Raw genomic sequence first — 267,546 nt, 5'->3', positions numbered from 1 at the left:
CATTTTCAGATATCCAAGTTATCTGACAACTAGCAGTAAGGAGTATTTCACAGTTGGAATGGTCTTCGCTTAAATTTGCTTAACGTTAGTGAGCTGAAGGTACAAAGAACAATAAGGCTTAAACTTGAACTCTTCAGAAAGTTTTAAAGGGAAAGTGTTAGTGTTTTCCAGGAATTATTTTATGCCAATATTTTGCCATAATTAAGATGCATATAAGTTAGAAAAGTGGAGATGATATAACCAAGTTTAACTCGCATGTGAGTTAACAGGAGTAAAATAGTTTTCTCAACCTGACACTCATGGTAAGCAGGGGAAAGATAATAACTAAGACTAGTAAATGCCCTTTTTTTTTTTTTTTTACTTTAAAATAATCAGTTGTAAATAAAGCTTCATCTAGTCTTCAGCTTAGTTTTCTCTACTTGCTTTTGACTAATTGGGCAATAGAAGGGGATGCTGAAACACCTAAGGGTTGTATATAAATGTCTCTATTGTGTGTTGATCTAAGTTGTCTAGTCTAGTTGCTGTTTAGAAATGCACTAAAATGTTGGTGCTCTACTCCTCTTCCTTCTCACTCTGAATCCTCTGGCACTCTTATAGTTCACTTAGACCTGGAAGGACTTTAGTGATGAACCGATCTGTGCACAAGGAAGCAAACAGAAAAGCATTGTTAGATCTATGTGTAAGGAAATGGAGAGAGGAAAAAAAAAAAAAGCCATTGAAGTATGCCAAGTATAGCTTAAGCACACAGGAACAGGAGTGGGCAGTGAAAGAAATTTCATTTTCAAGCTGCTAACAGGTAGGTAAGCAATGGAAATAAATCTAAAAACAAACTGTAAAGTGTAGTTGGGTATTCCTTCAAATTGCACGTTTTTAAAATGTGGAGGTAAACAGTGCAAATCAAAATGTTTTAACTTAAAATAGGGTAAGGTCTAATTTCACTGTGTCCCAGTGGAAAAGATGAAGTTGTGCTTGTGACTTATAGACAAGAAGGCTAATGTATTAGTTTTGTAATTAAGTCCTGTAAATTGTGCATAACAGAGCAATTAACTACTTTAACCAAGCTTTGGAGGGGGGAAGAAGAAAAACCTGTGTGCACTGGGAATGAGGGCATGGAACATATTCCCTAACTCAAACCTGAAAAACCTGGTGTTAGTCTTGGGTTATTTCCAGTGACCCCTTGACTCCCATCTTCCTGCCCCCTGCACAGATTTGGAACTGGTCAGCCATATTTGTTTTTGGAAGGGAGAGGAGACAGATATAATGAATGGCTTTTATTGTGCAATATTTCAAAACCTTTTTGACTGCATTCGGATGGGATGGAAAATGTTCTACCCTGCGCTGCAGCCAAAATAAACAAAACATATTCCCTAAACCTGGATGTGTGTTTCACTCAAACTGGCAGTAGTTAGAGCTCTACTCTTAAACAAGAATTTAGTTTGACAATTTTTAGGCCTTGTTCAGCTGAATGTAACGGCCAAAGAAAATACTTGGAAAAAAATTAAATAATACACATATTTACAGCTTGCAGGTGGCATTAATTTTTGTGGTTCATAGTCTTTAGTTTTAAGAATCCCTGTTAGTTGGGCTATATTGTAGATTTTTAAAAAATATTCTTAATTGTCTTTTTTTTTTTTAAAATTAGTTTTTTTATGAGAATAGTCATTCTGAAGGAAAATACATTTTATGTAGCTCCCTGATGGGTGATAAATAGTTGTGATTCAAGGCTTTAAAAGTTTAGAGTCTACCAAGAAACTGAAAATTCTACAAACACAAGACCCAGCAAACTAGCAGTAAAACCTCTTGACAGAAGCCTGCTATGGACTGGCTTCCAACTCCACTAAAGTTTAGTTTAAATACCCTCTTTATGGTGCAGGCTTACTGCTGTTTTTTAGCATTGCCAATCAGTTCAGTGAAGACCTTGCGCTGTAACCAAGATAATTCATGTTGTGCAACATGTTTTATAGTCTGAACAACCGTATTTATTAATAATAATAACAACAACTTTTAATTTAGTGACCTATGTCCAGAGGCCTCTGAGTATTGTAACAACGAAGGACTAAAACTAAGTTAACAGAACAGACACCATGCCTGGACAACCCCTGCCTTGCAAACCAATCTTTTATTCCTCACAATCCCACCCTACAAGCAAAAATCCCTTTGAACAAACACCATGCAAAACTCTTAATGTTTTTAAGTAGATAAATGAGCCTAATTTTTTAAATCATTATGATTAAATCATTAAAGATTACAAACAAGGTATCTCAAAGTCTGAAGAGAAGTTGCAAGAACAAATAGTGATCATTCCTCAAAAGCCCTAATGATGTAGTAAACTAAACAAGCTAGGAATCAGAAAGCTGGGCTTTTTGTTCCCTCTGTGGTCTGGGTTTGGTTTTGTGCTGTTCTTGAATTAAGTTGTTACTCAGTTTCCTTGCTCTTTGTCTTTCATTTATTTGCCAGCACTTCTAACATCAGGGTGGAAAATATGGATCTAATATCACTATCCATTAAATCAACTGAGTTATACTGAAGATACTTTTGAAGCCACGCTTCACTCTGTCATAAATAACCTGCCTGTGTCGTACAAATGTTTGGACAAACAAATGCACTTAGTTCCATGGTTAGAAGGTCAGTAATGCTGAGTTTTGGTAGTAAATAATATTCACTAATGCAGATCTATTAAGGTTGTAAGGGAATTCATGTTTGAACTGTGACTTGGATATGTTGAGTATCCTCATGTGTGCTATTGAGGAAAAAGTAATTGTGTGGGTACAAATATTAATGGAGAATAAAAAGGTCATTTTACTCTCCCCTCAAGAAAAAATCGTAAGCACCCAAGGTATGTTTTGCAAGGAGAGCTTTTTAAGGTTTATATAAGGAATAGGTAATGTACATGTAGCTTATCTTAATGCTAAGCATTACATAATACAAGCTATGGAATATAAGCCTCAAATGTTCGCTTTACATTTGTCTTTTGCATCTCTCCCGTCGCTTGCTTCTCGCAGGACATAAAAGTCTATTGTACCTTGCTGAGTTTTCCTGCACTGCTGTGTTCCACTGCTTCGAATTTGGAGCGTGCCGCTTTCTGGTCTGCCTTGCTTATCTTGCTTCTGTCTTCCCACTACTTCCTCCTCTCGCTTAATACACCGATGTCTGGCTCTTGCCAGTCACAAAAACGACAAGTAGGTTCACAGAGCGATGATCCAAAAAGGGAAGCAAAGCAGTTGGTAGCACAGAGAATGTATGTATACATAAGATACTGCAAGTTAAGCAAATTAAAGCATTGCTGCCAGGAACTTTTTCTAATGCTTGGCATAGTGCCTCTTAATAGAGCCACAAAAAGCCTTAGTCACAGCCAGATCCATGGTGTTCAGTGCCTTGGAATTGCACCTTTGTATAAGAGTTAAAGAAAATGATAAGGCTATAGGCAGAATTAAATATGTGGTTTCATACTGACACACAGCATAGCCAAAGCCTTAAATTGTTCCTCTTTTATTAGCAAAGAAAATCTCTGCTTCTGAACATTTCTTTTTTCTCATTCCACTAAGGATCAGCAAGGGCTAGGGACTTGGGGTGGTAGTTGAGGAGAAGTCTTAAACTAAATCCTAAAACTTTCCATTTCCATATTTTTAGCCTGTCTTTCTTCAGCTTTCAGTATTGAATGCAGCGCAACTAGTATGACCGTGCCAAAAGCTGTTTAAACAATATTAAGATGTTTTCTTCAAACTTCTCCCTAGGAAGATACTCTTTTTCGAGAGGAATGTTTTCCCTGGAGCATTACATCATGAATTGGTTCAGTTCTTGGAGTAAGAAATTGGACCAAATGGTGGAGAAGGTCTCCAGGGGAAACATACTTATGCTGTTAAGTATTCCCACCAGAAAGCTTAGAAACCGCTTACATATTACTATTCTGTCCACATTTAGCCTTTCACCTTACTGCAGCTGAACAGAGGGAAGGGGGGGTGCTTAGACTTTTTTAAGGAAACTTGAACCTTCTTTGTTTTTGTCATTACATTTTTTCCCCACTCTTATTGTATCTTGTGAACTGAACTCTGGTAATGGAATGTCTCATTTTTGACAGTAATGCTGCATAAAGACGCATTTGTGTTGTATGCAAACTGTTAATGAAATCTTAATTATGAAAGTTTCCTTGGAAACTCTGAATTTAGGGGTTTTTTAGGATTTAAAATGAGAGGAACCTCTGAGAAGACCAGAGGATGGAGGGATTTGGGTGGATTAATGGGACAGCAGCCATATGAACAATGTCTGAGCTGTACCAGTATTGTGTTTCCTCTTGTGTATGGATTGGTTCCCCATCAACGATGGAGGCACTTGATATGGTTTCCTATATCAAATGAAAATCTCAGAACAAGGAGAAATATACTCCTTAAATTTAGCAGTGCAGATCAACAGATTTTTTTTTTTTAGTATGGCAGTTCTACTCTGTCGAATTATTCTTTGAAAGCTGATAAGCTTGCAATTTCACAAAGGTCTGCATTTTGTTTTGCAGACAGTTAAGGACCTAAAAGCATACTCCAGGTGCAAGTTGGATTTGGAAAGTTTTGAATTGTTCGTCTTTAGTTCACACAATTACCTTACAGGATATAAAATGAAAATACATACCAATGTAATAAAACTTAGAAGAATAACTTCCTGGACAAACATGCCCCAAGGCAGGACACTTAGTAGTTCATGAGTGGCTTGAATTGGACCATGGAGCTGAATTAGAAAGGAGCCTCCTGTGATACTTCTGAGTCGTGGTCCCATCAGTATTTTGGGCAAATGATGTCCCACTGCCTCAGATTTGCTTGATGGGCAAAGAGAGGATTTTTGTATCCCAGATCTTTTGTTTGGCACCTTCAATCACTCCTTAGAAAAATGAAAACAAGCAAAAGCTTAATTGAATTTGTTTTTCTCACTCAAAGGGTACGATACTCTACAATCATAAGAGGCCGAAGAGAAGGTCAAGCCCTACAGATGCTTTCTCTATTTCTGTTTGATATCTAATCTTTTTAAAAAGTAGGGTGGTTTTGTTTTTTTTAAAGAAAAAAAAATTACAGGCGCATTTTAACTGTTCATAACAAGAAGGACCATTAAGCTGGTCCGGCTGCTGAGGGACTGGCACTAAAACTGTGACTGGAAATTGGCACAGGATTGTAAAAGACTTCTGCCAAACATATTTAAGTTATGTAATCATATTAAACACACACTAATTACACTGTGCATATTATTGCTACATTCAGGTTATGAAATCATTCAATAATGAAGTGTAGAGTAGATAATGCAAGATTGTAAGAAGAGAGAGACTGTTGTGAAGCATACTGAAATCAGTGGAAATATTCATGCTGGCTGCAGTGGGTTCTAGATGAGAGCATATAGAATCATTTAGATTGGAAAAGATCTTTAAGATCAAGCCTGTTAACCCAGTACTGCCAAGCCCACCACAAAACCATGTCTCTAAGCACCACATCTCCCTGGCTTTTAAATACCTCCAGGGATGGGGACTCAACCCCTTCCCTGGGCAGCCTGTTCCAAAGCTTGACAACCCTTTTGGTGAAGAAATTTTTCCGAATATCCGACCTAAACCTGCCCTGGAGCAGCTTGCGGCCGTTTCCTCTTGTTGTTACTTGGGAGAAGAGACCGACCCCCACCTGGCTACAGCCTCCTTTCAGGTAGTTGTAGAGAGCAATGAGGTCTCCCCTCAGCCTCCTCTTCTCCAGGCTAAACAACCCCAGCTTCCTCAGCTGCTCCTCATAAGACTTGTGTTCTTGTGCTCGTGTAAGTGGTACTATATTATTGGAAAATGGCATGATTGTAAGATCAGCACTTGGACCTGTTGTCCAGAACCCTGATGTAACCAGCTATTTAGATGTTTCATTTCTGCCATAGAACAAATGCAGCAAAGTCGATGACAGTGCAGACTTCCGACGTTGGCAATTCCCAGTGCTTCTGAAGCCTCTAATGCAGCAGATGGGCTGTTTGGTCTGCAATACTTCTGCCATCTCCAGAGCAAGTGACAAGTCATGTTAGCGTTCGTCATTTTTGGTGCTTCTCCAAAAATAAAGCTTGGTCACCTGCACAGCATAATCAGCTGTGAGGCTGGACCAGAACTTCTACTGGAGTTCCCTGTATACTCCATGCATGTAGTCCTGCAAAGGTTTCCACTTGGAAATTACCTGGGTTTGGAGAATTTGTGTTCTTAGGAGTTTGCGAGAAATTATCACCAGCAATTAAGTTTAGATTGTACTGACACTTTTGTTCTAATTCACAAACTCATTCCAATGCAAAAATTGTCTTTTGCAGCAGACCTTTTTTTTTTCATGTCTCCCAGAATATGTGGCTCATAATACACTTCTGTTTAAAAATTCTGAACTCTGATGAATATTTAGTAGAATGGCCACTTAATCTTCCTGCTGCTGTTAACAAAATGTAAAAAGATATATTTACTTTTGCTTCCTTTCTCAGCCATTTTTTCACTGCAGAACAAACTTTTTAAAACTGATTACACCAGATGATTTAGCGGTATGGCCAAATAGTCCCTGCTTGATTAAGATGGATGGTAGCTGTATTTGGAGCAATAGTAATTAAGACTCCCATGGCAAGCAAAGAAAAATAACAAATTAATCTAATAAGAGCTTATGGGGAAACTCTTAAATTGGAAAGTGTTCCTAAAATCCAAAATTTCATAACACTAGTAAAATCTTAGTTTATTAAAGCTCGCAGAATTATTAAAATCCAGATTAATTTTATTGTATATTTGTTTTAATATTTTGATATTTGTACACTTTCAATTTTAAAAATTATTAAAAATGTAGCAGAAGCTTAAGACCTGAATTTGTCAACACAGAATAGACATTTCCAGTTAAATCACAAGATTTCTTTAAAATGACACGAACCATGTTCGTAGTCTATTTTTAATAGTCTTTTTACCTGATACATACAGATGACAAAATGTCTTTCTACCACAAGAACATTTCATTTCTAGATTGCATCACCTATCTTGGTCAGGAATACCTTCTCAAAATACACTGAAAATAAAGACTGCATGGGCTAATAAACATTGCAAGGACTCCTCGTCCTGAGCTCGTTTTGCTCATGGCATTCTAGAGCTCTTTTGATATTGCACAAGTCCTTTCATAGTTTGGTGCCTCAGTTTCTACATGTGTAAAATGAGATGTCCACCTCTTGAAGGCGGTGGAAAGTATATTTAGAGTGTGCAAAACCTTTGACACAATCACTGAGCTATTGCTGGTTTTAACTATTTCGGTACCAATTCTATCTCTGTACAGCGGTGAAACGTTTAATGTCTGATGATCAACAGCATTAATGTTATTGCTGTTCAGGTGCAACTGACAGAAAAAGCCCAAATGATTTAAGGGTGGTACTGCTTTTAGAAGAGAGGTGGCTTGTTCAGCTTTTTAAAGTCCTTAAGATAATGTCTTTTATATCTATGATTGATTTATTTGATATTTATGCAGTTGGCAGTGGGATTTGAAATATAACATAAGCACTTCCTGAGATGTCAGTACTCCGATGTTAGTGGTCTGAACAAGGATGTAATTCATATCTGCAGGTGCTTACTCTGGTATCAAACACTTCAATAACATCATGCTTGTGGAATCCGGCACTCCCCAGTGTCCCATTTGTATCCTGATATGCCCACGTCTTTCCTATGTGTGTTTTTCTTTCTTAAGGAGCTCTCATTTCCTTCAATAGGATATGTTTTATTTCATCCTTTTTCCTGCATTTACTCATATTAATGTCACCGCATTCACTGGTAATAGCTCGGCTTGGAAATAACCCGTATATCCCTGAAAACACTGGGCCTGAAATTCAATGCCTGGGATACTTTATTAAGAAAGAATAGATGTTTAAGTGAAGGGAGGTGATCATTTCTTTTTGGACTCTAATTTGATCTAACCCGTTTAAAGGTGCATCAAGCATGCTCAACCACAGCCTGGTGGCCCTCTGCATTGTTCCGTTAGGCAGCGTTTGGGAGTCCTGGGGTGAAAGTTGTCTGGGGCTTTTCTGCTAAATGGCCGTACAATTTGAAACTGGATGCTGTCAGAGGAATTTACACCTTTTCTAAGATAAGGAGACTGTAGACACCTTGTAGGCTTCTCTCATGAGAATTTCTTCAGAATGAAAAGGAGAGAAGTCAGGTGATGGGTTCTTGCTTGGGAACAAGTTCTGGGAAAGGACTCCATCATGGTGGTTAGGTCAGCCGCCACTCTCGGGACTGTATTTTCACCTACAACAGCTGATAGGGAGTTTTGCTTGCACTTCTTGTGCCATGAAACATTATCTTTTTGTAACTCCTTTCCTTCGTCCCTTACTCCCATTTCGCTCCGTTTATGAAAAGTGTGAGTTTAGCTTACAATCTGTTTAAGTGACAGTAGTCTCTTCGTTTGCTTTGCAAAGCACATTTGCACATTTTGTGGGATCTAAGGATAAAGTCTTGTGAAAAGAAGTGATGGTTAGCACTTCTCTGAAACTGCATTGTCCCTTTTCCAATTGCTTTCTAGACAATAAGCCTCCTGTAGACAGGGAAAAAGTATCTGACATGGAAGGAGTTGAGACTTACGTAGGTTGTAGGGTTGATTACCAAATATGACAGTGACAGGAGGGATCTCAGAAGCTCCAAAATGCCAGAGCAAGTTTTTAGTTAGGAGGCCGCTTTGGAGAAGCATTTTGATTAAATATACTGGAGTGTTCAGTGCATGAAATCTTTTTATTTCCTGTCATTATCTTGGTACAATCACGAGTGCCTTTTTCATTATTTTTATGGATGTGCTCATCAGCTGTAGCTTTTCCCATCCCTGTGGGAATTTCCCTGCCCTGAAAAGCTGAACTTCACAATATCTAGTAGAAACTAAATTTTTTTCCCAGCTGGTAAGTAGTGCAGCACCAGAGTCTCTAGTTAACAGTGCTCTACTTGGGGAAATTTTACAAGCCGTAATCTGTTTGAACAACTCACTTGGGTAAGTTAGTGCTTTGTTGTAAACTCTCATAGGTGACTCATCTGGGAAATTGCAGTGAACAGAAATGCTACAGAATAAAGGGTCTGGCTTGCAACTTGAGCTACCCCCTTTACAAGGTATCGGATCTGTATGTATACATTTTACTGTAACGCCAGCCTAAGTTTAATGTTTGTTTGCAGCATGAAGCGATACGTGTTACTAATCTTTAGCTGGTGGGGTAACCCCACACGTACAGTGGAAGCAGACCCATTCATTTTTGTTGCCGCAACATTTATATCGCAGTGTCACATAGATTTCTTTTCTGAGACATTTTTGCATTAGGCTACATACAAACCGGATTGATTTAGAGATAATCCTTGCCGTGTTAGGCTGACTTTGCCTGAGACTGTATGCTTTGTTCTTATGTTGTATTTTTGATATACATGAAGGTACAAAGTGTGAATAAGTCCAGGAGAAAATAAGCCCTGTAAACAAGCTTGTAGCCCCGTTAGGATTTTATGACTGTCATTCAACGAGCCATGCGGTAACAAAGTCAATGCAGCTCAAACAGCCATCTTGTTCTGAAAACATTGGCTCCTACTACTTGCAATAAAGAGAACCACTTTAGCTTGAGCTGTGCAGGAGCTGTGACCCAAAAGGTAATTTCTCCAACTTAATATAATGAAAGACAATGGTGTAATTACGCTGAACCCTGTTATGGGTTGGTATGATGAGAATGCCCTTATAAGATCTGAGAAGCACAATCTATTGGGGCTTATAAGATACTTAAAACCCCACAGATGGGGATCGGGAGAGGCATACAGTATTCATGGTATTTCACTCTCACAGTTTATAAATAGCAAAAATGCAATTTCCTGCTTTCATTCAGGGCAGCTGCAAGTCACGCTGGCCTGTGGAAAATGGCCAGTTTGACTCACAATTAAGCCCAAGTGCCATATGCATCTTACCTGCTTCAGCCAAAGCTGTACTTCACCAAAGTGCTTAATATCTCTCTCTGTCTTTCTCAAATTTCTCCCTTCTTCCTATCACCATACAACTTGAGTTTTCATTTTAAGCATTTTCTTCCAGAAAGAAAATAGGTAATTCTCTGCTACCAGCAGGTGGGGACAGGGAATACAAGACATTAGCTCTCCTATAAAGGAGGAAGAAACAAAACAAAGAGGAATTAATTTCATTTCCTCTCCGCAGCAGGTGGAACAAGTCTGTCTGCCTGAATAAAGGGTATGTTCCTATCCTCCCCTCCAGGTAGCCTCTTTTTATGCTTTAGTTTTTTTTCTTTTAGCTGGCAGGACTTCAGTTAATCTCTCCAGAGAAGTAAGCAAATGCAATTTTTTTTGTTTTGTCTTTATAGTGTTTCAAATATCCTACAGCTTCTAATTCTGGGAGAAGACAAGTTTTCCCTTCACAACTACTTACCGAATGTGCTGAAGGGAAGCAAAGAAATAAACAAGTACAGAAATCAAACTTTCATGATTGCCAAGGGTGTGCACTTCCTCAGTGATGTGCTGCGTAAAAGCCACACCTCAAAACAGTTCATCTCTGCAGACAAAAGCTTCTTAAAGATTTAGTAGTGACTATGCATTGAGAAAAAGAACATTGGGACATCTTCAACTTTGTCCCTTTCAGTGAGATTTAACCAAGTCAGAGAGTAATGCACACAGAGAAATGTATACACATGCATAGAAATCAATAATGTAATGATTAAATGACTGCAACGAACCCAAAACAGATTCAAAAAATTCACAAGTTTTTAACTCCCCCTTTCACAACAGATGTGGCTGTAACTCCAGTTATGCTAAAATTCAGAAAGCAAACTACTATATTCTCATTTTCTCCTTTTTTTCTGCTTGAATTTTGTGGCTGTATGGCCTTGCGGATGCTTTTCATGGCCCAGACCCACCTGTTTCGCCAAGGAGGGGAATGGTGAGGCCAGAAGGAAATGCAAGATGCGGCAGTTGTGCTGTGACCTGCTGAGTCACCTGTGGAGCAGGCTGGGCTTGGGTGCCTTTGATTACCCCTAATTGCAGTCTCCTCCTTAGCACTGGGTCTGGTGACACTGGGCTTTGCAGAGGGTAAGTTCTCTGAGAGGATTTTCCCCACAAATTGCTTTTTATATTTACCTTTTCCCCATTTCTGGGACCTAATGATTGTAGTTTTGATAGCTGAAAGCAGGAGGGGAGAAGCTGTAAGCTTCCTGTTGTTGGGGGTGCTCTATGGGGGACAGACTGTCACCCCGGAGCTGGCTCAGAGCAAATCCTGCTTTGCACTTGGTGAAGGGGAAACGGTGTTGCTTTGTGTGTGAAGAAAGTCATAGTTTTAGATAACAGTGATAATGCTTGTCGACTTCCCCACAATGGTTTCGCTCAGTGGGTGCTGGAAGTGGTTTCAATGGCGTGGCTCTTTGGCTTTTCATGGAATCTGTTCCTCGAAGGGATCCTCCTGACTAAATAATGCCTGAAATAAAAAAGGACCCCAGCTCTGATAGCAGGGTTACCTTTATCCTACTTTGAGTTTCATTTGGTTTCACCAGGCTGCCTACACTTATTTCCTTCTTGGAAGGTCGTAGAGGAACCATGACATTTTCCTGGCCATGTAGTGGAAAAATGCCAATGCAGAATGCTCTTAAATACTAGCCACGGCCATGATAAGCTGTGGGGTGTCTCTCAGTAGTACCTTGGCTCATCTCCAGTCATTTTGCTCCAGTTGCAGTCCTGGTTTAACTCCCCTTGGGTTCACAGTCTCTTCTGCTGGAAGCTGTCTCCTTCCAGAGCAAGCCACCAAGTCCACTTTCAGATTCTCCCCAAATTTCAGTCTGAGGTCTCTTTTCAGTCTGCTTGCAATTAGAACAGCAGGGTATTGGGGTGTTTGGTCAGCAAAGATATAAGCCAAATGTGACATTGGGCTTTGAATTAATTTCAAACATGAATTTGAGCTTTGAAGGCCTTAGAGGGCATATTTTTGCTTCTGTGGTGCATGTTGTCTGTAAAAGAGCAAAAGGAGAGGCCTGTTTTTGATTTGGGTTTTAGCATAAGACCTAGGAAAATTAGGTAGCATTACGTTCTCTGCACGCTGCTGGGTTTGAGGTAAGCTGAACTCAGGCAACCATCTTGTCTTTCCACCCCCTCCTCCACCCTTTGTGCTGCAAATCACCAGCTGCAAAAGGGGTCTGTTACTTCAGATGTAAGACACCTGGGTATTTGGTACTTGGAGGGAAGCAAGCAGATACACATCTTATGAAGAACAACTTTTTACAAAAAAATTGCCATAACTAAGCAATTATATGTATCTGGGAAGTGAAAATAATGAAGTAGAAGGTTAAGCACTAAGCTGATCCAATGTTATGCGGTTGTTAACTCCAAATATAGCCCGTAAAAGGTTGGTAGCACGTACCTGTCCTTCATCCTCTGCATATGCAGGAGCCAGATACTAATAAACAGGAACTGCCTTTTGTGGAAAGAGGATGATTTAACTCTGTCACTGTACAATATTGATGAAACATCTAAAAGCCTACAGATATCAAAGGAGAGACAGCAGAGAAGGCTTTATTTCCCATATTGATTTGTAATGAAATGGAAACTTAAAAGTCTCTAATGGATCAGCTTCGAAGGCCTCAGTGTTGCTCCCAGATCTGTAGGGAAGGACTTCTGTAGGTATTTTGGCTCTTCTACATGGGCCTAGAGAACTCATGAGGACACGTTTTCTTGTCTTGTTTGCAGCACCACACCCTGAGTAAGGTGCGAAGTCATGTTGCGTTTTCTTACAGTTGTCCACTTCTGTTTCTCTCTACATCAAAATGTTTCGAACAAAGTTGGTAGGTACTTCCCTTTTGGTTAAGTTTCTTGCATTGCACTGAGGTACAGACGGACTCCTGCAGTGGATTTCAGCAGAATGACTTCCCCCCAGTTGTACTGAGGTAGCAAAATAGCCGAAAAATAAAACGCTAAGTAGCGGTGTTGAAGATATAGTTCTGTCCCTACTGGCTTTCTCTGGGAACTCTTAAAAAGTATAATGTGGTGCTGTTCAGTGATACGTGTTTTAGTTTAGCTTCTAAAAGCTGTGGAGCTGTGTTGGCACGATGCTTTGCTCAGACTAATTAGCCCTTCTGCCTGCTAGTTATATTAGCCTGAGCAGAATGGCTTGCTAGTGGGACTAAACTGCTTCCTGTAACAGCAAGGTTTTTAGAACTAGTTCAGGTATCTCTGGACGGTTGTTGCATTATACCTTGCGGACGTGACTACCATGACGTAGGGCAAGTTAATTCACCCTTCTGTCCATCTATTTTCCCTTTCACCCTTTGCGTGTTTTGTTCCTGGTCTCATAATGACTTAAACACGTGCTTAACTTTATGCACTGTGCGCAACCCTATCGATGTGCATAAATCTTGTGAGAACAGGGCTTACACATGTGCTTCGGTAAATTTATTCAGTGTATAAACTCAAGCACATGGGTACGTTTTCACAGGATCAGGGCCTCGGATGCAGGGCAGGATGGTCTTTTACTGTGTGCCTGGACAGTGCAATTTATCATAGCAGGGAACAAAACACATACATAAATGAGTGCAAGGTGTCTGCCAGCACAAATCCAGTTGCCTTAAATTGCAAAGGTGGAAGTAATCTTTGAGGATGGGGAGGGGTGGAGGGGAATGAAAAGTTATTAAAAGCAGAAGAGATCTCAAGGAACCCAACTTCGTTTCATTCTTATGAAGAAGCTTTGAATACAATAGGGAAAAAGCATTGGGAGTAATTATCCAAAATGGGTGGCATAAATCCGAGCAGAAAGTAATACATCAGTTTTAAAGCTACTCATTTCAAACTGTGAGTTAGATTTATTTGACCTGCATTTGGGAGCAAATATTAATGAAAGGGCGAAGGCAGCTTATGGCTCTTTCAGTTCTTTCATTTCCCACTAGATGTCTCCGGTGTAAAAACTAATTATGAATGTTCTTGATTTAATTTGGAAAAAAAATTGGATGAAGCTTTTTTTTATTATTTCTTTTAAAGTCTTGTGCTATTGTGCACTGTGCAGCTTAACCCTTGATCTTTCTTCAGTAACTACTTCAGACTCAAGTATGACAAGAGGCCACTTAGAAATGATGCAGTTAATGGAATACTTTTTTTTTTTTTTTTTTTTTTTTTAAAAAAAAAAAAGAATTGTCCAAGTATAATGAGAATCAAATCTTTATTCCCACCAATTCTTTGGCTGGTATCTGTAACACGTAACTTATTTTCCAGCTCTGATGACACATCTTCAGTAGTCTGTGAAACTTCCCTGGTTTTTTGTTTATCAGTGTGTTGGCATGCTGTGTGTGAACTTGGACGTCCTTTTGGAGTTACTCTTTTCAAGAGCAGCAGAAAAAAGTTCTGGGTGAATCTGCAGAAGTGGTTTCTTTTGTTTCACTTACTGTTTGTTAAAATTAATGGGGCTCTACGTAGATACAAGGATCCACCCATGTGGATCTGGCTGCAGAGTTGAGGCTGCATCCTAGAAAAAAGCAGAATTTCTGTTGGCATTTTTCTGTTGCCTGCAGATGAGAAGCCATTGGAGACGCACAAAGCGGGGCAGCACTTTGGGTAGCAGTGGTTTGGTATTGTAGAGTCACTGACCTGTTCACACTTCGTTTAAAACAAGTTTGGTTGATTTTTCTTTCTTTCTTTCTTTCTTTTTTTAAAGCGTGGATCTTGGTACTATCTGCATGGTATTTTTAGCCCGCTGCTACCTGCTGAATATCTAGCTAGAGAGGACTGGACAGTTTAAGTTTGGAACAAGCAAAAAATCCATCTCCAAAGTTGACTTTTTTGAGGTGAGGAACAAAATCAAAATGTCAAGCATGGACTAAAGTGTAGTTAGTTCCACTCTTGTAGACCTGCAGTTATGTATTTGCTTTACCATTGTGCATGTCTTTTCCTAGTCCAAGTTGACAGATTGTCAGAGTCTGTGATCAGGTGTGAAATTTGTCCACTGAGTTTGGCCTGTACTGATGATTTCCATTTTTAGGGAAGATCTTCAAGGTGTATTTTGGAAATTTATTGTTGAAACATTTCCGTTAGCACTGATGGTGCTGTTATTACTGGAGCTTCATTGTCCTTTTGTCCATTATTATCTTCAGCCAAAGAAAAATTAGGCCAGTACAAGACACTTCTGGAAAACTTCGTATTTGTTTCCTTCCTGCACTTTTCAGCGTTTAACTACAGGCCTGCTTGACAGCTACAGGTTTGAGCGAGACCACTCCCGCTAACAGTTTGTTCATGTCAGAACCAGGGCTGAAGCTCAGATATTACCAAGGCCCTTGCCAGGCCCTTGCAGGTTGGTGACGGCTCCTCAAATGCAATGTAGGGATGTACAAATTCAACAGCTGTTTTATTGTCCTTTCCAGTCCCCTCTTATACTCGGCTATGTTCTCCCAGGATAGACATGCCATTAAACACAGTGTAATCACTGGCACAGCAGGTGTATTGAGATACAGACATCTAGCAATGTTTTAAATAAAAGGCATGAGTAATAATAATAATATAAAAAAGCAAACAAAAAAACCCACTGCCAGTCACCATAAGAAAAGGTATCCACTGGGAAATTAATAATTGCCCTCTGTGGACTACATAGCATATGCTGGCTGCATCCTGCTGCCATTTTCATTTAAAAACATTGAAGTTAAGTTATAGCATTATAAGGAAACACACTTCAAAACCTATGCTTAAAGGTACAAAGGCGACAACAATCTAAGCTGAAATGTCTTCATAGCTATTATGTAAGACTTATGATGGATAGCAGGAAGAAAGTGAACAAACGATTCTTCTCCCCGAAGAACCACAAATAATTTTTCTCCAATTAATGACAATGAACCACAAACAAACATTTCAAAAGAGCTGATGACATTTTTCTGATCACTTTATTTTACTCTGCTGTTCATATTACTGGGTGCTGGGACGCAATTTGTAGCGAATGAGTGTTCTGTGGTCAGTTCTGTGTTAAACATCTCAAAGATAATTTCCCAAAACGGTCAGGAAAAAAAATTGCTGTCCCATCTAATTCCATACTCCTAAATTTCATCTCTCTGAATTTAAGCCATGTAATATTTGTGAGCAGTTGACTTCATTGAATATGCTGGAAAAGATATTTCAAACTTCTTAGGCATTTTTCCATTTGTTTTCTTGGTCTTCAAAATCTGGCTGCCTAAATGGGAACGGAGTTCCTAAACAATCTAGTCTTTCCCCTTCAATGGCTTCGCTACCATTTGCTTGTGCAAATATGTAATGAGGAAAGGTGATTGCTTCCAATCCACCTCCCCCTTCACTCCAGAAATCAAAGGCTTCGTAATTCAGTGAAGCACCTAGGCATGTGGTTACATTCATGTGGTGGTAAGACCAACCTGATGTATCCTACCTCTTGGCAACGCTTCCTAGCTTGAACTCGGAACTGTACTGGCATATGGTCTGTTTGAAGCATAGGCAAAGCGAGCTCGTATCTGCTTGTGAAAGGCATAATCTCAGCTATATGAAGTGTGTGGAGTACAGATTACACCGTGCAATTACGGCTGAATCAGAAGCAATGTATCCGTGATTTATAGCCAGCACGGATACTCCACTCGCAGGACGGGCCTGTTACATGATGAAACTTTGGGTGGCTCTTCCAGCACGCGTGGTGCTAGCTGGGACATTCCTGTACAGCGCTTTGTTAAAACAGTATAGATGTACACTATGCAGCTTTGTTTTCAACTACTGTGGAGGGTGGTACTGATTAAATAGCACACAGTCAGCCTAAAACACCACCAGCAGGGACCTGTCCTTCTTTTGCTTTCTTTCTTAAGCTTACATATTTCTTTCTTTCACTTCTCTTTCTTATACTAATTTACTGTATTGTATTTCAAATTGAACCCTGTTCTTCAGTCTGGCCTTTCAGAGTCACGGCAAGGTAGTCGCAGGTCTCAACGCTTGCACAGTATGCTGCTGGGAAACCAGAGGACTCTCTATGCATCTGTTCTCTCTATAGCACCTCACAGAATCCCCAGGCTTGACGGGAGTCTGTGGGCACTATTATAATTAGATAATAGAATAATTTCATATGCAATTGAAAGTGCTGCAGGGAAAGAAGAAGGGTGTTTGGGAAAGTAGATTGTAATTACTTGAGCTGGAATTTGGCCAGGATACAGAGGTTAGTCTTGCGAAAAGTACCGAGGGACCTTCAATGAACACAACTAGTTAGGATCTCAGTTAGACTTCTGATTTAAAAGATGCAGCCCTCACAGCCTGGTGCCCCCACAGTGTACTCGTTCAGGACTGAACAGAGCTACCAGAAAAAGCCACAAGCAATTTTCCATGATAAAGGTAAAAAGGAAATAGAGGTGACTGGGAATGATTTTTATTCTGCCCCAAATTGTCCTTGGCATTTTCTCCAATGCTTTCCACATGAAACAAAAAATTTGATTCACTGGAAAATGGTGTGGAGAGGGAAGCACATTTCTGCTGAAGGGACCTGAAATTTTAAGTCTAGTGGCTAAAGTGATTGTATGGTCACGTGAGAGACCTCAAAAAATTGGAATTTGACACCATTTTCGGTGGAAGATGAGCACAAGCCCTGTGTGACCTAATAGAAAATCCCAGCCTAAAATTTGAGCCTTAATCAGACTGAGCAGTCCAGTAAAGTTCAGTTTTCAGTCTTGGAGAAGATGCTGGTGTCAGTAAGGGAGACTCTGACTTTTACTCTCTAAAAAGGACCCTTCTTATTTTCATCTTTACTGCTAGTCAGAAAGATATATACTCTCCAAATAATAGCAGTTTCCTTGTGCTGGAGTTATAGTGGCTTTGTGATACAATAAACAGCACCCTGTCATAAGTCTTGTATAAAAAATGGCCTGACATTTCTTTAAAAGTAAAGAGAAACACTACTGCAGTGATGACCTCTGTGCAAGGTCACAGATGTTTTGCATGGTGGGGGAAACTATGGTTACATACTTATGCACTAGGATATATTGCTTACTTTTCACAAAGCGTTTTCCTGAGAAATTACAGTACATTAAAAAACGTTGGGTGAGCTCCACTCAGCCTTTTAGTGCTCATTTTTTAAATGATACAAAACAGAATAAATATGGCAGGGTGGGTTGCTAACTTTTTGTTTCCCCTTCCTTTCACTCACTTTGCACTTTTAAAAAAAAGTCTTAAATGCCTAACTGTCCAAATTGGATGGAATTTTGAAGAATAACAATGGAGCAGGTCTTGAGAAGGTTTGTAATTCAGCATAAGTTTGGAGAACTGCCTAAACGTTTGGATATTTATCAGGACATCTGCAGAAATTGAATTGGAGATCTTGCCACAGCGGTTTACTTACTAGATTTCTTGTACTTCCCAGCAGGTAGGAAGTCAACTGGTGGAACTCAACTACCACCGTCCACTGCTGAAGTGCTCTTTGGCGTGTGCAAATCCTGGGTAAAAAGTTTCAGGTTTATATCCTGCAGTGGTGTAAATGGAGCTACCTGATTAGAGAGGGCTATTTCATTTGATGCTGATGGATTCAGTTGCGCATTTGACCCCTGTATGTACGTATATTGAATGCATCATCAACGAGGAACTCGCTAGGGTCACCAAAAAACATTTCCCTTAGGACATTTTACTTTACCGGTCCATTCCCTTGAGATGTCGTGCATCTGGGTTCCTGCTCCTGTGTCAGCTTAGACTGAGGGTAACAGAACTCCCTCAGCTCTGGGGGAATGGTGAAAACCTTGCTGATTTACCAACTGAAAATGTTCCTGGACACTTAAATCACATGGAAATAAGCATGCCAGGAATCCAGTCCATTCTGGCAAAGTAAGGATGCTGGCTGATGAATTTACGTTGAAATAGCTGTCACAACTCCCTTTTCAAACTGTCTAATCTTAGGTATTAGGGTAATCCAAAATCAGTGCCCGTTTATCTTAATACTGTGAGCTAACTACGTCAGTTCAACAGCTGCTCTGTGAATATTTGGAGACTTCTACAGTAAAACCAAGAACTAGATCTGAGGTCAGGAGCCCTCTTCAGAAGTTAGAGCCTAGGTTGCCCCACAAATAGTACCAGCTGAAAGAGAAATGAGTATGAATGAAGATTTTAGTTATTTGTCCAGGTTTCTGCAGCAAGTTCATCTGAGCTATTAGCTCAAGTTTCTCCATGCAACACATTCAACTGCAGTACAGCAAGGCCATTTTTCTGTTTCCAGTTCTACAGTTGGCTTCTTCAGGGTAGTTCACTGCCTCTTAATGAGTCTGCATTTGAAGAAGAACAGTGTAATTTTGTCCAATAAGAAGCATTTCTTCCCCAAACAGCTTAGCACCTCAAGAAATGCTATGAAGGACACAGGCAACACAAAGAATGTTGTATTTCTTTTTTTCCTAAGATCATACAGCAAAGCCAAGAAAAGAACACAGTTCCATAGACTTCTGCTCTGGTGTTTTATCTGTTGGACCAGGCTTTTTCAGATGCTTTCAGCTAGTTGAAAGACCAGGTAGCAAAGGAAGGTGAATAAAAACCAGATTCTGCTGAATAGCATGTTCTTTGGTGCGTACTCCCTTTGAACCTGATGGCATATTTGCAGAGTAGGGCACTAAGGTAAGTGAGGATGTTCTTGTGTAAGCCACTTTGAGGCTTGATTCTGGTCCAGCAATGAGCAAGGAGTAATCACTGTTCTCTGAATCTGTCCCACTGTATACTCAGAACTGTTTCTAATTTGTTTTGCAGTCAGATGACGTAGAAATTTTAGTTACCTTGTGGGACTGGTAAAGCACATAACCCAAAACTTAATTTGTCACAATTTAACGGTGTGATGCCCTTCCTAGTAGGGTAGAAAATTGTCATCTCCGTTGCCTGGGGACATAATATAATGGGGAAACATTTTCCCCACTCCTTAAATACTGTCCATTGGACATCAATTTACTTAACTGACATTCTGTTTAAAGAACAAACAGTGTTAAACATCAATACGCTTATTCTCAGAGATCTGTGGGTGTTCGATATTTGGCTAATAAGTAGTGGTGGTGATCTGGTCATTTGAAATGAAGATTTTGCGTTAAATGATATTGTATTGGGCATTCCCAGCATGTCAATTGAGGGTAGTGATGCCCTTAGGAAGGCCTTTCCCCGTTTTTACGCCAGAAGTGCTTTAGAAGTACCAAATAAACCATATGAGCGAGCCCTAGTTACTACTGCCAGGTAAGATGTAGGAGTTCTGTGTGTTTGTATTCGGAACATGGGTATGTGGGACAGATATTCCCCACCAGTGAAGATCACACTTACTTTAGTATATTATTACATCTACATGGTAATGTTCCCGACTTGGGCACGGAACTGCGTTAGCCCCCCTGTTTTTGACAGAGAGTTAAAAATTCTGCTTAGAGGTATGCCATGTATGGATACCAGCTTGGCTTGGCATTACTTGGCTAATCTCCTTGTTCTCCCTTGCGTGCACTCGAGAGCATACCCGTTGCAGCTGGGTTTCTGTGTGACTGACCCGAGGGGTCAAAAATGGCCTATGGCTTTGGTGGGTCCCTTCTTCGACTGCCTAAATATGAATGAATCTCTGTTGGATTTTTGTCGGTGTCTGACTTGTGGCATCTTCCTTATATCTTCCTCATTACTTATTTTTCTAATATGGATACTATCACTGATATTATCGTCTCCTTGACCTCATGTTGGCACAAAAGTTTAGAGGATCTTTACAAAAGATAACATGTTAATAATAGTTAACTCTTAGTAGGACTCTGCACTTGCAAAGTTCAAAGGGTTTAATAAATCAAGTATCAGTTGCAATTTCTTCTGTGGGGAAACTGAGGCAGGGAGACTTTTTCTGGATTATATGACAAATGATGTAACTATATTAGCTGTTTTTATTGGCAGACAGCTGAGCTGGTCTGATCCTGTGATCTAAGCCAATATGCATAAATCTCAAAGGGTGGGATTAGGAATAACAACTCCTACAAGCGGAGTTCCCGCTTCCCTCTCTTGCTGTTTTCTCTTGTGAACTCCTGACTTGAAAAGGGCTGCCAGGCATAAAAAGCTCCTATTTTACAGAATTAGTCAACATAGTCCCATGGCTTGGCATTGCATAAATTACGCTAAACACTTTCATCCCTGGGTAAACTAACAGGAGAGGAAGAGCCAGGAGGTAACTTGAATCACAACTGTTAATGACAAAAGAAAACTTTTAGCCAGCTTTCCAGCGTATGTACGTTTAGTGCCATTAAAAATTTTTCAGTTAGGGTTTTCACCCCTTGACCACTGCTTGATCCATGAAATTGCAAAGCAAACCCTTTGTTTTCCATTTGGCACAAGAGTTTCATCTGCTTTCTCCTTCTTCTTCATCCCTCCCCCTTCTTCCTCTCAGCCTGTCTTTCAAACTAATTAAAGGAATTCTAGATTTGCTCCAAGCTGTTCTTTCACTGGATTTTTCAGTCAACAAGAAAAAATTCTCTTTATCTTAAAAACAAACAACAAGCAGCTGATAACATAGCGGAATAGGAGTTCAGAGATAATCCAAAAGGAAAGATACTGCATTTTCTTGAGAAGGGGACTCTGGACCCTTACTTACCGCTCTCATTTTGGCATATATTTTTTGTCCACTAGATGGCAACAGACAGCTACCTACCGAGCCCTCTCTTATCACAACTGGCAGTCTCTAGTTTGGGTTTCTCCCCTTTATCTTGGTTACTTTATTTAAAGGTATGGTATACAGTGACCTTTGCTGCCTTGAACTCTATGGAGAAATGTCTGAGACATGTACAATGTGCTTCCTTTGTTTAAATAGACACTGTCAAGGTGGTGTACGCTCTGTCATTCAAACCCCCCAGGGAAGCTCACCAGTAGAACAAATTTTCTTATAGGTATTTTATCCCCTTTGCACATGTAAAATTGTTTGGAAAGGGCTGTCATTTCATGTGTTGAGGGAAAGGATGCATTGCCAACTCACCAGCAATTTAAGATATGACCTTGGGGGGCTGTCTCTTTGCTCACCTGTCTCTTTGCCCAGCCTCAGTTTCCCACCTGTAAAATGGGGATGCTCATGACTCATTTTTGTGAAAAATCTGTAGAAAACCTGGACCATAATGTTGCTGTATGAGTAAGATGACTGAGCATATGCTGGGATTTTTGTTTGTTTGTTTGCTTGCTTGGTTTTTTAGAAGGTCGTATGTGAAGGGAGCTTAAAAACACAGCTTGCCAAAAGATACTGTGGAGTGGCAAAATACCATAGTGTATATTTGAGAATCAAAAGCATGAACAGTGTGAGAAATAGCTTTCCTGCAACTGCCCTGGAAGGAATATCTCTACTGAGGCACGTACATCTTCCAAGCTGTTCTGTCACGAGAGCCAAGAGGGTATTCCCAATTTTGTCTTCAGGTGGACTTCAGCCCTGTCCGCTAGGGAGCAAAAGCTGTCTGTGCGATACATCCTCTGTGTAGGCCTGAGGCCATTATCTCTTCTCCCTGATCTGCAGAAGTGCAGGCTAGAAATGGAAAATTCTGCCTACTTCCACAACTATTTGCAACTAGGATCATCTTGTGATTTTTCTTTATTTAGATTGAGCTATATGCTATCACTTTAAAAACAATAGACTCTTGGGTGGGGAGGGGGGATGTATAGCCTTCAATAATTAGACTAGAAAGTGCCAAGGGACATGACAAATGAATCTTCACTGAAAGACTGGCTGAATATTTAAACCGAATGCACACAGCTGGTGATCTTGTTCTTCACCACGAGGCCAAAACCTGCTCACCTTATTCAGAAAAGTCCTACCGACCGGCAGACGAACAAGCTGTAGAGGGTTTGGCCCACATAGTGGTCCTAGCTGTATACCTGCTTATGTATGAATCATCTTGATATCAGAATGTCAGTTACTTGATTAAGTCTGTCCAGTTTGGGGGACTATAGCAGTCAGATTTTGTGAGGGAGTCTCAAGTCTTTTAGTATCAGTAGTTATACTCTAGCCAGAGACCATAGGCCAAGATATTCAACAGTAACCCTTGATTATAGGTGCTGAATCCAAGACCCTTAAAAAGGCTTAATATCCAAAACAAGGAAAGAAGGCAGCCTTAAAATCAGGCAGATCCGTTTATGTCAGGCAACTGATGTATGAGGCACTGAGAATCTTTAGCTGTGTTTTCAATCTCAAATATAGCGTGCAGAGGTTGCTGTGCTTGTGTAGGAGATGCTTTGTGTAGGAGGGCTCAGTCCAGACCTATGAGGATGGCACGTCTGCTTCAGTGTTAATCTCTACAGAGCTCTTGCTGGAGATGTGGGAATGGATGGCCGTGGTTTCCTTGGCTTTTCTGCCTTAGATACAATGCTTTCGGAAAAAAATAGCGTTCTGTTCACAGGCTGAGTAAGGAAAGATACCTCCTCTGTGCCTAAAGAAAAATACTGTGCCTTCAGGGCTCTTAACAGATGGCTTCCACCATTACAATTACGCTGTCCACGCAGTGTTTGTACATATGCTGAAATGAGGGGAGGTTCATGGTAACTATACACTCTGAAACTGTATCGTGACATTAACTTTATGAGTAAGCATGATCCTAACATAAATATACATGTCCTTTTGTTGGGGTTCTAGTAATATGTGTATTAGATATGAGATCAAGGGTATAATAGTATCTTGTTTTCTAATGTAGTTTATCTTCCAGTTATATGAACTAGTGATAATTGTTGAATAAGAAACCTAGCTGCCATGTAATTCCACAGTTTTTCACTGTGATGCTATTCACTATTAACCACTGTACCCCAACGTGTTCTGTGAAATCAATAAAATAAGATTTCTACATTTGAAGCCAGTTAGATTTCTTTACTATGTAAGCATCGACAGCGTGCTCCTGGGCAAATAGCAGAGCTAGGCAAATAATTTGCCAGGATGAATTCTTCCGCTCTACTAGTCTCCAAACTCTGCAGTGTGTTTACTTGTCAAAGTTTGAGGGTTGCTTTCTGTTTGGGTTTTTTTTTTTAAGAACAAATTTTGGTTCTCAGGTTCTTCTTGCTGCATTCAGTGTGTGTGTAATCTGTGCCCTCCATAAGTACCACAGGCATTATGCTCCAAGGGAGGAGCAACTCCTTTTGTGGTTGATGAGTGCGGTGATAGTACCAGTGCAGTACAAATGATGCAATATTGACCTCACAATCGAAGTGTTCTATTTCACTATTATGATGAAACTGCCCCCAGTGCAAAGAACTGCCCTGAGAGCTCCTTGTTAATTAAATTCCATTTCAGACACTGGATTATATGTAAAAGTTTGTTGTTTTTTTTTTTCTCTAAGTTATATTTTGTATCTAATATCTAACAAGCTAACCATCAAGCACAAGAATTTCTAAAAAAAAAAATGTGAATATCATAAAAATACACAAAAATTGTGATAAGCTTTAGTTACTTTTTGTTTCTTTTCCTCCAAATGCATACAATTCCATTGAAAAAAAGAAAAAAGGACATTTCCTCAGTCAGGCTTGATTTTTCTGTCCTATGAGTATGAGAATAAATTCTTGGTATTTTTGCAGGTTTTGGCTTTTGAGTCTAACGTGCTTTGATTTTTCGTTTTGCTTGTATTCTGGTCTGTTGCCTTCTGCTGCAACTGCCGTTGCACTGACTCTGAGAGCAAGTCAGCACAAATGAGCACAACCACGCACTCTGCTTTAGGGTAGTTCCAGGTGTTGTTGGTATTTTAAACAATTGTTGGAGAGACCTCAAAACTGAAGACAGGGCTTGGCAGAGGGGATGCATGTTCAAATCGCTTTTAAATAATTAAAAAGTACAAAGCAAGTGAGCAAAGGTATCCAAAGCAAACCCTTTCAATGTGGTGAACTCTCTGTAGCACTTGGTGTGAACGTGAGAACCTTAACTTGGCCCCCTGCACTGCCACACATATGGTCTCACACGTAATAATGTGACACGCTGCACACTGAGAAAATATTTTGTTGAAAATATGAGTAAAGCAGCATCTTTGCTTTTCCTGGATAATTAGTGGTGGAATATGCAGATGATTTGCTTTTCTTGGAGAGGTTTTGCGTAAAAACTACCTCCGTTTAATATAGCAAATACAGATGTAATCTGGTCCCTTGCTTAAAGCTTTCATTTGCTTTATCTTGTCCATGGAATTACCACATGCTTTGGGACATGGATTGTCTCTTCTTCATATTTAAACAGCTTTGTTACCTGACTAGTAGTTTTCCTTTATATTCACCACTAGGCTCTGTATTACCACTAGGCAGCAGCAAGCTTGCCTAGTGGTAATGCCTATTTCTAGGAAAAGAAAAAGAATAATCTAATAAAAACTAAGAAACATACAGTTGAATTCTGCAGTCCTTTCTTATGTTTGACATCATATTTTTTTCCTTTGTGCCTCAGATTCTTGCCTTGAAAAACTGGGATTATTTTCTTTTCCCTCCCCTTTTCAAGTTCTCTGGGATTTGCAGGTGAAGCGTCATAAGTTTATCTCTGACGATCTCAGATCCGAATGTTCCTTTCGAGAAGGAGGAAGACATCGACATCTGGCCTGGATACCTACTGCACTGTAAAGATATTTGGATTCTGAATTAAAAAATGTCAGGCCCTTGGAAATGTGCGTTAGAATCTGGCTTTTGCAGCTGGAGTCTGTGGAGTTTTTTTGGAATCATGGGAAAGGTCTGGATTGAATATTTGGTCTTGGTCTTTAACTGGTAGAGGTTAAGGATGGTGTTTTAAGGTTCAGTAGTTCAGGGAATGATTTAGTTGCTCAGTAGTGTAGCAGTGCAGTGTTCTGACAGCGTTTTCATTTTAATATCTGCTGATGCTAAAACGTGGCCGTGACTTGAGGCCTGAAACAGCGTTTTGGGGTAGCGAGCAGGAGAGAAACTTACAGGGGATAAGGTGTCTTCACCTATGCAGAGCACCTTCAGATACGGAAAGTAAACTCTGTCGATTGGGTCCAGATTTATCACCCACATGCTGTATTGTCTACATGCACAGAAGGGGATTTGTTAGCATTATCGTTTACCTAAGTAGCGCTGAGAAGTGTGATATTGTGGAACATATGGGCTGCAATATCATGGCAGAGTAGCCTGTGTGAAGGATGCAGCAGCTCAGAAAATATTCTTGTTTTTGTCAGTTTAAATACAGGCTGTTTAAAACTGAATTGAAGCAAAACATTTGGATTACTATGGCTTGAAGAAAAAGCTTTACAGTGCCTGTCTTGAATAGATTCCTCCCTCCTTCCTAACTCTTGTTACATTTCAGTGACTACAATTAAGAACAAAAAACCCAAGACAAACCCAGAAAAGTTTGTTACTCTAAAAAATGTTGTTCTAGTGCAAGAAAGTAACAATGGCGATGAAGGTCTTAGCAAAGTGAAGTCGATGAGAGTCTTCATTGCCTGGCATGACTGAACTCCGAAGAACAAACAGAGGGTCTGGTTCTGAAAGATGATGAGCCCTTTCTTTACTGTCAGTAACACCGACACAGCTGCAAGCATACCTTGCATCTAAGGGTAAATGCACTTTGCATATTCTGTAATACTCATGTACAGGTTCTGATTCAAAACCTGTTTATTTGGAGAATATTCCTTTTATGTCAGTATGGGCTAGATTGTTGCTTTCCGAATAACTAGGAAGAAATTTTCTGATTTTAAAAGAAGATGTGTTTTCAACCGTTTAAGGGTCTGATCCTGTGTCATTGAAATCAGTGGGAAGCCTGTAGTTCCAGCACTATTCTGCCACTTGTTCTCCGTGCATTAGCAAAGCCACGATGCGGCTGAACCAAACTCTAGCTATTGTCACTTCTTTGGAGAATTTGTCTTCACGTGCCTTTTGCATTATTGTAATCGACAAGTCTAAGACACTGTCTAATGTTAATTCTGCTCATTGCTGCCAATTATAATCAGAGCTAGTCAAAATAAACAAATTAAACAAATAAACATGTCAAAACATCTCAGCCATAGAGAAAATAAGCCAAGTCTGAACTCTATCAGTGCTGCAGTATAACCGATGTGCTGCATATTGTGAAATGTTCTATCACATTTTTCACCTTTTGTTGAGGAAAGGAAAGAAAAGGTGGGTCAGTTTAGAATTACAGTTTAGTTCTACCCTGCTAAGGAGTCTGCAACTGAAACCAAATGAAACCCAAATGTTCCTTTAGCTCCTTCACTCACCCTAATGATCATCTGCTGTATGTTTTAAATGTTTTTTTAGGGTTTGGGTTTTTTTTTTTTTTTTTTTTTTGAGTTGATTCTTTGCTGTCAGAGTGCCAAGATGCTAAATCATTGTAGGATTTGGACAAGATGCAGGTGCAAATATACCAAACGCAGATATACACTTCAGTATAAAACATGCTGCTGCTGTGACATAACACCATCCAAAATGGTAAAATACTATGCAATTTAAATTAGAAAGTACCCCAGGTTTAAAAGAGAAATACATAAAACATGCTTTTACTACATGGAGGGGACATCATAGCCTGGATTTGCTAAGAATCAGTGGTAATGGGAGGAGGGGGCAAATTTTTTTTTTTTTTTTAGTGGTATGTTAACCTTAAAAATATGTTCTGAGGTTAAAGGAAAAAGCTGTCGCTTTAGACAGGTGGTTCTTGTAAAGAGGTGATCTTTTAAAGTGCAGTCTTACAATGTCAAAAACAACGTCTCGGCAGAGATAAAGCTATAATGCAGGTGATTGCTGGGACTCTTCTGTTGTCTGTCACATAGCTTTAAAATCTGTTTCAAAACTTGCATTTGGAAGTGGACTTGCTTTTTTAATATAAGACACATGCACCAAATACCTGTTTCAAATATTTAGCGAGTTAGAAATGGATCCTTGAAACGCAATGCATAGAAACTACTTGCTTTTACAAATCTTAGGATGTCCCTTGGTATTGTGCGTAATCGGAAGACTAGCTCCACGCTGGTAACTGCTGGTGGGATTGTGCCTGAATTTCTTGGGAATAAACGACTGTCTTGTAAATTGGTGTGGTCCCACTGAGATGAGGTACGCCAAGCTCTCAAAGGGCATGGGAGGCAGGAGGTGGAGAGAGAGACATCCTTAAGACAAAAATTAAGGGGAATGCCTCAAGATGAGGCATTTATTTTTCTTTATTTAGATTGAGCTGTAGATTGATGATGACCACAGAGGTTGGCAGAGCTGTTTAGCAAATGCTTGCTCATCCTAAAATAATGTTGGAAGAATGTAGCAGTATTTTGCTCAGCCCTGAAGGCAAATGCAAGCAACTTCCTTGAGGTGCGTTGGATTTTGCAAGGCAGTTTGAAGAGAGTGTGAATTCCCCACAAAAAATATACAGGACTCTTAACTGCTGAGGTTCTTCCTTCTCTCCCTCCCTTCCTTTTCTTCCCCCCACAATGTTTTTAATGTACATAGGGTCTGGGGAGAAAAGGAACACTGTGCCTTTGAAATGTTGTTTGCTGAAGACAGTATATAGAATCTTGGTTATTAACAGCCTCTCACAAGACAGTTATTTTTGGAGTGGCCTCTGAGGAGGCAACCTCTTGGAATCGAACTCATTTATTCTGCGTTTCACTGTCCTGCCATTTCCTGCAGAGAGAGGGGAAAAGTGAAACCACATGTTTTGAGGAGCGAGCGTAGGAAACCCCACTGAAGACAAATGACTGCTCCTCTCCCCTGGCAATTAGTCAAACCCGGGCTGCGTGCCAGCCCAGGTGTTCCCGACTGTGTATAAATTTGCCAAAGAACAATGAAAATAGCAGCTGATTGTGCTGACAGATTCTTCTGGTAATTTCCTGTTGTTTGGCATCTTCAGGTTACTTTCCCACAATTACGGATCCTGATGAAGTCCGGGGCCTTCAAATCCACTTTTTAACTGCAAACAAAGTAATTGTGTGCGTGTGTGTGTATGCACATGCGTAGCCCTGTTCTCCTCTCAAGCCCCTAGCCTTTTCCCCTAGTTCCCAGATGTTTTAATTTAATTCGTTTTGCAAAATACATATTTTAATGAGTCTGAATTTAAAAAACTATTTGCACCTGCATCATATAGAATTTCTTGGCAGTCCCACCATGGCTTTTGCCAGGATTCATGCTTATTCTATCACTGAAACCTACCACTTGGAAGGCTTTCCTCTCATGCCTTCCATTATCTTCTAAATCAGGGCTGCTCAAGAAACACTCGCTAATGGAACAGAGCCTTGAGCTGGCCATGGGAGGGGAAGAGAGTGATTTGACAGCTGGAGACGCTGACAACAAGGTGGTGTTAAAAGTGAGGGTTGTCTTCAGATACCAGGCATTGATTCTGGATCTGGGGGAGAAATGACTGTCCCTGAAGAGTTACAAGTTTTATCGTCTAGAAGGAGAGAGGGAGAGAAAGGAGGGAAGGCAGACTTTACAATGATCTTAAAGCTTCATGCAATCCAGTCTGTCAGGAAGTTATAAATACTCGTTTGGGTTTCTTGAGCAACTCAAATTCTTTTTTTTTTTGAGTTGGAACAGAGCTGGATGGGCACCGAGGGACATTAGCCCCAGGTCCGTTGTCTCGTTTCTTCTCAGTGTGCATTCCAAACGGAGGGAGAACAGAGCACATGGGAGCGTGTGTTGCTGCAGTATGTATAAAAGGGAGGGGGAGAATTCTGTCCAGTCTTTCCTCTGTGCATTTCCTGCTAGTTTAGTTATTCCTAGAAGATCGATTCTAAGAGTAACTCTGAGTTTTGAAATATTTTGCAAACCTTCAGTGATTTTTTTTTTTTTTTTTCTTTTCCAGTTTAAATGTGCATTCCAGAGAGCTCTGACTTTTGTGATTTAAAATGAATAAATGTCCTGCCTTGGCTAGATAATTTTCTACCTTTTTGTTGTCCTTAAAGAGAGAACATTTCTCGTTATTTGTGGGGCAGGTGAATTAGAACTAAGGCTGATCAAATCCACCCTGCTTTTTAACTCTTTTTCTCAGAAAATTGCATTTTTGACTAAGTGAAAATTTCTGCCAAATACCTGCCTTCCATTAAAAAAAGTCAAACTAAACGAAACAAAACCCCAACTAGAAATCTCAGGTAGATTCTCTTAGTCTTGTGCCTCTGGAGCAGGGGAAGGACACAGATTTCAGCAGGTTGAGGACCTTTTCTTTTTGCCTAAGGTTAAGGCAACAGCAACTCCCAGCTGCGCTGTGCTGGGCTACTCACAAATACGAAGGGAATTGTTGAGGTGCTAAGGTTGTGTTCAGTATCCCAAAGAGTCCCCTTCTTCGAGGCCACCATGTCAATCCACTCATGTAAACAGCTCTCCAAGTGTCTTCTGTCTCACTGTACCGACTAGCCCGCTAGATTCCTTTTAAACTCCCGGGTAGAGATCTCTATTTGTTCCAGAAGGTCTTTGGTTCAGATTCTGCTGACAGCCTTTGCAGGGACCGTCACGGTTCCCTCAGTGATAATGGCTGTTACCAGTGAGTGTCCCACGTGTATTTCACTGAGCAGGTTAGGAAAAGGAGGGAAATAATGTTGTGAAACTCCCCCCTCACCCTCTGGTTTTCATCAAAAAATTCTTTTCGGTGGAAATCTTCTCCCAGCTGGAGTGTCGCCTTCTGTTCAAATCCCTAAAATTAGACTGAGAATCTTCTCTCACTTAAACAAATCCATGCTGTCTGCTTTACGGTAATTATCCTTCTGTAGCAGTGGCAAAGACATGCAGGTTTGCAAAATTCTTTGAAGATGAAAAGCCCTGTGCGGCTCGTCTTGGTCCTCACGCAGATCGGTAAATAGGTAGAACACATGGGAAATGCAGGAGGGTTTGAAATGCTTCTCCCCACGAGCAGAAATGTACTACCCATGCTGTGAATCCACCTTGCAGTGACTATTTCAGGTTTTTGGCTCTGGGGAACTGCCAGCTATCTACCCACTCAGCCTGATTCAAAGCCTACCGAAGGCAATTAGAACCTTGTCACTAATTACCAATGAGATCTAAAGTGTCTTGTGTTACCCAAGTCCTCCTGCCTGTAGGTCCCACCTTGGTGCGCATCTCTTCCATGTCTCCCATCCCCCTGTTCAGGAGTTGTGGTGACTCCATTGCACGGGGGGCTTCTTGTCCCTGGGAAGGCTGATCCCAATTAATGGTCTCTCCGCGTGCTTGTGTGAGATCAGGCAATAAATACTGCATGAATATGACAACTCTCTAATAGGACCTCGCTGTCTCCTAATCGATTTACAGTGAGTGAGTGACATGGAATCATCCAGCCTCCATAAATCAAGGCTTGTGTTCTAATTTCATACCGTTAATGGCATGTCAGGGGGCTTACTCCTGTCGGGCTAAGCATTGCTGGCATCATGATTTGCAGTCTCTTGATAGCCTTGTGGAGCGTTTGTAAGCTCTGCAACACGGCGGGCGTGGGAGGTCTGCCCTGTCGCTGGGGCAGCTGCACTGTTCGCACCATCCCTGGCGAGGGCTCTGTCATGGCTCTTGTTTAGAGGGGTTTTTGGTGGGTTTTTTTGAACTGTCTGTTGTTTCAGAGAGTTTTGTGTTTTTTTCTTTTTTGCTTTGTTTTCTTTCTTTTTTGACTCACCTTTAGTGAATCAGATGGGCCTCAGATTGGATTGCTTCCATTTTGATGAAGCAGTGGATAGAGGAGGTTCATTTCTGTTCCATATCTCCTGTTGACCAATGCTCCCCACCCCTTTATCTGCCTCTGTTTTCCCCTTTCCTCTCTGTTTGTTTGGAGCCTTGTTTTTCAGGACATGGACACTCTCTTCCAGAGCTTGTTCCGTTCTTAATGCAATGAGACCGCCATTTCATCTGTGTATTTATGATATTCCAAAGACTTTAAACACTGCTGGATTCTGCCTGAGCTGGTGGAGGGAACTGGAATGTGGATCTGTCAGAATCTACTTCTGCTTCTTTTACAAGCTTCCCGTCAGACTACGGACAGGTCGTTGTGCAGCTCGCTGCCTCCATTTCCCTATCTATGACATAGAGACAGGACCTCTGTCCTACACGCTGCTTTAAAAGCTACAGAAGAAAGAGATTTTTGCCAGAGCTGAGCATTGTTTTGTTCAAATTAAATGAAAACATAAATGCTTAGGACCTGATCCTAGTCTGTCTTGTGGTTCAATCCTTTGACTATTAGCTTTAACCTTAAAAGACGAAACCTGATGAACGGGGGTGCATAATGAAGGCCCTGGGTCATAAATTTGCCCCTAGACTAACAAAGCTAACAATCAGGGAGTTCTTGTGGAAAGAAACCGCTCTAGCAGGTGGTTGGCAGAAGTTGAACCATAGACTTCAGCACCAACACAGACTTCTGTGAATCGTGTGCTGAAGGTGTCGTTTTGTTAACTGGCTGCGGAAGCGAGCTTTTAAAGACCATTTCAACCAACCACTGCAGCTGAGGAGGTGACATGTTCTTTACAAGTATTTTACTTTCACCGACTGGGATTTTAAGTCTCGTTATAATTCAGTGAAATTGTTGCTTGCAGTATGTCCCATGTTGCCCAAGGAATTTGATTGCCCAGTTCCTAATAAAATGAATGCAACTGGAAGTCTAAATCCTGGTGGTTGCAGTAAAAATTAGTATTGGTGTTTTGTTCTTTTTAGATAACAGCCCTGCTTCACTGGGAGATAGAGCTAAAGGAGCTAAGCGGGGCCCTTTGTCCAAATAAACTTGCTGTTTTCTGAGAAGTTTTCTGGTTTTAAATCATGCTTGCCATGTAATTCTGGAAAACACACAGGACTTCCCCAACAAACAGCAGGCTGTGTAGCTTAAAGAGACAGTTTCTCTTCAGAAAAATATCTTAAAATAACCTTCATATTAAAAAAAAAAAAAAAAGAAAAAAAACCTTTTTATTAGGCTTCGTATAAAATGCATCGTTCTGGCAGATAGTTAACTTGTGCTTCTAGAAAGAAAAGGGAAAAATGCACATACTTTCTGTTATCTACGTAGGACAATACATGAGATTATAAAACATACATCCTGTTTACGATTATGAAAAAAAGAGAGGATGATCTCTACTCTTTCTTTTCCATATACTATTATCTTTGGATCAAGCAAAGAATGTTGGAATACCTGGGAAAGCATTATCCTGGCAAAAGCAGGGTTGGCGTAGGCAGGGGAAGGAAGATCAGTGGGGCACTGTGTAATGCCAGACATAAAATGATACTCCATAGGTTTATCGCTTCATCTGGCTGTTCAAGACTGTGGAAAAGCTGTCCAGCTTTTTTGTACGGGTACATCAGGCTATCGCCAGCCGTTGACCTCGCTTAAGTATCTGTCTTCCCTTGAATTACTGCCTTTGCTCTGCGAATGCATTGATGGGATTTGATTTTTCTTGCTGATGCTGAGCATTCTCACCATGGATTTTGTGAGTGGGAAAAGTGGGGATGGGATAACTAACTGGGGGGTTACATTCCTGTATAGAAATGCTGACTGCGATAAAATGCAAAATCTTAAATGATGTCTGGATTCCACTTTTTTGTAGGCATTTCCAAATAAGCTGCTGGACTCCTTGTAGTCTAATCCACTTCTGTGGACATTCCAAGTTTACGTTACAATCTCCTTTAAATGAGGACGTGGCGGCATGTTATTGATGTACTTTTCTCATACTTATCCTCTCCACACAAGAGTGAATTGAGAGGATTTTACTTAATTAAACTTTTCTGGTAGAAAGTTTTTACCACTGCAACTAGACAGGTGCAATTTCTTTGCATGTACACTCCTAGAAGATCCATAAAAGAGTCATACTGGAAGAACAGATTCCACGGGGAGATTTATATTAGTGTAATTATTAAGAGTCATCCATTGGCTTATGCTAGCATAGTCTTTCCATGTAAAAAAGTTACTAATGATTAGGCTTGTAAAATAGGTAGGAACGCTGATAAAGATTTTTAAAGTAGTGCCGATTTTGGTGTCATTTTGAAAACTGTAGTCCACTGAAAATCAGTGATGTTTAGGTCCCTAAGTGACCGCAATTTTGAAGCACAGATTTTCAAAACAAATGAACTTTTTAAGAAAAAAGGGAAATTTGTAAGGGAAACCGAGTTATTTAGTAGAAGGTAACCTCTCACAGTACCGGGACATCATGTGTGTCTAATACGAGGGGGTGCCATATGCTGCTACTGCTGTAGCCTAAAAGGCTCGGAGGTGCAGACCACACTGCAAGTTGATTGTGCTTAGGTGATGTGGTCCATTTTTGGTGGAAGTCTTCTGTTTAGAAGAAGCAGTTTTATCAAAATCTAAACTTCAGTTGCAAACAGGTCAGGTACCAAAAACTTTTTAAAGGAAGACTTCAGTGCAAAAAAACGCAGGTTCATTTTGGATTTGGTACTAGTTTATTAATGTCTTGCAACCTTAATAAGATAGACTGTTTTCTCTACTAAAAATAATACTTCCTTCAAAAATAATGAAAACAGTCATATTCCTGTCTCAAACTAGTAGGAATTTCCAATCCAGGTCTGCTTCTTTCAGCTGGAGAATTGGATGCATAATTTTCACTGGTGTCTTGGGGAATAAAAAAAAATCCAGTGCCCTGTGAATGAGGCATACTCAAGGTGTCGTTGTCAGAGATCCTAGCTGAGGCTACAACTTCTGAAATTTTTGAAACCACTTTCATAGAGATCCATGTACAATGTATTACTTACTGCTAAATTATCAGAGGACTCATTCTAGCTTTATATTGCTGTAAGAAAGATCAGAATCTTTCCCTCCCTGTCTGTGTGTGTTAATGTTCTTCCACTACCTTTCAACCTCAGGTTTATGACCTCTGAACACAAGCTCAAAAATTAATGATTTTTTTTTTTTTTTTTTTGCCAGTGCCTGCATTTCTTCAAGTCAGTTATCATGTGTTGCATGACAAACGAGCTTCTAGAGCACTGAAACTTCTAAGAATATTATTTTTCTTTTTCACTCTATTCTGTCTGAAAAACAAGTTGCTGCCTCCTAGTCTTGGACAGAAACCTCATGTACAGAAAATCCTTCAGGCCATAGCTCAGTAAATTTCTTTAACTGCGCAGTAGCTTTTAGGTGTGTTCTCCAGATTTTGTTGTTTGCCACCTCTGATATACGTATTTAGCTCCTGATTGAGAAGGTGAGTATTCCTGTAAGCCTGAATGAAAAAAAAATTGCTTAGGTTTGGTTTGATCTTGTTGCACTGCCTGCACCGATTTCCTCAGATATAGCCGTAGTCAGCCTTTCATTAGTGGGGCCGCTGTTAGTAGTGTTATATGTTGAAGGGATCGGTACAGGGGTAAAAGATGGCAGCTAAGCAGCAGTCGGAGTGTATGAGGTTTGTTTCAGTGCTCGTGTCTTACTGACAGAAGCTCTTGCAGAACACCGAAGTGTTGGTGTCCCAGTAGGGTTTACATAGTGTACCGTGTCAATCCATCTCTAGAAAGAGTATCTGTTGAACTGGTGCTGGCTACGCAAGTGTGGTTATGGGTGGGAGGCTTAGAGAGGCGTTACTTCAATCGAGGAAAGCATGAGCCATGTGGATATTGAAGAACTTATAAACCTTTTCATGGGTGTGGATACTGGCCCTGTCATGCTGGTGAAACTTTATGCTAGTTAACGGTATTCTACGTTCTTCGTTTTTCCCTGCGCTTCCACTTGGCTGAAATACTCCGATCTGCTAAATGGGCTGAGCAGCTGCTGCGTGTCACCCAGGTGGCAGCTGGACCTCACTTGAGCATCGGGGTTCCCTTGTGCACTGGTTCTGAAACACTTTGTGACTCCATTAGGGATAAAAAAGATTGATGTTATTTTAATGGAAAATCTGGGAGCTAAGATTTTTTTCAAAGTGAAAAATTTCACTAGGTGAATCTGTTCCAGGCAGTCCGGTTTGACATACCTTAAAGGGAATCAGTTATCAGTAAGGCAGGTGTTTTTCAGTGTATTTCAGTCTGGGTCCCTGAAAATCATTACTCATGACTGGAAATCTTGTTCCTGTGTTTTAAATTTTCCTTTTTCCTTTTTTTTTTTTTTTTTCCCTGCTTCTCAATTTTTGAAGCTAAGCAGCCAAATGTTGGGAATTACTAGTCTCTTGGAGACACAGAAGATTTTCAAATGGTTTTCATGGTTTTTGGAACAGTTTAAATTTGGCTGATCTCTTTTAGTAGGAATTCCTGGATTCCCCCCCCCCCCCCCCCCCTTTCTCTTTGCAGTTATGAAAAACAGGTTTGGTGCCTTGGGGGAAGGGAGCGGGATGAGGAAAGCAAGGCTGGGAAGCAGAAGATGAATTTATTCTGACTTTATCTTTATTTCATTCTCCCAAGTTAAATTCTACACTGTTTCACTGAGGCCAGCTGGTTTTAATCATTTCAAGAGAACACTATTTATTAAGTGTCTGTTTCAGGCAGTGTCAAATCCTTCAGCTCCTTCTCTATTCTCCATTGTAAGCAAGAACATCAGTAGCCCAGGTGGGCTTTGAATAGCTTCAGAAAGTAGGTAGGTGAGAATCTATTTATTACTTACTGTAGATCTCAGTAGACAGAGACTCCAATTAAGGCAGGAAACTGACATACTTAGCCAACTCTTTCCAAGCAGAGGATGCAAAATGAGTGAATAAAAAATTAAACAAAATAACCCAAACTTCTCTGGATTTTCTTACACAGTCTGGAACCATAATTCCTCTGTGCTTTTCTTTTCCTTCTTTCTTTTCTGCACGTGTGAATGCAGAAAGCAGTGAGGAAGCTTGTTTTGTTAAGCTTCACCAAAGCACAGGTGATACTAAGTAGTGTAGAAGTCCACGAACCAGCGAATAACCTTAAAATTCATTTGCTATAGGACTTTGTCCCCCTTTGTCCTTGTGCCTGAAGTAAATGAATTTATACTACTGAAACTGCTACAGTTGACACCATTGTAACTTAAGATCAAAACCAGATTTACAGTATCTCAATTTTAGAACCTCGAATAACATTTTGTATTCTTATTTGATCAATATCTGTATTCAAATCCACAAAAGAAGCCTAAAATATTGAAAGACAGATCATTTATTGTAGTAACAAATGTGCAGATCGTAAATATACTGTATAGCATGAAGAAATTAAAAAAAAAGAAATTGCTGGTTGATTTTACGTGCCTCTCCTGACGTCTAATCCAGAGACGACAGAATCTGCTGCAGCTCTGATAACTCCTGTTTTCATTCTGTAGAACTCTAATTCGGTAATAGGAGTATCAGCCCAAGGTAGTTACTGTAATCTCATTTAAAACAACTTGATTGGTAGAAGTAAGCTTTTGTTAAAATATATTATTGTTTTGTGTAACAGCCGATACAATTGGAATTTCAACGTTTAGCATATCTGCTTTCATGCTAAGACTGGTTAAATATAGGAGAATTTTTTTTTTCATGCCCATTTCTATTGAAACTTTGGTTTTTCTACAGCGTTTCAACTTCTATTAAATTGCTTTGAAAACAAAGCAGAAAAAAAATCAGAGGAAAAAAACCCACCCATCATCAAAATTTCAAACTCTGGATGCTTTCCAGCAAACTGTTCTTGAATGAAAACAGTATTCTGTCTTCAGTTTAACATTGGCTCTAACGTAGATAAATCAGTGCATTCAGTTACACTGCAAAAATCTTTAACTGTAAGGGAGGGGAGGGAAAACAGAGAAAAGAATGATCATAATCATTAGCATTTATATAGCAGCTCAGTAGGAATTTGTGGTTGTTAAAGCACAAAATGCAGCTGCTGGCACCTGAGGAGGGGGCAAACTCTAAAGGTACTTTTTGATTCTCTTTTTCTGGAAAACTTGCAGGACTCTAAATTACTTGCATTGCAGCCCCAATCTTGGCCAATAGTGCAATGCAAGATGGTATATGTGTCTTCTTCCTACCTCCCTCCTGCTCCTCCAAAAAGCTATTTTCTTCAATTAAAAATAAATTTAAAGGTATTAAAAGATTTCTTGAAGTGCTTTTCCAGACCTACATTTTGGTGGTTTCTTTCTGCATGTGTTGTTCAAACATAAATTCTCTGTTTTGAAGATAAGTCCTTGACTCAGGATTTGAATGCTTTCCCAAGCTTTGAAATGCTTAAAATTCTGCTCCAAATTTTCTGCCATTAGCACTCTGCTTCAATCTGTGAAATAAATACATAAAAACAGAGAAAGCTGTAGAAAGAGCAGCATAAAATAAAAGTATAATTTTCAACAAATTCACAGACTATTTCAAGGACTGAGGAAAACAAATGTTGATTTTTTTGGAGGCATTTAAGTAACTTTTGATACTTCAAATTGGTGTTGATAATATTGGGGATAATTATCTTTAAAAACACATTGGAGACAATTTTTTAATTGGTGTAGAGGTAACTGCATTGAAGTCATTTGAATTTATACTCCGGCCGCTTTGCTTTCCAGCATCAGGTGTAATCTGATTTTCAGGAATTTAAAGTACTCCTAACTCCCAGCAACTTCTGTAAGAGTTGAAAATGAGCCCAACAATTCTCCCTGGAAAGTCTCCCTCTGACAGATTCCCCAGCTGGTATCCATTTGAGCATCATCTACAAGCTGAGAATCTCCTGGAGCCCCTGTATGAAGGCCTAACATTTTTATGCAACCTACTTTTGTTTGTTTGCTTGCTTTTTGTTGTTGTTGTTAAGGGAGAGCTGGTGTGGTCCAGAAACATGACAATATATAAATTATTGAAACACATCAGCACGTTAAGAGGACTTCATTGTTCATACACATCTCCTCCGCTTGACATTTCTGCAACCTCGTGTCATTCTGTAGCATATCCTCTTCATATTAATAGCAATTTATCATTAATCCATTTGAATAATATTTTTTTTCCAATGGAAAGAGACAGAAAACATCTGCATATTGAGTAATATTAGCTACAGTTTGTGTCTCAAGTGAGACTAACTGACAACCCTCATTTATTATGACTGTGTAGGCTTAATTGGGTTGACGTAGGATCTGGACTTCGTGAACGCAGAAGCAGTTTGAAGATCTTTTTAGAAAAAAAAAAGCCCTTTTAGAAAGGGAAAGAGTAGGGAGAGGAGCGGGGGAGGAGGGAATAAAGGAATAAATATGTAAATAATGATGCTGAGATGTTCTGTTAAGGCCCAAACATTTAGGAGGTGTTTTAGTAACGATGCTTAAATGAGAGATTAGTTATTAAGCCATATGGTTTGTATTACAGCTCTCATCTTTTGTTTCCTGCTTATGCTGTCAAGCATTAATGTGATTGTTTTGATTCCTAATGTCTTAATGCATCATTCCTCCCGATGCATTAGGCTAATAACTTTGGTCCTCTTAAGGGCAGTGTCGCCATTCATTACTCTTCCTGTTTTGGCTGACCATAGAAGTTGAAATGAGGGACTTAAAAAATATCTACATGTTCCAACATTTATGAAGCCAGCACACCGACATCACTGAGGAAATCTGAAGTGCATTAAAGGCTGCTGACTTCCACTATGCTGATGACATGCATGTAATGCCTAAGTTAGCTTTCCCCCAAGGCAGTTTACAAGCTCTTCTGTTATAAGCAAATATGATTTGAGTTTGTTGTCTTAACTCTGGACTAGGTTTCAGGTAGTTCTTTGTAAACCTTCAGGAAAATAGCATGTTAAATTAATTGTAATTTCTTACTGTTTGGGCAAGTGACTGCATCTGTGTATACGCAGTGCATGGGTTTGTATTAAAAGATGTGTTTTATACATCGATACAGGTCACCGTTTGGGTGAAGCGTAGCAGTAACAACCCAACATTAGAAGATGATTCTGGTCTGCTTTTCCAGTGCTGCCATTGTTGAGAAGCTCTGAAGTCAATGTGCTCGATTAAGCTTGATTTTAAAGAGCATTTACAAAGCTTTGCTTTCAAGCGTTTTCCCCAGATGAGAGCAGGGATTTCCAGCAGAATGGTCATCTCTGAGGCTGGTAATAGCCCATATTGGTTACCCTTCACAGCGTAAGAATTTCAGTGTATCCGAGCAGAGTAAATTGGGGGCTTTGGTGGAGCCTGTTTCTTGAGGAAGAGTTTATTTTTTTGATATTCTAATAAATTAGAACAGTAGTGAAACAGGTGGCTTTGTTTTGCAGGGTCTGCTGTGAAGTCTTGACCTTGAAATGATAAAGCTTTGATAAATGATAAAAGTTTTGATTAAATTATTGTTTGAATGCCTGTGAATATGTGTATAGAGGCAGAGCATACAGACAAAACAGACACACACAAAATATTTTGGCTGTTTGTATATACATTTCATTATCTGCCTCTACCTCTTGACAGCTTAAATGCTTTGTCCTCCTTGTCTGATGCCCAGAGCATGATTTGCTTGAGCATGAATTATAAATTGTCCTTAGCAGTTGGGATTTTAAAAAATCCAATGCATTTTCTTCAGGGGTGTTTTGACTGGCATATTTTTTAAGGGGGTTATTCACATTCTTTCTTTCTGAAACCTATCCTGCAATTTCAAATGGTGATAGCTTCACCTAATAGGAGCATTGGTTCAGCCTATGTTCTGTCACAGAAATGATGCAGTGAATCATATGTGAAATCTGTAAATCACTTAGGAATCCAGTGGGATGAAAAGTGGTGCATCAATGTGAGATTATTGTCATTCTATGGTCACCCCAATTTATACAGTAGAAATAGCAAATGCAGCAAGGTGGAAGGAGGATGAAAGGTGTGACGAGCTGTTCGCAACATTAAAATGACCAGTGTCCGCTAGGGAGTCTGTTATATATTCAACATGTCACTGAAACACTTGTGTGATGGGATTACATTTGAGAAAGTGTCAATATGAAAGACAAGTAAATGATTTAAGTACAGGATATACCCAGTAGTATTGTCACACAGACTGAAATTTAAATACACGACAATTCACACGATAGGAAGAGCCAGGATAGAAGCTTTAGGGAGACGTAGCAAGGATATGGGAGAAATGTTTTGCCAGGGAAATTATCCAGGTGGTTGGTTGTTGGGTTTGGGTTTTTTGGGGGTGGGGCGTAGGTTGTTTGTTTGTTTGTTTGTTTTGGGGTTTTTTTGTTTTGTTTTTTTTTTCTTTTTCTTTTTTTTTTTCCTCCCCACAGAAAGTTTCTGGTGTATCCATAAACAAATTAGGTGTGTTAGATGCTGGAATGCAACAGACTTACAGAGAGACTGTAAGGAACTGAAGCTGAAGTATTCAACCTGTTGAAGAGAAGACGAACCTCAGATAATACAACGTGTTGTTGGGCCTGACAGTTGTGTGTGCTCCATTCACAGGAAAGCGTGTTCCTGTACTTTGGTTTTGTTGTATCAGTGTCGATATTTCCTGTTGCTTGGTAGAGCAGTACAGGGGCAGTGGAGGTGAAAATGCTTGTAAGATGGAGAAATACAGAACTCGGTGAGTACAATCAGCACCGCATCTCTCCCCTTGAGCCTGACTTACAACCCAGCATTCCTTCCCCAATGAATGATGTTTCTGTTGATCAGGCCCTAGGTGTAGTTATTCAAAATCTGTGATGCGTGAGGGGAAAAAAAAAGTTTCACCATAAGTGAAACTCCTTTCTATGTTTTTTCCTAAAGGAAATAATTCTGCAAATTCTAATGCAATACAAAAGTGTCCCCCCTGTTACGTCCAAAGCAGAGAAAGGTAGATAGGAAGGTATCTATCAGGCAGGATTCACTTGAAATCTCTTCAGGCTGCTCAGTATTGCAGGAGAAGAAGGGGACGACCAGATTCGAGAGAGGAGAGGGTTAAGACAGCCCCAGAAGCCCAAGCTGAAGTGATAGTTTTCCAGTTGGGGATAAGGGCTTGATCTTCTCACCAGCCATCTTCACACAGTTCATCAGTTCTGCAGAGCGTGTCATTTCCCTAAAGCTCTGCACTCCTTTTCACCCACAAAATTGAATCTTGCACAGGTGTGGGCAGCATGTATAGGATTAAAGGCTTGCTTCCCCTAAAATCTAGACCTGTCTGTTTAAATGAGTGCCTTCATCCTGTGAGTCCTTGCTGTGTGTGAGAGTTGGAGAGAGTTTGCTCGAGACAATAGCATTAAGTCATCTCCCACACTGACTCTACATGGCCGAGACCCTGGAGAGAAATGCTTCAGACTCTAGTGGCTGACGAATTAAACAAGGAGGAATATATGCCAGCTCTTTCCATTTGCTTATTAATAGGTTCTGCGTCTCATGCTCCAAGGGGATTGTCCTTTCTTTTGAATTGCTAGAGGGAAAGCATTCAAGCATTCAGTCACTGTAAATGGAGAAAAATGGAGAAGGAAAGAAGAATGTGTTGGGAAAGATTGGAGCATGTCTTCAAAAATGTAAGACTAGGGACCTGACTTTGCAGAAATTCTGATGCTCTTGTTTCCAGTAACTTGGTTCAAGTCTTTGAAAATCAAGCACTGATCATCTGTAAATTCTGTAATTTCCTGATACCCCAGTACTGTAGCAATTGCTTGAGCTAGAAGACGATTCCAAATCCGTGTATTCATGGGATGCTACACTGTGAAATCCCTGCGATGTAATAGTGCTTGCTGAGGTGAGCAAGTTCAGTAGGACGTATTATATGAAGACAGGACTGTAGAGCTCCTAAGTATTTTATCCTCTTCCTGAATTTTCAGTCATTTGTGAATATGGTGAATATTCTTTTGGCTGATACTTGTGGATACGCACATGAGTTTTGAGCTCCTTATTCACTTTAAATCCTCGGTTTTCAGGAAATCCTTTAGGTAGTTTTGAAAATCTGAGCTTTGTGGTGATTGTTCCTCCAAAATTCCTAGTGATTTAACAAACAATGGTATGTTCATGTTGAAATCACTCCAATCTCAGTGTTTAAAAAGCTTATTTCTGTCTATCGTAACCCTTTTCTTATAGAGTTATAGGATAATTTAGGTTGGAAAGGATGTCTGAAGGTCATCTGCTCCAATCCCCCACTTGAAGAAGCACCACTTTAAAGTTAGATCATATTGTTCACAGCCTATAAACAGTTTTATACCAAATGAAAATAAAGCAGGCACAATCCTAAATAAAGCACAGGATGAAAATTCGAGAGTGCTTATGTGTTCCTTTTTCAATAGAGATTTCAGAGATTAAATTCTATTGGCTCTCAATGTCTTTTTTTTACCCTGATTTTTAAAGGTGTCTAGACATCTAAATAACATTGTTAATGTGACCATTTTGGAATCCAAATCTTCGTTTTCTTTGGGAAATGGAGCACACGCTCACAGCTTACGCACAGACTTTAGCTCTATGTTAATGAGTTCATTTCCTTAAGTTAAATTGTTGAAATTCTTCACACGAGCATGGCCACAAGTCTCTAGATGATTGTTCTAAATTACTAGATAAATAGATAAACTTGCAGGTGATGTTAGTTTTAGGTGTAAAACAGTGGGTTTAAATCTTGAATTGGTAAGAGATGACGTGGCAAGTCCAGAGCTAGCTTCGTAGTTTTCCAATATGTTCTTGCACAAAAGCCTCTTGACAAAATGTGTATAAGAAACCCTATGCAGATGTAGCAGTAATTTCATTTACTCTGGTCTTGTGTAAATGACAGCATGGAATTGAGCTCAGAATATCGGAAGCGAAGTTTTTATGAATGGGTTGTGTGATTTGCGCTGGGCACTCAGACATCGGTGTAGCTTTACTGTACTCGCCGGTGTCTTTGTACCATTTGGTACCAGGGGATTGTTCACATCTACTTTTATTTGCTGTGTTGGGCATCCATGGGCTAAGTGAATACAAACTGGACAAACCGTGCATATTGTTCTTGATATTCCATTGGTAAAATAGTGACATCTAACAAAACAGGAAATCCAATGAGTTAATTAAGGAAGAATTGTCTGTGATTTCATCTTACCTTTTATTTCCACCCCCACCTCGTGAAAGTCTATGCAGTGGAGCTGCCTCTTGCCCCTTGTGCCAGAATGATTAATGGTGGGACCACAATGAGGTCAATTAGCTGGGGTCGGCTTGAAGCTGAAAGGTGGAGTGTGTTTCTTTATTGAACGCTGCATTCACACTCCAAACCGTGACCTGGACTACAGTGATTTATTACAGGGGCAGTGTTTTGATCACTTACCTTCAGTACCTTACCTTGGCTTCAGAAATCGGGTTTTCACTGTCAATTAAAATCCAGAAAGAGAGATCCATTCAAAATCCGAAATGTGAACCCCAAGAAAAGGGTGGGGAGCCTGATTATAGTTTTCAAAACTGTCTTTTAAGTAACAAAGAAATTAGATTACCTTCTGTCTCTGAGAGCAAAAATTTCATCCATAGCTGAACTTTTACAGCTTTTTTCCTAACTGAGTTGAAACAGAGGAACCAAATCTGTCTGAACAAATTTTGAAGAGGTACTAGGGAAAAAACTCTGCACCTAATATCTGTATGGTTGTGTGGTGGAAGAGGCAGGAAAACAACCTCCTGTTAGTTTTGAAGGGTTACAAAATTCTCATGTGTATATATAAGGTATTTATTGATGAATAATGTTTAGCAGTTATGAGGCATCTTTCAACAGAGGATGTTGAACTGTGATACATACATTAATGAAGCCTCTTGATGATGTAGTGGTGAAACAAATCACTGCTTGTGCTCGTTGTGGTGGTCTAACTAAGGCATAGAAAGACTACGTGGTGGGGTGGGGTGGGGTTTCTTGATCCTGAAAGTTGCTGAGCCCCCAGGTTGCCTTGAATAGAGGCTGTTTATGACTTAATCCAAGGACTTGCAGGACTAGTCCAGAAGTATGAATTGTTTGGCATTTGTTCATTGTAATAATGAATCATATCTTCCACCTGGTACTTTTAATCTTGTTGGCTGCAAAGCACTTCACAAAGGAGGTCAGGAATATTGCTTATTTGGAGAAAGGAGGAATTGAGGCACCAGGCATAGTGTTAGGTTTTTTGTTCGGGTTTTTTGGGGGGTTGGTTTGGGTTTTGGGTTGTGGGGTTTGGTTTTTGGTTTTTTTTTTTTTTGTAGCTTCAGTTTCCACTTCTGTTTGCTTATGATTCTCCAAACACTTGTTCTCTTAAAGCTCAAATATATTGTCTTTCAAAATGTCCTTAATGCAAACACTGTAGGAATCACTAAGTAGCGAATTGTCAGAGAGGACCAGCACAGTTAGCTGTATCTGGGGGGAGGGATGCGGGGAGAGGGCATTTTGTTTGCCTGACAATGCTGCCTTTTGCACTGTTTTTTCTCCCCCTCCTTTCCCTTCAGTTTGAAGAACACGTCAGTCACATTAATTTCATCCCATCTATTAAAAATAACTGTGAACAAAAATCTACTGGCAGATGTTTTGAAAGAGCTTATTTGACATCATGACTACGGCTTAAATTATTTCTAAAATCAAGATTCTGTTATGTTAGCCCCTGTATGCAAAAGAAGACCCAAATGTCTTTCAGTCAGAGGATGGAATTTTCTGGTGTGTAGAAAGGAAATATCCAGTTATTTTTGCCTTTGAAAGCCCAAGGTTATATTGGCAGAGGCTGTGAAGGTAAAACCATGCAGTGAGGAAAATGTGACTAGCCTAAAATTTCCAAGTGACTGATAGCAGGCATGGGGGTTCGGTCAGGGTCCCCTTTGCTGGACCACAGAACTTCTCGGAATCATGGGCAGGCGGAAAGCACAGAATTTACTGCTGGTCTAGACAGAAACCTGCTTTGTAAAGATCATGAAAAGTCTTGTGTAATAGTACAGGAAAATGCTTTGATAGTATCTTCCAAAATGGTTCTGGTTTGTTGCTGTGTTCCTCTCATCCCCTCCTATCCCCTGCCAGAGCCTAATGATTAGAGATAGAAAATACCTGTGAGCTAATCAGGTCCGTCCCTCCCTCTGATGCAGCATTACTCCCAGCAGATTACTTTTCCAGCGCATCATCCAGCAAGTTTTTAAATTACTTTAGTGATAGACAACTAGCTGTCATGGGGTGTGTATTCCATATAACACTGCTGGCCATTTGCGTGGCAGGGCAGCTTCCTCACAATACACCATAGTTGTTTTGGTTTTTTTTTTTTAAACTCTTAGTAGAAAAGGATGTGGGTATCTGTTGCAGTGCATTAGTTTTATTTTATTGTCAATATCTGTGTTACCCTTATGGGAACAGAATACCTTCAGTGAAAACAAAGCAGGAGTTATCAATAGGTAGTGTCGCACGGTACCCAGGCATATATTTGATCTACATCTGTTCTAATATTCGCTGTCCTTTTGGGCAATTGTCACACCTTGTCTGCTTTAGGTTACGAAGGGGGTTCATATGAGACAGGCTGCACGGCTTTGCAGCGCGTTAATCTGTCCCATCTCATGGTGATGGGCTGGGGGTGTTTGTTTACCTAAATCTCTTTGCTGTTTGAAAAATTGTGGTAAGCAGCTGATTTGCCGTAGCGGACAGGCTGTCCGGCTGATCCAGGAGGCCTGCTGCCTCTGGCAATGTTCAATACCAAATCTTCCAGAGGAAGCTGAAATACCCAAAGTTCACCTGGAGGGCTGCGTAATACTGTGTGCTGTTACACAAGGCTGGACTTGGCGTTTGGAGCTTTTCATGTATCAATATACAACAGGTAACATTATTGACAAAGCAGCATAACTGCACATAGTGCTGTACAGGATATAGAAGACAGCATAGCAGTGTTTCTGTCTTCAAATAGCTTGGGCCTTGTTTCAGTGGGACTGCGGATAGACGCAATACTGGTTTTCAGACCGAGTTCTAAATATCAACTGTCCAGTGGTAATCAGGTTACGCCCTGAAATCCAAGGTTTAACTTTATTTTAGCTTGAAGAGATATAAGTATTGCTTGTTTATGAATCAGTTTAATTTATTCAGCTGATTCTGTTTTCTTGCAGAATTTAATCTCTGTCTATGGTCATCTGTAAACCAAATGACTGAGTCTTTGCTGTGTTTACCTTCACAACACCTCTGTAATATAGTGATAGGAATCGTGGCAGGGTGTGGCGTTGAGCTAAGGCTTCCTATCATCTCAGTAAGCATCTTAGCCGTTTGCCTCACGGTCTCATCCCTGACTTATGAAGCATTAGCTTTTTCTTGGGTCTGAGGTACCTATTGTTAAATGTGTGCAGAACCTCTCCTGTATCACAGAACAAAATAAACAAGATAACGCTAATAAAGGTGCCATTTCAGTGAATTTCCTCTAGGATTTCTCAAGAACAGTAGAACACCATTCACATGCATCTGAAATGTAACTCAGGAGTAAAACTGTACTAGCTATGGGCAAGTAATTTTTTTTTTCAAGGCAAGGACAATAGCGGTTTTTCCCCTGTATCTTCATGACATTTAATAGTAAATTATTTCCTCTTCTGGACATCTCTTAGGCTTTTATTTCTGTTGCTGAATTTAAAATATGAGCATTTAAAAAAAGAAAACATATTTAAAACATCACCTTTCCTTGTAGATTTTGGAGGAATTTCTATGGCACCCTGTTTTATTCCTATAGACTGCTACTGACTCAGTGCCTATTAATTTTTATAAGACTTTCTCCATGAGGCTTTGTAAGGGAGAGACATATATTTAGTCCCTGGCCTGGTAAATTTTAATGACAATTTTGCATGCTTGACTTAATTCCTATTTTTCATGTCCCAGTCGTGCCTATCCCTCACCTTGTCCTTTTAGGGCTTGATTCTTGTCTTTTGAGTCTGATCCAATAACACACATAAGCATCTAACTGCTCCCACAGATGTTAACAGAGAGGATTTTTCCAAGGCAAGTTAGTCCCCAAATCTCGCTGACTTCCAGTGGGAGCTGATTCCAAGCTGCCCTCTTTGCCTTCCATGTCAGTAGTATTCTGACACAATGACTAAAAGAGCTATAAAACTGAGGACAAGAAAGAGATCTCTTAGTGCTAGTTGAAACCTTCTGGAGTCCTGTATTAAATCCTACAGGACGGATATGAAATAGTGTAAAAGGAAATAATTTTCCACTACTTTCGGTACAGAAAAAATATAATGAAAAGAGAATATTTTTTTCACCTGCTCACTGAAAACGGTCCTACCTCACTGAGGTTACTGATGCTTAAATGCAGGTTGCTGTTCTGGAATGGGGCCACCATGCTCGGCATCTTTCAAGACCTCACTGTCAAGTGCGGTCTGATTGCCAAAGGGGTTTCAACTGTTTTGAAGAGGTGCGCCAGCTCAGTCTATCTCCTATCTATCCATTAATCGTACATAACAAAACATTTGTAGTGTGAGTATGTCTGAATTTATGGGAAAACCTCCCATATAGAGATGGTATCACTTCCAGCGCTGAATTAGAATTAGGTGAGCACAGCCATATATTTTAGCAGCGGAATTATTTTTCCTTTTGTCTGTGAGATGTTGTCTTTGTCTTAAAAAATACTATAGCACATGCGAAGAATGATTTTTCATGAGTTGCAATCTGTCTTTGAAAGAAAAACTTTTAATAAGCTGGTTTATTAGGCAGAAACTTCCCTTCTGGGGAGAATAAGTTGTGAAGGAAGTTAGTTATGCCACAACTGGCATTCAGATCTTCCCTTGTACAAACCAGTAGGTATGTGACCTGCAATGTCTAGTTCTTGATATGCATTTTAGTAACAGTTGAATATGCCTCATCAATGCCTTACGGCAATATGATTCAGCTCTTCCCGTAGAGTATGGCTGGTAAGTTTTATATTGATAATATGCTTCATATGCTTAATTTAGAACTTGGAGAAGTAGGATCTAGTCACAAATTGATCCAAAAGACAATGAAGGGGCCACTTCTGTTAAACTCACTCTTCTTACCTCAGAGGTGACATGGAACAGCTATAAAAGCTACATATATCTTCTAACAACCAAATGCCTTTGGCTGTACTGGTTTCCAGGCAGGATTGCCCTCCCGTTGGGAGCTGGAAATCCTGAGATAGCTTAGTTAATCCAGTCAGTAGACCACTTGGCTGAGAGCTGGGAATCTTGAATTCCAGGTTTGGTTCTACAACCAATTTCCTCATGAGTCTGGGAAAGTTATTTTCCCCCTCTGTATTTCATTCATCTTTATTTCTTTATTACTTTATTTCACGTGGCCTGACATGATGCTACCTAATCAGAGCCTCAGAATACTACTACAGTGGAAGAATTCATTCCTAGTAGGACGTTAGGGATAGAGTTGAAGTAAAGCCCAAGTTGTTTTCATCCCTCTAGTGTTATTTACCGCTTGAGTAGTAAAACACAGACCTGGGGCTCCAGATAGTCTCCTGTAATTGTTTTGCAAAAAGAATACTACCAGTCTCCATTTCCAAAGAGTGTTCAGTAGCTTGCAAGCCAAAATTTCAAATTATTAACCCATTGTTTTCCATTGTAGCAAAGACTAGCTTGATAGAATGCTACTGAAGCACCTGTATGCTCTTAGGACCTGACCCTACGTGTTTTCCTCATGTGAATATTTACTCGGAAATGGTACCGTAAATAGCAACAGTTTGTGTGGTTACATGTCATTACATCTTGTGATACTGGGAATTAAAACAGCATCCTGCTGTTGGAAATAAACAGAAAGAAGCCCAAATAATAAATAATACCATAATGAATTTTCCATTTTGTGACATTCCTATAGAATTTCATTGAAGATTGTATCCAAATCATTGAATTCCATAGGATAGCCTCCAAGCCCCGTGCTTGAAATAACCCACGGAAATGATCTAATTCAAATCTTGCAGGTTTTAGAGGTGTGTTTATATAGGTCCCTTTTGGGTTTCTCCCCAGTAATCACTATAAAACTTTCCCTAAAGGGGACATGAATATATGTAAACCTTAGTAGGAGCAGAAAAATAAAAATAGAGTTATGAACCAAATTTTCAGCAAATATAAACTGTTTTAACTGTCTTGAAGACAAATAAACCAGCTGAAGATCTGCTTCTCAGTTCATGAAAAAGGGGTTCTCCCTCTTGCCCGGATAAATGTTGCTTTTGCATTGCTGCAAATGAATTTTGGTTTTATTCCTTGTTTTCTGAACAGGCTCGGTGTGCCAGTGAACGTGCTTCTGCCTTTGTGTGGGCACAGAAGCATACTTATGATAGCTTCTAGCAATCTCTGCACATATATAGTGGTCTTGTTTTAATATTTAATCGCTAATTGGTGTGATGATCAAGGGACAGATGAGGGAGCACTCTGACATCTGATCTCTTGAACTGATTACACGCACTTTGCACTACATGTTGTTTATCACGGTCAGGCTAATTTCCTTCACTGAGTGCTGATTTCGTTCTGTGGAGAAATCTCAATTTGGGGCTTGTGAAGAGAGATATTTTCCATTTTTGGGAAAGGATTCCAGTGTGCATTGGGCTCCTGTTATTGACCAGACTTCCCAATAAAAGCAGGGCAAATTCTGTTGGATGAATGGAATCAAATATTATTCCATGCCTGCGCTCGCTCTCTCTGTGTTAAGGCTTCTTCTGTATTCACTTTCTCTGTGCTTTTATTCATTCCCTTTCTCCCTCTATTAGCTTTCTTCTTCTATTTTTCCGCAGAAATTTTAGATTTCAAAGCTCCTTTCAGTCTTAAAGAAAAAAATAATTCCACAACCAAATGCAAACTGCTAATCCTAACATGAAAAGAAGGTTTTCCTTCTTTCATTATAATGTTGATGATGATGACTATTATTATTATTTGGAAGAAGGTGGTGAAAAACAGAGAGTATTTGTCATTACTGTATAATTTAAAATTGCACAGCCTACAGCCCACAAAACAGAGCATGTAATTACACACTTACTAGAGGTAACAGCAGTGCTGATAATTATTCTTTACACAGGAGAATCTCGCTGATATCCCAGAGTCGGAAAGTGGGAACTACAATATCTTTAATACCATCCTTAGAGACCCTCATAAGCAGAGGAGAAGTATGAGGAGGCACACAGGGTCCAGAGCAATATCTTCATCGCGCCAGAATGTCAGGGGCTTTAGTACAGCAGAAATCAATAGATTCAAGTACATTTTTTTTTAAGGTACAATATTTTTTTTATGACCCTACCTAGAGAAAGTACAGCAAAGCCAGAGGAACAGCAATGGTATGAAACAAACATTTTGAATGGAAGCCATGTCGGTTTAGAAGAATAGTGAGCTACGATTTATTCATTTATTTATTTATTTTTAAGATGTTCTGCTGCAAGAATGTGTTAACCATTTCTGGGCTGTAACCCTAAAATTTCTTTGGCATTAAATACCCAATTATTTCTCTGCCTATTTTTTTGTTTATATTGCTCTCTCTAGCTGTTCTCTGTCAGCCTTTTTTTAGCATTCTTGTCCCCTTGATATAAATAATTACAATAATTCAGAGTTCATCTTACCTTTGGCATTTCTCTTGGTGAGTCTTCCTCTGAGCTAGAAAACAATCTGATGGAGAATTTCCCCATCCCTGATTTTTTTAGTAGTTCATTTAAATCAGATTTATGGGCCAAACATCGTTCCTTTTATTGACGCTAAGTGGTATTTTATTTTGCATGTAACGAATTTGTTTTTTAAGGAATAAAATGCTATTTGCTATGGAAGCAAACAGAGCAAAACTTTCCCATGTTTTACCATTTTACTTTGCCCAGATGGCGCAAAGTGATGGGACTTTACCTGTCAATGGCAATTGTTCATGGAGGAAGGTTTGAAATGAATGTGTTCTTATACAGGTGTACATTAGAAGATAGACAGAAAATCTGGTGGCACCTAATTTTCATGTGCTGTTGGGTCCAATCAGACTGTCTTATTGTGCGTGTTAAGAGTATCCTCTGGGCTGCTCTAACTTAAGCCATCAAGTTAGGTCTGGTGTGGCTGCCTGATGTGAATCAGGGAGTCTTATCTTGCTTCTTGATGGTCTCAGTTCTGCCTGATCAAATCGCTGTGTTGGTGAGAATCTGGGTCACGGTCACGGGGAGTCAACGTGAATAATAATGTACAAGAAGCAGTTGGGGAGGAGTCAGGGGACATAAAGTTAATTAAAAAAAAATCTGTTCTTAATATCCCTAATAACAAACTTAAATTGACATAAAGATCTCAGAAGTTGGTTTAAAAAGGAAATCAAACTGTTCATTCTCCACCTTCAGCGTAGACTGCTAGCTCTTATCACCCGAGTGTGTGAGAGCAGGGCTGATTTTTTGTAAGGAACTTTCTATTATCCTAGGTATTTCTCTTATAGTGTCTCTGTATAGGGAGGGGACAGAATTCAGGTGAAAAACCATGCACGCCACCCCAGTACAGTGTTGTTTCTGTTCCAGCTGTGTCCTCTGCTTTGGGATTCTGAGTGAGCAGCAGAAGGAGGTAGTGGAAAGGTCTCAGTTGCTGGCATTCAGGCATTCTCAGCTGGAGGCCTAGTTCCAGCTCAGGATGCTCATGGGCCAATGCGAAGTCACTTAACTGCTCTGTGTCTCAGTTTCTCCTGTGTGAAGGTCAGTAGTTTACACACTGTTCAGCATGAAGGGTTAGGTTTTTTCTTTTAAGAAAAGCAAAATATATCCGATGCAAAGTGTCTTGGACCAGATCTGAATTAGTAAATGACTTAAAAGAGCAAAACAACAGAGGAAGCCCAGCCTTGTAGCAATCAAGACACAAGTGACACTGATTTTTATTTGCTCCAAATCCTTGATGTGGACAGAAAGTAGTTGAAAATTCGGTAAAGTAGTTGAAAATTTTGAGTCTTTATGCTTAACAAAGTAGGATAAGTGGTCCTCTGGTAACTGTAAAAGAGCAACTAATGTCTTGCAAGTTTTTAGGACTCTTCTTGAGGTTTATTAATAGTGATAGATCTGAAATGAATCAAAGGTTCGGAAGTTGGAGCAATATATATATTTTATATATGAGTTAAAAACCCACTGGAGTCACTCAGAAATCTTATGTTTACTTGGTAGTTGCTTCCGTTCCTTCTTTTTGTGATTTGCAGGATAGGTCATAGATGAAAAGGTATTCAATATGAGTGGTCTGGATTCAGCCTGTGGTTTTGCTAGAGATTCCCAGAGTGACCTTGAGTAAATCACAAAACCTCTTTGTGCCTCAATTCTCCATTTTCAGAACTTAGTAATTATATTTGCTCTCATTTTTTCATTTATTTAAAATATTCTCTGGGCTGTGTACATGTTTAATTTAACCTATGTGTGTGTAGTGCCTAGCACAAAGGGAGAATAACTAGTAGCAGCTCACAGGTGATAATAATGGATTATTTCTCCCTCATCCTTCTATAGTCTTCTAAAAGCACCAGCTAAATCTTCATGCTTCTATTTGTTAGGCAGAGGCCGAATTATTATTAGAGAAATGAAGTATCATGGAATAACATGGGATTGGGTTATGCAGTGTGTAGGTCTGTGCAAGTGCCTTCTTTGCCATTTGCTTAAAATACAAATGCAACTTCTAGTAACTCTTGAATTGTTGTGGTTCGGTTTTGATTGGCAAAATACTTGAGAACCTTCTCGGGAGGAGGTTTGCATGGGAAAGAGTAGCAAGTATTTTTCTTTAAAATGTTCCTCAGAAGTCATCTTGGGAGTTTTGCAAATAATTCAAGAGACGCTTGGATCTGGTTTCTGTTATGAAGATTAGAGCCGCAGTCCTGCTCTCAACTTTCTGTTCAGCTGATGATACGGCATCTGGTGGCATACGAGAAGGCTGACGTCCAGTTGTTTGACGGTATGCTCAGGATCAGGTTGTGGGCCCGTGCCTGTGAACAGGTTACGTGAAATGTATGTTCAGTCATGTGATGGGAAGCACCATTCTCATTACGACGGTGTGGAACTGCTACCTTGCGCCTAGTTTGCATCTCCTGGTGCTGGAGCAAGAGATAAAGGCCAAAAGGGTAAGTATCGTGCTGAGGGCGGGAGCTGTGACAGGTCTTTTGTCTTCACTGACTTCTTTGCATTTCAGAGTCAGATAAGCAGTTCCACTTTTGGTCTGTCCCTTGATATTTATACCCTCGTCATCTTGGACTATGTGAAACCCCCTGCAGTTCCATGGCTAAAGCTGATCCTTTTTTCTGAGACTTCCATTGAAGTCTGGTGCCAAAAGTAAGGTGCTATTAACATATTAATGCATGCATACATCAATTGTGATAGTTGATCTGATATCTCTCTTTGCTTTTTCAGCTGGATTATATCTTTGTGTTTTGTGATTCCCATGTTATATTCCTAATTATTATTATTTCACACTTCATAACATTTTGGTAACTAAAATGCTCTAGGGTTCAAAACTTGTCTATTACATTTTAGCCCAGAGGAAACTTTGCATCCAGTTGCAACTTCTATCCCCAAATATGAATTTATATTGGAAATTCTGATGGATCCTGCCTGGGATTGGTGCAGCTCTGATAGAATATTGTAAAACATTGACTTTGTTACACATTGAGATGGGGTATTTTCTCCTCCCCCCCTTCCTTTCTTTTGTGTAAATCTGTTTTCACCACAGGAACACATGCTGTCTCTTCTGGCTACAACACTACTTACTAATTCATCGATTCATCTTTAATGAGGCCCCCTGCCAATGTTTAAATAGCATTCGGAACAAAGAAAAAGGCAACATTTCCAAAACAGCTGCTTCTCTCCGATCTTGACATATCAACCTTCCAGAATTTTAAGTAAATTTTTTTCCCCCTAAAGTTGGTAATTTATAATTTAGGTGTAGCTTTATAATTAATTGTTTGCAGGATGGAGGAAAAATAGGAAGAGGTAGGAATGAAATAAAAAAAGAGTAAAGTTTCCCTCAGGCTGGTATGATACGTGAAACCAACACGGTTTCTGTGGCTCGCGCTAGCATTGCAGATATAACAGTGGGAGAATTCTCCTTTGCAGCCAAAATCATTTGTTGTACATTGCAAGTTGGTACAAGGACATGACAGAGCAAAGTTTCTCTGCCTCTGTTACATACAGCTTTACTATGTCGAATAGCTTAATCCTTGTCGTATTTGAGTTGGCTTCTTATCAGGAACGTGTGTTACCTTGGTCACTACTATTGTTATGCTGGTTTTATTTTCTCTGAGGACTGGCTGAAAACGCTGCGTAATTGTTTAAGATCAGGGGTCTGCTATCATGAGCACTTGTATCACGCTGAATTTTGAAATTCTGCTAAATTCATGTGCAAAGGCCCGTTTTTAGAATTAACTTGGAATTTCTGGGTGATACCCATAATAGGAGCACTTCTTACATTCAGGTGCCACACGTTCTTGGAAAATTACGTTGAGTGTGTACCCCACAGAGTTAACTTTAAATAGGTGGAAAGGTGAGGAGTAGAAGACAGGAGAGGTTTATTACTCATGTCGTACATGAGGTATATGGAGGATGAGTGTCCCAACCTTCACTAAGAGTCTCTTGCAGAGTTATCCCAATGCCTTGAGCCAGTTTGGTGTAATTACCACCAGAATACTGCCTTTCGCTACAACGGTCCCTGTTAAATATCACCTTTTTAAAGGCTTCTTATGGTTGTCATTTACTAGAGACTGAAGTACTGGCAAAAGAAGCCTGCGTAGTGGGTTCGGTCCCCTGAATCGATACGTGAACTCTCTGAAAATCACCACTGTGGCTATCGAGTGTACGTTGTGTTTTCTGTGCACCCAGTGGGATAAAAGCACCCTGGCCTGCCTGAAGCGACCCTGTAAGCAGTCATCACCTGGTGGCAGCTTCTTCTTTTACCTACTGGGCTGCATTCAGCTCTGTGACCTAGAGGTTAAGGGCTCTGTGTCTCCAACTTTAATTCTGCAGCCCCTTCAAACCAGTTTATTTTCCTGCACCTCAGTGGTAAATGAAAAGCTTTTATTCTTGTTTTCTCTCTCATGTTGAATAGCAGAGGAAAATTGAGCCAAAGCACTTGAATTATAGTTGTTTGTTATGACCTGGTCCTGGATGAAAGTTTTTGAATAAATAATCTTTTAGGGAGAAAGCGAAGGATGCCAATGGACTGGCTAAAATGCAAAACTAAAGAAAAAAAACCTCTTGACTTTGAGTGGAGGCTTCATTTTCTGAAAAGGCAAAAAAAGTGGCAATTTCTATTTTAAGCTATTTGGCTAAAATGAAATAGTTTTCGTTTTGCATTTTACATGTTTTAGAATTTAAACTGAAGTAAATATGGTAACAAAATATAATTTCAATATGAAAACTGAAAATGTATCCACTTCTAAGAAATATCTTAAAATATTTTGTCTGAAACAAAATTTTAAGAAATTTATGACAAGTTTTAGTCGAACCTGCCTTTTTCACATACAAAAAATTGTCTATTATAGTAATAACTCTGGGTATGCAGTACAATATGCATATATTTCTCCCTCGTACAGAGTAAATCATGAGAGAACCAGCAGAGAATAGATGAGGCAGAATTTAAGGTGACCATACACAAGCAGTAGTGCTATGTGGTCTTCTGCTTATTCTGCAACGAACTCCTGCGGAGCAGAGTTGAAGATTTCCGTAGTCCCGTACTCTATTTTAGCTTGCTGTCCTGTAAACCCGGTATGTAAATCATGGCTCAGAGCTGGCAGCTTTGCATAGTGGTATTGATGGAGAGAAACCTGTATTGGATGGGTAAAGCTGATCGTTATCTCTGCAACAGTGTGACTTGATATGCTCTGCAGTCTTTTCTATGGACTTCTTTCCTCTTAAATTTCTCCTCAGGTGTAAGAGGACCTGCCTGGCTGTAAATCACTGTCAGTGTGCATTATATTGCCTCTTCTGGGCTTGATTCAGTATGTGATGCTGATCTTTCCCAACTTCAAGCAGTAGGATCTGGCTTGGCAGCCCAGGCTGTAGACTGTCAAGTCTTCTGTTCCAGTCCAATCGCCAGCATTGACCAAGGCGGTGGAAAGCACATGCCATGTTAATGCGAGAGTTGAGAGTGAACTGCATAGCTGTAGCTTGACCTGCTGTGGTAGAGATTCCCCTTCTCCTTCATTGCAACAGAACTGTCTTCCCTTGACCATGACAGATGCAGATAAATCGGTGAATATTTTAATACCCACATGCCATCCCACTGCAAGACCAACGTTGGCAAAGAAGTCCCAGGCAGAAGAGGGGAAATCCTTTGAAAAAAGAGAAAATTTTACACTCGTACTAATGTTGCACCTAATTTAGTTTCCAAAAGGTTGTTTCTATATTAAATAGCAGCAAAAGTCCTACAGCCTCAGCATGCACATGCGCGCACAGACTTGCCTAGAAACAACAACAAAACAAAATGAAGGCAGTTTGGAGGCATTTCCTGGGAAAAAGATTCATGATTCTGTTTCCATGGAAGCGACAGCACATCCCAAGTGGCAGTGAGAGCTGACAGAGCGCAGCTAGGAGAGTTAAAGTGCCATCTACTTCTTCCTAGCAGAGTAGGGGGGCAGAGGTGGGGGGGAATTGCTTTTAAAAAGAATACAGAAAAATTTAAAAGGACAGATGGACATATGGTTAAATGGAAAGTCTGGAGATCTGGGTTGGTTCTCAGCTCTGCCGTAAACTTCCTGTGTCCCTTTGGGCAACTCACATAAGACATCTTCCAGCTCCTGCTGAAATCAATAATTGATTTCATTGGGCAGTAAATCAGAGCCTTAAGCATTCTGGACAGTGTTCAGACTGTCTCCTTTGGCACCCAAGCAATCTATGATGTTTCAAGTTCAAGTCCAGCTTAGTTTGCCTGTTGATCTTTTACTCTCTCCTTAGAAAAAAAAATACTCTCTTCATTTTGTATGGTTTCTGAGCTCCTCAAGACCAGGGTTTTTAATATACGCCTGGTGAGATCTTTATACAAAAAATGTTTGTTAAATCCAGTACTAGCAACTTCACAGAACTAAAGATATGGCGCCTTCAGGGAAGTCTTTCATTGTCTTTGGATCAGATACTTAAATTTGTCACTGCGTATTTTTTTAAGTTTAGATACGACATGATGAGTAGAAGTGTTAAAGAATGAGAGGGGGTGAGAAGGGATAAGGATTTGGGGAAGAAAATCACTCTGGAGTGTGTGCAAATACTAGTGATGGCATTGAAAATTCCTTCTCGGTACCTGTGACAAGGCACATCCAGGGACAGGAGAACAAACTGAATGGAGGGCTGTTCTCATGTGATAGGATCCAAGATTAATTGACTTTAGAAATGAAAGCACAGTGTAAAAGGACAGGAGAATATCAAACTGCAGCTTATTACAAATATCATATATGTTTTTGTTGTGATCTCCCATGTTCTGCTTTCTAATTCTGCACTTTGTTCAACCTGAAGAAGTATAGTTGGCTCAGAAAAGCTTTTCTGTGTAATGTTTTAGGGGCATAGAGAGCAGATTGCAACAAAATTCTTGCTTTTACAAAATTATTTTGTTATCATTTTGGCTGAAGCTTACTTTGTCTGCTGTTTACACTTAGCCTTTGACCACTGGGACAAACTGTATGATGGAATCTCCATCTTTCCTCTTCTCCATAGTTTGACTGAGTGCCTTTTTGGAAGATGTACTTTAACGAAGCAAGAGTAGGTGAGCTCAGCGCAAGGGAAGTTGGTGAAATCCTCTAGCCTGTGCTATGCAGGAGATCGGGCTAAATGATCTGATGGTGCTTGCTGACCTTAAAATCCAAGAAATAATTCTACAGGCTCCTGGGCCCATGCAAGGACTTTCGCCGGTCCCTACTAATAACAGTGTGCTTGCACAATGTCTGGCTACAAGGACTTGAGTAATAAGACTCAAACCCAGTCTGTTGGCAGTGCACGTACTCACTATTCAATCCATTAATTAATATGACTGTTGAATTTCAATCCTCTTTCAAGGAGCTTTAACTACTGCTACATAGATATAACTGGAGTGCAGGGCCATATGCAGCAGGCAGGGCAAATATTTGTAGTGCTCTGGGTTCCTGGTTGTTTCGTTGTTTTTTGGGTTTTTTTTTGTTTTTTTGTTTTTTATTTTTAAATGGTTTCTGGCAATGCAGTACACTGAGGTAAGCGCTTTGTTTCTCCCTCAAGTGGCACTCAGCTCCCTAGGGTTTCCTTGTGAATGCTTGAGGAGAACGTCCACTCGGGTTTATTTTTGTTATGTATGTACTATACAAGCTTTCGGCTGTCTTTGCCAAAGGAAAAGACAGGTTACTGCTACTTAAAAGAAATATTTTTAATTGCATAGTATTGATTTTCTTTTTTCTTGGTGGAGTGTATGTTCTGTTGTTGACGGATGTAGTAGAATACGGGGCTGGTTTATGTGGATAGATTAGCACTGCAATAACAATACAATTGAATGGGTTTTAAACCCATTCAGTTATTTTGGTGCGAGTCTGTCTGTCTGTCAGCCACCTAGAATTTGGCTTTCCTTTTGATTGATTCAATGAAATACACAAAACTGAGCATTTTGCTCTTTCTCTACCATACTTTCTGCATTAATATAACACCACAGCAATATAACAAAGCCATCGGTATCTGTGAACTGATACGGTGTCTACGTTTGCGGCTACTGTAGTTTACGTGTTAGATTCCTCCTCCTGTTGTGCTCTGTGACTTTGGAAGGAGGGCAAGGCTAGGGAAGACGGTCCTGGATTTTTACATTGCTACGCCTTGCAAAATAAAACAAGCTGTAGAGCCCTCAGCATCCCCATATACACCTCAAGGGGAAAAAAAGTAATTTTGCAAATGCTTGGATATAAACAGGTTAACATAGAACTGTGGAGTATAACCCTTTCCTTTATCATTGCTCTTATGTGTTAGGATAACGTTTAGTTCAGAGCTGCTAAAAGACATATGCATGTTGATACAGGACCAGGGAGTTCTAAAATTGTTTTCACATTTATATGTAAAGCAATTACTGATTATTTTTTTTTCTCTGCCTCATAACCTGAGAAGTGGAGCAGACATACAGGAAGTCTTACTTTTTATTTCACTCTGGTAGACTTGTAAAGCATGCAGCTCTGGTGTACGGTGCAACAAGAGTCAAATGAAACTTGAAATTTTTTTTTTATTGCGTTACTTGTAGCCCAATAATGCAGGCAGATACCTTTAGAGTAGGGAAGGGGGTAAGCGAAAGAACAGCACATTCTGACAGCTGACTGTACAATCATTTCAAATAGATGTGCATTCATGATGATCAGTGTATCAGTCCTAAAACACGTATGTTTCTCTCTACGCTGGGTTCTAATCTGTCATATTTAGGGCACGGGGGAATGCAATTTATTTTTTTTTTACCAGTTGTTACTTTGGAAACTGCTCAGTAAGACACTCCTCCAAGCCTACATGTTCTTTCATGGAGTCTAATTAATTCATTTGCAGAGTGTGTGTTTCTCTCCATGCTCATTCTGCAAAGGTGCTAAGTCTTGTAATCAGGGGGAAAGAACAGATTTGTTTTCACATTCTACATTTCAAAGCTGATTGAATGAGACCCAGCAGCTCTGCGCTGGAAAAAGAAAGAGATGTTCTTGTAGACTCACAACAGTGCTTAGGTCAGAACTATACAGAGCCAAGCCCTCCTTGTGCCTCGCTTTTCTACCCAGCCCTTGCAACGTGCTCTATACTGTCAGCGTAGGTAGGCAGTACTTGACAAGCAAAATCTGGATCCGTTTGTGCTCAGCTTTGTCTGCAGCAAAAGGCAGGCCGTGCCACAGCCACTTGGTTTGCTCAAGGAAAGCGTGCAGTTTTCCACCCAGAAGTGGAAACCGAGGGAAAGCCACTGAGTACCTCTATCTGATCTGAATCTGAATTCTCTCAGTGCCAGGAGGCACACAAGGCGCGAACATCGTTCTTCTACTTCGATCGGTCCGCGGCTGCGTGCTCTGGAGTCAAGGGCCACAGCGCAGTCTTCCGTCGGTTTCTCCCTCAGGACATGACCGATCCAGCTCTATCTCCTCCTCCTCACTTCGTTACCGATTTTCTCCATCCCCGCCATTTCTGATGCTCGTCGTTTCTGCAACTTTTTATTTTTTTTCCGGGAGGAGGTAGTTGGCCTCCTGCCCAACCCCCATGACTTGGAGGGCCAGTGGTTTTTCTGTCAGGGTGGCCTTCCCTTAGGCTGCGTTGGTTCGTGGCACCTTCTTCAGTTTTATCCGGTGCTCCCTCCGGAGAGGGATCCCCTATCCACCACCCAGGGGACGCGCCTTCTAGCCGTGCAGCCCCAGCCGAAGGGAGTACCTCTATCACCAGTAATTAATAATCCACTACCCGATGCTGGTGTGGCTCATATTTGTGCACAGGCATTTGGCAAATGAATGTGATAGTTTATAGCCTCCATAAAGGGAGGGGACAGAGGTGAAGGTGAGCAGTGAGGTCTGACTGCATCTCCCATCTATCTTTGGGCTTTATACTTAGGGTTCTACAGCCTGTCATCGCAATTTTGCATGAAAAAAACAGGAGGAATGAGAATCCTAGATGGCTGTATGGAGTCTCTGGAGCATCTGCTTTTATTGGATCTGAACTCTGTTTCTGTAAGGGTGGCTGCCCAAAGATGTTCAGGGCTTGGATGGGACTGAGGATGGGTTGCTGTTGTTTGACCATCATTTTTAAGGGCTAGGAGGACTCTATGAAGAGTTCATCTTCTGGAAGATAATGGTTTGACATGGTATCTATGAGACGTAGTTTCATAGCTGGATCCACATCCTTTAGCATTCTTTCATTTGGGGACAGCAGTTATTTTTGAGATTTTAAAGTCATAAATGCTGCTATACTGAAGGCATAAAGCTACTGGTGAGGAGCTTATTGTAGGGTCAAGGCCTAAGGTATTTGTTTATTTTGTGCAGAAGCTGAATGTGCTGTACCAAAAGCACTTTGTTAGTCTCTGTAAGCTGTATGGTACCCTAAATAAATGTATTTAAATGTGCTGAAAGACACCTAACCAAACAAATTAGATGAGTATTTCAACTTTTCAGGCACCTTCTGATACATGGATGTGACTAGTTCAAATTTGACTGTATATGCTTATTTTACTCTAATACATATAAAGGCATTGTTACAAAAGTACATAACCTAGGGTGCCTTCCTGGGGGAAGAGGAAGCAGGGGGAGGAAATGGCGGGGAAGCGTGAGGCTGTACAGCAGCTCTCGAAAGAGAGTCCGCATTTCCAGCGTTACGGTTTTTAGAGATCTTCTTGACCAAGCAATTTTTAATTTTTACAGCTAAAAGCTTTAAAAAAAATAAGGGAACAGGCTGTTATTAACAATAATTTCTTGTGGAAAAATATTTACATAGATAAAGACATTTCACTCTGCATGTTAGGACCAGGAATAAAACCCATCTCTTGTCCTGTAGCTCTCATATATTATTCATGCTTGCTGTTTGGCTCTTTTCATGTAGAGATCTCAAAGCATTTTGCAAATGAAGATGTAAATTGTTATCCTTATTTTATACGGCAATGGCTTAGAAAGAGAACTGACTGCACTGTAGGACCACTAGAGACCTGGAACTAAAGCCTGGGTCCCTACTGTCCCAGTCCAGTGCTTTATCGACGGGATTCTGTAGATGCCATTTTTGTTAAGGGTGAAAAACATGATAGGATTAATTAGCTCAGAGGAAAAAGCAAGGTGGAGAGGTTACTGGCAGGGAAAGAAAAGAGAAACGCAATACCAAACTTGGAGGGGATTTAGAAGCGATGCAGAAAGCAGATTGTGGGTAAGGAGTAAGTGAGGAGATTTTTCTCTGTGGTTAGAGTGGACTAAAATGATAGAAGCTGACAGTAACAGGAATATGAGATACATGTGCTCTGACTCTCAGAACTGTCAGGTAGCGTTCAGGGAGCTAGGCAGAACTTCCAGAAGCAACTGTGTCCATTGCTTTTTCAAAAACGTTGTAGGCATTTAACCTGCAGCCCTTTAATATGCCGAGGAGCGGAGGCACCTAACCTGCTTTTGTACTTTTGTAATTAACAACAAATACCTAACTAACTTTGCAAATGGGAGAAATCACACTTCAATGCCTTATGAGTCTGCTGTTAAACTATGACCCCTTGTCCTTGTGCTCATTTGCAAATCCCCTGACATACACCCCATGTACAAATGATGCTAATGGTTCTGCTTCTGAGTGTTCATAATATACCCATCCAGGTGACAACATATCTTAAGTTTCTGAGAGTAAAAATGTCACTCCGGGCCTGGAAGAATGTTTGATTTCATTCCAGGCATAAAGTAACAAATTGCCTTTAATGGCAGCATCACCAGAAATAGGCCTCCATCGCTTTTTCATGTCACTTTCAAGTGCCTCGTTGATATTTTTATGGATTTTTATTATACAGCTTGTTATGCAGCAAGAACAACCATGCCAGGTTCTTGGGGATCAGCATGCAGGGGGGGCTAAGCTATAATAAGAACTCGTACGCTTGTGGTTTTAATATCTTTTACTTCAAAGCAAGGAGTTGATGTGATCTTTCATCGTCTCAGCTGTTGTTTACCAGCTTCCTACAGATGCTGTTTGAACTAACAAACCCCACATTTCCTGGTTGGAGTGAGTAATTCCCTCGGTAGTTGCAATTAGATTGCAGCCAATCTAAACCAACTGGTAACCAGAGTTTGTGTTCTCTCCACATCCACAGACTGGCTCACACCTGTAAAATCTGGAAGAGCATAGGGTAGTGCACTTTCAGAGCTTCATATCTTGTATTACTTTACGTAAGTGCAGATGTTTATTTTCTTCCATTTAAATGTTCTTTTTCTCCTCTTTTTTATCTTCTGACAGTGGTTTCTGTAGATAAAATACTTCCTGCAAACTAAAAACAATCAAATTGAGCATGTGTAAATTTTCCATTCCTTAATTTTTTCAGAAAGAATATTTCACAATCCCCACTGTAGCAATACCTTTATTTATAGTTCCTATTAACCAGAACCAGAAGAAGAAAGCTTAGTTGGGCACAGAAATATGCGGACAGGCACCTAGAAGAAGCTACAAAATATTTTAGTCATGCTGAGCACCACATCTTGAAACTCTACTGGCGACGGTGGAGTTTATGTATCTCTTTCATCTTACTGCTTCATTGAAATCTTGGAAGTAACTGCTAGGGAGTGTGGCACTGGAAGCACTGTACCAATGGCAACCCAGAACTTGGAATCGACTTATTTAGCTTTTTTCAGAAAGGTGGGTAAATGAACTTCTCCTGCATCTCCATTCCTCTCTGTCTTTAGCAAGCCTTTAATTAATATTTGTTGGACTCCTCTGGATCTGAATCTATCAATGGTCTAGACGACAAAGAATATTTGAACAGATGTTTTTCAAGTGAGCCATTCTTTCCTGATTTTAATAGAATGTCTAACTTCACGCGAGGCAGGACTTTATCTTAAGTGGCTCTGAACCTAAAAGAAACTGTGCTAAATCAAGCTTTAAACAACTCACAGTTCCTAGCATGCTTAGACTGATGACGTTCCTTACACTTTAAGAAGCCTCTGAGGCTCACAAACAGAAGTTTTACATTTAATAGTTTGGATACTAACAGCCTTGATTCATTTCCCTCAGTTTTATATCATTGCTCTATCACGGTGTGATTATAGTGCAAGAAGGTGCCTTGGAAGCTTGGAGAATAGTAAATGCAGACCTGGCTTTGCTCAGCAGAACTTGTTCAGGGCTTTATAAGAAATTTTCAGACAAACTCATCTGACAAAAGTTGGTTTAAAAAAAACCCCACAAAAACCCAAAAGCCCAAGTGCCTTATTTGAGGAATGTAAATAAAACACGTCCTGGATATTCTCTTAACTGGGATATAGTCAGCCTTTGGGTGATGTAAGAGGGAATTTGCCCTCACTTAATGTTCACTCTGTGTGAAGTTTGCTGTTATGTCCCAAGTTATTGGGAGCTCTTTAAATCCAGGCAGCGAGAATGGATAGTGAGAGAGTGAACTGTGAGCTTTAGTGATTGTATCTACACAGCATGGGGCTGAAAAATACCTCCCTTTACATGTGGGTGGGTTCAGCGTAAAACACAAGGAGGATTCTCCTGAGACACATTTCTTCCAGAGTCCCACTTAGAAATGTGGGGGAAGGATTCCCAGGACATTGTGTCTTGCAGGTTCTGCTTGAGAAGGTCCTATAAAACAGCTCCGGGTAAGACAGACATCCACAAGGGTTTTCCTGCAGGCCCTAGAGCTTGAAAAGGCTCATATTTCCATAAATCCTTTTGTGAACCCAGAGGCAAGATTTGGATTTAACATGTTGAGTTCGTGCCAATTTGCCAGGTCTAAAAGTAGAACTGGGTGCCTGTTTTGAGGGAAAAGAACAATTAAGATAATTTTTCTGGACTTTATATATTCAGTGCTGATGCACTCGTCTCTCCCATGTGCTCTTGTTTCTTCTCATGCATGCAAGTCTGGTCTCTGTAGCATGGGGATGAAAATATAAAAGTCTTTAAAACAGGGTCTGCCTCCGGTCTGTTGTTTTTGGATTCTTGTGCATCCCTCTGTTTGATTTGGACATACCTAGAATCACAAAATATAAGTCTAAGTGAGTTTCTCTGCAAGCCTCGTTTTCTTCTCATCTGTGAAACAGGATAGATAATTTCTGCCTTACAGGCATGTAAATTTTAATAGTTTAGCCCCCAGTTCAGCAAAGCGCTTGAGCACCTTCTGTGGGAGTAAATGGGATTTTAATTCTGTGATTACATTGTTTGGTGAACTAGGGCCACAATAAAATACTTCGAGGTCATTGGAATTAGAGGTGTTACAGCACTGTTAAGATGTCATTATCAGTATTTTGCAGTAAAATAAACCATGGTGGTATTTTTTCCTTACTTCCAACAAGTAGTAGATGGAGTTTGAGTCATCTTAAACATATATTTTAGATTTGACAAATAGCCTGAGATGCTAGGGAATAATGGTTTGGCTGCCCATTTTTGGTTTGTTTGGTTTTTTTAAATGCAATAACTTGATGGCCTAATGTGCTTTTCTGGATTTTGGGAATGCAGTTTCAGTTCCTTTCTCTAAGTGGTGGAATCCACAGTTCTTAGATATGCGTGTCTGTCAGAGAATGGTTGTTAGTTTAGGATTAGGAGTTCTCAATCTAGCCTGGTACTGATTCCGTATTTTGTATAAATAATGTTATAATATCAATAATGTCTGTAAATGGCCAAGCCCTAAGCTTGGAGAATTACACTAGTCTAGCTCTTTGTCTCAGTGGCTGAAGTATTTTCTCTGTTCTGCAACTGTAACGGCCACAGCTGGCTTGTTTCTAACACCGGAGCCACCAGACGCAGAGAAGGCGAGTTGCAGAGAAGAGCGCCCGCAGAGGAAGAATACAAGAGATCCCCCGAAAAGGAAGGAGGAGGCTGAAAAGGAAAACGCGGTGGCAAGGCAGCTTGTTCCTATCGCCTCAGAGAGCTGATTGCATGCTTATCGCACACAGCACAAAGCTCAGTTGTCTGGACAATTGTCTAATTGTCTTCACTCAGTAAGTAGCAGCCCTGGTGACATTCCAGACCTTGACCTCTGCCCTGTCCAGCGCCAAAAAAGTGCCGTTAGGAATCATGTAACACTGGGTATTAAAGATTGCTGGAAAAGGCCATGGGGTCAACCTACTGCGGAGTTTTAGCAACAATGCTGAATATAGCCGGCTCTCTCTCCTTCCTCCCTGCCTCTTGAGACCTGGGCTTATTGTATGAGAGTGTGAGTATGATTCCTGTGCTTAAACTAAGAGATGAGGCTGTGCTAGAACCGCTGGGGGCTGTGCTGGGAAGGAAGAATGTACAAAGTCTAAGACTGCTGAGGCATACCATCCTGCTTTTTATAAAGAGCTTGGGCAACCCTTGGTCAAGAAACGTGCTTCTGAATATTCTAGTTGGACACTGTGGCTCGGGATGTCAGAGAATAAGTCTGCAAAGAGACCGCTAGCTAGAGCAACGGGGTTGTATGTGTTACAGCACTATAAACAACAACAATGGCTGCGGTTCAGGGATTTAGGAGACGGGAATCCGAGTGCCAGCCGCTGCTGAAAATCTGTACAAAGCTGCTGAGGAGATGGTGAGGGAAAAGGCGAAAAAAGTTTGCGATTGCACTAGGAAATATCTGAGCTTTCCGAAAATTTTCTGTATTCAAATCCCCTGTCTCCAAAAGGGACCCTGTGTGTAACCTATCCTATATGAGAATCCTCGTGGCTATTGCTGTTCTGCACACCCTCGTCCACGTAGCTTCCATTGGAAATGCGGTTTCTTGGCACGTTGGAATATGAGGCCCTGAGCTTATAAACTGAGGGCCCAGTTCAGGGAGATAATTAAGCATATTGATAATTTCAACTAGACCTCACATCAAAGATGTCCTGAAATACCTTCTCAAGCTAGACTGAAAATCTGTTGTTTAATAACAGCTATTCTTATCTCAGGAGCTTGATTTTGCTATGAAGTACTCAAGTCTTTTCTTTTAAATAACGAGAAGTGAGTTTGGGCTTTTGAACGAAGTAAATGTATAGAAATTCTTAGTGACCTCTCCAACTAGTGTAAACAGAGGTAACTACTAAAATCAGTGGAGCTATGCCAGTTTACATCAGTTAAAGACCTGACTTTCTATTCCCAGGCATGTTAAAGGTGTTACTGCGCAAATGACTGCAAAAATTATTGCTGCAAGGTTTTAGGCTCAAAGGCAGATCAGGTATCTGGTCCGGGGAGGGCACAGCCATTGCTGCAGAAGGAAATAAAGGAGAGAAAATGGTGAAGTGGTAACTGATATTTTTAGAAGCTTTATAATGACAGGTCACATTCCCAAGGACTATAAAGTGGCAAATCTAACACCAATTATTCAAGAGGGGCAAAAAGATACAGCAAGCAATTACGCTTTAACACCAGTTGTGGGAAAAATATTAGAAAGCATTTTATGGGGTTTGGGGAGTGAACAGCTTGAAAAGTGTAATTTGATTAGAGATGGCCAACGTGGGTTTTTGATGTGGGTTTTAACTAACTTAGGATTCTTCAAAGGTATTGCTGCCATGGGAGGTAATGGATCTTGATTGGATGGCGTGTACTTGCGTTACGTTTTTGAAGTGGCAAACTGGGATGCAACTGCCGAGCTCCTCTTAGTTTCATTGAGCTGTGCTGCTGAACCTATTTGAAATGTGTTTAAATGAGGGGAATGATGAATCCTCTTAGCCAGGCAGGGGGGTGAAAGCCAGATTTTGTTTGGAGAAGCGAAATGCAGTGCATTACTTTTTGCCTTCTGCTTCCTGAAAGTCTGAAAGACCATCACACGGGGGGAAAAAATGGAAATTGGACCAGCGGGATTCCCACGCCAAGCCCTGTCACCTCGGGGAAGCTGCTCCGGGGAAGGTGCTCTCAGATGGGCTTTTCTAGGTCTGACTGCAATTCGGATGCTTTCTTGAGGTCATACATAGATCAGAGCAGTATAACTGTATCAGTGGGGCTTTGCCTAGGCACACAAATCCTCTGCTTGTGTGAATCCGTCTGAGAATAAAATGCTGATGTTCTTTGTGTTGCCTTTTTAAATTGCAGGCTGCAGTTCTGGGAATGTCTCTTGTGGATTCCGCTCTTGCCTTGGCCACTGAGCCTGTGAATCTGGCCAGGTCTCCTTCCTCTGCGCTCTTGTTCCCTCTCAAACCTTCTCCGCAATAACGCGGGGGTTGGAGCAGCCTCCTGCCGCGCGACGTACGGGAGCTAGCACAAGGTGTCCCTGGTCTCAAAGTCCCCAAGGCTTGATGCTACTGGATAAAACCCTTAATATTAATAATAGTAAAATAGCTTTAAACAAAGAAACAGCGATAGGATTATACTCCTGAACTACCAAAAAGCAAATTAGGATCTGGTACAAGATTTATTTGCCCTTTTTTTCTTTTTTTTTTTTAAATATATTTTGGAAGAGATTTGCTGATAATTTCAGGGACAAGGGCAGGAGTTAGGTTACTAAACTGTGTTTTAGGCTAAATAATTAACTGGGATTTTTTTTTTTTTCCTAAAGTATCAAGCATCACGACTACTATTTGTTTAGCACTTCTGAATTCAGGCTTTTTGGGCATGATGCTTCAAAAGTATTTGCGTGCTTTAGGACTTTTAGTTATGCAGATGCTCTTGAGAATTTCTCTTTCCAGTATTGTATTGTGTATGTATGGGAACTGTATATATTTTAGCTTATTCTTTCTGAAAGCAGAGGATGTACTGAGCAAGGAGGTAGCAGTGCCACCCCCTTTAGAAGGGCTTGAGTCTCTTTGAGGCCAGTAAATGGAAAATATACTTTTAATGCCGACAAATACAAAATGATAAGTCTTGAGGGCAATGCACCAAATGTGAGAGTACACATTAAATGGAAGAGCCATGCAGCATACTGATCAGGGAGGGGATTTAGGGGCCGCGGCAGAACAGTCCTTCAAGCCATCATGCCATCATATCGCTGCAGATGAAAAAGAAGTAGCATAGGGTAAAGCATCAGTAGAAAGGGGAAAAAACAAATTAAATGGATGATCATTTCATTGTTCCATTTCTTTGGTGAGGCTTCAAAAACACACTTGCTTCCTCCTAGGGAGCAAAGCATTTGCTTGATTTGGGGGACTCAGACACAGAGCAGAGTGCTGATTCCTTGGCTTTTCCTGGTGTTTGTAACCGAGGACAGTCTGGTGCAGGTGAAATGAGTTCCCCTCAGGAAACAGAGGCCAGAGGCCTTCTGTAGACAAATGGAAGTGTTCAGAATGACTAAAGGGCCTGAAATGGTGGAAGAAATAAGAAAAGTGGAATTGGACGCTTGAGGGTCGGGCCTCAGCTGGAGTCGGCTGGCACGGTGCCACTGACCGAGAGCCGGGACCCGAACCCGACAGGCAGAAATGGCCCCTGGTCCTTTGCTCTCAGCCCCCGTACCGCAGCGACACCTCGGTGTGCGGAGACTTGCAACGGCTGTGGGATGGGTTATGGACAAAGCAACACGGCTCCTGTGTCTACTAGGCAGTAATTAACATACTGTTAATATCTCTTAACATGCAATTCTGCAATTTCAGATTTCCCACTGAAATGTAATGAACGTATTGCCTGCAACGCCAGGCAGCGCCCTGCCTGTTGTGTGTGGCACACACCTGATCGGCGTCCTAGGAAAGGGGTGGCACCGGGGTGTAATGAGAGTCTGTAGGACTTGTCCCACTTAATGAGGTTATTCCAAGATAAAGGTCTTTAAATTTCAAGTGATGAAAGATGAATCCTAATTCCTGAAAACAAAAGAGCTAACACAAAATGGAGGGAAAGCTGGAGAAGGCAATGGGGAATCAATACAACTGCTATGGACTTGATCACTTCTGTGGGTCAAGTCAGTTAACCTCATTTTTTTTCTTTATGCTGCTATCTGTTCACAAGGAATAATAAGTAGTCATCTTTTTACAAAAATGCCTTGTGGTGCTTCAGCAATAGATGCCACGTTAGGTGTAGGACTATTAATGAGGTTCAGCACAAATAGGGAAACTGAATTAAGCCTTGGCTCTCCGCTCTGTGCCTGTGCGTGCAAACTGATTTTTGCCTCCACAGTTAATCAGCCTGCCCTTAAGTACCTCCAATGATAGGCGGTGCTTTTGATTTCAAAACTTGAATTCTGATATTTGCAATGTATTTATTATTTTAAACATATGTTAACGTTGCCATGGTAGATTCCAATGTAAGATTTGTTGCTTGCGTATATATATTCCACTCTCCTTAAGGTAAGGTCTTTGCCTGGACACGATTTGGCCAATCTCTACACCAAGGAATGTGTAATATAACAGAGGGGACAAAGGGAAACGGAGGTACCTAGAGCAGGGAGCGTTATTAACCTATCACATGGAACAGGTCTCTTGGCGGGGGCCTGCAAACAGCCTTTGGATCAAAAATGTAATTCTCTGTTATGCAGAGCTACCCATTTGGGGAGGGAATAATTGGAACGTTGGAACCGGAATCCACAGATTGCGTCTTCTAACTCAAGGTGCTTCTTCAGCTCAGTTGTAAACTCTTTGGGGCCGGTGATTGCCTTCTGGTTTTTGTGATTATAAACACCTTAACGCAATGGAGTCACGGTCCATGACTGGCTTCCCTAGGTGCTGCTTCAGTACAAATAATAATAACTACACTAAATTGCCGTGTCCTGCAAGGAAATGGTTGGGAAATGTTGAGTGACCATGTGCTTATGTTATTGTAAAACCAGAAATGTTTACTCATTATATTTAAACAGGTTTGGATCATTGCGGATGAAAGTGAAACAAGATATAAGCCTGCAATGACATGCATAAATACATAATTAAGTATATTTCCTTCCCATATGGAGTGGATTAGCTTCCTTGCCTCAGCAGGGAGTTGCTTTATTTGGTGTCTGCTTTGGTGTCCCTTTCTTTTTGACAGCCTACAGAGGTACACTGAAAGGGAATTGCACTCACTGGCTAATGAATGTTGGAATAAGGACTTTGAGGGCATGTGGAAAAGAATAAGTGATTCCCTCAGAAAACAGAAGTTTAGGGACCTTAAGGGCTGTCCTATTATCCTGACTTCTCTTTTTGACCTTAAGTGGGCCCTATGGGATGATATTGCCCACCTTACCAAGACTTATTGCTTAGTCATAAATCGAGACAGAGGGAGAGAGATGTGTCGAGTAAATGCTGAAGTGTCAGCAAAAGCTCCTTAACTCAGGTTTCATAACTTGAGAAATATTTTATCACCCTTGTGAGCCAAACCTCTGAAAAATCAATAGGACTTGAGAGTTGCCTGTATTGATCTGAAAGGCTGAGTTGTATTGAAATATTCATGGCAGTATGTGTGTGTGGTTGTAGATGTGTGGTTCAGGGACTAAGATGTAGGTAGCTTTCAGAGAGTGCAACATTCTCATTTTTCATTTAAACTAGATTAAGACCATTAGGTGACTTGCAAAGCATATACTTAAAAGAGAACAAATTTGTTTGTCTTACAACAAGGCTTCTGACAGTTAGAGAGAAATGCATTCTCGTTATTATTATTTTTCTTAAATGACAAACTGTTGGGAGGAAGAAGTCAAGGAGATCTGATAAAATTAGCACCACGTTCTCTTGGGGCTCTCCGGGCTTGCTTTGTTTGCAAAGCCAATTTGGACACTGCGTCTTTGATCTTCACTTTCAGTATTTGAGCAGGCATGTTTAGTATCACTCATTTCACAGGAGATTTGGGATTCAAGTTTCTTCAACAATCTAAAAAGCAGTACATTAGAAGGGGAATTGTCTGCCAGTCGTCTTAGAATCTCAATACCCTTGATACTAATTTGATGTGATGCATTTCACCAGATGTGTCTACCTGAACGATGTTTTATGCCCAAGAGGTTTGTGCTACTGTAGAGTATTAAACTTGGCTCTTCCCCCCCTTCCTCCCCTCCCTTTTTCTTCCAAGAGTGATTGAATGAAAAGCATCCATAATTTTAATCTGCATATAGGTGTGACACGTTACAAGTATTTGGAAGGCAGAGAGCGTGTCAGGCAGGATTCATGCAAAGAGTAGAAGGGAACCATGAAGAACAGCACTGCCAATAATGCTTCAAAAATATTTTAAGAAACTGATACTTATATATAGGCTAATAGATTAATATATTCGCTCGAACTCTAAGAACTGCCGTTTTACGCTTTTCCTACGGTACCTTTGTCACTTCTAGGGCGTACATTCAAGGCTCTGCTGATCCCACAGACTTCTACTGGGCTTTGGGCAAGTCACTCAGGGGCACGGTACTTCCAGGCATTCAGGCGGTCAAGTGTCATCGATTTTCGTGTGTATCTTAGTGCATCAGAGCCATTTCTGTAAAACCACAGCAAGCAAATACCACAGCGCTGCCCTGCCTTGCTGAACCTGGACGCTTGTGGGGGTTCAACAGCTGTGAGAGATTCGGTGGCTCTGGTCGTGTAAGGTCTTCAGACAGATCCGTGATTATGGATGTAAAGGGAAAGGCTGAGTGGAGGAAGGAGAAATGGAGAAAAGAAAAGGTAACAGTCATTCTTTAAGAAAAAAATATTGGCCATATCAGCTGCCAGTGGGCTGAAAATATTATTGTGGGAATAGGCACCTCCATAATCTTTACGACAAAAGCCACGTAATGCGGGCTATCAAGGGTTTGTGCTGTGTGGTTATGGAGTCCGGATCTTAAACGAGAGGGAAAATAAGGGCAATTAGAACTGATTTCACTCTCAACTCTCCATCATGTGTAAATTTACCCATGGTTAAACATAGTTATATGAAATAAAAACCACCGCCCTTGAGAGGCATTACTTCAGCCAGTGGCTCAAACTAAGCAGAAAACCAGGCTTTGTGCATCTGAGCTTTGCTAGTATTGCTAAAGAGAAAGGGAGCAGCTCATTCCCTCAGTCCATGCAAGCTGCATGTCCCTGGGGAATGAGCTGTGAAGCTACCTGGTGTTGGTTTAAGATCTATATTATCAGCATTTGCTTTCCTCACCCCCTTTAAAAAATACTAATAATTAAAAAAATAATCAGAAATGTTGCTGCTGAATGGAGCTTACTAGAAAAGGGAACCTCTAAACTCTGCGGTTCAAATATCTTGGAGGCAACGACTGCAAAACGTGGCGTATGGTCACAAATTGTGCGGCGCCTTGTGCGCTAGGTGCACGTAAATACCACCTGCTGTCCGAACCATGCTCAGCGAGGCTGCGCGCAGGCGGGCAGGCTGCCGCCCCCGAGATGCCCGAGAGCTGGCACGCGTGACACAAGCTTTCGTTTAGTTGGTCTGGGAGGGCATCGTTTTGTTGCACGACCCTCATTTTTACCCATGTTACTTTTATAAAGCTTTCCTGTAGTAAGTAAAATGAAAGGAGGGAAAATAACCCATACATGTTATTCTTTATTTATTTGCATTCCTCAATGGCAAAGTAAACTGAATGTTTAAGCAACTGACATCAAAGATTTGATTTCTCTGAAGCTAAAAAGCCTATTAATCACGATTTTAAAGTGTTCTTTAATTACCCTGTAATAAAATGACACGCGCAGAGCGGGAGGAAAAATTGCATACTTTTAGAGTTCCTCATGCTTGTTTGTGTTTCAAGTCTCCCCGGAAATCCTCGTCGATCCCGCTCGCTTCTGCTGCTTAATTCTGTTCTACCACAGCTATTGCTGAGCGTTTCGCTATGTTCACCATACACGGTGCAATTCTGAGGCAGGGCAAAAGCGTGTAGGGAGAACAGGCCTGGTGGGTGAGCCGGTTTCTGGAGGCTATAACAGCAATGGCAACCTCATCTTCCGAGAGGATGAGGAGGCTATGGAGCGCAGAGCTTATTTGGGGGTTGAAGGCAGTGGTGGTGCTGAACCCTCGGCGCAGCCAGCGTGGTATTTAGGCTACGGGGACCATTCCCGTTCTGTAAGTTTGATGTGCGCCTTGGTGCATCAGAACGTTGAGTCCGTGCTGTGTCCTGGGAGAAGAGGACCTTGAATCCCTCTCTAAAGAGCAAACTGGGAGAGAGAGAACCAGTAGATGGTGCTCAAGATTGCACAGCACCGGCCGGAGGCAGGTAGGACCAACACAGCTCCTTCCAGTCTTCACATGTCTGGGTCTCACCCTTGAAAATGGCCTCTTGATGTAAGCATCGAAACGAGGAGATAAGCACGAGACACAAAAGTGGGTTTGGTTAACACTTTAAGGGATGTGAGCTGTCAAAACAAACTAGCCATCAGGAAAAAGACAAGGTAAATCTTTGTTAAAAACCTCTTTGTAAAACTATAAATTTTGTAAAGGAAGGAGAATGAAAAATAAAGTCAGGGTGGACACCCAGCTCCTCCTTTGACGTTATGAGATAGGTGTTTGGGGTCGTGGTGGTAGAGAAAAGCTTGGAATTATGAAGCAAATCCAAAGGACAACAAAATCATAGGCCTGACCAAAAATAAAATTCCCACAATGTTTAATAAAACTTTCCAGGTCCTCGAAACCCTCTGCAACTGTTTAATCCTTGAGATTATTCATCAAACTGGGAACATCAATCGCCGGCACGGAAGCAGGCTACGCAGATGTGAACCCGGTCTCTTTGAGCGGTGTGAATGACGCCGCCTCGTACGGGAAGGGGCAGCGCCTGGTCGCTGTGGGCGGAGGACGCCACAAGCCCAGCGCCTGCGCGCAGCCGACCTAGGCCGCGGCGTCTGGGGTTTGAATTCGCTGCTCTCGCGGAACTCAGCCAAGTGGGTAACGTTCCGAGTTGATCTGTTTTCAGACCCAGACAGTTGTTAATGAAACAGTTGCTGTTTTGTTGACAGAACATTAATTACTTGATCTTAGGACTTGGTAATTGCACGGGCCCCCTCTGTATACATCACTAATTACATTAGCAATTATATGGCATTTTAAAGACAAAGAAATGACTACAGCAATTGCAGTGTCATAGGGACCCCGCTGGCAAATTTCAATCAAGTTCCTGCAGCCTCGGTGAGGTGTTGAGATGAGTCCTTCTCCACCCGAATCCTCCCGAAGTACCAGCCTGCTACGGTGCCTTGCTGCGGCCGCTCAAACCAAGCAGTCTGGAGAAAAGTCGAGCTGCTTGAATTTCTCATCGAGGTTAGTTACAGTCTCAAAATTGATTTGAAGTGTTCTCAAAAGCCTACTTGCTATTGGAAAGATTTCTTTTTACTGTCAGCTCTATTAATCCTAGAGATAATTGAGAGTCGTATCTTAGAAAATCATGACTTCGATTAAAAAATAATCACAATTGTGAACGTACTCGTCAACGCCTTTCTGAAAAGCTGCTCTGTATTTTTAAGGATCTTCTTTTGCAAAGTAATAGGCCACAAAGTTACTTAAGAAGCTAAAATTCCTGTGCCTCCAGAAGTTGGAGATTTGCAAAAGACCTTCAAAATCAGAGTAACCGTAAGCATGAGAACTGGTGGTACAGCGTATTTGTAAAGTCACCCTTGTTTTGAAATATGACAAAATGTATAGAGGCTCCTTTATTCTGACCAAGAGCTGTAAAACCCCTTCATTTAAATCAGAAGCACCCTTACGGTATGCAAAGAACGTACAGAAAGACATACTTCAGTTACTGCTGCCGTTGCCTTTTTCTTCCCCACCTCCCCGTGCTTTCGGTCTTCTGATACAACTAGAGCAACAACGGAAATACAGCTAATACTTGTAACACAACTTGGCAAATGATTGTAACTTGTTTGGGTCAGGAGGCGTTTCCATTACTTGGCTGTACGTTGCCCTCCACGGTGGGCACGGATTTTGAAGCCCTCACAGGCCATTGCGGTGGAAGTAAGTAAAGCGATCTGCGCACGCTCGGGTGCTGTGCTAGGATGAACGTGAACACAAAAGAAACCCAATGCTTTTATTTATAAGCTGTGCTTCTGGTTTGCAGGCCAGAGGGGAAAGTAATTATATGGCCAGATCTATAGATGGCATAAATTGGTCCAGCTCCACTGACTCAGGTGTACGATAGCTGAGGATCCGGCCCATGTCTTGTCAAGTTTAGAGCTTGTAAACAGGGAGAGATGGTATTATTACCAACAGACAATCTCTCTGGCTTGTGCTAGCTATTTATTCCCCCGTTCCACTCTCCCCTCCCTTCTCACTCTTCCTCAAGTGCTATTGCTATATGCAATTTCTGACCAGTTCTACCCAGAATCACGTTCATTAAAACCTTGACCCAGTATTAAGGGAGGTTTGAAGCTGATTTTAATGGTGGCAAGATTGCAGCTAACACCTTCTCACTGCAGAGAGTTACTAACTTGTATTCAAAAGCGGGTAGCGACGGCCTCTATGTCCACACTGGGTTGAGCTTGAGAATACAGACAAAAATGAACCAGGATGAGTTCCCCAAGCACACAGGCTGTAAACCTTGCAGAAGACCAACAAGCAAATAGCGTGCTCCCCCCCCCCCCAAAAAGGAACTGGCAACGGACAGGCTTGTGTTTTGTCATTCCCGTGTCTTTTTCTGTTATCGTTGCAACCGCACAAACAAGCACAGAGCAGGCAGGACAGCAGATCCGATATCCCCCGCCCCGCTCCCCGTTGCGGTGCTTCCCCCAGCCGTCCCGTACTGCCTCCACGGGACGCTGGTTTGGTGCCTTCCACTTCGGGAGGGGGAAGCGTTGGGTTCCCTCCTTCCCCTTATCTACACCGACGTTTGCTCCACGCTGTCTCTGTCACGGCTGCTCCGTCTGCACCCTCTGCTATGGCCACCAGCTGTCTGTTTAATCCAGTCCTGCAAGCGGAGTTAATGAGACATTCCTACTTAAATAACCTGGTGCGATTAAAGCTTCAGATCTTTGCACCTCAACAGCTGTGTGTTGTCACTGAGATAAATATTTTAACTGGTCTGGCAATTCCCTAGCTGCCCTGTGTAAGTGGTTGAATGAGTGGCTATTGTTTCACCGTTTATTAAAGTGAAATTCAAGTTCTTGCAAAACAGCCATCTAGAAAAGACCTGTCCAGGAAAAAAGGAGGGTGGGAGAGAATCTGCTTTTCTAGGCGGCCTTTCCGAACCAGGGCAGTGTGCGGATGGCAACGGGGCCGTGCCCGACTGTAATCGTCCGCTCCCCAGGCGAAGACAACTGGGCTTTCGCTGACCGCTTACCGGGGAGGTTCCCTTTGTGACTACTGTTAAGAGAAATGTTCCTTCGGCGTTCCTGATGCTGTACAAGTGAACGGCTGTCCAAATACCTTGCCTTTGGAAAAGGACCTCTTTCTATGTTTGACGTGGCAAATGCCATTTAATTCTTTGCAGAGCGTGGCAGCCATCTTACAAAGGAAGGCTGAACGATTTCGTCTTCGTGTAAAACTTGGCAAATTAAGGATTTAAGAAGGTTGCAGATCTCTAGCCTTTATTGGTCTTAACACGGGCCAAGAAAAATCTTTTCAGGCTGGTTTTTAAGAATTGGGCAAGACTGGTAATGAAATCGGTTCAGCGTGACAATGGAACAGATCCTAGAGATTTTTTTGTCTTTTAATAGAGATTCCCTTTCGGTACAGATAGTCGTTGACTGCTTGGGGCTGGAGGGAGTTGTTTGTATGCTTTTTTGAATCTAGGAGCTAATATTTTTTCTGAAACTCTCTTGCTGGGGTACTTCATGCATCTCCTTCCCTCACTCAGCATTTTCTTTGGGATTTGCTCAGCCTGCAGGACAGCTCTGAAGGGGAGGGCAGTGAGGTATCACAGGCACACGCCGTGTTCGTACATCATCAAGTCCTTAAAAGAGGTAACAAATGAGTAGCGGAGCACGGTAGTTCTCCAGGCTTTCATCTGCATAATAAAATCCCTCACCCGAATATAACAGTAGGTCGCTGTTAAAGACTAAGGATCTCTTTCAAAGTAACGGTTAGTTTTATCACTAAAATCATCACTTAATACGCTGCTGGGATTTCTTGGGGAGGGAGGGGGGGAGCTGAATCGGATTTTAAGTAGAACGGGCCTCTGTTCAAGATGAGACGAAGGATATTTCACTAGGACGGTGGACAACTTAGGTTTCACTGTTGGGAAGAAGGTCATCTACTAATTGCACGTTATCCCTGAATGAGTAATTGAAGCAGATTACCAAAACCCCCTGTTTTCTTCCCAGCTTTTGGTTGATAGTGCCTAATGTTTTCGGATGCTTTCACTGACATCTGGCAGTAGTTTAAACACTGACTCATATTCGGTCTTCTGTTTGTCAAAAAACGTCAGTCGAAGTGGCTTGCGTCATCAAAGAAAATTTTCATTTGTTTGAACGTTTCCGGTGATTTTCACACAAGAAAATGGAATATTCCTGGTTTAGATAGTCAATTACCATTTTCCAAGACACGTCTCGGCATGCTGGTTTATTTTTTTTTGATAAAATAAAGCTAATTTACCTTTTTGGTCAACGCTCTTACAGGGAGAACAGGAATTCCCCATGTTACAAGTACCTGACCCGGGCCCTGGCAGCCAGTGTCGCTTACTCCTTCTGAAGAACAGCTAGAATGGAGTGCGAGTGGAGCAAGGCCTCTCCCGCTTGGACTCCTTTACTGGTCAGAGCACTGGAGCCACGAAGCAGCATATTTATGCATCCCAGTGAGTAAAACATGAGCTCTGCTGCAAGAGGGAGTCGATATACTTCAGAGTTTTTTCCTTAGGAGCCAAGGGGACTCAGCTCTGCAGCCTAGGCTTCGGCGTTGGCTCAGGGTTGTGCTCAAAGGCAGTGCCCAAGCCAGGACTAAGGAACGACCCCAAATTTAGTTCAGCAGTCAGAGTCCAAGGAAAGGCCAGTATCCCACCTTTTTTCCTCCCCCAAAAGGACAAAATTCTCACAAAGGTGTTGTCCACTTTGTTAATCAGCTGTGATAAAGGCATGGCCAGAAGAGACCGTTACTATCTTCCGTGACCGGCACAATCTCAGTCTCGCTCTACCAAATTGTGGATGGGTGTCCTACAAACAAGCATGAAGGCTTGATTTGAAAAACTCTCACGTAGCATAGAATTACCCTTTTTTTAAAGTGCTGTTGCTGGAACAGTACCTTGAGTGACCCATAAAGATGATAAAGAATAAAGCATATTGAATACTCTGAAATTAAGATAATTCCCCCCCTTGTTTACAGTACAAAAATTTTATTTTTTTGTTAGGATAATTTAAAGTTTAAAACTGAAGTAGACATATTCATTTTACAAACAAGATATTCTTCCATAAGTAGGACCATTAAAAACAGTAAACAAAAAAAGCTATCTTTACAAAAGCTCTGTGCATAGCAACTTCATACTGTATATAACTGACAAAGCAAAAAACCAAAAAAACGACCAGCCAACCCCAAACAAACCCCAAAACTATACAGTAGGGAGAAATGAGGCCTTAATTTACAGAAGGGAGAAAACGGTCTTTAAAAACCATGCATATTGGAAGTGTGCAAAGAAATAGGGAGAGTAAGATGCTATACCAAGATAAATAATGAAATAAAACATACTCTTTCAAAGTTATGATAAAATTTGTAGTTACCTATCGCAACACTTTCATCTTTCTAGTGGCAAAAAGGAAAGCTGTTAGGGAATATTAAACAGCGATAACTAAAAGAGGACAGATTTGCTTATTACATTGAAAAAATCCTTACACATAAATTTTTACATGACTTTTCCTTTTTGCTGGGTGCTTTGCCACTGCCAAAGTCCTTCTTTCATGTTCAAGGATTTCTGATTGTATTTATTTACACACATTTTTCTTTGTAAAGCTACCAGTAAGTTCTACGCTCCTCTTGAGTACGATGTTTTCCATGCATGAGCAAAATCCATGTTCTAAATCATTCCTATGTGTAATTTGTTTCATCTGTTTGGCTCAAAGCAAACCAGAAAGAATAATTTTCCGTGTTTACATCAACATAGGCAGCTACGTTTGTTTCTCTTCCTACAAGTACTTGGAGTAGCTTGCTAGGGAGGTTTTCTTTTTCGTTTGGACTCATGGCTCTCCCACTTCAGCAACTGGACGGAGCTAATAAAAATACCTGAAGTGTGAAAGGAAGGCCGAGCATTTCAGAACCTTTTCTTTTTGTAGCCAGTCATTTTTTTTTTCCTCAATCTTCCCGAGACTTCAGTGATCTTTTTTTATGTGCCTGTGCTGACTAAGCAATAATAAAAAAAGGGCGGACAATGAACAGAATAGCTTTTTTTTTTCCACAAAATGTCTCACTTTTTTGAACTGGAAACCTTTCTGACTGAGATTTTGTAATGAAAATCTTACTTGTTGAAAAATGTGAGAGGCATGAAGGTAGCAAGCTGCTGCTCTTCAGCACGCGGTCTAGAAGCTCCTATCTATCTGGAATATTTGCTGGGCATAGAATTTTGAGGCTAAGCAGAGATGATAAAATGTAAAAAGTGGCCTGTACAGAGAAGGGCAGGGGGGAAAATCCACCATCTTTATGCGTTGGAGCTGTTTGGCTATTTTTTAGTAGTTCAAAATGGGGGGAGGGAGATAATATATCAGAAATGAGCCTGGTCCATCGAGATTTTTTTTTTTAAATCTAGGACTCAATGTAGTATTCACTGAAATTTATGGAAGTCTTAATCCCAACTCTAATAACCCTGAATCTGTTTTTTTTTTCCTGTATGCATGCAGAATTCCAAACGTGAATTTGTACCTCGCACTCGTACCCTTGCTGGGAGATCGGCACCTATGAACGTAGGAAATACTTTTTTGTTGGTTTTTTGTTCTGAATAACAATGATCAGGTTAGACAGTGCGCCCCGTAGCGTTATCAAAGGTGAATGTCCAGCAGCGCACAGTTACAACTCCGGACTCGGTAACACCTGTGATCCTTTCCTATTTCAGGGATCACTTGGCTTCAAGGTTGGCTGCCTCGCCGACCTCCAGTGATTGCTCCTTCCTTGATGGCACGAAGGGCATGCAAAGCACCTGCAGTGTCAATGAACTTGCAACCATAATTAATGGTGAGTTATTTTATTTCGTCTTTTCTGGAATGTAGACACTTGCAGTAGCCTGACCGTAAGACCCTGACTAACTACATTCAAGCTTCTTAAAAACACATTATTCCCGCAAAATCTCTCTTTAAAGTTGCTTCTAATTGCCATTGTTTGCTGATAGGATAAATTGGGCCTTGAGTTTTAGAAGACAGTAAACCCCCTCCACCTTTTAAAAACTGAATTCGCTACCATTGCAAAGGCGCCTAATGAAGCCCCTACCGAAACCTCACAGCATAGTCAGGAGCAGTACAAAGCTGCTTCCCACCAAGTGTATCACCTGTAGGATTGATACGAGTAGCCCAGGTTTTTGTCTTTCCACTCCCTTGGTTTCTCTGCTGTGCTGCGTTCTGGTTAACAAACACATCCTGTAAATCTTCATGTATATTAAATACATTTCTCTCATAAGCTGAACTGTACACTACGCTATGAAAACGGAGCTTCAAGGAGGACCTACTCTCATGCAGTCCGCACCAGAAGTGGACTCACAGGCAGTCGGCTTCCCTGCACTGGGTTATTTAAAGGAACGATTTTCCATGTTGGCAAAATGCAGTCCTGTGCCAAAAGCCTGTCCGTTAGGCGAGGGTCTATCAAGTCATATACCACACACAACCACCGCGCCTCTTGGTCACTCATCATTGCAGCTGGATTTGAACCACGGATCTAGATAGAGGCTTTCTAGGCTATTACTCATCCAAATCAGCTCCAAATGAGCTCCAAATGACCGCAGCCATGCAAGTTGCCACAGTTGTTCACCATCCCGAGTCCAGTACTGAACATCTTCTACCATATATAAGGATCACCAAGAACACTATTTTACTTACCCATCGATAAAACTACTGGGCAAATGGACAAGTACAGTTTCAGGGGCCATATATTAAGGGTTTATTTATTAACATAAAGATGTTACCATAGGAACAACTATTCATGCAGGTATGAATCGTGTGTATTGTACTGGGGTGTAAGTTGTGCAGCTGATTTTTTTTCCCCTCCCCTCTAAAAATGGCTTTCCAACAGTCCCATTCTTTTGAGTGATCTCTGGTTTAGTCAGATAACTAGTGATTTTTTTTTTATCAGACTTGTTCTCACCATCCAATTTCAGGAGAGGAGATGCAAAGGCGAACTAAACTTTTTTATGCTAAAATGCAGAAAAATTCAAAGCAATTGATTACTTCTATGGACTTCAATATATAAATGGAAAATACTTACCATTTTTAATGACTCAGGATAAAAGTGCATAAATTATTCCAATACATATTTACCCTTTATAAATGCACCCTTAATATGAAGTATAACTGAACTTAAGGTGTTCTAACTACATGGAAAAACAGTATGTTAGAGAAGCCTTTCCCTCCTAATTCATACATTGAATCTATAAAATAAACTCAGTACCTCAGGAAAAATCTGATTCGTTCAAATCCCTAAGTGCCACTCATTCGCGAGTAGGGTCTTTGAAACTTAGCAGTTAATCTTAGTACCTGAATATTTTAATTGAAACAAAAAATGGAAGGGGGAAAGATGAGGAGGATGAAAATCCGTACGTGAATTAGTGACCTGTATACCACAATGCATGTAGAAGTTTCTGATGATTTTGTTAATCAGAAAGAATCCTATACATCCTTGCACATGAATTCAGTAAGAGGGAAGAAGTGAGGAGCAATTGCAGCAGTAATAATATATCTCAAACTTATCACTACATTTTTGCATCATTTTTCTTCATTGTACAACTGGAGGAAAAAATCCAAAAAAGGGTTTAATTTCTACCTCTACATACAATAAGTTACAAGTTTATTTATTTAAATAATTGTAAAACATCTTACATTTTTTAAAGAGGTTAAACTATAAGCAAATACACACATACACCAAAGTTCCATCATTCATGTCAGTTTGTCCTAGAAATTCTTTCATGCTGGTACCCTGTTTTGTTGAATTTTTTTCTGCATAAACTAAATCGATATCTGAAAGGCTCCATAGAAAATAGAAACTTCAACTTTTTTCCCCTACAAAGTAAAACAAATTGTATCCAAAATATCAAGCTTGAATCATTTTGCCAATTTCTTTCTCCTTTTAATATTTTACAAATCTTAGGAAGGTTTCACGTCTTTCAAGAAAGACTTTGCATTTCTGATTCCGTTCTGCCAACTGTTGTTCATCCTGGCTCCTGGCTGATTCTTCATTCACAATGTTTTAGGAGTTGACGTGGTTGTGTCAGAAATATGAAACAGGTAAAAGATGCAGACTTCTCTCTTGTCCAATCCATAAAAAATGTTCGCTTTTTTTCCTGGGCCTGGCTTTCCCCCAAAAAAGAGCTTGTAGTGCTATTTTTTTCTTTTTAGTGGTCCATCACAATAAGTAGTTTTGTGCTGTAAAAGAAAAATGAAAAAAAAGAGGAAAAAAGGGAAGAGGGAGAGGAGCAAAGCTGCCTCTTCCTTACATCGGGGGAACGACAAGACCAGTCATGGCTGAAAAAGAAAATTGACAAAGATGAAATTCTGGCAGATTTTTATGGAACAAAATATTTTTGAGCCCTTCACCCTTCTGTGTGTAGTCATCTATTGCAGCAATGGCCTTACTGGCAGGTTAACCTACACCTTCCGTTTCTTTGAATGTTTTTATGCTTTAGTGAGAACTAACACTGTGCCGCTGACAATGACCACAGCCAAGGGACAATCTGCCACTTCACAGTAAATTCACCAAAAGCCAAGGCCCATCGTGGTTCTTAAACGGGTAAAAGAGACAGACAATTACTTCTAGTCTTAGTACCTGAATTTTCAGAAACGCCTAACGATTTTTGGGTGCTTATCTCCCGAGAGATGTCCTGGGAGATGGAGACTGCTCAGAACTGTCCCCAGAAATTCAGACTTCTCACGCTTTCTCAAGTTGAACACTCAAAATCATTCCTGAAAACCAGAATCGAGCAGGGTCTTCCGCTTCCCGCTCCGCCTGCTTGCAGAAGGGTTATGTTGTGAGGGAGGAAAGATGGGAAAGCAAATGGGAATTTGCCCGTGCACTGCTTACGGGACCTAGCCAGAGAATTACCAGTCCCGCCTCACTGGACAATGACCAGAGCTAGGGTTTGCTAATTTAGTTTCAGTGGAAATAATGGACCAGCCTCTCTTTCTCGCTTGGTTTACCCCATATGTCTGAATCACTGTAGTCTTACCTGGCACATTCCCAGAACACTGGGCTTATGTAAATTATTTATTAGTCACTCTCACTGCCTTTAATTGCAGCTATATTCTTCATAACTGACAACAGCAACATTTGAAGCTGCCTGGAACCGGTGCTGTTCCCAAAGGTTTTGAGGGGTAAGTTAAGTTTATACGTATTTATATAACAAATGAGTGAGTCATATTTTCAAAGGGGCCTCAGTGCAGCGCAAGGTCCTAATCCTGCAAAGATTTATGTTCACTGAAATTTGTGGGATTATTCATGTGTTTAAAGCCCTGTCCTCTGAGAATTAATTTCACCCTTATGTTCATAGTGTTTAAAAAAATGCTTAGGGCAAGATCCTCAGCTAACATGACTCTTTTATTGGAGCTGTGTTGATTTTAAAGAACTGTGGATATGGCCTATGATTTAATACAATTGGAAAATAAATATTTTTGTATTTTGTAACTGACTAGGGCTAGAAGTCCCTGCCAATTTTGGCAGATAGCTGAAAGAGAAAGCGAAACCGGACAGTCTTAAGTCAAATATCTACTTTTTTTTTTAATTGCTTAGGAATCTGCTATTATTTTCCAATCAGATTTTCAAACACGCAGTGTACATAACCCTAAATAAAGTAGGTAAATATTTGCATGCCTGTTTTGGGGAGGGGGCAGGGTACATTAGAAGAGGAGGGATTTTCTGTTAACACTACTGAGGCTGCTCCTTTCCTTCTCCTCACCCCCAAAACCGAAAAAATGATCCTAACGAACGGTAGTGTCCTAGCCTGACACTGGAGAGCCTTCTCCCTGTGTATTAACCACATGCCTACCTTTCTGTCCTCTAGAGAAGAAAACTTAAGTCTTGGATTGATGCCCTCCTCTAGATTCTGCTGGGCTGGCAGAAGAGGTGAGCGTGTGCCCTCAGCTGCTCACCGCCGCCCCGCAGGTATCCCAACGGAGCAGGCTGTGCCAGCACTTCCTAACCTGCTTCAGGCAAAATCATCCAGGTTAGCTCAAAGAATTTAAAACTGTTTGTCTAAGGTGACCTGGCCTGAAGCAAGTAAGGGAGCACTTACGCAGACGGTGCCCAGCCAGTCCGTATCGGTGGTAATCTTTTCTCCTGGCATAGCCAGAGTCAGACTCTCGCTGTGGCTGTTTAGCTTGCCTGTGCGGAGGCAGCAGACCCTGGTATAGCTAGAGTGGTTTAATTTGAGACATGCAGGGTCTGTCACCAGTGTAGTTTAAACTCTGCTCCCAAGGGGGACAGGCCATGTTGCCATAAATGCTTTTTTCTGATACTATTGCTATCAATCAACGTTATTTTCATTTTTTTAATCAAGGAAAACTTCTTCCAGCAGATCAAAGCAAAGACCAAGCCTGAGTTTCTGCCATGTCTCTTCAAAAATATTTTACGAATACTTGTAGATGCAGCATTTTGGAAAGTTCCTTAAATTGAAGGGAAAGTAAGTTTTTACTATATAATTAAAGATCTCATGTTATCCAGCAGTCCTGGACTCAAACTAGCGGTAGGAACAGCAAAGCTGCCATCTGCAACAAGGAGTATGTCGGTACCCCTGGGGCTCTGGTGATCCCTCTTTTGCCTCCTTTCCTTTCCTTCTGAGCAAGGAGCAAGTCCCTGCTTTCCTCTCCTTACTTTTGCCCTCCCCAGCCCACATCTGTTTTGTCATTCCAGGTTGTAAGCACGTTCTCCGGAGCAGAGATACTCCTCAGAAGTTGTGAGGGTGGAACCCGCCAGTGGACAAATTCAGGTCAGAGTATAATATAACATGGAGAGGAGAAGCAAAGCCTAATTGTTTCACTGGCATTTCATCCTAATGTTGCAACTTCACCTCCTTCTGCAACAAAGAACAAGTAGGTTGAGGAATATTGGCTGGCATTCTCACCTGTTTTTCCACAGCTCATCTAAATGGCTTTGCTCTGTGGTTCTCTCTCTTTTTACATACCCTCATCTGTCCATTTCCACCCCACCTCCACTCCCCTTTGGGGCTGCACTGTCAAAAGCCTATTCCCAGCCTGTATCGCTTTTTATTGAATGTTTGTGAGGTTTGGATTAAGGTCTTACACTGCTAGCAAAGCTGTAATTATTTTTGCCTGTATTACTATATATTGAATCGATGTAACTTTTCAATAAAGGTGGTTCAATGCAGGACACTCCCTGATGAGTTGGGAATATAGAAACCACAGTCATTATCCCAGAGGGTCTTTTTTTTTTCTTGGAGGGAAATGGAAAAAGAATTAGAGATGAGCCTTATTGTATTAACCTTGACAGCTTGCAATTATCAACTGAAACACTTGATTAAAATTGTCACAAGGTTGGAGAATTTTTTTATAAATAAATAATCAAACATGGATAGTACCCAGATGCTATGGTGATAGGCACCTTTAATGGGTGTAATTAATAATGATCATAAGCCTAGTATATACAAGTGGCCCCTGAAAACGCTGTCTTGCTTTGCAGTGGAAAAGGACTCTCGGCAGTTCAAACAGCCATTTGGTAAGAACTGGAAAGGGGCTTAGTGCTGTATAAATGTACACACGCGGGCTCACGCACTGATCTAGTTCTTCAGATCTCACAGGTGCTTTGTTGGTGTCTAAATGATGACCTGCTTTAAAAACTATGCTTTCTAGAGAAGATGGGTGTTGAGCAATTTCAATCATTGTACTGTAAAATGTCTTGCTCTCTCATTTCGTTTTCTTCTTTTGCCACTAAGTTTCCAGCAGACTCCAATCTTATGGTTCTACAGCTCTTGGAAGAGGCAGACGAAGTGCTCCAGTGGTGCTACTCTGAGCATCTTCAATGAAGGTTCCTACCCGGCAATGCCAGAAACATCTCTAGGCATGAGCTGTCCTGTACATAAAGGTAGGTCTGCACATTGCAAGCCACCCAGCTGTTGGTAGCAGAGCCAGCTTCTGTGTCATTTGGCCTAATAAAATGTGTAACTTCTACCTGCAGGCTTCACCTTATTGACATCTCTGACTCCCATCATGGCTACCACTAGAAAATGTGCAGGTTTACCTTCAATATTAAGACCACAGAGACATTTGTAAAACAACGCGCCCATTTATTATCTATCTTTTATTATTATGTAACTAATCAACTGAAAATGATAGAGAAAAGAAAAGATTTTTGAAAGGAAAACACAGCTGGCTTTCATTTAGCAGGAACCATCAGTGGCTTGGATGAAGGGCACCATCATCCTTTATACTAGAATGTAGGTAAGTGAACTAAATTACAGCTTCGATGAAGGATCGTTCCAACTAAGACACTAAAAAGCAGCCAAAAGCTTCATGTTTTTCCTAAAGAATTTCTTTTTATTTTTTCCTCCATAGGAAATTAACACTTTTTGTTTGCAGGTATCCTTCTGTATTTGGATGGAAGATTTTAATTAATTAATCCATTCATGATCGTCTCACCACAGACAGGTGAGATCTTTGTAAATAAGCAGTGGTTTTGTCTCTTTTAGATGATAAGCAGGTTAAACCTTATTTTATGTAACATATTTTTAAAAAATCTAGACAAAACCATTGATAGCTAAGAGACGAAGTTAATTTGACCTCATCTATTGAGTTGTGTTGACGTAGTTACTATCTCGCCATGGCACTAAGCTGTATAGGCACAAAAGGCTGCCAGAACAGTTATTTTGATTTAGTTCAAGTTAATTAGGAACACCCTTAAAGTCAAAATATGTGTTTTCAGAGTCATATATGCATTAGTTTAATTATTAAAGAGCACAGGAATGTATAGCCACTCTGCAGTTACATATTTCTCCAGTTCTACTAGAAAGTGGCTAAGTTTTCACCTGCAAAGGAGAAGTCAATATCGAATCTTGCCAAATATCTTTTTGTGTGTGTGTGACACCTAACAGTCTTGAATATTTTCTTCCATTAGAAAAGGCAGATTTTTGTCTTCTCCCATTAAAAATGGAGCTCTTGTCGAGCCTGAATAAGTCTGCGACATATGATGAGCTACTAAAATTAACATCCCATCAAATGAAAGATAAGTAATTAATAGTAACAGGAGATATTTTTGTTTAGTTAAGTGTTAGCAAGAAGTTTTAAATCTCTCTTAAGGTTTTCGTTACTTTGAAGCAGTCTGTGCCACTTACATCTCTGCCAATAAACTGGGCAGAAAAATGTACTTGATCCTTCCAAGGTATCAAATTTAATCAGATGACAGATACATATTTTTCATATGTATTGACATCATGTATGTATCATTTGCAGCCTTTGCCATACTTAAATCACTGTCTAGACTCTGGAATCATTCTGATTCAGGCAGAAGCATATTGCTGAACATTCCTAGCATGGAAATGGCCCAGTTATTTTTACCTGGTTAGAATCTATGTTAAGAGTTATTGTAAAATGCTGTGTCTTAAGTGTTGACTGGAGTTAGGCTTCGACATGGAACAGCAGGTCAGGCACTGGACCGGTAACAATCAGGAACCATGGCTTTGTAACTGGAGCCAGCCATTTCATCTGAATCCCACCCCTTACAAACTTTCCAGAGCAACTGTTTCTCTCATTACCTGTTTGCAGAGCCTTTTAATGCAAGGGGACTGGAATCCCCAGTGCTGTTGACATCCCTAACTTTGTCAAGACAAGATACTAATAATTAGGGTCTTCAACTCAAGTACCTGTATTTCTTTAGGGAATAGTGCAGATGTCCCCTTTGCTAAATTGAGGCTGTTCCTAAGGGTATCAGACTTCAATACCTTTTAGATTGGCTAGGATCCTGATGGTTAATGGAACATCTGACCTTCTGGGGCTTGCCTGCTATTCCTTGTAACTGAGCTTGCATTTTTACGTTGAGATGTGCTGAGCTGGCCAAAGGTAATCTGGGCAGTCAGCGGTCCATGCTGTTCCAGCAGTTTCCAATTTGCTTGCTTTTCCCATTAGCTGCCTTCCATCTGAGATGAGTTGATTAGGCATTTGTGTACTTATCATGCCGTGTTGCGTCACGTCACATTATATCTTTCCAGTGCCTTTTTTAAACTGCCTTGACATATGACATGAATGGAGCACACAATTGTTCTGATCAGGATCACCTGCTCTCAATTTGGAGAGCATATAGAAGTGAGTGGTGTCCAGTATGGATTGCTGCTCGTTCTCTACCTATCATGTCCTGTTACAATGTAAGAATGTATAGCAGATGGCAGGTGAAAGAGGTAAGCAAGAACACATGGCACAGGGGGTTATCTGAGGGTATTCCACGTCTTGGCTGCGTTGTGCAGCCCAAAGCTGAAAGCCAGTAGAGATGCAAGTTTCATGCTTAGCTCATACTTTTGAGTTACAATATATTTTCTACCAGCTGTCTCCAGCAGCTTTTAAGCATCACCAAGACTTTCCTCCCAAAATAAATTTTTGCAAAAAAATTTCCAGCGGTACTGTAAACTGCCCGGAACAATGGGAATGCTAATCTGATGACGAAGCTTGTACAGCTCCTTCTGTTTAGACTAGTTTTAATCCAGGCTTAAACACTGCTGTGGTTAACATACATGGAAGCTATGTTTCTAAGTAGAGTGGCATGCCCTGAGCTGCCGGTAGTATTTCTAATATTCTCATTGCAACAGGATGCAGTAAGTAGGATGGAGACTGTATCGCCAGGAAACTTTTGCCTTTGAACAAAAGATGTAGCCATAATACATTGCAAACATTATATTAAAGCTCAAAAAATCCCCACGGGGGAGATGTTTTCCCCATATTATGGGTGGGGAAATTGCGAGGTAATGTCGAAACACTTGCCTGATGTGCTTTGGGAAGGAGCCTGCATATACTTACTGCTTGCTCTGTGCTTTTGCTATTCAATCGTCTCCATCGGTATTTACTGATGCCCAAGTTTGATAAATAAGTAAATAAATAAAAAACTGCACTACCAGCACGTCTATTCTTAGTTTATAGTACAGGGCGATGGCATAGCAGAGGAGATTAACAATCTCCCATTGCTGCAGCACGGTAAGTCCATTCAAGCAGCCTCTTTGGGACCCTCCTGTTGCCTTTCTGGCCACATCTGTCTGTCAGCACTGTGGGAACGTTAATTTGGATATCAGGCTGTGTGGATCTGGATCCTTTCCAAAGCATGTGCTCCCCAGCTTGCATCAATTTAAATATTTCAGTTGGAAAGAAGAATTTGCATCTATGGCTGAAATAGTTAAATAGTTACAAAGACCTGGCGTAACAAACCTTGGGCAGACGTGTTCGACTCTGCGAAGCAACTACTGCCTTTGCTGTGAGTCACATCTGTTGTTGCTTGTTGTTGCAGTCTGACTGACAAGTCCCATTGTACTAGTACCGTATCTGCTGAAAATTTATTTAAATAACAGTTGTAGCGTATTACTAAATTTAGGTATCAGGGTGTTGATGTACAAGGAGCTATCCCACAAAGAAAGGGATATGGTTAATAATTTCTGTATCGGTTTATCCATGCGCAAGTGTCTGCATCTCTATACGCATAAGCTATTTCAGTAAGTAATGATAACCTTAATGGATAGATTAATCCTGAACACCTCAGGAGTGGATTTTTGTCAGTAGAAATGCATGGATGTGAGGACTGGGGGGTTTTTTAGCTTTGAGATTTTATGTTATACTTAATATTAAAGTTCCATTTTTAGAATCTCTTATTGATTACTAACTTACAGATTGGATAAAATATGTTGTAAACACTAAATGGCATGAATGGCAGCAAATGGTCTCTAGCACTTTACGTGTTTACAAAAGGGTTAGAAACTCTTGCTAAGCAGAGTCTTGAACAGACGGGGCAGACACGGTAGGTTAAGGAAAATTATTAACTTAAATAAAAAGTCAGTGTTTTTTACGCTGTCCTTTTTCTGTCTCCCAGAAAAAATCTGAGTGATTTTCTCGCTGAACTGATTTGTGGTTAGCACTACCTTAGGTAACTTATTAGGCCTTCTCAACATAGTAGTTAGACAAGTTTAACTTTAAAGCAGACTAAAATCTATTCTGAACGCACTGATTTGTCTTTAGGTTACAGCACTGTCCAACTGGCTTAAGCTAAACAAGCAAACTGTTCTGAAGTAAGTTGATAGGCCTTCCTAGTTAAATGTTTAACTGAATCAGTTTAAAATTACATTACCTTGGAACAGCTCCTTAGAACAGCTAAACCCTCTCATTTTTTATAAAAATGCAGTGAAATCAATACATCCCTTCATTAGCTGATACAAAGAACACACCCTCCCCCCCGCCAAAAAAAAAAAAAAAAAAAAAAAAAGAAGGGAAAAAGTTAACTGCAGACCAGGTAGTGAGGATAACTCTTCAGGCACCATGACCACACAAAACATTAACGAAGATAAACCCATTTCTAAACAGTTTAGATAAATAGCTACAACTTTTGGGCCAACAGAACTTCCTCTACCTGTAGTTTAAAAAATTGCTTCAAATCCTTCTTTTCATCGTCTTTAAAGAGAGAGAAAAGAAATATTCCCTGTCAACATGATACCTGTGCAGTGACATGGGTAGATCAATGTCTGTCGTTAATGGGGAGAAGACGATCTTAGAGAAGCACGGAGTTTCATGTAATTGGGGCAGGGGAAGAAGCTGTTTCAGATATATAGCAGAATTCTGCAAGTTAGCTTTTAAAAATATAATTGTTTTTGTTCAACACACTTAGAATTTCCTTATTATATAAAATAATCGCAGTGTATGTAAGTCCCTGTGGCCTAGCTAAGGATTTACAGTGCACCCAAATCAACAGGTGCAGTTTGTAGGGCTCATTTTAGAATTACCACTGGCTCTTGGCATGGCTGAATTCCCAGAGTTGTGTTTTCTATGGTATCTCTAAGTGAAGTCTGAAGGAGCCAGATGACTTCTCAGGCCCTATAAAGGCTTTTTTTATGGAGACTTGGAGCGTATTTATGTGCCGCATGCCCCCCCACAGCCTATTAAAAGAAAGAATTTAGTACAGGTTTCCATTCTTATCTTAATACTCACATTTGTTTTGCAGATCACCTTTAAAAAGGCTGTAAATGTACTATAGGGCTCAATTCCCGGTATGAGCCTAAACCCTGCAGCAGGTTTCAAGACATTGGCTGTTACGTACAGAGCTGTGTATTAACTCTGCAGGGCAGACGTTTGTTTTACAAGTCCCTGAAGCCTAAGGAGAAGTCATTCCTCACAAAAGAGCTGGTATTGAAATGCAGTGTGGGTCAAATCCTTCTCGGTATAAATGAGTGTCTGTCCCCTGTTGTTTTAAAACCAAATAGACAAAGCTTGGAGCACTGCTTTAATCCGGTTGGATTGGGCCAGATTTTCACTGCTGAGTCCTGTCATATCAGCGTAACGGTATTCAGATGATTACTGTATTTACCTAGACTAACACAGCATGCTTTACATGTGCAGGCTGAATATTAATTGTACATTTCTTACCTCTAAACCCATTTCCATTGCCACTAGAGCAGGCAGGAGAAGGAGACCCTTGGGGTCTGATGACAGGAGCAAAGGCACTCTTCTGTTTGACAGCAGGAAAGACGGAAGAGGAGAATGGAAGGATGGAAGAAGTGCTGGAGGAGCCAACTGTTGGACTTGAAGACATTACTGCAAAAGAAAAAAGTGAATCCTCATCAGAAATGCAATTATAGAAGTTTGGTAAAACTGTTTAAAATGTCTGCCTCCTGATTACTCACCATCTTAAAAAAGATCTCATTCTCACATTGACTTGGCTGTTTACAGTAAGTCTAAAGTAGAGAGGTAGTTATATTGAAGAGTTCAGAAAAGAGAGTGCTTAATTCTTTTAAAATGAAGGGTGAGGATATCAGAAAATGGTAAGTCATCAAGGGGGAGGAGAGAGTCAATATGAACAAACAGTAGACAGTAATGGCCTGTCCACTTACAGTCTGTGCTTTGGAAAGTGGGAAGGCCAGTAACTCCTGTGCCCCTCCCAGCTTTTTAAAAATGAAGATTTCCTTGGTTGGAGTTGAGAGGGGATGTTTTAAGCTGTTCCTTAGATTTGAATCTAAACTGGCTTCTTTTTTAAAGAAGTCTCTTGCAAGAAAAAGTCCCGTTATATGTCCAATAGCTTGTTAAGCAACTGTTTGCTTTCTTTGCAGAAAAATATCAGCTATTTCTCAGCAAAACAAGGAACAAATAACCATATTTCATGGGGGTTCAAGGGAACCCCCAAGTCTCATGGAAGTATTAGTTTGAAATCAGAATAGCAATATGCTGCAGACCCGGTCCTTTCCTTATTGAAGTCAATGGCAAAGCTCCAGAATAGGGGAAGTATCAAAAGTACCCAAACATCCTTTGAGTTGCACCTTAGCCTTAAATTACAGCTCAAACTGTGAGGATATTGTTTAGCAGGTTTCAGACCAGCAAGGAGCCTTCATCATCACTGCAAAGTGGGTCAGTCCTTATGCAGATGACGTGAATGTAAATAAAATCAAATAATATTTTGCAGGATACCAGGTGTTTTCTGGAAAGGCATGATTCTGACATTATTGGGAGCTATACGCTCCGTAAACTACCGTGTAGGTAAATAATCAAATAATTAGTCAATAAGTAAATAGCTGTTTAACTCTTCATCCTCTCAGATATATATATATTACACACACACTCTTGCCAGAGGGAAATCTAGGCATGAAAGGAAGAGTGACTTGCTCATAGTAATTATTAATGCAGGTCATACACATAAAAATTATTTTACAGTGCCTTTTAGGTAGGATTCGGAGTAGTCTCTATGCTAAAAGTGATGGCTACTTGCTTAATCATCTAAAGTTGTAAATTGTACCTAATTTCTCATTGTGGCCTTTGCCACTTAGGAATCTGTACAAGGATAAAAAATGAAGGAAGCACAAGTAGGATTCAATATTCCTCTGTTCTTCCTGAAAAATGGGAACATTTTCTAGTTCATACTAAAAAATACCAGAACACAAATCAGAACCTTTTACAAAAATCTCTACTAAATCTTGAGAACTTCTCTTGAAAGACATCACTAGTTGCATTTTTTTGATGTGGTAAATTAAATTAAGCAGGAGCAAGAATCAAATATAAAAGAAGCAAAGCACATACATCCATAGGGGGATCCTGTTGGAGAGCCGTTGATGAATCCAGGTGAGCCTGGAACGCCCAGGTTTGACATGGGGACGTTGCTGTAGCCATTCATACTATTGCTGGAAGTGCTGTAATTGGACTGTTGAGGGGTGGAACTGGATGAGTAACCTCGGGGTGAGATGCTGCTTGTATTACGAATGTAACCTAAAAAAACCACATTTCAAAGCATGTCAATGGTTTTGGCTTAAAACTTTCTCCTGTATATTCCCTGCTTAAATAAATTACTTATTTAAATCCAGATTAATTAAAACTTTTAAACAAGTACCATTAAATTCAGTGGGGTTTATGCACGTGCTTTCAAGTTAAGGAATATTAAGTTTTAAAACAATGTGAGAAACTAACTGTTTGAAGTGAACTGATGTGTATTTTTCTAATCAGATTTGATTTGATAAAAGTTGAAATTTGTTCTAAGACCTGGAAAAAAGGTATGTGCTCATCTTTTTCTGAGGTAGAATTTATAATACATGTGGGATTTTCTACGTTTTTAGGGGGGAGGTTATACTTTTCAAATTATTGATGAATTACAAGTAAAGCAAGTGTATTACTAAGGGGAAATTATAACCCATATATAGTTTGCAGCTTGACTTTGAAGATACTCTACTTGGGGCGAAGAATAAACTGGATAAGTAAAAATCATATTTTGTCTTAAAAAAAAAAATCACAAATGTTTGAGAACCAAAATTTAGCCTCTTTTTTCTCCAAAAAGAGACCTGAAGAACACTATAGTTATCAGCATTAAAGTACAAGGCTATTATTACAGCTGCAAAAGGATTTTCCACAGAAAAGCTTTCATTAGAAAGATGTGATCCAATAGCTACTTTAAAAGTGGTTACCATTTAGCTATCAAGTCAGGTTATTTCTGCCCATTTATATTATGAAGTGCTAATTCAGGGCTGGTAAGACCTTATTAAAAAAAACTAGGAAAAATTACCTACATGATGACTTTTGACATGGCATATGTAATATTAACTTCATATGACACGGTTTTACTGCCTTAGAGTGTTAAACACAGCTATTCATGCAGTCAACCACAGACTGTACGTTACTGGAATCGAGTGCTAAAAATCAAAATATTCAAGAGTCAGAAAATGCCCAAAGTTGATGTTGCTCCCATGATGTATTACCGTTAATAAGTCATTTTATGGCATGTTTTTGTGAGAATCAATAATATATCTAGAGTAAATGTAATACATACAACATGTGCAAGTTGGTAAAATTAACACTGAAGAAGAAGCCTTAAAAAAAAAAAAAAAAGAAGAAGAAAATGCCCCACCTCTTTAACTGTGAGAGGTTTTTTTCAGTTGCTATCCTTGTCTTTTATGAAAACAGAAATATAACCAGAAAAAAAAAAAAAAGAGATTGAGGGGAGCAGGGAGAGAATTCAGGGTTAAGTTGGTATCAAAAAATACTCAAAAATTATTTCAGCCATAGCTAATCTGGTGACTGGAACCTGGTGCAGACATAGTATCACCCAAAATGGCAGCACACATCCATTTCTAATGCTGACAGTTTCAAGCCATTTTTCTATTCATAAGCTGAGCAGGTAGAGAAGTTGAGAAACTACTATGGGAGCAACCGTGATTCAATTTTTCGTTGTTTAAATTAACACTAGACTACTTGCACTGCTTACCTTGGTTGTTTCCCTGTGTTGACTCTGAAATGCTGACTCCTAACTGGCTACCATAGGAGTTAATTCCCATCATACTGCTGTGAGCAGGAGAGCTAGACAGTGCAGGGATCTGTGCGGGATTCCTTGGTACACTGTAGAGAGCTTCTGCGATGTCTGCAGCTCGTTTCAGAATGATGTCCTGCAGAATGAAAGGGACAAGTTCAGAAATGTGCGTGAAGACGTTTTCTAGTGTTTATTACTAAACCTGAATGTATACCACTCCCCTGTTGAGAGTAGTCATTCTGACCTGGTTGTTATGTGGCGTTCCATACAGTGCTTCAACTAGGTCAGCAGCTCGTTTCAACAGCATTTCCTGGAGGATGAGCACATGCATAAAATTGACTTTTTAACAGAAAAGGATTTGGGTGCAAATAAAACCATGGGCTAGCATTTTCTGAAGTGACTAGTGTTTGTGTGTGGTCATTCTGAAAACGGGGTCCCTTAAAGAGCTGTTATTTGCCACTTATCTGAAAAAATGCACCACTTACAGAAGCTCAAAATAGACGTGCAAAATCATCAGTCACTTTGGAAAGCGTTGGCGTGCGTGCGATAGAAACGTCAGCCGGCACGGGCTGCGTTGGGTGCCCAGTGCTCCATCTTTATCTTGGAGCTCTCCATAGTCCTGAAGCTGCTTCAGGCACACCGGCTTCCCAAATCCAGGCCATTTTCAGACATACCCAGTTTACCCAGGAACTCCGTTCCCTACTGCATTTCAATATATTCTTTTGCATAGACACATAAAAATCTGATTAATCTCCGTGTCCATTTATTTTTTCTCAATAACAGTAACCAAACCAATAAAACACTTTAGCTATCTTATGTTACCTCTGGTTACAGAAAAAAAATGACACGGTATACTGTCTGAATACAATAGTCTCTCACCATGCAAACGTGCGAATAGGTCCTTTTGGTACTGCACTAAAATCTAGGAACACAGTCATTAATGCCACTCTCATTGTGCCAGGTGCCACGTCAACATAGTATGCAGTATTACAGACACATAAAATCCTGAGTTGTTTCAACACATGCATACTGCAGTTGTTGCTACAGAAAAAGTTGAGCTTTAAGTGTTTTTTACTAAAAGACTCCCTTAAGATTGGACCTCTGCAATAAACCTTTTATGTCTATCATGTATCATTTAGGCTCAGAGATTTGCCAACATGGATAAATGCAAAGGACCATGAATATGAACTGGGAAGATATCTGCACTGGACTCTCATTTTAGCAGCAAAAGAAAGACATTCACAGTGTTTGAGCTCTAACAGATAAAAATTAGTGGTATCTGTGGGTTCTACATGATCAAATTCTTATTTGGACCTACAACTAATCAGTGAACTTACGTTCAGATGTAATTGTTATTTAAGATACAACTTTTGTCTCTTTTGTGAGTTAGAATTGAAAGAACATATTTAGCAGGCTCAGTGAATGCTTAAAAATATTTTACCTTAGCTAGTCTTTCAGGGTCACCAGGATGTCTTGGGATGACCTTTTGCAGTCTTTGGAAACCATAATCTATGGTAGGTTCATTTAAAGCTGAAAAGAAAACAGAAAAAAAACCCCACGTTATATGAGTATGTATCTTTGTATGACTCTTTCTTTTTTTAAGTTCATTATCTAAAAAAGATGGATTTCACAGCTTTGCCATAGAAAACCTCTCTTTGCCTGGGTTCCTAGAAGGTGCACATTGCCTTCTGCTCAGGCGAGCCCTGATCACTGTGCGTAAGACAGGCGGAGTAGTAAGCTAAGCTTTACAAGATCTTCTGCATGAGGATCCCTAATCTCTTTTCAAAGGTAACACTTACTCTACTGCTAAGAAAGCTGGGACACACAAGCTGTTAATGTTGGACCGTGTTATACAGACCAGGTCCCCAGACTCCCGGTACCCCAGCTCCACCCGTTTAATTGTACAGATGTTTCTGCCATTATCTGTATAATGAACTGCGTGGTGCTCCTGGACAATCCCTCAGTGTGTCTGTAATTTGTTAAATAAAGAATTAGTGATATCTTTCTGCTTACAGCTAAGCCTTGAAAGAATCCTGTGCGTTCACGCGTGCGCACACACCCTACGCCTGCTCATTCTGGTGGGCACAGCTGAACTGAATGGACATCCTCGTTTTATGCCAGTACTCCACAAAATGCATTCAGAGGCAGATATGTTGAAGCGAATGACAAAATTTATGTGAATGCTGCATGCTATTTGCAAAACTTCTGACTTAAAGAAGTATTCCAAAGGGTTACACTAGTGAGTTTGGCTTGCTCAATAAGGGAACAAAAATCCCATGACTTCTGCACTTAAAACTGCTCTGGTTTCCAAGGCTGACTTCTCACCATCTATCAAAGGCTGAGTGAATAATTTGAAAGATACAGCGGGGAAGCACTGTCACAAAATACTCCTTTAAGGATGAATGTATTTACTCTGGACAAAACTGACAATGGCGGCAATATAGCAAGTTATGGTACGATCGCGAATTAGAACAGGTCTGCTACTATGTTCATTACACAGTCAGAAATCAAGAGTACCGTATTTGCTCATCTAATAAACACATTACATGCGCCCCCCAACACTTTGCCATCACAAACTAGGGCACAGCTATTCATTAGACACGTTAACTTCTTCAGTTGTGTATGGCTATTATGCATACATAGCCACTTCACTGTAATGATGTTAATCTCTAGTGGATAAACTAAGATATTTTGACCCAGATCCTCATTTAGTAATAGCTGGTAGAGCCCTACTGGCAACGCTGATGAATTCATAAAACTTCAGACACTTTAATACTCTCTACTATGAAATCGTGGCAATAATAATCTGATTTCTGATTATTCAAAATTAAACTCCAAATTAATACAGAAACCAAAAGTCAGTTCTGTAGCATTCTGCATACTCGTAGGCTTTGACTGCCTCTAATACATTAGGATTACTGGTGTTTACTAACACAGTTACAGGTATGGTTTTTTAGAAGTTCCTTGTACTTCAGAATGTGCATTATCATTCAAACGACACATTCACGCTGAGAACCTTGCTAAGAATTCCATGATGCATTTAATAAGTAACATATGTAAGGCCTTTAGCACTATCCTCATTCAGTGCTAGCTTCTTCTATCCTCTTGTACCATTTGTGGTTCTTTTTAAAACAAAAATTTTTTTTAAATAACTGGTGACATCAGCACAGCTGAAACCCCCTGATTGCAAGAGACGCTGATGGCACGCACTGAATCTTCCAAAATATACTCAGCACCTTACAGGATAACCGTCTCAGACACCAGAAGAATGAAACTATCAAGTGAGACAGACTATTATACTGATCCAGATTCTCTGTTTATCTGTGTCCATCTTTGGTATAACAACATGAAGGTAAAAGGTCATATTCCCCACTGAGATACATTTTATATTTACTTTTTATTAAATAATTATGGCATGGCATGAAGTTTAAATATTGCAGGAGATAATCAAGTGGGAATTGAGTAGAGGAAACCCAGACCTGAGAATTTAGTCTTGGCTATACTTAGAATGTCTTTGCTCTCCACTGGGAGCCATTCTGGTTTGCTTAAGGAGTTTAATAATACACATTTCAACTGCCACAGAATCTACATCCCATTTGGGAAGAGGTTTTTTTTGGGGGGGTGGGGTTTTTTGCCAATAATCCTGAGAATTACAGGCCAGTTCTCTCAAGAGCCTGTACATCATTATGTGCCATTTCTCTTCTTGATTACAAGTCTAATCAGTTACGTTATATATATTAAGCTAAGCAAAAGCAATGTAAAATATATAGGAATTTAAACATGTATGTATACATAGTTCACTAAAAATAGCTAATGGGAATATAGAAAATGCTAATTCAGGAAGAAGAAACTGGCTATTATTCAACAAACATTTTTCCAATGGATTGACATGGACATTTTCATTCTGATAGATAAATAGCAGCAAATAATTTCTCAACAATGTTGAATTGTTCTAAGAACTCAGCCATTTTGAATCAATGTATACATTATGTCTTTCAGCACAAAAGGTTTTCTGTACAGCTGGCAACAAAATTGCCTACTACTAGTTTTACTCATTAGTGAAACAAAAATATCTCTGTCACGAAATCCTGTTAAAAACCAACATCCAACATTCGTAGAAGTAAATGGTACCTTTCCCACTGAAGGGCAAGATGTAGAACCCACCAGCAAGTTTAAACAGCTTCACCCCAACACCACTTCCACTGAGAAAAGAGCTACTGGATCAGTAGTGATTTATCTATGTGTTACATAGAAATATGTCAAAATTCTATCCAAATGCTTTTGGGTTCACGGGTTCAGAGACCAAAAAGGGGTCTGACACAGAAGCAGGCTGCTCATTATTCCCTACAAATCAGATCTCTGAAATGAAACCCCCAAGAAAACTGATTCAGGTACAGCAAAATCCCTTTGGTAACTCTCAACTCCAGTGTTTGAGGCACAAGGTGCCTCTCGAATTTCCCAGAGCATAGTTTAAAAAAATCATGCATGGCATAACATATACAAAAAAAGAGCAACCATCTAGTGAATAAACTGAATTGTCGGTTAGTCTATAAACTTCACTCTAGCGTAACTGTTTTAACAACAGAATTGTTACAGTCAGCAGTAGGGAGAGGTCTAAATGCCCCACAGCCTACCTGACTTTATTTATGACAAGGCTCAAATAGAGTACGGTGCAGTGCTGTTTCTTTTATATATTGTTCCTTACCCTCCAAAATCCATGCTTTCATTTTAAATACAAGTCTCCAGCTATTATAACTCACTGGAACAGAAGAAAAAAAAAATGCTCACCCTTGAGCAACTGATGCCACGACATCTGTCTGCATTTGCAAAACCTGAAACAACAGCTCAGTCCAATTCACCTCAATGGGGACTAACTCAGATACCGAATGATAACAGTGCTGACATTTAAAGTATTAATTATTTCACCGCACATCAAAGCACATAAGACTGTTGAAGGAAGATGATGTTATGAAGATCTGCACAATTTACCATGAGTGACAGCTCATTCTGATATTGCCAGCGTACGCCCTGGGAGATGCGCACTCTTCCTCTCCGACAATCACAAAAGGGATTCAAGGACCTTAGCAAAGTTTTGCCGCTCATCTTTGCTTTACTCCATGAAGCAGACCGAAGGGCAGCAAGTCCTCTGTTTGCAAAGTATGGATGAGAAGAAACGAAGTATGCATACCTCTGGAAATATCCTGAACCCAGAAAACAGCCAGAGGGACTGTAGTATTTGCAGTGTGGTGCCTCACCTTCTTGAAGATGTTAACATAGAGAAAAAGGCACCAGGGGCCTTGAAGGCTTGAGTTCCAACTCTGCATAGTGACTACCTTCACTCAAGCCGACAGTAAAGAGAGGCTTGGTATTCACCCTACAGAACAAAACATTTCCATGTTGCTGGCCACAGAAGCTCACTTGCTGTAATCATGCTAATCCTGGGCTTGGGAGGTACATACGTACTGGTCAGCGTACTCTGAGGGGTACACCGTGGTCTGGAGTTGGGAGGATGCTGCTAGAAGTGTACTGCCAGCGCTCCTGTCTTGTATTTGCTGTGTTGGTAACAGCTGTTCCAAACACCCTGCTCCCAACACAGCATTGCCTCCTATTGCATGTGTCTTTCATAGGCTAAAGCAGGGGTAGGAGCTGTTCTCTGCAAATGCTTTCTGTCACATCAGTTGTGTTCGGGCCAAGTGAACTCGCTCTTCCAATTTGTAGAGCTCACTGCATCCTTGTAAGTGTTGTTTCCCAGAAGCAGATAACAAGCCGTTCTCAAATCTGCTTACAAGCTTTAGCAAACCAGTACCCTCCTATCCTTGGTACCTGGCATAGAGACTGATACAGTACAACCTGGGAGTCCAACATATCCTACAGATTATTTTATATTGCATTGCTCTGACAAGTTAACCCCTGGAGGATTTCTTCTCAGCAAGGAAAATTATGTTCAAAATCTCCCTGATATACACATTTCCAGGTTAGCATCTCTATGACAAAGTAAATGCAGAGCTGTGATCAAACTTAAGATATGAAAGCCTACAAGACATATCCTCAGCTGGCGTAAACTGATGTAAGCGTGATTAAAGTCAAGGGAACTATAATGGAACTACTTACAGAGGCAGAGAATTTGAATTTGTGTAGTATTAAAAGCAGAATATGAGGCTACTGCTAGATTAGCAGCAGAGAACAAATGTCGTCTTATTCTAGGAACAGCTGACGAAAGAAAGGTAATTCAGAACATGGAGATGTATGTGTAACCTGTATTCTCACCAGATTAAGGTTCACACAGAGACTCAATGTTTAGTTGCGGTGATTTAAAAACAGACTTTTTATCTCTCGCTTTAAGTATATACTTAACTACTGAAGTATGTAAGTTGGTTCAGCAACTGCCATTAACATATAACAAGCCATTTCTCTAGACTTTTGCTACACTCTGCAGTGCACCGTTAGATGTCCATAGAATCCTGTTGGCTTCGCTCTTATAAAAGTTTTCCATCTGGGAACCTTATGGAAAAGTCCACACATCACATTTCGGCGATGAGAGGAATTTGAGGGCTGAGTTGCAGCACCCTGAATGATAGCACTTAAGACTGGAAATGCTGACAGAACCATAACTACAGCAATGCTAGCACAGCACACTTTGCAAGGAGCCTATTATAAATACACATTACAGGACGCATATGAGCTCCCGTAACAGCTCCACTGTGGCATTTAGATTTACCCTTGAAATTTATATCTAATTTTTATATTCATCTTTTCAACAGTTTATCATTTTCTTCTTCAAACAACCTGTCTTATTGTGACTCTTTAAAAAAAAAAGAAAAAATCTCAAGTATAATCAGGTCAAACATTAATATTTGATTGTATATTAAATATTGAGGGCATAGGCAGATAGAGGCAATACTAACTAAGATCATTGTTTTTCTGTTTCCGTGTTTTAGAAGAGTATTGGTGTTCTGGTGACTCAAGGATATGACCAGAACCCGAGAGATCTATTTCCCTGCCTATCTTCAGCTTTCCTGTATAACCAGAGGCAAGTGGTTAATGTTTCTTCATCCTTCCGTGGCAATGTCTCGTGTATAAAACGGAAGCACGTGTCTCTCTGTAACTGGTTGCCCATGTCTGATGCAGTGAGGCCCTGATGAACCCTCTGAGGTCTGGTTTTATATGAATAATTATTCTTGTTATACCTGTGAAGTACCTATAGCCAGCTACTCAGTATTTTTCAGATGACTTGACCCTTCGTGCTTTTCATCTGAGGTTATATCTCAGCACTTAATAATTATGAAGGACTTAATACAACATGACCTTGATAGTACCGGGGCTGCTAGTTGTTGCTGCTGTTACTAGTTCTGACAGAACTACATCTTCCCATGCCTTTAGTTTGCAGGATTTCACACTTTTCAGTCTCCTGGGCTTGATGTTAATGTCTCTGCATTTCTTAGGATTTTGCCAAGCGCAAGCTGAATGTAGAGGGAAGGTATTTAGAGGAGAAATTCTCATTTATAGAGGCAACTACAATTCAGGAGGGAAGTGGTCTTATTTGTGTCTCCAAGCCTACTGCATTCTCTGATATGTTATCTACAAACTGTGACATTTCAGAGGAATATATTGCAATATAAAGTACTAAAAGTATCAAGAAAATAATAAACGTCAATAATCATGAAAAAAACCCCAGATTTTCGTTATGATGCAGAGGACTACCTTAGCAAGAATTATAAAATCTATTGAACTTCCCTTTTCAGTATTTTATATGGTGTTTGTCTTCTACACTCTACCCAACAAATAGCTACACTTCTGTGCGTCTACTGAATCTATTTTAGAGTCCTATGGATACAGACACGCATTCTGTGGGCAGTGGCACTTAAACAACCTGGTTTCCTGAGGCTGTTTTCTGGTAGCTTCTCTGCTGTCTAATAACGTGGTTGAGCTCTTCACCCTTTCTTTCAGTGGAGGATTAATTCAGATCTCTTTTACCATTTTCCATTTTCACAAAAACGTGCTGGAGCTGTGCATCTTTGATGCTCCTATCTAAATCTGATAGAAATTGGCCAAGAGGTTCAAAAGTCGTCGTGGAAGTTCTGAAGAAGACTTTCAGTCTGAAGAAGGACCTTGACTGCCTGAAAATGGCTTGCCTAGGTTAAAAATCAATGCATTTGTTCACAGCAGGATCACAGCAGTTTTCTGATATCACAGCCGTGGAAAGAAAAAAAAATGCCACCATGTTATTTTCATAGCTTAGAAGTTGTTTTTACTGCTATTAGCAGCAACAACCTGGGGGAATTGATTACACAGGTGAGCCTCTACCTAATAGCTGTGTTTATCATTTTGCCTGCCATGGTGGGAGAACTGCGGGTTCTTGAATAGACAGATTGAAAAGTTGTCTGTTCTACCCTCGCTCTAACAGCTCCGCATCTTCTGTGAAATGCTGTTTTGTAACATATGGCAGTAAGCACCCACTCCTCAGAGAATGCTAACAGATATCCCTATGCCAATAACAGCAGTAAACCAGGGATAGTATATTTAACTTTCCTCTCTTCTGCTGGCTCCTACATACATCTTCATGTCCTTTTTTGTGGAAGTACTCTAATTAACATGTCAAAGAACTGCACTGCAGTCTGACTCAAGTCCCCTCTAGATGGTACAAGTAAGTCTTGCACTTAAAACAGCTTTACAATAACAGTAATACTTTTTTTTTTCATAGAGGAATGCACATTTCTATTACACATCTCTGTATCACTGCATTCCCAAACCTCTTTCAGCACAGGTACCAAGAGCACACAGATGGTGGCCCTCAGTAATGCTTGTGTTGAAGACGCTATGAGAGCAAGGCCGCAAGACGCACAAAATGGCATAGAAGAACTCACATTTAAATCTGTAATAATAACTAAAGAAGTAACAGTCTCTCTTTCTCTGAAGATAAACGCATCAGGCCTAATGCAGCCCCTACAAGCCCTGTACCGCACAGGAATCAATGACACTGTTCCTTTGCTTAAGGAGTGCCAGACTCCGGTAAGTTAACCTGTCCCATCTCTTTAGAAACATGATTGTATTTGCATGCAGATTTGAATCGTTAACCTGTTTGATGGCTCTGCCAGTTCTCTCTCAGCAAAAGGAGATCGGTTTAACCTGCTCAGACATCAGATTCGTCCTTTCCCAGAGACCAGTGAATCAATGCACTGCCTTAGAAGAAAACGTATTCCAAAAGCTTTTGGCCAGATCCTGATCTCACAAGCCCAGGAATAATTCCAGAATGACTTTGCACTGCACTGGGGTTATGTTGGTGCAAAATTAGAAGAAAGTCCTAATCTCTTTGAGCTTGATTCAAAGTCAGTTTCAGTCAATGGATATCATTTCAGTATCTCCAATTAACTGTGGATCAGACCTCTATCATAACAAAAATAATCCTTTGTCAGTTAAGCTTATATTTCATTAGAGTACCTAGTATAATTGAAGACTTAATTCTTGCTGCAGGTTTCTAGGTTTGGCAGTTGTATGAATAAGTATCTTTCCACATACATAACTAAACACTAATTTAGCATGTGTACTAATAAAGGGTATATAAAACAGCATAAGACAGTAACAGGATCTTCACAAATCACTGGTTCTTTCTAAAGTTCTGAAGTGTCAGATTTTCATTCTAATTTTTCCACTTTTGGAAAAACTAATTCACTCAACAGGTGGTTAAGTTTTTACCTTAAAATTTTTAATAAAAAATTTCCTGGACCTTCATTATTACTTTTGAGTTAAATTATAATTTAAAATTTGACAATTATAATACACAAAGATTATTTCCAGAGGATTGTTGGTAGTAAGAGGCTTTAAAAATTAATTAAATCCTTCCATTTTGAGAAATCTGAGTGTGATTTGGTGGGAGCAAGTCATTCAACTTAAATAGAAATCTACCCGTTAGAACTCTGCACACCATTATTCTCCAGCCGTGCTTAATAGGTTTCAGAAACTTTAGCGTATACATCGTATGCCGTCATTGTTACTACCGGTACTGACAGTTCAATGAGGTGGTCATCTGGTCCCATCTGATTTTTTTTCTTTCAGATCTATAATGTTCTCCTGCTAGCAGAGGTGAATATAGAACACTAAATAAGTTGATAATCCATTTAAGAATGAAAAAACCCCAACAGATTTATTTTCCACTCAGCTCATTGGCTTCTCTCGATACAGGATTCTCTCCTTGTCCTCTGGGATTATCTTGAAAATGAAAGGTTACCCCCAGCAAGAGGGAAATGTAAAATAAATACTGTTATAAATAAAACATCTTCCACTATGTAGAACAATGCTATCATGTTCCTGTACACTCAATATATCTATAGGCAGACCCATATAACAACAGCATGAGCTCTAATCTGGAAAAAATATTAACACGTGTAGTAACAGTGCCTTAACATCTCTGCACAACAATGAAGCTATCTCCTTACATGTCCAAATGTCACAACTAGCAGAGTGGCCTTCAAACAGCAAGAGGCTAAATAAATAAAGCAAGCACGCAAGCAGAGAGTTGTCAATACTGATTACCAAAACAAAGAGGCTCTGAGCTCGAGCTCTTCTAGCGTAAATCGCAATCACCTACCTGTGTAAATAAACCTGCCTGGCGCGCCTTTGCAAAACTGTTTGGATTTGTATGATAATGTCACTTCAACCACTCCAGGAATGTGACGTGGAGGTGTCTGAACTCGAATGGCATGAGGCGTGATAAGCTAGGAAATAACAAAAGGAGAAGCATGATTATGACGCGGCTGTGTTATTCCCCCACGCTTTCACTTTTCACCCTCCAAACATGCGTTATGAGTAAATGCATTGCTTATTCCTATATAGGAGGCACTATAGATCAGGCGAGTGGTATGTCCGGTCTAGTTTCTTGGCTCCAGGAGAGGAAGACACATTTTAGGATAAACTGTCATCAGGAAAATTGTACTGCTTATGCCCATTGGTTAATTCCTGGCTTACTTCTGGACCCAGAGGGAATTCCTTCTCTTTCCCAAATGCCGACCCTTTCTTTCTTTCTTTACCTTCACCTGTCTCCAGACACCTAGACTTGTTCCATTCCATTCTGGATATTACTGAGCAGTTGGCCTCAATAATATCACATAGTAAGGAGTTCCACAGAGAAAACATGCTCCATGAATTTCCTTCACACAGGTTTATATGGCCCGCCTCACACACCACCATTTTTATACCATTAATGGAACAGGAATTAACACTGTTCCCCTTCTACTTTCCTCAGGACTGTTTCTTCCATTTAGCGATAGGGAGGCACCTCTACCTACCTCACTCCATACAAGCATGGTGCCAAATACAACTTGCAGCCCATCAAAGAAGTTGTCTCCAATAATGATCACCATTGCTCCTCCTGTAGTCCAGCCTTCACTTGGGCTGATTGCTTTGATGCATGGTGTGGCTAAACAGAGCAAAAAGGACATCAGAGCATCAGGTTATGTTCCCCCCCCCCCAGCTTTGAGACTATTTGCAATACGGGGTGTAAACCCTTGCAGCAGATGGGTGCGAGCAACTTCTGTGCACATTAAGCAGTACTAAGTCATATCGATGCAAACTGTCGCTTAGAGCAGCTTCACCTGTCCACTCCTGGGAGTTTCTGCAGCTTCACGACTGGCATGAATTCCCTAGCGCTGACAAAGGCCTAGGACAAGTCCCCTCCAGCCATTCACCCATGAAGGCTGCTTTACCATTCCACAAAGCCCAGTAAATAAATAAATAAATAAATAAATAAAAGCATGTTTTCTGCCTTGCTAGTGTTAATTACTTGCCTATTCATTACTGGCACTTAACATCGTGTCATTAAAGCCTAATAGGCCAACTGTAGTGGGTGTAAAAATGAAACGCTTAAATGATTGTGCAGAGGCTGTTTAAAAAAAACAAAAACCCTGCTCATTAACATATGATCACACAAAAGCTGAACCCTGTGGAAAGAGAGGTACATCAAGATTTATTAAGTTTATCAATGGGCAAAAAAGATATGGGAATATCAAATGTTTCCTCCAATTCCTATCAGGAGACAATTTCTAATAATTTTCTTGATTTTATAGAGTAAATTTTTTTTCTCCTCTCTTCCATATGTTCAAGGCCTCTGGACTATACATCCCATCAGGAACCCAATATGGTTTCCAGGCCATAACCAAAGTCAATCCATCACTCCATTCCCAATGTTGACAGGGTCAGAGGTGGAGGGGAACTTTGGCAGTGCTCCAAAAACATGAGACTCCTTTGAACAGCCAGTCAATCACATCCAATCAGTCAAGGAAAAACTGGATGGCTTCCTAGGCTAGGAATCCTGGGATTTTCCTTCTACCATTTCACTGCCCGCTGGGGGAGAATTAACACCACTCTGAATTCTTTACTGATTCAATCATTTTCTTCCAGTTCATTAATTCTTCTTTTAGGTTGATATAGGGCACAGTTAAGAAGTGGGGCAGCAAAACATTATAATGAAATAATATCCTTGCTTGTCTTTTCTACTAACATCACCAGCTCTTCTCACTTTCACTAGCTGCAGGGAAGGGAAAAGTAGACACAGATAGCATTTTCTAGTAATTTTGAGTACTGTCTGCGTGAGAGAGGCAGAATGCATTGGTAATGAATGTATGGGAAGAGGGAGAGGAGGGGCCAACATTTTGAGGCTTAACAGATACAAGTATTTGTAATTGCTTTAATATAGTCCAAAACCCATCCTGTAGACGGCCATGAGTCTTGCTTAGCCAAACAAACTAAAATCAATTAGTGTCAGGTTCCTTCTGTGCATTGTTATGCTTTGCGCACAGTTTGTTTAAGGGAACTAGTGACACTTTTTCATACACATCTTGTGCTGTAACAGTTCTGTTTAACTAAGATGTCATTCTGCCTAATTTGCCTGAAATCAAATCTATCCCAGCTGAATGAGAAGGCTGAAATTTAGATAATACTTAGTTTTTCTATGTTTTCATCTTTGCAGTACAAACTAATTAATAAATTGGCGGGGGGGGGGGGCGAGCCAGTCTCTTAGATGTAAAGAGGATCATATTTTGCATGCAGTAGACACTGTTTTCCTGCCTCTTCCTTCTCTAAACCCCCTGAGGTTCTGTAGTTCCCCCTTAGCTCTCCTTCCCTCCTGAAAACAAACAGAAATTGAAGAATGGGTAATATGCTTTTGCATTCATTTGCATACTGTTCTTCATACAAATACCCTACCTTCTGAGGGGTCAAGTCTCCTTGCTCTCCGTCCATGCTTGGAGTTGTTGTGAACAAACATGTTGTCAGACACTGCCAGCACGTGCCCATCAACATTCACTGTTGTTGATAGCACAACCTAGATATTTAGAAAGGGAAGAAAAAGGAGGCAGGTAAACAATTTACTTTGAAATTCAACTTGTTAAGTATTAATTATTCAGTTTAGTTAAAACCCTGTTCTGTTTGCAAAATGGCATCATGTCCTGCAGGGTTTACTCCCCAACAAGAAGGGAAGAAAATATTTTCAGCCTTCATTCTATGCATTAATTCCATTTAACATAGCATCCTAAGGGCCGTATAAAGTCCTTACTGTATAATGAACCAGATACTGCAGATGGCCCTAAATCTAGTTTCCTATGATGCACTGTAGCATAGCTGATGGCAAAGAGGTCTATATATACCAACCAGGAGGGCAAACTGCAGAGCACCACAGCAATTTGCCCTCCGATACACACATGCAGATTCAGAGCCATCTGCTGTACTGCGCACACATGCAAATGTATCTGCATCTGCTCCGAAAATACAGGTCTCCATTGACTGAGCAAAATGGAAACTCCTACTACGTGAAAGCAGTACCTAATGTCACGTCTGCTTTTTGACCTACGCTTGCTTAGTGCTTCTTGAAAAACATCTGAGCCTGAGGACCTTGAATCAAGCAGCAGTTTTTAAACCTTAGCCTCCACGACTTATGTTGCTGCGCTCCAACAGCATATGAATTCTTCGAGGAAGTAACTGTAGATGTTAATTAATCCCACTTAGTTTTCCCTTTGCTATACAATATCCAAAGCTTTAAGTCCTATAAATCCAGAAATATATGTGCCTTTAAACCACAAACTTTTAGGAAAAAAAGAACAAACTGTGTTTTAACTACTGAAAGAAGATGCATCTTATTGAAACTTTCAGGTTTCGAGCATCAGTTGGTGTAAATCAGCTTAACTCCATTCAGCTGCCACACAGCTATATTAATTCACAGCTATTGAGAATCTGCCCCTGGATGTGTTCACGAATTTTCACAGATACAGCTCCCATAGTCTACGTAAGAGAACGTCAAGCTCTAACTGTTGATAAAATTATATTCAGCATATAGCAGGAGTAACCTTGCCCTCTTACAGGATTATGCTAGCTTAAAGAATACTTTCTTTCTTGAGACAAGTTTAATTCATTCCAAAAGGCTCTTGTCATACTGTACTCTTATATTCCTCAAGAATTCTTGTCACAAAATGTGTTGCTTTTGTGTGCCAACTGATTTCATCATTGCACATTTGGGTGGAGTGAGACTCCTATCCAAAGTGAACGTTTCCCGCATGACATAGCTGAACCCACTCAGATGCACTTCATTATTTTCCGTTAAACAATGGAAATAAATTTTAATCTCTCACTGGCCAGCACAGAGCACACTATGGTAACAGGGGAATAGACCTGAATTATTCCAGTGTCTGAAATATTTACGACAAGTGTTTAAATTGTAACCAAATGTAAATAAAAAGTATATCATATATATACAGTTACACTATATAATATATACATATCTGACCTCACATACACAAGGTACCTATGTGATAAACACACACCCACATGCTCTCAGTATGAGATCTTTATAATATACGCAGACTTCAAGTATACACACATTCCCCGTTTGAATAACGATTTGGGTGTAAATGTTGTGCGCGACACAAGAGCCACATTTCAGTAAGAGCTGTAGAGATCCCTGTAGCATGAGTAACCGCAAGAAACAGTCCTCTGTTTAGAAGATAAGTGCTGAGCATCTTCTCTCCCCTGAGCCAGCAGGAAGGGAAGATGCACTTTTAGACCTCTCTCCACGAGTGGTTCCATTTTTAGTCACCTCTCCCATTCATCACAGGAGGGTCAGAGCCACTTGGCATTTCACAGGCTGGGACCTAGGGTAAATAAATACAGCATTCTCAGGGACAGGACAAAATGCAAAGTTCAGATCTGGACCAGTACCTTCTCAAAGTCTTGGACCTTATTTGCAGTAATCTCTAGGGTACTGTTGAAATTCAGCAGAGACCTTTGTTGTCTTTGCTAGAACACTGCTAGCCAGCTCATGATCAATGATGTGGAGTAAGAACACGTGAGATTATGGACATAAAAATTACTGAACTTCTTCACTTTTCTCCAGTCATTCCCTCTTGCCTGATGAAGATGCCAATCCAATTGTTTTATACCGAAGATTAAAAACCAATGTTTTATGGATAAAAGGAAGAGGAATGTGCATTCCACTATGGTCTCTAACTCCCAGGGCCTTCCCTTTCACAAGCCAACTGCTTTCCCCCAGTGAGTATTTCCTGGGTCATGAAGGGTGACCCTTTCCATCTGGAATCAATCAGTCAACTCCTGACAACTTCCTGAAACACCTCACTCCATTTCCTGTTCTCTCCCCCTTCTCTCTTTCCCCCTGGTTTGCTTCACTCTTCAAAACTGCAGGCCACAGCAGCTTAATGTTAGAGGGTCAGACACAGTTAGACTCCAAAACACTACACAAGAACACCTTTGACCTTCAAAAATCTTTACATCTTAGCTAAACAAATCAAGGTCAACGTTTCTTACCATTACCTTGTTAACCATTTCTATGCATTTTGGCCCTTCTGAACACATATTTATCAATAACACTTGTTCTCCTAACATCGTAAAACATTCCAGGCCTTTTTTTTTTTTTAAACCTGTACTTAGTGCCGATGAAAGGTGATGTGCAAACTTCCCTGGAGATTTAAATTCTCAGATTTGTCCATAGCACTGGCAAATTACTGGCAAATGGTTTTGGTGTGTTTTTCTTTTCCTGGTCTGATGGCACTACTGGTGTATGATAATTTGGCTTCTATGCCTATTCAGTTGATGGTCTTTTACCTAAAATCAGTAGTTAACGCAAAATGTAATCCTAAGGGAATGATCTGAGAACATCAAAACATGTCAGGTAGGCCGTGGATTCTCGTAATTGTAGCTGAGGACCAAATTTGACACAGACAGCATAAAGACTAAAGATTTTGTGCCGCCCAACAGCTGGATCAACCCGTCACATCTGCTGGGAGTTTCAGAGGACAACCGATCAAGCAAGAAATAGACACAGCAATGTGTTACTCCTTCATCCATCCAAACGTAGGTTCCATCTCTAGGAACAGCAAGGGAGTTACAGGCTTCTAAGCAGTGTTTTTGGCAATCTTTAAGATTCTCTCTGCAAATCTGCAAGGGTCTTGTTATTACCTATGAAGCCACAGACATAAAACAATGATTCCCCAGCAGTACTGAAGAAATGCATGTGCTGTATCTTCACATTATTTTTGTTTCCCAGGTGAATTTCTGTAATGTAATCCCTGCTCAAAAATCACAAAGAGGGTTCACCTACCATGACATTCAGTCAAACTGTCTTTAGCACGTTAAACTCGGGCTCTCTGAGCTGCAGTACCCCTCTTTCTCTTCTGTGCACAGTTCAAAGTGGTGTATTTCTTTACAAACCTTTACCTGGGTACTACAATCTTTCCTCCTCCGTCTATACGTTATATTAGTATTTCTATATTCTAAAGTATGCTCCTCTTCAAATCACATATATGCAAGTAAATACACATCATCTTATACATAAAAGCTGTATCACTCACAGACACCTATTTAGACATATGGTACAAACATTCCAGGCATACAGGCATTTACTTACATGTAACATATCTCATCACTGTGTAAATGATCTCTCAAAAAATTCCTGTTACCATTCCAAGTGTGGAAAAAATTCTTTATGACATTGTACATCTGGAAACAATATTACATTCCTGATGCACTTTCCCTTATAACTCTCTAGTCACCGCACCATGTTATTTTAACTTTTCAAAAGAATAACTACTATGAGGATTTAAAAAATTATCATCATTATTACTATTTTCCAGCTGGGTGGAAGAAAAGATGTCAGGCCTCATCCTGCTGTCTTCACTTGGACAGGGCTTCCATTGATGTCAATAGGCGTTTTGGTTGAGCGAGTAATACAGGAGTAGATGCTAGAATATAATGTGTTTGCTTCACAGTTGGATTAGGAATAAGACAAACAATGTGAAAAATGCCAGCAGCCTCTCTCTGCTCAAAACTTCCATTCAGTTCTTTGGGAAATCCTCCCTGAGACCCTGAGCCTGCTGCAAACTCTAGGCTAACAGAAAAAAACTAAGCACATGGCCTTCATTTCAGGAATGGGGCCTCCTAAGATTATAGGGGCACAGGGGTAGGAGATAACGCCTGGGTCACTGACATCTAGTCTCCTGCTATTACAGACAACCAAACCATGTAGTTACTTTTGGAAAATTGTCTTCAACCTTTTCAAGCTTTTGCCTTTGGTACTCCTCTTGTTTCAAAGCCTACCTGTCCTGGTGGTTAGGGAATTTATGGTTTACAGCCCAAATTTATGCCTAATCAGTTTATACTTAACACTAGCTTTAGAATTGTTATTTCCCATTCTGATCTACCTTAGGATATTTTTAGACAGCAGTTATGTCCCTTCTCAGTGCATGTCACTGAAGTCTTCAAGCCAAGCTCTTGTCTGCTCCCCAGTCACCTTAATGACCCATTCCTGCACCTGCTCCAATTTCATTTTCATTCTCTTTTGAAGATGGTTAAACCAGTATATTGTATTCCAAACAAGAAATCAGTAGGGTACAATTGTACAAATGCATCCTTCTTTCTACCGGCAAAGCTTACCTGAGACAGAGTAGAATCTCATCTGTGGTTTGTTTTTAATAGACGATACACAACTCTGGCAACTCAACTGTCACAATGGCTATTTGGTTTTCAGATCTGAGCACATTAAGCTCCTTGAGTGTTTTTTGCTTTTGCAGTTGCAGTCAGTCCCTCCCTTACTCACACAGAATCTAAAATAACATCACTTTTTGTTGGGTCAGTCACTATCTGATGAAGAAATCTGCCACCCAATAATAGCTCTGGACTCTGCTGATACCAGTTGCATTTGTTGCGCAATTTATACCTGGGAAATTAGTCTCCCATAATGACATTAGTCCATGTAGTATTCATCTCTCTAACAACAGTTCAGAGATCTCTATCCATATCCAAATCTGACCGTGGGGATCTCTGGCACATTCTTTCACCATCAGTCTGAAAAGGATTTTGATTTAGCCCTGTTTTTTTTTTTCTTGCTATCCCTTTTTCTTTCTTTACAGTCTACAACATTCCGAACTCACAATATTATCCCACCACTCTTACCCATTTTTCTTTTTCCTGAATGACACAGATCCTTCAGTGCTTCGTATTAAGAAGCTAGCTGGGTGAATTCTCAAACACAGCCAGCTTTGCTCACGTGCCTGATGATTAACTGATCCAACCACTCCGAGGTCAGGAAGGAAATCTCCCCAGGGATACACCTTGTTATTTTTCCTTTCTCTTTCTCCCTAGAGCACCTAGAGGGGGATACCTGCCAGGAAACATTCCATGTCATGATTTCTGCTGAAAACAGAGGGCAATTGCTGACCTTTCTTTTTTTGTTTCTAAAAAAGCATGTTGGTTCAAAGATGACCATTGTTAGTACTGATGTTCTGTTGCCTTGTACCATTTTCTCGACCGTGGCACTGTAGGATCTGTTTAATCAGTATTAGTGGATGAAGCAGAATTCCCAATCAACAGGAGTCTAATGCGTTAGCGCCAGGTCTCAGCTGAAGCATTTTAGCTGAAGTGCCTCATCTTAATTCCACAGAATTATTGTCCCCCATTACACACTGGTCGTTACCATTAAGTATCATTGGGCTTCAATCAAGTTCTCTAGGAGAAGTCCTCGTTAAATGGAGGGCATCAGATTTTCTTTTTTAATTCTCTTCCTGGGAGAATCACTCACTGAGAATACAGCAATGACAATACCTATGTAAACTCAGATTTGCAGATAAGCTGAACTCAAACAGCCGGCGCTGTGGTTTGAATAGGTGATTTTAGCATGCCTTTTGTTTCAGTTTTCCACTGAAAATCTTTATTCAGAAATATTTTAATTGATAAATAATCAATATTTGCTTCAGTTAAATTCACAAGGATGTATTACTCGATCTGCATACGTATTTGGGCAGCCACCAAGTAACCATGAAAATATCCATTAGTTCTAGAAAGATTCCCTTTCCCTGCTTTAGCCACTGACAGACATTGTAGTAGTGAGTGATTCACAATAAAACTATGTTACTACTGGGGGGGGGGGGGGGAACACTAAAATAAGGATCACACATCCTTTAACTTCTGAGGTATAAACAGTAGAAAACCTTTGTATTTGATTAAAAAAAAAAGGAAGTTAAGAGATTTTCATTGTATCTTTGAAGCTTTACTTAATATCAAAGCAAATTTCAAATAGTTAATGTGATCACAAAGCAGCTGGTGTTGCTCTCCAAACTAAAGAATTATACTAAAAAAAAAAAACCCTCTTCAGGCATCTGGAGCTGTATTGAATTTACAATGCAGTGTTAATGTAACCTTTCCACCCCTTTTTCTCCCCACCCCCTTTTTTTAAAATGAGAGTGATATAACTGAAATCTAACATTTAATTTAGTTTAATATATCGCAACTATACTATAAAATATCTACATCTTATATCTAGAAGTGAGGCTGAGGCCAGGCTCAGAGACTGGATCCCAACGCCCTGAACTTTGGTTATCAGCCAAACCAAGCCCAAACTGTGTAGCTTCACACCCATCTCTAATCAGAAGCATTAACTTGACACTTTTCCAGACATGAGTAACCATTCTTCCCTGCTGGAAGAACTCAATAAGATGCATTGTACAGCACTATTTCCATGTCTCTTATTTATATTTGTGTCTCGACAACAAAGCCTGAGTTTTGGGCTTGCATTCAATTTCCATTAAAAAGCAAAAATGTTTTTTGATGAGACCCTTTCAGTGCCAGGTTTCAGTAGCAAGTTAAATGAGAACTTTGATATAGGCATTCTCTCTTCTGTTTGGTTTCTTTTTATAACCATAAAAAAAAGAGTATCTTAATGTCTCCTGGAAATCTGACAAGCACTACTCTGCTGAAAATGAGTATATTTGGTTCTGCAGAAAAACATAAGTACAAATTAAAAGACAGTCAACGAAGCACCGCTGCAGAAGTTTGTTTGCATAAGGAAAGTTAAACGCATGGAAAAGTTTGAAAGAGGAGGACCTTAATAACAACAGCTGTACCAATAATTTATTAGGAAAAAACAATAAAGGTTTTAGATGTGGCCCAAGAATAAAACATAATGAATTAAATCATAAAATGAATAAAGTATCCTACTGCACTGTGCTTTTTGACCCTGCTTTTACTCTGCTCACATGTTCCTGTACTGGTAGGACAAACAACTGCCCCTTCAAACCTAAAAAACAATTCCGCACATTAATTAATTTGCCTGATGTAAATCTTAATAATTAAAATGAAAATGAAGATGTTCACAGTGTGCAACCACACCACTAATATTTGAAGTTATCTTTTTTCCCCACTTCTGACTTGAAGGGTAGCTGACAGATTATGCTCAACAAGCAGCAGGCAAAGAAGTGTTTGCCCAAATTTAAAAACAAAAACCATAACAAAACACAACAAACCCCAAAAAATCAACCAAAAAAAAGGAGGATCCGGAAGACGGAGAGAGAGGAGCATTCAAGAACACTCTTAACTTTCGTTACATTCAGGGAAGTCATGCTTCTATCCTTAGAAACAACGAGGCAGACAGAAAACAAGCTGTCTTTGCTTATTGTCTTTACAGTTCATCATGGCTAATTTCCTTTGGAACACAGAGCTTTTTTACCTCCGGTGTGTAAAATTTTAGCAATTGAACTACTTTTTGTACCCTTTTTTAATACATACTGACCTCTGTTGCCCAGAACAAAGCTCATCAACTGATGCGTCCAGTTTTGAACAAGCCTGAATGAAGCTCCTGCTTTCACTCAAAACCTCGAGCATTTTGCAATTTGTCTCAAAGGGTTCATTTTTGTAACTCTGAAACAAAGTCTTGTCAACATCTTTGGTTTTCACATAAAGTAAGCTAAACCTAGTGATCTTGAACTTAAATCTCACAATGAAACTCAAAGGGTACGAACTCACATGGACCGAAAGTGCACAAGGAGTTTAAGTAAGCCCTGCAAAACAAAACCACAGAGTTTCACTTGGCTCTATTATTCCAGCTTGGCATGTTGTAAGGCAGAAAACCCAGATGAAGAGTCTATCCTAGCTCATTTTCTTCTCCAATAAACTGCTGATTTTGGTACAGAGATCAATAGCAAGGCCATACTTTCTCATGTCCAAGAGGCATGCCAGGTGGATGGGCTGACGGAACGAAGGCATTCCATCAGTGACCATGCGGGTGCTGTAAGACTCATTTCAGTGTCCCTGGTCAATGTTTCACTGGGAATTTGAAGCTGTTTAGGCTCTGTAACTTCACCATTTTGGGTGTGGAGATACAGAGGTGAAACAAAGAGTAAGGCTGGTAGTAGAGAGAGATTTCTGCCGAAAAAAAATTAATCCAAAATCCTCCTGCAGTTCAGCACCTGATTGAAATCTAGGATTTTAGTTTCACTCGCCATAGCAAGGGGGCAGCTAGCAAGAGACTGAAATCAGATCTGAATTTCTTCAGTGTTCAGGTGTGTTTGGATCCAGAGTTTATATTTTGGCTGTTACAACCGATGTTATTTGTAATATGGCAGTGCCTAGAATCCCTGGGTGCTAATCAGGATACCCTCGTGCAAGATTTTTTACAAACTCATAACAAAACACAAAAAAGAGAGTCTGTATTTATGTTTTATTACATTCCACAATCAGCTATTCTAGCTGGCTCTAAGAGCTAACAAGATCTGTTTACATGCTATAAATTGAGTTTTCCTTTACTCAGATTTTTTTTGCATTCTTGGCAGATGATATATAATTGGTGTTTCTTCTTTATGGAAATTGCCACTTGAAAAAAAAATATCAGTATAAACTTCCCAACAATGAGCCCCTCTTTTTTCCTCATGTCTTATCATCTCTAAAAACACAGAATGAAGAAGCCACTGCAGTCTCTTTAAACCACTAGTGAAAAAAAAAATCAAGTTGGTCCTGAATTTTTCTTTAAATTTATTTCTGCTCAAAACAAAAAATTAATAACTTGTAATTTTGCCTACATTTCTTTAAAATTTTCAAGCTTTCAGAAGCTTTTGTTTTGCAGTATTTCTCTTAAAAGTTGAACTTTTTGGTTTTTAATACAAATATACCTCCTGTGAATTTTTCATTGCTAGTAAAAGTAAAAAAAAAAAAAAAAAAATCACTTGTCTGTGAAAACACGTTTTGGTGGAAAGTTTTAAACAACTCTGTAAACTCCTGTGGAGTTTTAACTTCATTTATAAATGAGGAAACTGATGCAAGTGCCCAAGCAATGGAACATGAATTGCCCAACCTAAGGCTGTCACCTTCCCACTACAAGTCTTGCGGGTCTACAAGGAAATCACACATCCCCCAGTAAGCTAAAATCCTCTTTGTATCACGGACGTGACACAGTGAAGGTACAATAATAAGGGCAACAAGCAGTAACAGCATTTGCAAGTACAGCCCTTTTCATCAGTGAATTTCAGAGGCTCTGGCTAGCAAAGCATGCATGCACTTTCTCAAAGGCTCTCCTGAGTCAAGACCACAAAGTTTTACCAAGGTGAGCAACCCCATTTGGAGAGGTAGAAATACATACTAAGAGAAACGAAAAAAGGCTCACCAGAGGTCACCCAGCAAATTAGTGGGACAGTCCAACCATCCGACTTGTCATCTCGTATCCCTTCCGCTAGGCCATGCTGCCTCACTCTCAATTGCACCAGAGTTAGTTCTAGCACCACTTTTCTACAGCGTTCTCTGCCGTGCCACTTTTCACACCGCACAGAGACGTGACAGTGCAGCCAGGATGTAAAAGGCCTGAGCACGCCGTTTACGCTTTTGTGAGGGCTAAGTTACAGGTAAAATACTTATTTATTAAACATAGTTCCTTGAAAGGTTAAGGTACGAAAGATGGGGGACTGCGTCTGCCTTCCTCTTCACCAGTGACACACTTCACCTCCTTCTGTGTTTTTATTAGCTGGTATTCACAATACATCAGCGACAGCTATGATGAAACCAGTGGCAGATTTCACTGCAAAGCAGCTGGGTCATCCTCCCATGGGTCTTGTTGCTTTGCTGCGTGAGATCTTAAAGTGACCATCACTATTTTGGCTGCTTTTTTAAAGAGCTGAAAGGGAGGGCATGAGAGAGTTAAAAGGCAAAAGAGATGGAAAGAGATAGAGAGTGGAGGGAAATGAGGAGACTGCTTGTGTACCATGTACAGAGCTACTTTGAAAAATTCTGAGGCATCTAAGTATCACAAACATGATCCCTGCTGTGGGCAGCTGTATGTGTGAGTGCTTTGCCCGAGGGTGTCAAATCAAATATCCACTGCTGGTTGGTACAGTACATCACTTCCCCTTGGGGATTCAGAGTGGAAAAAGAGGAAAAAAGGGGAAAAAAAGGTTTAAACATAGCAAATGGAGAAAAACTTTAACAAGATCTGATATGGCTTATCATATACGGTTATCATATTTATTATGAACAATGTAGGAGAGAGAAGAGAGGAGAGAGAAAAGGAAAAGAAGAAAAAAAACAGACAGGTTAATGCTGAGCCTTGCAAGACTTACCTGGAACCGTCTCATATCTCTTGGGTTTCCTGCTGTTTTCAAACAATTCTGATTGCACTTGAGAAAAAATTTTAAGAAGAATCTGGAAAGATAAAGAACCACGTCACTTCTATTAACCATTACAAAACACATGTTGTTACATTCTGTTTTAAAGTATACATCGTGGTGATTTACATGATGGTGTATCAGTAGACCAGGACTGTAAGAACTTACCAAAACAGAAACAAAACAAACATAACCAAACCGTAACAAACAGAAGTTAAAAAAAAAAAAAAAATCAGGTAAAGTACCACCAATGTGACTGTAATCCACCCAGAGCTGGGCTGCTAGCTGGTATAAGTCAATGGATCTACTCTGATTTATGCCAGTTTCCTCAGAGCATGTTTGACCACACGATTTTAGTCTCTTTCTTTATCTCCCCCTTGCATATGAGGTCTTTCTTTCACTGTCTGAAGGGATTTTCCGTGAAACAATACAGAAGGATGATGTTACTGTAAAAACTACAAAAACCAACAGGGCAACTCTGAGGCAGATAAGCCTTGAAACTACTTAGAATGTATTCAAAAACACAGAAACAAATACAGCTCCCAGAAGAAGCTGATGAGATTTCATCATAACGATGGTTTTAGTTATTAAGATTTCAGTAACTAAGGCAGAGAAGCAGAACTGCCAAGAGTCCAGATTATAATCTTACATAGATTTTGAGAGAGGATAACAAAAACACAACCTGAAGTAATACACGGCAGCTCGTGCTGTCCAAGCAGATAAACCTATTAACATTGTACAAAGTTCTTGTGCCAATTATTTTTGCCCTGTCACATATGCCTATCTTTATGTGTTATTATTCTGTAGAGTTTAGCTTGTCATGTACACAAGTTGAATCTTCAGCATGCTCGATTGGCTTACCCAACACTATGCACTGGAGCATATAGATTTTACAGTTTAGAAATACTAAGCAGGCGTTTTTCCATAAGCTTTTCCACAAAATTTTGTGTCAAATCCAGGGAGGAGAGGAGTCATCCCTTTTTTATTTGATTCATCTGTTTCAGTTTGTGATTTTCAGAGGTAAAGAAACTATATGAAAAATTATAGTTGTTGGAATAAAAAGAAAACAAGCATGTATTCAAAATTCAGACCTAAAAGGCAAGAAATTTTTTTGGCATCCCCTATCACAAGTGAAAATATTTTCTGTGATTCTTTTCATTTTTGTTTGTCGGACAAAATGGGTTTAACTGCAATAATGAAAATAAAAAAATAATCAGAGACTTTAAGATAGATTTAGAAGGAAAAAGCCTTGCCTATAAGAAAAAATAAATAGTTGAAGAATTGATTTAGAATACAAAGAACAATTTATTTATTTATTTCTCTTGCTGAGTGCTTTCCTTAAAAAAAAAAAATCCGCTTTTGCAGTAAGTTAAAGTCCCAGGTGAGCCAGGCCTATTTCCCTTTCTGTTACTATGACAACGATTTTTTACCGCAGTCCCTAAGTCCCTTCAGAACTCACACATTCATGCCTTGAATTAGAACTTTAAAGGAGAAAGATGTGTATTTCCTAGGGTTTACCAACAACAACAACCAAAATAGTCCTAACACAAGACAATAAAGCAGAAATCCACTCTCCCTTGTTATTGCTACTTTCTTTGCACCACTTACATCGCGGTATTTCTCTTCCATCTGCCCCAAACATACAAAGAAATATCGAAGGATCTGATCCATTTATGTGTTGCTTGAACAAACAAAACCCTTCGAAAACCTCACGACAATTGAACCCACAAAAAAGACCCAGCTAATGTCACATAAAATGACTGGCACAAAATACATCCTTCCAGTGAGCTTTTTAAATGAAAATACTCCTTTTTTCCTTAAGTCTCTCACAAATGTTTTAAAAAATATCTAAAATATTTATTTTCTGTGTGTGTGCATTTTGCAGACTCTTATTTCTATCTCCATCGTTCCTTCTCATTTACGACTTAAAGAACCCGCCGGTCCTTCCTGCGGCACAGATTAGGGTGAAAGTACGGCGTCCTGCTGCCGTCTCTCTTCACGTTGGCATTCAGGTCCAGCGGGAGAGATGGGTCGGTGCTGGCTGTCAGAGGGCAACTTCTGTGAACAGAGCCCTGGTCACCACCTCCTATTCTCAACTAAAAATCCTGCAGAACTTCACAACTCAGGAGCAGCACTGAGTGAATATATTCTATCAAATAAGTCTTATTGACTCCTCGTGCTAAAAGCTGTGACCTCTTTTATTTGAATGATTCGGTAAGCAAGATTTTTATCTGTAAGAATGTTTTCAGAAGGAAAAATGCTACGCATGCCGGCACACTCAAAGATTCACAGGAGAATTTGAGTCAGAAATGTTACTCACAAACACTCGTTTTTATCCTGCCCTCTTCTTATAGATATAAAAAAATATTTGCAGATACATAAACTGCTGATGTTACTGAGATCCATCTATGGAAGGAAAAACTGCAGAACGTAACCAAACTATACAATGAAACCAAGGCAAGTAACTTTTACATGAAAATCAATGAGCCGGTGGCTAACTGATTGTTTTGGAAGATAACTGCAAACAAAAATCCACAAGAAGTTGTTACTTTTAAGGAAAAATAAAAGATCATATTTATCAGGAAAACGTCCAGTTTCCTTTTTGATTTTTTTAAATGCTTGCATCCCTGTTCATCTGGATGAGAAAAAGGCTCAACACGAACTACAGAACGAGGAAAATCAGAGCAAAGAAAGGTGTCTGTAAGAGAACTCGCTGTGTCAGCTGAGCTGACTTTGGGAAGAGCTAAGGCACTACGGTAAGGCACGTTACACAAACCCCAAAAAGGCAGATACAAAAAGGTAAAAATTCTAAATGTATGTTTAAGGGTATCCGTGACTGAACTCGGCAACGTTGCATGGCAATGAACTAAATTTATATTTTCTGCTAAACGTCTCCAGAAAATTAGGGTTCCGATCCTCCGCAAACATAAATCAGCAGCATATGTGAAAATTAACTTGGATTTCAATTAGATCTGTGCTGATTCATACCAACAGATGTATTGTCCATTAAAAATACACAGAAAACAAAACTCTCCTTTCTCTCCGAGCCGTCTGCCTCCTACAAGACGCAGAGCATTCTCATCCCTCACCGATTGCTTTGCAATAAACAGCATTCAGCATGCAAACGCACTGAGCTTTAGGGTATTAAGCCAGCATATTTAACTAACAGCAATTTTGGGAGTCCCACTTGAGACAACTTAAAGGTGCCTGACTTTCTGGAACTGCTGAGCACCGGAGCTGCTGAAAATAGTGCACCTTTAAGATATCACAGATTGGGCATCAGTAATGCCTCATCCCACTTTTGAAAGTGCTGGCCTTGGGTTTTAGTACTTAAGCATTGTGGCAGTATTCATATGTATTGCCTGTGCTAAGATGTTTGTAGTTTCTTTGGAGCTCAGTGGATATGCTGCACTAAGACAGTTTTCCTTCCCGTCACCCCAGATTTACATTTAGTTTTATTTAGATGCATGTACAAGAATTTTTATCTTTCCTCTAGTTGAACCACATCTCTCTCTTTCTCTTTTCAGAGTTTCTCCAGTCAAATTTTAGCTGCAACTGGGCATCTGCATGAAGTATTTGGTAGGTCATTACATATACACACATATATATAGTGGTTGCATCTGGGAAAGGCATTAATATTTATTGCAGTATTAGAATAAAAATGACTTGGGGGGAGCAAAGAGGAGGGAAGGTTTAGCACTAAATGAAGCTGATTTAGGGGTAACAGGAGAATTGCAGAAGAGCTTTATTCATTTTTTTAAATGAGAACCTTTATCCAGTTTTTGGTCTTAACCTATACATACATCAAAAAATAAAAAACAGAATTTTTAAAAATTTTGATGTTCCTTAGCTGGCCTTTGTTCCTTCCTAAGGATGGCATTAGCTATGAGTTTAGCAGATAACTCTGATTCCAGCCAAGCAGAGAGAGCATGGCCCAGTCATCTCATAGATCAACATCTAAGGGCGCTGGGGGAAAACCTAAATACTTTTGAAGGACTGCCACTAAAAATTCTGGCGTTGCTATAGAAAACCTGACTAACTTAATGCAGAGACATAAAATTAATTAAGATATAACTATAGACTTATCCTTTTTTTTTCCTATTGTCTCTCTCATATAGTTGAGCTTTCCATCTACAGACTGATATGCTTGCAGAGGTCTCTAACATGCCACCTTAAACAGAACTCGCTCTTTCAGGATTTAGAGGGAGCTATTTTCAAAGTTACTGCTCCTCCTACTGGGAATTACCATCATGCCGAGGAGTTAGGCTGATGAATCATTTAAGTACCCCTTTTTCACTTCAGTACAAAGACAGCTGTGTTATCTCAACTATTTTTCAGCAATACTACGAGCAATCCTATCCGACTTTGTGGGAAAGCAGACTGGGAGCACTCACACAATCCATAATACAGTTGAGAGATGGCAGAACAAATTCCCCTGCAGAGGGCTGTCAATGGACAGTGAGAAAGGGTAAGGGCAAAGCAGGTAAGGTCTTGCATCTCTCAAGCTCTTTCTAAAGCAATTGCTGATCCACACTCCCACCTTGTCTATGTATGCCTATATTATCGGGTTCCATACCTACCTGAGGCAACTTAAAAACATGGCTAGAACTAGAAAGCATGTTCCACACCTTTGAGAATGTTTATCCTCCATCTCAGATGATTGAGAAGAACCTTAATCAAATCCTGCTGGAGTCAGAAAAAAAAAAAAAACAACCTTTCTCGTGACTTCAACAGGACTAGACAGAAGCCCTAAAGAGCAGTCCCACATGCAACAGAAGGTGTAGTTTAAAAAAAAAAAAAAGAAAAAAAAAAAAAATCCATTAATGTTTTTTTAAAACCCTGCCACAAGACCTGGGACTGATTAGTCTCACTACATGGAACCACAGAAATAGATAATATGCTTTGCGCTTTTATAGCGCCATTCTGTGGGACTTAAACTTCAATTAATTCTGCCTCACAAAACCCCTCTGCAGCAGGTGGTGTAACTCACCACTTTACAGGCAAAGATGCCAGGGCCTAGAAACTGGGAGGGAATTGCTCCCCATCACATCGCACGTCTGCCGCAGAGCTGGGACTAGGACTCGGATCTCCTGACTCCTGGTTCTACATCTTAACTAACCTTCCTATCCACTTTTTGTGCTTTCTTAAAATACAGATATAGAATCAAGAGATCTAACTTTTTTTTTTTTTTTTTTAATCTTGTGAGCAGCCTCTGGATGCACTTCAAAACTATCCCTTGTAAAGCAAATACTGAGATAATCCTGTCTTGTTTGGGTTACTGTAGAATTTGGATTCATAGCCTCAGTCAATTTTTGGCATGAGAACATGCCTACCATCTAGTATGATTATGTTTATCAGCAAATCCTATGATGCTACAACCTAATGAGAATATAAAGATATGGTGGCATTCTGCTTAAATAAAGCGCTTCCAAAAAGTCACAAAGTGAACAAAAAAAACCCTAGAAGCTGTCATTATGAATATCTTTGCTCCAGTTAAACAATATTAAGATTAAATATACTATGAACTGGAAAACTATCATTACAGTGAAGGCCTGACTCTAGCTCCATCAAAGCTAGGAAATTCTGAGATCAGGGTCTCCCATCCTCCCCTCGGCTCACCCATGTGTGTCTTGGCATTGCAAACTCTGAGATAAGTGTGACAAGTAACCCTACCCAACGCCACAACACGACAAAGTAGAAGGCTTTACTTGATATTTCTTCCTTTCAAAGGGACGAGGTCAGATTTTGCAGATATATTTGAAGGTCAGTATTAAAATCAATTAATTGCATTTATTTGATATCATCATCTTGATTTTAATGAGTATCACAGTAGAAGACTTCTTTATAATCTGAGTATTTATCTCTGGAGTAATTTTGTTCTATTATGTCAGTGTGTATTATTAGGGAGCTGATGAGAAAAATTCCTACTCTTTTCCAGCAGTTATAGTCAATGTGGGATCAGGCATTGCACAAAGGCATTCTAAATGAACATACACTTTATACTGTGTGAGAAATGAGTGAGGTTATTACAATAATCCAGAGTATTTATATGATACTCCACAAACAGCAGCTAATTAATCTTCACAAAACTCCTGTGCATAAAGTGTGAACCCAGTTTAACAAATGTGAAAACCAACATATGTAGGTCAAAAGATTTTTCTGAGTTTGTCAGAGATTTACTGTGAGAGAAGGGAGCAGGAGTCAGATGAAACGAGGTCCCAAGCCTAGGCCAGGAGGAGTTGGCTGTTCATTTTTCACTTGTTTTTTAATAGAAAGACTCCAGTTGCACCAAAAACCACACATGAACATTATACCTGCTACTCCCATCCCTAGCGACGCCCTCCTTTCCTGATGGGAAAAATGAGAAACACTTCTCTACCCTCTTGCCTTAATTCAAAGTAATGTCTTCAGTTATGGGGCCACCAATCTGGTTAGACTGTTCTCCAGCTCCACACTTCTGCGTGCAGAGGACAACCAGACTATGCAAGACAATTCCTCAGCCTTGCGTGAGAGATGAGATAGGTGTCCGCAGACCTAAGGGAGATGGATTACGTGATCCTTTGGGGTCCCTTCCTCATAAATTTCTGTGAGTCTTATTTTTACGCTTCCATCTATACTTTCTGCCACATACAGCCCCTTACATTGCCATTACGTCTTTCTCCTCACCTCACCTCTCTGATTGTCTCTCAGCTTCTAGGCACTGATCCCGATCCCTTTCTACAAAAACTTTTTCCTGCGCTCTACATTTCTTTTCCACCTTTGAAATAAATGCCTGCCAAGGTAAAGTCCGCTTCTGCAGAGGTCTAAAGAGTACGGTTCAGGAGTAGCTGCACTGATGTGAGCAGAATTGTAATGGCAAAAGTGAAGCTGGCTTCAAGATGTGAGGCTTTTGTGTATTTGTACTTGTATTATTAAATCAAGGTGGTTTGGACCAAAATCTACAGGACACAAAGATCCTTTGCACGGAGGAAAGTCTAGATCAGAAGTTTTCTGTTTAGGCCCATCTTTATTATTAAATTAATATTTAATCAATCAATAACAGCATGCTTATTCCAAGATGCTCGCAATGCAAAGCATATGAAGACATGCAGATCAGATAAGTGTAATAGAGAACAGGTGGAATTAGTGCTTTTATTTTAAAAAAGGAGAAAAGCTCAAAAAGGACTTTAAAATGCCACAAGGCATTGTATCCCTCAAATAAATTGGAAACATCAGATAATTTCAAGTAACAAAACAATTCAGTTTTCCAAGGCTAACAGTCCAAAGTAATTGACCAACGTCTACTGTTTAACATCCTGCTTGCTTTCTCCCACGCTTAGTCAATCACTCCAATTTAGATTTTAAATTTAAAGTTTAGGTTTTCATGTTTTTGACCATTATTTAGGGTCTCTTTTTCTGTGCCTAGTATTCAGACCTGAAAAGCCACCTGGAAACACCATGAGAAGGCAGAAGACCAGCAAGTATCTGATTTGTACAGTCTCTGGCCCCTTGCAACACTGAGCTCAGAAAAGCTAACACTAGAGATGGACGCAAAAATGGGACAAAACCAAGTTAGCGATTCAGCTACGGCAGGCCAACAGATCAGACTACCGTAAAAGTCAACCTTAAAATTACGGGATGGCCGTACCCATCTTAAAACTGCTTCTAATTATGACTTGTTTGTCATGCCAAGAGGTCCTAATCACACTTGGGTAAGTAACACTCTACGCAATGTATTAAAGAAGATGCAGGATGAAAGTGCTGGTGTCCTGTACTTCAGATGGATCAAGAAAGAACATTGCACCTTGAGTCCACAGCAACGGCTGGACTTGAATTCATGTCCGACTCCCGGCCTCATACCTTAACCAAAGAACAACTCCTCCTCAAATATCCTGTCTCTCTGCAACCTAGAACATCGTATTTCTCTCTGCCCTATACCTAGGAGCTTTTTTTTTTTTAAGAGCTTAGTTTCTAAACTAATAGTAACTGAATGTAAACCTGCAACATGTCATCCAAACCCAAACCATGTCAGTAAACTTGATACTTATATACTGTAAATCTTCTACCTTCTGCACAACTTTCATCTCTAAAGTAGATTGTGTTCCACTCTTTCTGAGTGGCAGCAGGCACACACATCCACAACTGCAATTCACACTCATTTGGTAAATGCTTATTCTGTCTTGCAAAGTGATCCCATTTTCAAGAAACAAGGGTTGGGGGAGAGTGCACTGCCGGTTATACAGACAGTCATTTCTCGGTGCTGAATGTAGTTATTTGGCATGGCCACATTTGCTAGGAAAAAAAATCTCCAAGGAAAACCTCCTTGTTTGTGCACTCTGATGAAAACCTGACACCATTAATGAAAATAATAATTGAACTCTATGGGTTTGAATTGAAAATGAAACACAACACTAACAGCGTGTTTGTAATTGCAATTGTTCTCCAAAAAGTCTTTGGAGGACTCTTTGCAATCTGAGCAGTTTCCCTTTTCCTTTGGGTTTTCCTCCTTCCTCCCACACCAAAACTTTCCAGTAACTTACAAGACAATGGCTAAAAGCTTATTTATACTGTAAGATCCATATTATTCATGCCATTTGGCACACGACCAAATGCCATAGCATAATCAAAAGTGAATAGGCAGGGAGGTAATAGAGTAGAGGATTGGGCTGATGGGCTGTTGAAAGGGACGTTCAGATAATATTCCCTGGTTTATTACAGTATCTATGGGCTCCAACTGTGCAAAGCACTGCACAGTCACGTTGTGAAATTGTTATTGGAGAAAAGATACACAAAGGAGAGGAGGAAAGAAAGGCTTTTATACTCATTTCACTGATGGGGAAGTCAAGGCACCTAGAAATTAAGTGACTTTCCCCATAGCATATATCAAGTTGCTCTTCAAGCCAAGAACCACATACCATTCCTGCAAGTCCATGTTTCTGATTTTACTGGTTGTTTTTAACAGTGACCAAAATTTCATAAAGCTCATTGCCTCAAAACAGACACCCGTCAGGATTTTGAAAACACGGCCAAATTCTTCATTGCACTTATGTCAGCCTCAGCAGTACACACATGGTTTGGTGCTGGAGTGTATCACACAAACAGAGGCCTGATGATGCTCTGCAATACTGGTTATATCTATTCGTTCTTTGGCCTGACTTTGTCCTTACAGCTCTACACAGGTGCAAATTTAACTCAAGTTGTACTTTGCAAACCCTGCGGACCCCAGAAAAGGCTTACACAAGTGGTAGATGAGCACAGAATCTGATCCCCGCTCATTTTTTTCCATAGCCAGAGAAACCTATGATTCCTTTATCTTTTGACTCTTCTATCCTCTTACCCCATTGCTCTCAACAAACGTCTGTCTATTGAGCCATGCTAGGCTGAACAGTGATCACCAATTACACCGATAGCCTTTTTGCTGCTGCTGGGTCTGCTGGTTTTTACTATTTCTGCCAGATGGCAGAGGCCAGCACATAAAAACTCTCTACCCTGCAGTTAATCCAGAACTTGGTAATAACTTTCCGGTGACTCCAAGAGATCAGAAAGTTGCGTTGATGCAAATGTCAGAGACGGAACCAAGGTTAGGCACCTATTTTACACCTGCCAGAGTGGATATCACTCAGCTGAAAGCTCTCACTCCTTTATGAAGGCAAGAGTATTGCCTGTTCCTAAACTGTTTTTGTATAGAATAAACACGCCTTAATTTGCTAAAGAGGCAAATTTACATCCCAGCGACTTGGGTCCATACACATTTCGCCTCCTCCCTTTTCTGAGGTCTATTCAGTTGGTAGATTTGCACCTATTGTACGTCTGGGTCTAGTCACAGATGACCTTGAATCTGAACATTGGTGTAACGTGATATTCCTATGACAGATTTATAGATTGGCAGATAGGGGTGCATTCAGTGCATTCCTTCCCTAAGACAGGACAGCATCCAATGTTTGTTAGCATCATTAAACTAAAACTGACTTTTCACCTGCTCCCATACCATATGCAGCTGCAAATTTTTAAATTAAACTATGAAGCCATGCATAAATTTACATATATTACAGACTAGCCTCTCCATTTAACATGCAAATGTACTCCAATGTTTCAGAACACCTTCTGTCGCTAATTAATTTGCTGAATTATAATTAGACTAATCCTGCATAATTAATAAGCACAGATTTTTTTTTTAATTTCTAAGCAGCTTGATGAGATCATTCACTTCCTTCTATAAACTGCTAAGTAACTGTTAAAAAAAATCTGGAAAGAACATATGTGAAAAGGTATGTTTGATGTCGCATACAAATTTAAACTAGCGGGCAAGCTTCAAGAAAGTCAAGATTAATATAGGTATACGGTTGAAGCAAAGAGACCGTCGCCGCCTTATTTTCAGGGGCAAGGACCAAGATTTTCTGTGTCTATTTTATTCCTTTTGCTTTTACCCATCGGACCTTCCAAGATCATAGACCGAGACAGAAAAGGATTACAGAACCGTATGTAGTATTAGGAGATGTTATGATATTAACACACCGTTGTATATCAAAACACTCTCCCTGTACATGCTGAGTGTGGATAAGCTCCTTTGATGGTATTTGGAATTGTTTTCATTTCAGCTGCCAAAATCAACGGAGATCATTCTAGTGAAACAATTAAGTGCTATTAGCACTGGATTCATTCTCTAATGATTAAAATGAAGGGTCTTGCTTTAATGTTGAAGAGCTTGGAATCGGAGAAATATGCATGCCAATACGTTTTTTAAATTGTGCAGTGTTACAGGCCATAGACTAGGGAGTCTACTCCTGATGCACAAAGCAACCCTTGTGCATAAAAACAGCCATGTCCTAAGATCTTATCCAGCAATTTAATCGTGCAGAGAAAGAAGGAAAGAGCATCCAAAACATCATAGGATATTTTGCAAACAAGAATCCAAACAATAATATGAGTGTATTATGTTTATAAACATATACACATATTGTCTGTCATCTCATTTGCTAATTGCTGTACTTATATACTTTTTGATGTGTATTTCAGCTCTATTGCTAACATCCTTGTTTAGTCTTCACTTCAATCTTTCTCAAACGCAGCACTCGCCAAGATCACCGGGCGTTTGCTTCAATTGTGAGCAAGCAAAATCTGAAACGAGACCTCAGGATTCAACCCAAACAAAGGAAGCAAGAAGAATGAAATGAATTCCTATACTAGGAGATTGCAGAACCACTTAAAGCCTTCAAGTGTGGCTTGTCTACTACAAACGATATACATAAAATACTTATCAGACACTTATGCCTGAAATCTCTGTTGGTTTTCTATTAATTTGGACAAGTGCCCTTCTTCAGATAAATATATCTTTTAAATTGACTTGGGTTCTACATATCCATGCATAAATAGAAAATGTAAAAGGAATTGAGCTCACACAGGACGAGTTCTTAGCACTGTCTACCAACCAAGCTACTTTCTGCTATCTCCTACTGGACAGTCAATGGGAAATATTTTTTTTTAAAAGCAAAACCAACAACTTTTTTGCCCAAGGAAGATTAGAAATTATCCTGCTGTGCTTTAACTCATTGTAGACCTCCTCAGAAAAGATAGGTGCTTGTGAATGGCATGCGTTTAACAAAGACCTCTCTTCAGGAGAAGAAAAACCATCCTGAAATTAAAAATACAGAAGAATTGCACATGTGGAATCCCAACCACTCACGAAGCATAGCAATACCATGAGACCTATTCATTGTGGCAGACAACCATGGGACTAAAGGACTCCAAACATGGAATAGTGTCTCTAACAATTCTGTGTTGCATATTTACAGACAGCCCCAATATACCTCGTTTCCCTAATAGTCACTGAACACATCACCAGATGACAAGGGAAGCTAAAGAGGAATGAAATAAGTAACATAAACAGGAAACATCTTTCTGTCTTGTACATCTCCATTTCTTATCTTCCCATACCCCAGCTCAGCAGACAGAGAAGATGTAATGAGTTTAAAAAAAAAAAAAATCAACAGGATTGGGGCTGTATTTTTCACTCCTCATTTCTGCCTGCACCTCATTTTAAACCATGGATGAATTGGCCCAAAGATATATAGGTCACATGGCTGAGGCAGAAATAGAATCCGTATCTCCAGAGCCACAGCGCCGGGTACACGAGCAAGTCACTGAAATTCTTTGAAGCTATTCTTGTTTTGTCAGAATAAGATATTTTGCAGCCACAGCATATGGCAAACCCAAATGTCAGCATCCACATCTTTCAGAAGATTTCTGATGTCCAGGGCTTCCTACCATTTCCCAATTCTTTGACCATGGAATTTGCCACAGCCTATATGCTTTTGCAGTTTGTTATTTTTTCAACTCCTGAAAAAAGATTGTGTGTGTGTGTGCACATATGCCTATATAGAAAGAGATAATTTTGCTTTAAAGAGAAAAATTCTGAACTCTGAAACCCACCTTTTTCTATGTTTTAGCACATATCCTCAGAAATCAACTCTTTTTCCAGAGGAAAAGAGTTAATATTTTAGGCATATATGCACCGTATTGTACTTATGAGAATATGAAAATTTTTACTGTGCAGTAAATAAATTAATACATTTAAAGTGATTCCACCTTTCACTGCAAACATTTCATTCATCTCTGCTTACTAGCCTCCAAATTTAATTAACCTTTTCAGTACCCTTTGATGTAGCACATATGTGCCAGAGGCCAAAAAAGCAGCAGCATTTTGGGGTAGGAACTCATCAGATGAGAGAATATCAGTGGGAACTCTGTTAACTGGCAATGGGCGAGCATCGAACAAGACAGCAGTTTAATCTGAAGAAACACCCCACAGTTGATATGCCTTTTCAAGACCTTAATATGGGGCTGCAGTGAAAGGGCAGGGGTGGGCAGTGGGCAGAACAAGGGCAAATCTACTTCCCTTCACGTGAGTATCTGTGCTGGGGTTGACACTCAAGGGGACTTGACTTTGCCTGTTTTGACTCCTCAGTTATTTCAGGGCAACTATCTTACCCGAAGAAGTTCTGAAGATACACAGCAAGATAAGGTATGTTTTCAGTGGGCTCAGTATGAGGCCCTTTGGAAATAACACTGTACTAAGTCACATTCCCAGAAGATGCCCATCTCCAGAATTCAATGGGTCCAAACACCGGCATGCAATTTCTCCGGCCTCACGAGTCAAAACCGTGACTAGACATCCACACCCCACAAGCTCAAAGCACAGGCTTCGTGCAAGAGGAGCCACTTAGCGCAACTACACACAGCACCAAACCTCAGAGTTCAAAAGCAGCCTAGATTTTCATGAAATACATCAAGAAAGCCATGCTCCTTTAAAGTGTCTTAGATTGGGCACCCAGAAATCAAGACGAGGTAAAATTCAAACACTTGGGCAATCAGTTTGCTATAAACTCATGGCTGCAGCAAGTTATTTTGCCTCTGGCAAATACTTTATGCTACAGGAGAAATTGCTTCTCTTCACTCCATCCCTCCCTCTCTCACACGCGCACACACACACGCACCCCAAGTTGACTGTGCAGTGATGTTAACAGGAGAGGAAAATTGCTTCCTGACCTTTCCAGTGATCAATTTACACCCTGAAGCATGAGATTGGTTTCATTTTAGTGTGTATACGTAATACCTATTCCCACATCGCTTTAGACAATGCAAAATTTGCCATTCACTTGAATGGGTGCACATGTTCAGATCTGTTTTTAACAGTGGCCTCCTTCAAGACAGCTATCTGGTAAGCGAGCTACTCCTTTAGCACAGCGATCGGTGCCCATGCTTTTGTGGCGAAGGCCTTATTTTTTATTTCCCCCTTGATCACTACAGCATATCTACGTGTATATTCATAAAGTTGTTATAAAGCTTTGTGTTCAGCTACAGAGCCTTACCCTCTGGCTAGAGCAAAACACATCCCTGGGGCTTCTGTGAGAGATCCTAAGTTAACACCTTGCAATTTCAGCTCCTGACCTTCCACCTACGGAAAGCAAACAAGGCCTGCACAATGTACCAAATGCTAAAAGCAAATATCCGATTACTGGACCTCTTTACATGGCAGATAGAGACCTGGCTTTGGACTACATGCCCTTGAGGGGAATTGCAGAGGGCTGCAGAATGTGGACAGTCTGGGAACAGGTCTTGATTGACCAAACTTTCTATCCCCCGCACCCCAGCTTCTGATCACACAACTGAAGCCAATGATTAATACCCTGTGCGACCAATAGCTTCCTATGCCCGACTGGAGTGGTCATTCACACACGGGGTTGTTTGTACTTGTTTTTAATCTCATTAAGGTAAGACTTCTGCAATGCTCTGCTTTACGACTAGACTAATGAGCCTCTGTGAGGGCTCCAGATGTTTCAAAATGCAGCAACTATGATCTCTATTCTTCATTCACTTCAAATTCTAATATTCTTCCCTGATTTGTGGAGATCGTAGGGACAGATTCAACTTGATGCTTAAGTAGATATTGCAAAAGACAGAGATGAGGCTCCTTCCAGAGTCTGGCAGTCTTAAAGCTGGATACAAACCCCATACTTAACTGACTTCGAAAGACTTCTCAGGGAGAAAAACCAATCCACTTTATCTCTTGGAGATGTACGACATATTTTTATGCATACATATTACATGTTTTATATACTCCAACTGCAGCCAAACACACATTCAATGCAGAGCACAGATTTTAAGCCGACAGTTGGCTTATTGATTGGAAAATATTCATGTTTTGATGCTTTAAATAACAAGGTATCGTTCCAGATGCATCATCATCATGTGCTCTCTACTGAAAAAGGTCTCTTGGCAGTTCCCAACTTCAGGACTTCCTGCCCATGTCCCTGGTGCGCCGAGGCTGAGGCGTGCAGCGAATTTTGAATTTTTTCCTTCTCAAGTTCTACTGCAGTCATAATTTTTGGAGAAAAGTTTTAGAGTGTATGCAGCATTTGCTGAATATTTTCTTCATTTATTTAATCCAGATGTTTGCATTTTAAATAATTGAAAAGCTGCTATGGTAAATAGACATCAAGGAAGGCTAATGGGAGTAGCGCTGTCATTAGAAAGAACGTGTATGATGAGACATTAGACTAAGGAGTCGGTCCCTACAATGTCAGGACAGGTTATAGGAATGAAGGCACGTAGCTTGTTGAAAAACATTACACATCGATGCAAAACCATCCATGACACTTAAAAGACACTTAAAAGAGACTGCTGAGCAAGTTTTAACACAAATTGCACAGACCTCATAATGAAAAGTATATTGTGAGCTTTTCCATTATAAAAGCTTGTATTTCTTCATATGCTTTGATTTAGTTGCAGACAAAAATAAAAAAAAAATTAAAAAAGAGATTATTTCAATTTCTCTACTTTGTAGGCCCATTCATTAAGCTCATTTAACAGCAAGGGTGGTTTCTCAAAGTTAAGTTAGGGCTGTTTTGATCTAAGATTTTGAGACTGACAGTGCAATTTTCGGTCTGAGGGTACCTGGGCTCTACTCAAAGCACTGTGAATTTGCAGCTTGACTCTTCATTTTTATCTCCATTGTTAAACTCTTGTTCCATTTTAATTTGAACCTCCTAAAAATCAACCTTAACCTCACTGAAGTCGTCAGCTTAAGTAGAAGTAAGATTATATGCAGGTTTGCAGTAGCTTGTTAACTTGGTTTTTAAAAATCAGTTCTTAAGTTACACTGCTGTAACTAAGGATGGTGACCAGCCTTGTGATAGCTAAACTTTCTAGGATTTCTTACAGTTATTTTCCCTGACATTTTTTAAATACTTGCAGCCATATCTTAGCTGTGTAAACTTACCCAGAAGTTGTTACAGTTATAATGATTTGAACCAGGTAAAGACTTGCTCCATGGAAGTCAGCTGCTGTATATTCCTTCCCCCTCTCCATGGCACAACTGTTTTCCCCCCAATATGCAAAAAGATCTTAATGGCTCCACATCATGATGTAATCCCTTGTAAAGGCTCCTTTGGAGTTGTTAAGAACTATCTACTGAAATATCTATGGAACAGCTATTTTACAGGAGTTATGGTCCACTGGGCCCAAAATCCATCTTTTATAAGAACCCAGCAGGAGAGAAGAAAGTGCTCCATAAAAGACAAGAAGATTTCCAAAGATATTTTTCTCTACCAAGAAAATTAACTCTGCAAAGTTTCTTCATGCATAAATGTATAATTACATCTCTGATGAATACTGTGAAGTTGAATAGCACCAGCATGGTTTATCGGACTTGGGTTTCCACTGTGACTGCCAGCGTATGCTTTTTAAAGGGCCTCTATATGAAACTGCACATCGTGTCAATAAGACAATTACAGTAACATTTGCTGTGTGAATTCTTACAGCCAAAAATTAAGTTTCATACAGAAGTTTGAGGTTAAGTGGCCTTACATAGTTCACAGACACTAATTTCAGCAAAATGTGTTTTCCTGGTGACGCAGAAGAAAAATGTTGCATCTCTTTCTAGAAGATCAGCAGTTACTACAGAGATCAGCTAGAAGACTTGCACATCTTAATATACATGCTAAAAAGATGTGCCATAGCTTTGAAGCTCTTGGGGTTTAAATCTACTAATCACACTCATAAGGAATCATCAAACCAATGAATATCAAGGCAGAAACTCTGATCTCTGCCAGGACACTTAGAGATTTTCAGAAGAGTAATCAGTTGCTCTAATAACAGATCCCTCCCTTCTCTATTCCCCCTTTCCCTCTCCACCTTCCAAAAAAAAAAAAAAAAGAAAAAAAAATATTAGTCAACAGTTTCAGTCTAAATTCTGGGTTTGCAATATTTCAGTGAATGCCAAATGAATTTTTTGTTGCTTAATTAGACTACCAATTTGGAGGACAGCTTAGGAAAACATTTGCTATAATTCTCGAAGTGAGGCATTAGAAACCATTTAATCTGCCCCATGTAATTACTTTGTACTTATCTATTAGCAAGTAAAATATTAGGGGGAAAGTGTCGTTTACACACAACAGAGGGTTTCTTTAAGGAAAAAAGCCTGCTCATTTTTTTTACTTGTTGAGTAAGCTCATATTCCTGAGCACCTGAGCAAAAATAATAGTGCAGCTATTATGTTTGGCAATGTTTTTACTTTAGCTTAGAAAATGACAAAACTTTGAAAAAAGTGAAATTGTTTTTCTAAAGGGCTTTTCCTCTACCATTCACTGCCACGGTTTGGTTTGGCTCACCGTGACTATGAATACCATTGTGAGAGGCTAGACTGGCAAGCTGAGCTGGCTAACAGTTGGGGACTTGTGAACATCTTTCCCTCATAATGACAGAAATTATTTTCACTAAGAGACTATCCAAAACCTTTAAAGAGAGATCAGGGCCTCACTGTCCCAGCAGTTATAAAAGAGCAGGAGACAGAACAGTCCCTTTCCTGAGCCTCTAAGGATCTAACAATGTGGGGAAACTGGTTCCAATACCTTGCTTAGATCCAACAAAAGTTTTTGTTTTACAAATAAATGTTTCCATCTCGGAGTGTTTGCAGCTCAGTCATTACAGCCTTCAGCTGAAATCAGAAGTAGAAAGTGAAGCTGACTATAAGTCGTTATTCAAAAACATAACTCTCCTGTTTAATAAATTCTCGTGGTTTCGTAGAACCAATCCTCTCACCGTAAGCATTTTGTTCCTTTTTGGGGTGGGAGGGTGGTTTTCGTTTTCCTACAGCATCCTGTAGGGAACTCCCTGTTTCGTCTAAACTTTGGGCTAAACGTTGCAAACTCTGTCTGTCGCAGCCTTAATGTGAATCTACCCATTTAATTAGCATCCCCAGTGGCAGTTAATATTGTTTTCGTAATAGCTGTTTACAAGAACAAATCCAACTCTGACAAACACTACCACTCCAGCTTAATTTCAAGCAGACTTACTTAAAGTTGGTAGGAATTCTTTGATGATTAAAGACTTAATATTCTACCGTAGCTAGGGTTGCGTGAGTTCTTACACCTGCGAGCTCCAGTCCATACGCCCTGCAAACATAACAACCACCCCAAACTTTGCTCTGCATTAAGTTATCCCCTATTAATCACAGGAAAATAACAGATCTGACCATAACACAGTAGCACTCAGAAGAAAACAGAACGGCGTTTACAATTCAGAGATTTTGTAAGAGGAATTTTTTTGATAATGCTGGAGATGAAGGATTTGTAAACATCCTAAAAATCATCACAGCACGGTTCAACACCATGTGCGCTCCCCAGACTTAGACGGTCCGGCAATCCTCAGTACTTCCTTGGGGACAGTCACGAGTACGTCCAGTCATTTATCCTTTCATATGCATTCTTATGGTCAAACAGCTACTACCCACTAATATGCACCAAGCCTTGCCCTCTTTGGCCTCGTTAAACTTCTCGACAGACAGAAAATGATCATACAATGGGGGAAGGCTGAGACAAAACTCAGGCAAAAGGTACCTGAAAAGAGACAAGTAACAACAATCGCATTCACTAGAGACCGGGAATTGCTACCTAAAGGGTGAAACGTTCCAGTCTGCAGAATACTCTGGATTATATAAACACCAATACATGCATGTGAGGGTGTATTTTTTTTAGGTTGTATGACAGAAGACTATATACGTATGTGAGCGAGAAAGTGGTGATTGCTCATTCAAGCACTGAACGACGCTCCACTTGTAACTGTTTATCATGAGTGTAATGAGCTCATGACTTCCCTTTAACTTACAGTTCAAGCTCAAGACCTGAGGAAGTTAGGCTTCCAGGAGAGCTCAGCATACCTGAAATCTCAAAACTAAGTAATGGTAAGAACTTCTTCCAAAAAGTACTCCCACTGCCACTAACACACACACACACACACACACACACACCAGGAAAAAAAAAAAAGAAAAAAAAAGCTGCTGTAGTACTTGACATCCATCAACATTTCACGTGTACCTCAGAGCTAAGCTCTGGCTAGCCAAGGTCTGCAGAAGTGCCCAGTTATTCTGTATCGAGTGCCCAGTGTGAGACATCTTCAGATGCGCCTAATTTTTTCCAAGCGCTCATCACCAGCCTCTTCAGTCTCTTAAATTTAAGATCCAACATTTCCAGACGCTTTTACCCCATATTTTTGTGGCTGTTACCAGAAGAGTTCATTTTATCATTCAAAGACACTGAATTTGTGTGTGTGTGTGCCTGCACGTGTGCGTGTATGCAAAGAGATAGGCTTAGAGGGGTAAGAGGCATAAATCACTTCAAATTGCTACTGTAATAAATGTGGACAAAAGAATAAAATTTGTCACCAACCTAATATTACCATCAATGTTTTGTCTAGCTACATTCCTTCCAATTTAAAAACAGTTCAATACCCCTTTTACCTTCAAGTAGCAGCACTTAATAAACAGTGATGGATGCTTTTTATTCCCTTTCCCCTCTTCCTCCTATTCCAGGCTTTCCTATGTCTGTTACAAGGGGATTGTTTAGCTTGGGGGAAATGTAGATCCTCCATCTTTCTTGCATTGACATGCATCCCTCAAGGAATGACGACCATATTTAATTCATAACCCCCGTTGGCTACACAAACATACAACTTCCCATCAATTAAGCAACACAGAGACGCTGTTAAAAATCAATGAGCTTATTATTAAATATATTTTCTTTTCATGTAACAATAATAGTTATTGCTGCTCCATTGTTATAGCTGTAATATCAGCTGGTTAAGCAGCTCTAAAAAAAGGGGGCTGATTGCTTTTTGATCAGCCGGTGTAATATCAGAGAGTATCAGTACAACATTGTCCTTGCTGTACTGCTTGACACAGATGCTGAAGGATAAAGGTGATAAAAAGTGACCAAATGGATGCTTCTTGAATAAAATCATCTAGTGTGACTGGAACACAGCAGTTACTGAGTATTTACCTGATTTTCACAGCCATACACAGAGATTCATAGAAGTACAAGGCACTGAACATCCATCACACACCAGACCCATCAAAACACAGATAGGCTCGTATTTGTGTTTTCACTGTGGTGTGTTTATTAGAAATTATTTGGATATTTTGACACATGCCACTACTGAGGGAGCTCCCTGCCTACAACAGAGATGTAAAGCCTGTGCCAGCTCATGCAAAGGTTAAAAAAAATTCCACACACACACACACAAACCCACAGTGCACAGATTTTGGCAAGTACATCATATGCTGTCTGGCCACAGCTGATCTGAAGCGAGTCCCCTGTAATTATGGGAGAAGGTGGAACAGGTTTCCTGCTAATTGGAAAATTCTGCAAATGGCACCACTGAAGTAAATTGACAGTCTTTAGAATATTAGCAAAATGAGGGAACTGATTAGGAAAAAGCTCAGATGTGGACTTTTTTTTTTTTTTTTTTTAAATAGTGCCTGAATCTACCAACAAATTGATAATAAAAGCTGAACTTAATAATAACAGCTGTTATTTGACCTGGATGCAAATATATTTGTGCACATATGCATACATACACACACAGATACTATATACATGTTCCCACACACATGCGTATAAATGTATTAAGTGCATAAACACATCCATACGCATATTATTCCTGTCACTCTTCTCACGTTAAGACAAATACACAGAATGTTTGCTAGCTTTTTAGAAAATATATATTTTCCCAAAACATACACACACTAGGGGAGAAGAGCTGCATTTAAGAACACCGTCAAGAGGCATGTTCTAATGAAATTGTACTCACTTTATGCTTCGAACAAATCTTGCAAGATATTCGTTTACCTCCTTAAATCTTTAAGTGATTTGTTCCTAGGGGAAGCTAGATTTCTATTGTAAATTTGTTCTTGATTGACTGCTGTTGAGAATTCTAGTAGCAACTTCTCTTTATGTTTTAGTTTAAAGTGTACAGGAAGCACAAAGTGGGATTTGGCCGCGACTTTGGCCATCCATCAACACTTCGGTATTTGTATTCGTTGTTTTTCAGCTACTAGGAGCAAGGGAAAAGCAGACGTGAGGGGAAAAATAAGATATTCTAATTAGAGACACTCCTACAAATACCATCAAATCCACCTCTCCGTAACTTCATTAGGAGTCTCTCATTTCTTTTCCTACTATTCTCTGTTTAGTCTCAAAATAATCTCTGAGGGCCTGATCCTACCGCATCGACTTTATTGGGGGCTCTACCTCTTATAACGCTAACAACTTGTTTTGACACAGAATGATCCCGCGCTGGTCGCTGAGGCCTCTCGTTTCCTATCAGCTTCACTGGTACAAAAAGATGCTCAGTTGGCCAAGGGGCCGGGGAATGTTGCTTGATTATTTTTTTTTTGCTTTTAAACAAGCTTGGATATTTACTCCCTTTCTCAGAGAGAAGTCCTGAAGACGCTAATATAATTTAGCCACAGATTCCTAAAAGAAATTCCTCCAAAATCCTGTAAAATTTATTAAAAAATGAGATGCTATCAGTAGATTAGTGATATTTTTTTAAACAATCCAATGGAATTACAGAATAAATATACAATTGACTATGAAATCCCATAGACAGTCCAATAAAACTTCAAGTTATCGCTTCAATAAGACCTTTCCTCTTAACAGCTACCACAGAAATTTTTATTACGTCTAAACCAATGCAGACTACGCATACTTGCTATGAATTTGAGATTACTTTATTCATCCTAGTGATACCATAAACCTAATAAAAACTCTAGCTTGGATGCTTATATCACACTAAGAACCAAAATAACTACACAGTATTCTCCATGCCTAACACAGGCTAACTCCGAATTGATTTTAAGTATAACGTTTTCAGACTTAAGAGATTTCTCTGTAACGTGGCACTTGTTCCTCTTACTTATACATTCATAACATTTTATTTCCTTCTCTATAATTTTTATTGTAGGTTTGGTGTCTCTTTTATTGTACTTCACTATTTGGGGGCTGTTCTTAGACCTATATCTTATCCAATAACCGAAATATTTATACTTAACATATAATTTTACTTAAAAGAATAAAGAACACAGACAGAACTTTAATAAAGAATGAGGGCTTATAGGCCAGATCCTTAGTTAATTTAAATAAGCACGTGTTTGTGGGCATGGAATAACCTCAGCTGTACTTCCAGCCTCAGATACGATGGCTTTATAGAGCAATTTCAACAGAATAATATTAGCTTATATCCTGTTAAAATTCTACAGGACTTTTGTAGCATGATTTTTTTGTGTATATTTTGGTTGATCTGATTAGCAGACAGCCGACTGTTTGCATTTCAAGTATCCACGTTTATTTTCACATATTTATTTAAACAAATCAGAGAGTCAAAATAATGCCAGATCTAGTCTCTTCATAGTGGTCCCTAGATGACAAGAATACACAGCAATTCCCAGTCCTCATGCTATTTTGGCCACTTCAGCATCTAATATCCTGCCCCAAAGCCAATTCAAATCAATGGACTGATTCTCATCAGCTGCTATGGATTTTGGATCAGGTCTTTTGGTGCCAAAATTCAGCTAAATATTTTCTACAGGAGCAGATCTGCGTGCTCACGGAGGTAGCTTGAAAACCCACACTGAGCAGCATGCAGAATGGAAGCAGATAGCATTCCTTTTTAAAAAATACTAAGAGAGAAAGGACATGAATAAAAAGGCATTATGGTTCCGTACGTTATTTTCCTTCCTATTGCTGTAGATGCTGAATGTGCTGTCCCCGTTTTCAGCCCCCTCAGAAGGAATTATCCCCTAGGTTCAAGAGATACAAAGATCTTCAAGACATTTGCTATCAGTCCTAAGAGTAAGCAGGCTTTAACAGCTTTTATAGGAGTAACTAGACTCCACTACACGCAAACCAGGTTTTTCTCTCCCACCTTTTCCGTGTTGTTTCAAGTTTTTGCTTCATTTTCCATTTTTGGTGTGCTCCATTTCCTAGTTTTCATTCATCCTGACAATTCCTCATCATGAAAACAAAAGAAGGGAGGAGGGGGAGAAAGGAAGGGGAGGAGGAGAAATCCTACCCAAAATATTAAAAAAAAAAAAAAGTCCAACCCAGACAGTTTGTGCCAAATACAGTTAAGGGTGGTTGGGGAGAGGGGGAGGGAGGGGAAAAAAAAAAATATCAAGTCACTTTCAATCAAGTGTCACACCTTTAAATAGTGGTTAAATCTTTGCATTATGCAGCTCATCCCTTTTACAACATGGGGTTCCCGTAGAGAATTCCCTGTTTACACTGGGAATTCCTCCAGGAGAGCATCAATAAAGCTGAACAGATGTCAGGGTGGAATGCCAGCGGCAGTGGCTGTTGTCAGGGGTGGTGGGGAGAGAGTCAGGAAACAATAAGAGGCGGCATCTGCTGCACAAAGCCCTTGCGTGTGGGTCAGGTTTTGCCAGTGTGTTGAGATTCCACCCTCTCCTTTGTCTGGGCACATTGCCTCTCTTGTTCCTGGATGACAGGGGTTGACACATGTCACCCAACCCTATCAGAAAGGCTATTTGTTTGGCTCTTGCATATGCACCAGTGTTTTTAACCTCCTCTGCTTGGAATACATTGAACAACCTTGGAAGGGGGAGGCAGGGGAACCGGGGGGGGGGGGGGGGGGGGGGGCGGGCAGAAAACACAACAAAAAACCCAACCTCACAGGTCCTCCCTGCTACACCATTTCATTACGCACTTTGTGTCCAAAGGGTGGATGGAGATACCCTTCTTTTAATTAAAAGCGTGATTGATGAAACTTAACTAACAGGAAAACCCAGGACTTGAAATACTTCTTAAAGAGAAGTCCACACAGATACTTGAAACAAATTTTGTTTTATAATGAATGTATAAAAAAATGAAAGTTATCAGCCTGTAAAGGAAAAAAAAAAAAAATCAAGCTAAGCTTCAGGAGCAAGTGACAATATTCAGCTGAAGGACTTGAGCTCCAGTTTGACTGCAAATTTCATCACACCCTTCACTAAAGGCTTGCAATAATACAGACTTTTGGAAGTCCATGCCAAAGCTTATACAGGATTTGAACCTCAGCATGACTTTGTATTCAGACCTTCTGATGGCTTAGATGATAAAAAAAATTAGAGAATTAAACAATAGTGTAAAAGCAAAAAATGTTAGGTAAATAAGGAGAGCTCATACTAGTGCTAAAGAAGAAAAGAGGAGATTGTTGTACGGTAGACAAGCCGTTTGCATACTGGGGTCCCTTCCCCCAAAACTGGTTAATTGTGTCTATTTGAAGATCCATAATGGAATTCTGACAAAGTCTATGTACTTACTCTTCAGAAATAATAACAAGAAAATAAGGACGATTTGGTGAACTTTTTCCCATTATGAAGAACTTCTTGTTATTGTACTGTCCTCCCCCCCAATTAATATTTAAAAGACTTATTTTAAAATAACCTCTACTAAAAATTAAAAGCTGCCCAAGCCCACGTTTACTGCTTTGATTGCCTTTAAAACTCCAATTTTCCTCAAAATAATAAAATCTAATTCATAAGTAAAAAATGACTAGTTTTAAAAAGTGCAGTAAGTCTTCACTGAAAAGTAACCCCTAAGTAGTAATACTCGGTTTTAATTTTAAATTGTCAGGTTAAGAGCTGCAAACAAAGCCCGAAGGCCAGCTTCTCAGCTGTCAGAATCCGCTCCATTACTGCTATGAAGATCTGCCACTTCTGGTCCAAACGGGAACGCTGCAGGCCGCCAAACCAGTGGCAGTAAGGTACAGCACAATAGTGAACGTCGGAGAGTCAAAGTTTTTCGCTAAAATGAAACGGGTTTGAGCTGAGATTTTCACATCACCTTTTGTCTCCTACTAATAGCCTAGCTGTGAAAGAAAGACTTTTTTTTTTTAGAAAACAGAATCTCGAGTTACAGGGAAGGAAAGCCTGATCTTTCATCCGAAGGGATTTAGAGATACGTTACAGGCTGGCACTCTGCAACTGTGCAGAGGCAAATGTTTGAACTTTCTTCTCTCCAAATTTCTTCATTACTTTCAGAAGTCCGAAAAAGAAATGCACACGTGCAGAGTTTAGAATTTCTCGCTGATTAAATGCTTGCAAAACGAAAAAGAAATCCCACTTTTTTATCTTTATATGTTTCAGAGGTTCAGTGTTTGGGGTGGGTTTTTTTTCCTCATTTGACAATTAGAAATTATTTTTGGCTGCTATGTAGCTAGCAAAGGTTAATTGGTCTTGCTGCTGTAAAATACTCAATTCTGATCACTTGATTAATGAGGTGTCAGAAGCCACAAGTAACCAACACTTTTTTGAAGGAAAAACACTGAAAGAAAATGTACTTTTACAGATTTAATGTTTCTCCCACTCCTCTTCCCACCATAGAAAAGGCAGCTGTTTCAAAGGCAGTTTTAGTTTTCAGCATGGTCAGAAAAAAATAAAATAAAAAAATCACGACTCCAAATCAATTAAGCTTAGAGAGAGAACCCACATAAAATTTTTGTTGGGTGTAACCCCTTTAATCTCTGAGAACGTGAAATTAGAAATTCTTGGGGCGAGGTCTCTGGCTGGCACAAAAGAGTAAAGCAATGCAGGCTTACATGAGCTGGGGGTCGGGCCAATCAAGTCGGCAGTGCACCCTTCCTAAATTCCCTACCTGCCTCCTTCACTTCTACTTCTATCATCAATAACAACATAGAATACATACATTGGGATGAATCCTCAGCTTAAAAAAAAAAAAAAAAAAAAAAAAAAAAATCTTTCTTTGGGGAATTTAAATAGACTCCATGCAATTTTAAGGAACATAAGTTTCATGTATATTTGTCTTACGTCTGCAATGAAAAAAAAAATGCGGTAAATAGTATTACAGTCCCATTTGACTCCACTCAAGAGCAAACTGATCTTTCTCTATTTGTGGTAGAGATGCACTTTGTCACAATAAACCACTGTATATTATGTTTATATATGTCCTTCAGGCATGTCACAACAGTTTGGCATTCTGAGTTGCTCTACCACTGTGTACATTAAATAGTCATGTAGTTACATTAAACAGTGGGGAGTTCACACTTCACAACCACTCAGTGTTTTAAAACAGATGTGGGCTGTCTGCTGTCAGACTGTAATAGAAAGACTTAGGAGGATCTTGGTGGGAATTTAATCTCCAGATGATTGAACGCTCCCCAGTCTCTTTCCACTAGAGCTCCCCTCCTCCTGGAACCCCAATTTTGAAGGAGGCAGCTGTAAAGAAATAAATAGCTGGGACCTGCAACTTTGGTACCACCGAGAGCAGAGCCGGGAAGGGAGGGGGGAGAGGGGGCGATTCAGAATTCGGAGTACTTTGTGGCTCAGAATATTTTTGAGTGGGGTGGGCTAGAAAGAGTACCCAGGGATTTACTGACAGGAGAATTTTTGACAGTTGATGGACAGATGAATTCCGTCATGGAAGCGTTAGTCGAAAGCGGCAAGGCCAGATGGAAACTCACAGCTTGTCTTTAATATTAATTTTCTCCCCCCCTCCTCTTTTTTTTTTTCTTTTGCAGGAGATCAGAATTCCCTAATTCCCTAAAATGTTTCAATGCATCTTGAGGTATTATTTTTCCAATGCCTTTACCCACCTACTCTTAATAAGAAGTGCTCCTTTGTGTTAATGTTATTTTTTTCTCTTTCCTCTCTGCTTATTCCCCTGCCCCTCCAAGAGTCAAAAGAAATCAAGGAGAAAGAAAAAAAAAAATAAATCAGTATAGCTACACAGCTGTTAAAAAGTCTGCCTGGGTTAAAATACACATAGAAGAGTAATATCTTAACCTTGTACGATATTTTAACGATACAGATGAATCTGGTATACTTAGTGAGTTTTACCTGAAAAGAAAGAGAACCAAACAAATACCTGAAAGAAAGCAACAATCAGGAAGGAAGTCCTAATGACATCATCTATTTTTTAAGAGAGGAAAAAGCCACAGAAGTGGGAGTGCAACTGTACGTCGCCTTCCAGAGAAGATTTTTCAGCAGTCGCGCTGAGAGGTCTCTTTTGATTAAAACAATTTGATACGACAGAGAATCAAATATCAGCCAACAAAAAAAGTCGCACATATCTAGATTTTTCTTCCATATTTGTTCACAAGCTTGACTGTCAGAACATCTCTCAAAATCAAAATCGACTCCCAACATCCCACAGTGGCCCTTCAAAAAAAAAAAGAAAAAAGAAAAAAGAAAAAAGAATCTTGTAACAGCTTCATTTCCCTAATAAATACTTGTGAAACTGATTTAAATAGACAATGATGGTTATACTGAAAAAATTTATGCCACCATCCTCCTTTTCAAAAGTCCTATATTCAGTTGGGAATAAACCATATGGTTCTATCATAATTTAGCATGTAGGATCCTATGGATATTTACTCAGTAGAATTCCAAGAGGGAAGCAATAAATATTTTTTCCAGCTACTTCAGTGAATTAAATCACATAGATACAAAATTAAAAGATATGTATACAGAAGTGTCAAAATACTTGTAGAAAGGCTCTCCTTCTCCAGAAAACTCACTGGAGTAATCTTAAATGTTCCTAACAAAAGGACGCTCGTTCTAGCTTTGCAATCTCAGTGAGCAATTTCAGAGATATTCTCTGGTAACAGTGTTGCTCCAATCTAGCTGCATATTAACAAGCTTGAAGATTATTATTTCACATTGAAATTAGAACATATGCACATCTTGTGTATTTGTTTTCTTCTCAATCTTGGTTATGTGCAAACATTTGCAATGTAAGATGATTGATGTGCAGTATGATGCCCTTTTGTAATTGCAGTAAACAAACATTTGGCCAAACTGCTAAAATCAGGGGTATGTGATGGAACTGTAGTTTGGGAGAAGAACAAAATACCACTTCAGGGCTGCAGGCACACTCATTTCCAGAGATCTGTTTGAAGCACTATTTGAACAGAAGTAATTGTTTGCACAGAACTTCAGCTTCAGCAGAGGTTCCCTGTACCCGGAATTGCAATTTGCACATTACAATCCAAAATTTGGGAAATGTGCAAGGATCACGCATAGATGATGCAAGAAACAATTATTCAAATTCAATGTAAGCACCATGCCTACTTAAAGCATTCTTGCACATATGACCTATGGTTGTTTCATCATGGATGCAATATCTCCGTATTTTTTGCTAGAGTGAGACCCCTCCTCGTCAGACCAGTAACATTTACTTGCTGTTTCACTCCAATATGATTCTGCCCTCACTGAAAACAGATTCCAAATCCAAGAGTTTTGCAAACCTTCATGAACTTACACTGCGAATTGGAGTTTAAGGGAACAAAACAAGCTGGAGAAGAAAACACAACAATCTAAACTGGATCTGAACCAAGGAGCAGCTCAGACTGTAATATCACATCCCAACGCCCATGACTGTGAATCTGGAAACGAATCCAAACCTTGTGGCTCAGACACATCCTTATTCACAGCTGCAATTTTCACATAGTTTCGACACAAAAACAGCAACATTAGCCACCCACGCAGGTCAGGAAGTCCTCTCAACCTTATTAGCAAATCTGGTCCTATTTTTGAGTCTGGAAATGTACCATCTTCCTCCTCCACTCATCACCCTATCAATCTCCCCGATTTATATAAACTTAAAGATTAAGATTTAAAGATATTTGCATGTACCTTAATGCAAAGGTGGTGAATTATGACCTTCCTCCATTGTTAATAGAATACGATTACCAAGAACCTTAACTAGAGAAGAGTCCCACTGTGTTACAACACTTACCCTGCGGGCAACAATCTCACAGATATATTTAAATCAGTAAACTGGGATATCCCCAGAAACAAGATACCCACCAAACCAATGAATGATCCATAGTTAAATGGGAATCAATCACATACTGCCTTTCAACAAGAGACATCTCAGATTGATAACTGCCCAAAATACTTGTAGGAAATGTCAAAATCAGTTCATTTTAAGCATGCATGCAAAGATCTGCAATTTTAAAACTGAGACCAATTTTGTCACAGGCAGAATTGCACGTCTTGGAAAACGGAGCAAGGATCTCAGCTGTGGAAACATTTCTGAATCCGGTCAATGATATAACCTTTCAGTCGCTGATCTAGATACCATTCGGCATTAACAGATCATCCTAAATTAAGAGACTGCTTCTTGACAAAGCACTGCTTCTTTGTCAGCAAAGGATTTTTTAATCATAAAATGGGTGATTAAGAAAAGGTGCCTGACCCATCTTCGGCAAGGGATACAGTCTGCGAAAAAGAGAATGAATCAAGAATTATTCCCCTAGAGCATGGCTATTAGACAGGTAACATAACCAAACCTTCACCACCCCTGGTGCAGTGGGCATAATGAGGCAGAACAGAATCGTCAAGCACTGGGAGATGGCCGAGGAGGGGATTCCCAGAAGAGGCACAGCAAAGAATCTTCCCCTAAATAGGCCATCTGATCACATAAGGATCAGCAACCAAGTCAGCACTTTGTTCAGATTTCAGCTTAAACAGCTGGGTAAGTCACACAGACATAGACAGTTTCATGGAGTCTGTATGTAGCTAAACCTCTCATCTTGTGAATCACAGCGATAACTCTGCACAGCAAAGGCAAATTAAGCAGAGCACAATCAGTGTCCGCAGGGCTCCGAGGCAAAACCCTCACAGTTGCACAAGTTTTCATGGACAGTAGGCACATATCATCTCTTATTTTAGGGGAAGGGACTCAGCCCTGTTATGCTGCCATTTTGAGTTCTTTCTGTGGGTGCAAAGGACAGCGTATCAAATCGCTGTGCTTCATCACAGAGATGGCTGCTGTTCAGTACTGCTATACGTACAGGAATTGAAAGATGACTTTGCAATTAAGAGGCGTTATATGCAGCAACATACATCATTAGTGTACATCTCTTCCCTTTAAGGATCCCAAATTGTTTTTAAACTTCAGTGATTTGAAGTTTAAATCAACCCTCTGCAGGAAAAGGTACCAAAATAATTTATTTGCATGGAAGAAAAAGAAAAATCGCTATGATCTTTTTCAGCGACAACACCTACGCTGAACTTTCAGGTCTTAGGCTTTAAGGACCAGTGAAAGAATCTGGACAGAGCTACTAACAGACAGAAGGAGAACAGACAAAAAAAACAAACCGTTAATTCTCATCCTCGCATTATGTAAATTCCAAAGCAACACGTCCAAACAAGTACAACTCTTCTGCATTCAAGCCCTCAAGAGCACAAGGTGTGCAGCTGCACAGACCTGGGCCCTGATTCCATCACTGGTCATAGCCAGAGGGCAGTGGCTACACCCTTGCTGAGCCTCTCTCCCTCCCAGGCATGTACCTGAGCTTAGCCCCAGGCTAGTCATTGCCTTCCTACTCCCAAGAGCTTCCCGTGGGCAACTGCAAGACAGTCAGAACCATCCAAACAGCAAAACACAGCCAGCACCAACAAGGACCAAGGAACAGCCCAGTCCTACTCTCGCACCAGTGGCTCCTCTCACCTTTCTCCATCATCACAGCTCAGTTCCCACAGCTTCCTCAACTGCTGCCCACCCTCTGAAGTTATCCCTTCGCACGCTGCAGCGTGAATCAGAAGGTAAATTTTTTCCAAGCCTATTCCATTTCCAAAGACTATTTCTATTTCCTTTGAATTTTATTTTTAAATAAATTGCTGCTTCTCTTTATTCTCAGTCCCCTTTCTTTGACCTCTATTCATGCACTCTATACAGGGTGTGGACGTTGCAAGCAGAGATTGAAAGGCAGTTTTCTGTCTGCCCAGCATTAACATTGGTATTCATCAGGTGATTTTTTGGTGGAGGTGGGAAGGGTTTGGTGCTCTCCTGAGGACTTATTTTTGCCCTCACATTAACACCATGTGACAGCTCTTGCCTGCCTGATTGCTGTCCTCCACCCTAGAGCTGGCTGCATTTCAACAGGCTTGTGTCTCTCTTGCAAAACACTTTTGGGATGACATGTGCCAAATACTATAAGCTATACATTATTATTAGATGTGGTTACATATTATTAGGAACAGGAATGTATCTTCAGATGCAGACTTTCAAAGCATTTGATAAACAGCCACTAAATATCAACCCTCTACACCTCTGCAAGGTAAACTGTTGTGGTTGTTAGTGGAAGGTAGAATTGAGGCACCGATTTTCTTCTCCGTTTTGTTGGTTACCTTAGAGAAAACCAGGTCTCTCAAGTCCTTCTCTCTGACTGTCACCACCTCTGTAGTAAGGAAGAGGTCCTGTGAAGCAGTAAGAGCTCAAAGCTCCTTCAGGAGCTCCTTGACTTCTGAAGTCAAGGTCACTGTTCACTGCTGCACTGAGCAAGCAGAAAAAAAGAAAAACAAAATATCAGTGTAGTAAGTTCAGGCACAAGCTGAAGCAAGCAAACACAAGGTGATTGACCGTCACCAAATTACTGACAGAAGCATCATTAGAAACAGATATTTACTTGGGGAAGGAGGGAGTAAGAACAATGAGAAAGCAATTGACTTTGGGTCACAAAAAACTCTCTGAATTGTGCTGTAACATACTCTGCTTTTGGTTTCAGGCCCTGTAGCATTATTTTACTTTTCTTTTTTCCCCAATAACCATGAAGTGGTATTTGAATGTATCTACCTGCAAAACCTTGATGAGAATGTGCTCTTTATAATGGTAGTATTTACAGTGCTCTCGCTGGCGATGCAGTCAGTCAGCTATTCTATTCAAAGCTTCAGTTTGCCCACTAAATCCTGCCCTAGTCAAGAGCAGATCGGCAACCATTGTTTACAGACTTCTCATCAGCTAACTTGTCTTTTTTTTTAACTCTGCAAATCAAAAAATCTAGTCCTATTTTCCACCTGTTTATGTTCTGCTTTGTTGGGCTTTTTTTTTTTTAAATGATGTTTTCTATACTGCAAGACCATCTCATCAACCCCAGCCTCAGGGTTTGAGGGGGTTTAAGCGTTTATTTTACGTCTTCTGACGTCTCTGCCTTGCATTTACACAGGGTTTGTAATTCAGAATCCTCTACGACTGCTTTCTCCTATGTTACTTTTGTCTGGTCCAAAGCTTTAATCCAGGACATCGGACCAGACCCGTTCTCTAGCAACACCTTAAACCCTCAGGCCTGGGTCGTTGATAAATACTAGTCGGCCACAATGGCATTTCCAACTCCTGAGACAGGACCATTTTGGACACCCAAAGACTGAACATAAGGTAGCGGGAGAAGATCCTGATTCCCATGTTACTAGTGCAGAAAACGATGTTTAGAAAGGCACTGACCAAGTTAGTCTTGTTGAAGTGCTGTAACAAGAACTTCTCCCTTTTTGATCTCACTTCCAACTTCACACAAGCCAGCAATCAATCTCTTTGATGTCAATGCCCCCAGATATTTAGGAGAGTGCAGATCAAAATCTCAATGTTTCTTTTTTATTTTTTTTTTTTTTTAAACTGAAGTAAATAAACAATGTCAAATAATTGTATAAACATTCCTTAGCTATACTAAGGAGGTTGTGGGGAAGGGGGGGGAGGGAGGTGTAAAGAAGAGAAACTTGAGAGTTCAAATGAGAAAGGAGCAATAAGAGGCTAGCTTCAAAATTAGAAGTCCTATGCCAAATGCATTACAAAGAATCCACAGATGCAGGCATTACAGAAAGCTGAAATCCAGAGCACGATAAGCCAGACGTCTGGGCATGCAGTAAGTGGTAAGGAACTAACATTACCCACAGTTACGGCCAGCCATCTGCAATTCCTAAGTACATAAAAGATGCTTACTGTTAAATATCAACAGGTTGTACTTCCCAGCCTGTGACAGAAGATTTCACATACAAACCTCTGATCTAACTGTCAGAAATTCCCCACTCCCACCTCCTGCTGCAATACTCTCTGCTCCCAGTGCGGACAGGGCAGCAAAGTTTCACAAAACCCCTTTGCTAGAGAAGCACATCTTATTTGTCTCCACGTAAACAGCTCATGGATAAGACACAATAGGATGATCTTCAAAAATATCTAGCATACTGCTTGCTTTTTGCAATATTTGTTGCTGCGCATCCCATAGGTTTCATAAAGCCACTGTGCTGCCATGAGGCATTCCCAGTCCTGCCATGCAGGCTGACAACCTCCAAGATGCACGATGCCAGCAGAACTCCCACTGTAACGGGCTGCTCATTGAGGACCCCTGGCTCGAGATGTATGTTACACCTTTTTAAAGAAGGGAGACGAGATTTACACCACTGCCACTTCCCCCAGTGGTGATAGGACACCTGTGTAAGGCAACAAATAATGGAGAAAGGCAAGTTAAAGGATTTGGTGAAAGGACTGTGAAAGCCCCGTGTTTGTGAAACCAAGTCTGCATCCTCAGTGTGATGAAGGATGAGTTGGAAGGAATGTCAGAATGTGACCCAGTTTGCCATCTTGTACCACCACAGTACTTTTAAGTTTCCCTGTTATTCTCTTTAAAGAAAAGAAAACAAATCCAAACTCAAAATAAAGAAGACTATACTCCCTTCCCAGACTACCTAGTCAAAGGCTTCAGCATTACCTTTCCTGCTGTAGCAAAAGGAGCTAAACATTGGTGCAGAGGTCTCCTGTATACTGCCATCTCGGTAAGGGAAGAAGATGAAGAGTCCAGGCCTCCAATGTGGTGATAGCACTGTCCATATGCATATCTCACCACTGTGCATCTGTTCGGCATTTACAGGGGGTTTGCACTGGTAGTTTTACAGCTGTTTAGGCATGTAAGTAGCATCTATACTTAAAAGACTCCATAAAGGGAAGGGTGGGGGGAGAGGGGAAGAGATATGAAGCAGAAATGGAGAAACAGAAAAAGGAAGGTGGCCAGATGCTGCTTTAAAAGCAGGGATAACAAGCCTTTTAATGACCAGGATTTGTGTCCCTTAAAAATGCATTTGATTTTGCAGGTTTATTTCCTTATAATCTAGGAACTGACATAGGAAAAAGGCAAGCATTCTCAGCTAATATTTAGGCCACTTAACAATGATTTCACAAAGGAGTTTAACAGAGTTCAGCTGTGAAATCCTTAGCACTGACATCCACTTTTGCTTGTCTTTGTGCAGCACCTTTCTCAGTTGGCCAGGTTTGCTGACTAGCTCTTCAAAGCTGCTCAAGTCCCAGTGATGGGTGTTCAGCTCCCACAAGAATCAGGCATGACCTGTGCATCTCAGCCTTTTAGGAAATCCTTTAAAATCTGAGAGTAAGGGCAGAGAATACACAGTATTTCACAGGACTGGCTGTATGCAAATGAATCTAATTAATATAATTTCTTATTCTAAATTCAGGGAATTTAGAGTGTAATATTTTGCAGGATACAGCCTTTAGTTAAAATTATTACATACAAGAACCTGTAGAAGAGATCTTTGAATCTGCTAGCACTAAGAAGTTTGTTTTAGATGATCAGAGACTGATCCTACAAACTTAACTTAGGCAGCGCTTCCAAGGAGGGCAGTCGGAATAACGGCTGAAGTATTGGATCTGTCCATCTAGATCCTGGAGATGTGCCAAGGGCCTTCAAATTTGCACAGGAGTTAGGCATACAACAGTTGCTGGGTACCCCCGTGGTGAATTCCATAGCAGCCATTAACTGAATATCAAGGCGATCTATCTAAATGTTAAGGGTTGAGAAGGGGTGGTTACTGCAGGATGGAGAAGCCTTCCCCACCTGCCAGTTCTTAGTTTGAGAGCTCTCTAGGGTTTGAGAAGGATGGTTCTGGCAGAGCAGAGTGGCAAAATTCATAATAGATAATAATGTAAGACAAATATTTTGATTAATTTTTTTAATACCATGAAATATAAAGGAAATGTTGTGCAACAACCACTCATAGTTAAGAGCAAAACAACAGCTGTAGAAAAGCACTACAAATTCCTTCTACAGCTCAAAGGACAATAAAGACTTTCTGGAGTCAAGACGTTTTATACTTGAGCAAAATATTAAATGATGCTTAGACACCAAAATATCCCTTTTTTCTGTCTTAATGGAAAAAAATCCAGAGTCAGATAGCCAAGTCCTAAACCGCAGCAATTAGAAATAAAATAGCAAACAAACCTACAATGATTTAGTTAACAGCTAATATTTCATTTCTTGTAAGTAGTACAAAGGTTTGATTTATTATTGTTGCTTTAGATCACTTAAGGTCTTACTTCCTTTAAAAACAGCCTGCTTAATTGCCATGATTACATGAGATCTAAGCTCTCTTGAAGTCTCAGCTAAAAATATCTATTAGAATAGTTTGCACAAACTGGTATCACGAAGCATAAAGGTCTAGTAAAGAGCTCAGAGACAATCAAATTGTCCATACTTTGGCTTCAGTTCGCCTGATCCAAGCTTTTGAGGCTAACAGCAGCTGCCACAGTTTTCATTAGTATCATTGGTACAGTCTAGCCACAGATATTTAGCTGTCCAAAAAACTCTAGGAAGGCTGGATTGATTTCGCTGAATACCAACAAAATACCAGATATACCCATTTTTTTTTTTTAATCAGAAAATTGTCTAGTGGTTACGTAAAAACACAGATAACCAGAAAGTACAAGGATTGGCACACCAAATCAAATCTTACGTTGGTCCATATTCTAAAACGGTCGGTTCCAAGTGCCTCCAGAAGAAAGTATAAAGACAGACAACTATTGCAAAATCTGCTCAAAGAGAATTTCTGCCTATTCTGAAGACTATTAGCAGTCAGTCTAGAATCATAGAATCGTTAAGGTTGGGAAAGACCCTTAAGATCATCGAGTCCAACCGTTAACCCAGCACTGCCAAGCCCACCGCTAAACCATGTCCTCGAGCACCACGTCTACCCTTCTTTTAAATACCTCCAGGGATGGAGACTCAACCACTTCCCTGGGCAGCCTGTGCCAGGGCCTGACAGCCCTTTTGGTGAAGAGGTATTTCCTAATATCCAACCTAAACTTCCCCTGGTGCAGCTTGGGCACTAAAGCACATGGATTTCTTTCTCTTTAAAAACTGTATGTCTAACATTGCACTGACTAGCCCCACCATCCACATCAGTGACGCAGTGCCATAGTAGAAAGTTGCCAGCTTTTATGGTAGCATTGGCCCATTTAACCTAGTACCTGGTCTCTGACCTGAGTCAGCATCAGCCACCATTACAGCCAGATGCAAGAAAGTTAGCAGCAGTTAGGCACAAGATAGCACATTGTAAAGCCATAGAGAAGTTGGCTTTAGCCCTGAAATGGGAGCTTTAATGTCTCTTCATAGCTTTTCTTTTAATAATCAGCATAGCTTTGATGAATTGCATCTTGAAGGTTGTTGGTGGAAGAGCTGGGGGGAGGGAATAGATTTAAATCCATATAAGTGGCGCTCTTAGTAAATCCCTGTTTTATCACTAAACTGACTGTCACCTCTGTCAAGACGGTTGTTCAACCTCTCCGTGTCTTGTTTTCCTCATCTGTGTTGCAAGTGTCACAATAATACATGAAGTTCTGTTTGTGAGCTTTAAACTGAACTTAAAAGTCAAATAACAAGTCCTTTGTAGGCAAAAAGGGTTACCTACCATTACAGGCGTGAACACCTAATCTATCAGTGAGTATGGTTTCTTTGCAACTGCCTTGGGTAAGGTCCCAGTTTAGCAAAACAATTTTCCTGGACAGGCTCTTAAAAATGTCAACAGAGCACAGTACAGATTAAGTTACAAGATGAGAGCCTAACACCATGAATCCATAGACCACGGTATAATTTGGTCAAGCACAACTCAAAGACTGCCATTCAATTTTGCTGCTGTTTTCAGAGCGCTGCGGGTCTTGCGCAGCACTGCACTTCATTTATTAATATCAACTGAAAAGTAGACACAAAATGCTTACTTTCCTACTTAGTAAATGACACACAGGACAGAGGTCAATAGAAAACTGGGCCCTTCAGAAACCTACCATGACGTCTCTAACATACGTATTTAAATACGTAACTTGATGACACAAGATGTCAATTAAAAAATACTTAAGTCTGTAGGACCTCTAGGGTGAATGCAGTTACACTGCTAGGATGACACTACTTAATCCCTGGCCTGTTTATTCCCTAAGCTACAGCTCTATAAGCACAATATTGAAGGAGCATGGTTCAATAGTTGAAGTCCTAGCCTAGATTCAGAAGGCCCAGATACTACTCTGAGCTCTGCTACAGGCTACGTGATTATTTGGCAAGTCACTGAGACCATATTTCTTATTTTATGTGCTCAAATCAATAGGAGACAAATGGCTAAATGCCTTGAAAGCTCACAGTGTTTGCGTTTACCAAGTGTCCAGCAGTATAACAGGAGTGACAGGACTTCCCTCTGTCACTGGGGCAATCTGAAGCCAGATATATGAAGAAGTACTCGGAAGCAACTGTAACGTGGGCCATAAAAGGACTTTAGGGAAAGAATACAACACCATTACTCATCAGATGAACTGCAGAAACGGAAACAAAACTGTAATTAGCCTGCCCAACTGCAGGGAAAAATGGGTTCATATTCACAACAGTTTAAACAAATAAGCCTACTTTGTAATTAGGAAGAACATACCCACTGTCAGTTGCCACAATGTGGGCTTATTTAAATAATACATGATAAATTTTGATTGTGCAACCATATGCCTAGACTTAGGCATAAATACTCCACTGTAGAGAGGTAGAAAGGAACAAAAACAATTGAGAAAATGATAATAACAAGAAAAACCTGTAAACAAGACTTTTACGTCCTAGTCTGTTTATAAGGAGTCCAGAAGCATAAGCCCTGTAGTCCCTGAAATGACATCACCTCCTCTTCCTGAAGAGATACCGTCAGATGATAAATGAGCAAATCCCTAACCCCACCTCACACCTAGATGTTGAATACTGCATGATCCAAAAGTACGTCGGGCCGAAACACATGAGGGGCAGGAACAAGTTATATGTAAAAAATATGTTCCCTGTAGAATGCAACAATCTGAACTAAGCCTAGACCTGTCATTCTCTACAGACTCACAGAGAAAAATTGTTTGAAAAAAAAACATTAAACATGAATGCACCTACTTTCAGCATTATTTCCCCTCAATTTTTTTTCTTTTCTTTATTCCTCTCTCCCCCTGTCAGCCCCCCCCTTCCACTTTCTACATCTGTACTTTATTCAATGAACACATCTGCATTCTTTCTTTCTGTTTTTGGCCAGAAACTCTATCCAACCTTTATCACTGACACCTCTCTGCAGTTTCAAATTCCAACCTTGTGCCAAATCCCCATTTCCTGCTGCTTAATTTCCATTCATTTACTCTTGTTTTTGCTTCTTCTGCCATTCCCAGCATGGACCAGCTCCAACCCAGCTTCTTCTAATTTTTTAAGGAAGGCTCCCTATTGAGTGCTATTGGAACTTGATCCTCTGCTCCAAGCCAATGGCTGGCTATTGTTTATACTACCTAACAACAGTTGCCAATATTACTGCTTTTTTCCTTTTCTTTATTTCACTCTTTAAGTGTATATCCTAAGACCCAAGAGAACTCCTCTCCACATATGGTGACCCATTAGGTCTGGTTTTATTATTACTTCTGCAGAATCTGAAGTAGCCTCTTTATATATATAAAAAAAGTTTAAAAAAAAAAAATCAAGAAGAAAGTCTGTGGTGTCTTGTTTACACAGGTCTGTTTATCTGGCTCTGTTCCTACCTGTGGAATAAACTGGTATTAGGATTGTGGTCTTTAAAGAAAAATCATCCTCTTAGTGGTTCAATAAAAGATATGTTTCATGCAGGTGAAACCCAAAAGCTGAGCTGCAGTAGAACTTAAGTCCTCACTATAACTGTCAAAAGTGCAGGAACTTTCCAAGTTTTAAATTACACAGAACTATTCTGGTGGGTTTGCAAAATGTCTCTCCCCTTTTCACACATAAAGGAAATACTTTTAATAAACGGGAACCAGAGTCTCAGTGCTCTCATTCACCCTAAGCAGATGTCATCTACCAATAGATAATCAGAGGATCAAGTAAAGGACTAAGATACTAAGGCAAAAGTAGCCCTAAACAAACCCTAGGGTTACATGTGAAATGGTGTTTCCCTCAAGTTGCAAACTGAAAGGGCTGCATCTCTCCTTCATGACTGCTGGGTTTGGTGCCTTTCTTCCCTGCCCATTGGCTCTTCTTCTCGATCAACTTCTCCTTAAGACTTCCTTCCTCTAGGTCAGCTTATTCCAGTAATCCCTACACATTTTCTTGGACTCCCACTTCAAAGTAGCCTGTCTCATCTGCTGGAAAAAGCTCACAAACTTCTCCAGCTCTCCCTAAGCATTCTTTTCCACTCCTGTAGGAGCTGACCACTCCATTTTTATTCAAGGACTTTTTAAACTTAAATAAATATTCCCGGCATCACTGTTTGTAGCACCCATGCCCTCTTCCCTTCTCCAAAGTAAGTCCTGCAAACAATAAGTAATAGTAGCACTAAGGCCTTCCTCTCTTTCCCCTCTGGTGTAATTCACAGCTTCAACTTCTCTCTTCTTACAGCTTTCAGCACCTTCACCCTTCTTAGATTTGGGCCTTTATCCTTTAACTTAAGGACTGTAGATCTGAAATTTGGAGTCAGCTAACCCTTATTACTCAAATACTTCTGCTTCATTTCAGACGCTAGAGGACCTAATTCTGAGGACGCTCAGGGGGAATACCATGTATTGCACTTTGGTGGGAGCTGACTGTGTTTTGCAGCTGGCAAAACTAGGTCCCACTGTCTCCCTCAAGCTTCTCACTTGACCTCACTGTGAGAGAATAAGACAGAACTCAAGCAAATCTTATGTTAGAAACACGTCCACACACAGATGAAAATTGCAGGCCCACAGAGTGCAAGAGGAGCTGAAATGTGCTCCAACACATTCTCCTGTCCCTGGCTGGTGTAGCTCTGGTGTTGTATCTCAGACTTTCAAAGGGAGTTTGCCTCCTTGTAAGGTTTTACGACACAGATGTGTTGCACACTTTGCTGAGCTACATGCTCTTTTTATTTATTTGTTCTATTCAAAGTAACAATAGTAAGTTTTAAAAGCAACATGCTTCTTCACAGTTTTGGTCCTGTTTCCACATTTGCTAGCAGCGTGGTGGGCTACCATACTGCATCTCACAGCTCTTTCACATGCTCTACCCAAAGGCAATAATCGTCTGTCCAAGCCCACCTGCCAGAGTCAAGATCTAATTATGAGGAAAACAAAGTGAAGTTTCAACTTCTAGACAGGGAGTAACACAGCCTAGCAGGTAAGGGGTAAGGTTAAAATTTGGGAAAACTGTTTTCTAGATGTAGCTCTGAACAAGACAGTCAAATAAGACATGAAGGGCAACGTGTGATGAACTCAGAGTAACGCTACAGGACTGTTTTCAGTTCTTCTGTTGATCTATCCTGTAATCCTGCCACTTTCTCTTCCAGGTCAATAGGTGTTTGTCTCTATTTGGACTAGGAGCTCATCACAGGGAGTACTGTCTTCTCCTAAGTTCCTAAAAAATGGGATTATTTATCCTTATTAGTGTGTCAAAGACACTACAACTTTGTGCTTCAAACTCTACATTCCAGACAAACTCAGCCCAGATCAGTGAAAGGCTTCCGCTGACATCAGTGGCCTTTGGACTGCATCTTTCAAAACAGATGTGAAGTGGCATACTTAGGAATCAAATACTACAGGGTCACAATAAACCAATGCTAAGCGGTCAACAAAGTGGAAATGATACCTCAAGATTTCATCGTCTTTCAGCCCTGACCATCTGAAGAATGTCACATTAGAAAAAGAAAAATTGCCCACTCAAAATGCCAAGGCACTAATGGAGCATGCTCTGATGTCCCAGCTTTTGATGGGCTCAGATTAAACCATTCCTTCTCCTGAACACAATGGGAGTTTAGCTTTCTTTTTGGGAGAAGTAACAAAACCAGCTAAGTGCATTCTTACCCCATGTTAATTAAGACATGGATAGCTATCAAAAGTAAAGATCCTAGCAAAGACAATGCCGTTTTGCTATGAATGAGTTTTAGCAAGTCTAAATAGAGCTCTGTCTTCTCTAATGTTATCCTGACCTGCTAACACGTGTGAACATTAAAAACAAGCTTTCTCTTCACTCAGAATTTATCCTGCCACTTGAAATTCATGCATCTGTCTCCCATTTATTTTTATGAAGATATTCTTCTCAGTTTAGAACATTCCACTAACATGAGGGATTTTCTCTAAATCCATGCTTAATATTTCTTTACGCATGCTTCATTTGTTACACAGTATGCCCTGATTCTGACCGAACCCCACCCCAGAAGCAGGTTCATTTCCCTGGTGCGGAGCACGCACGCTCTTTGGAGATGCAGGGTGCAAACACAAACAGTCTTTTATTGCCTTCTTTCACTGACTGCCAACATGTTAATAGCACAGAAAGCAGGTAGAGCTAATGACTGCCGTCAAACTACAACAGCAGCAAGACAGTGATAACAGAAGTGTGTACACACATCCACATAACTGAAGCTAAAACAATCTACTGGTGATCAAGATCATATGTAAATTGGTGTCTACTACAAAAAACAGCAACCTTAAAAAAAAAAAAAGTTATTAGCCATCTTCCTCATCAGCGAATTCTACCTGACCCAGAAGTAGGGATCACAGAGGTGATACATATTTATTCTCAAATATTTTGTAGTTCTAACCTTCGTTATGGTCCAAATGGCTTAGGAAAAAAAAATGCCATCATAATGATTAATAGCATTTTAACAAATACGGAAACATATATGAAGCTTTAACGTGAAAAACAAAAGAAAAAGCAAAAATGTAGGTAGGCTACAGATATTTACAATTTGTTACATTTTTCTTAGTGGGCAGAGGTATCAAAAGTACAAAAATATTTTATTATAACTTCTTTTTAAAAGAAGGGCTTAGACTTTAAAACAAATTTCAGTTTTGAAACTCAAAACTAGTCTAAATCAACTTGAAATTTCCTATTTTTAGTATTCCATTCTGTTGAATATTTTTCATTATGGATCTCTCAAATATTTTCACCAATAAACTGAAAAGTCAATTAAACAACATAGCTCTATTCAAAACACTTAAGTTCTGCTTAATGTAGCACCCGTACACCAAAATCAGAAGACTTTGCTGTCAGATAGGAAACAGACTGAGAAGGACGAGACTTGCACAAGAGAATCTGTAGCAGATTTAACAAATGACTCAGATCTTCCACACCCTTTAGTTGAGAACCTTTACCCACAAAACCAGCCATTCCCTGTAAACCTTGTACAGGGTGACATATGAAGACCAAAACAGCAGGTATCAAGATTCTGGCAAAGATTCTGCAAGTTTAATGCTAGCCAGTTCTAGAAACCGTCATTGTTGGCTATGAAGCTTTGCAATTACAAATGTAAGATTATTCACTTGGAGACAGATAGCTGATACATCCTGAAGTTAACACTGAACCCAAATACAAGCTGAGGGACTGGTTTTTGTCCTCAACACAGAGCTGCTTCGAAAAAGCCAGCTGACTACTTCATACCTCAGTTTCCTCACTTAAAAAAAAAAAAAAAAAAAAAGAAAAAAAAATTAAAAAATCCATGGAGTAATGCTATCATAACCGAGACTGGGATTTAGGGAATATGGTCTAATCCTAGCTCTGCCACTACCCCGCTGTGAAATCCTAAGGAAGTTGTTTCACATGCCTATGTGGTTTCTGTGCTCAACACCCTGTGTTTATACAATCTGTTTTGAATGCAAGTTCTCTTTGGCAGGAACTGTCTTCTGATGCTGGGGAACAGTACCTAACACAGACAGACCTGATCCCAGCTTAGCCTCTCAGCACAATTGTAACAGAAACAACAGAAGTTTTGTAAATGGTGATGGAAAATTTGTAAATTACTGTGGATCATAAGCGGGGGGAGGAGAAGGTACCATCCAAATACTAAGGGTAAAAACAGTAATAAACCCAGACAAATAGATGTCACATATTTTGTTGATGACTTGTGTGTCAGTACAAATTCCATTTTGTAAGAACCCTCTAACTTATGACATCATTTAAAAAGTATTTTTGTGTTTCTTTCCCCTCCCAGATCCTACGGCAGGCCTGCTACTCTCTTGGTAGCTTTGCACCCCTGGTGGCCCGTAAATCTTGCTAAGGATAAAAAATAGGGGTATCAGTACGAGGCACGTATTCCCCCCTGTGCCTTTAAGCCCTTCTTAAACCTCCGAAAGGAAACAGCTTTCAGCTCACTACAGCACACAACTGCAACACAGGATATTTTTCCAGCTCACTGATATTTCATAAATACCATTTGTTGTCATGTGGTTAAATTAAAAACTCAGGATATCAAACATCAAACAGTATGTTAATGTCAAGTATGCTTGAATAAATACTAAAGAGTTCAACTGACTGAAATATGTGGACTACTAGCTAATTAAGAAAGAAGCAGGTGTGAAAAAAACCTAATTTAAGCAATTTTTTTTTTATAATTAATAATGTTTACTTGTAGTTCCCCTTATAATAAGGCTCCAGTTTAACCTCTAGAGAATTCATAGCTGTAATCCAGCATTTTAAAAATAATAATTGAACACGGCACTTTTAAAAGGAGATCAGTTTTCGAACCTGGATAATCTGCCTGGCATATATTCAGAGAGAATTTTTATTTTAAATAATGTTGAAGTTTTGTATCAATTGGATCAGTTACCAAATTATTCCAGCAAATGTAAAAAACAACCCAGTCCAGTGCCCATCATGCTAATACCTGTAGGGATTACAGAAGTAACAAGGAGAAAAATGTTTGGTCTGATTGCTGCAAAAGCCATCCACTTAACAAAACAAACAAAAGAAGGCAGGTAATTGGGAGACTGAGTTTTCTGGTGGGTCTGAAACTTCTCAGAGGAACAGTGTCTCTATGACATTATAGTCTAGTTTTACATAGGCAAAAAGATAAAAAACAACATTAAGATTTTTATTTGAACTGTTTTGGCAGCATACACACAGCCAATCAACTAATCCAAGACTGTATTTAATGTAGAATTTCTTTCCAAGAAGGCAAATGGAAGTAAAGGAGGAGAAAATGGCTACAGATGTAAAAACAGACCTGGAATATTTCATTGACATGACATATCTACTGTATTTAATTAAAAGAAGAATGTATGGGAACAATGCATCCTACTCAATCCGGGTCGGGGGAACAAAATAGGACTGGATTAGATAGGACAACTCTAATCCCCAGAGAGATTCCCATATTTAATGGGAGCGCCACATGTTTGATATGTAGGGAAGCAAGTGGGTGTTCCTGGACTTGATCCACTATTCATCATAATACCACAGCCTTGTTCATTCCCAGTGAGGAGGCTTAAAACCATGAAACCATATGCAGAATATTAAAAATCATTTAAAGTTAAAACGAACATTATGAAACCATGCACTCCGGTTGAGGCTTCAGTCCAACAGCCCTCCGAGCGCTCACTGTTCCTGTTGATATTGGTTAAGGGAGCAAACGATATCACACACGCACACACATACGCGCGTGCACACACACACCCACCCCTTCGTAGCTGCAATGTTTCACTGCCGATGAAGGTTCCTTACTAATACTGTAGCGAGCTCATTATCAATAATTGATGCGACTTTAATACCTACAGCACCAATGCTTTAATTTATAATTAAAGATCAGAAACTCCAGTTCTATTTTTCCACTCCTGCTATCTGGTGTTTAAACTTTTTTTCTTTTTTTCTGACATTAAATTGTTTCTCAGACACAGTCAATAACTTTGCTATATTCTCATTGCCATTGAATTAATCATAGCTCTGCCCTAACCACATGGAATTTAATTTCCCATAAGAGAAATGTTTACTTTGGTTTACTTTGTTGGAACTCAACGTACTTATACAGTCTATAAAGATTTACTGTAACATATTTTGTTAAGCAACATTAAAGCCTGTGCTGACAGATCTTGTCTTACATTACTTCACTTACGTTCAGATCCTTTTGCTATACACCATTGCACCAATAAGGCATCAGGACTAGCTTCGATATGCATGTTTCAAAAGTACATGAAATGCAAGAATCTTGGGGCCGTATTCTGTCTCAGGTTTATTCATAGCCAACTGCTCCTTACTTTGCATGAATTTTTATTACAGTCATTATAGCCATCGGGATGAATGAACAGAAGACAAGAACTTTGCTATTTAATTCCTTGTTACATGTTAATTTGATCTAAATTGATTGCATCTGAGAAGCTAAAGGAAGTTTAAACTAAAGACAAGACAACGCCAGACAAAATAGTCCAAGGACAGCACTTGGAAGGGTTGAGGATTGTAGCCTAATGGTGTGGCGAGTCGGTTCACTCCTCCAAGCATCTCTTTTCCTATTCTCCCATTTTATCGATTTGGCCCGTTTATACTAAAGCATCTCCGTGTGCAGCTCTTGCACTGTGCATGTGTGGATGGCCTCAGCACGAGTTTTACCACGGAGCTGACAGCGCTACCACCAGCACCAAGAAGAGCCAGCATTGTGGCTAATAGCACACGAGCGTGGCCTAATGCAGAGCATAAATCCCTGCCCTCTAATGCCCAAGTTAAGCAGTCGGAGGTTCTGTGTTATAAGTGCCACTGAAGTCCATGGGAATCGTGATAGATCAGTGCCAATGAAAATTGAATTTGAGATCTCGGAAGCAGAAAATTCCCATAAATATCCAAGCAGTGGAAAGCAGAGCTACACATACACATTAGGCAATCCCATTACACAGACTGCATTCAAACATGATGCTTTTGAATGTTAAGCAACAAGAACTAAAATATTTACTGTAGTACTGAGCAAATGTGGTTAGGGAATTCTATTTGGGACCGACGGGCTTTGTCAAAAGCTTCAGCACACTATCTGGTGGTAACTGTGACCTGGGCATTCTGATCTTGCCTTTCTCAGCTGATGGACTGTCTCTACAGTATATATTTAGTTCACATTCTCACTGCGAGATGGACTTTTACCCCAGGATCAAAAAGGACATAGGCAGTGGGAGAAGGAAAAAAAAAAAGGAACTAGTTAAAAAAAAAAAGTCATGATTGTATTAAGTTCTGGTGAAATCAGACCTATCATTGACTGCGGATGTGAATTCAGTTCACATGCATGCATGTGCACACGCACATTATGGGGGCGGGAGTTGGCAGCTGGGCGGAGGAGAAAGGAAAAAGTGATTTTTAAATATATTTATTAAATCACTGCTGAGAACAGAGGGGAAAAGAGGAGCCTGGGAATCTGCAGCTGAGGCTCAGCTGGTGAGAAGACAAAAGAGAGACCACAGTGTATGCGCTACAGGAAAGTCATTTAAAAAAAAGAAAAAGAAAGAAATCCCCCCAAATTTTCACCCACCCCCAAGAAATAGCAACATTTGCCTTAAAGAGACAGTATAGGAATCAGTTATACAATTTAATATTAGGACACTGTCTCGCAAATATTTTGCACAAAGCCAGCATTTGGTATGTCCCCACCAGTTTTAAATGGAACTACTCATGTTAATAAGCTTTTATAGTAATTAAATGTTTATTGTAGGGCATGCTAATGCAACCACTTGCTACAGATAAGGGGACTTCATCAAAGTCAGTGCAGCTGCTCCCTGGGCACTGCTATGGCAGATGACCAACCCCCTTGCTTAAGGGTCTGTGCCCAGCGTGCTTGAACCATGCCTCCAAGTAGGTCCCAAACGAGTTTCTCCTCACCTGCAGGTCCTCTGGGAAACCAGGCGGCTCTAATCCTTTTCCTGACACAACCTTTTTCCTTCCTGGTGTCAACCAAGACCCTGGGGAGTGAAACCAAAACTTTATTCCTCATCCCACCCAACTACCTACACAAACGAGGAATGGGAAGAGCAGACCAACAGCAGCCCTTTCCTCGAGCCCTCACATAGCACTTCAGCTGAAAAAGCACGTTTTCCTGATGGTCACCTGGATGCCAACGATTAGGATCACATCAGTGCAATACCTCAGCATCGCACCAGGTGGCTTCAATAATCTGCTCCACATACTCACTAGACCCGATCAAACGCTGTTTCGTGCCTTCTTTCAGTTTTCGCTTCTATCTGAAGAGTGTGCAAATGCTCATAAACCAGGAGAGGAGTGGTTCTCGCTACCTGGAGCGCTTGCAAGACACGTACAGCGAGGGGAAGCAGAGTGTCAAACCCTCTGCCTCTTCGGCTGGCTTGTACGTAAAGTTGAACAGGAACAAGAATTCTACAGAAAACCCTGTTTAATCAAAACTGCAGTGTTTCACAGACAACGATTAATTTTAAGGGCACTATTTCAACATTCCAGTTTTCTCATTTAATTTCATTCATTGGTCATTATATTAATTTTATTACAGATGTAATGTAAACATAACATATAATCATACGTAGTATACAATTTACTTGTTATTCAGTGCTTAGTATGTTGCAACACGACAGTGAAATTCGGCCAGAAGATTGGGCTGTAAAAGGAATAACTTGTAAAATCAGAGCTGATGAAATTTTTTTTTAAACTACTTGCTTAGATAAATAATACCTGTGATGAAACTTTTCATTAAGAGTGCTTTCTCTCCCAAATTTTTCCCATGTTTGGGCAAGAGTGAGAAAGACAGTATTTTGTTCTTTTTTTTATTCCTTGTCCCCTCTTCTTCCCTAACCTCAATTTTCTAAATAAAAATTCCAGAATAGGAAAAATAGGAAGCAAAAAGAATTAAGGACTATTTTAAAAAGCTGTAAATAACCAAATTATAAACACTATCATTTTGAAAATCTCTAAAGTTTTTTTGAAGAAAAAATTATTTTTTTAAGCATATGCAGAACTTGCTGCTATTTGGGAATTTTCCCCCATTGAAAGTCACCTAAATTCCATTTTTCTTTCCACCATGCATACATTTGAGTCCAAACATACAAGCCCAAGACTCACGAGCCTGGATGAAAAAAAAAAAGAAAGAAAAAAAAAAAAAAAAACCTAACAAATTGCCATTTGACTCTCCTCTCATTTCCCCCCCATCTGCCCCAGCCTTCTGGGAACAGGAGCCTCTCAAAGCACCACAGAAGCAGGTGTAGGCGTATTTTAAGTAACAGAAAATCAGTTTAATTAAGCTCTCCTCAGGCTTGCAAACTGGGAGAGTTGCTTTTCTTTCCTTAATAAAATAGCCCACAACAAACAGAACTGCTCATGGGTCAGTTCTCCCACAGTTTCACACCTCTGGTAGAAAGGACGCAGTGCTTAAATAAGGAGTGCTTTTGAAGCACTTCTATTCTTGGTAAAGGTTGTGGGGGGAATGTTTTTGGCCCATCAGAGTTTGTGGCATGAAAATTCCCAAGACCCCTCATCACAGGCCAGGATCCCAATGTGCCATGCATCCTGCAAACTCAGGAGAAAACGGTCCCCACTGACACAACCCTTCCAACCAGAATGGAGCATTGTTAGTGCTGCAGTGGAAAGAATACCATTAATCCTTTCAAAAACAAAAATAATTTGCCAATGGACAAATTCAGTACTTACTCTTATTATTATACTTATATAATTATACTCTTCAGTATTTAACTGCAGCAAACTTTTGAGTTTCTCCACTGTAAGTAGAGAAGTGCTATTACTCTTACCCATATGTGGGAAACTGAGGTGCAGAAAGGCAAAGGCTTGGCTTTTCTAACCCAGCTTATTTAGTTGTTTTTAAAAAACTTTCGAGACTCTACATGCATTCTTAGATATCGCAGATATCCACGGTTACAAAAATAGCCTATGACAAAACGCAGTTGAACCCCGAACTGTTTCCTTATCTCACGTTGTCCTAATGGCTGGCCTTCCCTTTCTTAATTCAGAGAGCTGCTAACGGTTGCACTAGCCATATAATTAGGCATTCTGCTTCACCAGCACATACTGGCCCTCAGCAGCAAGACCAAGCTCTAGTGGTATAAAAAAAAGCTGCTCCATGCCCCAAACTGATTCAACTTAGAGCACCTCTGAGGGCTAAGGATCTCTGCAGCTTGAACAATATTTGTTGAAAGCTGATAGGAAGCTCTCCTCAAATACTTCAGCTAAACAGTACTTGTAATGTTGATCTATAAAGGTTTAGAACCAGTGACTTATCGGTTGCATCCACTTGGGGTGTTTGTAAGGCAGGAAGGGAATGGGCAAAAAAAAAAAAATCTCACTCACGTACACAAAATGAATGGGTTCCCAACAGAAAAGGTCTAGGAACATCCAGGGGTAAGATGCAAGCAACACACTAGCGGTTCTGGGTATTGATTTATGAACCCTGAATGATATTGTAGGAAAGTCCAGAAGGAGTAGTTTACAAGAAAAATTATTGCAGGCAAATGGTAGTTGGCATTTTAAATCACTCACTAAAATTGATAAGTTAATGTATGTCACACTTGCTGAAGGTTCATGAACCAAAAAACCCCTCATCTTCTATTTGTTACTACCTCTAAGCCAACAGATACACACGCTTCATGCTGGTGAAGTCTGCTGTAATATTTACAGTTTTCTGAGTCACTGACTTTAATTATACACCTGGATTTTAGAATTATATTTGCAAAGTCATAAACGGAGACAAGTAATTTTCCTTCCCCAACCTCCCCTTTTTCTCTTGGGGAGTAGTGGTAAAAATTCAGCATTTTTCAACTTCCCTTTGTTTCAAGAAACTGAAAAATAACTTCGGTCTTCAATATTGTTTGAGCCAAGTCTTTTTTTTTCGATTTTTCATAACATTTATGCCTCAACAAAACCTCAAAAAAAGTTAAATAAAGAAAAACGTTTTTGAATAAGGTTAAGCGTCTGGCTTAAGCTGACAAAACCCAGGAAATTGAAAGTTAAGGCTGATACTAACAAATTCTGGCTCTTATGAAAAATAAAAGGCAAAGACAAAACGGTATGAGCTATAAATAATGCCTGCCAGAACTTTTCATCTTTAGGATCAAGCCCACTTGTACACAGATGGAAGTGCAAGTACACACACATAACCCTACTTACATTATTTAAATGTTGGTTTGTGTACTTAATTCTTACCAGCTTCATAAAACACATAATTTACGCCAGGGACCAACGCTGTATCTAGGGTAAGCATGTTAACTAAGCAGTTCTGTAAAGGGTTCATTATTTACCTAGAAGGCCAGAAAACCACCGATGGAGATGTTTGGTCTCTCAGGTAAATAAGGATTTAGTCTGCAGGAATGAAGAATTCACATACCTTTTTTAAGACTCCTTTGATAAAATACTGAATATATATGATGTTATTTTTATAATGGAGCATGGTAAGCCCGATTTTTCTTTATGTTAGGGCCTCATTACACTGTTTTGACGATACTGAAGTGGCTGAAAAATGGAAGGACTTGTAATTTAAACTTTCAGAATGGTCTAAAGTGACTACAGCAGAGAGAGAAGCCTCTCGCCTTTCCCATGTACCTTAAAGGTGTTACTCCTTTGGCATCCTTCTAGTATTTTTCTTTTCAAGTAGCAGACTTCACATAGCAAGAATTGTTCCTGTTTCAAGAGTAAAAGAACAGGATCTTGTGTATACAGTACATATATATTTTTTTTACTATATTAATTATGTCTGTCAGTTTCTTCAGTTAATTAAGATTTTTTTTGTCATGTCTCAATGATTACACCTCATTAAGAATAGCAGCTTAGAAAAAACAAAACAAGCTATCATCCACTTCAAAATCATTCCAACTAAAAAACTACTGTACCTCCTCTATAAGATGCTCTGAGATCCACTAATGAAATCACATCAAGAACTAGGGAATGTTAATAATAGTCCAGCAAATAACAGTACAATGAGTAGACTGTGCTGCTATCTCAGCATCTATGCTAAGATAAAGTCGTTCTTTGCAACAGCAAATCAGTTGGGCTCCTTAAAAATCCAGCCTCAGTTCCTCTTAAAAGTCTGGATTTTTTCCTTCAAGATACAGCAACCAAAGCATATGCAACAAAAAAAATAATTTATTCAAGCCAGCCTAAGATGAACTTTTATTCTCCTAAGTCCGTACACAGAATTACACATCACGTTTGAAAACAGGAGAGGATACATGTGCAGTGCACTACGAGAAAGTGCAGGTGTGTTGAGAGTATGAATGGCTATTAGAGAGGAGGGAAAAAAAAACCAAACAAAACCAAAACCCCTGAAGAGGCACACTGCATAAACTTTAAATCGAATACACCCTTCTGTCCTCAAAAGAGGAGGAAAAAAAAATAAATCTTGGCTCACTAACTGAAATCTTAAACTGTTGACTAAACTTTCTGCAAGTTGTATGCTCACCATACACATTTCTGGATATTGGCAAAAAATCTGGAAATGCTTATAAATCCTAAATTGCAACATCAGTCACAAACAGCTAGTCTGCAATCAGATTTGTTATTATACAGTCTCAGGCTGTGCTCTACTACACTGAACAATACTTGGGAATTCAGAGAAGCAAGTGTATGATCCATAACCTTATATGTGTCCAAATGAAAAAACTGTTGCCAAGGAAACACCCAAGTATCAAAATTGAAATATAGCTTGGCCCTTAATGAGTCCAAAAGGAGCTGTAGGAAGTTTACTCAAGTTCAGCAGAGATTTTGGCTAAATGTGGGGAAGACATTATTAAAAGAGATCCCAGCTCCATGGTGGAGGCAGAAGAAGAAACAGAATACAATTTTGCAATGTAACTGTGTTTAAAATTCTCTATTACATTTTTCTTCTCTTGGGACAATTGCAAACACCCTAAACACAATAAGAATGTGAACATTACTGAAGGGGGGGGGGAGGGAAAGGAAAACATGCATTTGGGGACAAAACAAAACAAAAAGAAGGAAAACTTGTAATGTTAGCACAACGATGCAACCTTAAAAAAAAAAAGGTACAGTTTTCCAAGAACTGCATTTTTCTGACATCTTGCACATATTGAGGTCCATGGAGACTTCACATTTTCCACACTCAGCACTTTGAGGGTCAGAGAGGTCAAGGTACCAGTATTCCCAATGGATCGCTGATAGTTCATCCAGAACAATCAAGCTACTGGCTGTGCCTCCCCCCTCGTTACCAAGCTGACACTGGGGTAGAGAAATAGCCACTGCCACTAGGAACGAGGAATCCAGAGGCAAAAGATTAATTTGAGATAGTCTGTTTCTTTTAGATTTTAGTGGTTTAATTCTTTTAAGTCGTAGCCCACATCTACCCAAAAAAATACAAATAAAAGTTTCTACCAGTCTCCAGCTGCAAGTAACTCCATCCCAAACCTCTCCTTGGCACCTATGAAAGCTGAGTATGGGAAGAATTTCTAAATTTCTTATAGCCTTATATCATGTCAAATTAGAAACTCTTGTAAGTACTTTGGGACAGGAACTGCCCTTTTTTCTGGACCATTCAGAAAGCACCTAGAACAAAGAAGCTAATGTTTTGAAAAGTCAGCAATAGCTAAATTAGTCTATGATTCTATGAAAAATACATACCACCAAAACCAACATTATTATTCGTGTTGAGTCTCTTATTTCCAGCTAAAAACTAACAGTGTTTGCTTGATAAATTAGGCAGGAAAATTATTTGCTCCAAAGAAATAAAGATTTAAGCAAATAGGTAGAAGAGCAATCTTTCCTCCTTTTTTTCACAAGGAATTGTTTGCATACCTTAACTAAGAATCCATATTAGAATCACTGTTTCCATTCTCTAACACATGTATTTGTGTGTTCCTTCAATATGTTCTGACTAATTAAATAGTACATTTTAAATATGCCAGCCAACCCATCTCTGTCTGAAAGAACTTTAAACCTTTTATGCAAAATAACTGAGAAGAGGCACCCAACGCACGTGCATGTTTTTATATTTACCTAATAGTAATTTTCAGAATATGTTGCTAGTTTTGTTCCAAAATAATTTCCAAAAGAATTAAAAAGAACCCCAAGCATTTGCCAACTACCTTACATCAATGTTATTTTTCAAAATAAAAAATTAGGCACAATACAAAAAGATACGTATATTTTAATAATACCAGCAAGCCATGGATTTGTATTTAAATAATAATGGTTTCGCATAAATTTTTTTTCAGAGTTTACATAGCTACCAATGAAAAGTAAAAATTTAAATCCAAAAAATGAATTGATGCTGCTGGCTTAAATCTTTACAAGATTCTTAAATAATATTTAAACCAATATCCAATTAAAAAACAGACAACCATGCACACATATATAAATAATAAGTATTATGAGTCAGTTCTGACTTGTTCTTTCTGATTCTAATGAATAAACTCCTCAAGATAAATGACATTGCAGCATGTGTTTCATAAAAATAAATTAATTTTTTTAAATAGGATGTGGTTAAAAATTGTTAAATCATTATTGAATATAGTTCTTAAAAACCACATGCAGTTTTTTCCATGTTATTTCCCCACTTCAGAATCAAAATCAGAATAATTTAGCCAATTTGGCAATCTCCCATCATAGACTGCTATTAAACACTATTCAAGTGCTAAGCTTTCTGATTTCCATAAAGGTTTGTAGGCCCCAATAGATGCTGAATGGCTATTTGACATCTTTAGAAGCACTCATAATATTCTGGGCAAGAGACTTAGGAAAATGACATAAAGTGGGAGTTAGCTGCAAAAATATGCAGTCTGCTTCAGATGAACATGGCTATTATTTGGGTATGATTCCCCACATTTTCTTGCATGTATTAGTTATTGTTATATAGTTTCCAGTGCTTGAAATTTCCAGGCTTTGTATATTTAAAAAAAAAAGAGGGGAAAAAAAAATGAAAAAAAAGAGACAAGTTTACGGGAGGTGGGGGGGGGGAATTCACCTTCGAGGTGTCTTTGCTAAAAATGTAAAGCCTGATTTTATTCGTATAATTCTACAGTAATAAGAATCATGGCTCTAAGAAGAGAGAATAAAAAGGAACAAAAAAACCAAAAATGGTTGTTGCATTCTCTGCAGCTACTGTAAATATTTTATGAATGGATACCTCAGAGCAAAGTATCAAGATAAAAATTCTCTATAATTATTTGTCTAACATACTGAGTAAGGATTTGGACTTTGCCATAAGTCCTTAATGCAAAGAACTTGTCAGCATCAGCTTGTTGAAACATTAAGAGGATTTCTTTGGGTGCCACCTTTTAAACTCCAGTATTAAGCCACAGCTTCTAGTAAATTTACCCTGTGGTAAGCAATTCCAGATGAGTTCTAGTGACAGGCTTCAGTCTCAAGGTACTTATTCATTGCACATTAAAATCTCATGTTCCCAGGACTGGGTTGTTTTCTGACTGATATCCAATTAGGGAATAGAGAAAAGAGGCATTTCCAAAGCTGGAGTTGAACAAAATAACCCAGAGCAGTAACTCACTGATAACCACCATCAGCAGTTGGTACTTTCCGTTTACTAACAGTAAGGTAAGCTGGGAAGAGATTAGATCGAAACCAGTAATAGCTCCTCAGAAATACTTGCCCAATAGAGCAGGATCAGCATTTCAGCCATATAACCATCTTCAAAACAAACTACAGAAAATATTTGTACATACTAAACAATCCACTTTCAGTCCATTTAAGATCTTTCTTGCCAATCCATACATGAAACACTATCAGCACTGAATCTCAGCAACCCAGACATTTACTAGTTGTAAGAAAAGTACCGTAATAACCATTTCATAGACAGGAAAACTAAGGCTTGTGGAAGTGCACTGAGTAACCCCAAGTCACTGAGGAAGCTTATGACAAAGTACAAAATTGAAAGCAGGCCACTTAAGCATTACATTTTAACTTCAGATGATCACTCTTGTTTTCCATACCAAATAAAATTGTCGGTCCCACTAGAACAAGCATTGGCCTCTGACAAACGCTAGATTCCAACGCCTTTCTACCATGAATTAATACAATACATAGATACTGGTATAACAGTATGCAGGAGGTGCTTTCCTGTCTTCCCACCAGCAGTTTTAACAACAAAGAGCTTATCAACTTAAGCAGATAGAGTAGGTTGTTATTCATATAGAACAAAAGGCTGTAGATGCTACACAAATCCTGTGTCAATGGCTAGGGAATCAGGGGCAGGTGTCTGGCTTTGCTGCGGTAACACACACATCGTGCCTCCTTGCCACTAAATCAAATGGCAGCTATAGCTGGGTAGCAAGGAGCAGAGCTTGGCATCAAAACCGTGAAGATTAGCTGTCTTGCTGCTGAATTTGATGAGTACTTTGCTATCAGCTTTGTTAAGAATACGAAGGGTCTCCTAAGTGCCAGGATAGGAGTGGGAAATTTTAGTTCACATCTTGCTTTGGAAACGGAATGTCATATCCATTTGGGAGCTGTCAAGGACCTAGCCTCTGTGAGCATCTCTGCCTGAGCAACACTTGCGGCACTTTACCCCCATGAGCTCATGAATCGGTTAAGGAGAAAGCAATACTGATATAATGACCAGAAGAGAAGAACTAGGAGTTAATCTGCCTCTCTCCTCTCATCCCCATTTACATGTTCTTTTCCTAGTCACTTTGGAAAAATGACTTTGACCCATCGTCACTTTGAAGTAGCAGGTAAAGCACCACAAACCCCATCCAGCAGAAGAGTCCGTCGTCACAGGCTAGCGGGCAGGTCAGCCTCAGCCCCAGAGTCATCCGAAGTGTCTGTCACTGAACTCTTGTCACACCATGGAAACCAGAGTGAATGGTTACACGTGCACAAATCCTATCTCTCTCTCTATGAAGGGAACATTCGACAGAGAGACAGACAGACACGCCAGAAAAAAACTGAGACACGTTTGCCTGAAGCTAAACAAGAGTCAGGTCTGCAGGCCTGCTGCAGGAGCATTGAAATAAAACGTACAAAGCAGCAATCCTTTCAAGCAGCAGCAGCAGGCAGCCTTTCCTTTTACGACTGCTAAATGCCTGACTTTTTCCCTAAGCAATTTACAGTGCGGCCGCATGTCAAGATGGCTGGTGGGAACCAAGATGCTCCAAGTTACTCAAAATAGATCAGGGATTCTACTGACAGATGCCTGTGGTATTTGCCTGGCTAATTTGCTTTTATTATGGTGAACAAGGCTTCTGTTAAATGTTTGCTGTCTACTTCATGTTTATTATGATGGGGAGGTTTATATAGGTGTTTGTGGAACCGTGTCTACTTTTGTAATGGTGTGGCTTTTATCAATGTTTATATTAGCTACTTTCATCATGACGGGAATGTATGTTTTTAATAGCCTACTTTAATTATATTGGGTGCTTTATTTAAGAGGTCCTAACAGCCTCCTTTTAACACATTTGTGTGAAGGCTTTTATATTCAGCTGTTTTTATTAGGTAGGAAAGTTGTTGTCCCTATCTTTGCTAATACTAAAAGCTTTCTACATCCATAGACTGTTCCCAACAAGATTTCAATGTAAAGCAACCCTTTGCAAATATTTGCAAAGCACTGGTAGAAATTTAAGCATGCTTGGCAATAAACTGCACAAACACCGGTTGTCCGTAGGGTTTACTATGCAAACTTATAAGCTGACATACTAAAGAAGAAAGAAGGAAGACGAAGTCAACCAATACAGTATCAAGATCGCAAGGTGGCGCATAGCAAAAGTTACCGTGTTAAAGGTTATTTTGATAGAAAAGACTGGGAAATCTTTTCTAAGTTCCCAAAGGTGTTTAACAAGCTGGGAATGGGAAACAAGGAAAAAAACTCATGAAGACTGCTGGAATGGACATCAGTGAAGAGGGAAGAAATAGGTCTTGGTGCAGCAAAAGGGCATGATGAAATGGAAAAGGAACTGCCCAAGGGTCATACAAAACCAGGAACAGTTTTCAAACCCAGAGGGATGCAGAGTACAGTTCTAATGATGGGAATGGTTTTTACTTGATTGGGGAGGGCAGGAAGTTGTAGTAACCCATGTACGAAATGACCAAGTCTCAAACTGGAGAAGGAGGTCTGCTTTAAAGAGGGATCTACAAAGACAGTGAGACAGTAGCAGGAAAAGGCCGAACAAAAATAAAGAGAAACAAAAGGAGGAAAGCTGAAGCTGCTATCAAGGGCATGGACACAAATTACCAGGTGAAGGATGCTGCCCAGAGTTACCAAGAAACAAGAAATTAAGATTGAACTTGAGCCTGTGATTCTTTAAGGTAATGGAGCACTAAAACTTCTTGGAAAAGAATCTGACATCGGCATCAGAATAAAAGTCAGACAGTCAAATTTACCTTGCAAGGCTATTGCTCTAGGCGTACAAAGCTACGGCAGTAAGTGTTGACCATGCAGGGAAACCATGAGCATATGTAAGAGAGAGGACAAAGGAGGAGTATTTGAGGACTGGGTAAGAGAAGGCAAATGTTGGAACAAAGTCAAATTCTGGAAAACCAGTCTGAGAAAGCAAACTAAAAAAAAGGTTTGATTGACTTTGCAAAAAGCAATGAGGATAAAGATTATACAGAAAGGAGCTGCTGGAGAACATAGCATCTAACAAGCTTGATAATATAGCACCTAACAGGTAGAATCCAAAAGCATCTAATCTAATCCATTAGGTTTTACACCCTGACAGGAGGCAGAGAAAGTATCTTAATCCACTGAACACATGGGAAAATGTAAGACAAAGATCCAGACCTCTTCCCACCGCCCCCTCCCCAAGTCACAAACAGAGCATACCTCATCTATTCCCTGATGTCCTTTTCTTCTTCTCACTACTAGACAACACACATCCCTCAGAGCAATGCAGAATACCAAGAGTCCTGGTTTCCAGTGTCCTGGTCTACCAGTTCAGCAGTAAGACGTCAAAACTACAGGCACTGGCTTACTTCCCAGGACTACTCATGAAAGCAAAGTTAAGCATGTGTTTTAAGCATCTCACGATCAAGGCTAAGTTAGTAATTGCCTCTGTTTTCACAAATATTGTTTTACAAGTCAATCAATAGGAAAAGCACAACGCAATACAGATGTTAGATTTATTACTTCTTCCATCCAAAGTAAAAAGCCCTTAAAAGTCTCAAAATCCCAATCCCCTACTGGCATTTGGAGTTATCTGACTCATCATAGCAATGGCTGCATCACCTTGCTCTGAAAAGGAGGCTCAACTCATACTACGCAAAGCTTTTGACAGAGGGCTTTGCAACATCATTTTACATCATCTTAGAGGCTTCACGGCTCAGAGAGAGCAAGTCTTATTCTCATTAAAGGAGGAAGCAAGTGGATAAGGTTTCTGGGGACAGATCCAGATGAGAACATTCAAACAGGACTTTAAAGCAAGCACAAAACCCTACCTAAAGGTAGGAAGAGGCAGAACATGAGCGAAAGCAGAACACTAAATCCAAATGACCAGCCAACTATATCAGTAGCCCTGTCCAAGGAGGTAGGTGAGGGTTTATTTTTTCTTTTTATTTGATCTAACATTTGAATTCTGCCATGAAGAGAAGAATTTTGTTCTGTGTAATACAAAGTGCTTAGCCCCAGTAAAACCACATAGCAATGAGCTTCACAGGTTAACTCTGTTGTTCAGCTAAGTGAACAGGTCTACCTACCAACGTGCTGCATCCAAAAAGCATCACACAAACTACCCTGACACCCTCCCCTCAGAACATGCAGGGAGCAGGGGAAAACATTACTTACAGAGCACAAACTGCCCTCAGAGCTGAAAAAAACTGACTTCTGAATGCAGAGCAAACCCAGGCCTTATAGCCCAAGCTCAAATGACTGAAGGAGGATGTGACAGAGGCATAGCATGTCTGGTGTTCATGCAGCCTGACACGGAGAGCAAAGGAGATGCTGGTGTGTCTGCAGGAGGTTAGTAAAACTTGGGCCTGGCCCTGTATCTTGCATTGCCATATATCATGGGTACTTATTTTCACAGTAGTAAAAGGAGTGCATCAATATTTGGCCTGAAGGTTATAGTCCAAAGCCCACTGACTTCACCTAACCACAGGACACCCTGTGGCTATATTATTACTGTTTGTAATGCATAAGCAGCAGGAGGTCCCAGTCAAAGCCAGGAAGCTTACTGGACTGGGCACTTAACCACAGACACTCTGAAAATCTGAATAGGTGAGAGAGAGATGAAAGGGTGAAAGGTGCCCTGGCCAGTCAGTCTAGCAGGCTGGTCACAGAGTCGGGAATACAACATTTATTTCATCAGCTCCCTGCCTCAACAAGAATATGCCACCTATGAAAAATCATATCAAACCATCTCTCCGATACACATGCTTTTCATCATGTCTTCTCTTCTAAAAATCAAAGCTATTCTTCCCCCCAAAAATCACCATCTGAGCACCTGTATTACCATTTCCCTTCTTGCACCAGATCTAACCCTGGCTTTTCTTACTGATGAAAGCTTGGGTACATTTGCCCTGTTTGACCCTTGACTGATGTTCTCTTACAAAAATTAAATATCACTGGTTCCTCTTTATTACAAGATGGACCATATATCACCCAAAGCAAAGGAAAACTATAATTAAATCCAAAACCAAAACCACCAGAAAAGGGCACACAATCAGATTTACTTATGCAAAGCTTTGTTTAAATTATGTTTAAAAAAAAAGAAACACACCAAAAAGAACCACAAAAAAAAAACCTCAGAACACCCTCTGTGATGAAAACTGTGGTTGAAGTCACACTGGTGAACATTTCACCTGCAAAAGGAAGGCAGGGGTGTACAGTTGTTTGTGTGTACAATGAGAAGAAGAAAAATTACAACTATGAGTAATGTGCGCTCATACACGCTAAGTAAAAGCAACCCCCTCCTTTCCTCCTCTGCACTGAAATACAGTCAGACACTCCCAGTCCCAGGAGTGCCACCCCCATGGACCACCAAAATAACGCAGAACAAAGGAGCCTCATTCAGACCATATTCAAGGAAAATATCTTGTTTACTGATCATCTTGATTTTTGGAGGACAGCAGCTGAAAAATCTGTGCATTACTGAGAAGTTGTGGAGTGGGAGATGTTTGTTTCTGTTTTCTTGCTTTGCAGGCAAGAATGGGGCAAGGGAGGAGAAGGAAAATTCAGACAACTTTATCCTAGCAAATGCAATCAGCGCGGCTGTTCATAACATTACTAAAAAGAAAAAAATATTAACATTTCACAAGTTCCCCTTGTGGCATCCTTTGCTCCTCCTCCCCCATCAAAAATTCATAAAGGGAATCAGCATTCTTTACCGAATGGGTCCCTGAGGTGCCATAGACCTTGTTGGAGAGAAAGGCTATAAATATCGAATTATACACCTCATGGGAAGAAAGGGTTGAAGATTCAGCTTCAAACCCACTGCACCATCCCCAGGGGAACTCACTCCAGACTCAAGGTCCAGCGTGGCAAGGAAATGGGTCAAGTGTGTCAATTTTGAGATCGCCGACCTTTGACACCTGTAATGATGCCCGGAGTCCACCTCCTTGACGGCCTGCTGCCCCCTGCGCACCACAAACTTTCCAAAGTCTCTTCAAGTAAGAAATAAATAACTGAGCCAAGCAGCATTGAGCAGCTGTGCTAAGGGCTACTTCACAGGCATTTCTGGCCCATTAAGGTAAGTATAGTGCTCAGATTTTCAGGCCGCCTTCGCTTAACTCTATACCATTGCAATACAGTGGAATTAAGAGCAACCATGCTTTTATTGTCAAGTCCTCTGTGTAGGTTTTGTTCTAGGTAAAATGTAAACTCCACATTATCAGACTGTACAAGACTCAAAACCAAGCAGCTCATCTTTCTTTCTTTCTTTTAAAACTATTTCCAATTTGAGTTGCAATAAAAGATAACAGGTGTTAAACAGTTAAGAAGCTAAACAAGCACCTTAAAAAAAAAAAAAAAAAAAAAAAAAAATGCTGTCTGTAGGCACAAGCCAGCAAATGTTTACTATTGAGATGCAGGAGGTCAGAAGAGCTGCCTACAGCTCAGCAATATGCATCTCCAGGATCTGGCCTCTCCCCACATTTTTCTAATCTTTGGCTTTGGCTGGTGGTAGCAGAAGCCACCCATGTCCAACAGCAGAAAACAGAAAGAAAAAAAACATACTCCTCTACAGAAGCCAACCTCCATGCATAATAGCTTGCAGTATATTTCATCTTCAAAGAAAATATGAGTGAAGAAGTATCTTCAAGTAGGTGCAAGCAGAAGTAGGAGTTACTTGCCTCCCATAGAAATGCATATGGGGTGGAACGTATTCAAACCCAGTTAGGTCATAGCACAGAGGACAGCTGTTATTCAGTAACCTCATAAGGAATCATAGGTAGGAAAATGCAATGACCCACTTCCTAAACTGGGATCTGGCTAGGACATCAGGGCCAACAATTCCTCTTCCAAAACAAACCATCACGATATTGTAATACCGCAATAAATTTTCAGCATAAAATAAAAATAAAATAGGGCTTAACACACTGTGGTTCCCTGGAAACATATGAAAAAAAAACAATCTACTTGAAACCTGTCTTCCACCAAGCCAGACACCACCACCCCATTAGACACTGGGGTGCGAGCTGGTGGTTTGGTTTTTTCCTTTTGCAGTACAAATTCACCAGGCAAGTGATGCATGCAAACCCTGGAAATGTCTCAGGCATAATTGTTTCTGATCTCTGATCCTAGAATTTACTGAAGAAAAGATGCAAGATTCAGCTTCTAGGGCTGTGTACAGACACTGCTAATAATTTAGCTCACAGTTCACCAGAAACACAGTTCTACTGTAGGAAATAGGCTTCGACAACATCATTTTAATTTAGAGCTGCTATCATTAGGATGAATTACAAGGGAAAAGATGCCACAGTGAGATGGTTAAGACAAAATATTACAACTCAGAAATGCTGGGTTCCGTTCTCAGCTCTGCTACAGAGTCCTAGCATGGCCAAGCGAATCAAACCCATAACTCTGCTTCAGATCCTCAGAAGCCTAATCCTAATCACAGCTGGCTTTCTCAATGCTAATGTAACACAAGTAATCAAGACCAACAAGCAACAACATGTTGTTGTTGTAATATATAAATATATGCGTATGTATTTTTTAAAAATGAATGGAACTCTGTGCTTGCTTTTCTTTAACATCTTCAGCAGTCCAGATCTCCTCATGTGAATCGGTTTGTTCCTTACCAAGAAAATTACTGAGCCCCCAACCAAAGTACTTCTGTACTGCAGGAAGGAAACTCGTCTTTAGATTGGGGTTATGCTGCATTCCAGGAGGACTGACTTGACTCCCCAGGAAAGACAAATTACAATTGTAAAGGTAAAAATAATTTTATTTAAGAAATATACTGAGCTAGAAAGGGTTTCTTCCTCACATGGCCCTCCATCCCCAACTTGGACAGACTCTCTCATTATATTCCATTGAAAACTCCCTGCCAGGCCAGCTCATATAAAAGTATGAATCCCACTTATCCACCATCTCAGGGGAAACCAGGTTCCTTTGGATAATCAGGATTAGAGATGATGGGAACTGTGAGCCTCCCAGCACAGAAAAGGCCATGGTCCAGGTCCCCACCCCTGAGGCACAACGAAGAGAAGACCAAAAGACTTTGCTGACTGGCCAGATTTTTAAGGGATCATGCTCCAAACAAGCAAAAAATTTAGTGTGCGTACATATACACACACTCACTCTGCAATCCCACGGATACAGAGCTAAATGTCTGTTAACCCTCTTGCTCCCAACCTTAGTGAAGCGAACGTAATGCTGAAGAAAATTGGATGATCATTGGTTCTTGTTTATTCCCAAGTCGGGTACAAGAGAGGCCGCAGCCAGACAAATACACTGTCTCACATCAAGGCTACCTCTGTTGACCTCTTGTCATACTGAGACTACCAGCAATATGTTACTTAGTTCTAATGCCACCGTTACTGCATTTATGCATACCAATTAATGCTTTAGATGTAGTTTCTGTGGTCTCTTGCAGTTCTTCTTCGCAGGGTAGCAGGGGAGAGAAGAAGGGGAATGTGTGCAGTTGCAAGCATCAAATTATTAGCACATCTGAGAAGGAATTGTTCTCTCAACACCAGAGGGGAAATGCCCTCCAAACTCATCACCATCATTTCTCCTGCCATCTTGCAGTCTAAAAGTACTGAAATTTTTAGCCCACATCCAACATTGACATCCAAGTCCCATGTAACACTACACCTTTGCACACAACCTTCCACCCAAACAGAGAAGAGCACTTTATCGCAGCTGTCAATGTTCACAGGCCAAAAGCAGCCCCCTTGCGTTCACCTGCATTGGAGCGGCTACGCATGCAGATGTAATCCAAACCAGATGTGTCCCACATGCATCAGCCTGCACATCGCATACACAGGGAGGAAGGTGCATTTTGGATGCCTTGACTCACTCTGCTTGCAACATGAAACCACGCACCCCATGCCTGCTTATTCCAAACTGCTAGACATCTTTGCAGAAACGCAGAAAACTGGTATAGTTACTGCTAGATGCAGGAGAGTAGACAGCCATGCTTTAAAATGTATAAAGATTTCGCTGTCACCTAAAAAGGAGATAATTTTCTGCCCGTAGGTTGGTGAAAGAACACAAACAGAGAAAGGGAAGTAGACTCACCAATTGTCAACAATGCAGAGTAGTTGTGGATACAGCAAGGTCTCCTGCCTCTACACCTTCTAATCCTTACAAGATTACGATGTGATGCATGCCATATGGAGGAGAAAATTTATCTGCAGATAAGTTCTTTTCAATGTTTATCTAGGTAACATTTGTCTAAAGATTATATTTAAAGAAATGTTTTAACATCCCAGATCAGAACTCTAATGAGATACTTTGGCACAAAGCCCCAGCTTCCTCCCTTCTCCTCTGTGACTTCCAGCCACCACAAATCCATAGCCCCTGTGTCCGGTCAGAACCGCAGTTCTTGGTTCTTGGCTATATCCCTGTCTGCTTCGAACCTTCTTCTCTCTCACAGGTAACGTGCACTTAGGTCACACATTGCTAGGTTAAGGATACACAACCACATCACATTTTTATTAAAAACAACAAGAAACACACAATGTGAGTTTTGTCTAAGAAATTCAAGGCCCGTGGCAAATTATTTGACTGCATGCTGGTTTGGTTATACATGTACAGTGAGCTGGAAAACAAAGAATACAATATATAATTAACAAAGATTTATCAGTTCTCAGAAGAAAAAGGAAAGCAGGTTGACAGGACACAAGCTATTTATGAAAAGTATCAGGAATAAATCTAGTCAGCCATTCTCAGTAAAAATTTAGCAAATCTTGCTTTACAGAACTGAGCTAAACAAAATCAGTCCCCCAAATAAGTGTTTCCTATCTTTATATCTTCTAATTGTGACAAGATGTGATTTGGGCCTCTAAACAGTCTTCTCAGCTTCTGAGTTCTTCCCATACGTAATGGAAAGGTGCCACCTAAATTAGCACTTCTCACAAGACATCTACCATAGAGAGAAGCAGAAATGGAGCAATGAGACAGGTATCAACCAGAATTCTGAGTCTATCTAGAACAAAAAAGAACATTATAGCCCTACCTGAGGCCTTAAGCCCTCCTTTTAATTATAGCCCCAAACGGTTCACGCCTGGATAGAAATGAAGTACACAGAAAGGATCCTTTACAAATCAGTTGATTAATCATAAATATTTGCAGTTGCCTGCATTCACCAATAAATCAGCTCACAGATAATTCATTTAACATTCTCAACAACAGAACAGGTTTACCAAATATAGGCCTCATTATACACATGAGCAAATGGAGGTACACAAAGTTAGATATGAAACTCTGCACATCTATAGTTGGAGAACTTAAGAAGCTTGTCTGCTAGTTAGGATTAGTATGGGAGACCACATTCAAGACCCCAAAGTCCTCCCTTTCATTTGTTTGAAGGCCATACATGAGAATTCGCTAGGGTGACCCAGTGGGGAAATTAGAAGCAATTAACAACAATTCCCCACTCGCTTTCTCTGGGTCATTCATAATTTCATATACCTCTACTCAATCCTTCAACAGCTTTGTAATTTCCAAGTTAGAGTCTTTATTTAGTCTCTCCTCATATGAATGCTGTATCATACTCTGATCAAGTAAGCAAAGGCTGTATAATAAATACCTCAAACTGTGTGGGATATTTCTACTTGCAATAGAAATATTTTTTCTGATATTCTTTCATCTATAATTCTTAATCCCCCCGCCCCCCCCCCCCCCCCCAATGCTAAAAGCAGGGGTTGCCAAAATGCTGTGTGTAACAGGCAGCTTCGGAACCAAAGCATCACCCTTGGAAAACAGAAGCTGGCTGTATCGAACCAAAGGTGCAGGTAGCAGAGAGAAATAAATATTCTTAATAGAAAACAGACCAAAATTTCAAGTCTCTCATGTCAATGCTGTTTCCCTCATGCCAATGTTATTTGCAGAACACCGAGTGATTTTGTTGAAAATTTTACTACATGCTTTGACTTGGCAAAATTGAAGGCAATTTAGAGCATTGGAAGCATGTTATTTGCCCACAATTTAACAAGAAAAGCTCTCCACTTTGATCAGAGATGCATTTTAAGAACACTATCATTTATGTAAACTCATCTTTCCATGGACAATTCGTAACTGCCCTGTTTTCTTCTCTTTTGCTTATAACACTTCCCACGTTGCGTTTCAGAGTGTCATTAAATGCCCTTTTATTGCTCCCTCGTTCTAAGTACCTGAGTATTAACCAGGGCTTCAAGATTTACAGCCTATTTTAAACTCAGATAATGACGTTTAATTTGTTATTGGCTGTGTAAAGGTTAACAAAGAAATAACTCAAACTATTAGCAAAGGAATAACGCATTACAACAGGGCAATTAAGAGCTATATCTGGCACTGCACGAAAAGATTGATCTCATTTCAAAAGGAGCTCGATGATCCGCATTCACAACCCACGAAGCGCAGGGGTAGCTCGCAAGTTCATCCTTTACATACTTTGTTGAGCTGGTTTTCATCAAGAAACTTGCACGAGTAACATGCTGACAGACAACCTCTCACAAATCTACCTGTGAGGTTTGAAAGAAGTTTCTGCCCTTAGCAGTTCATACTGCTCCTTTTCTGGGGGTTACCTCTCTCAGAGCAGAGTTGGCAGAATGCAATCAGCAGCATTTACCTGGGGCTGCCTGCCTGTAAAAGCCAGCTAAACTTAGCTTAAACACACCTTCAGTGGCACGTTGAGCTACATCTTTGTCCATAACTTGAATAAGATGCAGGCACACTTCACTCCACCAGCTCTGCAGTGAAAAAGAGGCACCATCTGAAACTAATGTACTGTAAATAAACACAAATCAAAGCCCTAAGTGAGAAGATTTCAAACTAATTTTATAGTACTGCTGCAACCGTACCCCAAGGCCTTGCTTTTAAACTTCATTGCTGTGGACTCCACTAATCACAGGTTTTGCTGGGGGTGGGGGATTGGGGGCAGGCAGGGGAGCTTATTTTATTCAAATTCGTTGCACTGTTACAATTGTTCTCATGCAGATAAGTCCCTTTTTTCTCATCCTTATTCAGGCTGTTGGGCAATTGCCGGAAACACTTTTTGGAAGAGTTGGGGAGAGGTTATTGGACGTAGGCCCAATGGCTTTTGGAAAAACAGAGTAGAAAATATGCAGAATTCATGGAAGAAAGACAAGCAGATGCTGCTTGAAAAGATGGTTATATTCTTATGTCAACAAATTAGTACATGAGCAGCCAAAAAGCCCACACAGAGGTAACACAAGCAAATGTGTCCTTAAGACATTCAAGGGAAAACACAAACTCTCCCTGTAGGATCTACACTAGCAAGCATACCACTAAGACCCTACTTAGCAACACACTCGAGACCAATTCACAGAGACTTTGGATCAAGGCAGTGGAAAGGCTGGGTACAAAGTAAACCCAGGCCTGAAACTTCTGCAGCTGAGCTATATTTTTGAACAAATCCTTGTATTTAGAAACAATTCCAAACATCTTCCATGGGGCTGAAAAATATGGATGGGATTGAAAAAGCATGGATTCTGCAACTTTGGCTCAAACAACATCCATTTTATTTCCTTAAACACTTACCCTACCTTGCAGCCAAGTGCTAGTTCAATCAGTCACCCCAGCCGCTGTTTGGGAGAGACCTCCAGCTGGTATAAAACGGAATGTGACTTCAACAACTTTAAGACTATTTCCATCAAGCCCAGGGTCTAACTCTGTATGCTTTTTAACACTCCTTTCTTCATTTTTTTTCTACCTGCAAGCCCTACCTCCATATCTTTCCTGACACCTCCACCCAAATTTTACATTTCTTGGCTCTAAACTTGCAAAAACATCAGGGGCGGGGAGTGGAGGGGAGTATACTTTCCCTGTAGGATTTTAGCATAAATTCTAAGCAGTCTTATTAAATTCTGTGGAACCTTCCCATCCTACCCATCCCCCACCCTTTCTTGCTTTTTTTCCCTCCTCCTAACTCTTACCACATGTTGTAAAGGCCAGACATGAGTCAGACCAAGCTCCTTAAGCAGTAGGGAGGGGGAGGGAGGAGGTAAGCAGAGCGGAGGGTTCCTTTATCAGCTAAGAGAGGGGCTATTTCCCAGACCGCCCATTCCACACTCCAGTGCTACCTCGCACAGCACCAGAGGCTGGCAGAAACACAGATACACCCGTGAAAAACAGTCCTGCCAAGAGGCTGAAAATTGAAGACTAACAAGAAATTCATAAAAGCAGTATGAAAATTGTGGAATTCATTCTTTTATTGGCCAGTAAATTTCCAGTGGGCCAGCATGTCCCAGATGACAATCAGCTGACAGGGTTAGGTGCATAGGTTCCTGGCTGCTCTCAGATCAGTGCCATAAATGGAGACTGAGGATGAAATAAACCTTACGAACTACATCACACTTCCATATTGAAACAAGGTGAAATCTATGGCTCACAGCTATGTATTGGCTTATCTATTCTCTCCCATTGCATTTGTGTTTTATTTGCTCAACTTGGTCTTGCAATCTGTTGCTAAGAGGACTTTTTCAGCAGCTCCGCCAAACACACAGGCTTTGATCATGGATGTTGCCACATCGGACACAACATGTGGCCCTTCAAATCATATGATGAGCCCCTCTACAAAATCCTGCTATTCATGATTACAGAGTTATTGATTAGTATCAGAACTCGCCAAACAGTTAGCTACATCCTTCCTAAAATAAAATTCTCTATTCTCAATATCACATCCATACAGAATATTTATAAGCCTTGATAATAATGAATTCTGTAATATTGACTGGGAACAAATGCCAGAGGCCAACTATACCTGAAAATAATACTATTTCTTTCTTTGTCTGTGGTCTTTCCATTTCATTCAATAGTCTCTTTGCTTAATGTGCAATAAACTATGTCCCTGTTCTATGCCATGTACTATTTTATATTCCTTCATGTTACCTTTTTATCCCTTTCCACTTTCACAGCGTTCCTCTAGGATGAAACGCGCAGCTCATTGTGCCGTAGGAGTCTCATCAGAAGTTTCGGGCTAGACACAATTTTTATCCCACACTCTTCTATTTCGCCCTATCTCAAACTGTTCCAGCTTCCAAAAACATTTTTCAGTTACATTTGATTTTTGTTGTTGTTGCTTCTAAGTCATCAGTCTTCAATTTAAACAAATTTCTAACCCATTCCCATCAGTCCGACTGAGGCAAATGGGCAGCTTAAAGGTCCATGGATAAGTGCAAGTGATGATTTTTGGATTATAAAGTGCAATTCAGTTGGCATTAGGTATTGCAGTGGTAGGAAAATCCACAGGAAACAGAACCATCCAGATGGATTTCCTGCAGAGCCAGCTCAAATATCTCTGCATCATATTTGCAAGTGCTTCTGGATCTGGGAGGACTTACTAACCTAGGCGCTTACTGCACAGAAGACACAGAACAGGCTTAGGCCTGAAAGCTGGACTGTCATGTCCACGCAGCCCTGCGTCCAAGGCAGTGTGTCCTTCCAAATCTAGAAGTGCTGGAAAGTATGATGCACAAGTACAAGTGGCTCTGCCTGGAACCCGTGTAGACATATATGCAATGTATTTAATACTGCTTCCAGATCAGCACAGTCCTTGACCCAGCAGGATTTCCGAGCTCTGTGCTAATGGAATAGCTTACCAACAATCCAGATAATCTCACTCACAGATATAAGAACGAACTACAGACAGTGCTATGTTAAAAGACAAACTGCCAATTTCTTGATTAAAGGAGAACAGGGTTTCAGTACCCAGCAGCAGAAGCTCTGTTACCGGCTGCCTTTCTCCCTAAGGCTACAGGAGAGATCTCGAGTGCATAGGAATAGCGCACAAGATTTTTGCTGCTTCTAGGATATTGGTGTTAAAAAAAAAAAAAAAAATATATTGATGAACTACTTTGTCATTGTTAACAGCATTGCTGACAAACTCACAGCAGGCCCACTGAGAGGAAGACAGCAGCGTGTCTACTGAATGCCTGTTGTAGCTGAGACATGTGCTCTGAATTAGGCAAGGTGTGTAAATTATGACAGCCAGAGCTCTTTAGAGAATGCCCAGGTCTGAAAGATTCTGGTGCACTTTTGTTGTTGCTGCTGCATTTCCCTGTAGTTCTTCTCTCAAAAGAAACCTTACTCCTTGGAGAGAGCATTAACAGGCTCCAGCTCCTGAAGTGTCATTTGACAGAAATAAAATTGAAATGCTAAAAAGAAACTCCAGTTTCCTTTCCTTATTGCATTCATTATTTTATTCTCTCTAACTGTAGCTTAACCTCAGAGGAGAAACCACCACCACACCAGGCTGGGGGAGATGGGGGAGGAGAAAGGATGAGACAGACAACCAAAAAACATGGTTTCCTTTAAAGAAAATCATGCATGAAACGAGCACCCTGGTAGCATCTGGGAAGACCTTGCCTGTAACAGAAACTGCCAGATGGATCCCAGAAAGCTGAATTTCCAGGAATGCCCCTACTAGGGCAGTAACACTCAACGCTGCATCGCCACTGTTGTTATTTGAAGGAAATTAGGCTACACTGCACTTGGTCATTAAAAAAATAACACTGAAAGAGACCTGGAAATGTCATCAGTTCATTCTCCCGCCTTCAGGCCTATGCTCAGAGAATGATAACATTTGAGAAGATGTACTAGTCCATGCAGAACAGAAGCAACAGCAAAGGGAGCAAGATACCAAACTCATAGGCTGGCTAACATCTGTGTAAAACAAAATCTAGAGCAAGAATTACAGCTTTCTGCTGACAATGCAGAACAGACAAATGGAGCGAGCAAATAAGCAGTCTAATTGTTATACGAAATGTAGATTTTTCTCTGAGTGAACCTGCAGGCATTTGCTTTGTTGACCTGTTTCAGTCCCTGGGCTACACGCATTTTCTGTCAAGATGAAGAGATGGGCAGTCTAGAAAAGCAACACAAACTGTAACACAGCCATGAAGAACCAGGGTTAAACCCAAACTTCCTATCATAAAGAATTGTGTAAGCCTTTCAAGATTAGATTAGTGACCTTTCCTTGAATGTCAGCTTTAGCATATGGTCTCGTATTCTACAGACATACATTCCAAACACACAGATCAAAGTCCTAATCACAGATTAATTTTGACACTGTGAAGCTGGCCATTTTACACTTTCAAAAGCAAAATCCATTAACCCAATTCAAAAGTTGTAAAAAAAAAGTGGTTCTTAATTAAGAAAGATGTCCTGAAATTAGCACACAACCATCAAAATCGTAAGCTGGTAATGAAAAAATTAACTGAAAAGTATTTTTAATACTACAAAAGATACTAATTAAATTCATTGGAGAAATACTGCTAATCAATCCTACTTCTTCATGTTCTGCAAATTTATCTTTGTTTTTGTCTCCGGATCCCCAAACCCTTTTCAAATTTTTTACCCCAAAAAAAAAAAAAAAATCTGAAACAATCATAATACAGTTATCTCCATTACTAGTTATGCTCCTTCCAGGGAGGATTTTGACCTCAAGAAGTATTGCAATGCAATTGCTCATCTTCTTCTAGGCATTTATTGGCAGGAAAAAACGTTGGTTTTTTTCCTTCCAATAATTGAAAATACACTTCCAAATTTCAAGAGCTTCTTGCTAAGAGAGGAAAACTGCATAAAAAGTCTGAAAATTAATAGTTACAAACGCAAAGTACCAGCCAGCTTCCAACCATTTCCAATTACCCCCATTACCATGCATTTGAGTGGAAGTCTCCTTATCTCAGCCTAAGTATAGAGATGCTAAGCTGTTTACTGAAAACAAAAAGATTCAATGAAAGATTTAACCATCAAGAAACACCCCTTCCTCTTTCTGTTGAACTGGCCTTCATACTTCGGCTCTGAAAACATCGTGCCTCTGTTCTGTTCGGTGTGGCAGCATGTGGCAGGACTGGGGGGTTTTGCACTAAGTGCAATCACGGTCATTTCAATCCCATTCTGCTGCAATGCTCAGAAATGTTCTCATTTTGATATAATTAGTGTTTTATTGCAGGGAAAATTAACCAAATGAAACTTTATCAGCTGTTTAATTAATACTCAGTTTGCCAGTGCTTTTTGCCAGATATCACTGTGTTGGACTTGTTCATTCAACTGCTGCTACAGGGAATGAGCTCAAAATGCCAACTCGCCACTGGTGCCTCCACTGAAGTACACACTAACTCACATTTTTTGCCAGTTAGCCAAGATGCCCCTCATGGAAGAGCAAAGGAGGACACAAAACTGAGGAGCTATCGCGATAGGTGAATGACGTGAATGAGTTCTGGTGTCAGTTCTACAGTGTTCCAGGAGTCACAGCTACAGCATCGGATACAAACCCACTTCCCTTTAGGACCTAAGCAAGAGCAAGTAAGGAGACACAGGGACAGCAAGGGAAGCCGTATCTTCTGTTTGGTAAGGAATAGCCACCACTACCTTATTCTCCTGACCGACTTGACATTGCATTAAAAATTTTTTTTAAACTTATTTACAGTTATGTTACTCTCATAAAAGAAATTTAGACATCAGTTGTCCTTAAGTCCTATTTGGAATATTTCCTGTATAGAGGAAATACAAGTTTTACGCTGAGATCCAAAGCTGGGAGAGTACTCTGATCAAGAAAAATTAAAACTCATATTAGCTCAGTTCAGGGGTTTTCTCCATGCAGGATTTTCCTCCATGCTCAAAAGGGACAAAGGCACCACAGAATTTCCAACACTATAGCCTTCTATCTAAACAGATATTTACCTCTAGTTCCCTCCCCCAGATCTCTTTAATACTTCTGTATCTAAACATCTTCCAGTCAAGAATATGTATAGTTAGTAAGCTAGGTGAGTATAACTGTCCTCCATTTCACCAGTGAGACACAAACCACCTAAAACAGAAAGAAAGGGGACAGGCATCCTGTGCTGCAGGCAGCAGAGACGGACAGGCTTCTGGGAGAGGTGATGCAGCAAGCCCGGAGCTAACTAAAATAGCTGCATTGACTCACCCGCTGAAAGATTCTTACCTACCACCGGTCAGCCTGTTTGAACACCACCGTAGTGACAGGGACCTGAATGAGGTCTCCCCAAGCTCCAGACTTGTGACTCACCCACAGGACACTCCTTCCTACGGGACCCTGTTATTTCCAACTTTCCTCTCTCTATTCCAGGCCTACACACATGAGGTGTCACGATCTGGGAACAATGGGCAGATTGAGTCATTTCTCCTTTGGAATGGAACTACAGAGCACCAAGGTCTGACAGCAGACACCGCTGAAGTACGTGGTCTGAACCAGCCCTGATGTACATCCCCTGCTTCCCAGCCACAGCCTAGTATTGGGTGATGACATTTTACAGTGGGAGGTCACAGTGCATTCACATCCTTCCTTCTAAAATCATATCCTGCCTTCTCTGTCACAACAGATGGGCTACAGCAATCCTACCTGCTCACCAAAGTAGCTTGCAAGTCCAAAATACCATCAAACAACACATTTCCACAGACTTTCTTTACTGCTCGCTCCAACTTTAAGCCCTGATATTACTGTTCTGGTTTAACAATCTGAAATATCATATGATAACAAGACAGGCTAAGAAGGGTCTATTTATTAGTACCTAAATCAGGCTGAAAAGCTGCAAGTCAAATTTTCCATAAATTAAAGTTGTAATTGAAAAAGATGAACTTCTGCATTATTTTTCTTTCACGGTTTTCTTCCACAATTTTCTTCCTCTTAGTTAGTTATGGAATCTAACTGAAGGCTTCCAACTGAAAATAGTCAAAACTGACTACTGAAATTGAAGCAAAGACGTTAAATGACTTGGTTGTGGCCAGAAAGGGAAATTGTATCGGATATTAAGATTACAACTCCAGAATTCCTGGCTTATGCTCCTCCGGTTATTCTGTCTTCTGCGCTGGAGTTAGCAGGACTGTCTCATCTCTTCAGAAAACATGGCCACATCCTACAGAATGGATTTTACTAATGGCCAGAGTGATAGTTTAGTCTTTCTGCATAATGATTCCTATAAAATACCTCTGTGCTTGCAGCCACCTTAGCGCTAAGAGCAAAAGACAGAAGCTGACACTCGAAGCATTTTAAAGCAGAACAACTGGTCAAGTAAACTTGTGCAAAAAGAGGCCAAACAGCAGCTTCACAGGGGGAACTAAAAAAGAGCTCAGCTCAGCAGTTCTTACTGGCACTGTTTCATGAATCACAAGAAGGCTGCTGGGAACCAACACAGTATGTTACTGGCACTACACAACTAGGTGGGAGTGGGGTGTAGAGAAAGGTTCAGAAGGAGAAATGCAAATGAGACAACCCGTTCAACGTAGTCAGTTATCGGTGCAAAGGGGAAGAAGAAAAAAAGTCAGACAGGACTTCCTTATGAGTGAGCGTTCAAAATAGAAGGCCAAGCCCAGACTCTGAGAAGACACAAAGAATCTGGCAATACTACGCAAACTCCCTATAAGATAAGAGAGAGCACCATGGGGAAAAGGGGGGGCACAGCATGCAGGAATAATAACCAAATGGGAAAGCTAGTCTCTGTGAAAAAAAACCATGTACCATCCAACTCACCAGGCCATTACAACAGGTAAAGGGAGATGTAATATTATTATTGTCTAGCCATAGCTCTATAAATACAGTCCGACTTGACAAATTCTTAAAGGAAAAAAAAGTGAGTGTCTGCTGTTATTGGTCTAATGAGCTAACTCTGAAATATGAGCTAAAGACAGCTCCCTAGCGGCTGCTGACTACTCCACGAACGGAGAGGAAACCTCTTTCAGAGTCCATCAGTGCAAACCGTTGCTGACAGCTTGGGACTACACAACACACAGATTTATTTCACAGACAGCCACAGACAGGAATTTAGCACCCCAAGCTGGCCTCCTGCTTAGCAGAGAAGGTGTTAAAATGCAACCACGCAGAGCCTGGCCCCCCTCCCCACGCACATTTTCTTCCCTGACCCCTCCTTGAACAGAACACAGTAGCAACTAATCAATTTGGTCACCTGCTCCAGGCAGCAAAACACTCACCAGGTTCCTCCTTTTCCATCCCAGTCCCCCCCACCCCAAAAAATTATACAGCAGCCACCGAGTGGAGGAAATCCAACGAGCCAAACAGCTGCTCCCAGTGCCAACCAAGTTCAGCTTCAGTGCCTCCAAAATTCCCAAATATTTTGCATGACCTTTCATCTTACAAATTAATTTATTTCCAAACAGCAGCCAACTCCTTTTTACGTGACAGCTTGCAATCACTGAACGCATCCAAAAAGATTTAAAGGAGGAGAAATTGAGAACTCTGCTGAGAACCCTTGATTGAGAACCCTGATAAACTGAGAACCCTGCTGATATTACCTAACCTGAAGGATTTCTGTCTTGTTTTTTTTAAACTTTGGTTTCAGCTTTTAAAATGTAAGCCTTTATTTTTTCTCCCCCAAATTTGCTTTTAAAGATTAAAAAAAGATTTGCAGAGTTTCACATGATTTCAATTTAATAACGTGTTGATAAATTGGGGGTTGAAAAAACAGGTCAAACTGATCACTGCAGGTTCTCACACACACAAATATTTATACATATATACAGAGAAACTTCCTTTCTATTAGCACAACTGCAAAAGCTCGGAGAGACCCCTCAAAACTAGAGGAAATTTGATACAGTTGGCAGTGTTGCTAGTACTGATTAGATATACAAATCTTGCCTGCTCACACATCATGCTCCTATTTTTAGATTTTTAGGAAACAAAGAGCCCTTATTAATGGCTATCTTCTTGTTTGGGAAAAAGGGAGGGGAATAATTTTGTTTATATTTCTCAATCAGCCTGCTGGCTTTCACACAAAGCACTAAAGCAATTACACTGGCTAGTGCACTAGATGAGAGATTTAGCAAACATCATTAATATTATTATTCATTTACTTAATTCATTTCTTTCTTCTTCTTCCATTCCTACAGACAGCACACCAAGGATCTAATACGTCCCTCTGCTAGTGAATGTAACTCCCATTAATGTTGGACACCTGCCTTCGGGGAAGCAACGCACCAAGTTACAGCAGGGGAATATATTAATAAAATACAGCAAGAGCTTCCTTAGCAGGGTCACACTAGGGAGAGGACTGGATGACCTAATCGAGATGGAAAAGACCTAACTTTTGTAAGTCTGATTCCATTGACAAAGCAGCCCCAAAACTAAGGATTCAAAGAGAAATACACCGTAAGCACATTCTAAACGCTATAGGTTAAATTTTCTCTTTGGACACTGACAAAAGATTCTTCAGACTGACTTCATTCTCTCTCCTGAAAAGAGGTCACTAGTATTATGTACCGTTAGATAAAGGATGACGATTTAGAGCAGATTTCTCTAAATTCAAAAGCAACAGGCTAGAAATGGCTTCATTTTCAAAAGTTCTTAAGAGTCAGCAATTTCCGTAAGATCAACTGCTGTCCTTAGGCAAATTTTTCCAAGACCACTATTAGATTTGGATTATAATTTCCATTATAAACTCTTAGGCAACACAGAAGATCTCAGTCTCAGTAGTGACAGGGAGCTAAAGCTTAACTTTTTAACATTCAAGACCTTGATCCATAAGCAGAGAAAGTTTTCATGTGCTGGTTAAGAAACAGTGTGCAACCCGCAACAGTAAGATTCAGCCCTTCGCAACGCTGTCACACACATACAGATCAAAACCTTTCCTGATGTCACTATAAACAGCTTGAGATGATCTCCTTGCCATTCAATTAGAAGCTGCTAGCCTTTTAGCACTCTAAGTGATTTCTGATGCATGTTAAGAAACTCTCTTCCCGGCCCGGAGTAACCAGGCACTATATTAACCAGATTGACAAAGTGTATTTGCATTCCAAGGTGAAATCTGTTAAGCGGAAAAGATGAAGTGTGATATTTCAGTGCAGACAAGGTGATCAGATAATGACATTATCCTACACAATACAGGATATGGTTACCATTTTGAACTGAACTATTTGTTTACTCTCTCCCCCACCCACCTACCAAGTACATGAGACTCCAGATTTTAACACGAGATACAGGGGTGAACATCAGGGGTAAAGCTTCACACTGCTCAGGGTTTAGCTTAGATAAGCATCCAGCTGAAGCCTGTGAGTTTGAAAAATCGGACAGGAAATCTCCTTGATATAGACTCTTCCCCCTTTTTAATCGGGCTTATACAAATTGTCCTTTCACGTTTCTCTAAGCACATTAACAGCCATTAGGTATAGCACTTAATTTAGGAAGAGGCTTATTCTCATTGAGGGAGCTCAGCTGAAGAACCAGGTTACTGGCCAAGACAAAAGCTTGAAAATAAGACACACCATAGTTCCTGCCACCACAGGTGAGCATTTGCTTTGCCTGCTCACGGCAGAAGGCAGCCAAGTCTGCTGGGCAGAGCACTTCACCAAGGCAGCCTCTGTGGATTCTGTTCTTCTCCCCAAGTTGAGTTTTGACCCTCACAAAACTCTGTTCCTTCTCTTTTCTACTCTCCTCCTTTGTAGCTCTAGTATTTTTAGGAGGTAAATTCTACGAGTACAGCCTCATACCATGTTCAGAGCAATAAAAGGGAATGCTTTGCGACCTTGATTTTTAGATCAGGTTCTGCTCTCAGATATGGACTGAGAAGAGCAATGAACTGAGGCAATTAGCAGGGGCTGGTTCCGTTGCAGCGGGAGTGAATTACAGTATCTCGGTGTTCTGCTTTGCCTTCTTTAAACCTAACCCTTTCCTCCCACTCCATCACACAACCTCCAGAGATTTCCCCCCTTCCCTCCACCCCGCAGCAAATCCTAACACAGACAAACCTGGAAATGTAACTGAAGCCCCACACAGGCTTCGGAAAAGGGGAAAGGTTCACAAGCCAGCGGTTCAGCTTTCCCCCTTCCTGTTGTCTCGTGTCACCGAAATGACAAAAAGCACCACTGCTTTTTGAGTCCTGCACGGTTTAGATCTCTACCCAGTCCTTTCCCCAGAGTCAGGATACTCCAGTCTGAGAGCCTTTATTTGATTGGTATATTTACTCGTTCCACCTGTACTTCAGGCCTTTCCTTCTTATCTATGGTTTAAGACAGAATTTCGAAAGGGAATTCCTTAGTGCAATTATTCCAACTCCTTATTGACTCCTTCAGCCTCATTTTCCCACCTTCTGTTTCAGAAACACCAGGAAGCCACCACAGTAAAAACTAAAGGCTGAAAGTCTTGGTTTTTCAGCCCAAATCAAATATTACCAGATTTTAAAATTTCTAGTACGGGGGTTTGATTTAATTGTGTATTTTGCACATGCACATGTGCACAACATCCAAAGAAAGCAGACACTCTTAATTCTTTGGGGATGAGAGGGATTAAAAAAAAATGGCACTTCCACAGAATTTTGGGGGTTTTTTGCAGCCCTATGGAAACCCTCTTAGAGACTTCGGAATTTAATTTCTTACTGATCGGTCATGGAAACTCATTCCTAAGCATGTGATATCATGAAAAGCCGCAAGAGATATAACTTTAAAGATTAGTTGGAGAAAACAGCTAAGACTGAGATCCCACACACAAAAATGAGATTTTACATTCAAAACTCTTGCTTGTCTGATCACTGGTCTTGTTTTCTTATTCTGGATCTGATCATTCCTATTAATCAACCTTATGTCCCCAGGTTTCTTTTCCATCCCCAGCCTCCTTTCCCATGCCTTGTTGCCTCAATTTCCCAAGACATTTCCACCCTATATTTTTCTAAGCCTGTTCAGGTACCCCCACATAAAGCAATTGGAGACTAAAAAAAAACAAAAAAACCAAAACCAAACACAATGGGGAGAGATGAAGCTCATTACAATATATAATACTAAACTGAGCAAGGGTAAATCTATTGTATACTTGAAAACATTAGAACTGCTTGTAGCTCTGCCTGAACCAATACAGCACATGAGATCTGTGCTTCTCTCCAGCTTTTCCAGGCTGGGGAATTCGAGTGGGCTGATTCCTCCTTTGGGCTCCCAGTATCCGTCCCCACCAAGGTCTAGAGAGCATCATTAAGATATATTGCAGAAAGGCTCAGAATAACAACCAGATTCAGGAGCAATACACCAGACATGAAGTGTAGGGGTTTGTTTTTTGGTTTTTGTTTTTTTCATCCACCTCTTCACTTTACCCAGCAAGATGTGATCGTCCTACAATCGTGTACTTTTCCTTACTGCAGTCTCGCCAAGGGCAATATTGCCTCTTGATAATACAGTCTTTGTATGCACCTACAGAATTAGGAGAGATGCAGGGGAACTGGGGGGTTGGAGGGAGATAATTTCAAACCAAAGGCAAGAAAGAGGTACCATGCAGAGCCAAGTGGTGCGAGATCAGAAAAAACTTCTCCCCTCCAATCCATACTATGGATCTCACCTCCTAGTGTCCCACTTCCCCTACATACACATAAGCCTCCCTTATGTCAGTGCTGTATATTGATGGGGGAAAAAAAATATATCTATTAAAAAAAATAAAAATCAACAGTATCAGCAAGGGGCCATCTCTTTTACTATTGGCAGTACAGTAGGATTAGGAAGGTCCACTGTGCTAGACGCTCTATATACATTGGCTGCAAGACAACTTTTGACTCGGAGACCCTACAATCCAAACCAATCACAGCTGAACAGCAAGACCTTCCTTCTGTGAAATTTAAATTAAAAGGTGTTAAGAATAGTCATTTCACTCCCATAGTCTTTACCAATTAAGCTAAGTGTTCAATATGGTCAGGTTGCCCTCTAATTTTGATTTGTCCCCCACCCACATGTTAACTCCAAAAATTTATTTTAGAAATTAAAATCATTGTTGCAATTTGCTCAGCTTAATATAAAGCAAGAGCATAATGTCCCCTCATGAATGCTACTGCAAGTGGCTACATAGCCTGACCCTTACTTATAATCCCCTGTAAATTCACCCCAAAAGTCATGAACTACATAATATTAGTTCTTACAGACTGACATATTTCCCTGATCTTTCATGAGCCACATGGGGAAACAGTTTTCGCCTGATCTGAATGAAGAAGAAAAACAGTGATCCTAATCAACCGTTTACCCTTAGTGGCTTCCCTAAACAAATCTGGGAAAGAGCTTAAAGGCTTGGGAATATCCTCGACCCTGCTTGATGCACTGTAATAACCCTACCTAATTATACTGATATAAAAACTAATTGGAAAGATAGCAAATGTCAGGGTAAGATGCAAATTGTAGGGTGTTAATTGCTGAACAGGTGCTGGAATAGAATTAAATGAGCATCTTGATTAGGAGAGTGGAAAAAACAAATGTGGACCCCGAAATCAAGTTGGCCACGTGAATTATTTAGCAGCCTCCTTGTACCAGCAAAAGGTCATGTTGAGGTGACCTCTGCTTTGTGATGGGTGGGCTGACAAAACAATAGTAAACTCCAGGAGAAAACACGGCTTAGGAGAGAGATGAGACTATACAACATACAAAATTTTCAACGGGATAAGGGAGGAGCTTTTTTAATTGCTGGACTTCTAGGTGGACAATATGCTAGTAGAAAGTTTTCCATGCGGATCGTTGCAGTAATACAGAGCCACTAGTCCTAAAGCGAGGGGAGTCCCTGACTGCAGGAGACCATACAGGTATACCACCTGGTCCTCTTCTGACCTTGAGAGCACGGAAACAAGTTTACTGCCATTTACAGCAAATATTGTGGGATACGAACCTTGGTCCAAACAAAAATGGACTAAAAGCCAGTTTTTGTATTTGCACAGAACTTAACAGGATTTTCATCCACAACCAGTAGTTCTTCAGTGACGCTGTGACGGTAGTAAATTATTTTTCACCCAGGCCCTCAGAAAGCCGTCTCATGTTTCATTTGCCACTGAATGACCAGCAAACAGATTAGATCAAATAACATCAATTAGAACCAGCAGTCTAGAAATAAGAGACCCTATCACTAGCAGTTATTATTTGGGGCATACGAGTAGAATAATTTTCCTGAAGGATTTAATGCAGCTTCAGTTATCCCTAATTTTGAATCTGAGACTACTTTTTCTTGGTGAAAAATCAGAATTTTGCACGAGCATGCTGGGGGTAGAACTAGGTTTTATAAAGAAAACCTTTTCATTTTTAAAGACAGTTTCAGCAAGTGAAAGAACATACCGAAATGTTTTGCCAATTAGGAGAAAAGTTATGAAGAATTCTGGAAACCCACGTTTAAAAGAATTACTGAAAAGATTTAAATGGTTATTCAGTTAGTTCTATGAATTACTTTATCATATATCACATTGGTTCAAACAACTGTGGCATGGGGAGAAAGGAGACCTTTTCCATTAAGTTCACTTAATAAACAAACACATCTCAATGGATGGTAGCAATCTCTATTAGGTGCTAGCTGAAATGATCGCATTAGTTTTAGGAGCGGCTAGAGACTCGGTCTAGAGCAGGACTCCAATCATTAGGCACTGTACAAAGTCATAGTACAAAAACCCCTGCATTGCAGAGCTTCCAATCTAAACAGAAAGGATAGAGAAGGAATGACTGAAACACAAGAAAACAGGTCAGTTGTCCTGGACAGGCTTAACATATCAGGAGCCTAAAAGAGATCTTAAAATTAACATAAGCAAGAGCCCAATTTAAGGCTTTTAATACTGCCAATGAACTGCAAAGGACTCGCAACATAAGAGCTGGATCTTAATTTTTTGCCACATACTAACTACGCTCTCTCTCCTTTTAAGTAGTGCATTCCCAAATGTTCCTGCAACGCAGCACACTGCGGTTGTCTCTAGACTAATTCTCCATTAAATAAGTTTCTACACATTGGGCCCTTTTTGCAGAAGGCAGAATTAAGCGCAGAGTTCACACAGACAAGATGACATTGTTTCCAGTATCATTCTGGCACCAGGTAATGGATGGTGTCAAGGCAGCGGTGAGAATATGACCACCTGTGCTTTTGAAAATTCCTCAAGAGGAAAACTAACTTGCACAAGACGACAGCCTAAGTCAGTGACAAAAAGAGACACTGAGCATAAGAGAGCCAGCTCCCTTTTCCCCACCGAAATGCTAGAAAATTCAATAAAGATATCTGCAACAGTGCCAAGTCATAAGAAAGGCATGTTTCTGCTCTAAGAAATGCAAGAAAGGGACAATGCTCACAGTGCTCTACGGTGGGTCTGCACACAGATGAAGGACGTGCTGCTAACACACTGCAGTCGGAAAGGAACCAATACCACCATTTCAGAGGAAGATAAAACATTTTACACCGATCTTTGGGGGCAAGGGGAGAAGCATGCTTAAGACTGAAAACTTAAGATTTATGACACTAAGACCTGAAGTTCCCTTTGTATCTAGGGGATATGATACACCACGGGTGACAGGAGAATAGAGTGGGTACTGCATTGCAATGCTCAGTCTCCTGGGATAAAGACACCAATTCATTATCTGCACACCATCCTTCTTGGGGCCTCCACTGCTAGAAGAGGTAGCTGCCAATCATGTTCCATTCTGCAGACTTATATTTAGTGCTTGCAGTGTGGGCTAGAAGCAGCTGCAGGGAGAAACAGACTGAGTTAATTTTTCAAGTTCAGATCTATGTCTTAGAGGGGAAGGGCTGCAACTCAAATCAAGTTGTCTCTCCAATGACTTCAGCTTTAACTTTGCTGTTCAGGGCCGCTACAGATATGCAGGGTGTACCTGAGATGATGTATCGGGGGGGGAGGAGAAGACGACAACAGAGAGCCTCAATTCGTGTAGGGTTAAGCTGAGCAAAGTCTTGGTAGTCTGTTAAAATCCTGTAGGTATTGTACATGGGTATGATCACGGCTGTGCTGCAGGCTATTTTATACAGCTGTGTAGAACTAGTATGTTAACAACTATCCTGTACTGCTCTTCGCCACTACTGACGCTGTCCCAGAACAGCTCATGAAACACCTCTAGATTTCTTATACATACAAAAATAATGTACATGAAAGATACAGGGGATTTTTTTTTTTTATTAAACACTCATATTAAAGCTTGCAGAAAAAACTTCACCCACACCTGCAGCTTACAGTAATGTTAATGGGAAGTCTTTCACATGCCAAAGATCTGAAGTACAGGAATATTACTGAGCTCAGAAAAACTCATTCAGAAGCTAGAAAACGCTAGAATTAAGATTAAAGAAATAACTCTACTTTAAATCCTTTTTGACATATATAGTACAATCCTTAATTATAATTCCTCCCCAACGTGGCAGCATGTACCTTGCCCCATCCCCATTTTTACCTGCTCATTCAAGCTGCTTCTTGCCTTTTCCCCAGCCTCCAGCTGAGCCTGACCTATTATCAGGTCCTAATCTTCCCATCAAGACTCCTAGTCCAGTACAGAATTCCTCACCAAACCTTAAAGCCTAGTTCTCTTGACCAGAAGTACCATTTCCCCACATTGCAGGTAAACCATCAAGAGGATGCTCCCAATCTATGCCCAATATATATCCACAAGTGTTACAGGCAAGCCTTAGCTGACGTAAACTCTCTTAGCTGCACGACAATTCACGTTAGGCCAAGGAATCAGAATCCATGCTGCTCTAAAATCAGCTTTGATCTGTGCAAATAGAGAGCATTTATATGTTGTCTGCTTTTCTCTTGCTAAAGCAGTGGTCTCAAGCGGAGCGAAACAGCCATCCAATGTACGAGTGCACAAAAAGACAGAACTTCACGTATCTTCATATATAACACAATGATAAATTTTGCCTGTAAAAAAACCCCGAAGCTACAGAAGAAAATAAAGGGGAACACAGTCACGTTACCCATCACAGAAACGGTTAAGGTCACTACATCTGAAGGGCAACTATATTTCAGGCAAGTTATCAGGCAGGGCTACTATCCGGCTTGTGTTGTTTGGCTAAATATAAAGAAACTGACAGTGATACTTTTTGAAGGCACCGAAGTAAAGCTAGAAAATGAGAGAACCAGATGTCCCTGAAGGAATGCTGGGAAATGCTTGAGATAAAGGGGAAGGAAAAGAAAAAAAAAACAAAAACAAAAACCAGAAAACCAACCCCTTTAACCAAAACGTCCCAGAGGATATTTTTTTGAGGTTCTATGTCAACAAGTGACACTGACACAACACTGTATACTTTTTCTCCCCTCTTTAGCAGAGGAATTTTGACTGACCAGATATTTTGTCAACATCAAGTAGATGATTTATACTGGCATGGATTCAACCTTAAAAGTCATCATTATTTTTCTTCAAGGTACTGAGCACTCATGTTCCTAATGAGAGTAGAGATTTGGAAAAACATCACTATTCAAGTATTCACTCATACTCCAAATTAGTACCTAGCACAATCTGGGTTGAAGACCCAGTGAAATTTCTAGTAGCTCTAAATTCAAGAATCATCTAAAGCTGTCCAGAATAAAAACTTAAGATAGATCTATCAGATAAACAGTATGTATGAAGGAGGCAGACCTCTTCAGCTTTACTGCTCGTCCAAACCAGCACTTTTTGTTTTAGATTCATGTGAATGTGAGAATCCTAAGTTTCACCTTTTCAAAAAAGGAAATTTCAAGAACTGTAGTTTCTTACGGAAAGTTTGCAGATGTGAAACAAACCAGAAGCCCACGTGGGAATCTTAGCCGTTTCATTTTTCTTTTTAGGACTTAGTTTCAACAAGGTATTTATGTACATGCTTCTTGATGTTGATGCTAAATAATATCAAGTGCTAATTGCTTTGCTGAATCGGGACCCATTTGCTGAAATAGCTTTTTATCAATGTTGCATAAGAAAACCTAACCGCATCTCTTCAAAAATAATTAAATCCAATTTGTATTGGCATCAACACTCTCAGCTTCAAGTCTAATTTCTTTATGCCATCAGCTAATTTCATCTGTTCGCTGCGTACTGGCTTTCAACTGCTTTAAACGCCTCTGTAATTACCCTCCCTATGCCACCTCTTTTCAAACACTCAATGATCTCCCTCTAAGGTTTGGCATTTTGAAAAAGAACGCGTGTGTATCTGGCTAATGCAAACGTACCTTGTGCGGTCGTGCTTTTGCAACATAGCTCTTGGGTACAGAGCCATAAGAGCAAGGCAATTATTTCTTTCCTTTCTGATACAAGCCTCCTGCACAGAGCTGCAAAGATCAAGACAAGGACCCAGCGGGAAAATATGGTAGTGGAAAACTTTTCCCCTGGAGCAAAGGAACAGACCTAACTAGAGCAACTGAACACCTACAATAATCAGGCAAAAAAAAAAAAAAACAACCAGCTTGGTGGTGCAGTCAGCAGCAACAATGGAAAGCCCAAGAAGCATGCAGAACTGATGGCACATCCTGTGGAGAAAGTTGACTAGTTCTTTGAGGGAAGCACCGGGAATAAAACGGAAAGACTACCAGAGGAGCAAATTCCTATCAGGCTACAGAGCCTGGATCCTGAAAGGATTTGTGGTAATTGATGATATCATTTTAGTTTGCTTGGGATTCACATTTCCAATGAGAAGTTACTCTACTCTTTTTTTCTTTAGAGGGATGAAAAATCCATGGAGCAGAATTTTCTGCCTTCATGCCAAAAACTGAGCAGAGGCAAACTGAGGACACTACACAGGCTGCAGAGCTGGAGTCACTTTGCTCACTTAATCGCCCCAGGGCACGTGGGTATGAAGTTACGACACTTTGAGCTGCAAAGCTTCTATAACCCAGACTCTTCCAGCTCAATCACCGGGCTACTTCTTCAAAAATAAATTAATTTAAAACAATAAAAAATAAATTAATTTTCATTAATAAATTAACTGTGTGTATTAAACTGACATCACAGCGTCTAAACATGTGAGCAAGAATGTTCTTTTCAGAAAGAGGTCAGCCTGTGTGGACTGACTCTGCTCCGCCTCAACTAGCTGTCAGCATACTCAAAACATCTTCCATTGCTGACAGACACCATCAATATTACTTAAATTGCCTCACGATTAGTACTACAGAATCACCTAGCGCTCCTAGCCAAGATGAAACTCTCCTCCTCCCGTATCCCATATTGCTTGCCAAACAGTCCCCATTTCAAAGGTCTTGCAATTTAACGAGGAACATCAAGGTAGGTTAAGGCAGAAGTGACTTGTCCAAGTTCCTCTGCAGGCCACAGGAAGGGGAAGGCTGGAAATGGACTTCAAACATCCTAATTTCCATCCCTTCCACTAGAGTATACTTTGTTAATACAAAGTGCTGGGTTTATAACAGCTGTATGCCTCTGAGGTAGGACCACAGAAGGCCAGCTCCCCAATCTGATCCGTGAACACTGAATTTATAAAGCTGTAGCCTTCAGCTGTTGCCCCAAATTTACTCTTTCCTCTACATGACCTCTTTTTGAATTGATGCAGGCTTAGGGGAAGAGATGAAATGGAGGAGTTGTATGTGCTGATTTCACTAATCTTCTGACTTCACTGGACTTCCTCTAACTCAGTCTTTTCGTTTCCTCTTGCTTCAGTGGGAAATCTAGGATAGGCATGGGTTAGGACAATTCCTAGAGTTTGCTAAAGGATCTTCAATAAACAGAGCAAAAAAAAAAAGGCTTAAAAAACACAGGCCAAAAAGAGGACATTGGACTACTGATTTTCTAAAGTCAGTTAAAATTTCTCATCCTATTCTATTTCTCTTCTCCTTGGAGAAATATTCATCTTACCAAAAACCTTACCTTGGAGTTCTGCTTACTGATTGGTAAGACGCTATGCCCTATATAAAACTCTCTCCAAACTGCCTTAATTTCCCTGAGAACAACTGCTCATGGACAGTGGAACGACTTTCATACATGATTGCAACAGAGCCTAAGCTGATGGGCACATTTGTATGGTCACCAACAGCTTTACTCCTCTTCCCAGCTGCAGGCTACCCTGTGTTGGTACCTTGGGTGCGGTGCAACAGTGGAAGGAGAATCTGTGTAAACTACTGCACTGCTATTTCCTACAGCCCACAGAAAGCTTCCCGCTGGAACAAATAAGAAAAACAGGGTGTCTGTCAGGCTGATGCTGGACTGACAGTCTTAGATGGTGTTTCTACCCCACACATCTCCTGAACGGTACTAAGAAAAAACACAACACTGTTGGACAACACTTGGTTCAAAAACAGTACACTGGTTAAATGTGGGACAAAGCTCAGTTTTAAATACTCAAGGAATAAAAGTGCATGTGTACTTGGAGAATTATCAAGGGGCTTTAGACTCCCAATTTAATATAATAATATATCTTGATCTTCTGAGAGCAAGGGTAAGGGCTGCAAAAAAAAAAACTGGTAGAAAAATGTAAAGTTTTCTTTCCTAAATTGCAAGTCTTTTCTGGAAAAGTAGACTGTTTTACAGTCCTTGTTTTCTGGTTTGTTGGTCGTGCCCCCCCCCCCCCCCCAATACATTTTAACTGCAGATTAAAAATCTGATTTTCATTTTTTTAATTATCCCAATGAAAATGTTTTTACTACATGTAGTGCCATCTGGAAATGGAACCTTTTGAAAATAGCTCATAGTTGGACCTCAGAAAAAATTTGGAGGCACTCAAAATTGTTAGTTGCTTTTAAGTTTTTTTCTGCTGAAATATATATAACCACTTCCAGAATACTTGAGTACAACCTTGCTCCTGCTTCCACTGAAATTAAAGGAAGTTTTGATGTGGATTTGCACAAGACAAATCCCCAAACCCGTAACATACCATACAAATAGGAGGCCTGGTGGTTGTTCGCTGCTGGAATAAATAAAAAAATCCCTTCAGCATGAGAAATGCCATCATCTGGTGAAATCAGCTTTATGCCATCTCCTGTCAGGTGTGACAGCGCTTGGGAGTTCATGAGAGGGGCAAGTGATTAAAAGCCACCACAGGGCAATCGGTTGCCACTTCATTTTATTTTATTTTCTTGAAATAGCCTTTGTAGGAAAGATACAAACCGACGTAGGAAAGAGCAACTCGTTTTGCCTAATGGGCTCACAGTCACCGAGACTCAAATAAGCTGACTGCTTAAAAACAACTCGGGAGCCACAGTAAAAGATAGAAAATTATTGCTTCCTGTCATGACCAAATATTAAACACAGCACACACCTAATGGCTCTATCACTCCCCAGGGAAGAAGCTTTATGAACAATAAAATCCCAGCAGACTTGCACTGTTTGGACTTAGAGGCCTCATTATAGGCTCACTGATCCAATACAATTTACAAGCTCAATGGACTCCACTTGAAGGAAAAGCCACCAAACATGGAGTTATAAATGGAATGCCCATGGAGAAATAAGCATTTATTTGTGAAGGAAATTAGCAGAGAAGAGGAGATGGAGAGGAAAGGAAAAAAAAGGAAGGGGAAAAAAAAAAAGATAGGTTGGATGACAGCAGCGCATGAGTGATCCAAATCAGAGAGAAAGATGGGAATATGAATTACGCTTGCAGAAAGGAAATGCTGTTCCAGGACACGCTTACATGATCCAGCCTGGGACACGTAAGACTTGGATACCACTCCTCACTGTGTCACAAGCCATGTCTCCTATGTGATCCTGAGCGAGTCATGTAAGCTCTTAATATCTTTAAAATTATGAGCCCATCTTCATCTGACTTAAGCAAGTTTCAGATATACATTATATACTTCCGATCTCAACCTTGTCTTCCTTTTACAAGGACTTTGGGTGATGTTCTGAGTGGGACAAATTATTTCATACCCTATCTGAAAGCAGGAAACGCTACACGTGAATTGGGAGGCCTTCTTCAGATGTGAAGCACTCGTTTCAGAGAGGCTGAAATCCTGGGATGTTTACGGGGTAGAAAATATATGAGATCCCACCAGAAACAGATGGTGAAAGAAACACACAAGGAAGGGACGGACAGAAATAAAAGGTTCAAAAGGAAAGCAAGAGGCCATAACAGAAAAGGTTAGGGCAGATGAAGTGACAAGTCCATAAAACCAGGTCTAGACAGAGGCCGAGAGGAGTGCAAAAGTGGTAAGGAAGAGTATTTTAGGTCATAAATACACAGGGGATGCTTTCATTAGGATGCAAATACTCTGAAATATTGGCATTTTCAATGATGAGTGCAGATAGATCCAGGAAAATGCAGACCCATTTTCAAAAAGTTGAGTTGTGGAGATCCCATGTCACACACTATTGCTCTACATGCCTGCAATTTCTTTTGTGCTGTTTGCATAGTGAATTTATCCTCAGCTTCTATTCCCAGAGGTGCTTTAGTTCATGGGAAACTTTTATTCCATTCCCCTGTCCACTACTACCAAACTCATTGATTCTAATGGCTCCTTACACTGCTATCTCATCTGTCCTTCTGAGACCCCTTGTTATCAGCTGGCTGTGCAGCCATTTAACCTCCTCACTTGCCGTTTACGAGAACATAACACAAACTGGATCAAATTCTCCTTATTGCAGGGACAAAGCTTCAATTTAAAAGGGGACACGGATTTTTCCACACTATGCTTGAACTTTGCTCAAAACTTTGCATTGCTCAGTCAGGATTCAGCCAGCCAGCACCATCAATGTTTTTTATCTCAGCTAAAGCACAACTAATCTAACAAGATCGGAATTCATCCATGCTTGTTGTCCAAACTGCACTAAAGCATCATGGAAGCTTATCTGATTTATGCAGAATTGCTAAAATCCTTTGGGTCTTGTCTTCATTGGACTTAGTTTCTTAAGGCTTCCAGGCAGTAGTAGCAATACTCCGATTTTATTTCTTTAGATTATATAATATGTCCTTGCTCAGACTTAACCATGCTCCCCTTGCAGTTCTGAAATGAGAACATGTGCTACCTATTCCAGGTACAGGCTTAGTGGAACTAAAGTAATCAATACTGGTTAACACTCCCACCCATTACATTTTCCCCCTCTAACATATCCAAAAAGGCAAGCGCTCCATTCAGAGGGCTCAGGTGAGGTGCTCAGGACAAAATGGCTGCAGTTGCACAGTGACAGCACGTGGCTAGGAGCACACATGTACAAAAAGCTAGTGGAAATGAGGTTCCAGTTCTGTTAGCTTCCTAATAAATCTGTGCTTGAAATCAGCAGCGATTTACACTCATTTATTTTTTTTTGCTTAGTTTCAGAAGCAGTAACACCTTCAGCCCAGGCAACAGCAACTAACAGTCTGGGGGGAGAATAACTTTTTAAAATCACTCCAAAACAATCTCCACCTTAATGGCAACAGTTTTCCACATCACCATAGTATTTCCACACATCAATTTTCAGCATATGTATCTTTGTGTTATCAGTGAAAGCTAGAAAAGCACACACTTCTCCTTGGTTTACTGTTAAACAGAGACTATATGAATGGCTAGAGAAATACAGGGAGTCTGCAATGGAGAGAAAGGAGCAGAACCCAGGACTTCAACAATTCAAACTAGCTCCTTAACCACAAGTCCATTCTTCATTTTTCTAGCACACTCAAAAAGATCTTTAAGCTTCGTTTGACTCAGTAGCTTGCTGGAAAATCTGGTGTCTGTCAACATTAAAAAAAAAAAAAAAATTAAGTGACACAAATTAGTCTCTAGTTTACTCCATTTACAAGCTTTAAGTGATTGTACGAATCAAAGATTTCAAGATGCTTTGGACAGCAAACTAGTAAAGAAATTTTCTTTTTACCTAAAAGAGGGGGCAAAAAAAGAAACAAACAAACAAATTACACATGAAGAGAACCACTTGTCAAATGGCTAGGATAGTGCACTTTAAGTTACTGACTCCCCACAAACATCCAGTCTACTAAAAAATTCATAAAGAGACAGATGGCACAACAGCAGCTCTTTGCAGGAGAGCAGGGTTTAGCAGTGAACAAAGGACTTTGACTCCCTAGGACAAGAGAAGAGATCATTGTGGGTTTTGGAGGCTTGGAAGGGGGGATTGGAGCATGAGGGGAGCAGAGGAGGGCTGCGTCTATCTGTGGCTCCTAGTTTCACCCCACAGACGCAATAGATTTGAGATATTTATTCTACCTTGGCAGGCTTACAAGGAGCATGGAGAATAGAGTAGAAGAAGAACAATCCAACTCTGCCATGTAGATGAAATCCTCCTTGCAGTAGAAATATGAAAAATAAAACCAAAAACTCTTCAAGGATCTGAAACCTCTTTCCACAGCTAGGTAATTGCTAACACTTTGTGTTAAGGGAGAAACTGAGGCATGGAGTTATGTGACTTGTTTAAAGTGACAGGGTAACTCAGTGTCAGTAGGAATTTGATCCAGGCCTCTGCATTCATTCTGTTCTGCCTCTAAGCATTAGGAAATATCCTTGTGTTACCCAATGGTTTTGGGGATCACCCTGAAAGGGAGATGGGAGGGATAAAGTCATTTTTAGATGGCTGAGATTAAAAGAAGGGAGAAAAAACAAAACAAAACAAAAAACCACAGGATACCCAGAAGTCTGCACTTATTTCAAGCCAGATGCTTCAAAATGAAAGATAATCTATATGCCCTTTTGCCTTTTTTAGGGAGAGGGAATTGGGGGGGGGGGGGGGGGGGGGGGCGACACACAAGAAGACATAAAGCCCAGTCCTATTAATGTGGACATCTCACACAGAGCACTTTAAGACACAGCATGGACACTATAGGGGCATAGTCAGAATGTTTAAGCTTGGCAACAGCTCTTTCCTAAAGCAAGTTTTAGTGCTTGCAAAATGTGCCAGCCAGCCAGCCTGGGAGAGTTCAGTCCTGTTTATCTATACAGCAGGTAGGGCATGAGTATCAGCAGGGAAGAAAATCTCTATCCGTGCCGCCCCATTTCCACATTGAAGGGATGGACCCCTATGGCACAAGAATGTAATCCAGTCTCTTCTGCTTCTTTATAGAGATGCTAACAAGTGTGCCAGCTGTGTCCATGCTTTGGGGTTTTTCTCTAAAAATAATAATAATAAAAGCCTAAATGTTTTCAGCTAACCAATACCATAGTTCACCATCTACTGAAACCACTGTGCCAAGTGCTCAGCTGGTGCAAGTCAATGTAGCACTGCTGACCCAGCTGCAGATCTGGCCCCATGCCTCCACCCACTGGTTAGTGCATGTCTCGACCCAAGGTAATACTCCACACAACCCAGCAGTTCACTCAAATCCCATTCATCACTACAGCCGCTGCCCCAGTAACAATCGCAATAAATAAAAGGTGGTAACAAAACACATTAGATTCTTTACAGGACAATTAGGAAGAGTTTAGGTTAACAGTAGGAGGACTTGAACCCAGGATCTCAGATTCTCAAAGCATCTGAGCTAAATGACCTCATTCCATCAGCTCAAAGACAGCCAAGGACTCAAGAGCCTCCACACAGTAAAACCATAAGGACAGCCAGCTACACACAACGCAGAGCTTATGCTCACATTTTGCAGTGGCGTTCCAAGAAATTTCCCCTGTAGTAATGAAAAAGTCTGTCCCATCCCAGTTGCATCACATTCTTTAATTGAATTAAGATGTTTCATTTGAATTACACAGAAATTTCTTTTGACTATTTATCTCTTATTAGAAGAAGAAAAAAAAAATAATAAGCAAATAAACTGTTCAACCAAAAAAGTCACCCGGTTCTCTGCAGTACCCTGAAGACTTCAATTAGATCACAGCTTTAGTAAACTAGGTAAAGCACTAAGAGTAACACATGCACAAAATAACCTGCTCTAAAGAGCTTAAATCTTCAAGAAACACAAATTAAAAATATCATTCACACTTGATGAATGGGGAATTTATATCCACAACTATACAACTCACCTAAAATGAGAGAGAAAATCTGCAGTAAAATGAGGAATTAAATTCATCTGCGGTATCCACGACCTCTTAACCATAAGACCAAGTTTCTTTTTATTTGCGTAACTGGGGTGGGAAAGGTAGCAAACTAAGTAATTATAATATAGCTTTCACTTCATTAAAATACAGCTTTCATTTGGGAAGTATCATCTTCAAAAGAGTAAAGCTTCCACCCTTCTTCCTGAAAGCCACCCCAACCCATCCACTTCATATCCCTGCCTTCAACGAAGAAGGAAACGTTAGTATGCAAAGTTCACCCTCTGATTTCCAGGAACTACAAGGAACATTAAGAACCACCACTTCAGCCATGAGAAAAAGAAACAAAAACATTTACATGTACATTTCTGAAGCCTCATAAACCTACCAATTCCACAGGTACTAACTTCAAAACCTAAGCAGAAAGACAGGATAAATAGAAATGAAGACCACTGGGAATCCACCAGTGCTGTGATCCACCACAGGAACACACTAGAACCAATTTAGCTCTGATGAATTTTGATCCTGTAGGCAAAGTTAAAGCTTGCTCTAACATTTTGAGAAGTGACCATGGCCTGTGTTGTCTAAAAAACTTGGAGTGCATATTTTGCAAATGCTTCTGGACTAAACATTTACCATGTAATCTCCCATATGTTCAGGTGGTCCTTTCAGTCCTGTGCTCCAGTGGAGTTATGTCTGTTTCTGCTTTTTGACGCCTGGAATAGCAGCATTGCAGGATTTGAGCTGTATCATTGCTGTTAAAACAGAGGCAGCATTCTGAAGTCAGATTCTGATCCAAGTTACACTGGAATTCTGACTCAGAACGTTGCAGGAACCTAAATATTCTAATGTATCCTACAGATCTTTATCAGTGGGAGAGGGCACACAGTAAATTTCAGTGAAGCAGCTCCCTTTCATATAAAAAAGTGCTGGTTTCCAAGAGTGAACGGAAAAATATCTGCAAGGTCCTTAGGATCTAAATCTGGTCCCCAGAGCAAAGGTCACAGCAGAAATGTTTTATTCAGCATAAGAACTTTTGGAATTCATTCAAGGAGAAGAAAAAAAAAAAACCACCAACAACAACATGGCTGGCATTTTTTTCCCACTGAACTATTTCTTCCTTTTTAAACAGGGATACAAGTTTCCATGATTTGGCAAACACCAGTGAATTGTGCCTCCCTACAGCAATAAACAGGTAAACCAACACAACAGTCTAAGCATCAGTCTCTGGAAGCGTAAAGAGCAAGGAAGCGTGGAGAGAAACAAATAAAGGGGAAAACACTGTACTGCTAATGGAGTTATGTTCTTTTGCAGCAACTTATAACATAGTCCCTAAACTCAGCTAAATTTGGTGTACACTTAGTTCAGTGCAACACTGGATGGCAGGTTATGACCTCAACAGATTTGAATGCTTCATTAGTCTCGTGAGGTTTGTAGGATGCATCTATAGCGTGGTCAGAAGTGTGCAATCATAGCACAGACAGGCACACCAGATGCAGCCACTTAGCTGGCTCAGGCAAAAAAGAAAAACAATAGAGTTGCAGTAGCACAGACATCGGTGTATATCTCTACCCAGTAGAAATGCCTCTCCTTGCTTCTTCACCACCCTCAGAGGTACCCAAAGTAGCTATTTTAACTTGTGCCCACTCATGATAGGAGTATACCTCTGAGTACCATACAGAGCTTGCTTCATCTGGGACTCTGAACCCCTCTACCTTGCAGCTCCTTTGCTGTTGAGGGAACCTGCTTGCCACTCACGGTCTGCTTGTACAGTAAGGCAGCTTAGAGATTAGTAATGTGGTGCCCTCCCAAATCCTTTATATTTGAGTAGGCCACTGCCTTTGCGGGAGTTGCAAATCAAACACAGAACTTGCTAGACCTAAGCTACACACAGCTCAACCTAAAACTGGTTCCATCTCTGCTCTCACACCTTGCGATAGTCACCTACTACAGCTTTGAAGATGCTGGTCTTTTCTATCCTGTACAATCAAACCACGTTTTCACCATGTAGGTCCCCACTCACAGCTGGAATTGCAATGCAGATGGCGACTCCCGAGTGCCAGCCCCAATTTTCTCACACACTCTTGCAGCAGGAGCAATGCATATGAATTAACCTAGGCTCAAAGGGAGAACCTAGCACCTTCAGACAAAGTTCTTCTCTGGCCTCCCTTTTCCTTCTATTCTAAATGGAAAGCTCTAGTCCTGTTTCACTTTGCACGCACTGTTTAGACATGACTCTGCGTAACACAAACGTATTTTTGTAATCCCTTCTCTCTCAGTTTTTTTTTTCCCCCTACTTCTCTAGAGACATGCTAGAATGTAACAGCTGCATTGTTACATGCAAATTTTTACATTTACTTTTCATTTCAAACAATGACAAAACAGCTTCATTCCAATTATTTTTTATTTTTAAAGAAACCCTGTAGTTCATTTTAAACTAAGAAAAAACCCACCATGAAGCCAACACTGAACTGAATATCTTACCATATTTATTAGCCTGCATGATTGCAGACGGTTGCAAGCTGCATTTCAGAAATTACATTCCACTTGCTACCAAGTTCTTAAGCATAGATGTTTTCTTCTAAAGAAGCCGTATAAAGACCCCCTAAATAAATAAGAACACCGCCGCCCAGGTTCTCAAGCTAGTTCAGAACACACATGACTCTCCAGGAGAGTTTTCTCCTTGTTTGAAAGACAGGGAGATTAGCCCCATTGAATGTAGCTTGGGAGAGCAGACTGTTTAGTTAAACTCCTAAGCAGTTGTACTTACTGCTGTGGAAATGTCTGAGGATGACAGACTAGACGATGAATTCCTCTGTGCACAGATACATACAGCATAACTCTGTTATTATATTTGCATTACATGTGTTGATTAAGATGTACTACACAAGATTATCCCTCCCTCCTCAAACCTTGTTTAACTGGGTAAAATGGTGGAATAGAAATAACTGTACAGAAGAGGGAGTCATCTGCTAGATGCTGCGCTACTGATTGGCGGTAGAACAAGAAAAAAGATCTAGCTTCAAGTTTAGCTTCTATTCACCACACTGCTCACTAAACCATGCCACCTCCAGACAGCAGTGCAGATTTGTAATTGTTTCTTTCCTCTGTGGCCTAAACCTGATTTAGTGACTGCCTTTAAAACCAAGTGAAAACAGCTTTATCGGGCTGTACCCCTTATTTCTCTCACGTACCTTATTATTATCCCTACCGAACTCCAGATTTCACTTGCAATTTTGAGACACGCACACGCAGAGATGAAAGGGAAGAACTGACACTCAACAAAAAACTGCCAGACTGAACCTAGAGGATGCTTCCACGCGAACAGAATGCCTATAGGCAGAAAGCCTATTGCTGTTAGCAGGGGAGTTATGAATAGAAGTTCTAGGCTTAGAGCAAGTTAGGAAAGCTTAGGACTCATCGACCACACACATGACTTGTGACGCACATTTTACACAAAGTTGTTAAAAAGAATAGTCCTTTTCTTTCTAATAGTTTCACCTCCATTGCATTTTACATCAACAGATCTGAAATCCCCACAGAAAGCATCAGAATCTTCATTTTGCATGAAAATGGACAGCTTGCTCAAGATGGCAAATACAGTTAGTGGTAAGAACTACCCCCTTCACGGTCTTAACTCATAGCCTTACGTCATGCTGCCTCTCCAGCAGTCAGACAAGTTTCAGAAAATTCAGATTTCAGACTGGAAAGTCCCCAAATGCAGATTCATACCAAACATCAACACAGCAAAAAATAAGCTAGAAATTTCATAGAAAAGGTCAAGATGGCATATCTAGGACTTCTGCTTCTAGTCAGGAAACTGTCCCTCACACCCACACAAACAGCCCAGTTTGCTGGAATTTCCAACTTTGCTCCCAACCACAACTTGTCAGTACAAAGTTAAAAGGAAAAATCATGGGGTAAAGGGAGTGGAAGAACCCCATCACATCATCAAAGTTCCAAAATTATTTACATTGACTCTGTGATGAAAAAAAGGAAGGAAATAATTGTAGATTGTTATTCAAACCAGCTTGACCATTCTGAATGCCAAAACAAAATTCACAAGAAATACAATGTCAAATAACGCTTATTAGAATGTAGATGGAATGTGCCAGACACATACAGACATAAAAACTGAACCCACAATCAATCCACTTCGGCATCAGCTCTCCACCAGCCCCTTGTACCAGCTGCTTCAGGGAAAGAAACTCTTTTAAAGAGTTACAGTAGAGCAATCTGGGGGGCAAAGGTTTCTTCCTGACTTTTCCTTATTTGCTGTTCTCCTTCTGGAGATCTTGGTTGCGTACTTCTTTTTGAGACAGCTCTGTCTTCTTATTTTTCCTTTTTGAATCTTGCTGAACTCCAGACCTCAAACAACACTTTGAGTCAGTGAGTTCCACAGGCTAGTTTTCTAAGCCTCCAAAAATACTCACAATTTTAAACGTGCCACTTCATGATTTAACAAACTGCTGCTCTCCCCATTTATGTTATTTACCCAGAAACTGGCAAGCAGAACCTAGACCTGGATCTGGAACTGACTCATATATGAAGCTGCTGCCCTACATAAAATTGCTCACAATCCCCAAACCATCAGTTTTAATCCTGCCTAATCCTGCCAATTTTAATCCAACACCTAATATGTTGCACTTCAGCCTTTACCTCTTCCTTCCCCCCCACATTTCTACAAAAATATTGTTATTTTGTTCAAGAATATTATTGAAGCTGCCAGGTTGCTCAAAGCTTTATCCGTCCCAGTAATCCAGCTGGATCACATCCCTGGTGAACAGAAAATATTCCAGATACATACATGGAATATTTGCTCACAATGAAAATGATACACAGAGAACTTAATTTAAAAAATAAACATCAACAATTTTGTCAAGGTAAGCCCAGATGGACTAAAGCTAACCAACTCTTAGGCTGGCATTTTTCTAAACAATCACAAAGCACAGACATCATCGAATGCAGACACTGACAGATAACCATCAAGAAACATCCTCAGCCACCTCAAAGCACACACAATTTAGCGTTGCTTTTGTGAGAAAATGAGGATTTGTTTCCTACCTGTCAATGATCACGGGGTCAGACGGAGTCTCATTTCTGTTGCCGCAACTTTTCTTCTCACAGCACCGACTAGAGAAAGAAAACCAAAATTAAAGAATTACTGGGACAGTTGATAGCAAAGCAACCAGCTAAAAACCTTGTCTGCAAACCTTCAGGACTCAATATATGCCTGGAAGAGTGACTGAGAAAATTCTGGCTACGGTTTCCAGAAGGGAGAAGAACTAAGGGAATTGGGTGCCCAAATCCTGGTTAATTCCAGCTGGAGTTTGGCACTTGGCTCCCCGTAGTCTTTTTTTTTAAATTCCCAGCCAAAAATGAACAGCAATATGGTCACACTTTAGACTAAGGCACTATTTGTAAGGGCTTAAGAAGTGATGAACATATGTCATAACGACATTACAGGCATGAGTATCATGTGTTATGTATGGTTAAAAGTCCATCAAAAGAAGGTGTTAGAACTGACTATAAGCAACCTACTGATTTGTTATATTCTAATAACTGATTGTTGATTATTAAATATCTAGTGACCCCTAAGTTTCATACACCCACAGAAAACTTCAACACTATAGTAGCACCAATGAAAAAAACAGAAATTGAACACACTTAGATCCTACTAAGGATCTGAAGAGATATTTTTTCAGGCTGGCATTTCATCTGTAAGTCCCTTTGCAATTGTTTCAGTGATGATAAGCCCTTAAGATTAAGCATGTATTTATACACATTTTATACTGTGTAGCCACCAACATGATTGTACAGAAATTAGAACTCTCTCTGATGAGCTCACAACATAAAATACATATATTTATCTGACTTGGTAAGAAAATGCAAGATAATGCTGTTGCCCTCAGGAGCCTGCTGTAAGGTTCATATTGCAGAATGATAGCCGTGTTATGCCCACACCTATGCGTGTGTGCATGCACACATAGGCAAAGAGAACTCTGTGTGTGTGTGTATATATATGTGTGTGTGTGTGTGCGTGCAAATGCACGGATATGTACATACATACACAGATATATCAGGAGATGGTACGGAAGAATACAACCTCCGCTTAGGAGCTATTTGATGTTCTTCACTCCCAGTGAATTAAACTTTCTTCAGGAAAGAACAGAACCACTGCATTTCCTTTTCCCATTTTTAATAATAATAAAAAATTTTTAAAAAGGGAAAAAAAAAAAAAAAAAAGAAGAGGCGGGTCGTTATCTGATTTTCACTGATATACTCATTGACATGGTTGATGCTCCTTGCATATACAACACCTGAGTACTAAAAGTTTAATAGACTTTAAAACCAGTCCTTGCTCTGAAATTCTCAATTTTAAAAATTTGTAGCAACACAGAAGTCTGTTAGAAGATTTAAGCTGTCTTAATGCTCAGATAGCTTGTTCCAACCAAAGCTAACGGGAGAGGGAGGATGGAGGCATCCAAAACTTTAAGTAGACTATATCAGAAGTCCCATGTGCCTCAGAAGTCACCAGATCAGATTCTGCCTTGAGTTACACAAATACCTTTCCAAATTACGTTTTTCACATTCTGATGAGGTTGTTCAAATTTACACGCATGGAATCAAAAAATTGTTTAGGTTTTTGTACGGTGGTATAATAGGTGCTGAACACATTTGCAAATTCTCAAGTCGGTCTGAATCCCACAGTTTTCCAACTGAGGAGCAATTCCAAGCAGAGGAATTAAAAATAAATAAATAAATTAATAAATTAAATGCTTGAATTCACTGAAGGCTGTACAAAACATGAGAGTCGTTTTTTTCTTGAAATGCCTAATATTCAATTATAAATACCTAAAAAAAGCATTTACACAAAAAAACTCTTTCAGATATGAAAAATTTCAAATGCATACACTTTCTCCTGAAGTTACAGTGTCTGCCAGGAACTTCCCGTTTGCAAGTTGAAATTGCCCTGCAAGATGAGATATAACTAGAAGATCTATTTGAATAGCAGCTCTAACTGTTTCAACATTTCTACATTCCCTTTGCCTCAAACCTGCACTTATTCATCGATGCTAGTCCTTTTAAAATAAAAGGATACACTAAATATTTAAAAATCCCTGGGGCAGACCCTCTAGCTGCTGTAAATTGTCATAGCTCCATCGACTTCAGTGAAGCTATGGTAATTCACACTAGCTAAGAATATCCCCACTCCCTCCTTCTCCCAACTTTGTTTTAAGTGCATCTTTTATGCATTTCACTGCCTAATGATTGTTTATAAAGAATTGCATATTTTTGTACTAAAAGCCAAGATGTGAGATATTTTCTGAAGAAAAAAAAAATTAACCCCAAAAAGGCAGAAAACCCTCGCTCAGAAGAATATAAATTTGGCATGTACTGCTGACATGTCCAATACAATGACGTATTGGAAATAACACCAGGAATAAATGCCTTGCTGGTTTACATGCCGCTATAATAAAACAACAAAAGGAACCCAATTCTTAAAATAGTTTTGTAGTGTTTTGTCGTTGAGGTTTTTTTACATCTAGCTGAAACAGCAGTCATTTCCTCGCTTTGCAATAATACTAAATGAGATCTCCTTTAGTCATGTAACTTATGCAGATGGTCATAAAAAAATATTTCTGCTTGCACTACATCACAGTAAGGTTCAAGCAGAATACACTAGCAGTACCTCCACCACATCACATCAGCTCATACACTCTTCCCAGAGAGGTTGCCATTTCTTGGCATAGTAAGCGTTTTAGAATGAATTATGCGAGACTGGAGTACAACATGGCTGGGTTCCGAAATAAGTGCGTCTTGTTTTATTTTAGTTTTCACAATTGCCACAGTTAGGAACTTTATGTTTGTAATACTTAAAAATTTTCCTTCTAAAACTGTGGCTTACAGCTAGAGTTCTCCAAATGTTTTACAAATGTCTACATTCTTATCACACTCGGCCAACAGATTTTTTTGTTAGAGTGCTAGAGTTTCCCCTTGACTGTAATACTTTTTGAGCCCGAACATATGAAAAAATATCTTGATCAGGGAAAACAGTCACTTCCAGTGAATGACTAGTTCACACATAAATCAGAGTGCTTTTAAAGACTGAGGATGTTTCAGCCCAGCATTTTAGCGCAAGTACCTCTCAAATCTTTAAATCCCTGTTTCCAAGTATTTCCAAGTATCCAAGCAGTAACATTTCCAATGAGCTTGTTTTACAAATGCTGTCTGTAACAGAATTGACTTGTTCCAATTTAAGTCAATGGCAAAAATCCCCAAATCTGGTCGTCCAGGATCAAGCCTACAATATTCTCTTTAAGCAAATTACTGGCATGACTTCACCAATATTTACACTTCTGCTACAATGTCTTGCTAGGAACATCCCTTTAGAGATGCTCATTTACTGAAAACAAGAATATCAAGGCCCCTAAGTCTTGATATTCCTTTCATATGACTTTCCCTACATGGGAAAAATAATGGTTTAAATTATGAACAGTCCTGAAAAAAACCTCATAACAAACACAGAAACCAAAAAGCTACCACAGACAACACCAGATCTACAAACTGAATACTCCAGAAGGCTCACGTCAAAGGCAAACTTGCATCCTTTCCCTCCTCACACTTGACTAAAATGGTTTTAAAATTCAGCCCTCAACTTCCCTCCCCTCACCCCCCCTCAAAAAAAAAAAAAAAAAAAAAAAAAATCTGTCTCTAATTTCAAACTCAAATAAGCTCACAGCATGGTGGCCTTTGTTTTGTTTTCTTCTCCCCAACTCCTCCCTGCAATTGCATAACAAAAGTGTCTAAATTCACACCATCTGGCCGATAAAGACACAGGCCCCAGTGGCCGCCTGGCCCAGCTGATTAGAGCTCCTGTCTAGTCTGAGCCTTGTGGCGAAAGTCACAGCTGTGGGGCTTGCTTGCACTCAATACAACTCTGTTATTAGCCAGCTGTAGGCCCTGAGACTACTTCTGTTCAAATTATACCACCTTTTAACCCTCTGAGCATTGAGGGCATAGGGGGTTGCTGGCAGCAGCATAACAACTAGTTTCCTCTTAGTCGATAATTGGAAGAAAAAGAAGAAGAGAAAAAAGTTATGCCAGGAGAGGAGACTGTTTACCTTGATTTCCAGCCGTTGGGGGGAAAAGACTGTGTATTTATGACAGACCCACCTAACAGGAACAGTTCCCATTAGGCCGTAATAACCCAAATGAAAAATTTCAAATCTGCAAATAAATAAATAGAACCTCTCACTGAAAGCACTAATTATTGAGAGTTGAGAGTTTAACTTTCAATTGGTATGACAGATTGTTGTAGCCGTATCAATATTTAGACAACTTTCCTGCTAAGCATGCATCTGTCACTGTCTGAGTGGAAGATGGGGAGTTTCGGATGCACTTGTCTCTATACAGCAAGAATATCTGCGAGTGTGATTACATACAAAAAAAGTACAAAAAAAAAAAAGCCTACATTCAACTAGCGGGGATTGGAAGAAGAGGAGCAGAAAGACAGGCAGACCCTTCTTTTTAAAAACAGTAGGCATCAATTTGGACAGCAGAGTGGGTACAGTGCATTAAATTTTTATATACTGTTACTAATGCAAACTAAACTAGCGGCTTTAAAAATTGATGCTGCCACTTAAGCAGCACACAATGAGGAAGATTTGATTATTGTACTTAAAAGAAATAAAATAAAATGTCAAGTTTAACTAGAGTTGGATCCATTCCCTTGGCATTATTCAAAGTGATATGTGTAATGCCTCTTCAGAATACACAGCATCCTGTTCAGAGATACTTTAGAAAAACACGACATTTAAAAATCAAATGTCTTGATTAGGTTACAGAGCGCTTTTGACTTCATTCACTAATCTGTGTTTTACATGGAAAGGACGTCCCCGAGTTTTAATTCTTCCTTGGCTAATCTGTCAAGCAGGAGAGTTCAGTATAATCAGAATAATGGTTTACATTTGTAGAACACTACCTTAAATCAAGCACGGAATATGTTTATAGGCATCAGTGGAGGCGAGGTATATAAAAGCTGAGCAGAGCGTTTGATACTATAAAGGCACGGAGAGGAAGCAGGGGAAAAAGCCAAATTAATTTTATTTTAAAGAAGTACATTTGGATGGGAAGGTGCTGGTGTTTGCTGCTGAAATATTTTAACTTCTAAAATAGAACTGCACTCTATACAGGAAGAGTGGAGGAAGATGAAGTATGCTAACTGTCGTTTTGTTACCACAAACCAGAACCCAACTGCACAGCAATTCAAAGATTTCCCTTCTCTAACATTCACCTAGTTATAGTGAAGACTTTCAACAACGCGGATAGCGTATATATTTAAATATGTATACAAGTTCTAGATGTGCCAGAAAGTAACATATATACCTTTCATCTTTGCTACTACATCTACAGGTCCTCATAAAGCACACCGTATGCATCTCTCATACATGATATACGCTGTGTTTGTGCATACATACGTGAATGCTGGTCAAAAGTAACAACGCTCATTTTCTTAATTAATGAGAGAAAAGCACAACAGATAAACGCTATACATTTGATTCTTATTATATTTAAAAAGTAATGGAACAGTTGACATAATTGTTAAGCACCGAAACTGAGACCTCTCCTTGACAAGAAGTCTGTCCAAATAAGCTGCTCTTACTACTATATTAACTTAAAAGGCTACTTTAAAAACAAAAAATCGAGTAGCAAACTGCAACATTAAAAGAAGCAATGTTCAGTCCAACAGCTTAACCCCCTCCCACTAATACAATAAATCACAAACTGTGTTTAATAAAGGTCAAGATTGGTTGTGCCTTTCATTTTATGAAAGGACATTCTATGCACAATTTAACACATTTTAATATAAGAACATTGACTGTTTGCATTGTTATATGTATTGAAAAAAATTTAATTACATGAGAACAGGAAAAGTAATAAGTTACCATGGAAGCACCATGTACATACGTAAGGTACATGTAACTTCAGACTTATACAAATGTTATTAAAAGCATTCTCAACTCATTTTACCCTCTAATTTATAACTTTGCATGCTAAAAATAGTGTCTTTCTTAATTAAAAGGTGGAAGTCCCCTAAATATTGCTTACATGGTATAGAAAAGGATTTGTGTTTTGGTTTGAGGGGTTTCTTTTTTGGTTGGGGTAGAACTAACCAAAATTAAAGAACATAAATGATGATTATTTAATTAAGAAAATGAAAATATTTCACCAGAGAAAATTACATGGAGAATGGTATTTAGTTTCCAGGTAAAAATCTATAAGTTAAACTGCTCATTCTCAAAAGGTGAGCAGGAATTTTGTAAGAAATAAGCATATGAAACGCCTCGATTTAAACAACACATACAAAGGCCTAGTTTAAACAAAAATAGTGCAGCTCAGACTGTGGACCTGGAGTTGCTAAATCTCTTGCAGTAAAAAAACCAACCAAACAAAAAAACAACCCCAAAAAAACCCACACCCAAATATCTGTATTGAACCCAAATCAAATATTATCCACATGTAAAAAGAAAGTCTTCCTACACAAAGAATCTTTCTGACTCAAAAACAAACAAACAAACAAAACAAATCAAACTCTTCCTACCTACAACTTCATCGGAAAGGCCATTTTGGCATCTATGGAAACAAACTTAACAAATGATATGCCATTAATAAAGTCATCTTACCTGCACATGACTTCATGGGTAAGCAAAACTCTGCACATTTCAGGATTCTTGTTCTGGCCTTCATAAGTTATGGGCTGCAAAAATTAAGAAAAGGGGTAAGCCAGTAATGTCAGGGGGTTACTTATTTGTCATAATATTCAGATCTGAGGTGAAGGCTTTTTACCATTGCTCACCATCACTTGCAAATAAATACCTTCCCCCAAAGCCTTTATGAGCAGGGAAAGCAGCTTATACATAAATACTGATAAAAAGTGGACAAGAACCTACAATCCGTAGAGGAAAAAAAAAAAAGAGACTTAAGAGCATTACTTTTCAATTGCCCTCAAAAATAAGGTCTGCAATACAGATGAACAAGAGACAAAAATGAACCAGAGAAGAAGAAACATGCAGGGCAACGTTAAGAAAAAAGGAAGGTTGAGGTGGGACAGGATAGCACGGCACATATTAGCTACGCTCACCTGCTTAGTGACTGAATCGATGAGTCTAACATACAGATCCTGTTCAGTCCTGACACCTAGAGCGAGAGAGAAGAGTAATAAATAATGCTGTTACAGGCATCTTTCCCTAAACATCAGAACAAAACCATTTCGTTTCATCTAGTGCCTTATTAAACATACTCAGAAAGACCATTCAGTTTTGTTTCCTCTAGTGTGTTTTCCCAAGCCCATCCACACCAGGTAAACTTCAGAGCTCATCCCTACACCGAAGAGGCATCACGCAAGGGAATTTCTGTGTATTTTAGAAATCATAGTGACAGCACCTACAAACCTTGCCTCACTGTACAACCTACAGAAGGTGACTGGAAAGGGGACTCACCATTGCTATAAAGGAGTTGGAGTTTGTAATGCGTGCCATTGTTCGTCTTTTCATTGCCTTGCTCCTGAAAGAGAAAATTAAAAAAAATTTCTTCCAGAACTTACACTTGGCACATTTAAAATGCAAAAGCTGATAATCATGATGGAAGTGACAACAAAGTTCATTAAAATTCTGAGAGATGAATCCACTGATTGGGATATATTAACCTTCCGAATGACCCAGGACCAACTACAAAATACTGCTGACATCTTTTCCTGGAGGAGTTCAAGAACTTCTTTTCCTCTCTTATTTGCTATTATGCTCTCAACTTTTTCAAGTTCGTCACTGAGACGAATTTGCACATTTCAAATCAGTTAATATAAAGCAGATTGATAGTGGGAAAGCTCAGTGGGTTTTGGTTTTAATGTGTTCGTTACTTTGCACTAGTGTTATTTTGAGTCATCATTGATATTTATTTCCTGAAGGTCGTGTTACAGGGATCTTTCTTGCGTGTTTTTTTACTGTAATTTCCTAGAAGATAATTATTTATGAGCATCCTTCATAATTAAAAAAATCTTGCTCATGACTAAGAAAATAATTGTAAAAACAAAGTCAAGTGGTCAACACATGGATTTAAAATCGAAAAGCAAATGCTTTTCAGGTCCTGCCATTGACTTTGGAAAGAAATACGTATAATCAAGCTCAACAGATAATATGACAGATTACTGGTTGGATTCCACTTCTGCTAGGGTACTAATAAAACTTGGCAGATCTGGTAGGTAGCCCCCCCCCCCCAAAAAAACACACAAAAAAACCCCGCATTTGTCCCCCATGAAATTTTTTATTCTTAGTGGGTGTATGAAATTCCCATTATATTCCCGATACGATACAGCAGAGGCTTGCAAGCCTTTTTAACTACAGCAGCACACAGAGGGCAACAGCTCTACCAAAGCACCTGAACCCTTAACCAAGAGCTGGTTGTATTTTGTTAGGGACAACAGGTATTAAAAGTTAGCAGCTCAACGGGGGAGAAGAAAAGATCAAATTTGGAGGGGAAAAGAAGAAGAAGAAAGATAACAAGCCTTACTTTATCATTTTCTACAAAGTCCACAAAAGCTGTCCTTTCTATTTCCACGGGCTGCCCCTGTCTGTCGTAGAGAGCCAGAACAAAGTGAAAGAAATTGGATTTCCTCAAGTTGGAGGGTGGCTGCTTTTCAAAGTGAGCTCTGGACAAAGCTACTCCGCTGTGGAGGAAACATACGGGATAGGGTGTGGGGGGGAGAGACAAAGACATTACCAGGTTGTGCGGCAGTAACACAGCAAAACAACAACAGAAAAGGCAGAACACGTTCAGAGAAAAGCCGGGGAGTCGTCCACCTCGTGCGAGTGCCACCCGAGGTTAGGAGCAGCCGCTTGCCACCCCCGCCGCCGAGCCTGGCGCTTCCCCGCCGCCCGGGCGCGCTCGGCGGCTCCGCTCCGGCGGCGGGACGGCCGGGAGGGCCGGCGGCGGCCGAAGGGGCGATGCCCAAGTTTGAAGCTGTCATCGTAACGCTGCTTTCAGCTTGGCCCCGGCATCTTTATAGTTGTGCTCTGAGGACAAGAGTCACTTACAGACCCCGAATGTGAAGAGGTGGGTTACTGCTAAATGCAGCAAGCGTTTTACCTCCTCCTCTACCTAGTTCCTTCGCGCCTGTCGGGCTCGTTTCTGGAATGCAACACGCAGGGTGGGAAGTAGATGTTAACGTATGGAAGTGCTATCTGTACATCCCAGCACCGCTCGCTTTTCCGGTAGGAGAAGACAAGCGACCTAAAAGCATTTCCTACAAGCGGGCTGTCAACTTGAGGGCACCTACGTTTTAGGTAAAAGACGACTAGTTTCAAGCAGAGCATCCACCTTCCTCAGCTGCGAAGTTTGTCATGTAGTCTTTAGTCACTGACCTATTTGAACCGATGCCTGCATCTTCAATTTCTCATTTAAATTGAAAGAATTTAGACTCGGGTTAATTAGCCCTTGCCCAAATCTTGTCTCTGGCTGCAGAAAATGCAGTGACGTTTCCCACACGTTTCCCGGCTTGGAATCATTCAAACGCTTTTGCGTATCCACAAAACGGCAGCTACATTTCTTAGGGAAATCAGTGGTAGCTCCCTCTCCCTAATGCCGATTTCTACCTACTGCAGAGAAAATAGGTGCACATGAGCACCTCCATATTACTTAGTAGGCAGATTAAGACTATCTGCCAGACAAGTTAGGAGTCAGAACTGCTTCGGTTTTCAGTCCCCAAAATAGCTCCACTGCGTTGGCCAAAGTATTTGACTCTTTCGGAGAACTACAGATGTTTCCCTGCGTTTTCCATTGCCAAATAGGTACAGCGTGAACTCACCGCATCCGCCACAACTGCACCTAGTCTGGGGCTTCCTCTCACTCTGCCTGCAAGAACTCGGGTTTCTCGGTTTGTTACGGATCTCTGAAAAAACCCTGGCGATGCCAGCCTCTAGCACAATGCGACTGCATCTCCACCGCTCCCGCGAATTAAAGGCTTCTTAGGAGCAGTTTCCTTTTACTTTCAGTTTCCCCAGGAATAAATCTCTTCTCTCCCCCCCCATCGTATTTATTAAACGGTCTATCGACATTCATAAAACTCTGATAACTCCTCCCATAGTGCTTGGAAAACCTTGCTCACGGATCAGGCCGTGAGTGGGGGCACGGATGTACTTATACAACGTCCCTGTTTCATTTGAAGTCCCATCTGCTGGTACATGCCCTTCACCTTGTCGCTATATTAAATAAAACCCAACTTATTCCAGGGACCGATCTAGCATTCCCCTTCCCTGACGGTACTACTTTTTTGTTGTTGGCTTTTTTTAAAAGGTATCCAGAGAGCGAGGAGGAAAAAAAAGTAATTTACTTAAAAGGGGTTTTCATCGTCTTACCCCTAACGGGAAGAGACTGGAATAACGGTCCTGTGCCGACTTGGCTGGGATGAGAAATAGAAGGGGGGTGTGGGGGGAGCTAACCCGCCCAAACAAGTACAAACCAAAGAGCCAAGCCCCCGGCTCGGTGTGTTTGCTGGCCTTTCAGAGCAGCAGAGACCCCCCGCCCCGGCGGGCAGGTGCCAGCCGCCAGGCAGGGCCGGGCGGGGGGGCCGCGCCGGGAGGCTGCGGGCTGCGGCCGCCCCGCCGCCGGCCCTGGCCGCAGCCTCCCCCGCCGCCTCGAAACCGTGCTTTGCTCTCCGCTTCCCTGCTCGCAGCCTTGAATCCACGGGTTAAGATTTCGCCAATGCCTACGGTAGCTACAGAGCCACTTGAATTAAGTAAAACAAGATGGGCCGGGGGGGGGGAGCGGGAGATCTACATTGAAGTTAATTCTAACTTGGTCCACTCCTGTTCGGCTGCCTGGCCCAGAGAGCGGGAAGGAGTAGGCTGTATCGCTAGGTACAACCGATCCACCCCCACACCCCTCCCGTGTGCAGGAAAAGAATGATCCGCGCTCGCTGTCATCTGATCCCCGCACTGGATTTTAGGACTCTTGATGCTCTCCGATTTTGGAGTGCTTCTGCCTTGCCCTAGCTGTACTACCTTGAATTTTCACTGACTAGAGGAGACCGGGAGGTGGGAGGGGGACAGAAAGGGAGAAAATAAATTTAATATCAAATGCAAAAAACAACAGGGAGTAAAGAAAAGGCTTGCCTAAAAAAAAAAAGAAAAAAAGAAAAAAAGAAAAAAAGAAAAAAAAAAAGCGGGGGAAGAGTGGGGGAGAAATAGTCACGGTTACCTTTGTGCTGCTACGTTTGCATCCACAACCCCAACGTTTCTGACCCAGGACCTGACGGAATCCATTTCAGAACCTAGAGATTTATCTTTCAGAATTGGTCCTCTTCCTAAAGTATCTTGAATCCCAAACATTTAAAAAGTCTATTCCAACTAGCAACAGTTTCCTTTTGGGGGATAAGGGAGGAGAAAAGAAAAAAAAGGAAAAAAAAAAAAAAAGACGCAGCCTTTGAAATGGACACACACAAATCCCAGGAAAGTGGAGAAGTTCAGCTTTAAAACCAACTTCTTCTGCTTTTAAATGCTACGTGTTTTTAGTGCCTTCAAACAGGGAAGAAAAGTTTTTCCTCTTGCAAAGCAAAAGTTACGCTGATTCAGTCTTGCCTGGTATCATCATCCTTCAACCGCAGGAGAGGAAACTGCATCCAGAAACTGAGCGCTGTTAACAAGGATCACCTGTTTCTCAACAGAGACAGGGAGAAGGATTGATTGCTGCCTAATCCAGAGGAAAAAAAAAAAAAAAAAATAGAAGAAGCGGGATATAATGTAAAAGCAGGGAAGAAGTGGAGCTAAGGAGAGCCTGAGGACACGCTACGCCGGGAAGAGGCGATCCTTCCCGAACCGGTCACCATGAATGGGTTACAGCAACGGGAGCGAACATAGCGGCGAGGGGGAGGAGCCCGTGCCCAAATAAGGGCGGACATTTGCATAACCTCACCCGATTGGAGGGCTGCGGGCAACCCCGCGCCGCCGTGCCCTCGCCTCGGCTCCGGGCTCGGCGCGCTCAGCCCGGGGCGGGGGCGGCCGGGCCGGCGGTGGCCCGCTGCTGGCGGCGAGCAGGTAGGGGCCGGCCGCTCGCCCCGCGGCGGCAGCAGCCCGGGCGGGCTAACTTCTACTGTAGCGCCACAGCCTGCCAGCCCCACGCCAAACGCTCCTGCCCCATAACAATTAAACTGCGCTGAGAGCGGCGATCTCTAGAACCGCGTTCCGCGCTGCGGTAATAAAGCCAGGGCACAGGTAGTTGGCTGGTGGGCTTCCAGGCGCCGTTATTTAAAAGAAAAAAAAAGTGCTCGGAGGGAACGAAGTGGGTGGCGGTCGCGATGCTGTGGGTGCAGAGGCCGCCTGCGGGAGCAGGGGCGAGCGAGAGGGGCTGCAGCGCAGCCAGAAGACCCCGAAGTTCTCGCTGCGGGCGAGCTGTCAGGTCTAGCCTTAAAACTTTTTGTAACGCCCTATGCAGGCAAAATTTGCCATTAAAAGGGAGTTGGAGCTCTCCCCAGCCCGCTGTGAGCCAGGACGATACCTGCCTCTGCGTTTATTTTAAATTTTTTAAAGCCACTCTGCCTTGGTGATATTTTCCTCCTGGCCCTTTTGTATTCTGATCTGTGTATAGATCTGCCTCTGAAATCTATATAACACCAACGCGAAAACAGATTTCAAGACAATGAATGCAAATCTGTGCTCAGAGACCATCTGCCAGATGAGGGAATCAGATGTTCGGTAGTTAAAGGGACAGCGCAAGGATTTCCTTGACTCATTATGTGCAGCTCCTCTCTTTAACCTGCTTTATTTTTTTTTTTTTTTTAACGGGATAGAAATATAGTTTCCATTTCAGAATAAATCCTAACTCCTTCCGTCCACGTTCAGATACATTTCACAAAGCCACGTTTCTATTAAATGCTAGATTATTTTCATGGAGTTTCACACAGTCCTCTCAAAAAAAAAAAAAATCGCAAATTAAAATCTTCACATAAAACTTTCATAAAAATGTATCCTTAATTCAGGCACGATCGAGGGCAAAGCCGGGACTCCGAATTATTCTGTCTACATAAGTGACAGACATGGTATTAGATGAACTAATACATCTCACACAATCTTTGTTCAAGGAAATTTATCATGCTAGCCCACCTCCCCAAATTGATAAATATGCAGTAAGTGATTTTGTCAGGTTCGCGAAAGGCGAGGCTAGCGTTATTTTAACGTTAAAGAAAAGCAACAGCAGTTTGATGGCGTTACAGAGTGGAGGCCAGCCTTTCAAGATAAGATCTTCGCATCTTTGAGATGCAATTTCTCAATCTAAAAAAAGCCCGATCCAATCAAACAGGGTAAAATATTCAAATGAAAAAAAAAAAAAAAGTGAGAAAACAAGAACATACGATGTAAATGTACAGGCGATGGTAAGGCATATTATGGTGATTTTTTTTTTTTTTTGACCATTTCGCAAGAGGCGTGGGTACATTTTCTCGAATAAAAGCCCTCTCTTTGCACTAAGATCATTTTTGGCGATGCCAGTCTGACCGTTTCTGCATTTATTCTTCAACCTGGGGCAGGGACGGAAGGGGAGGGGGCGGAATTCCCACTCGGTCTAACCTTGGCCGATGCATTCGTAAGGAGAAAACGTTTCCTAATAACCGAAGTCCCTCGCTCCTAGTGATAAAGCCGAGTCTGTCCCCGTAACGCGTTCAAGGGAGCCCGGTCGGATCCAACCCAGATGCTTATTCAGTTCCAGCCCAGTCAAGCGCTTAAGAAACCCCGGTGCCGGGCCGGGCGCGCCCGGCGGGACCGTGCCAGCGTTAGGAACAATGGGGACTCGTGTGCCGTGGCCCCCGGGGAGCCTCGCTTTTAGGGATTCATAGCGGGTCAGAGGGCAGCGGCGCAGGTCAGAGGAGATGCACTCTCCTCGCCCCGAACAGCTGCCACCAGAATTTGGCACTTCGGGGACAAATGAACGGAGCCTTCCCGCCTTGCCCCGGCGGGGGCTGCTCGCCGCGGGGCGCCCTCCCCACGCCGCGCCTGCCCCGCTCCCCGGCCCCGCGGAGGGGAAGCGCTGCCGGGGGAGAATTTTCTCCCCCCAACGAAGTTTCTCTCCTTTGCAGTGTGCCTTAAAAGGACAGGAGTTCTTAAAGACTTCTGAAATCATAAACTCCTGATCTAGATCCCCCATTTCGAGCACTTGGTTTGGGAAAAGCCCATCTCTCAGACTCTGCTGATGTAAATTCACTGAGTAAATCGGCATTTACACTAGCGCGACCGCCGCGTAATTTGGATTTGCACTTTAGAGGTTTCTGCGGTTCGGCTAAGAGAGCCGGTTCCACCGGCAGGTAAATGGCACCACGCAACTCCGGGAGAGAGGAGCGCGTTGGCTTGGGAAGGAGCCCTGCAAGACCTGACGAGGACACCTCGGCAAAGAGAAGGAAGCCTCCAGCAGCGCGTCTTCCACACCGTACTCGCTCCCAGTTCTAATTCCCATTTAGAGGCATAACTAAGAGCACGCCAAAGGCTCGGGGAAAGGGGTTCTCGGAGCCGAGCGGCGCTGAGAGTGAAAACGACTCTCAACCAGCAGCGGGGAACGGTGGCGGGGCGGCCGCCGCGCAGGAGCCGAGCGCGGCGCGGAGCCGCCCCGGGGCGGGGAAGGGCGCCGGGCCCCGCACCCCCCGCACCGCACCCGCCGGGCCGGGGCCGGGGCTCGGGGCGCCCGCCCGCACCAGCGCCGCTCTGCGCCCCCGCAACTTTCACAGGCGCCGCGATGCGCGGCTTTCATTCTCCTGAATCGCCTGAAGCGATTTTCTTCCTCGTACTAAAAAGAAGAAAAAAAAAGCAACTGGTTCGGTGAGCGCTGATCATTTCCTCCTGGAGGAAGAGCTATTCCCCTCAAGACTGCCACGCTCGTTTCCACATGCCGGGGTCAAAATGACAGGTGAGGCAGTTTTGACGTGGTAAGGAGAGATGCTTGTCTTTGTTAGAAGGTTTTTAACAACGTCGTTTTATACACCAGAGTCAACTTTCACGACTCGACACGTCTTAGAAACTCCCTGCAGGAAGAACCACATCTCTTGAAGATAATACTTAAGTCCTTTAAAAGCCTAACCTTAAAACTACTATTGTTTCCTCTCACGTTTAAGGAGAAAATGCCAATGAGAAAGTTAAACTACGCCTAAAGACGACATTTAGAAGGAAGCATTTCATTCTTGTTCCTATTAATTTGTGAGAATTCACCATCCTTCAGGTTTCTCAAGGGAACGAGTCGCAGGTTAAAATTATCAATGTCAGAAAGGAGAAGGATAACCAATCTTTCCCTCTTTAGCCAACAACCTCACCGGGAGGTTCGTTTTTCTGGTACAGGTGTACCAGAAAAATAAATGTGCCTGTTGTAAGTGTTCCTTTAAGCTGTTAACAGCTTGAAGTTTTAAGTCATTCGCAAGGCAAGTGACTCGCGTTCAACCACATCAATCACATTTTTTGGCAACATAACGGTATTTGACAAACAAAGAAGTCCCCGAAAATAACTTTCAAGAGCCTAACATAAGCATAAACAAAATATTTACTTGCACGGGATACCCTGCAACAGAAACGTGGCTACAAGAAGCAGGAACAGGCTGTGTCCTGAACTCCTGTCATGAGCAGGGTATGGAGGGTAGTCAGAGCACTACACACTGAGCTGGGCTAGAAGTCTACTCCGACTGATGCAAGACTACTCTTGATTTACAAGACCCTCGATTTAACTGAAAGAAGAGCGTACCTGGCTTAAGGAAAAAAAGCGTCTTAAAACGTTTTTAATACGCGAGGTTTAAAACAGTTCAGGTGCATGCAACTAAATCATGAAAGCAAATCAAGCTCTTAACTATGAATAGAAAATGCAAACCAAGGACTTAAGCACTGAAGTGCTTTTGGTTGTATTTATTGTCAGTCCGGTTTTATATAATCGACATACAGGTTCTCTCAGAAGAGAACTCCCCCATTTGACTGCTGGAAAAAGTTTAACCCCCAAGTATAAAATAATTGATCCTCTCCACGCACACCCCCCGCCTCTCCCATGCCATTAGCAAATAACCAGAAACAGGGATTTATAGCTGTAAAATCATGAGCTATACCTGGTCTCTCCCTCTTTCTCTCCCCCTTCCCTCCTGCATCATAAAGGCACTATTTACTGGAGGCAACTCTCCACACTGATCAGCGCTTACAAAATGTGCAAGTTTCAGAGATTCCACTGATCACATTTATAAGCGGTGAACAAAGGAATGCTTTCAAACTTACAAATGCATAAGTAAACATTTAATAACCTCTTCTCCACCTCATCTTTCCCAAATGAGAGAAAATATTGTATCCATCAGATCCTCTTTTGAGTCTCCCGTTCATTCCAGTAAGTAGGTGCTTTTTTTTCACTAGAACAGAAAAACACATCTGCTAGGTTTTATATCCAACTTTTTTTTTTTTTTTTTTAAAGATACTTTTACTGCCTTTTGCCTAGCATGGTTTTTGGAACACGTTAGCAAATAATATTTTACCATCGGGAGTGTATGTTCCATTTTATTTTATAATGCAGATTTGAGAAGTCTTAGTGCTGAAGTTTGTTTTTCTAACCACATGGAGGTTTGAAGCAACAAGCACATTCAGGAAAAATACTTTAAGTGGGTGTATATTTGTGCTGGGATCCTCTCTCTCATTTTGCAGTTTATGGAAAGCAATCAAGGTCAGCTTTTCAATATGTCTTTGTATATAAACTATCTAAAATATTCACCAGGAAGAAGAGAAGTTTAGGTTATCATAGCCTTTCTAGTTCCAGGTACATACTTAGGACCCAACTCCAGCTGTCAAACAGAGTCTCCACAAGCAACTGGATAAATGCAGACATACTAGAGAGCAGAATTAAATTCATTCATTAACATACGAACCAAATAAAAAGTGGTCCCCAGTATTACAAACATTCTTATACTGGCTCTTAACCTATATTAGCCACTCGAGTGGTCTTACAAGAATTACTTGACAATATACACATGCTTAACCTCATGCTTAAACATCTGTACAGTGAGGGCCTAATTTTTATTTCTTGACTCAACTCAATGCAGCTCTGTCTTAAACAGGTGTCTAACTTTAATTACATGAATAGTCACTCTGAAGTGATGCCACAGGGACACTTTGTCTGCTTAAAAGTCAGCAAACCTTAAGCATCTTGCTAGATAAAAATGGATTTTTGAAGTGTTTAAAAATAGAAGAACTGTGAATACCTGTAAGTTTCTTTAGTTCTTTCATGCAGCACAACCTAACATTTAAATATGGACACTCTCGAGTTACAGTAATACAAAACTGACGCAAACTATTATTGTAGCAGGAATATGCAAATTGCATTTAATTCCAAATTTGCCAGTTTTGCCTCTGATTAACAGAAGGGGGGGGCACATATCCAATGTGTATCTTGTTGCACTGTTTTGATTGGCTGAAAGAACAGCCTCCAGCTAGGGCTAGCTACCTAAAAAAGCTTCAGCTTCCAAAGTTCTGTCATTTTCCAGGCATATACGTACATATATATGCATATATACACACACACACACACACCCCAGAGTCTTCTCAAAGAAATATTTGTTTTCAATAAAGAAAGTATACTGATTTTCATCCTCATGTAACTCAGGTAAGTGAGTTAGACCCACCTCAGACTTTCCACTACCCTTTCACTATCAGGATAAATCCAGAACTTCACCACATACAAAAATACAGAAAGTTACAGGGTTTGGTTCAAAGCCTAGTACGTTGTTGGAAACATTGGGACTTCAGTAGGGTTTGGATCAGACCAATTTTATGTTATTGTGGGATCATTCTAAGCTCGATTACAGCATTTGGTTTTCTTATTTTAAGACTTTTTTCCTAGCTAAATTTCAGTGTTCATAAAGCTTTCAAGGTACTTGCAGAGACAAACTCACCTAATCCATGCAGTATTATTGATAGGCTGAGAAGCTGAGGCATCAAAAAAGCCACAGTACACAAGAATAAGGGTCCAAAACGCTCATCACCTACAAGACCATCTTTCCCTTACGGGACCATTTTTCCAATACACAGGAGTCCATAACAACTAGAAGAGAACCCGGGTCATGTAACACACATGCACTAAGAACCTTGGTTAGTGTGGGCTCAGGGAAGACTATGGAGGCAGCCTACTTTATGCTGCTCAAGGACGTGGATATATTGCTGATGCAGGCTATTTTCAACCTAGAGTTACATAAATTAGTGCAAACCAATTCTGAAAGTGGCATTGAGCTCTGTGGTTCAAAAATAAAAACAGGCTATATTATTAGGGGCTGCAATTGCAGGCTTCTTCAAGGAGGAACTAGCTTTAACCATTTTGTGTAACATAGCTCACTTATCAAGATTCTGGATCCCTGACTGGAGTTTATTGGTGCCACCATAATACAAATTATTAGGATTAGGAAAACATCTCTTGGGGATGGTCAATAATCAAAACATCTGCCTCCTGCAAAGTTTCCTGTGCCTTCTTTTAAAGCATCTGGTACTGTAAGCTAAGATATAATACACAAGAAGCCTAATCTAATCTGACTACTCCTATGTTCTTTCCAAAGCCAAGAAAGAGATAGTTAAAAGCTCAGTATATCATAATTAGAGCTTTACAACCTTGAAGAGATAGTTCTGGTCTTCTCTAAAGTATATTAAATAACCTGAGGAAGGTTTTTTTTTGTGTGTGTGGTTTTTTGGTTTTTTTTTTTTTGTTTTTTTTTTTTTTTTTAAATTTGGTGGAACAGAACAATTAACACACCTAATTTCATAAAGCCAACTGGACTTCTACCTCTGTAAATGGCATTTCAAAAGCTGCCAAATTACACAACCAGATCCCGATCCTGCAAACATTTGCGCTTGTATTACAAGCAGTGAAGCTGATGGTATGCAACACCAACTGCTCTCAACAGATCTTTCCAAGGTTAGGGTTCCATAACTAGTAAAATTCTGAGCTTTTGGTTTTGAGAGTTTAAGTCATTAGGATCTAGTTTAGTCTAAACATTATCTTCTAGGAGGTGAGAAATCTACCCAGAGTTTTATACCTTCGGTGCTATGTAATTATAGCTTACCATTTGAACTGTTTCTTTCATCACTGATTTTAAGTATTCATAGGCAGGCTAAACATCAATGCTTTGAAATTTACACACACCTAAATGGTTCTGCTACTTAAAAGGATTTGATCACCCTGGTTGTATGGCATCACATTTCCATCAGCAGTATCAGTTAGGTAGGGAAAAGTAATACATTTTACTAAATAACCTGATACTATTAAAGTATTTCAAGGGCACTGCTACTATTTTTTTTTAATAAAAAAGTTGTACCATGTGCCCCCAATCCTGCTAAGCTACTACAATAGAGAGAGAAAGAAAAAAACCAGTTTTCTAGCTGTGTGCCTCTGACAGACATAGTGTAAATTTGTATATTTAGTAGGTTTTACAGTAAATATGTATATAAAAATCTTAGATGTGGCTCCTCAAGCATGTTTTCCATAACCAGAAATAAGAAGCAGCCAAGCTGGAACCTGAGGATGGAGAAAGAGACCTGTACACACCTGTAGAAGATGATGGGCCCAAGACTGACTGGCAGTATTATGCCTGGGCAAGCAGTTAAGTCTCTTCCAATAGTGTTCAGGAGAAAAATCCAAACTCCATTAATATACAGCACAAGAAGTAGATCTCTTTCTACAAGCTTAGGATTCAAGTCAGTTTAATATAAGAAATCAAGCTAGGGCATCAAATTAGAATTAGCTGATAACAGACAAGTACAGAAGTCAGGTTAGACTTACCCAGGTGAAGAACTGTTTAACACAACACAAAAAGGCACCTTTATGATGCCCAGCCAGAGCCAGGCTGTGCAGTGGGTTAGATATGCCCAATGTAAACTTCATTAAAAACCATGAGATATTTTAAATCATAGCGAGAGCAACAGTAAACCATTGCATCAGCTCAGATATGTTTCTCTTTACTTTGTGTTTCCCCTGTAGATGGAAGAATTGCCACATTAGCTGTGGTTCATCAGAAGATGCCTCTATTGAGGATGGTCCTTTCATGACAGGCAGCACTAGCTTTATAGGTTCATTGTGTACCAGTTGCCTAATACGGGGTGGGGGGTGAAGGGGAGTGGAAGAAAAACAGTTTCCCATGTGCACCCTCCCATTTAGCTACTCCCTAAAGACAAAAAATAAGCCTTTGCTGATTCTGAGTGCACAGGACATCAATGACAACAAAACAGATGAGCAGGTTCAGAGGGTTTCAGAACACCACTCTGAGCAGACACAGCTTTGTGGTCCACATGCATTCTTTGGCTTTAGGGAAGGAAAACACCCTCTGTTGTTTTCAAGAGCATGTGTTCAGAGCATCTGAAGACCAGAATATGTTGAAGCATATGGCATATGATTTCCTTTCTTCCATTCATAATCTGCAGCAAGATGAGTTCTAGTAAGAACAAGCTCCAGCTATCTTTTGAAAATATTTCCATAGCCACGTACTTCTAGCAAGCCTATTCAGGGATCATCTTGATGCAAGTGAATATCAGAAAAGTAGTAAGTTACCATTGCTATAAGCAATTTGCTTACAGCAAGTACACGCCATATATCTTTAAGACTTTCCATCTGCTTGCTACCTCCACTGATATCTCGTGTTGGAAGTACAAACACCATATGATGGTGCTATCAACTTTGTGCTTGTACACCATCCTAGTAACTAGGGTCTAATCCAGATGAAATAAAGCTACCACACTGCTCACGATCCAAACATTAGAAGAAACAATGAGGGGAAAGAGGATAAAGCAGAGGCACAGATAGGGAAGCCAGGAGGAGAAAATGTAATTTCAGCTCAGAACACCTAAGACCACACAGTGTAACTATTAAGTAACTGAAGGACAGCCACTTGCTTTCAGACTCGCTGTTTACTTTTCCCTTCACTACAGTCCGTATTTGGTCAAAGCATTCTCCAAGTACCCATAGGACAGTGGGAAAGAGAAGAGCATCAACCTACAGGAGTGACAACATCCTCAAATATGGACCCTGCCTTACACTTGGCCAAGAACATAGAAAGCACCTGATGCCCTAAAGGCTTGTGCCCCAACAGCTACAAGATTTGAGACTCTCTTGAATCTCTGACATATGGTGGTCTGGGTTGTCACTTAAGATAAAATCTTCCAGTGGGGACCTAACACTAGCTTTTGCCCCGAGCTCTGTGCAGGCACCCTTACACCCAGGATTTGCTAGGCTGACCTTGACTTGACTGCGCCGAGGGTGCTGGGCAGGGGCCGGGTAACTAGAACACGCACTCTGTGGAAGGCCAAACTGCAAAGCAGCACAGCGTGTACAGCCTCCAGAGGGGAAACCCATTTTACAAGATGGTTTATGGCATCTTATTTTTCCCCACGTAGAATATGAATAATGTTAATGGTGACAGAGCCTACAGGCAATAAAAGGCCTTTGCAGGTATCAAACAGCTTCAAACTTTGCTTTGGCTCTCTGCCAGCTGCTACAGTCAGCCAGCACTTCCTACTTAAGGCTAGGACCAGCGTCCATTAAGTAATTACACTGCCTTACTGGTTTCCAGTGAGAAAACACATAGAAAACCTGTTATATTTTGATTTTTAAAAATCACGTGAAAACCAGAAAGGAAGAAATTTGTGTTTCATGCACACCTGCCACTGTTCTAAATATGTATTTCTAATGGATAAGGAAATTCCTATTATTCTCATATTCAGCTGCCGAGGCTCAAAAGAAGAACACAGGTTGGGAAGCCAGACAATGAAAAATCTCTACTTTTATTATCATCCCTTGTTCAAACAGCATGTGAAGGCTCAAACCAAGAGTCCAGGGCTCCCTTGTGCTAAGCTGTTCATAGCAATTTGTAAAGGAGTTCCAAAGAGAGCTTGAGTGTGGCAAGAAATAAGACTACAAGATGAAATAAGAAAGAAACAAGAATTTTTTTGGCATTATTAGACTTGCATAGCATGCAGCTTAAGCAGATTTGGCCAAGTGGTAAGGACCTACATTTCAAAGCAAAAAAACCACATTCCACTCTTTCCACTGCTCTTCATATTTTTTTTTTTTTTATCAGGCAGGGTAATCAGCATACGACACCACCGATTAGGCAAAGTACTTTGCATAAACTAATAAGTCATCTTAATAAACGCTTCTCATTTCATATCTCCAAATCATAAAAGGAAGAATCAAATTTTCTTCAGCGATTAGTCCAGTTTGGAAATGTGCTTTTTGAAGAACTGACGCAGTTAATTTCTTCACATTTTCACTTAAGTTTTCATGTTTTCATTTCTTGATTGTTTTCCTGTTTTTGTTGACTACTGCAAGCTAGTTTCCATAAAACTACAATTCAGTAATAGTCAAATGGGTTGTCTCTTCATTATTCATACACAAGTTGACAAAACCCATTTCAGTGAATACCCAAGCATAACACGCGCTTATCCAACAACCCCACAAGTTTTTCTTACAGTCAGGTGAGCATGCATGTTGAATGCCTTCACTCAGAAAGCATCAAGCAGCCCTACAAAGTGGGTTGTTTGATGTGCTTTTCGTTGTTTTCCCCCTTTTTAATACAAGCACCAAGGCAAGTTTCTCAGCACCTGCATTAGGTAAATGCTGTTGTATCATTCCTATTCAGTAAAAGGGGAATGGGAGCACACGGAAGTCAAAGTTGCAGCAGGTCAGCTGCAGAGATGGGGTTGGATCTCAGGAGCTCCTGGATTCTGGGACAATACTATCCATGAATATGTGAAAATATTTCCCTAAGGTTCATTTATTGGCACATTTGCCACATACCCCGCAAAATAATAACACTTAAGAAGCAAGCCAAGACACAAACATCTGTTTTAAGCAACATGCTGTGGGCTGGGAACAAGACAACCTTTGCCTTTCCACCAAGTATTGGTTAAATGAGCCAAGTACATTCACTTGTATTTACAGTATTATCTAAAAACTTGTATACATGTATACAGTATGCATGAACATATGTACATTTATAACACATAAAGTTATATGCATTTAGCTTGCCACTAGAGGTAAAATTTCAGATATTGATAAAATGTTAGAGCTCTACTCAACAGTTGGAAAATTTCCACTTCCACGCTTTTTGTAAAATGGGGAATATAGTTTACAAGTCTTAATAGCTAACAGAACTGCTGTTTTACAGCTGGCCTTATTATTTTGTAAGACAGGAACTAAATATTTGATCATCTGACATGTGTTAACACCTGCACTGATTTCCTGTCCCCCAGTATCTTAGGTACACTTGTTGCTCATAAGTACAACAGATAGAGAATTAGGGAACTGGATGAGCTGTGAAAGTTTTGCCATCAGTTTTAGCAATAGCGAAGCCGCACTTGGACATCTGATCACTGACTTCACAACGCACACCAGCCTTATACTTTGTCATACTAGAATCGCAAACATAAGACCAAATTTCTCTTGTGCTGTGCAGTCAGGTCCAGAAAGAAAGTCCATGTGTCCCAGAGTTCAGAACCTGTGTGCAAGTCAAGAAATACAGGTTAGAGGAAATACAAAGGCATGTGCCTGTAGGTTAAATGTAAAAGCAGCAGCTAGTAGAAAAGCAGAAGTCCTTACCGACCATTCAGTTGACAGATGCCAAACATAAAAGATTTTAAATCACAATTCCATTATTACTCCATATAACACTGTTTAAAGCTCTTCAAAACAAAGCAGATGAATTCTGACCAGCATTCCACCCTCCCCCCGCCCTCCTATGAAGCTCAACTTCTGATCAAGAGAATTCCTAGAAAAGGAAAGGGAAAAGATTACCAAACTTGTTTTAAACTTTCCAAAGGCTGAAGAGTTTGGCAGGCAACTTTCTCCTCAGACACTGATAGATGATCTAGAAGGAAGGGTATGTGCAGGGAGGGGGAGAGTTGAACTAAGCCTACACCACTGTCGGGGTAAAGGTGATAGTTAACAGGCTGATAAGACAGCAGTTCTGATAGCACTAGAGAAAGGCCCTTAAAGAGACCATGGTAAGATCTTGGAAAAGGACGACCAATGAAGGAACAGCAGAAGGAGGCAGTGTAGTTGAACCGATGACCTAAATTGATCCTGCAATTAGCACTTCCAACAAGCTGGGAGGAAGCCTGGGGAGGACGGCAGCTGTCAGCATGCCCACAGAGGCAGGAGATCCCAGTCCTAGAGCAGAAGCCTTGATAGTTCAGGTAGAAAGACAACCAGATCTTTAAAACACTACTAAGGTGGGAGTACGGAGGCTCATTCATGGTTCGAGTCCACAGGTCAAGGAATAGCGCTCAGCACCATCTCAATATGGACTGCCCACTGGTGCACATCTCCACTGAGCCCCTGTCACTCAACTCATTTGTACAAGTTTATTGACAACAATTAAATGAAAGCTGTTTTGGTGCTGTACCTCTTAATTTTGCAAAGACTGCAAGAGTACTTTAAATGTTCAAGAAGAGACAGGATGCTAGTGAGTTAGGCACTATATGCACATGCCATGCCTGAAGAGGCTGCACAGAGGAGAACAGAAGGTGGGATGGTATAATCCCAATTTATGCAGCAGAAACAGAGGTCCACGGAAGTTAAGCCACTTGCCTGAAATCACACAGGAAGCCAGGAACTCAACCCTACTCTCCCAGTTTCTAGAGCTGTTTTCCAGAGCACAACTGCATCCAGTCCTTTTGTAGGACAGGTAAATGTTATTCAAATTGCTTAATAACCAGGGCTGAGGGAAGCAGGAGAGGAAACGTGTTCTAAAAGAGGAAATAAAAGTCCCTCCCATCAAGAAGTGTATTTTACACTCCTGATTAATTATGCAACAGATTAAAATATTAAACATGTTATTTCGTTTCCCAAAACAAAGCTAGCACAAAAGACAAACCTGCAGCTCAAATGAAAAAAAAAAAAACCCAAAACTTAAAATCGCAGTATTGCACATACCGTTTACCTGGGCAATGCCACCACCTTGTGGTCTGTAGAGCCACGCCACCACTAGAATCTTGATGTCTTCAACAGTAAATAAACCTAATGCTGTCCTGCTGTTCTCTTTTGAGAGACCTTTGTTTAGACTTCACTCATGAACCACCTTAATAGCTGTCTCGTATGCACTGATGGAATTCAATGATGTACAATTATTTAGTCGTTGTTATTACAAAGCTGATACCCGTTCTCAACACAGAGAAAGTTACACTCGCTGAATGAGCATAACATCTCCTACTCATGTAACCCTGAAAAAAGGCCTTCCTAGTACTCTTATTCTGGCATAGATGTCTTTTCTGTCTTCTGAACCATACTGTACTCCAACAGGCTTTCCCATCTAAACTTTTCTTTTTCCTTACAGCATCTTAAGGTGATAAACTGATTCCTATAAAGTCTTGCCACTCCCCACTTTTTAGTAGGTAAATATACACTTTGCTTCCCAAGTAACACTTCATAGAAATATTTGCTCAATCTTTATGTTCAGAGCAGAGACTCGGTATTCTGCCACTATTTTCTTGCCTGGCATTACTGATGAACAGTGCTGTCTGCTATCCAAGAGGGCAGAACGTTTCTTGCCATGTAGCGTGGACACACACAGGAGAGCATCTCCACGCATGTAGACCGTGGAATTACTTTAGCACTAGTGGCAGAGTCCAATAAATAGCACCAGAAAAGTTAATCCTCCACAAACTGAAAATATTGCAGCTTCCAGGCTGTTTCCTACCTGTCACAGAACACTGGTGCCACCACCTGTTAGTCAGTCACTACCTGCAGATAGGAAGCACTTGGTTAGCTGCTGGCCTTGGGGAAAAAACAAAACAAAACACCACAAACCAACAAAAACCACACACAAATTACTGTCTGTCTTGGGAGTTCTAGTGGCAACTTCTCTGATGAATTTAAGGCACATCTTTTGGCTCTAAGATTATGGACATAATGGACATGCAAATATGAGATTATCTACAAGAAGCAGTTTCTCTAAGACAGCACCATGCTCCGTATAACATGCATGTAAATTCAGCAGGTTGGATGGACTGCTTTTATCACAGCACCAGTGCTGTATGTCAGTGGGGGCAACTCTGCCAGGCACTAGAGCAGGAGCCCAATTTTACAGCCCTACTCAGGAAAATTTGTTTGAGACATAATGACCTCAATCAAAACCAAGTTCCATAGAGTCTGGTGCATAAGAAGCCCTCCTCCACACCAAGGCTCTTTGCCCCTTCAAGCGCAAATGGCAGTGTAGACTTGAAGTTATGCTATGTACAGAAGCAAGAGAAAGTACTATCTCCTGCCACCCCAGAGCAGTTCTGCATAAAGTGGAATTACCTTCTGGATTCGACCCAGCTTTCAGTGCCTACACAGACCACATCAATAACAAATTGAAGCAAAAAATGAAGGATCAACAATCCCAGGCTTTGCTAATGAGGCATTCCACAATCTGAAGCATGTCCATTTCCTTTCCCCTGCCTTTTAAATCAGTGTATCATGCCTTTGCAGTGTGACTAAAGATCCTCAGGTGACAGACAAAAAAAAAAAAAAAAAAAAAAAAAAAAAAAAGCAGATATCAAAGTTATCATGTTTGGCCACATAAGTATTTATTGCAAAATTCAGTTCTGCTCTAACTAGAAAAAGCATATCTGAAACTGCCATAGAGACATAAAAATACTTTGGATATCTGCTACTGATATAATCAAGACATCCTGTATGATGTAAACCTAGGCTGCTTTCCAGGATACTAGCGCACACAAGCATTTACAGCAATTTTTCCTGCAGTGACCAACACAGAACTGGTTCAAGGTAACATCAGAGCCAAGAACACAGCCTCCAAGAAACAGACATCGACAGCCTGCAGTATCCTCCTCAGAGGCAGAATTATATCCTCCATGTGGACTACAACTCTTTGATGCAACACATGCCACCTTGCTGGTTTTATACTTGTTTTACCAGTTAATTTTGCACTACTCAGTCTAGCTTACAGTTGCCAAATAGTCATGGACCTCAGAGTTTTACATCGTGGTCAAATTAATTCAAAAAATATCAAAAGCTACTACCTTTCCTCTTCTTTTACCTTGCCGCTTCTTTCAGGTCTATGTGCAGCAGCTTGAGGACTCCACTAGTGAAATAACAGAGGCTACACTCTATGGGGAAGGATGACTGTAAGGTTTTATTACGGCATCAGCCATTTTACAACAACTGTTCTCATTTGCTCCAAAGCAGATCGAGACAAACCAGGATTTCTGGACTGGAAACCTCTGCCTTGGGAGTGATTAAGAACAGTTATGGAGTCATTCCTGTCACTTTTCTCACTCAAATAAGCTCTAGGGTCCAATTTCTATAGGCATTTGAGCACCCTATTCCCTTGAGTTCCTTTTGAAAGTTTTAGCCCATAAAGTCTTTCCCCCAAAGCCCAGTAGCTTTGCTACATTAACACACTATATTTAAATCTCTTAATCTAAATTACAAACACTACAGCTTCTTTATAGCATTCATAGTACACTTAACACAATAGGATCCTCATCCCCAACATGCATTTGTGCAGTTATTAGCATAAAACACATTTACAGGGAAAAAAAAACTAACCTTATGGTATAGGGCTTGAATTTCATTTGCAAACATTGTAAATATCTGACAGAACAAGTAGACAGAAGGAAATGTTTTATCAAACGCAACACAGATAACAGTATGTCTGACTTTTGCTATGTGCTTACATTTTTAATATTTCTAGATGTATTCAAAACTCTCAGGGGGGAAAAAAAAAAAAAAAAGACCACATCTTGGATTATGTGTTTGAGGACTTGGTGGTAATAATAATAAAAAAGCCCAAATCTCTAGTAGTCTGGAATTCACCAAAGAGGTGTCCAATTCATGCAAAACTAAGAGAACAGAAGCACTGGCCTCAGACCCCATTAGATGCAAAACCAGTGCGTGAATTCAGATGACAGCCTCTGAAAAGTCCTGCTCTACTACTTCACCACACACTGCAGCTAAACAAAGTGTACAATCCTTGGGCTGAAAAGACATTGACTTGCTAGTGTGTCTTCACACTCACTAACTACTTGACTTGCTACATGATAATCCACGAGATGGATCAAGACTTTTTGGTGAAATAATTCCTGTTGCAATCAGCCAGGCTTCATTCCCAGTGTTACTGTGGACCATTACAGACACATCACTTGTCCCAGAGGAAGATCATGAACTACCCCACCAAGGCTTTCAGACTGGTGCTTCTATTTTGTTGGGGAGAGAAGCAGTGGTCTCCCTAGAGATCCACGGCATATGACTTGCTTGTCTCGGACCTGCCCCTGAACCAGAGTTAAAAGTGAAGACACTCGAGAGAATATGTTGGTTTTAAGTCTTGCCAGCACCCCAGGCATCAGGTCAGAAGCAGATGCTCTGGGGATCAGTGCAGAATTCTGTGACAAGCAGTAGGATCATAAATTTTGCACACTACAGAATTAAGTCCAGGCCTCAGCATGCAGCTGTATGCAATTTATGGTCAATGAGATGCGCTCAGCCCATGGTCCAAGTCTATTGCTTACGTTCAATGTAGAGTGGCACATGCCACTGCTTCTTACTGAGGTAAAAAAACAGACCCTGTAATCAGAGGGCACCACTCAGTGTTCAAAACTTTCAGACCCATAATACCTCCTCTCCAGAAATACACCTTGCTCCATTCCAAAGAGAAAGATATACATCCCATTCAAAGCCAAAAGAGCCTTAGCCAGCCTCCAACGCTTGCACAGCACAGACGTCCCCCTGACACTAGACAGGCTGCCCAACAACACTTGGAAATATCACACTCATGCAGTCCTTGCAGCAAGCATGAAATAAACATTTTCTTACCTCAACAATAAGGCTAAGACTCATCAAGGTAGGAAGACACCAATGCTCATTGCACCCTTGCTTTCAGGGAGCTTCAGAGAAGGGCTGACACCTGCACTCATCTTCAAGTGTGCTAGTCAGAACCTAAGAGCTTAATGCAGAAGAAAGTTTCTGTAATTCACAGCAGCCCCAAATTACATCAATATAACGGCTCATTCTGATTTTTTCAAATCTAGAATCATTACACCATAGTGCCAGGAACTGGAAACCTCTTGTGCTTGGTGCTGTACACACATAACACAGGGAAACATTGCCAGCAACAAACAACTATTACCACTTTGTTACTTTTTATTCGGACACTTATTGCATTCAGCTTGATGCTACACTGAAAACGGCTCAGCAGGGCCCCGAATCTTGTTTGAGAGTCTCAGATTATGCATTAATATAGGGTAGCTTAGATCATTATGTTGTTAACCAGAAACTACTCAGTCTGCATAAGCCTTTAATGCCTTCCAATGAAAGGCTAAGAAAAAGAGTAATCGCTTTGCAAACCAACTTGCTATGCCTTATTATAAGGAGGATACATCAATTATTGTAACATTTCTGTATAACATATTGGATTTTTAGATATTTGCTTCAATAAACACCTTGCTTAAAATACTTCAATGGGCAGAAGTGAAATATATGGGACAAATACCCTCCTTGAAATACAGTTAAGAATCGGACATAATTAAGTCACAGCCATACTACAGCATATTCAGTTCAGTCTCTATAGTTTTCATCCTGCATTTTTTAAGTGTCTACAAAGATTGGAAGTACCTCAGTCTCTTCCCCCACCCCAAGGGATAGAGAGAGGAAAAGAAAGAAGTTTGAAAAGATTTGTGCAAGTCATCTAATAAGAGCAAGAATACAAACCAAGCATTGCAAGCCCAAACTTATCTGAAGCAACTGAGTGCCAGATTTTAAGCTGACACAAAAGCCCATGATGGTGATTGCTGAACCTTGTCTTACAAGCACCACCTGAGTATTTGAACCTTGGCTCCTTGCTACTAGGCAGTGCAAATGCAATGCCCTCATTTACACCAGATTGGACTTTTCTGTGCTCCTCTTCACATTGCCTCCTGTGCTTAAAGTAACAGCACTCACAGATGAGCCAAACAGCTGCCAAAGCACAAGCTGTTGAGTATCTAACTCAGGAAACATGAAATAGTTTGCAGGATTAAGGCCCCAATAAATATTCCTCCTACAAGAGGGTCTCCAAGAGGTATCATTACATAGGCAAAGTAATCATTTTATACGTCCATTTTCTTCTCGCCCCCCCCCCCATCACCTATGCATACTCAGATGGGAAGGCAAGAACTGGAATGTTATTGCTCACAAAAAAAAAAAAAAAAACAAAACCAAAAAACCACAAACCTAGAAATCCCTCCCTGAGGAAACACAGGTAGACTGGATTTGCTTTGAAAAAGTGAGAACTGGGTTAAAACAAAACACAGAACTTCACACTCTGGAGTCCACGTGTCTACTACGTCTCCACAGAGCAGCTGAACTCCTGTACCTACCGTCAGAGAAAACCATACTACAACTGTGCTGCCTTTATGCTTTAACTCTCTGTTTAATAACACCCTTCTTTCTGTTTGGCATGGACAGAGCAAGAGACGTGACCCACCCATGCTAGTCTACTGTAGCATGACATCCTTTCTAGCACTATCCCATTAGCTAGAAACAACGGGGGAAAAAAACCAAGAAAAATTTGTAGAAGTGATGGTTTATGCACAATGTAATATTAGTTTGTCTTCAGATAGATAAGAATACAACGTACAGTGGCTACAGCCCTACATGTAGACACTTTTTCTGTAATAAAAGCAGCTTATATTTGTCATATTTACTGAGAAAATGTCAAGGTAAACCAGAGAAACAGAAGACTTGTGAATATTTATGAATAAACTCCTCTTTTTCTGCAGGCCTTTGGTGCCTTACCTCAAGATATCTATACCAACACTCTGAAGAAGCTTTCTCTACTGATTATTTCACCATTATACTGATTACAGCAAATCCAACTGAATTGGCAATCCTACTATGCAGAATACCACAAAAAGGGCAAAAGAGCTATTATTACAAAAAAGAAGTGGCAGCCCAGCCCCTAGCACAGCCCTTCCTGAACCATTACAAAAGCCAACAGAAAACACCACCATTTAGGCAGGATCACAGGCTGCAAACCAGCAAGGGTCAGCCACAGCCAGGGGAAAAAAAACAAACAAACAAAAAATCCAAGCACCACAAAAGGAGAACACCATCCCACTACCCTGCCCCAGCAAACTTAATAGTCTCCTACCTGGAAAATGTCTGCACATGGCTGTTTTTTTGACAAAACAGGGCTGCGGTCCAGGCGGGGAGGACACTTGCCCTCAGCAGCCAGGGGCTGCCCTGCCCGGTTCTGGAAGGTTCCGCAGCCCCTCAGGGCCCCCTCAGCCATCTGCAGCTCACTGGAGGCACCTGAAGCAACTCGCACCTGAGGTAACTTTTCCCTTCCTCCTCTCACAGCCTTTAAAGCTCCTTTTTTTCCCCCTACACAACACAAAGAGAGTAACATGAATATATTACTTACTTTTTCCTCAAAATTCTCTGTTCCAAGGCCATATACACTGCTGGGGGGGGGGCTGCGGGGGGTTGGGGGGCAAGCTGTTCTTTCCTCTGAGGAAAAGGCACTTGCAGGCATAGCCCTACCTCAGGTCTTTGGGGTTGGTTCCCACTGCACTCCCCTCAACACAGAAAGGCACATTTTCAGCATGTTTCTTGCACATTTTCAGCATCTTGTCTTGTGCGTTGCAGGTCCCAGGGTGGGAAACGGGCAGTAATGTCAAAACGTGCTTTTCAACTGCAGAGCCTGCAGCGACAGCCTAGCACATCACCCGTACTCCTCACTCCTAAAATGTGGCCTCTTCCCATACCTAATAAGCAACGTCCCTGTCAGGTTTCTACTTTGCCACGCAAAATGGCACCAAGTTAGAGGGCAAGGCCCCATCGCAGTCTACAGTGCCATGTGAACTGCCCCATCACGTACATACAAAGCAAACGTATTAAATACGTGCAGCAAGTCTGGTATATCCCTGACGAAGGAATTTTTCCTGACACCTTCCTCAGCTGTGTCAGGAAAGACGGGGGCTGGAAGTGCTGCCCAGCTCTTTCTTATGTTTTTACAGCACTTAGCATAATGGGGCAGTGATATTTTACATTGGGGCCTTGAGGTGCCACTGTCAAGCAAAAATATTGTCTTAAGGACCAATTTCCGGAACCAATTTCAATTTCAAAACTAATTTATTTGGAAGGAAGAGAATTTGAGCCACCTCATGTCTAGATTAACAAAGATGCAGTAAAAAATACAGTGTTTTATCAGCAGATCAGAGGTGCATGTTCAAATCCTGTTTTCACAGCTGCAAATGTATTAGCCAGATTGCAAAGGTCAGGTCTGTGAAATTTTCCATAGGTGGCAGCATTACTGCAGAGTTTCAGTGAGAAATACAGATGAGCAGTATGGTCGCTTCAGCATCAATAGAAACCTCCCTTATGGGAAAAACCTTCTAGGAATTAATTACTTTTCTACATTGCTGTCACCCAGTACAGGCAGCCATACAAACCTAGAGGATGAATTAAAAAAAAAATCCAGTAGAAAGGCTGTAATTGTGTCCGAACGAGGCTTAATAATGAACTGGATACGTGTATTGCTAATTTATGGCTTTTAACAGGCCTGTTATTACCAATAAAGCCAGCCTTTACTTTCAGAGATTTATTAAGATTAAGAGTTATTATGAGAGTGAAAGGCATATTTTTGCCATAAGCGTCATCTTTGCCTTTGGAAGAATTCAATTCTTTTAAAGGATAGCTATGTTATATGAAACATGCTGTATGAAATGGCGCACAGGTTGGAAAGAATTTGGTAATTCTCACATCCCTTCATTATATGCCTGTGTTGTATTCTATGGGCTGTTTAACAACTGGTGTAATCCCTGTGAGAAGCTATTAGCAACCACCACCAAATTAGGGTTCATGTAAAGCACTGGCTTAACCACAGCCTGAAGCTCCCTGCTTATATCCACGGTGCATGTAACAACAGAGCAAGCTTCCTCAGATAGCACTGCTAGCACATCCCACACCATGCTCTAAGGAAAAGATAGTATCTTCTGTATGCTTGGGAATCACTTATTCACAGATATTGGGGGAAAAGAAGAGATCAACACAGCCACTTTTTTTTTTTTTTTTAACAGAACTGTTTCACATGTAAATAAGCCTTGCCTGAACCAAAAAGATCGACATTTCACAACGGTACACCAATACTCTCAAAATATTGGTCCAACAACGAGTAGGTATTCTTAGAGCCAAAAAAACCTGTATAATGGGTTGGATTTGACTTACGAGCAGCCCTTTTTGGGGGTCATCACCCAGAAAAGATTTCCAGGGCTCATTCTTTAGCTTTTCTGATGTCCCCATGAATAAAGGGATATATATGGGACAGACAGAGGTGATGAGGAAGGGAAGGAGTATATCATTTCAATCATCATCTTTCAGCTGCTTGGAAAATAAACAATCAGTGGATATATTTCACTGCATGTCTAATACGAGAGTATAATGTAACATTATCATTTTTATGGGTCAGAGGATCTCTCGGGACAAAGGAGAAGCCGAGTAATGTGTTTTTTCTCAGTTGAAAATGTGACACAGCACAATTATATAAAACATTTCCCACCCAAAATTGAAGGGGTAGTAATAAAACAGCAATGATTCATGAATCTAGCTTTGATTTAGAAGTTAAACCAACAATTTTGTTGAAGACTTCTGTAAAAACGAGGAAAAATGATAAAATGCTTTTTCTACTCTTCAGCTCACCTTTTCCAGCCAACTTCATTTCCCATTATATACGATAACACAGAAACCTACCTGAAATATAAGAATTTCTGAAGTCAATCTTTTCACAGCACTGGAGAAGAGTACTGAAAGGTGCAAACCTCACTTGAATCAAGACCTGTATTTGCAGTATTTTTAAACCAGTTAAATAGTAATTTTAAGTTTCAGCATTCCAAGCAGCTGCTACATGCCCTTAACATCCACAGAATAGGCATTATATTGCTCTGAATTTTATCATCGCTGCACAGTTTCACTGGTAAGCATTAAACAGGAGTCGCCTATATTTAAAAACTGAGTAGCAGCTTTCGAAATGCATACTCTGTCTTCTTCAAAAACCTTGCAAATATGTACCTTTTTCAAGTTAGTGAGTAAATTAGGGAGAGGTTCTGGGGTTATAAAGCTGACTCAGAAAACATCCTGCCAATAATGAATTCTGGCCCCTCCAAGGGTAGGGCTGTGTTACCTGTATAGCTGCTCTCACCAGGCACCCTTAATCAAACTTCTCTGCTTTTTGGCATGGTGTTTTCTCATTCACCGCTCATTAGGTGAGCAAAAGCTCCAATAGCAATGCAATTAAAGTATCATGAAACACGCTTTAAGCTGGTAAAATTTAGCTTTCATTGTGAGACTTGAATGGGTTGTACTGGCATTGACACATCTTCAGTGCTATGGCTGACTATAGATGGAGAGGAGAACTAAGGGGGTTACCCCCCAACAGAGGCACACTTACAACATAACTTTTAACTGTAGACAAAGCCAGTGTCCCACTGCAATCCACACAGCAGTAACAGAAGACTCTACAAGCTGATTTTCCTCAGCTACCCAGGCCTCTGCTTAATCAGCTTCACGTGTGCATGTGATTCAGAATTCCTGCTTACCCTTTCACATCTTGTTTTTAGGATACTGTTAAAAAATGTCCCAAAGGAAGCTGCCTATTATCTCACTGCTGCTGTTTCACATCTGCCTCATCTGGTTATGCTTCTGCTTCCCTCTCCTGGCTGATTTCATCCTAAAAAATAAGGAGAAAATTGTGAAGCAGAAACCAATACTTTTAGAAAAAGCTAAAGAGAAGACATTCCGTGTTCTACAAGCCATGTTGGCACATCATTTGACAACTGAGACTTGGAATAGAAATTATCCAGAACTTGTAAACTCCCATCTCAAACTTCCTTGCCATCCTCATATAGCTAACACTCGGTCCACACACCAAATGTTAACCTTAGGTACATCAAGGACAAATACCCTGAGTTGCTCTGAAGAACTTGGAAGTATTCCTGGATGATAGTATTAACTGAAATGCCACATACCTTTGCGAACATATAAATGGGAGAGACCTGACCAAGCCTGTCTAGGATTTATTTTTGGGGGGGACCCAAAACAAATTTCAACGAAGGGGAAAGAGTGGTGGTTTTTTCCACTTAAGTTTTCATTTGAAACGTTTTGAGAATTTTGTCAAACCCCTACCTCAAAAAAATCACAACTTAACAAAAATTTAACATTAACTGGAAACCTTACATAAATTCTCATTTTGACAATGAATATTTTCTATTTTTACTATACAGGTCTGAAAGTTAGTTATAACCTCTCTAGGCTTCCCTCCTGTTTCACAGCATTGTAACAAACAGCCCACATTCCCACTAAAAATAAGGGGACATTTGCATTTTTCCTTTAGATATTCCTAAAAATTAAAATTTTTTGTTTGTTTGTTTTGTTTTCATGATTCTCCAACATCTTCCTTCCACTCAAACACTTCTCCCTAGTCTCCTCCCCACTTCAACTATTACACTGAAATTCCTTCTTTTAAAAGCTGACCTGAAACAAATTGCCATTCCTATTTTAGTACATTTTCCCAGTCTTTTCTAATACTCTCCCCTAAAGCACGGGAATCTCTTCTACCGTGACCCATTAATACTATAAAGGGCAGCTAGTATCTGTCACATTGATTAGATCAGTGGTCTGTGAGGTAAGCAAAATTCGGGGAATGATGATGAATTGATTTTTGTTTTCTTAAAACAAATTGAAAAATGCAATGAGCCCACAATTAATTGTTCTATCTAGTCCACACACTGAACTTAATTAACTATTTAATTAAACAATGAATTAACGCTGTTAGCAAAACATGATATGGGTCATGCCATCCAGTCTTCCTCTTCTTTTCCTCCCCTCCTCCATGTACCCACTCAAGTTTTATCTCCACAACAAAACAGAAGCCTCTCTTTGTTACAGCTGCAACACTAGCGTCATTGATTGAAGTACTCATGTCCAAAAATAACCAAGCAAGTGTCCATTCTGTTTGGAGCCATGTAGCATTATGTCCTCCCGCTTGGCACATCCCTTGAAATTCTACACCTTCTCAGATAGGAACTAAAAAACAAGATCCTGGCTACTTATATACATTTAAAGGGACAATGACTTTGTTTCCCTCCACATGTTAAGTATTTCTAAAGAGCTTATGATACCTGCATATCTTAGCAACAATTGTTCAGAGTTATTTTCTTTGGTCTTGGCCAAACTCCACCAAGGGTAATTACCCCCTACCTTGAATTTCCCAAACAGTTTTATCTGATGTTTCCATTTTGTTTTCTTTTACAATTTCTCTGATATCACATAAAATCTTATCCAGCATAAATTTGACACACAGATCCAAAAAAATTTCAGGTCTTACTTAGTAAACAGCAATTATAGTGTCATTAATGTAGCAAAAAGAAGTCAGGTTAATGCTGACTTAACGTTAGGTGCAGTAAGATAACCCAAATGCATGAACCTCGCTAAAGAAGCCATTATTGTTCCTGCTTTTAGAAAAAAGGAAGGAAGAAATTAGATTATTTGCTTAGCTCACGCAAATGTGAAACAGAACAGAGAACAAAATCCAGATCCCTTAAGTTCCTTGTCAGTCTTCTAATTAAGAACTTACCCTTGATTTTTATAAAGAAAAACTACACGATCAGTCCCTTTTTCATCTGTGCTGTAATCTTTTTCACTAAACAGATTTCAACATCTACCCCAGAAATAGCTGCCTTTCAGTGCTACATGAAGCAGATCCTATAATTGATACAACTTGTAAAGCAAAAAAGGCAGTTTCAGCTTAAAAAGCATTATATGATCATTGGGATTGCAGATCACCAGGGCATAAAGCTTGTTTCCAAGATCAGTTAACTTTTTTTACCTTCACATTCAACTCTGGAATGATTTTTGAGAAGATGCAAGTGGAAACATTAGCCTGGATTATTTTGTTCTGTTGATATGTATCAGAACAAAATGAGGGACAACAACAATATTTAACAGTGCATGTAGCTGTACTCTCTTTAGGAGTCCTAGAAACATCAGACGCTGGGAAAACAAAGGTTTGATGGTTTATTACTGCTGTCAACAGAAGTCCTAGGCAGGCTGGAATGCTCCTCATGGAGATCTTGGTTTGAGTTGTCTCATGGCCAAAACCACATTTCTAAATGCAGGGAGTAACACTGGATAAACACCATTCTAGTTCATGCAAACTTATGGCTGTCAGGTGGGCCCTGTGGATGGTATTTTCCAATCCACTGTTTATTGCTTCCCCAGCCTCCCCCTCAAGAGCAACATCACACCAGTTGCAGAGGAATTTGGTGATGCATCCAGAATTAATACATTTCAGAATTCACTCATGGCGACAGGGCTTTTCTGGTAAATAAAAACACCCATCGCAGTCTCAACAAAAGCAAGGTACATATTCCACAGGGGTCCCATTTTACTGAGAGCACTCTGCATCACGTAATCCATGCTGTGGGGATGGCAAACGTGACACTGAAATCAGTGGCTTCCTGCAACTTGGGAGGGAAGGAGCAGCCAGGCTCCGTGGAACTGCAAATCTGGCTACATCAGAGGAAACTAGTACTACGCCCAGGCTCCTTGCAACAGTTACGCTGATGCTGGCACTACACAGAGAAGTCAGAAGAAGAAACAGCAAGCAGAGACAGAATCTATTTCAAGCTGCTGCAGAAAACACCTCTGCAAATTAACACTGCAGCTTCATTTTCTGTGATGGCTGTTCTAATTTTTTGTGGTAGAGCCAAAGTCCAGTTGTCTCATACTCATTACTGTTCTAAAAGAACAATAGAGAAATAGTGCTTTAAGCAAACAATTGCCTCCTTATGCAATGTTCCATCTAATACAAGGAGAGGAATACTGAGCAAAAACATGGCCACAAAATGAGAAAAAAAGGAAAATTAAAGTGAGTAAATAGATGACTTAAGAAATAAAAAGATCTTTCTGAGCAAGAGAGCAGAGAGACAAGGGCGCAAAGGAAAGGGGAAAGCAATACACAATTTGTGATCTTTTCTTGCCTCTTCCATAAATTACCAAAGGGATTTGAGTGACAGATAGATTTTCAAGTGCTCAAAACCTGCAACTGAAGTCAGATCAAAGATAGATTTCACAAAATACACAGCACATTGTAGCTCAGCTGACCTCAGTCTGAGCTCCTGGCTATTAACCCACCCGGAATATCTGCAAAACTCCATCTCCTGCTCTGTAGGTAGGACCACCAGATGGGGAGCTCAGAAGACTTCACTTTCTAGGACTGTCACTGATCTGCTAAATGACCTTTGCGGAGCCATGAGTGGTGTTTCTGCTTCAGCCTCATGCATGGCCTGCGGCGGTAGTCCTGTTACCGACCCCGGGGTGCGCTATCTTGTGGGGCAGGCAACCATTAACTGTAGGGGAGCGAGTCACCTGCTCACTCCTTTCAAGGGGTCCTGGGCACCCGTGTCAATCAGAATGACCAATGTGGCAGAACAGGGAAGCGTAACATCACGTGCACACTGCCTATAAAAACTGCAAATTCCAGGTGAGGCTGTGTTTGGAGTTGTAGGTGGGTGGTAGGGCTGTGATCATTCACTGTTGGCTGCTTCCTCTGAGGCTAGAGTGAGTTTCTATGTGTACTTTGAACCGGAGTTAATATGTTAAAATACCCTGGTATGTAGATAGTCTTGGATGCTAGCTTTTTAAAATAACCCGATCTGTAGAGGGTCCAGGTAAAACAAACTTTGATGGTAACAATAATTTTGTTGTGTCATCATTCTGCTGAGGATCCCTGAAGAATCTGCCTGTCTCCATAGTGTTGGGTGATAGTAGGCAGGGAAGATTTGAGTTTTACATTTTATTCTTATGCTGCGGGGAAAGGAAAGTTTCCCAGGCTTTGAAATGTACTTTTTTACAGTGTAGTGAAAAACTAAGGCCTTTCAAAACCTTTTTGTTGTTGTCTGGCAAAGTACAGAGGAAAAAAAGAAAGAGAGAGAGACAGCCTTTGCTGATGATGGCCAGTAACAAGTTTAATTAGGGGACTGGTTTGCAGTGTGACAGACCAAGTTCAAGATCTTGGACAGAATCAAGCAGAACAAGAACTTAAATTGACTCTCTTGTAGGAAACATTTACTGGGGAAAAAATCAAAACATTGTACCTTATCTTCTTGTCTTAGATAATTTCATGGAGATTACATCCCTTTTTAAAATAAAATGTTATAATTAGCTTTGTCTCTAGGTATGGTACAATACAATTGCCATCAATGAGTTTGAATAAACTCACTCTTGTGTTCACAATATTGATAAGAACGGCTCAAACATACTCTGAGAAACCAAACACTATTTTGCTGAGAGACAAATGTTCCATTTGAAGCATTGCAGGCTGCAGCTCCACAAAGTTTCATGCTTTGCCTGTAACTGATTTGTTGTTTCTGCACCCTTCCTTCTTGTGTGCCCATGTAACTACAGAACTGTTTTGTGAACCAGAGCACTGAACTTTGCTACTGTCAGAAACATCCATGCCATCACAGCCTCCCTTCTGCTGAATCTGGACTGCCCAGGACTGGTCAGAAGAACCAGAGTTGTGTTTCTGCAGGGTCTGTGGAGGAAGAAGTGTCTTGAACCCTTTGGAACGGAAGTCAGTACCTTCCTTAGTTTGATTTAGAGGCAGGGATCAAAAAGGCTTATGGTTTTTAACAGCAAGATAGTTATCCTGGCAGTCTTGCGGGAAGTCAAAATATAACGGGAACCCCCTGTAGTTGCTCAGTGAATTGATGTTCTTGGTAATTTCCTGCCTGCTATTGGAAACATGACTGATAAGCTTGTTGATTTTGCAGAGCCCCTGCAGAGCCCAGGGAGCTTCCAGTTTGTGGGAAATATTTCTAGTTGCTGTCCAATTTGAACTGTAACCAAGTTTTGGACAGATGAAGTTTCTCTCAAACCAGAAAACTCTTTTCTTTTTGGTTGGAGAGTAATTTTCCAGCACTGATTATTTGTGTGCACTCTTGTAGCTCAGGTTTGCCTGGAGAACAGCTCTGTATTTTCAAAGAGTTCTCTCTCATTTGCCTTCCACTTTCTTAAAGCTTTCTGCAATTATGATAAAACATGGAATGTGACAAACTGACTGACTCTAGCTTTGTGGTTCGCTGCCTCAGGGCTATTCAGCCTTGGATACAACGTCACCTCGGATTCAATGTCACCTCCTCTACTTGCCTCACAGAGGAGGCTCTACACACAGCAAAAGGAGAAACAAGCAGCTTTGTAAGCAGGAGAACCTGGAAAGTCTGGTCTCCAAGGCATATATGGCTCATAGTTGGGTTCTCCGCTCTCTAGTAGGATGCAAACTTTAAGGCGTTTCCCATAGATGAAACATTTTAACACTACTTTTCCAGTGTGGATTCTCTGGAGTTTAATAAGGCCCAAACTCACTGTGCAGCCTCTGTCAGAGCAGGCAAAAATTCAAGCTCTATCACATTTTCTTGAAGTTGTAAGCAGTTGAATATCCTTGAAGCATCCGATACTTCAAAACCTAATTGGAATTGGTCATTAAGTCAAAAGCTACTGTGGGGAAGTGGACAGACATAGAGCATGAATATGTAAGCTTCATTTTGGTTTAGGGAATGGGGATGGGAGAAGATTACTTTCTACTTCAGTTACCATAAAGGAAAAACAATGAAATTGCAGAAACGTAGCTTTACCCCGTAGCCTGGCTTAATGCTAGGAATAATACTTGTAGCTCCATGCAACCTCTCAATCTACTGTTAAGCAAAGTAAAAGGACTCAACTCGAACTAGTTTTTAATAATTAAACCTTGCACTAGTGGCTCAGATGAACTCATTTCACTTTGCATGCAACACACTAGGCAAATGTTATGTGACTAATTATGGCGCCTCAGTGCAGTGACTTGTTAGACGTATCAGCTGGATCTTGTGTCCTCGTGTGACCATGCTCTAAATTCCACACAGTTTATACAGATGGCTCTCTTCAAAGATACCTGGATGCTTTTTGGATCTATCTGTCCCTGTTTACTATGCTTCTCATTGTTACATAGATATGCCATGCAAGTATTAAAACCTCTATAGTTCTTACTTGAAATAAATGGCAATACCTACACCTATATATATATATATATATATGAATCATGACCAAGATTTCCCTCTTTGTACTTCAGCAAAACATCCTGCTCACCTGTCAACACCTGATTTTAAAGTTGTCTGCAGGGTCTGTACCTAAAGCTTAATCTAAATGTCACTGAAATTAATGAAGATCTGTCTATATTGACTTCTGTAAGAGTGGGCAAAAGGCAAAACATACTCAAATCATTATTACTTTTTGTGCTAGGTTAGCAATAACATTTCTAGTTCTGAAATTGAATTTATTGCATATTCACATTTAAATGAACACTGCAGCAGTGATTATATCAAGAAAATTTCAGGTTTGTGCGCCCAGTCTTTGCTTGTGTCAGAGAAGGCACCAACTCCACCCTCCAAGGACTCTGAAATCAGTGTTTGATGATAGACTGATGAGAAGGTGGGAGTCTAATTATAGATCGTAAATGGCTGAGGTGCTCCAATGCCAAAAGGTCTTGGGATTGTGCATGTTCAGTCTCTGCGACTTGACCTCCAGGAGGGAATGGAGCACGTCTCTCGTGTTTGTGCAGCTGGAGTAACAAACAGCTGAACAAGGAGTAGTGAAACACAAGCAAAGAGATTTTGATGGAGCTAGAGAAAATACCAGTGCCTTATGGGAGGGGGGTAGAAATCTACATTTCCACTTTTTTCTCCTGCTTACTATTTAAGCTGCTTGCATGCCAGGGAAGATCAGCTTTAAGTCTAAACCTGAGTGTTAGAACTGATGTGTTTTTTGCAAGGGTTAGCTATTAGCCAAAACTACGAGCATTTCTACAGCATGTTTAATATACCCTTTTGAGAGCATATTGGTTTTAATCAAACAACAGAGAACAGAAATAGAATAACAATAATAAAAATGGACAATTTAATCTAATGATTTAGAAACAGGAAGTTCTAGTATTCTTCTGCATACTTGTGTTTGCCCAAGAACAGGATTCATGTAGTTTAAATGAATTGATAATCAAGTATCAGTAAAGGAGTTGTTTACTTTTCTATTACTCCATCCCTCTTGGAATCTTTTACAGAGTAACTACTGGTTTAAAAAATAAATGCTTTTTTTTTTTTTCCTGGGATAGAAGTACCCAGATCTCTCTGTTTACTGGCAGAGAAAGTAAGACACAGGGTCATGTCAAAAACAGTATGTACAGGGAACCTCAAAGGAAAATTTGTTCTATTCCAGGTGGTGAAGTAAGTGCAAAGAAGATAAAGGCACTGAAAGGGAAAGGGAGGAAGGTCAATAAGCAGAGTGATTCAGGGCTTACTGTTGTCTAGGATTTTTAAATAGTCTCTAGGGTAGGCCAATTAAGTATCACTGTTAAACAACTTGCCCTTTTCCTATTTCTCAGGGGTTCTATCTATGCAGCTACTTTAAGCCGTATCTTCTACTGCAGACCTTGAATGCATTGCAGTTCTGGGGTCTTTGAAGAAAGTGATACATTTTCCTCCTGGATGGCAGCAGTTGTCTGTGGCAGTAATACTGAGACATATTGGCAGGCTTAATTCCAAATAAACTGTCTCTTTCATTGGTATCTTGTAATTAGCTTCCCATTTGCCAAGCTGAGAATGTCTTTGTCTAAAGCATGAGCATGTAATTTAGCGATCAGAGTTCTGATCTTGAAAACCACATGAGAGTTACTCGGTCATCTGCATGCACTGGCACTTCCATGCAGAGTAGCTTGAACAGTGGAGATAAATGAAAATGGCTGGACCTGCTGCAACTTTTTTTCTGGTTTTACTTCTCTGAGGATCAAAGAGAAGGTTTGGATTTTGAAGGGGAAGGGGAGAGATGAAGGAAAAAGTGGGAGGAAGGGGAAGAAGTGAAGTCAGGGAATATGTGGAAAATACATAAAAAGGAACGGAGAAGCATGGGAAAAACAGATCCTGCAAACATTGGAAGATGTCTTTGGACTAACTAGGGAGATTCCCACTGGTCAAGTGGATTCTTATAACTAAGCAATAGAGGAGAATAGAATTCTACACACGTAAAACTTCATGGCTAAATTCAGGATAGCGTACCAAGCTCAGGACAAATGATATGCAAACCAGGACCAAGTTTCTTTAGGTTCTCAAAGTGAGATGTCTTTCAAACTAAGCCTAGTTTACAAAGCTTTTCAGGGCAAGGATTAAATGGGTTTTTAAATAAAAGTAGTTACAAATAACAATCCTGAGAAAGTTATTCTGTAAATTTCAGCAACAGTTATCAGCAGTTTTGACAACTCAAAATGCTTGCAGCTAAGTGAAAAAGCCAACAAGGTTTGGTAAGTAACAGACAACCGTTGAATGACTTTTCCTTCTCTAATTATGAGACGAAAGAAAATTGTCTCTCAGTTCTAGAAACATTTCCACGGTCTCCTCTGGACTAGCATGAGTTGTGTGTGCTCAGTAACTCTGAAACTCTAGCTGTAAGCACTAGTTACAGAAAAAGTGAGAAACCTGAGGTGAAGGCGTGCTTTTTAGGAGTCTGGACTTTCGCCTTTCCATGCTGCTGTTAGCAGACCATGTTACTGCAGGTTCTCCCGGATTAAATTAGGATGATAAGATTGTAAGTCTGATTCATCACTTACACGGTCATTTACATTGATACAGAGAATCCGCACTAAAAAAATCAGAATCTCTGCCCTGACTCCACACAGGGCTGTCACACCTCAAGTCTCTGTGCTTCTTCCCAGCCCAACACCATCATTTGCTGGTTCTAGGACCCTTCACATCAGACACAGCTGAACGGCTTGCCAGACAGCTGCATCTGGTACGTGGGGTTTCAGGGCACAAGAGACTGCCACACTGCTCAACAACCAGAGCGTGTGGCTTCTAATCAGGGCCTGACACACAGAAGAGTCCTCCTAAAGAACATACTCTCCTCAGCCCTAACCTCTTCTCACGCATCTTCACTCCCAGGTGTGCTCCCTGCAACCCAAGGGAAAAAGGTTAAGAAACCTGTTTACAACAGGGCTAAATGCAGCCACAGTGTGTACTAAGGATGGCAGAGCAGACTGCCTGACCACAAATCACACCAGACAATGGCTATTGGTTGTGAGGCTACATTTCCTTATGTCCCTGGTAAAGCATCTGCTTTGCATTGTGACAAATGAGAAAAACAAAGCCTATACATGCGCACTGGTGACTTGGGACCCCAAAGGTCCCTGGTCCTCAGAGCAGGGTAAGGAAATAACCTCAGACAAGCAGCCAAGTTGATTTCAAGCCTGTGTGCCATGAGCTGCTTTTAAAGCATGTTATAAATGTTTTAACTGAAAGCCTGCTCCTATGAGCTAGTTGAGTGCTATCATCCCCAGTTTATTTCCAATTAAAAAATAGGAGCAGAAAGCATTTGCTCGAGGTCTCCAAGGGAATCAACAACACAGCAAGGATTAGAACTAAGGATTTCCTGTCCGATCTGCAAACCACACCTCTCTCTTGTTTACAATGTTAACTTATTCCCTAGCAGAAAAGCCATGTGAATGGAACAATTCATTCTGCTGCTTCGGCCTCCCTTCCTTCCCTTCTCAGTTCATTCCTGGCATTACCTTCAGATCTTTACAAACCTGTTACCAGAAGAACTGTGTGGCAAAGCAAGCAAGGAGTGTTTCAGAACAGTTTCAGCTGCAAATACTTGAATAATGTTTGCTAAATTAAAGCTTGAAACACTTAAAAAATACGCTAGAAATATTGTGCTCTTGTTACTGAAAAATGAAACCGAAAGGTAAATGAACTCATACATTGAGGAGTAAGTTAATGAATGACTAAAGCCAATCATGCTAGTTACCTGCACACGTCATTTTTTGCACGCATGACTCGAGAAATACTAGAGTGATAGTGTTACTACTCAGCGTAAGTTACTACTAATATTTCCACTTACGGTATGGCTTAAGAATCAAGAGAGTTTTAAAGAGGTAATATTTTAGGGTCTTTGCATGTGTTTTCCTTTTTTGTGTTTGTTTTAGAAGTCACATTTTCACATTTCCCTCTGGAATCACAAAAGCTGAAAACTCCTTGAAAAATATCAGCTGAATTTCTTATGTCTTTCTATGATTCCAGGGCTTAGGACATCAATCTGTGCACGTCCTTTAAATACCATGAAAAGTTAGCAACACCAAGCTGATTGAAAGTACAAGACTTGACTAGAGCCTAGGATCAAGAGCAAGAATGCTTGAGTTCAAAGACTACAGTGGCATTTTATTCCAAATTATATATTTAATCATCGCTTCCCACAATCCATGGTTTTTAAGGAACGTTTCTCCTGGCAAAGTCAGATCATTGATGTGATAAGTTCATACACCCTGCTAGCACCACACAGAGCTAGCAATTAACTTCTTACTGCAAAATGCTATTAAAATTACAGGCTTCTTCAAAGTACGAAAACATGATTCCAAAGAGCTGATCGTGCTCTTTTTAGATCAGTTGGCTTTTTATGTACGTAGTAACAATGGCTTCAGCGATGCACACAAGATAACTACAGGGCTTGAGCTAAGACTTATATTTATGTATCCCTTTTGAAATAAACCTGCACAGGTGTAATTCTTCCAGTTCATAATGAAGGGTAATAGCTTGTTAATTAATGCATGAAAGTACTTTGCCTTGGTAAGAATCTAAAACAGAAGATGCTAAAATCCACTATTAAAAATAACAGGGAAATCCTATAGACGGCACTGTTTTTAACACATTTGCTTTCAACTTCCTGCTTTTGTTAAGCAAAATTGTTTCCTAAAAGTCTCTGAGGCTTCTCTTTCACTTATTTAGATCACCTATGTAGGTTTATTAGAAAGGAAAAATGAACACTTCTCTTCCCTCAATAACACTGCAACCCTTTCCTAAAAAGAAACAGTTCTGTGTATAGGCTATGAGAATTTGGAGGTTGAAAAAAAAAAAAAGCAAAAAACCAGCAAACCCAAAGGAAAACTATTCAAGGCCCTCTGCAGTTCTGCCTTAGCTCCTCCCCTTCCTGCAATGTGCCTCATAAAGGTGGTGAAGACTAAGGCTCTTTTTACCTGTGAGTTACTCTGTGCTTCTTAGAGATGCAGCATGTTATCAGTTAAGTCTATGCATGAGGCGTTGTTGTCCCCCCCATCCCCTCCCCCCCCCCTCCCCCCCCCAAGATAATATCCTGTTATAATTGTTGGTATTGCTGTTACGTTCCTTTCATTGATCTCAATGTATTCAAAGACACTGAGGAATGTTAATTATCCCCTTTCTAAAGACTAATAGGAGAAGGAAGTCTTAATACTTTTTAAAGTATTCTCTGAGTATGGTTTTATTGGTTTTGGTGCATCTTGATTTTGTCACTGGTACAAGGAACCTGTGTTTTCAAGCTGAAGAATGTGCTTTCTTTGTAGAATGGTGAAATCTGGGGCTGGAAAGGACTAAAGCATCTCTTACCCTTAGGCAGGGAGCAGCTCTACTTAGGCTATTCCCAGTAGGTGGTTATCTAATCTGCTTTTAAAAGTGCCTGGTAGTGGATGAGCTGCAGATTTCTTTAGCAATGTAGTTCAGTGTTTAATCATTCTTGTTAGAATAAAAACACTTTCTGAGTGCCTTGCCTTGTGTTCATGGTGCTTAGTTTTGGATGACTCTTCTCATTTTGTTTCATTTTTCCTACTGCTAGTAGGTTTTAGAGTTCCAAGTTATGTCCAAATGATTCTGACGTGGAAGATTCAAAGTGCCAGGTGATCCTGAACTATATGCTTTGTTAATTGCAGCTACTAAGTTACAGGAAGGGCTAAATCTAAGTCTTGTGAATCTCCTATCTTCTCCCATGGCTGCAGTTTTAGCCTCAATAGGATTGTTAGCTTCCCATAACAGTTCTCTTATTTTTTGGGTGGAATCATCCTCCCATAGAACTAACCACAGTTTGTTTTAAAAAAAAAAAAAAAAAAAAAAGTAGTAAGAGACTTAAAAATAATAACATCATTTTTGTATGCATCTCAAGTTATCCCTCTTTTCTTACTTTTTAACCCCAAAATACTGGGATACCTCCTACCCTCACAAACAAGCCCTCCTAGTTGAAAAATACTTGTTTTTCTCCCTCCAAACAGGTGCTTCCTGTCTACCTCTAAGACTTTTTTTCTTCTTTTCCAGAAGCCTTGTTTTCCCTGTATCCTTGCATGTATTTTTGCACTTGCTTTAAAACAAAACTCCAGCCAAAATTCAGGTGCATGAATCCTGTACAAACTGTGCTTAAATAATTCATTAAACTAATGTTTTGCAAATTGTGGTTTCAATCATTGTAATTTAGACCTGCTCCAAACAGATCAACTTTGGAGCTGGTTTCAAACCTGTCTTGCAAACTACTACTGTAATGAATATATGAAATTCTTTCCAAGCCTAATTAGCTTTTCTGTTTGCTTGTACCAAGCTAAAGTTAAGAAAAAAAAGCCTTGGTAATTTCTGAAAGAAAATGCTGAGGCTTCCCCTTGTAATAGCAGAGCTTTAATCTGATGAACTCTACACCTTTGAGATGACACAAGCTGCTTGTTTACCAGAGTTAGTGAGCTTTCATTGCGTAAGTTTGCTCAGTGATGAGTAGTTTGGGGCGCTCAGTTACAGACCCAGCAGACAGTACTGTTACGTTGTTTTGTTTGGGAAATGGCTCTCTAGAAAATTACTGGCAGTTGCAAAGTGAACTGAAAGTTGTGTACCATCCCCTTCTGCTTTTTGTCATTGTTAATACTTAAGCTAAACTGCCCAATGACTGATCGGGGAGGATGACATTTTATGCCACTTCTGAGTATTTCCCCAACAGTACAGATGCTTAGAACTGCTAAAAACTTTAATTTCATTGTTTCCCTTTCCAAAAATAAAACCCAGTGACTTCGGTGGAACTGCTCTAGTGAAGTAGGGCTCAGTATATGTCTTTGTAGTGTTCGAGTTTAGGACAGTGAGGCAGGAACTGGAAATGCTTAAACCTTTGTTTAAACCTTGGTTTTAGCTGAAAATCTCTGGCCACTGGCAGTTGGGGCTTTACAGCTGGGACCTGGTTAAAATGAACTCGGGCTGAGTAAAGCCTGACTGTCAGAAAAAGCAAATGAAAGTTCTGCATGCCCACAGAAGGCTTCCTGGTATGGCAGCTGGCACGCTGCAAAGAGCATTAAGGGCCTACCTGCTTGAGCGAGGTTGGCGTTGATGTAACACGAAGACGTTAGATGGGTTGGGACTTGCACCGCGTGCAGCTTACCCTGTGAGTTTGCCTGAAACTCCTTGCAGAACCAGGGTCTGCCTGACCTTTTGTTAAGCGTGAACTTCCATGTGGCAGTACCAAGATGTGACTCAGCACTGTTTTGATAATGGCTGTTAATTAAGTGGCTACATGCGTAGATACAATTATGTGAAATTAAGAATGGGGAAACACGGGGTGAATATTAGCAAACATTTTCTAGGAGCAAATGGTGTTAGGCTGTGAAACGCCCTCCCAAAAAGCAACGGAAGCCTATTGCTGAGCCACTTCAAGCTAGACAGAATGAAGCACAGAAGAGTATGCTGTAGGGAATTACATTGCCCTGATGTTAACCTGCATGTGACCTCACATGGCTCAGCTATTACTAAATTCCAGTGATAATTTTGGTGATAATTACTCCCTTTATTTCTAAACTGAATTGTTGTAATTCATTACAGTCTTGTCTAACGGGTCAAATTACTGGGAAACTAAAGCAGATACAAAATGGGTTGCGGATAGAGTTGCTCTTTGGGGCCTTAGTTGTTTGATCAGTGATTTGACATTAATATATTTTTTTTTTATTGGTTGTCAGCTGCATTTTACGTTTTGAATTTTCCGTTGTTCTAACTTCTACAGCTTATTTCTGCTGCTGTGAACCGACCACTTTGTGTGTAGTTCACTGGCCTTTAACAAATACAACTAGAAATGCTCTTCCGTGGATCCTTGGCCCTCTACGTCCCTCCGGTTTCCTGGAGATGTTCTTTAGTCTGAGCTGACGGGGTTTGTCTGTAGAGTAAGAATTAGTATTTAAAGCATGATTGGAATAGGTAAATGCTCATTAAAGCTTTGTGCTGTCGGTGGTTGTGTATAAATTTAACATAATACAGTTACTATCTCCCCAGAGCAGCTGAACAAATGCTTAAACTCCAGTGAAATCAAAGGGGCACAAGTATGTGCTTACAAACTTTGAATCAGAGCTGCAAAATGCACTCTGGCTAATTTGCACGAACCATTAATAGTAGCGTGAACACTTGTGTTGTCTGAATTAACAAGCAAGTGAACACCCAAGCAAAGATTGTGATTCCCAAGATGTCTTACTAATTACCCTGGCTGTGATTTAATGTTAATTATTTATTATACTTCATTATATTCTGTAGCTCAGTTCAAAACAAAACCTTAAATTTTGGAATTATGATCCATCCTTCTGGCACCATGATATTAAATCTTTTCTAAGAGGCATTTTGTTTTAATTATAAGGTATGTACTAAAGCTTCATTAATTTATATTACAGAGCTAATTGCAGGTCTCTGCTTTTTTTTTTTTAAGCAACAGAAGGTCTTGAAACAGTGCTCATTCTACTATGAAGGCCAAATTCTGCAGTAATTCTACAGAAGGCAATGGATGAATTGGACTTTATTTGCAAATTTTTCTGATAAATGGTTGCAGGACGATTCTGTTTAAGGGTGAAAAGGATGCTTTTAAGGAATCTTGGAAAAAGAAGAATGCCAGCTTTCATTCTCAATTTGGTATTGACTAAACATGGCCACAAATTTGTAGAATTCAGTGAATTTGTTCTTGAGCTCTGGGAAACGTGGACCTGGATGTTAAGAGAAGGGTGTTAATGCTGTAGCGATCCAAAAAGAGCCTGTCTTGATGGTGGATGTTTTCAAACTTGCAGTGTGTTTGTTTTTAGATTTTTGGATTGCTCTCAAAATGGACTAAGCAAAATACTGCGTTCCAGATATTCCCAAACTTAGGTGAGTTGCAGTTCTTTAGAATGCCCTGTCTGTGTTGAGTGCTCTTTCAAACATTACTTTATCGTTGTTTCCAAGAATAATTTTATTTGCATGTGCAGTCTTTATCAGAGACACAGAGATAAAGCTGCATTTGTCCAAAGTAGCCTCTAAGCCGGGCCAGTTGTGGGTTTCTGGTGGTTACTCTCAAACACTGGGAGCCTGACTGCGTTTGTGTGTTTGTTTGGAGGTGTTCAGTTCCCACAGTTCTGTGTTTTGTGCTGTAGCTGACTGGGAGCTGAATGGTCTTCTGTTTAAGAACAGCAGCCGCTTAGGTGTTTTGAGCTGGAAATGCAAAATTAGCGTACGTGATGACTTAGGAGACTTGTTTCAAGGCACGTTGTGAGGTGGTGGTAGTGCTGGGTTTGCAGGATGAGCTCATGAATCTCAAAGTGAAATCTGGATTAGCGAGCTCTATCCAGCCTGAAAGAAAACGTTTGCACAAACATCTGTGAAGGGAAACGGATGACTTTCACAAGATCTTAAATAGATTGTACCGAATAAATTCTCCAAGTCCTGTACGTTAACTACAGCTGAGACTTTAACTGGGACCCAGTGAGCGAAAAAGGAGCCTTCATCCTTTCTGAGCCAGCAGGAGTTGTGCCAAGCTGGGCTCGGCTGGAAGTCTTTCTTTGTAGATCTTGCTGGCTGTCAGCGTGAAAGGTGGAGGAAGGCTAAAAATGGCTCAGAAGCATGGCTGGGTGTATGCAGGGAATAGCAATGAGAACAGCAAAGGCGCGCTCGGGTTCTCCGGTGAAATAAGAGACCAAGTCTGCAGACGCTGTGGAAAGCATCCAAGAGGGTGGAAAATGCGCATCGAACAGGTTATGTGGCTCCGGTGAGGAAATGGCAGAAGGAAGCGAGGGAGTGGAGGAAAGAAAAACACCAAACCCAAACGAGGAGGACGAGCAAGGGGGAGATTCAGTGAAGGAGTACAATAAAGGGTGAGGTGCGGAGCATCCGGCCGAGCAGGCAGGGGACGGAGGTCGTGGGGGCCCCGCAGGGGACGAGGCCCCGGAAAAGGCCCGGCGCCGCGGCTGCCGCCAGCCCCAGCGCGGAGCGGACGGCCGCC

General features: G+C 40.4%; 1 protein-coding gene across 1 annotated transcript; it reads right to left on the bottom strand.

Annotated features, from left to right (window-relative positions):
• Positions 1-83,294: 83,294 nt before the first annotated feature.
• On the bottom strand, positions 83,295-227,800 carry LOC309603047 (transcription factor COE2). The gene is made up of 16 exons (XM_082337410.1): positions 227,662-227,800; positions 224,977-225,133; positions 223,911-223,974; positions 223,553-223,608; positions 223,095-223,168; positions 216,472-216,540; positions 119,722-119,803; positions 109,049-109,166; positions 107,134-107,264; positions 106,437-106,563; positions 97,293-97,381; positions 96,096-96,161; positions 95,810-95,987; positions 94,138-94,323; positions 92,497-92,664; positions 83,295-83,409 (listed from the first exon to the last, which is right to left on the bottom strand). The coding sequence occupies exons 1-16, from the start codon at positions 227,790-227,792 to the stop codon at positions 83,378-83,380; spliced, it is 1,728 nt and encodes a 575-aa protein (XP_082193536.1). The 5' UTR covers positions 227,793-227,800; the 3' UTR covers positions 83,295-83,377.
• Positions 227,801-267,546: the final 39,746 nt, after the last annotated feature.

This window comes from Platalea leucorodia (genome assembly GCF_965183815.1).
Source record: "Platalea leucorodia genome assembly, chromosome: Z".
Classification (NCBI taxonomy): domain Eukaryota; kingdom Metazoa; phylum Chordata; class Aves; order Pelecaniformes; family Threskiornithidae; genus Platalea; species Platalea leucorodia.
Note: the sequence above shows the minus strand (reverse complement) of the source record. Positions and strands in the feature narration are given on the sequence as shown.

Excerpts from the sequence above, each read along its gene's own strand:
- LOC309603047 (XM_082337410.1), bottom strand. The coding sequence starts at position 227,792 with ATGTTTGGGATTCAAGATACTTTAGGAAGAGGACCAATTCTGAAAGAT. Across the intron at positions 95,988-96,095 it reads GAACGCCACATAACAACCAG|GACATCATTCTGAAACGAGC; the intron begins GTCAGAATGACT and ends TTCATTCTGCAG. Across the intron at positions 83,410-92,496 it reads CAATGGAAATGGGTTTAGAG|CCATGACTGGTCTTGTCGTT; the intron begins GTAAGAAATGTA and ends TTTCTTTTTCAG.